Source organism: Rutidosis leptorrhynchoides, chromosome 6, assembly GCF_046630445.1.
Source record: "Rutidosis leptorrhynchoides isolate AG116_Rl617_1_P2 chromosome 6, CSIRO_AGI_Rlap_v1, whole genome shotgun sequence".
Classification (NCBI taxonomy): domain Eukaryota; kingdom Viridiplantae; phylum Streptophyta; class Magnoliopsida; order Asterales; family Asteraceae; genus Rutidosis; species Rutidosis leptorrhynchoides.
Genome location: NC_092338.1, coordinates 369562751 through 369851108, shown reverse-complemented (window position 1 = coordinate 369851108; position 288358 = coordinate 369562751). Strand labels below are relative to the sequence as shown.

Below are 288358 nucleotides of genomic sequence, written 5' to 3'. Positions count from 1 at the left end.
TGATCAATACTGAGATACGTATACACTGGGTCGTGGATTGATTCAAGATAAAATTTATCGATTTATTTCTGTACATCTAACTGTGGACAACTAGTTGTAGGTTACTAACGAGGACAGCTGACTTAATAAACTTAAAACATCAAAATATATTAAAAGTGTTGTAAATATATTTTGAACATACTTTAATATATATGTATATATTGTTATAGGTTCGTGAATCAGCAGTGGCCAAGTCTTACTTCTCGACGAAGTAAAAATCTGTGAAAGTGAGTTATAGTCCCACTTTTAAAATCTAATATTTTTGGGATGAGAATACATGCAGGTTTTATAAATGATTTACAAAATAGACACAAGTACGTGAAACTACATTCTATGGTTGAATTATTGAAAACGAATATGCCCCTTTTTATTAAGTCTGGTAATCTAAGAATTAGGGAACAGACACCCTAATTGACGCGAATCCTAAAGATAGATCTATTGGGCCTAACAAACCCCATCCAAAGTACCGGATGTTTTAGTACTTCGAAATTTATATCATATCCGAAGGGTGTCCCGGAATGATGGGGATATTCTTATATATATGCATCATGTTAATGTCAGTTACCAGGTGTTCACCATATGAATGATTTTTATCTCTATGTATGGGATGTGTATTGAAATATGAAATCTTGTGGTCTATCGTTACGATTTGATATATATAGGTTAAACCTATAACTCACCAACATTTTTGTTGACATTTAAAGCATGTTTATTCTCAGGTGAATACTAAGAGCTTCTGCTGTTGCATACTAAAATAAGGACAAGATTTGGAGTCCATGTTTGTATGATATTGTGTAAAAACTGCATTCAAGAAACTGATTTCGATGTAACATATTTGTATTGTAAACCATTATGTAATGGTCGTGTATAAACAGGATATTTTAGATTATCATTATTTGATAATCTACGTAAAGCTTTTTAAACCTTTATTTATGAAATAAAGGTTATGGTTTGTTTTAAAAATGAATGCAGTCTTTGAAAAACATCTCATATAGAGGTCAAAACCTCGCAACGAAATCAATTAATATGGAACGTTTTTAATCAATAAGAACGGGACATTTCATGCAGGTGGTGCAAGTGGCGCCGGTGGTGCAGATGGTGCAGTGACAGAAGTAGTAGGCGCATAACGAGCGACCTTACGCACGAATGGATCAGCAGGATATGGCACAACCCACTTACGGGCGGTGACCCTAACCAACAGTCCACGTGCGTTCATGAACTGCTTACCTCCATTAACCCCTAGAATAACAGTACCATCGAAGCGGTACCGCTTCTTTGGTGGGGTAGAGGGTGGCTGCACGGGCTCCTCCTCGGAGTCCTCCTCAGAATCCTCCTCGAGATCCTCCTCGCTGGTGTCATCGGATGATGAATCGTCTGAATCATCTGAGGGTGGATGTGCCTGGTCGGTGGTCATAAGTCGATATCTGCCAGGTGGAATTGGCACGACTCGTCCTTCAGCGGTGCATCTAACCCAATGTCCATGCTCATTACAAAAAGGACAGTCTCCATCTCCCCCAGGGATCACAGTACCACCGTGATGGTGTTGTGGCCCCGGGAGTCTAGGGCTGGGTGGAGCTGGAATCTCCGCGGGATCCTCGTCTACGTTTGAGACGTCCATCAGGTCAAACGCTTGTCCACTATCTCCAGAAGACAAATCGCCAGAGTCGTCGGAGGGTAGCGGTGAACAGCAACAATAGTAGGCGATGCAGCAGATTGATCTGAGTCACTCTCCAAATCAACGATAATAGGCGGTATGTCCTACATCTGAACAAGGAAAAATAACTTTTTCCATGTCAGTAAGACATATAGCAAGCACGTAATTAGGCACTACAACATCCTAGCAGTACATAGCAAGGCAATATTAACAGTATTAAACAAAAGTAACATGCAATCAAAGGCAGATAGTAGCATCCAGTAGTGAGAATAAACAGTAGCATACAGTAAGTTCACATAGCAGTAAAAGTAAGCAGTAGCATGCAGCAAGTTTCTTAGTAACTAGTAAATAAGCAAGTTGTAGATTAGTCCTATTAGCGAATCCTACTCGGCTCGGTCAAGACTCACTAATGCAACCTAATTCCCTACAACCAATGCTCTGATACCAAATGTGATGCCCCGTACAAAATTAACGTGTACGGATCATCAACAACAGGTCCATTACAAGGTTACAACACTATATGTTGTTTTAAAACAAGTTTGCATTCATGGAAAGATAGCGTTTTATAAAAGATAGCATGCTTCTACGAATAGAAAGCGTTAACACAAGTACGTGACACGAAGGTCATTACAAAGCCATGGTTCAAATGTAACATAAGTTTTGAATGCAAAGTAAAAAGTTCTATGTTTGAGACATCTCTAAATAAGCAGCGGAAATCTAACACCGAGAGTCTAGTACAGCAGAAACAACATAAATCTAAGCACCTAAGAAATAACATGCTTAAAAAAGTCAACACGAATGTTAGTGAGCTATAGTTTAATTGTAACAGTAATGTAATGTAGGCCACGAGATTTCTATTCAAAACAGTATGAAAAGTATATGGTTAACCATGGGCACTTGGTAACTAACTTAACATATATATCACCCCCTAAAAGTACACTTAGCAAGTGCGTATGTTTATGAAGTATTAAACACCCATTAAATGCTAGCGCAACTAGCCCGAGTGGGGATGTCAAACCCTATGGATCCATATCTAAGATTCGCGTTCACCGGTTCAAAAACCAATGACTAAACGTTACCGAGCTAAGGGGAAGTTTATGCCGTTATATAACCCACACATATAAAAAGTTTAAGTACTCGTGCCTAGTAAGTAAAACTTAAAAAGCGCATGTATTCTCAGTCCCAAAAATAGTTGTAGTAAAAGTGGAGCTATAACTCACAGTGAAAGTGCGGTAAAAGTCGATACGAGATAAGTAAGCAAGTAAGTCGGTCCGAATGGTCGTCAACCTAAGTCAAAGGTTACTAAGTCAGTAAATCTTCCCAAAAGGGTTTAAAAGTACGTAAGTTAAGTCTTAAGTATCATCATCATCAACATCATACTTACAAAGTAAAGTAAGTTTTCAATCAAGAATATAGACCGAAACAAAGGCTGATTTCGTTCAGCTGCTACGACCTATATACAAACTGAAATGACATGACACCAGTGGCTAAGGCTCCGTATATGAGTCCTCTAACCGCTGACCAATTTTCAGAACCTAAATCATCTTCGTTAGACCGTGGCGATGGTTTAAGTGCGAGTATGTCAGAAATTTCACCACAACGTTACAAGGGCGTAGTGACTTTCGGAAGGCTAAAAATCCTAAACCGTATATCGGATTTAGGCGAGGCCTAAATAAAAAGTCATCTACTTGAACCAAACTATCTGCAAATCAACTTTTTCAGAAGCCCAGGAGCCTGATCAGACCCTGAAAAACAGAAAGCAAGTGCTCCGGTGGGTTTCTCGGTGTTTGATGCTCATCACAGTTCTCATCCTTGATGCGTATAAGCCTCAAGTGTACAACTCTTGATGTTTTAGCATCACTTTAACCAAGGTTTAACAATAAACACACAAAGTTAAGACTAGGAAATAAAACACAACTCATGTGAGAGTTTGAGCAAGGTGATGAACCAAAGTTACATCAATTTCTTAGTTTTAACACAAGTACAATTACTATTAAGCTATAAACTTTGAATCAAACTAAATAAGCAAGACCTTAAGCTATAGAACTTAGATCTTAGCTAAATATTAAAGACCTTAGACTACAAAGTCTAGATCTCATGTTCTTGGTGAAACCCTAAGTCATAACACTTAGACTTTCAACTTTTACACAACCATAAGTTATGAAACTTAGATCTTGTAAAGTGACATGAACACAAGCTAATGAACTTTTGTTTAAACAAAGTAGAAGACCATAAGTTACACAACTTAGATCAAACACAAAAATGAAACCCTAAGCTAGAGAGCTTGGATTTCTAACAATAATTATGAGATCTCAAGCTAGTAAGCTTGTATCTTTTGTTTCATGCCAACACAAGTCACAAATCTAAGCTACAACAAACTAAAGAAGATCATAAGTTAGTAAACTTTTGATCTTAACTAACTTTTTGTAGAAACATCAAGCTAGTAAACTTGTATTTTCAAACTTTCTTGAAGATCCATAAACTAAAGTGTTGGATCTACAAGTTACATGAAGATCATAAACATGAGTTTTGATCTTTTAACACAATTAAAGAGATCTTAAGTTTTAAAACTTAGATCTAACATAAGTAAAGAAGATTAAAAGCTATAAAGCTTTAATCCTCCGTGTCCTTGCACTTTCTTCAAATTAAAGTTTAAAGTCACAAGATATATAATGATTCAAGTTACAAAACATGAACCTTGAATTATGGTGATGTTGATTCACGAAAATGATGAAGAAAAAGAAGAGAAGAAGATCAAGAACACTTACAAGTTCTTCAAATATTTGAGAGAAAACTAGAGAGATATTTGAGAGAAAATGTGTGTGTTTGAATGGAATGAAATGAGAATGAAATGAGGTTTTTAAAACAAATAAAGTGATGGTGAGGTGGTGATGGTTGGCCGACGGTTTGGGAGCAAGGGAGGACCATTTTGGCCTCATGTGGTGTGGCATGGGGTGGTCCATGGTGGTGGTACAATGATGTTAAAGCGAAGGGTACAAAATACTATTAATTTTTACTACAAAATACTATTAAATACGATACAATTTTACACAAGTTATTTATTTATTTATAGAGTGGATATACCTAAACCTTGCTACAACACTTATAGGCAGTGTACCTAATCGTACAGTAGTGTAGTTTTTAGTAAGTCTGGTTCGTCCACAGGGAACTAGCCAAGTTTAACGCTATATTTTATTTTAAACTATATTTGTAAAAATATAAATATATAAATAAGTAGTATTATTATTATAAAAGGGGGTTTTTACCGTTTAATGACCGGTTTGTCAATTTTAAAACTTTAGTCGCAGTTAAAACCTAATGTAAAATATTAAAAATAAAATTAACTTAATTTAAAGCGTAAAGTAAATAACGATAATGAAATTGCGATAAATAAAAGTGCGATAAATAAAATGACGATAAATGAAATTGCGATAATTAAAAAGTACGATAATTAAAAGTGCAATAAATAAAATAACAGTAAATAGAAGTGCGATGAGATATAAAATAAAGAAATTATGCTTATTTAAACTTCCATAATCATGTTTGACGTGTTGATTTTAGTTTATTACGATGGGTTAATTGTCCTTTGTCCTGGATTATTCGATATGTCCATACGGTTTTGTCCATAATAGTCCATCAGTCATAAATATAAAGTGTGAGAGTCTTCGTCAAATTATCCTTATACCCAAAGTCAAATATTCCAACTAATTGGGGATTCGAACTGTAACAAGGTCTTAATACTTTGTTTAATGAATACACCAGGTTATCGACTGCGTGTAATCCAAGGTTTTATTACTTTGTTAACAATTACACCAATTACCCTTGTATGTAATTCACCCCTGTTTCAACAAGTCTATTGGTTATTAATCCATCCCCGTGTCCGGTCAAATGAATAATTATTTGTATTTATAGATATCTCGCCCACCGTACCCAGTCAAGCGTATGTGGTTATATATAAATACGTCAAATTATAAGTCTATATATTAAATTAACGAGGTATCATTTAGTTAATATAAAGCCCATTAATAGCCCATAGTCTAATTTTCACAAGTGTCGTTCTTATATCCAAACCCCAATTATGGTCCAAAGCCCAATTATCCCGTCTTTAATATTTTGCCCAACATCATGATTATTTCGGCTTAAATAAGCATAATAATAACTTAGCTACGAGACATTAATTTAAAAAGGTTGAACATAACTTACAATGATTAATAATAGCGTAGCGTTACACGGACAGAATTTCGACTTACACACTTACAACATTCGCCACTATAACCTTATTATTAAACTTTAATATTAAAATTATAATTAAAATATAAATATAAATATATATATGAGAGGAGTGAGAGATAGATGAAAGAGTACTCCATTCGTCCGAAAAACTGACTTTTTATAGAATGTGGCCTGCTATAGTAACTCATGCGGTCGTATGAGTTTTGTGCCTTCTGGCCATGCGATCGCATGGCCGTCATTTCCTGGTCACATACTTTTTTGGCTCTTAGCTTGTCGACATATTTATTTAATATATAATATATATATATATATATATATATATATATAAATATATATATATATATATATATATATATATATATATATATATTATATTTATGTGCATAGTTGATTTGTAATTTTAGTTCCGTTGTGTTGCGCGTTGATAGTTGGTTCATGTCCCGGTTCCGGATTTTCGAACGTCCTTTCGTACTATTTAATATCTTGTACTTTGCGTTTTGCGGCTCGTACTCTTATAATTTTTAGACGTTTCTCATCAATAATATGAACCATTTTGATTGTACTTTGTACTTTTTAGCTTTTTGGTCGTTTGCGTCTTCAATTCGTCGAATCTGTCTTTTGTCTTCACCTTTTATTATTTAAACGAATATCACTTGTAAATAGAACAATTGCAACTAAAAGCTTGTCTTTCTTGAAGGATAATACTATGAAATATATGTTCGTTTTTAGCATTATCGAATATTCCCACACTTGAGCGTTGCTTGTCCTCAAGCAATATAGTCTTGAAATAAAAATACTAGAATCACTTCTTTATTCTTCACACTTTGTACATCAGTGATTTCAATTTGGCGGTATGAACAATGATAGTAACGTTGTGGTTTACAGTCCCACATGACCATGAAAATTTAGATCCTTTAGGAAATTGGATCTTTATGAAAACATTTGACCTTTTGAAAATTCAATCTAGCATTTACCCTAGATAAGTTTTCCAGAATAACCCTTCACCGGTGTTTGCAAATTATTTTTGTGGGTTTTGTGGGTTTCAGATTTGAAAATTTTAGCTCAAAACTTGCGGTTTTGTGTCACCCACTTGCTAACCTTGTATTGGGAAAGCAACACGTCCAGTTTACTTGCTCCGTACATTACCTTTCGGTAAACTACCGTCCGGTTGTAAAGGAAAGCGTTGAACAAGCAACTGTTAAGGCAATGTCCCGTGACATGCTTTTGATTATGGTCTATATCGTGTCGGATGCAATTACTATCCTTTGTAGGAGCAATAGTAAAGATCACCCTATAATTTTTCGGTCTGGCACAAGGTCCTGTCTTTGACCATGCTATGCAACCACCATTCTTACGGTTGGCATCCGATTTGGTTCAGGTGACCTAATAAATTTCAGGTGAATTCTTAGGATTTTACGTTCAATGGTAATGAACGCATTAAAAATGGGTTTTCAGAAAACAAATCGGTTTGTAATTTGATCAAAATATTTTCTCATTCAAGCTCGAGTTTAGATATCATCGAATTCCATGAGTTTGTAATTCTCAATCTTTAAAAGTCAATCTCAAGGATTGAGTAATATCAGTCTTAAAAGCTGATTTTTGATCTTTAAGGAGATTATCCTTTCTGGGGATCTGATTCATTAGTCTTATAAGCTAATTTGCATGGTGCCCCCCCATTGTACGAGATAGATCCTCTCATGGTTAGGATAAGTCTGACCACTTGGCAACCCTGTTTGATGCTGAGGTCCGTGGATATTCAGCTGATTTTCGAGAAAACTTTTCAAGGTTTTTCGTAGACTCTACAACTGGTCTGGACGACAACTTCCTGACCTAAATCAAGAAGCGCGTGTCTTTTTCTCTCGAAAGACTTTACTTTCTTATAAATACTATTTATATTACAATAAACTGGGTAAAACTGATTAATATTGTCCAAAACAAAAGTATCTTTAATTATTTGTACAAAAATATGTGATATATGTTCTAAATAACTTGGTAAATTTTTTTCCACACTTGGCTTTTATTTTCCTTTCTTTGCCTTTTTATTTTCCTCTATTCCATTTTAAATGAATTCTAACATTTTGGGTTGTTTCTCAATTTATGTCCTTTCCGAGGTAACAATAATTTTGGTGTTAACACCTAGTTTTATCGTTCATAAATATGTATAAACATGATTTTGAATTCATTTAATTGAAAATTTTGAAAATTTTTACTAGAATTGGGTAGTCAGTATATAAGACTAGGGTTGTTCTTTATTATCAGAGAGCACTAGATTCTAATACAACTACTATGTTACTAGTATTTTTAACGGTAACCAAGTGTTTAAATTAAATATTTTAAAAATCCGAAAGAATTTAACCCCTTCCCACACTTAAGATCTTGCAATGCCCCCATTTGCAAGAAATCAGTACAATTTAAATTATTGAGGGTGATTAGCGTAGAAAAATGATTAAATTTTATCAAAGTTTCCAAACATATTGGCGTTTGTTTGTTGAATGATAAATGGTGCACATCATTTATTCATTCCGTCTTGTTGTTACATCACATTTATTTTTCGTTTTGTCGTCAAAATTAGTAGCTTTTGCTGAACTTAATGCCAGTCTTTGAAAATGCTCTGTTTTACCCTGTTTTGTACATAAGATAAACTACAAACATACATAATATTTTTATTATTATTATTTTTTTCTCTTTTTTTAAATATTTTTGGCATACTTTAAATCAAATAAGATTAAAAATAATGATAATAAAATTTCCCGTCCCGCCCTCGGGTAAAGCAATTTCGGTTCAATGACCTAGTCTTCAACTCACGACGATATTTAAATATCAAATTTTTAACTTAATGAAATAAAGTAAATTTTTGTTTTTAAATTCACACCAAACTTAAATTTAAAATGCATAAAATTAAAAATTCATATAAATATAATTAATATTTTTATACATTAATTTTACTAACTTATATTAAAAATATTAATTTTTAAAATATTTGAAAACTTAAATATATTGATTTTAAAAATTTACATTAATAATTTAATATTTATATATTAATTTTAAAAACAAGGTAAAAATTAAAATTAAAAATCTTTTTGGTCTTTTATCACACTTTAATCAATCAAATATTATCAAAAATATACGCCCCTATTTTCGGTAAAGTAATTTCGGCTCCATAATCTAGTTTTACTCCTGACGAATTTTTGAAATATTTTGGGTTGATTGATTAAAGATATTTATACCTTAAGAATAAACGGTAAATTTCGCAGTGATGTAATAAATTTTTGTATGATATCAATAATTTCGGTTTCGCATACCTAATTTTATTGAATACCAATTTAATACTTTATAGCGAACGATTTAGCGTTTATTATCAAAAGGGTAAAAGTAATAAAATAAAAATAAAAACTTTACATACTTACCTATGAGATAGAATTCTCATAGACCTGCTTTAGCCGATTCATAGGAGAGTCGTGTGATTTGATTTTCCATAGCTACATAAGCGTAACCTCGATTCTTCAATATCTTTTCTTCTAAACATATGAACGGTCCTTCTCTGCATAGAGTAACAAATTCGGTATTTGAATATGTTTGATTGTTTGAACATTTACCTTCGTGTGACCATTTTCTGCATTTATGACACCTTTCAAGGTGTCGTGCTCTTCTTTTTGTTGCGGATTTTGATTTTTCTTTACCAAAATGTGTCTTATGATGATCTTTCCTGAGTTCTTTCCTTACTTCGTCACATCTGCCTCTTATTACTGACACCAGGTCACTCGGGAGTGTGTCATTATTACGTTTAGCAATCAAAGCGTGTAGCATTAGACCATGGTTCAAATCAAAGGAATTCTTCATCTCGTAAAACCTAAAAGAAATAAAAATTCAGAAGGGAGGGAGAAGACTAGTTCTTTAGGGTCTGCTAGGGAAAGACCATTCGAATTCCATTCTCAAGAACTACACGAAAATAGAATATCTAACTCTAACAGAAATACATATTACCCTAAAAAGATTCGAATATTCCCACACTTAGTTAGCTGTGGTGTCAAAATTGTGATTAACTTCGTTTTCAATTGGACTATCAACAACTTGTATATCTCTGACTTTTGCTTCAAGCCAATTGTTGATTTCCTCTGTAATTTTCACAAATTCAACTAACATTGCCTTTTCTTTAGGCGACAAATTAGATACTAATCGATTACATAACTTAAAGTTCCCCTTAATCCTAGCATCTTGAATCCGTTTATAAAGTTTCTTCATTGAACTGTTAAAAACGGGTTCATCTAATTTCGTATCAACAACGGGGTTCTTTGTTATTAGGTCATCATTGGTTGTTGCTTCATCTTCCTCACACTTAGGCGTTTTTATTGGTTCAACAGTTTTGGTTGGTGGAGATCTAAACTTTCGGTTCACAAAGGTAACCGATTTGTCACCATCCCTAAGTGTCATTCTACCTTCTCTTAGATCAATGAATGCCTCAGTGGTTGCTAAAAATGGGCGACCTAAAATTAGAGAAATATCAAGGTCTTCCTACATATTAATAACTATGAAATTTGCAACAAAGGTCAAACTTCCCACTTTAACAAGTAAATTGTTTGCTATTTCAACCGGGTGTTTAATGATTTGATCAAATAATTGAACACCTATTCTGGTTGGTCTTAATTTACCCACACCTAATCTTTTGTATAAGGAAAGAGGCATAACATTTGCACTTGCTCCTAAATCTGCGAGTCCATTATACATAGCACCATTGTTAAGCAAACAAGAAATGATAAATTCACCTAGGTCTCCTACTTTAGTAAGTAGAGTTGGTTTGTTAACCTTTTTCAAGTGATCTTTTCTTGTTAACCTTTTTCAAGTGATCTTTTCTTGGTTCTTTCACTTCTACTTAAACTTCTTGTTCACATTTTTCTTCATTTCTTGGAATGGGAGGTTTGTATAGGAATTCTTCTTCATCACTCCAATTTGAAGCTTCCCCGTCTTCCAATTTTGGTTTTTCATATGTTGTTGATAACATATTTATGTTTTCATTCTGAGGGTTTTCCTGGGTGGTGAAATTATGATTGACTTCATTGTCAACTTCCATCGGACCATGTATGTAATGTTAAACTCTGTGACCATTAACTTTAAATTCAATCCCATTTGAATTTATTAACTCTATTGTTCCATATGGGAAAACTCTTTTGACTATGAATGGCCAGACCATCTTGATTTCAATTTTCTAGGAAATAGCTTGAATCGTGAATTGAAAAGAAGAACTCTGTCTCCTTCTTTAAATTCTTTTGAACTTCTGATTCTTTTATCATGCCATTTCTTCGTTCTTTCCTTATAGATTAATGAATTTTCGTATGCTTCATGTCTTAATTCTTCTAATTCGTTTAATTGACTTAACCGTAGACGTCCAGCTTCATGTAAATCAAGATTACATGTCTTCAAAGCCCAAAATGCTTTGTGCTCAATTTCTACTGGAAGGTGACATGCTTTTCCATAAACGAGTTTAAAAGGCGTGGTTCCAATTGGAGTTTTGTAGGCTGTTCTAAAAGCCCAGAGTGCATCCTCCAATTTCATGGACCATTCCTTCGGATTTGATCCTACGGTTTTCTCTAGAATACGTTTTAATGCTCGGTTGGTATTTTCAACTTGTCCACTTATTTGTGGATGATAAGCAGTGGAGATTTTATGAGTTACTCTATATCTTTTGAGAACTTTCTCAAGTTGATTATTACAAAAATGAGTACCTCGATCACTTATTAAAGCTTTCGATGTTCCGAACCTAGCAAAAAGATGTTTTAAGAAGTTGACTACAACTCGTGCATCGTTAGTTGGGAGAGCTTGTGCTTCCGCCCATTTAGATACATAATCAATGGCAACGAGAATATAGAGATTATTATGAGATTTTGGAAATGGACCCATAAAGTCAATACCCCAAACGTCAAATACTTCACATACTTGAATGACATTTTGTGGCATTTCATCACGTTAACTTATTTTTTTGGTCCTTTGACATGCATCACAGGATTTGCAAAGAAGGTGTGCGTCTTTGAAAATTGTAGGCCAATAGAATCCAGCGTCATAAACTTTTCTTGCTGTAAGTTGAGGCCCATAATGCCCTCCTGTTGGTCCTGTGTGACAATGGTTTAAGATTTGACTAGCTTCATCTCCGAATACACATCGGCGTATTATTCCATGGGGACAAATTTTAAACAAATGTGGATCTTCCCAGAAATAGTGTTTTATATCACTAAAGAATTTCTTTCGTTTTTGGTACGACAACCCTTTTTCAAGGAATCCACATACTAAGTAGTTTTCATAGTCTGCAAACCATGGAATTTCACTATAATCTATCTTCAATAGATATTCATCAGGAAAGTTATCTTGTATGGCCGATTCATTTAGAACTTCTAATTCGGGATTTTCAAGACGAGAAAGATGATCAGCTGCGAGATTTTCTGCTCCCTTTGTTTGGCATCTTGTTTTGAAAATAGGTATCTAAGAGCAGAATGGTCAGTATAGACCACCGTTTTAGCTAGAGCTAGATATGAACGAAATTTGTCAAAAGCAAAGACAATAGCAAGGAGTTCTTTTTCAGTAGTTATGTAATTTGTTTGTGCTCCTTGTAACGTCTTACTAGCGTAATAGATAGGTTGAAATCGTTTTTCAATCATTTGTCCTAAAACGGATCCCATTGAAAAATCACTTGCATCGCACATAAGTTCAAATGGTAGATTCCAATTTGGAGTTATCATGATCGGCGCATTAGTGAGTTTTTCTATAAGAATATTAAAAGATTTGATGCATTCATCCGAAAAGATGAATGGAGCATCCTTTTCTAAGAGTTTATTCTTAGGAGTGGCAATTTTAGAAAAATCTTTTATGAAACGTCGGTAAAAACCGGCATGCCCTAGAAACCTCCTAACTCCTCTAACATTGGTGGGATGTGGAAGTTTAGCAATTACATCTACTTTAGCTCTATCCACTTCAATTTCTTCCTTTAAAATTTTATGACCAAGAACGATGCCTTCTTTAACCATGAAATGGCATTTCTCCCAATTAAGAACTAGATTTGATTGTTCGCATCTATTAAGCATTCGCTCAAGATTAACTAGACATGATTCAAAAGTATCACCGAAGACTGAAAAGTCATCCATGAAAACTTCCATGCATTCTTCTATCATGTCATGAAAAATCGCCATCATACACCTTTAAAAGGTTGCAGAGGCGTTGCAAAGTCTAAATGGCATGCGTTTATAAGCAAAAGTACCATAAGGGCACGTGAACATGATTTTCTCTTGATCCTCGGGTGTTGTTGGAATTTGAAAATATCCAGAAAAACCGTCAAGAAAACAATAGTAACTGTTTTCGGCTAATCTTTCCAACATTTGATCAATGAAAGGTAAGGGAAAGTGATATTTTCTGGTAGCGTCATTTAATTTTCTATAATCAATACAAACACACCATCCTGTTACAGTCCTAGTAGGAATAAGCTCATTTTTTTTCATTTGTGATGACAGTCATGCCACCCTTCTTAGGTACGTATTGAACTGGGCTTACCCATGGACTATCAGAGATTGGATAAATTAAACCTGCATCTAGTAGTTTAATAATTTCTTTCTTAACAACATCTAGCATATTAGGATTTAGTCTTCGTTGGCGTTGCACATACGTTTTATGACCTTCTTCCATAAGGATTTTATGTGTGCAATATGAAGGACTTATGCCTTTAATATCATGAATCTTCCATGCAATAACTGGTTTATGAGCTTTTAGCACAGAAATGAGTTAAGATTTTTCATTTTCAGTAAGAGAAGACGATATTATTAAAGGTAATTCAGATTCACCATGTAAATAAGCATATTCCAAATGGTTTGGAGTGGCTTTAACTCTAATGTCGGTGGTTCTTCTATCGATGATTTGTATATCGATATCTGTCTTCTTCTTTTAGCATTTGAATTTCTTCTGTTGTTGGTTCATATCCATTAGCCATAAGTGTAGCTAACATTTCAGCTTCATCAATTGGTTCAATTCCTTCTCCTAAAGAACATTCTCCTGTTCCTTGTAATTCTGGAAATTCTTCTAACAATTCTGCATGTGAATCTATAGTTTGAATGTAATAACATGTATCATCTGCAGATTGCGGTTGTTGCATGGCTCTATCCACAGAAAAAGTAACACTCTCGTCCTCTATACTTAAGGTCAGTTTCTTACCGAATACGTCTATTATTGCTTTAGCCGTGTTTAAGAATGGTCTTCCTAATATGAGAGGAACTCGAGAATCTTTTTCCATGTCCAGAATAACAAAATCTACTGGAAATACTAAAGTACCAACTTTAACTAGCATGTTCTCCATTATCCCTCTAGGATATTTACTGATCGATCGGCTAGTTGTATGCTTATTCGTGTTAGTTTCAATTCTCCAATGTCTAGTTTAGTGTATAGTGAATACGACATTAGATTTATACTAACACCTAAGTCTGCCAATGCTTCTATTGAACTAAGACTACCCAGAAAACATGGAATTGTGAAACTTCCTGGATCTGATAATTTTTCTGGTATCTTATTCAACAGTACTGCAGAACAATTAGCATTCATAGTAACAGCCGAGAGTTCTTCCATTTTCTTTCTATTTGTGATTAGATCTTTCAGGAATTTGGCATAACTTGGCATTCCTAAAATTACATCAACGAAAGGGAGATTTACATTTATTTGTTTAAACATATCCAAGAATTTGGATTGCTCGGCTTCAAATCTTTCTTTTCTCATTTTGCTCGTGTAAGGAAGTGGTGGTTGATATGGTTTAACATAAGGTTTAGCCTTAACTGTGTTATGTTCATTAACCTTTTCAACTACCGGTTCTGTTTCATTTTCTTGCTCAGATTGTGGTGCTTGTGGAATAGGAATAGAGTCATCATAAATTATAGGTATTTCAGGTGGTTTAAGTGTAATACCACTTCTTGTGGTAATGGCTTTAGCTGTTTCATTCCAGGGGTTAGCATTTGTATCGCTAGGTAGACTTCCCGGTTTTCTTTCACCTATCAACCTTGCTAGGTTGCTTACTTCTTGTTCCAGATTTTGAATAGAAGCTTGTTGATTTCTAAATGCTTGAGCATTTTGTTCATTGGTTTGTTTCTGAGATGTGAAAAATTGAGTTTGTGATTCAACTAGCTTCGACATCATATCTTCTAAATTAGGCTTTTTATCATCGGTTTGTGGTGGTTTGTTTTGAAAAATAGCTCTTTGCTGATTGTAAGTGTGACGACCCGTCAATTTCTGACCAAATTTAAACTTAATCTTATTATAGTTCCGACACGATAAGCAAAATATGTAATATTGAGTCTCGAAAGTTTTGAACTATGTCATATATCTATTTAACCCTTGACTATGTCTGACGATTCACGAACAATTGTTATTAACAAATATGTATATAAATATAGAGATATAAATACAAATGTATATATACTACTTTGAATTAATAATGTATACTTTTATCAATAGGAATTTAAAATATAGAATAATAAATAAAACAAATAAGTTACTATCATATTATTATGAATCCACATATAATTTCTATTAGTAATTATTAAAATATAATATTTAATAAATATTGTATTAGAGTAAAGTTAAAATATAAATGATATATCAATATCATTATTATTACTTTCATTACTAATGATAACATTAATATTTGTATTTGCATTATCAATATTATTAATGTTAATATGAGAATTAAGTGGACATATAAAATTTGATATACTTAAGTTGTATTATTATCATTATTAATGATATTGTTATCATTAATAATGTTAATATTATTATAACTAGTATTATTTGTATCATTAATAAGATTATTATAATCATTATTATTAAATTAATTTTATTTAATTTAACATTATTGATAGTATTAATATTATCAGTTATCATTACTAGATCCTTTATCAATAATTTTATTATTAGTAATATTATTATTGTAATAGTAATAATAATAATATATTTACACTTGTAATTAACAAAATTCACAAATTATATACATATAATAAGATATATAAATGGAGATTCATATAAATACATATACAGGTATCCAGATATATAAAATACTGGTATATATATTTTAAATACAGATAATAACTAATATATATATATATATATATATATATATATATATATATATATATATATATATATATATATATATATATATATATATAAATACGGATAATCATATATTAAAAAGAAAAAAAACTGATATATAATTATATTATCAGTTGCAGTCGTTATCTAGGCTATAGGAAATATATTTCTTTATCTGAAATCAATCCCATTTGATTCCTGGTTAATAGCAAGATAACAAAATCAGTTAAGAATCGTACGCCACTTTTAATTTTTTTATTTTCTTTTGCTGTTCTTAAACGTACCTCCTGTCGACCCAAAATTTCTTAAAAGCTCGATTAAAATCCAGTGATAAGCGATACCAGACGAATTATATTACGAAATATCACCTACAGCTACCTTTTACAGTCTTTAATTTAAACAGGTTAAGCAGAAAAAGGAAGAACAATGGGCGACTGCCCTGTTCTTGCTTTTTTTTTTGTAAACCTCGATTTTAAAACACATTTCGAAATCTATTAAAACAATTTTGTTAGGAAGATTTATTGGAAACTATCTGCTAAATTTCAAAGTCCAATTCTTTTTATCAAGTACAAATTTTTGAGTCAAATTTTTTGAATAAAAAGTCAACCGAGCTTTTTAGAATCGAATTGGAATTATAGATATTGTTTATGTTGAAATTAAAGTTTCAGAAAGTTTCTAGGATTAATTTGCAACCTGTTTCATGTTATAACTTTTGATCAAAACAGTCTTGAATTTGAAATTGATGATTGGGTCTTGTTCTTGTCACGAACCAACAGCAATTTATTTTAAACTTTGATTTTGATGTTTAATTGAACAAGTACTCAGCACAGGTTGATTACAATTTAATTTTGAATCTTGTTTCAAACCATAAATCATTATTTAATTTTGCTTTGGGGTTCCCTAGTTGTCTGTGTAATTCGATGAAGGTGAAGAAATAATTGTATACGGGTTATAGTTATTAAGGTGGTGGTTATAAACAGAAAACAGGCAGTAGCCTGAATGGTTAATGAATGGTGCGGGTATGCGAGAGGTCATGGGTTCGAGTCCCTGAGAGGGCAGTATAATCTTTTTGGTCGATTTTTCTTGAAGGTAGCTTCTTTTTCCATTATTATTATTATTAATATTATTATTATTATTATTATTATTGTTGCTAATATTATTATTAATTATTGACATCATGATGTTAACTAATGTTATTACTAATAATAACATAATTATTATCATTATTATTATTACTAGTATTAACATTAATAATTATTAGTATTATCATTATTGTAATATTATTATTATTACTATAAGTAATATTAATGTTATTATCATTAGTAAACTATCATTTTTAGTGTTACTATTATTATTATGATTATGAGTTGGATTAGGATTATTATCATTGTTATTATAAAAACCATACAAGTTATTATTATTTTTCACTAATATTAAGTATTAATATCATCTTTGTAACTATTAGTTTACTATTATTATTATTAACATAAGTGTCGATTTTAACAAATATCGTTATTATTATTAGTATTATCGATATTAAGAAAGTTATAATTATTAGTAAATCATTATAATCAAAACTACCATTTTTGTTACAGATAAATATGTTGTACCTAAAAATATACTTAATACATATAGCATAATTATATTAATAGTTTATATATCTACATATCAAACATAAAAACAATATTTAAATAAATACATATATATATAACAAACTAATGATATTTTTATATAATACTAACCATATATATATATATATATATATATATATATATATATATATATATATATATATATATATATATATATATTAAAATAACTAAGTAGATGGATATTAAACATTTTAAATATATACACAAACTAAAGAAGTATAATATATAATTTAAGAAATAATAAATAAACGGATTCGATTACGATTACACATTTTAATATATATATATAAATGATATAGGTTCGTGAATCCGATGTCAACCCTGCATTGTTCAAAGTCGTCATATGTATTTTTACTACAAAATACAGTACAGTGAGTTTCATTTGCCCTTTTTACTCTTTACATTTTTTGGGCTGAGAATACATGCAAATGCTTTATTAACTGTTTTACAATATTTATATGTGTGAGTTTCATTTGCCCTTTTTACTCTTTATGTTTTTGGGCTGAGAATACATGCAAATGCTTTATTAACTGTTTTAGAATATTTATATGCGTGAGTTTCATTGAATCCCTTTTTACTCTTTACATTTTTGGGCTGAGAATACATGCAAATGCTTTATTAACTGTTTTACAATATTTATATGCGTGAGTTTCATTAATCCCTTTTTAAATGCTTTTGCAATATATATTTTTGGGACTGAGAATACATGAGCTGCTTTTATAAATGCTTTACGAAATAGACACAAGTGATCGAAACTACATTCTATGGTTGGATTATTAAACCGAATATGCCCCTTTTTAGTCTGGTAATCTAAGAATTAGGGAATAGACACCCTAATTGACACGAATCCTAAAGATAGATCTATCGGGCTCAACAAGCCCCATCCAAAGTACCGGATGCTTTAGTACTTCGAAATTTATATCATGTCCGAAGGAGGATCCCGAAATGATGGGGATATTCTTATATGCATATTGTTAATGTCGGTTACCAGGTGTTCAATCCATATGAATGATATTTTTGTCTCTATGCATGGGACATATGTTTATGGGAAATGGAAATATGAAATCTTGTGGTCTATTAAAATTATGAAATGATTATTTATGTTAAACTAATGAACTCACCAACCTTTTGGTTGACACTTGAAAGCATGTTTATTCTCAGGTATGAAAGAAATCTTCCGCTGTGCATTAGCTCATATTAGAGACATTACTTGGAGTCATTCATGGCATATTTCAAAAGACGTTGCATTTGAGTCATTGAGTTCATCAAGATTATTATTAAGCCAATTATAGTTAGATGTATTATGAGATGGTATGCATGCCTGTCAACTTTCGATGTAATGAAAGTTTGTCTTTTCAAAAACGAATGCAATGTTTGTAAAATGTATCATATAGAGGTCAAGTACCTCGCGATGTAATCAACTATTGTGAATCGTTTATAATCGATATGGACTTCGTCCGGATGGATTAGGACGGGTCATTTCAGTTGGTATCAGAGCAGTGATCTTAACGAACCATGTCTGCATTAGTGTGTCTAACTGATAAGTCATTAGGATGCATTAGTGAGTCTGGACTTCGACCGTGTCCGCATGTCAAAAGTTTTGCTTATCATTTTGTGTCAAAAATTACCTGCTTATCATTTGTAGTGACCCGAACTTTTCCATGTTTATATATATTAATTGAGATTGATATTTACATGATTAAATGTTTCCAACATGTTAAGCAATCAAACTTGTTAAGACTTGATTAATTGAAATATGTTTCATATAGACAATTGACCACCCAAGTTGACCGGTGATTCACGAACGTTAAAACTTGTAAAAACTATACGATGACATATATATGGTTATATATATAGTTAACATGTTTTTATTATAAGTATGTATCTCATTAGGTATTTTAATAATGAGTTATATACATAAAAATGAGACTATTAATTTAAGAAACTCGAAAACGATATATATAACGATTATCATTATAACAACGTCTTACTAGGTACATATGAATCATATTAAGATATTGATACACTTGGTTAATTATGTTAAATGATAAGTAAATATATTATTAAGTGTATTAACAATGAAATACATATGTAAAAATAAGACTACTAACTTAATGATTTCGAAACGAGACATATATGTAACGATTATCGTTGTAACGACATTTAACTGTATATACATCATACTAAGATATATTATATATCATAATATCATGATAATATAATAATTTAACATCTCATTTGTTATAATAGACAATGGGTTAACAACATTCAACAAGATCGTTAACCTAAAGGTTTCAAAACAACATTTACATGTAACGACTAACGATGACTTAACGACTCAGTTAAAATGTATATACATGCAGTGTTTTAATATGTATTCATACACTTTTGAAAGACTTCAAGACACTTATCAAAATACTTCTACTTAACAAAAATGCTTACAATTACATCCTCGTTCAGTTTCATCAACAATTCTACTCGTATGCACCCGTATTCGTACTCGTACAATACACAGCTTTTAGATGTATGTACTATTGGTATATACACTCCAATGATCAGCTCTTAGCAGCCCATGTGAGTCACCTAACACATGTGGGAACCATCATTTGGCAACTAGCATGAAATATCTCATAAAATTACAAAAATATGAGTAATCATTCATGACTTATTTACATGAAAACAAAATTACATATCCTTTATATCTAATCCATACACCAACGACCAAAAACACCTACAAACACTTTCATTCTTCAATTTTCTTCATCTAATTGATCTCTCTCAAGTTCTATCTTCAAGTTCTAAGTGTTCTTCATATATTTTACAAGTTCTAGTTACATAAAATCAAAAATACTTTCAAGTTTGCTAGCTCACTTCTAATCTTGTAAGGTGATCATCCAACCTCAAGAAATCTTTGTTTCTTACAGTAGGTTATCATTCTAATACAAGGTAATAATCATATTCAAACTTTGGTTCAATTTCTATAACTATAACAATCTTATTTCAAGTGATGATCTTACTTGAACTTGTTTTCGTGTCATGATTCTGCTTCAAGAACTTCGAGCCATCCAAGGATCCGTTGAAGCTAGATCCATTTTTATCTTTTCCAGTAGGTTTATCCAAGGAACTTAAGGTAGTAATGATGTTCATAACATCATTCGATTCATACATATAAAGCTATCTTATTCGAAGGTTTAAACTTGTAATCACTAGAACATAGTTTAGTTAATTCTAAACTTGTTCGCAAACAAAAGTTAATCCTTCTAACTTGACTTTTAAAATCAACTAAACACATGTTCTATATCTATATGATATGCTAACTTAATAATTTAAAACCTGGAAACACGAAAAACACCGTAAAACCGGATTTACGCCGTCGTAGTAACACCGCGGGCTGTTTTGGGTTAGTTAATTAAAAACTATGATAAACTTTGATTTAAAATTTTTTATTATGAGAAAATGATTTTTATTATGAACATGAAACTATATCCAAAAATTATGGTTAAACTCAAAGTGGAAGTATGTTTTCTAAAATGGTCATCTAGACGTCGTTCTTTCGACTGAAATGACTACCTTTACAAAAACGACTTGTAACTTATTTTTCCGACTATAAACCTATAATTTTTCTGCTTAGATTCATAAAATAGAGTTCAATATGAAACCATAGAAATTTGATTCACTCAAAACGGATTTAAAATGAAGAAGTTATGGGTAAAACAAGATTGGATAATTTTTCTCATTTTAGCTACGTGAAAATTGGTAACAAATCTATTCCAACCACAACTTAATCAACTTGTATTGTATATTATGTAATCTTGAGATACCATAGACATGTATACAATGTATCGACCTATCATGTCGACACATCTATATATATTTCGGAACAACCATAGACACTCTATATGTGAATGTTGGAGTTAGCTATACAGGGTTGAGGTTGATTCCAAAATATATATAGTTTGAGTTGTGATCAATACTGAGATACGTATACACTGAGTTGTGGATTGATTCAAGATATTATTTATCGATTTATTTCTGTACATCTAACTGTGGACAACTAGTTGTAGGTTACTAACAAGGACAGCTGACTTAATAAACTTAAAACATCAAAATATATTAAAAGTGTTATAAATATATTTTGAACATACTTTGATATATATGTATATATTGTTATAGGTTCGTGAATCAACCAGTGGCCAAGTCTTACTTCCCGACGAAGTAAAAATCTGTGAAAGTGAGTTTATTTAATTCCCTTTTACTCTTTACATTTTTGGGACTGAGAATACATGCGCTGCTTTTATAAATGTTTTTACGAAATGGACACAAGTAATCAAAACTACATTATATGGTTGAATGATCGAAATCGAATATGCCCCTTTTTATTAAGTCTGGTAATCTAAGAATTAGGGAACAGACACCCTAATTGACGCGAACTCTAAAGATAGATCTATTGGGCCTAACAAACCCCATCCAAAGTACCGGATGCTTTAGTACTTCGAAATTTATATCATATCCGAAGGGTGTCCCGGAATGATGGGGATATTCTTATATATGCATCTTGTTAATGTCGGTTAACAGGTGTTCACCATATGAATAATTTTTATCTCTATGTATGGGATGTGTATTGAAATATGAAATCTTGGGGTCTATTATTATGATTTGATATATATAGGTTAAACCTATAACTCACCAACATTTTTGTTGACGTTTTAAGCATGTTTATTCTCAGGTGATTATTAAGAGCTTCCGCTGTCGCATACTTAAATAAGGACGAGATTTGGAGTCCATGCTTGTATGATATTGTGTAAAAACTGCATTCAAGAAACTTATTTTGTTGTAACATATTTGTATTGTAAACCATTATGTAATGGTCGTGTGTAAACAGGATATTTTAGATTATCATTATTTGATAATCTACGTAAAGCTTTTTAAACCTTTATTGATGAAATAAAGGTTATGGTTTGTTTTAAAATGAATGCAGTCTTTGAAAAACGTCTCATATAGAGGTCAAAACCTCGAACGAAATCAATTATTATGGAACGTTTTTAATCAATAAGAACGGGACATTTCAGTTGGTATCCGAGCGTTGGTCTTAGAGAACCAGAATTTTGCATTAGTGTGTCTTATCGAGTTTGTTAGGATGCATTAGTGAGTCTGGACTTCGACCGTGTTTACTTGAAAAATGATTGCTTAACAAATTTTGTTGGAAACTATATATTTTTAACATGCGAATATTATGTGATATATTAATCTCTTAACGCGTTTGATATTATGTGATAGATGTCTACCTCTAGAACAAGTCCCATTGACTCACCTAATAATAATGAAGAGTCAAATGTAAATTGGAATGATTCGTGGACTGATTCACAAGTTCCCGAAGAGGAACCGGAAGAAGAGTCGGAACCGGAAGAAGAATCGGAACCGGAAGAAGAATCGGAACCGGATGAAGAAGTAGAGCCGGTGGGGGAAATAATAAAACGGTTAAGTAAAAGAAAATCCTCAACCAACCGATCAAGGTTAATTATGGTCAATGGCGTTTCCGCCAAGGAAGCAAAATATTGGGAGGATTACCAATTCTCCGATGAATCGGATTCCGACGAGAATTCCGATGATGTTATAGAAATTACCCCAACTGAATTTAAAAAGGCAAAAGAAAATAATAAGGGAAAGGGCATAAAAATAAAGAAATCTAATTCCAACCCCGATGAACTTTATATGTATCGTCAACCCCCGAAGTCCTTAAGTTGTAACAATGACCCAGGAACCTCTAAACCACCAGGTTTTTCTAAACCGTTGTGGAAAACGACAGTTAGTATTAGGGGAACATCATATATCCCTAGAAACTTGGCAAAACGAACCAAAACCGAAGAAGAAGAAATGAGCGAGTCGGAATAAGATAGTTGTATTCGTGTGGTGTAATATATGTAATATAGTGTGCTTATGCTTTATGATATATGTAAAAATTGCTTGTATTAATAAGTATTTTTTTATGAATCTAACTCTTGTCTATTTTACAGTTTAAAAATACAAAATGGATAGACAACCCAATATTTTAAGAGACCTACCCGGAGACATGATTGATGAAATCTTGTCTAGAGTCGGTTAGAATTCCTCGGCACAACTATTTAAGGCGAGATCAGTTTGTAAGACATTCGAAGAACGTTCCAAGAATGTCTTGGTTTATAAGAGACTTTCGTTTGAAAGATGGGGGATATCACATTGGGAAACCCATAAGTTACGATGTGTTTACTTTGACGCATATATTGCGGGGAACCCAAATGCTATTTTACGCAACGGGTTAAGAAATTATTTTGACTCAATATATCCGAATATTGGACTTCGTGATTTAGAAAAAGCGGCTAACATGCAACATAAAGAAGCATGTTATGCTTACGGATTAGTAATGTTCGCTTCTCACCAAAGTGAGAACAAGAACATCGGGCTACAACTATTAAACAAAACGTTTCCACAAGTGACGGAGTCGGTAATTGGGGTAAGAAATGAGGTTTTTAGATTGTTACGGGACTGTTGGACATTACGTAACCCTCGTCCCTTTGACGACGTTACAACACGATGTCCTATCAACGGCCATAACGGTTATGTTCCACAAGACCAAGGATGGGAAGTAGTCCTAGTAAAACCAGAATGCATGACTTGTTTCTGGACGTATGAATTACGTGTCTTTATTGCCTTTGCTGAACGACTTGTGTACTAGCTAGAATTATCTTCACAACTATCTTGTATCAAAGTTATTGTGTGCTATATTTCATGCTTTATGTAAAATAAGCGGTATTGTAAGTTTGTAAAATATTGTATAAAAGTTTGAACGCGAAATATTATTATAATCAGTTTTTCATATAGAATTGTAGTAGTTGAATTGTATATTAGCTACTAAGTATGAACTTAACGGGTAGGTACTACCCGAATTTAAACTTATAAAACGCTAATATGAAGAAAAAGCTTTTATAAATGAGTTCATATTATGCTACGAAATACTATTAACTACTCTTAATATTCTGTATGATTAACTTGTTTCATTTGACTATTTTGAAGGAAATGGCACCGACTACTCGACACACCATGAATATGAATGAAGAGGAATTCCGTACTTTTCTAGCTTCAAACATAGCCGCAGTACAGGCTGCGCTACATACCAACAATAACCTTGGATCTAGCAGTACAGGAAATCGTGCAGGATGCACCTACAAAGAATTCACTGCCTGCAAACCTTTGGAATTTGATGGAACCGAAGGACCGATCGGATTGAAACGGTGGACCGAGAAGGTTGAATCGGTGTTTGCCATAAGTAAGTGTACTGAAGAGGACAAAGTGAAGTACGCTACGCATACCTTCACAGGTTCTGCGTTAACATGGTGGAATACCTATCTAGAGCAAGTGGGACAAGACGATGCGTACGCACTACCGTGGTCAGCATTCAAGCACTTGATGAACGAGAAGTACCGTCCCAGAACCGAGGTCAATAAGCTCAAGACAGAACTTAGAGGGTTACGAACCCAAGGATTTGATATTACCACGTACGAAAGACGATTCACAGAATTGTGCCTATTGTGTCCGGGAGCGTTCGAAGATGAGGAAGAGAAGATCGACGCGTTTGTGAAAGGATTACCGGAAAGAATCCAAGAAGATATAAGTTCACACGAGCCCGCCTCCATACAACAGGCATGTAGAATGGCTCACAAACTAGTGAACCAGATTGAAGAAAGAATTAAAGAACAGACTGCTGAAGAGGCCAATGTGAAGCAAGTTAAAAGAAAGTGAGAGGAAAACGGTGATAAGAATCACCAATACAACAACAACAGCAATTACAACAATAATCGCAACAATTATCCCAACAATCGCAACATCAATCGCAACTACAACAAACGGCCCAACAACAACAACAACAACAACAACAACAACAGCAGCAACTACAACAATCATCCCAACAACAATAATAACCGCAACAACAACAACAATCAGAAGCAGCTATGCCAAAGGTGTGAAAAGTATCACTCGGGGTTCTGCACCAAATTTTGCAACAAGTGTAAAAGAAATGGTCATAGTGCGGCAAAGTGTGAGGTCTACGGACCAGGGGTTAATAGAACGAAAGGAACAAATGGTGTCGGAACGAGTAATGGCGGAGCAAGTAGTGTCGGAGCAAGTTATGCCAATGTAGTTTGTTATAAATGTGGAAAACCGGGCCACATTATTAGAAATTGCCCGAACCAGGAGAACACGAATGGACAAGGCCGCGGAAGAGTTTTCAATATTAATGCGGCAGAGGCACAGGAAGACCCGGAGCTTGTTACGGGTACGTTTCTTATTGACAATAAATCTGCTTACGTTTTATTTGATTCGGGTGCGGATAGAAGCTATATGAGTAGAGATTTTTGTGCTAAATTAAGTTGTCCATTGACGCCTTTGGATAGTAAATTTTTACTCGAATTAGCAAATGGTAAATTAATTTCAGCAGATAATATATGTCGGAATCGAGAAATTAAACTGGTTAGCGAAACATTTAAGATTGATTTGATACCAGTAGAGTTAGGGAGTTTTGATGTGATAATCGGTATGGACTGGTTGAAAGAAGTGAAAGCAGAGATCGTCTGTTACAAAAATGCAATTCGCATTATACGAGAAAAAGGAAAACCCTTAATGGTGTACGGAGAAAAGGGCAACACGAAGCTACATCTTATTAGTAACTTGAAGGCACAAAAACTAATAAGAAAAGGTTGCTATGCTGTTTTAGCACACGTCGAGAAAGTACAAACTGAAGAAAAGAGCATCAATGATGTTCCCATTGCAAAAGAATTTCCCGATGTATTTCCGAAAGAATTACCGGGATTACCCCCACATCGATCCGTTGAATTTCAAATAGATCTTGTACCAGGAGCTGCACCAATAGCTCGTGCTCCTTACAGACTCGCACCCAGCGAGATGAAAGAACTACAAAGCCAATTACAAGAACTTTTAGAGCGTGGTTTCATTCGACCAAGCACATCACCGTGGGGAGCTCCTATTTTGTTTGTCAAGAAGAAAGATGGTACATTCAGGTTGTGTATCGACTACCGAGAGTTGAACAAACTTACCATCAAGAACCGCTACCCACTACCGAGAATCGACGACTTATTTGATCAACTACAAGGCTCGTCTGTTTATTCAAAGATTGACTTACGTTCTGGGTATCATCAAATGCGGGTGAAAGAAGATGATATTCCAAAGACTGCTTTCAGAACACGTTACGGTCATTACGAGTTTATGGTTATGCCGTTTGGTTTAACTAATGCACCAGCTGTGTTCATGGACCTTATGAACCGAGTGTGTGGACCATACCTTGACAAGTTTGTCATTGTTTTCATTGATGACATACTTATTTACTCAAAGAATGACCAAGAACACGGTGAACATTTGAGAAAGGTGTTAGAAGTATTGAGGAAGGAAGAATTGTACGCTAAGTTTTCAAAGTGTGCATTTTGGTTGAAAGAAGTTCAATTCCTCGGTCACAGAGTGAACAAAGGAGGTATTAAGGTGGATCCGGCAAAGATAGAAACTGTTGAAAAGTGGGAAACCCCGAAAACTCCGAAACACATACGCCAGTTTTTAGGACTAGCTGGTTACTACAGAAGGTTCATCCAAGACTTTTCCAGAATAGCAAAACCCTTGACTGCATTAACGCATAAAGGGAAGAAATTTGAATGGAAGGATGAACAAGAGAAAGCATTTCAGTTATTGAAGAAAAAGCTAACTACGACACCTATGTTGTCATTGCCTGAAGGGAATGATGATTTTGTGATTTATTGTGACGCATCAAAGCAAGGTCTCGGTTGTGTATTAATGCAACGAACGAAGGTGATTGCTTATGCCTCTAGACAATTGAAGATTCACGAGCAAAATTATACGACGCATGATTTGGAATTAGGCGCGGTTGTTTTTGCATTAAAGACTTGGAGGCACTACTTATATGGGGTAAAAAGTATTATATATACCGACCACAAAAGTCTTCAACACATATTTAATCAGAAACAACTGAATATGAGGCAGCGTAGGTAGATTGAATTGTTGAATGATTACTACTTTGAGATTCGTTACCACCCGGGGAAGGCAAATGTGGTAGCCGATGCCTTGAGCAGGAAGGACAGAGAACCCATTCGAGTAAAATCTATGAATATAATGATTCATAATAACCTTACTACTCAAATAAAGGAGGCGCAACAAGGAGTTTTAAAAGAGGGAAATTTAAAGGATGAAATACCCAAAGGATCGGAGAAGCATCTTAATATTCGGGAAGACGGAACCCGGTATAGGGCTGAAAGGATTTGGGTACCAAAATTTGGAGATATGAGAGAAATGGTACTTAGAGAAGCTCATAAAACCAGATACTCAATACATCCTGGAACGGGGAAGATGTACAAGGATCTCAAGAAACATTTTTGGTGGCCGGGTATGAAAGCCGATGTTGCTAAATACGTAGGAGAATGTTTGACATGTTCTAAGGTCAAAGCTGAGCATCAGAAACCATCAGGTCTACTTCAATAACCCGAAATCCCGGAATGGAAATGGGAAAACATTACCATGGATTTCATCACTAAATTGCCAAGGACTGCAAGTGGTTTTGATACTATTTGGGTAATAGTTGATCGTCTCACCAAATCAGCACACTTCCTGCCAATAAGAGAAGATGACAAGATGGAGAAGTTAGCACGACTGTATTTGAAGGAAGTCGTCTCCAGACATGGAATACCAATCTCTATTATCTCTGATAGGGATGGCAGATTTATTTCAAGATTCTGGCAGACATTACATCAAGCATTAGGAACTCGTCTAGACATGAGTACTGCCTATCATCCACAAACTGATGGGCAGAGCGAAAGGACGATTCAAACGCTTGAAGACATGCTACGAGCATGTGTTATTGATTTCGAAAACAGTTGGGATCGACATTTACCGTTAGCAGAATTTTCCTACAACAACAGCTACCATTCAAGCATTGATATGGCGCCGTTTGAAGCACTTTATGGTAGAAAGTGCAGGTCTCCAATTTGTTGGAGTGAAGTGGGGGATAGACAGATTACGGGTCCGGAGATTATACAAGAAACTACCGAGAAGATCATCCAAATTCAACAACGGTTGAAAACCGCCCAAAGTCGACAAAAAAGCTACGCTGACATTAAAAGAAAAGATATAGAATTTGAAATTGGAGAGATGGTCATGCTTAAAGTTGCACCTTGGAAAGGCGTTGTTCGATTTGGTAAACGAGGGAAATTAAATCCAAGGTATATTGGACCATTCAAGATTATTGATCGTGTCGGACCAGTAGCTTACCGACTTGAGTTACCTCAACAACTCGCGGCTTTACATAACACTTTCCACGTCTCGAATTTGAAGAAATGTTTTGCTAAAGAAGATGTCACTATTCCGTTAGATGAAATCCAAATCAACGAAAAACTTCAATTCATCGAAGAACCCGTCGAAATAATGGATCGTGAGGTTAAAAGACTTAAGCAAAACAAGATACCAATTGTTAAGGTTCGATGGAATGCTCGTAGAGGACCCGAGTTCACCTGGGAGCGTGAAGATCAGATGAAGAAGAAATACCCGCATCTATTTCCAGAAGATTCGTCAACACCTTCAACAGCTTAAAATTTCGGGACGAAATTTATTTAACGGGTAGGTACTGTAGTGACCCGAACTTTTCCATGTTTATATATATTAATTGAGATTGATATTTACATGATTAAATGTTTCCAACATGTTAAGCAATCAAACTTGTTAAGACTTGATTAATTGAAATATGTTTCATATAGACAATTGACCACCCAAGTTGACCGGTGATTCACGAACGTTAAAACTTGTAAAAACTATACGATGACATATATATGGTTATATATATAGTTAACATGTTTTTATTATAAGTATGTATCTCATTAGGTATTTTAACAATGAGTTATATACATAAAAATGAGACTATTAATTTAAGAAACTCGAAAACGATATATATAACGATTATCATTATAACAACGTCTTACTAGGTACATATGAATCATATTAAGATATTGATACACTTGGTTAATTATGTTAAATGATAAGTAAATATATTATTAAGTGTATTAACAATGAAATACATATGTAAAAATAAGACTACTAACTTAATGATTTCGAAACGAGACATATATGTAACGATTATCGTTGTAACGACATTTAACTGTATATACATCATACTAAGATATATTATATATCATAATATCATGATAATATAATAATTTAACATCTCATTTGTTATAATAGACAATGGGTTAACAACATTCAACAAGATCGTTAACCTAAAGGTTTCAAAACAACATTTACATGTAACGACTAACGATGACTTAACGACTCAGTTAAAATATATATACATGCAGTGTTTTAATATGTATTCATACACTTTTGAAAGACTTCAAGACACTTATCAAAATACTTCTACTTAACAAAAATGCTTACAATTACATCCTCGTTCAGTTTCATCAACAATTCTACTTGTATAAACCCGTATTCGTACTCGTACAATACACAGCTTTTAGATGTATGTACTATTGGTATATACACTCCAATGATCAGCTCTTAGCAGCCCATGTGAGTCACCTAACACATTTGGGAACCATCATTTGACAACTAGCATGAAATATCTCATAAAATTACAAAAATATGAGTAATCATTCATGACTTATTTACATGAAAACAAAATTACATATCCTTTATATCTAATCCATACACCAACGACCAAAAACACCTACAAACACTTTCATTCTTAAATTTTCTTCATCTAATTGATCTCTCTCAAGTTCTATCTTCAAGTTCTAAGTGTTCTTCATATATTTTACAAGTTCTAGTTACATAAAATCAAGAATACTTTCAAGTTTGCTAGCTCACTTCTAATCTTGTAAGGTGATCATCCAACCTCAAGAAATCTTTGTTTCTTACAGTAGGTTATCATTCTAATACAAGGTAATAATCATATTCAAACTTTGGTTCAATTTCTATAACTATAACAATCTTATTTCAAGTGATGATCTTACTTGAACTTGTTTTCGTGTCATGATTCTGCTTCAAGAACTTCGAGCCATCCAAGGATCCGTTGAAGCTAGATCCATTTTTCTCTTTTCCAGTAGGTTTATCCAAGGAACTTAAGGTAGTAATGATGTTCATAACATCATTCGATTCATACATATAAAGCTATCTTATTCGAAGGTTTAAACTTGTAATCACTAGAACATAGTTTAGTTAATTCTAAACTTGTTCGCAAACAAAAGTTAATCCTTCTAACTTGACTTTTAAAATCAAATAAACACATGTTCTATATCTATATTATATGCTAACTTAATGATTTAAAACCTGGAAACACGAAAAACACCGTAAAACCGGATTTACGCCGTCGTAGTAACACCGCGGGCTGTTTTGGGTTAGTTAATTAAAAACTATGATAAACTTTGATTTAAAAGTTTTTATTCTGAGAAAATGATTTTTATTATGAACATGAAACTATATCTAAAAATTATGGTTAAACTCAAAGTGGAAGTATGTTTTCTAAAATGGTCATCTAGACGTCGTTCTTTCGACTGAAATGACTACCTTTACAAAAACGACTTGTAACTTATTTTTCCGACTATAAACCTATAATTTTTCTGCTTAGATTCATAAAATAGAGTTCAATATGAAACCATAGAAATTTGATTCACTCAAAACGGATTTAAAATGAAGAAGTTATGGGTAAAACAAGATTGGATAATTTTTCTCATTTTAGCTACGTAAAAATTGGTAACAAATCTATTCCAACCACAACTTAATCAACTTGTATTGTATATTATGTAATCTTGAGATACCATAGACACGTATACAATGTTTCGACCTATCATGTCGACACATCTATATATATTTCGGAACAACCATAGACACTCTATATGTGAATGTTGGAGTTAGCTATACAGGGTTGAGGTTGATTCCAAAATATATATAGTTTGAGTTGTGATCAATACTGAGATACGTATACACTGGGTCGTGGATTGATTCAAGATAATATTTATCGATTTATTTTTGTACATCTAACTGTGGACAACTAGTTGTAGGTTACTAACAAGGACAGCTGACTTAATAAACTTAAAACATCAAAATATATTAAAAGTGTTATAAATATATTTTGAACATACTTTGATATATATGTATATATTGTTATAGGTTCGTGAATCAACCAGTGGCCAATTCTTACTTCCCGACGAAGTAAAAATCTGTGAAAGTGAGTTTATTTGATTCCCTTTTACTCTTTACATTTTTGGGACTGAGAATACATGCGCTGCTTTTATAAATGTTTTTACGAAATGGACACAAGTAATCAAAACTACATTATATGGTTGAATGATCGAAATCTAATATGCCCCTTTTTATTAAGTCTGGTAATCTAAGAATTAGGGAACAGACACCCTAATTGACGCGAACTCTAAAGATAGATCTATTGGGCCTAACAAACCCCATCCAAAGTACCGGATGCTTTAGTACTTCGAAATTTATATCATATCCGAAGGGTGTCCCGGAATGATGGGGATATTCTTATATATGCATCTTGTTAATGTCGGTTACCAGGTGTTCACCATATGAATGATTTTTATCTCTATGTATGGGATGTGTATTGAAATATGAAATCTTGGGGTCTATTATTATGATTTGATATATATAGGTTAAACCTATAACTCACCAACATTTTTGTTGACGTTTTAAGCATGTTTATTCTCAGGTGATTATTAAGAGCTTCCGCTGTCGCATACTTAAATAAGGACGAGATTTGGAGTCCATGCTTGTATGATATTGTGTAAAAACTGCATTCAAGAAACTTATTTTGTTGTAACATATTTGTATTGTAAACCATTATGTAATGGTCGTGTGTAAACAGGATATTTTAGATTATCATTATTTGATAATCTACGTAAAGCTTTTTAAACCTTTATTGATGAAATAAAGGTTATGGTTTGTTTTAAAATGAATGCAGTCTTTGAAAAACGTCTCATATAGAGGTCAAAACCTCGCAACGAAATCAATTATTATGGAACGTTTTTAATCAATAAGAACGGGACATTTCATCATTCTTAGAGAATCACTTGCTTATCATTCTTAGTCTAGACGCGTTTTACTGCATTGACTGCATGAATAGTGTATAGACAAAATTCATATCTTAGTGTATCTGCTACTTCAAATCTTAGCGTATCTGTTACTGTAACTTTGCCTGACAACTTTCGTAGATTCCTCCGTAACTTATGGGATTTTAGTATTATATATGCATATGTAAATTATGTATTGCAGGGTACTAATCTACATCCTATAATCTATTTCTTATCAAAAATCCTTCATTTGATCGTACGAGATGAATCCCTCAACCAGTTCGAATTCCTCGGATTTCGATAACTATTCCGACATGGATGTTCATCTAAGCTCCGAAACCAGCGTAACCAGAATGAATCAACCAATCATCCATCCCTAATTCATCTGATGGGTTCGTAGTCGACTTAATCAATGGAGACGCGCAGAAGGCGATCCCTTCCACCAACTGAAGTCACCAATTGGCAAAGAACCTGAAGCACTTACCGGCGAACCTGTTCGAGACACCATTTTCTCTCTCATTTTCAGAGTATCTCATCACGATTATATACTATCTCAGAATCTAAACCTCATTCATCCGCTAGTCCGAACCGACAATCATCCTGGTATAATAGAAGAAGTCAACGAGCTTCGCGCCCGAGCTGTAGCCTTGGAAAATATGGTGCAAAATGTACCAGCTTCAGCAACATCAACAGCATCAACAGTACCACCAGCAACAACATAAACCACAACAACACACGCCTTAACATCACAATCTATACCTCGAACTTAATCATCATTCTACGTATCGTTCTACATCTATTATCTTCGTTCAGTATGGCGATTATGTAATCTATAATGTTTTAGAGATTATATATTCTTGTTCTAACAATAAATCAAATGAGTTTAATATCATATTGACTCATTAAATCCATGATTATATCTGAAGAAAATATATATGTATATATATTTTCATAAAGATTGTAATTAAAAATTCTTTCGTACAAACTGTTAATGATAAAAATATTTTAACGGGTAGGTAATACCCTAGAAATATTTGGATTTCGCATTAATAAGTTACACTGTACATTCTTCGAATTTGATTCAACGATCATTTACTATCCTAATTACAACCACCCATATACGTATCCGTTCACCAAAGAATAACTATTTTCATTTAAATTCAATTTCATATTTGGATTTTGACCTATCAGAATCCAACAAGTGGCATAATGAAGAAATAATGGACACAATAAAAATTGATTAGAAACAGACTAATTAACAATATGAAATTTTGTTAAGAAACCACGCTATCAAGATCCTAGCTAACTGTTCCTAGCTAACTGTTAATTCCGTATTACATTTTATGTTATCGCAATTTATTTATCGCAATTTAATTATCGCAATTTATTTATCGCAGTTTATTTATCGCAATTTATATTCTCACAATTTTATTTATCGTCATTTAATTTCTGTTATTTATTTTACGTACTTTAAATATCGGGACACGTATACAAGGTTTTGACATATCATATCGACCCATCTATATATATTATTTAGAATAACAATAGACACTCTATATGCAGTAATGCGGGAGTTAGCTATACAGGGTTGAGGTTGATTCTATAATAATATATATACTTTGAGTTGTGATCGAGTCTGAGATGAATACGGGTCACGTTACGTATTAATTAATTCGAATATTATATATTAAACTATACATGAATTATTGAATTACTAACTATGGACTATCAACTGTGGACTACTAACATTGGACAATTAAAATGAATTAAAATATTGACTATAACATATGAAACTAAACATTTCTTCAAGTTCGCCACTTGATCTCATTTTAAACCTCATTTGTATCTTGACAATTTCAATCTGCGTTCAAACCTTTAATGATTCTTGAAAACATTTCAATCGAGAGGATGAACCAATCGCACATCATTTATGGAAGGAAAGAGTGATGCATATAGCTATGCACCTGAAAATACTCGGAACCTGAGTAAACGTTTAACATGTATCTGTGTTAGATCCTTTAGCATTATTATTACCCAAAATAACTTCACAATCCCTTTTTAAGGTAGTAAATTTTGTCACAGCTCCAACAAGCCAACTTCGACTTTTCACTCGGTTTAGCTTATTATAACCCTGATATAAAAGTTTCCTTTCGTCATCAATACCGGAAAACCGTTTATATCTCACTACATTAGCAGTAAACGTACTAGCAACCTCGTTACTTCTTGGCTTAAATCTCTCTGACAAAACATTATATTTATTCATTGAAACCCTATCATATACTCATCCGCATCTTGTAACGAGAACTGCCATAACAATTACCAGGAATCAGCAATCAGTACTTTGAAAACTCACAGCATATCTACATCAACAGTTATATGTATAACATTTATCTCTTAGAATTATGATCTTTCATTCCTAAATTCTAAAAAGCACCCAGTCTGCAAATCAATACTCTGAATGTTGAAAAAGCTGAATGAAGCAACAGAAACCGTAGACAACCGTAAACGACCTTAATCGTCGAAAGTTTGATGATAAAGAATAGTATGTTGGAAAAGCTCAGAAAAGTTGAAACTGGAAAACGGATTGAGCTAACCACGAAGGAGACCAAGGACAAATACAAGGACCATACCATATATTCAAAGAATCCAGGTAATTCTGGATCCGATGAAATCTTTAGAGAATATCTTGCTCCGAGGTCATGTTAGAATCTTGCAGAAAATCTTTCTTCATCAACCATCGAACCTAGAAATTTCAAAATATCATCATCAATATCTTCGATATTTCTGAGGATATTTTCATAAATATTCTCGTCCGAAATTATATACCTCTTCGTGCTTCCTGTGTATCATTATATCGGAAACATTCAATAGAAAAATTTAGTGCCGAAAAGCATATTATGCGAAACTATGAAGAAAGTTGTGGATAAATCACAAAGAATAAGTTTGACTTTAAAGAATCCAAATGATTCAATGTCTGTTAAAGTCTTTAGTGAATATCTTGCTCCTTACTCTAAACTCTTGCGGACAAATTTGCTTCACCATCCTTCGATATTAGAAATTCTAAGATATCATAGTATCTTTCATTATAAATATCCTCCATATTTCTGAAGATATTTTCATAACTATTCTTATCTGAAATCATTAATCTCTTCGTGCTATCAGTGTTACATCATATAGAAACTGTTAGTTTCTATATTCTGTAAACTTTCTAGTTTAAAATACGAATGTTTTGAAGTAGTGTTGGGAACTGATACATGAGTTAGTATAATATAATGACACTTGATCAACGTGATTATATTACAGTAAGTCATGTTGAGTTCTAATGGAACGTGATGATGGTTCATAGTAGATTATACCATCATCATGTGTCATGTTACATAACTCTTTCATTCTACATAACCTCCGAACATATCAAGAAGAATATATTCTTGATAGTTCTATCCTCAGTGATTCTGGTAATTTGACAAATCAAATCGTGCTATTACGTTCTTTCTTGTTTAGAACATTAAGTTCATTCGAAATTTCATATTTACAAATTCTGGACCATTACTCGTTTTACTAAAGATTGAGAGTAGATTAAAAAGACAAAGAGCTCTGAAACATAAGAGAAGATATAAAACTCGACAACAACACTGAAATTACAATAATTAAAAATTAAAACATCACGACAATTAAAAATTTAAAAGATTGCGACAATCAAACTAAAATACTAGATAGTTCTATTCTCTGAAGACATTGGTATTTCACTTGCTGCTTCAGCTGCTGCTTCAGCTGATTCATCGAGGTAACGATAACCCAACGTCTCTTTGTCTTCAAGAAACACATACAGAGAAATGCGTTTACCACGATCTTCAATGGTATCTTTTATAAAGTACCATTGATCATCGGTACCCAGAAAACTTGCCCTACAATTTACATCATAATCGTCTTTATAGAAGAACACAGACGTGAATTCACACGGAACTTTTTTCTTTAGAAAGGATAGCAAGTCTTGTAAACCAACATCACGAATGTCGATATCTTCAAACGAAATACTGTCGCCCCACTTGTATTCCTTCGTTTGATTACGAAAATCACCTCCGTAATGAACATCAAATGAAACAATCATTGGGGAAAGTGTTAGCATTTTGCAGTTTGGGAGTGTTTGATTTTGATTTTGAGAAAGGTGAAAATATAAAAGAAATATATGTTTGAGTGTATAAAATGAAGTATATGGTTGGTAGTTATACAGTATAAAAGTGGCCGTTGGGATTTTTTTTTTTACTAACGGCTAAAAATTGAGCCGTTAGGACCTCTCTTACGATAATTTCATTCGTACTCTTCGAATAATCGAATTGTTTTATCCATATTACTCAATAATGATAAAACTCTATTTTATCAACTCATATTCGTCTTGAAAACATATTTTTTGTTAACCATGACAACCACACTCAAATTTCGGGACGAAATTTTGTTAACGGGTAGGTACTGTGACGACCCGTCAATTTCCGACCAAATTTAAACTTAATCTTATTATAGTTCCGACACGATAAGCAAAATATGTAATATTGAGTCTCGAAAGTTTTGAACTATGTCATATATCTATTTAACCCTTGACTATGTCTGACGATTCACGAACAATTGTTATTAACAAATATGTATATAAATATAGAGATATAAATACAAATGTATATATACTACTTTGAATTAATAATGTATACTTTAATTAAAAGGAATTTAAAATATAGAATAATAAATAAAACAAATAAGTTACTATCATATTATTATGAATCCACATATAATTTCTATTAGTAATTATTAAAATATAATATTTAATAAATATAGTATTAGAGTAAAGTTAAAATATAAATGATATATCAATATCATTATTATTACTTTCATTACTAATGATAACATTAATATTTGTATTTTCATTATCAATATTATTAATGTTAATATGAGAATTAAGTGGACATATAAAATTTGATATACTTAAGCTGTATTATTATCATTATTAATGATATTGTTATCATTAATAATGTTAATATTATTATAACTAGTATTATTTGTATCATTAATAAGATTATTATAATCATTATTATTAAATTAAATTTATTAAATTTAACATTATTGATAGTATTAATATTATCAGTTATCATTACTAGATCCTTTATCAATAATTTTATTATTAGTAATATTATTATTGTAATAGTAATAATAATAATAATAATATATTTACACTTGTAATTAACAAAATTCACAAATTATATACATATAATAAGATATATAAATGGAGATTCATATAAATACATATACAGGTATCCAGATATATAAAATACTGGTATATATATTTTAAATACAGATAATAACTAATATATATATATATATATATAAATACGGATAATCATATATTAAAAAGAAAAAAAACTGATATATAATTATATTATCAGTTGCAGTTGTTATCTAGGCTATAGGAAATATATTTCTTTGTCTGAAATCAATCCCATTTGATTCCTGGTTAATAGCAAGATAACAAAATCAGTTAAGAATCGTACGCCACTTTTAATTTTTTTACTTTCTTTTGCTGTTCTTAAACGTACCTCCTGTCGACCCAAAATTTCTTAAAAGCTCGATTAAAATCCAGTGATAAGCGATACCAGACGAATTATATTACGAAATATCGCCTACAGCTACCTTTTACAGTCTTTAATTTAAATAGGTTAAGCAGAAAAAGGAAGAACAATGGGCGACTGCCCTGTTCTTGCTTTTTTTTTTGTAAACCTCGATTTTAAAACACATTTCGAAATCTATTAAAACAATTTTGTTAGGAATATTTATTGGAAACTATCTGCTAAATTTCAAAGTCCAATTCTTTTTATCAAGTACAAATTTTTGAGTCAAATTTTTTGAATCAAAAGTCAACCGAGCTTTTTAGAATCGAATTGGAATTATAGATATTGTTTATGTTGAAATTAAAGTTTCAGAAAGTTTCTAGGATCAATTTGCAACCTGTTTCATGTTATAACTTTTGATCAAAACATTCTTGAATTTGAAATTGATGATTGGGTCTTGTTCTTGTCACGAACCAACAGCAATTTATTTTAAACTTTGATTTTGATGTTTAATTGAACAAGTACTCAGCACAGGTTGATTACAATTTCATTTTAATCTTGTTTCAAACCATAAATCATTATTTAATTTTGCTTTGGGGTTCCCTGGTTGTCTGTGTAATTCGATAAAGGTGAAGAAATAATTGTATACAGGTTATAGTTATTAAGGTGGTGGTTATAAACAGAAAACAGGCAGTAGCCTGAATGGTTAACGAATGGTGCGGGTATGCGAGAGGTCATGGGTTCGAGTCCCTGAGAGGGCAGTATAATCTTTTTGGTCGATTTTTCTTGAAGGTAGCTTCTTTTTCCATTATTATTATTATTAATATTATTATTATAATTATTATTATTATTATTATTGCTAATATTATTATTAATTATTGACATCATGATGTTAACTAATGTTATTACTAATAATAACATAATTATTATCATTATTATTATTACTAGTATTAACATTAATAATTATTAGTATTATCATTATTGTAATATTATTATTATTACTATAAGTAATATTAATGTTATTATCATTAGTAAACTATCATTTTTAGTGTTACTATTATTATTATGATTATGAGTTGGATTAGGATTATTATCATTGTTATTATAAAAACCATACAAGTTATTATTATTTTTCACTAATATTATGTATTAATATCATCTTTGTAACTATTAGTTTACTATTATTATTATTAACATAAGTGTCGATTTTAACAAATATCGTTATTATTATTAGTATTATCGATATTAAGAAAGTTATAATTATTAGTAAATCATTATAATCAAAACTACCATTTTTGTTACAGATAAATATGTTGTACCTAAAAATATACTTAATACATATAGCATAATTATATTAATAGTTTATATATCTACATATCAAACATAAAAACAATATTTAAATAAATACATATATATAACAAACTAATGATATTTTTATATAATACTAACCATATATATATATATATATATATATATATATATATATATATATATATATATATATATATATATATTAAAATAACTAAGTAGATGGATATTAAACATTTTAAATATATACACAAACTAAAGAAGTATAATATATAATTTAAGAAATAATAAATAAACGGATTCGATTACGATTACACATTTTAATATATATACAAATGATATAGGTTCGTGAATCCGAGGTCAACCCTGCATTGTTCAAAGTCGTCATATGTATTTTTACTACAAAATACAGTACAGTGAGTTTCATTTGCCCTTTTTACTCTTTACATTTTTTGGGCTGAGAATACATGCAAATGCTTTATTAACTGTTTTACAATATTTATATGTGTGAGTTTCATTTGCCCTTTTTACTCTTTACTTTTTTAGGCTGAGAATACATGCAAATGCTTTATTAACTGTTTTACAATATTTATATGCGTGAGTTTCATTGAATCCCTTTTTACTCTTTACATTTTTGGGCTGAGAATACATGAAAATGCTTTATTAACTGTTTTACAATATTTATATGCGTGAGTTTCATTAATCCCTTTTTAAATGCTTTTGCAATATATATTTTTGGGACTGAGAATACATGTGCTGCTTTTATAAATGCTTTACGAAATAGACTGTCACGACCCGGAAAATTTCGACTAATTTTAAACCAAACTCTCGATACGATACTATATTTTTGACACGATGAGTAAAGTCTGTTAGGCTGAGTCTCAAAATTCTTGAACTGTGTTCATATATTCAATTGATATTCGACCATTTCCGACGATTCACGAACAATTACTTGTAAATAAATATGTATATGTGTGTGTGTGTATATATATATATATATATATATATATATATATATATATATATATATATATATATATATATATATATATATGTATATGATAATTTGAAATAAAATATGATTTAATTATTAGAACTAAAGATGTAAAATATTATATGAAATAATAAAATTGTTAATAAAATGGGTGTATATATATAATGTATAATAAATGAAATTATTAAATGATTATAACCCTCGTTGATCATTCGATTATTATTTAGATAAACTTAATTCTAACTTATGTGATTTAAAATAAAAAAAAAAAGATAAACGATGATCCATAATTAAGATATATAAAGTTTGGGATCATTAAAAATATTTTTACTTTGAAAAGTTGAGTTTTAGTACTCCGTATATATTACTTGGAATAAAAAAATAAATTATAGACGAACCTTTTTGATCAGGTTTCAAACAGTTAATGAGTGTAATAATTAAATATGTTTAATCTAAAAATTTGGGATTTTTAGGGACACTTTTATACGTTAACTGTTTAGCAGTGGACACGATATAAAACTCCGGAGAAAACCGTCGGCACATAATTCCATTTAAACCGGCTGCTTTGCTGTTTATTGTTTACAACTCATCTAGTTGATAATTATAATATTATATTTATTATCATTTATATTATAATTAATATATTATATAATACATATTATATATGGGTATAAGTTTGACGAGAGATTGAGAGGGAACACAAACTAACATTATTATTTTTTACATACTACAAAACTTCTGTGAACTTAGAGGTCATCATCGCCACCCATCTCACATCTGCCACCACGAACAACCTGCACCAATCCATCAACACCCTCGACTCCGGCAATCCACCATACGGCTACCATGAACCACCACCACTTCAACCACACCCTACGACCTTCATCACCTTCACCCCGGCTATCCATAATCGAAGCATCATCACCACTGCTCCATACCTGCTACTGCTAGTTAACGTTTTAATACAACCATCATCATCTTCAAACCACCAAGACAATCACCATCAACACTCATATATATTTTTTTTTTGTATTTCCTGTTTGGTTCGAATTCAATACCAAACGGCCATTCAAACCGCTACCACAACTATTTCAGTTTCTTCATGTCTTCTTCATGAACCCAGTTCGAACAACAATCTGCAACAACGAGATGATGAAGATGATGATACTGTTACGATGGGTCTGATAATGATAATAATGGAGACACGGTGATGAAATGAAGAAGAAACCACTGAACCAGGCGTCTGCATCTATTTGATCTGCTACTATTCTATAACAAGAAATGATAATGGTCACGGTGATGAGCAAGAGATGATGATGAACAGTGATGGGTTGAAAAAGATGATAGTGTTTCGAAAGAAAAAGATCATCGTGATTCTGTGAAGATAATTGATGAATATGAAAAAAAGGATACATGATATTGATGATGTTATATAGATGATGGTTATGGCAATGGATAGTGTTAAAGATCATGATGATATTAGGATGAAGATGAAGATGAATAGTTATGGGTTTAGCTTTTGAAGAAATGGGAAAACAGAAAATCGGGTTAAATAAAATTAAATCATGTTATAAAAATAGAAAAAAAGCAAAGTAGGAGGAGTGGTTAAGTGTGTTGGTGGGGAACGAGAGGTCCTGAGTTCGAGCCTAGGCCACTACCATTTTTTTTATTTAATTGTAAGAGAAACTGATGTGGGCCGATTTACTTGCTGTTGGGCCGTCAGTTTTGGTGATGGGCCGAGAGATATGATTAGACTGTTGGATCGTAATTGAATTGGGTCGTGGAGTTAGTGTAGTGGGCCGTGATATTGTTCTACTGTTAGACAGGTTATAACTAAATCGGAGGAGTTTTATTCAGAAAATAGTAGATGGCTAAATGGTTAGGTATATGGTTGTTAAGCGAGAGGTCTTAGCTTCAAGCACTGTTTGAGACGTTTCTTATTTCTTTTTATGAAAAAGCTTGAAGGTAGCCTAATAACTTTAATTATCGTTATTATTATTATTATTATTATTATTATTATTATTATTATTATTATTATTATTATTATTATTATTATTAGTATTATCATTAAAATTATCATTTTTAAAATTTTTATTATTAACAAAAGTATTTTTATTAAAATTATTATTTTTAATCATTATTATAAGAATTATCACATTTATTATCATTATCATTATTATTTTAACATTAGTATTATTTTTACATTATTATTATTATTGTTATCATTAAAAGCATCATTAAAATTATCATATTTATTAAAAGTATTGTATTATTAAAAATTTTCATTCTTATTAAAATTAGTATTTTTATTAAAAATTGTTATTATTATTATCATTATTAGTAGTATCATTATTTTTAGTATTGTAAGTATGATCATTTTTATTATTATTATTTTTATGTTATCATAACAAATAAACATCTCTAGGAATATATATAAGATATTAATATAATTAAGTATGAAAACATTTATACATTGAAGTATATAATATATAAAAATAGATATATTCAAATCAATAATTAACATAACTTAAAACTTTAGTTGTTCGTTTATAAGTGTAAGTGTTAATATATATATACTTAATATAGGTTCGTGAATCCGAGGCCAACCATATACTTATTCAATGTCGTCCTATGTATTTTTACTATAAAATACAGTATGGTGAGTTTCATTTGCTCCCTTTTTAATTGTTTTTGCAATATATATTTTTGGGCTGAGAATACATGCGCTGCTTTTATAAATGTTTACAAAATAGACACAAGTACTTAAAAATATATTCTACGTTGAGTTGTACCACTGGCATACTTCCCTGTAGCTTGGTAACTACTATTTACATGGGTATTGTAAACGCGAATCCTGTTGATAGATCTATCAGGCCTGACAACCCCAACCGGACTGGACGACCAGTATTCAACGGTTGCACAGTACTTCATTTTGTAGGCTACACTTGGTACAGTGTAGTTAGATTTCATAATAAAGGGAATATGCGACGTTGATTAATAGTTAAGTATGGTTACCAAGTGCTCAACCACTTAGAATGCTTTACATACACTTGCGAGTGTATTATGTTTATGATTATGAAATCTTGTGGTCTATTAATATATTAAAAAGATTGTTATGATAAACCTATGAACTCACCAACCTTTTGGTTGACACTTTAAAGCATGTTTATTCTCAGGTACGAATTAAGTCTTCCGCTGTGCATTTGCTCATTTTAAGGACATTACTTGGAGTCGATCATCGCAAAGGTACCAAATGTTGATGACTTCGTCCAGGTAGATAAGGACGGGTTGTTACAGGTGGTATCAGAGCGTTGGTCCTAGCGAACCAGGTCTTGCATTAGTGTGTCTAACTGATAGTTGTTAGGATGCATTAGCGAGTCTGGACTTCGACCTTAGCTGCATATTATAAGTATTGTATATCATTCCCAGTGGAAAATTTCCTGCTAATCATTCCTAAGTCTAGACATGCCTTACTGCCTTTATTGCATAGATAGTGTATAGACAAATTTATATCTTAGCGTATCTATTACGGTAAACTTTGCCTGATATCTTCCGTAAATTTCTCCGTAATTTAAGGGATCCTGGTACTATATATATCTAGGCATATTATGCATTGAGAATACCATCCAACTATCATTTGCTGTCACTAAGCTTTTCATACCAAAAATCTTTTATGTGATCGCGTACGATGGCCTCTACGAATCGACCAAGTTTTTCTGACTCCGAAGATAGCGTGACAGGAGCGCACCAACCGATCAACTACCGTGATTTCTTTAGAAAGTAGGGATGGGTTCGCGAAATACTTACCCTATGGAGAAATGAAGAAGGTACTCCATATCACGAGCCGAACTTACCACCTAACGTCGGAGTGCTCGACCCGCTCACCGGCGAACCTGTTCGCAACACCGTTTATACCCTTTTTGCAAGAATTTTTCGTCTTGAGGCTACAATTAACGGAACTAGAGAAGATATCCGACCTCTACCTCACACTGATAACCAACCAGGGTTAGTAGAAGAAGTTAAAGAACTCCGAGCTCGAGTATTAACTTTAGAGAGCACGGTACACAATTTGCAAGCACTAGCAGTATCATCAACACCAGTAACATCACCAGCCTCAGCACCAACAGCACTAGTACCACCAAGAACAACATCCGCGTCACCAGATTCGACATTTCATTCTGTACCTCGAGTATAATCATCGTTCTACATGACGTTCTACATCATTTATCTTAGTTCGACATAGTGATTATGTAACCTCTAATGTTTTAGAGATTATATATTCTTGTTCTAACAGTAAATCAGATGAGTTAATATCATATTAACTCATTAAATCTATGATTGCATCTGAAGAAAATATATATGTATATATGTTTTCATAAAGATTGTAATTAAAAATTCTTTAGTACAAAGTGTTAATTGTGAAAATATTTTAACGGGTAGGTAATACCCGAGGAATATTCAGATTTCACATTAATAATTTACGATGTACATTCTTCGAAGTTGATTCAACAGTCGTTTACTATCCTACTTACATCCACCGATATACGTATCCATTCATCGCAGAATAACCATTTTCATTCAATTTCATATTTGGATTTTGATCTATCAGAATCCAACAAGTGGCATAATGAAGAAAACATCGGACAAAGTAAAATTTGTTAGAAGCAAACGAACTAACTAATTGAAATATTGTTAAGAATCCACGCTAACTGTTCCTAGCTAACTATTCCTAGCTAACTGGTTACATTTTATTTATCGCAATTTAATTATCGCAATTTACATTCTCGCAATTTTATTTATCGTCATTTAATTTCTGTATTTATTTTACGCACTTTAAATAACGGGACACGTATACAAGGTTTCGACATATCATATTGACCCATCTATATATTTATCTTGGAACAACCATAGACACTCTATATGCAAATGATGGAGTTAGCTATACAGGGTTGAGATTGATTCCAAAATATATATATAGTTTGAGTTGTGATCAATACTGAGACCGGTACACGGGTCACGATACGTATTAATTAATTCGAATGTTATATATTAAACTATGTACGAACTATTGGACTGTTAAATGTGGACTATAGACTGTGGGCAAATAATATTGGACAATTAAAATGAATTAAAATACTGATTATAACATATGAAACTAAATAATTCTTCAAGTTTGCCACTTGATTTCATCTTAAACCTCATTCGTATCTTGACAATTACAATCTGCGTTCAAACCTTTCACGATTCTTGAAAACACCTCGATCGAGAGCATGAACCAGCCGCACTTCATCTACGGAAGAAAAGATTGATGCATATAGTTATACACCTGAAAAACCCTCAGAAACTGAGTAAACGTTTAACACGTAGCTGTGCCAATTCCTTTAGTGTTGTTATTACCCAAAATGATTTGGTAATCCCTTTCAAAGTAGCAAATTTTGTCACAGCTCCAGCAAGTCAACTCCGACTTTTCATTCGAAATAACCTTATTATAACCTTGATATATATGCGTACTCTTTATTGTTACTGGGGAGCCTTTTATATTCCACCATATTACCATCAGCGTTTAATCATCTAAAAACACAATTCTCCTGAAAACACCTCGAAATGATAACCGACAAATCAGATATGGCTGCATTAAATGCAGAGGAAACAGTAAAATTGTAAATAGCCTAAATGGCCAAAAGTTTGATGATAAAGAAGGGAATGTTAGGAACTCTCGATAGAAAACTCGGTACTGAAAAACGAATTGAGCTAACCATGAAGGAGACCAAGGATAAATACAAGGATCAAACCCTATATTCAAAGAATCCAGGTAATTCTGGATCCGCCGAAATCTTTAGAGAATATCTTGCTCCAAAGTCATGTTAAAATCTTGCGGAAAATTTTTCTTTATCAGCCTTCGAACTTAGAAATTCCAAAATATCATCATAAATATCTTCGATATTTCTGAGGATATTTTCATAAATATTCTTGTCCGAAATTATCTACCTCTTTGTATTTCTGTAATCCATTATATTGGAAACTTCTGTAAGTCTAAGTATAAATTATGAATGAATTGTGGAGAAGTGTTGGGAACTGAAGCATGAGTTAGTATAATATAATGTGATTGGCCAACGTGATTATATTACAGTAAGTCATGCTGAGTTTCTAATGGAACGTGATGATTCACAGATCCTAACGTCATCATGTGCCACGTTACATAACTTTTTCATTCTACTTAATTTCTGAACATATCAAGAAAATGTATTCTTGATGGTTCTATCTTCCGTGATGTTGATAAATTTGAAAATCAAATCGTGCTAACACGTTCCTTCCTGCTTAGAACATTATAATCATTCGAAATTCTATATCTACGAATTCTGGACCATTATTCGCTTGACTTGAAGTCGGGAAGAGAAAACAAAAGCATAGAGCTTCGAAATATAAGGGAGAATATAAAGCCAGATAACAACGCATAAATTACAAACCGTGTATGTCAATGTTTATCGCAACATAAAGACACGGGAGAATTAAAAACACTATAACCCCAAAGGCGAAGTAGAAGAAAGTAGATTCCTCTGGTGGAAGTTGGAAAAGGAAAATGAATGTTGCGATAGTAAGAATGAGGATAAGGATCAGAACTGGATTAAGCATTTTCACAATCATTTGAAAGTATGGATAGAGAAAGAAAGAATTAGAGTGGTGAAAATAATGGAACGAAAGAAGTTCATTTATAGAGAAGATACCAGACAAAGCAATCGAGACAGATAGTCGCATTAAATTAAAGAGGATCCTAATTTTCCATAAATCCCGAAGAATCAAATCCTATAGATTTCCAAGATTTTCTTTTAAATCCCTTGAATTCCGGAATTCAATTGAGACAACGTCAAAAGTTAAGACGAACCTTATTTTCTAAAAATTCAACCATGACTAGTCAAAAGTTATGATGAAATTTGTCTTTCCCGTTTCACTATTTAGTGATAGCTTCATTTGTACTCTTCGAGTAATCGAATTGTCTTATTCATATTGCTCAATAGTGATAAAACTCTAGTTATCAACTCATATTCGTCATGAAAACATTTTTAGTGTTAGCCATGACAACCTCGATTAAATTTCGGGACGAAATTTCTTTAACGGGTAGGTACTGTCACGACCCGAAAAATTTCGACTAATTTTAAACCAAACTCTCGATATGATACTATATTTTTGACACGATGAGTAAAGTCTGTTAGGCTGAGTCTCAAAATTCTTGAACTGTGTTCATATATTCAATTGATATTCGACCATTCCCGACGATTCACGAACAATTACTTGTAAATAAATATGTATATGTGTGTGTGTATATGTATATATATATATATATATATATATATATATATATATATATATATATATATGATAATTTGAAATAAAATACGATTTAATTATTAGAATTAAAGATGTAAAATATTATATGAAATAATAAAATTGTTAATAAAATGGGTCTATATATATAATGTATAATAAATGAAATTATTAAATGATTATAACCCTCGTTGATCATTCGATTATTATTTAGATAAACTTAATTCTAACTTATGTGATTTAAAATAAAAAAAAAAAGATAAACGATGATCCATAATTAAGATATATAAAGTTTGGGATCATTAAAAATATTTTTACTTTGAAAAGTTGAGTTTTAGTACTCCGTATATATTACTTGGAATAAAAAAATAAATTATAGACGAACCTTTTTGATCAGGTTTCAAACAGTTAATGAGTGTAATAATTAAATATGTTTAATCTAAAAATTTGGGATTTTTAGGGGCACTTTTATACGTTAACTGTTTAGCAGTGGACACGATATAAAACTCCGGAGAAAACCGTCGGCACATAATTCCATTTAAACCGGCTGCTTTGCTGTTTATTGTTTACAACTCAACTAGTTGATAATTAAAATATTATATTTATTATCATTTATATTATAATTAATATATTATATAATACATATTATATATGGGTATAAGTATGACGAGAGATTGAGAGGGAACACAAACTAACATTATTATTTTTTTACATACTACAAAACTTCTGTGAACTTAGAGGTCATCATCGCCACCCATCTCACCTCCGCCACCACGAACAACCTGCACCAATCCATCAACACCCTCGACTCTGGCAATCCACCATACGGCTACCATGAACCACCACCACTTCAACCACACCCTACTACCTTCATCACCTTCACCCCGGCTAGCCATAATCGAAGCATCATCACCACTGCTCCATACCTGCTACTGCTAGTTAACGTTTTAATACAACCATCATCATCTTCAAACCACTAAGACAATCACCATCAACACTCATCTATATTTTTTTTTTTTTTGTATTTCCTGTTTGGTTCGAATTCAATACCAAACCGCCATTCAAACCGCTACCACAACTATTTCAGTTTCTTCTTGTCTTCTTTGTGAACCCAGTTCGAACAACAATCTGCAACAACGAGATGATGAAGATGATGATACTGTTACGATGGGTCTGATAATGATAATAATGGAGACACGGTGATGAAATGAAGAAGAAACCAGTGAACCAGGCGTCTGCATCTATTTGATCTGCTACTATTCTATAACAAGAAATGATAATGGTCACGGTGATGAGCAAGAGATGATGATGAACAGTGATGGGTTGAAAAAGATGATAGTGTTTCGAAAGAAAAAGATCATCGTGATTCTGTGAAGATAATTGATGAATATGAAAAAAAGAATACATGATATTGATGATGTTATATAGATGATGGTTATGGCAATGGATAGTGTTAAAGATGATGATGATATTAGGATGAAGATGAAGATGAATAGTTATGGGTTTAGCTTTTGAAGAAATGGGAAAACAGAAAATCGGGTTAAATAAAATTAAATCATGTTATAAAAATAGAAAAAAAGCAAAGTAGGAGGAGTGGTTAAGTGTGTTGGTGGGGAACGAGAGGTCCTGAGTTCGAGCCTAGGCCACTACCATTTTTTTTATTTAATTGTAAGAGAAACTGATGTGGGCCGATTTACTTGCTGTTGGGCTGTCAGTTTTGGTGATGGGCCGAGAGATATGATTAGACTGTTGGATCGTAATTGAATTGGGTCGTGGAGTTAGTGTAGTGGGCCGTGATATTGTTCTACTGTTAGACAGGTTATAACTAAATCGGAGGAGTTTTATTCAGAAAATAGTAGATGGCTAAATGGTTAGGTATATGGTTGTTAAGCGAGAGGTCTTAGCTTCAAGCACTGTTTGAGACGTTTCTTATTTCTTTTTATGAAAAAGCTTGAAGGTAGCCTAATAACTTTAATTATCGTTATTATTATTATTATTATTATTATTATTATTATTATTATTATTATTATTATTATTATTATTATTATTATTATTATTATTATTAGTAGTAGTAGTATTATCATTAAAATTATCATTTTTAAAATTTTTATTATTAACAAAAGTATTTTTATTAAAATTATTATTTTTAATCATTATTATAAGAATTATCACATTTTTTATCATTATCATTATTATTTTAACATTAGTATTATTTTTACATTATTATTATTATTGTTATCATTAAAAGCATCATTAAAATTATCATATTTATTAAAAGTATTGTATTATTAAAAATTATCATTCTTATTAAAATTAGTATTTTTATTAAAAATTGTTATTATTATTATCATTATTAGTAGTATCATTATTTTTAGTATTATAAGTATGATCATTTTTATTATTATTATTTTTATGTTATCATAACAAATAAACATCTCTAGGAATATATATAAGATATTAATATAATTAAGTATGAAAACATTTATACATTGAAGTATATAATATATAAAAATAGATATATTCAAATCAATAATTAACATAACTTAAAACTTTAGTTGTTCGTTTAAAAGTGTATGTGTTAATATATATACTTAATATAGGTTCGTGAATCCGAGGCCAACAATATACTTATTCAATGTCGTCCTATGTATTTTTACTACAAAATACAGTATGGTGAGTTTCATTTGCTCCCTTTTTAATTGCTTTTGCAATATATATTTTTGGGCTGAGAATACATGCGCTGCTTTTATAAATGTTTACGAAATAGACACAAGTACTTAAAAATATATTCTACGTTGAGTTGTACCACTGGCATACTTCCCTGTAGCTTGGTAACTACTGTTTACATGGGTATTGTAAACGCGAATCCTGTTGATATATCTATCGGGCCTGACAACCCCAACCGGACTGGACGACCAGTATTCAACGGTTGCACAGTACTTCGTTTTGTAGGCTAGACTTGGTACAGTGTAGTGAGATTTTATAATAAAGGGAATATGCGACGTTGATTAATAGTTAAGTATGGTTACCAAGTGCTCAACCACTTAGAATGCTTTACATACACTTGCGAGTGTATTATGTTTATGATTATGAAATCTTGTGGTCTATTAATATATTAAAAAGATTGTTATGATAAACCTATGAACTCACCAACCTTTTGGTTGACACTTTAAAGCATGTTTATTCTCAGGTACGAATTAAGTCTTCCGCTGTGCATTTGCTCATTTTAAGAACATTACTTGGAGTCGATCATCGCAAAGGGACCAAATGTTGATGACCTCGTCCAGGTGGATAAGGACGGGTTGTTACATAGACACAAGTGATCGAAACTACATTCTATGGTTGGATTATTAAACCGAATATGCCCCTTTTTAGTCTGGTAATCTAAGAATTAGGGAACAGACACCCTAATTGACGCGAATCCTAAAGATAGATCTATCGGACTCAACAAGCCCCATCCAAAGTACCGGATGCTTTAGTACTTCGAAATTTATATCATGTCCGAAGGAGGATCTCGGAATGATGGGGATATTCTTATATGCATATTGTTAATGTCGGTTACCAGGTGTTCAATCCATATGAATGATATTTTTGTCTCTATGCATGGGACATATGTTTATGGGAAATGGAAATATGAAATCTTGTGGTCTATTAAAATTATGAAATGATTATTTATGTTAAACTAATGAACTCACCAACCTTTTGGTTGACACTTGAAAGTATGTTTATTCTCAGGTATGAAAGAAATCTTCCACTGTGCATTAGCTCATATTAGAGACATTACTTGGAGTCATTCATGGCATATTTCAAAAGATGTTGCATTCGAGTCATTGAGTTCATCAAGATTATTATTAAGCCAATTATAGTTAGATGTATTATGAGATGGTATGCATGCCTGTCAACTTTCGATGTAATGAAAGATTGTCTTTTCAAAAACGAATGCAATGTTTGTAAAATGTATCATATAGAGGTCAAGTACCTCGCGATGTAATCAACTGTTGTGAATCGTTTATAATCGATATGGACTTCGTCCGGATGGATTAGGACGGGTCATTTCAGTTGGTATCAGAGCATCGAAACTTAAAAGTCTAAAAAAACTAAATATTAAAACTTACGTCTAAAGGTATTAAAGCTTAAAAAGAATACTATATTCAAAACGACAATAACTTAAAAAGTACTAAAATCTTAAAACGGCGTCGCAAAATTCTAAAGCACCTAAATCTTAGTCTAAAGAAAAAGTACTTAAGGGATTTTACGGCAAAACCTAAAAATCTAGAAATAAAAATAACTACGGCAAAAACTATATCGTAAAACTAATTACGAACAAAAAATACAAATTATGAATTAAACTAATAAAAAGATACGAAAATATAAAAATAAAACTAAAGTTATAAAAATACAATTTTTTAATAAAAATATTATTTTTATATTATTTATTTTATAAAAGTATTAATTTATTAATTATTAAAACTAATTATAACTTAAAAGTACAAATTAAATAAAACTAAAACTAATTAATAAAAACTAATTAAATAAATAAACCCTAATTAGGGTTAATAAATTAATAAAAATAATTATTAAAACTCCCTAAACCGTACCAGCTAATGATCAGACCTGTCAGAGGGTACCATGCGGTCGCATGAGTTTTCTACACTTGAGCCATGCGATCGCATGGCTTGCAGTTTCAGTTTAAATGCAGGTCGAAAAATGCAGGCTCAGTTTCTATTTTTTTTTTTTACTTTGATTTTTTTACAAAATTTAAAATAAGTAATTAAAATACACTTATATTTTTAAGATCTAAAAAAAATACTTTTATACTTTATAAAATATATATTTTCGTTTTACTCTCTTTTTTTATTATGTTTTAAATTTTTATTTTTAATATTTAAAATGTATTTTTACAAAAGTAAATTAAAAATCTTATATATATATATATATATATATATATATATATATATATATATATATAGCGTTTCGCTTCCGGCGTTTAAGCTTTCCCCGACAGCGACGCCAAAAATACTTGATGTTAAAGCGAAGGGGTTTGAAGGGGTACAAAATACTATTAATTTTTACTACGAAATACTATTAAATACGATACAATTTTACACAAGTTATTTATTTATTTATAGAGTGGATATACCTAAACCTTGCTACAACACTTATAGGCAGTGTACCTAATCGTACAGTAGTGTAGTTTTTAGTAAGTCCAGTTCGTCCACAGGGAACTAACCAAGTTTAACGCTATATTTTATTTTAAACTATATTTGTAAAAATATAAATATATAAATAAGTAGTATTATTATTATAAAAGGGGGTTTTTACAGTTTAATGACCGGTTTGTCGATTTTAAAACTTTAGTCGCAGTTAAAACCTAATGTAAAATATTAAAAATAAAATTAACTTAATTTAAAGCGTAAAGTTAATAACGATAATGAAATTGCGATAAATAAAAGTGCGATAAATAAAATGACGATAAATGAAATTGCGATAATTAAAAAGTACGATAATTAAAAGTGCAATAAATAAAATGACAGTAAATAAAAGTGCGAGGAGATATAAAATAAAGAAATTATGCTTATTTAAACTTCCATAATCATGATGTTTGACGTGTTGATTTTAGTTAATTACCATGGGTTAATTGTCCTTTGTCCTGGATTATTCGATATGTTCATACGGTTTTGTCCATAATAGTCCATCAGTCATAAATATAAAGTGCGAGAGTCTTCGTCAAATTATCCTTATACCCGAAGTCAAATATTCCAACTAATTGGGGATTCGAACTGTAACAAGGTCTTAATACTTTGTTTAATGAATACACCAGGTTATCGACTGCGTATAATCCAAGGTTGTATTACTTTGTTAACAATTACACCAATTACCCTTGTATGTAATTCACCCCTGTTTCAACAAGTCTATTGATTATTAATCCATCCCCGTGTCCGGTCAAATGAATAATTATTGGTATTTATAGATATCCCGCCCACCGTACCCAGTCAAGCGTATGTGGTTATATATAAATACGTCAAATTATAAGTCTATATATTAAATTAACGAGGTATCATTTAGTTAATATAAAGCCCATTAATAGCCCATAGTCTAATTTCCACAAGTGTCGTTCTTTTATCCAAACCCCAATTATGGTCCAAAGCCCAATTATCCCGTCTTTAATATTTAGCCCAACATCACGATTATTCGGCTTAAATAAGCATAATAATAACTTATCTACGAGACATTAATTTAAAAAGGTTGAACATAACTTACAATGATTAATAATAGCGTAGCGTTACACGGATAGAATTTCGACTTACACACTTACAACATTCGCCACTATAACCTTATTATTAAACTTTAATATTAAAATTATAATTAAAATATAAATATAAATATATATATATATATATATATATATATATATATATATATATATATATATATATATATATATATATATATATATATATATATATATATATATGAGAGGAGTGAGAGATAGATGAAAGAGTACTCCATTCGTCCGAAAAACTGACTTTTTATAGAATGTGGCCTGCTACAGTAACTCATGCGGTCGCATGAGTTTTGTGCCTTCTGGCCATGCGATCGCATGGCCGTCATTTAATGGTCACATACTTTTTGGCTCCTAGCTTGTTGACATATTTATTTAATATATAAAATATATATATAATTTTATATAATTATATATATATATATTATATTATATTATATTTATGTGCATAGTTGATTTGTAATTTTAGCTCCGTTGCGTCGCGAGTTGATAGTTGGTTCATGTCCCGGTTCCGGATTTTCGAACGTCCTTTCGTACTATTTAATATCTTGTACTTTGCGTTTTGTGGCTCGTACTCTTGTAATTTTTAGACGTTTCTCATCAATAATTTGAACCATTTTGATTGTACTTTGTACTTTTTAGCTTTTTGGTCGTTTGCGTCTTCAATTCGTTGAATCTGTCTTTTGTCTTCACCTTTTATTATTTAAACGAATATCACTTGTAAATAGAACAATTGTAACTAAAAGCTTGTCTTTCTTGAAGGATAATGCTATGAAATATATGTTCGTTTTTAGCATTATCATACAAAGTGGTGTTGGTTTGTTGGGTGGTTTGAGACATAATGCAAGTATTAGTACACAAGCATGCATGATACTTGTCTCATTAATTACATGGGCTAATTATTAATTACATGAGCTAATTAACCCATTAAGTGGTCCACTACGTTGAGTAGGTTGGACCATGGAAGTCCATTAAGGTATTAAGTCCATTAAGGTAATTAGTAAGCAATAGTAGCACTAAGCATGATTAAGGAACCATAAAGTCAAGTAATTGTCATAAATAATAACAATTATGTTTACACAGTCATAATATTCCAATTATGACAAAAGTTTAACGTGTACCAAGTACGTAGCTCGTTTTAAACAATAAGTGACACTAACGGTCGTAAATGCATTCAAGGATCATGTTAAGCAACTAAGTACTTAAAAACACATTGTAAGGCATTAACGAAAGTAATCAACATAATTAATGATCCCAGCAAATAATCTAGCTCAGTACGCACAAATACGCAGTTTCGTGAAAGTAATAAATATAAATAAAAAGTCGAAAAAGTCGGGTCGTTACAGTGTCAAACAATAAGCATAACAAGGTCTTTTATAATGGTTATAATATGTAAAATGAAGTAATAAATAGATCACAACATCTAATTGATACCTTAAAATTGAATCTCATTTAACTCCAATGATTTAAATTAGATTAACGACGTATTAAATGTAACAAAATAATTTTTGTATTTAATACAAACTTTATTTTGTGGTCTTTAACTTCAATTTTGAATTAAAATCTACTGCATTTAATGCTTAATGGGAGTGATGAGTGTCCAAGCCGATTAAACTTCATGTCAACATTCTGATGTCCCTCGAAAACATGTCAGTCTGTCAATTTTGCCCACGCGCCTGCAGATGATAGTTGTCGTTTTCTCTCTCCTGCACTTTTTCCAATAATCCGAAAGGTTAAATAGGGTGTTCCATTTTCCATAATAACCTTCGTTTATTAAACTTTCAAAATTCACCTTTTTCTCTCAAAATCCCTAAATCTACAAATCTTCAAACTGTCATCTTCAATCTTCAACAATGGCAGAACAACAACCACAACCAATTGTGAACCAACCAGAGGAACAACTATAACAGCAACAACCGAAACAACAACCATAACCCCAACCTAAAGAACATAATGAACCTGAATCATTGTTTGCCCTACATCCAAGTTTGATAATGGCGGATCCTGCACCTGATCATGATCAAATCTGCCTATCTAGAGGCAATGCTGCTCTCTCTCTCTCTCTCTCTCTCTCTCTCTCTCTCTCTCTTTTTCTCTCTCTATTCCTAAAGCAAAAGCTAACATAGGTTATGAAACCATGATTGATTATGTGAGGCAATCTCCACTTTCCATATCTATCACCGGCGTTCCTTCACGATTCTATCCAGCCTTTTAGGAAGATTCTGGTATACGGCAACGATGGCCAATACACAACAGGGTACTCCATGTGTTCGTGGCATGGTTACTGAAACCCTAACCTGCTCTATAATCGTTGATGCTATTCGACGAGCTCTTCAACTGCCAGGTGGATCATTTGTTGATTCACTACCGAGTGATGACTTTAGGAGAGAAGTTTTGGAGGCTATTGGATATGCTGGTACAGTGGCCCACAGCCCTTTAAGGAAGAACATGCCACCCCTGTGGTATTACTTTTTTAGTCCTCTGACACAATGCATCATCCAAAATTCTGAAAGTTTTGACCAGTGCTCTGACTTTGAGCTCAAGATTGGTCATGGGTTATTCAATCGCAACATTGATTATGCTGCTGAGATATACTTAAGGTTACAGGAAATGGTGCTTGCACCAAAGAGAAGCAATTTGATCCCCTTCCCAAGGTTTTTAAGCTTGGTTTTTGAAATTGAGCTGGGTGATGCTTACAAGCACATTAATGATCTTTCCATTAACTTGCCATTAAAAAAAGGGGGGATGACTAAAGAAGCACCAGCTGCTCAATATACTGGTCTGACGCCAGGGATGCTTGAGTATCTTGTTGCTCAGGGTGGAGCTACCCAAGTGACTGCCTCTGGTCCTGCACCAGCTAAAGGGGATGGAGCTCAGCGAAAGCCAGCCAAGAAACGTAAGCAGCCAGCTACCACAACTGGAACAGCTACCTCCGCAGAAACTGGTAAAGCAGTAGTTGTATTAGAATCTAGTGCTCTCTGATCATAAAGAACAGCCCTAGTCTTATATACTGACTACCCACTTCTAGTTTTAGAATCCGTTCTCATCCATTTCTTGGTAACAGACAAAGCTAAATGAGTGAAAGCTGGCTCCAATCAGACCACAGGGGAGAAGGCACCAGTCTCAACTGCTACTTCTGAAAAGGATGATGCTATGGAACCTGGTGCGTCTCTAGACCAAACAGCAGAATTAACTAACATTATTAACAATCTCTTATCTGCTGACTTAAATATCACAAGCTGACTGATTTTAAAACTAGTGTTAAGAGGAGTAGCAACCCTTACTCTTCTAACCAGGCACTTCTACATTTTTCAACACTGTACTTCTAGAAATATCCTCTGCTGACAGCACAACCAACAGAGAACATACTTGACCCCCAAAGCCGACTTGAGCTGGGTCCTCATCGTGTTGAACCAGCTCAGGCTACTGCTCAGCCCACTTATAACTTGGATCATGATAAGAGTCACACTATTATATCTAAACCATCTAAAACTCTTACACTATCTGAGTTATCATGTGTTGCCAATGAGTCAGCAGAGTCACAGCGGCACTTATAGACACCATACTCTGTCTTAATCGAAGGGCTAACTAAAACATACGTTTGTCCCTAGAGACTAACATCGGATGCAATTGTTGAGTCAAATTTATTTAATTCTGCTATTGTTAACATAACTTATTCCATTGTTTCAGATCTTAGCAGGGCAGCCGATATTGAGTCTACTGGTGCTGTGGCTGGTACTGGCGAGCCTTCTGTTACTGCTAGTACTGGTCTTGATATAGCTGTTGATAAATCTACTGCTACTGGTGATGCTGGGAATGAAGTGGTTGCTGGTTCCACTATTCCTACTATTAATGAGGAGATGGCTACTGCTGATGATTCTATTATTCCTCATACTATCCCCAGTAATACTGCTCCAACTACTGATTCTGAAGTAGTTGATGATGTGATTACTGCACGTTCTCCTGCTGGTGATGAGATTGTGGCTGAAACCAAGGGTGATATTATATTGACTGATGAACTCATTGCTGCAAATGTTGCTTATTCTCAAGCAGTTTTTGAAACCATTACTCCTAATGCAGCAGGTATTATTGTCATCCCTGGTTCAGATGCTGGTTCTCAGGAAACACAAGTGGATGCTGGTACCGATACTACTGCCACTACTGAATCTTCTAAGGCTGGTGATTCTGCTGAAAAGCCTAAATATGTTTGCCAAATACCAGATCCGGAGGAGGTTGTACCAAAATTTGTCTATAAGGAAGTCTCCATTGCTCCTAAAGTTGCCCTCTGATAAAGCATAGAATAAATCGGGTCAGGTTCAGTCCATGCTTAACATCAAAGAAGGGGGATTTAAGGGTCAATTGGGTTTAACTATCCGATCCGGAGTATCGTGAATAACCCCTCACGAGATGAGGATCTCTGCAGGGGTGGTTAAACATAGACCCACCATCGACGGGTTATCCGGTTGGCGATGGCTCGCACTGGGTTGTAGGGTTTATGTTCATAGAACGTTACCTGTATATTAAGAATATCTAGTGGAATGTTATTAAGTCCATTAGTGCGGGTAGAACGACGCTATGTAATAAGCGCTCCTGTTAACAACAGTGTATGTGTGTGTATGTGAAGTGAATGTTCAATCCTCTTCTTCTGTGAACGAAGTCCGTTATTTATAGAGCAATCCTTCTTGTTTTTATCGCCACATAATAAGGTTAAAAGGATCGTGGCCTGCCAATAGTACGTCTTTAGTGTTTTCTCTTTAAGTCATAGGTTTTGTCATCATCAAATAGGGGGAGAATATTGAGTCCCCAAAATAATTAAGAATTTAATTATGACAAAACAACAAATATGTACACTAAAATATTATGTGCAGCCAATATAGGTTTGTTTATGTATAGACAGCAAATGTTGTTGTGTCAAGTGTTTAATATGTTGCCTAGTCTACCAGCACAAGGTAGACAGTATTCTTCATTTAGCACAGGATGTGTGCCCAGCAAATCATGAAGATCAAGTGACTCAGCATAGAAGAACCACCATAGCTGGTAAGCAGCATACTACACGAAGACAACTATGCTCCATTACAAGCATAGTGGTTTCATGAGTGGTCTACATCAATTGTACTATTCAAAAGAAGTCAAAGACAAAGTTGAACAGAAAAGGACATACGTCGGCAGCTGACAAGTGACCTTACAAGACCACGTGGGAATGCAGAAGTTTAACGCATGTGCAGACATGTGTAATTCTTTGTCAACGCCTAGGGAACGCAACATTCTATTTGTTTATTCAAATAGTGGTGCCAAACCGAATTGGAGTATTCCTGCAAATAGCTACCAAAGAGGAAAGAAGAGAGCCCGCTCTCTGATACAGTTTTCCCCACAAGTACAGACATCCTATGTACCAATGGATAATAGAATAATTACATGGATGATAGGACTACTATAAATAGAAGTATCCACTATTGTAATAACTAGTGGTGTGGGTTTATTTAGTTAGAGTCCAAACGTGTAATAGCTTAAGATATCCTCGATAGCTATAACTTAGGTATAATCTGTATCAACCAACTGTTATTCCACCAAGAACAGTTGTAATTCTTTGTGATTCATATCAATAAAGAATAATCGTTGAAAACTACCTTTGACTCTTATTTAAATTACTTGCTTGAATACTAATCTGTAATAACACTTAAGTTAATCAAAAGAATTGTATTCACCCCCCTCTACAGTACTCCTGTTGTTAATCAAGGGACCAACAAATAGATAGCGGAAGTATATTCTCAACAGTTTGGACAAGAATTACAAGGTTCCTCTATTAGATTTTAGTTAATTTTTTATTATATTTTTGTGAGTACTTTTCTGGATTTTATGATTATAATATGGATGTATAATATTTTGTGTTGCGTTTTCTAGATTTACCACCTACGTACTTAACTAATACTTATATATATATATATATATATATATATATATATATATATATATATATATATATATATATATATATGTGTGTGTGTGTGTGTGTGTGTGTGTGTGTTTGTGTGTGTATGTGTGTGTGTGTGTGTGTGTGTGTTTGTGTTATCACATATACATATATAGCTAAGGATATGTATATTTATTAAACTTTTATAGTGTGTACCTTTGTAAGTTTAGTTTGTTTAATCGGAGATGTTTTCAGGAATTATTAAAACTTGTTGTGAACTTAAAGCCCTCCTTAATTGGTCCAGTTTCAATTAAGGATGTCACTAGTAATTTTTTAAGCTAATGGTGATTCTGACTGTAGGGTTACTTACCTGCCCTCAGCACCGCACTCTTAGAGAGTACATGCGGCCTGCAATAAGGCTATCTGAATAAGACGGTGTCCCGTTTAATATTACAATTTTACTTAACGGCAAGATTTTAGTACATTCTTTTAGAAAACATACGGACTACTTTAATATATTTAACAATTTTTTTATATAACGTTCTTGGTCTAGACATTGAAAGAAAATCTAGTGCAATGTCTTGAACTGTTTAAAAAGATTTATTTACAATAACTAAATTCAATCAAGTTGTTTGTCTCGAGCACTACGGTCAGCCAGCTCCGTCCGAAATTAAAAAAATGTAATTACTTCAATCTCACTAGATATGTTAACAAAGATAATTAATGAGTTTAATAAGATTTTGACGTGTTAAGTTTGAGTAAACCGTTAACCGCACAAACAGTTGGAAAAGGTAATCGTGAGCCAGTAATTTAGTTGACCGGCGTTAACTATGTATAAAGTAGTTTCCGAGAGTTTTATTAAGTTTGTAGTTCGTAATTTAAAAGATATATCAAGGATTTTATTATTTGATGGATGTATATGTAATATTCAACAGCTTACGCGTTGAATATTACGGGTGTAATGTTTATAAATATTACGATAGCAATATATATTAATAATTATTATAAAAACACATATAATAATTATATAATTATAAATACAGAGTAACGTAATAGATATTATATAATTATAAAGACAGAGTAACGTAATAGATAATAAACATAGTAATAGAATAGTTCATAAATGATTATAGATGATCCTTGCAATGCTTGATTACCGTGACTCACTTATGTATTATTCATAGACAAATATTACATAACACATAGCTCCAACTCTTGCTCTAAGAAGTATACACAGTTTCTTAAGAGCTTACAAGACTCACACTAATTTATAATAAACTAGCCCAGGCTTGCAGAATTGTGTTGTGAGAGAGAAAGAGTAGTGAAAACTCTGAACGAGAGAGAGCTCTGAGTTTTCTGAATGAATGAAATGAACGTATGAGAGTCTCTATTTATAAGAGAACTGGGTCGCGAGTTGTAAGTCTGGGTCGCCAGTTTCTTAACCACGTGTCGCATGTTGTTAACCACGGGCCTCCATTTACAAGCTCCGAGTCGCCATTTAGCTAACCCGGGTCGCCAGTTGCTAACCATGGGTCGCCAGTTGTTAACCACGGGTCGCTAGTTACAAGCTCCGAGTCGCCAGTTGTGGTAAGCGGGTCGTCAGTTGTGGTAACTGGGTCGCCAGTTGTGGTAACCGGGTTATCAGTTGCACCAACTGGGTCGCCAGTTGGTGTACCTGGTTGGTCAGTCGTACACGATCTTTCATCCGTGTTTGTTGCATAGGGGTTTCATATAGTACGTTTTTTAAACACCAATACTCGTTTTGACTAAAGTTTCAGCAGATGCACTTTCTTGGGGTTCCTTGGACTCATAATAGTCACACACAATCCCCTGAATCACTTATGGATGTTCCTTGCGCTTGTATTTGAAGTATTGTGTGATTAGGGTTTTGTGTGTGTGTTTTCGGTGTGTATAAGTCTTGAAACCTCTTGATCTTTGTATGTGAATCATATGAGCTTTTAGGTCCTTGATATATCTTCATATACACGTTTTGAATAAGTGTTGGCAACTCTGATTAGTGATCTTGAGCTCTTATGATGATCTTTTAGGTCAGTTCTTGAAATTAGGGTTAGAAAACCCTAATTTTGGCTCTTTTTTCCAGCTATTCCGCAAAGTGAGTTTTTAAAGTCATGTTTAATAAAACTTAATGGATTAGTGCGTTTATTAAACTATTTTGTTTGAATACATGTAGGATTTGAGTGGATATCGTTAGTAAAAACATGACTTTTTACGCGATATCATTGCTCTGTGTATATATCTATGATTTTGTTTGTTATTGATTTTGTCCTTAAACATTTAACTATTTTTTTCCTGGGTTTCATTAAACTCATTAACGTTACATTATTTCAATGGAAAACATATAGTTATGTACGTAAAAAACTTACACTGTTACACATACATTTAATAGTAATATCTGTTAAAAGCTCTTACATGATCAATCGCATTTCGACTGCAACAACATGCAGTTGACTCCAAAACTTGTGGTAGCAATACGGAAATAAGTATTCCATTGCCTTTAAAAAACGTATACATACTTTATTATAGTGGTTTAAAATAATTAAAGATTTAAAGTATGTGTCCAAGTATTTTGAAATTTAAATGCGAATTTTAAAAATGAAGTAATGGCAGACCAATATGAGTGCCCTTTTCTCAAGTCCTGTATTCTAAGCACTCAAAAGTCACTTTTCAAATTACTCTCTAAATGATAACAAAATAGCTTTTGTTCTTCTTCAATATATAAGGTACTACACATATAATATGAGGATTTGTATCGTTATAAATAAATAAAAAGAAGTGTCTTTTACATCATATATATATATATATATATATATATATATAATAATTAAAAGTTCAAACGAGAATCAGTGAATCACAAAAAGATAAAAACTATGATAACTTTTAATTTATAAAGATTTTTAGATGTGAATAGTTGTTTGTAAGCATGTGAATATTTCATATAATTAACAAGTTAGCATATAATTAGTGGTAATGAACATTTGTTTTTTTAGTGATATTACCATTCATTAGTATTTGCATATTTGCATTTAAATGCATAAAACTATAAAATTAAATAGTTCTTGCAGTTTTTGCCTTTTTGTGACTCTCACTATCTCGTGTTGCATTTAGAGTAGTCCCAACAGTAGCGTCCAGGCCTCCGCCTAGCCTTCAATGTGGCAACAAAACGTTCATCCTTCCGCCCAGCCTTTAACTCACCAGTTCGCCTGTTTCATCGTCTTTTTCTAGCAGATTTGTGGACGGATGAAGGTGAAAAAAGGTTAGCATGAATTGTACATTTTATTCCATTATTTGTACCATACAATATTTAATTAATATGGTGGATCTCAATTTATTTGAGGAAGTATGTTATTGTTGATAGTGTTTAGTCCTGAGCTAGTTCTGAAAAAAAAGTGTTGACGTGGCGCTAATCTGGTGGTTAGTCGTGGGGAGGAAGCAGGTTAACATTGGGACCTCTCTTAGTGATTTTTGAACATATTTGAGGTAAGAAGTTTGATATATTTATTTGCACTTTTAACTTTAATAATTACACTAATAAAATTAGTTTATTTAATTAATATAGTGGATTCTAGTTTTTTTAAGAGAAATCTTTCATGGATGGTAATTGTTCAATTTACTTGAGAAAGTTTTAGGAAGTGTTAACGTAACGTTGATATACTAATACGTCTTGTGAGTAAATTTAGTGATAGTTGGAAGTGGCCATATATACCTATGTGTAAGTGATGCACAATGTATTTTATAACTCACAATTCTCTCAAAACTCAAAACTCATTTTTCTTTGAAAATAACGAAAACTTTATTAAGTCTAAAAAATGCCACGATACGGCAACATGTCAAAGGAAAGTAGACAATGAACTACAAAACAACAACCCAAGCAAACCAAGCAAACAAGCAAATCAACTAAACTAAGACACAAAGCCAAACACCTACCAAAGACATCAATCTAAACTACAAGCCACAACAACCTCCAAACATGAAACTACATGTCGTCCACGAAAAAGTTTTTAAACTCGGCCCCGTTGCGACTCTAAACCTTTTTAGGTTTGGAAACCGACTAAAAAAAACTCATTATCCTGAGCAGCAAGGATTGCTACTCTCTAGGCAACAAGGATTTGTTACTCCCTCTTAAAGGTAGCAAGGAAAAATACTTAGCACGAATTTTGAGATATAGCGTGTTGTTCAAGTTTTAATAAAATACGAAAGGGTTATTCGTGTAACCACTTATGCTATATTTATGGAAAGGAATAATTCTTGTTTATGAAAAAGATTATTATCTTAACCACTTTGAATATTATGAGAGACATTTATGGAGAGTAAATCAACCAAATGATTCGAATGTATTTTCTTCTATAATTACGGGTGTCTATATATACATAAACGATATTCATGAGAGATATACAATACGAAACTAAAAAATCTCTTCTACAAACGGGTTATTGTTTTCTGCCAACAACAAGAACATAATCTATGTCTTATTCTAAAGTGATATTCGTGTAACTCCGCCAATAAGAATTGAATAATTACTTTTGAACAGTGATACCACTATTCAATGATTTATCCGACCATTGATTATTTTACTCTACACGAAAATTTAAAACTTCCAACATATGTTTACTTATATTCTTGTAAAAACTCTTAAAATTTTGTCTATCAAACAAGATTAAAAACAAAAATTATGAAAAAGTAAATTAAACCTCAAAAAATTCGTACAAGCTCATCGACAAACACACCCAATTTAGTTGGTAATTTGTAGTTAAATGTGTGATTTTGTCATTGTACTGTTATGTTAGAGTTTTTCGTATTTTTGTGAAAGTTGTCTTGATTTTTATATAGTTTGTATTTTCGAAAAAAAATAAACACGCCCTTTTTATAAATTAGTGTCGAATTTTATTTATGATTTTAATGTAAGATTTATGTAATATTTATTACTTCTCCGTTTCTAATCTATTGTATCGAAACAAAAAATACACATTTAAAAAAAAAAGATAACTGACATATGTAATTTTTGTTTATTAATTTTTCAGTTTTACCACTTATTTTTTACACATCTTTTTATCCTACATATATAAAGGAAAAATACATTAATTTTTTTTAACAGATTAGTCTTTTTTGATTTATGAAAATGGACATTAATTTTGAATATTAAAAAAGTAATACTTAGTATTAAGTACGTAATAAAAGATGCCTGCTTTTCAAAAAAAAAAGTATTAAGTACGTAATACAGTAGAATTGGAAGGAAGGAGTATTCATAGCTTATTACGGAGTATTATTGTTGTTGAGTAAATCATAAGTGAAGAAAGCATTTTGACTTTATACTTGTTTGAAATAAGGTTGATTACCAGGGTAGTGAGTGGTCTATGGCGTGCGTTTTACGTGAAACAGTCGGGCATGCAGGCAGGCTCTGCTGACCCCACACGCGTGACTCACATACACGGACAACAAACACTTTTTCATCTTTCTTTCTTTATATTTTTTGTTTTCTATTTTTATAAAATAAAAGGGAGTAATAAAATAAAAGGGAGTAATAAAATTAAAATAAAAGGGAGTAATAAATTTTTTTTTTCGAAAAGCAAAATTAATATAAACACGAGCCCACTAAGAGGGGGAAACCCGTACAAGCAACACTAAGCCGATGGCTAAAACTACAACGAGAAAGAAAGACGAAAAGAGCACTAAGTTGCGGAGAAAGCAACTACTAGACACTACAATCCACAAGACAAGACCATGGAGTAATAAAATTAAAATAAAAGTTACTCGTATGTTTTTTTTTCTCGGCGAGAAAACAAAATTATATTAAAAAGTATCTTCATTAAAAAAAAAAAGATACCATGAAAGAGAATTACAACAAAGTCAATGGATCGGCTACAATTTTTTTTTTTGAACAATAGTTTAGAATCACTCATGCGAAACTAAACTATCTACACGATCATCTTCGGTAGTTGCATAACCCGCCTCAACTGATGCTGTGGAGAAAACCGGACCAATCTGATGACATAGCCACTAAAACCCCCCTCACCGCTGCTCCGCGCAATGTGATGTGTGAAAGGAGACCCTGGGTGAAATTCAAGATCAGAGGATATCATTATGTGCAATGTTGTCGCCGCAAGAAATCAAACTCCCAACCACTAACAAAGAAGTATGAGCCATTACCACTGGACCAACAACACAATGATAGATCGACTATCAAATCAACAACTAACTACAATGAAACTAACTAAGCCAATTGACATAATAAGCTTGGATTGTGTTCTCACACATATGATTGATGACTTCTGTGTTGTTCGATTAAAGTCGTCTACAAATTAGACATGCGAATGAAATGTTAATTAATTTGTATAAAAAAGAAAAAGATCATATTTAAAGAATATACTTCAAATTAGACATACGAGTAATAAACTTAACAATAAGCTAATAAAATTTATCAAATCGTGTGTATACATCTGTTTTAAGACTGGTAAACTAATTTTATGATAAACCGTGTGTATACATCGATTTCAAGACTGGTAAACTAATTTTACAAGAACAATTATAAACATTAACCCAATTTTAGATTGCATTCATCTTATTTATTTAAAAATGATCACGCAGAATGTCACGATCCCACACTAGATTAGGGTGCACACTTAGTGACTCAGGGGCTGTTCTATTAAGGGGCGGCTGGCGTCGGCCACCCCGACAAACGGAAATTTTAAGGTATATTTATATTTTAAAGTTAGATGTTGATGTATTTGTATGTTAAGTTTCACGTTTTGCCCCGATTTATGTGTTTTTATCAAATTTTTAATGTTTTGCATCCGTTGAAAAAAACTTATGGATCCGTCACTGAAAGTGTTTGTAATTCCTTGATCGTTTCTCATTCATTCAATCATATATACACACTTTACATAACTTGGGCACCAAGCATTTAACCAATACAATTGGAAACAAAATACAATTCTAAACATATAAGGAAACTCAATATACGCAAACTAATAATAATATACACTAATACACCCCGCAGTCACAGCGGGAGGTGGGCGAATGCTGAGACTGTCTCGAAAATCATCAAACAGAAGACGAGGTAACCCTTTGGTGAAAATATCTGCTATTTGATATCGCGACGGAACATGTAAAACTCGAACTTCACCACGCGAGACTTTTTCACGAACAAAATGGATGTCCATCTCAATATGCTTTGTTCGTTGATGTTGAACTGGATTTCCGGAGAGAAAAATGGCGGAGACATTATCACAATGTACGAGCGTGCACTTTGGGATGGGGCAGTGTAATTCAAGTAGTAAATTACTTATCCAGCAGGAATCAGATACGACGTTAGCAACGCCTCAATATTCTGCTTCGGCGCTAGAACGAGACAAAGTGTGTTGTCGCTTAGACGACCAAGAAATAAGGTTATCCCCAAAAATAAACACAGTAATCGGACGTGGATCGTCTAGCGTCTGGGAAACCAGCCCAATCAGCATCAGTATACGCAATGAGACGACGGTTAAGAGACTTGGATAAATGTAATCCGTATGTCAAAGTGCCTTGTAAATAACGAAGAATGTGAAGCAAGGCATGTAAGTGAGGCTCTCTAGGATCATGCATATGAAGGCATACCTGCTGAACAACATATGAAATATCAGGACTCGTGAATGTTAAATACTGAAGTGCCCCGGCTAAACTGCGATACTCAGTCGGATTCTTAACAGGAGGACCAGAGGAGCCGCTAAGTTTTGCAGACGTATCGACTGGTGTACGAACAAAATTACATTGAGACATACTTGCACGTTCGATAATATCCTTCGCATAAGTAGTCTGATGTAGAAAAAGACTATTAGGTTGACGAGTCACAGAAATTCCCAAAAAATAACTCAACGGCCCTAGATCCTTCATGGCAAACTCTCGAGCCAACGTGGAGATAATCAATGAGCGAAGAGAGTCACTAGATGATGTGAGAATGATGTCTTCCACATATAATAAAAGATACGCCATATCAGAACCATTGCGATAAATAAAAAGAGAATTATCACATCTACTATTTTTGAAACCAATAGTAACCACAAAGTCGGCAAATCGTTGGTACCGTGCACGAGGCGCCTGCTTGAAGCCATAAAGAGATTTTTTTAGGAGACAAACATAATCTGGAAATCTATGATCACGGAATCCAAGAGGCTGATGCATATAAACCGTTTCCTGAAGAGGGCCATGTAAAAATGCATTCTTGACGTCTAGTTGATGAATAGACCAAGAGTTTGAAACTGCCAGACTAAGAACTGTGTGTATAGTAGTGGGTTTAACCACTGGACTAAACGTCTCATAACAATCAACTCCAACCTGTTGCGACCTGCCATCACCTACCAAACGAGCTTTATACCGCTTAAAAGAAAGGTCAGATTTTATTTTATGTTTAAAACCCCACATAGAACGAATTATATGCATATCAGTAGTGTGTGGTACCAAAACCCATGTCTTATTATCAATTAAAGCATTAAACTCATCAGTCATGGCCATTTTCCAATTAGGATCAAGTAACGCATCCTTAGGGTTGCGTGGAATAGGGGAAATAGTAGTGGAGACAGAGAGATTAAATGGAACCTTGGGTTTAGAAATACTAGACATACTACGAGTATGGATTGTGCAAGTGTTAGGTGTAAAATGTTCGTAGATTGATCGGTAGGAACAGTGGGCTGAGCCGGAATAGTAGTGGTTTGAATTGGCGATGGGCTAGGCGAAGTATTAAGGGGATATGGACTTGGCTAATTATTAAGGTGAGATGGGCTTGAAGGACTAGGCGGAATAGGATCAGATGGGCTGGACTGAGATTGGGTCGCAATAATGGGCTGTCCTGAAGGAGTAGAAGCAGTGGTGGCTGACCAAAATAAGGGTGAACATCATCAGTGAAGATTGAATAATTATTTTTGTGAGTTGTAGTATTCGTAGCGAATGGGAATTGAGTTTCATCAAAAAGGACATGACGAGAGATATGAATCTTTTTAGTGGTGAGGTCATAACATTTGTAGCCTCGGTGATTGAGAGGATATCCTAGGAAAACACATGGTGTAGAGCGGGAAGCGAGTTTATTTGTAGTAACTGATGGGAGAAGAGGGTAACAAAGGCACCCGAACACACGAAGATGATCATAAGAAGGTCTTCGTTTAAAAAGAATGTCGGTGGGGGTAGAATTTTGTAGTAATTTACTTGGAATGATATTTAAGAGATAAGTAGCCATTTGTAAAGCGTGATGCCAAAGATTAGGTGGAACTGAAGAGTGAGCGAGAAGTGTTCAGACTATGTTATTGATGGCTCGAATTTTGCGCTCGGCTTTACCATTTTGAGACGATGTATATGGGCAAGAGAAACGGAAAGTCATTCCATTGGAAGCGCAAAAGTTATGAAATGATGAGCTGTTATACTCGGTGCTATTGTTACATTGAAAAGATTTAATAGACATATTGAATTGAGTTTGTATATATTTTGTAAAGGCGAGAAAGGTAGAGAAAACTTGTGACTTATGAGACAACGGAAAGGTCCAAAGAAAATTAGAAAAATCATCAAGAAAAAGAACATAAAAACATGTCCTCCTGTACTAAGAACAGGTGAGGTCCATACATCACTATGAATAATATCAAATGGCAATAATGTAGAAGTGAGTGAATTAAAAAACGGCAATTTTGTTTGTTTGCCAAAAACACAAGATTGACAAATAGTCGTCTTTTTATTCCTCTTATATGAAATAAATTTATTATTGCTAAGAACAGATAAAATGCTATTGCCCGGATGTCCCAAACAGTGATGCCATAAATCCTGAGACACCGTTAAGAAAGCGGAAGGTAAGCTAAGACGTTGAAAAGTAGACGGGGAAAGAGGATAGAGGTCGCCAGAACTATTGCATCTCATGATTGTGGTGCCCTTCGAAAATTCTTTCACAGTAAAACCAAAAGGATCAAATTCAAGTGAAACATGATTGTCATTAGATAACTGACGTACAGAAATAAGATTCGGTAACATCCCGCCTTTTTTCGTTTACCTTTCGTTATACTATTTTAAAGTCCGTTATATAATTATAACATCTTCCGTTAATACTCGTTTTAAAATATTTCGTTTAGGTAATTCACGCACCCGCTTTTAAACTCGAGGGACTAAAGTTGCCAAGTGACCAAAGTCTTGACTAGGACAAGTGGTCAACCTTCTCCCCTCCACTCATTCACCACCTCCCATCTTCTCCTACTTTCACCTTTTGCTCTCAAACACTCAAAACAAAGAATCATCATCTAAATCCGATCTAGCAAGCGTTCATCAAAACAAATTGCATATTTGGAATCCTTGCAACTTCCTCTTCGAATCCATACCAACTTCATCTCATTTGGGTAACTTTCTAAAAACACTAGATTTTGTGTTCTTGATGATTTTATGTAACAACCCAAACCAAACCACAATCGAACCCGCAGAAAATATCAAAAAAAAAAAAATTTGTTTGTTCAGCTACTGGCGCGGCGTGCCAGAACCCCGCGAGGCGCGCCAAACTGGTCTGTCCAAAAAGTCTTGAAACGCGAAAAAGATTGGCCACTTCCCAACATAATTCGACAAAACGCTTTTAACAATATATTCAAATATGTAAAACTAACACTATTCAAACATAAAATAAGTTTTACAAAGCGGGGCGCACATCGGCCTTTTTACGAGTTTAATACATAACGTGAGTTTCGACCACCAAAAAGTTTAAGTACCAAACAACACGATGAGCATGGTGTTTGGGATTAAACTACCCAAGTCATGGTCAAACTCCAAAAGCTAACACATCCAAAAAGCGTCCCCTAACAATAAGCGGGATCTTTAATCCAACCGTATGCCCTTACCCTTATCCACGCCAGAACCTATAAAATGGTAAACAACGAGAGGGTAAGCTAACGCTTAGTGAGTAGAATAAATATATACATGCATATAAGACTTACCTACTCGCATCCACGATATCATATAACGCATACTAACGCATACTAACGCATAACGTCTCAATAAACAAGCTAGTATCGTCAATTCGTACAACTAGCAACATCAATAGCATAATATTCGTAATAATAATTAAATGCTAACGTCAACAACTATAAACCATGGTTAACCAAGTTCTTCGCAAGGGAATGACTTCGCGAAACAAGTCATCGACGTTCATAATAACCGTTAGCTCCCAAACACGGCTATGGTATACTAACCCCCGAGGTGTTCCAAAAACGGTTATGGCATCACCCCCAAGTGTTCTAAAAATGGCTATGGCATCACTTGATCAATGTGTGAGCAAAACACGGCTATTACTCACTGATGTCGTAGGGGGTGTATATAAAATAGTATTATTTTTAGTACGAAATACTATTAAATACGATACAATTTTACACAAGATATTTATTTATTTATAGAATGGATATACTTAAACCTTGCTACAACACTTATAGGCAGTGTTCCTAATCGTACAGTAGTGTAGTTTTTAGTAAGTCCGGTTCGTTCTACAGGGAAAATCTTTAAACAAAGCTTAACGCTATATTAGTTTACTTTTATAAAAATACAAATATATATATATATAAGTAATATTATTATTATAAAGGGGGGTTTTTACCGTTTAATGACCGGTTTGTCGATTTTAAAACTTTAGTCGCAGTTAAAACCAAATGTAAAATATTAAAAATAAATACAAGACTTAAATTAAGCATAAAGTAAATAACGATAATGAAATTGCGAATAATAAAAGTGCGATAAAATAAACTTGCGATAATTAAAAAGTAAGATAATTAAAAGTGCAATTAAATACAATAATAATAAAAATGCGATATTTAGAAGTGCAATTAAATATAAAATAAAGGAAATTAAATATGAAATAAAAGAATTATGCTTATTTAAACTTCCGTAATCATGATGTTTGACTTGTTGATTTTAGTTTTATGCACATGGGTTAATTGTCCTTTGTCCTGGATTATTTAATATGTCCGTCTGGTTTTTGTCCATAACAGTCCATCAGTCATAAATATAAAGTGCGAGTGTCCTCGTCAAATTATCCTTATACCCGAAGTTAAATATTCCAACTAATTGGGGATTCGAATTGTAACAAGGTTTTAATACTTTGTTTAATGAATACACCAGGTTATCAACTGCGTGTAAACCAAGGTTTTACTACTTTGTTAGCAATTACACCAATTACCCTTGAATGTAATTTCACCCATGTTTTAATTATTCTAGTGGCTATTAATCCATTCCCGTGTCCGGTTAAATGAACGATTATTCGTACATATAAATACCCCGCCCATCGTGTCCGATCGAGTGTATATGATAATTTATAAGGACGCCCAATTGTAAATCTTTATATTAACATTAACAAACTATCATTTAGTTAAACAAATATAAAGTCCATTAATAGCTCATAGTCTAATTTCCACAAGTGTCGTTCTTTTGTTCAAACCTCAATTATGGTACAAAGCCCAATTACCCAATTTTAGTAATTAGCCCAACATCATGATTACTTCGGATTAAATAAGCATAATAATAACTTAGCTACGAGACATTAATATAAAAAGGTTGAACATAACTTACAATGATTAAAAATAGCGTAGCATTACACGGACAGAATTTCGACTTACACCCTTACAATATTCGCTAACATACCCTTATTATTAGAATTATAATTAAAATTAAAATTAAAATATAAATTATATATATATATTTTACGTATATATGAGAGAAGAGAGAAAGATGGATATTTTAGTTCACCAAACTGCGAATTTATAGGAGATGTGGCCTGACTTTTCATGCCATGCGATCGCATGGACTTTCTTCTTCCTGGCCATGCGATCGCATGGCCAGCTGGGAGAGCTCACATGTTGCTTGTTTCCTTGTGCCGACGTTTTATAAATAATATAATATATTAAATAATTATAAGAATTATTTAAATATTATATTATATTTATGTGCATAGTTGACTTGTAATTTTTAGTCCGTTGCGTCGAGCATTGAGAGTTGACTCCGGTCCCGGTTCCGGATTTTCGAACGTCCTTGCGTACAATTTTATATTTTGTACTTTGCGTTTTGAATCTTGTACTCTTGTAATTTCGAGACGTTTCTTATCAATAATTGGAACCTCTTTGATTGTCTTTTGTACTTTTGAGCTTTTTGGTCGTTTGCGTCTTCAATTCGTCGAATCTGTCTTTTGTCTTCACCTTTTATTATTTAAACGAATATCACTTGTAAATAGAATAATTGCAACTAAAAGCTTGTCTTTCTTGAGGAATAATGCTAAGAAATATATGTTCGTTTTTAGCATTATCAAATATTCCCACACTTGAGCGTTGCTTGTCCTCAAGCAATATCGTCTTGAAATACTAAAATCACTTCTTTATTCTTCACACTTTGTACATCAGTGATTTCTATACGGCGGTATAAACAATGATAGTAACGATAGAACCATGGTTAAAGGTGGGTGTGTCATCCATAGTTGCCTCGGGTTTAGGTCAACGACACTTGCAATCAAATAGCCGATTTACTTTCGGTTTCCAAAGCAAAGTGCACATTTGAAAGGCGGTTTACAGTCCCACATGACTATGAAAATGTAGATCCTTTTATGAAAATATTTGATCTTTTGACAATTCAATCTAGCTTTTACCCTAGATAAGTTTTCCGGAATAACCCTTCACCGGTGTTTGCAAAATATTTTTGTGGTTTTGGTGGGTTTCAGATTTGAAAATTTTTAGCTCAAAACTTGCGGTTTTGTGTCACCCACTTGCTAACCTTGTATTTGGAAAGCAACACGTCCAGTTTACTTGTCCCGTATATTACCTTTCGATAAACTACCGTCCGGTTGTAAAGGAAAGCGTTGAACAAGCAACTGTTAAGGCAATGTTCCCTGACATGCTTTTAATTATGGTCTATAACGTGTTGGATGCAATTACTATCCTTGGTAGGAGCAATAGTAAAGCTCACCCTTATGATTTTTCGGTCTGGCACAAGGTCCTGTCTTTTGTAGCGACCCCGACAAATCGTCAAGTGACGGCGTCGGCTACGTGGGTCCCATTACCTGATTATAAGTCTTTTAGATAACTTTTGACCAAAATATGTCGCCTTCATTTCAAAATAAAGATTGTTTCAAAGTTTACAAGAATTGTTCAACCAATAGTTAAGTTACAACGTTATAATACGAATGAAATCTAGGCGACACGGTTTAAAGTAAAGTCAAAAGACGCTCCATGAAATGCACGTATACCCGACATCCAATGCAAGTATCAAATAATGAGCGGAAGCATGTTTCACATATCGTGTAAGACCTGAGAAAAACATAGAAATCTGTCAACAAAAACGTTGGTGAAATCATAGGTTTAAGTAAGTAAGTGAGTAAAAGTAAGTAAGTCGAACCACAAGGTTTGCAAAGTTGAAATAATAGTAATACATTCTAAAAGTTAATATTCACGAGCACCCAATTATCAAAGCTTAACATTCCATCCATTGTATACCCCATCCATAGTGCTAGAACAAACACTTATTCTCGAAAATATATTTCATCCGTAGACGGTAGCGAACCGTCAGAGATGAGGGTTGTCAACCAATATGGCCATATAACATAAGTTCTCGCTTACACCCGGCAAGTGTAACTAATGATAATCGAATTGAGGATTTTTGTTCTAAACTCGTATGTAGAATGTTTGTTTTCCCGTTCTTGTGTTCACTTAGTTCAAAAGAATCGTTTATGTTTTCTCATCCCAAATATAAGTTCAAAAAGAGTAAAAGTGGGACTATGATCTCACCTTGAGTGCGAGAGTTATAAAAGTACTTCAACAAGTAAACGCGTGCAAAGACAAGGCTAGTCTTGACCTAAACATATAGGTTATATCAATAACGGTAAACACAAACGGTCAAAGATGTTCAATTAGTCCTATGGCTCGTTACGACTCGATTATATTAGCATGTGAATCAACTAGTCAAGTTTCATGCAAGATACAAGTAAATAATCATGTTAGAAAGGTTGTATAAGTATTTGGTTAAGTTTGACAAAAAGTCAAACTTGGTCGGGTCAAAGTCTACGGAAAAGTCAACATGTTCGGGTCGGGTCTCGGACAAATTTTCCATGCTAGTTATTCATATATAAGCATGTTAAAACAAATTGCACGTGAATTTGAGGTCTAGAACATGCCAAACATTTTTCGTCAAAAGACTAAGCGAACAGCCAGTTTTAGGCCATTAGGACGGCGTCCCAGATGACTGGACGGCGTCCTATATTGAAGAGTGGGACGGCGTCCTGAGTACCTAGACGGCGTCCAGGTATTAGAAGCGGGACGGCGTCCTGAGTACCTAGACGGCGTCCAGGTATTAGAAGCGGGACGGCGTCCTGAGTTCTGGACGGCGTCCTGGTTGGTTTCCAGGCCCTGTTTGCTGCAACTCTAAGTGCACGAACCAACAATCAAACCAACCCAAATTACAAACCGCAAACAATTAGAACATGTATTTTATATCACCGGAAAGGTAATTTGACGAGGAAAACACCTAGACACATTTCATCAAGCAATTCAACACTTACACACCCCAAAACCGCATTTAAACGTCCATAATCAAAGTTCAAGTTCCAAATATGCATTTCATGATTCGGGCAACCGTTTTACATGTATGATATGCCGTTTCGAAGGTGATCAAACACACATTGCCACAAAACACTTAACAACAATATCTCATAGCATTTGACGCATCAAAAGTTCATGTAAAGCTTATCAAACCCTAATCCAAGTTCACAAAATCACTAATCATGTTCTTGGAGTTTCCTTAATCAACCTATACATCAAAACGAAGCTAATGATACTAGTAACACTTTTAAAACATGCACTTTAACAATCTAACAACATTTGATCATCCAAAATCAAGGATTTAGCAAGTAATTTTCATATTGAACTAGTTACACCAAAAACATCGAATCGAGCATACAAATTACATACACGACATCACAATGAGCCATAGACGCTAATTAACAACTTTATAAGTCAAGAACACGAATTTAAAGAAATCTAGTGTTTTAGAAATGTTACCCAAATGAGATGAAGTTGGTACCAAAATGAAGAGGATGAAGAGAGGATCACGAATATGTAATTTATTTTGTTGTAAGCCTCCTAGATCGAATTTAGATGATGATTGAATGAATTTGGAAATTGGGTGTGTTCTTGCTAGAGAGAAAGAGAGAGAGAGGGAGATGGTTGAATGGTGGTGATTGGGGTGGACTAGGTGACCTAGTCAACTAGTTTGCCCCGTGTCAATTTTAGTCCCTCGAGTTTGTAGTCGGGTGCGGAAAATACCTAAACGGAATATTTTAAAACGCGTATTAACGGAAGATATTAAAATCCGATAACGAGAATATTTAGAATGTTAGCTAACGGAGGTTACGAATCTAGATACGAGGAATATTATCTAAAAAGAAAAAGACGGCGTTAAAAATAATTTAACGGAAAAATGCGGGATGTTACATTATCCACACCTCAAAAGAAATTTCGTCCCGAAATTTAGTTGAAAGTAGTAGTCGATATCTCCTACTCGAGACTTTACGTTGTCAATGCTATGAATAAGTGAAAGTACGTCCTTGAGTGTTCTCATGAATTTGGATAGTCAGGGTTTTACGTTGTATTAAGGTTTGGTTTTACGATCCCCAGTTTCAACTGGTTTTCCCCTATGAAGAGAAGTTTGTCATCAATAGTTGATGTATCTAGCAGGATTGCACGTTCCTGTTCCGCAGGACACGTTTCTAAGTTTGTTACACGAAAAGTAGGGTAAACGGAAACTTAATTGCATCGGAAGTTCTAAACGGTAGGAAGCGGTTCCAATACGCCCCAAGGTTTCAAAAGGTTCAATATTGCAGATATAGCCTTTCTCGATTTCCTAAAATGGATTTCACCTTTCCAAGGTGCGGTTTCTTAATATTACGCGATTACACACTGGGATTTGTGAGGTTTTCATCTAAGTTTGGTATAACTCTTCTGGCGACCATGGGTTGTCTCTAGCCCTCCTCGGACTTGAACGATCTCAATTGTTGTTTCTTGATGGAGTTCAGATTCGGCGATTTGCTTGCCGCATGCTTTGGTTAAATGAACAGGGGTATGACATTAGCGGTCATATAGGGTTTCGGAAGTGCTGCGTTAATATACGAGTGATAGCTGTCGTCGTAAAAGGAACTACTAAAGGTGACAATACCATTCTGTAACATGTCTTTCCAAGATTGAATCGTACGTTTGCTCGGTTCGTCGGTTGTGGGAGATACGCGGTACGTATGTCCAAGTGGGTTTCCAAGGTTTCTTCTAAAACTAGAAGCGATACGAGTATTTTGATCCGAGGTAATTGGCAATGGTACACCGTGTTAGAATAGGATCTCTTAAGATATGTTTGAACAAGTCAGTTAGGATTCGAAAAAAAATGTTCGTTAGGACTATTCACCCTCGTGGCGAATACTAAGGTAATATGAGGAATTTCTCTATCCATGGAGAAATGTTACAAGGAGTTCCCTTAAACGGAAGTGCGAGCGATAAAGATAGGAGTGAAACGAGGACTTAGAATAGGATGAGCTTACATCTCGAGGTTGCCATAACGTGCCTCTAGTTGTCAAAAAAAAATGAAGTCTGAAAGAGAAACGAGATAGTACACGTAATTGTATAGTTCGGGGTTGAATAATGGTTGGACGATTATCAGCGACGCAAGGGCGTTAAGTCAAAGAAGAGTGAAGTATCGTTGGATTGTGGGTTATCTTAAATTCCAGTAATATCAGACGGTAACGGTGAAATAACATAGGTATGTAGTGTGGTACGTGATGACGAGAAAGTTGATCGGATCCACAATTTAGTATTCGAATTCTTCGCGCAAAATAACGAATTTTAGTTACGTTGATTTTGAGTCGAGAGAGTATGCCTTTCGGCGTTCAAGTAGAAATATTTCCATGTTTGAGTTCCATCTAGTGCTATACGAATTTAGCTAGGAAGGTTGGTGTGAAGAATCACGTTCAAGGCTCAGACATGAAGAGGTTTAAAGTTGTGTAACACGAGAAAAGTCAGAAATGAATCTTCGGTAACAACCGGTGAGATCTAAGATTTTTACGAATACAAGTCTGAGTTGAGAGAGTTTCCTGATTACATGTGGCTTGATTTCGAGATTGATTGTAATGACCTGACCATAAACATCATGGTCTAGAAAATTGGACTTCGTTCAACAGAAATTCTCACTCAGAGACTTTGGTATAGAGTTGCTCTTTTCTCAAAAGTTCGAGCGGGAGATGGTGATGTTGTTCGTTTTCCTTCTTTACTTGGATAGGTCAAGATATCATCTATAAATACGATAACGAATTAGTCTATATGAATTTGCATACACGGTTCGAGAGGTTTGTGGATACGGGCGTGCCTTGGATAAATCGAATGGTACCAAGAGAGATTTACAACTAACGTTGTGAGTTCGGAAGATGGCTTAGGAGACATCGTCTCCCTTAACCCCCAATTGGTGATAACCGGAACGGAGGTCGATTTGGAATACACACGAGTTTCACGCAAATAATCATGAGGTCATGGATACGAGGAAGTGGGTATCGGTTTCCAACCGAAAATTATTTAGTTCACAAAAATCCATACATAATTGTAGGAAAGAAAGAGAAAAAAAAAAAATTTCTCCTTAACGAATAGGTTTTGAGCTCCTTAGTTCTATAGGTGTCAAGTCATAATTCTTAACGTATATCCTCTGATAAAATTTATAGGCACACAATATATTTCGTTGGTCACTTAAATTGCCTAAGTAGTGTCTAGGGAAAAAGTGGAGTGCAAAGAGCACGAGTCAAAGACTTGGTTATAAAACGTCTAGCGGTAATGGAATCGAATAAGTATGAAGTATACGGTTTGTTGTGAAGAAACGTACCCGTTACTAGTCCATCGTCGTTCCGGGCATCCTAGGTGTCGATGTTGAAGGTTCAACGGCGTGCGTTGGGGTTGATTTTCTTATTTGGGCACACATTCCTAAAATGACCCAGTTGGCCACATTCGAAGCAAGCACCCGTTCTGTGTGCGTTGGGCATCTTTCGAGCGACGGGTCCTTGGCGCCGGTGGCGAAACCTGCCACATCCTTCAAAGTGATGCTTGTGGCATTCGTTACAAAAAGGTAGTTTTTCGGCATAGCCTTTCTTGTCGTTGGAGGTAAAAGGCTTCTTGGCGGGGTTGTTGTTATTGTTGTGGTTGCTTGATTGAGAGGCTTCCCATGTTCTTTTGTTGTTACTCGGGTGGTTCTCGACCATTGGTGCCGGTGCTTCCATTTCATTCACCGTTTCTAAGGCTTGGCGGGCCATTGTTAAAGCCTCTTGTAGGTTAGTGGGTTGAGATGTCATTACCTTGTGTTGAATGCTCTTAGGGAGGCCATCCATGTAAAGTTCGACTCTTAGGGATTCGGGAGTCCTGAGATTTGGACACATCGAGACTAGTTCGGTAAACCGTTGATTATAAGCTTCGAGGTCATTTCCGACCGTTTTTAAATTCCTTAGACCCTGTTCGAGCCTTCGAGTCTCGTCGCGCGGGAAGTATTCGGTGATCATTCTTTCTCTTAATTCGGTCCAAGAGAGTGTGTGGGCTTCATCGCTTCCCACTAATTGTACATACGTGTTCCACCATGAGAGAGCAATACCGGTGAAAGTGAGGGTGGAAAACTTGACCTTATCTTGGTCTCGACAACCGCTTGTGTTAAAAACGGTCTCCATTTGTTCAAACCATCGGGTGAGAGTAACCGGTCCCCCGGTTCCATCGAAAGTGGGAGGATTGTACTTCATGAAGTTCTTGTAGGAGCAACCTTCGATTGAATTACCGGCTCCATGATTGTTGTTGTTAGAAAAGTGATCGGCCACGGCCGTACCCACGGCGGTGGTTATCATTCGTTGAAGAGCTTGTTCTAGAGTTTCGAGAGGAGTATTGTGTTGACCTTGGTGAGCCATTGTTCCTTCATGAGACAAGAATATCGTTGGTTAGTATTTTTAACAATACTAACCGTGGCATGGAATAAGGATAGAGAGAAAATTTTCCTTGACTCGCCTTAAATTCTCTATGTCATAATGTCGGAACGTCCATGTGAATCACCGTAATATAATCCCGGAAATTATATTACCCTGATTCTCATGTGCATTTAACATTACTTCATAAAGTCAAGGTGGCGCATCAACAAAATTTATCAACGTAAGATCAAGATCGAATACGAGTTAGATATGATAGAAGAGTTCGAGTATAAATGCACAATTAGTCAAATAATTCCTACTTCAGTCTATATGCCGGTTGTAGTCTAGATTCACCTATGTACCCTATGACTCGGGGTGGACACAAATGAACTCTAAATCCCTACAACCAAGGCTCTGATACCACTTGTAGCGACCCCGACAAATCGTCAAGTGACGGCGTCGGCTACGTGGGTCCCATTACCTGATTATAAGTCTTTTAGATAACTTTTGACCAAAATATGTCGCCTTCATTTCAAAATAAAGATTGTTTCAAAGTTTACAAGAATTGTTCAACCAATAGTTAAGTTACAACGTTATAATACGAATGAAATCTAGGCGACACGGTTTAAAGTAAAGTCAAAAGACGCTCCATGAAATGCACGTATACCCGACATCCAATGCAAGTATCAAATAATGAGCGGAAGCATGTTTCACATATCGTGTAAGACCTGAGAAAAACATAGAAATCTGTCAACAAAAACGTTGGTGAAATCATAGGTTTAAGTAAGTAAGTGAGTAAAAGTAAGTAAGTCGAACCACAAGGTTTGCAAAGTTGAAATAATAGTAATACATTCTAAAAGTTAATATTCACGAGCACCCAATTATCAAAGCTTAACATTCCATCCATTGTATACCCCATCCATAGTGCTAGAACAAACACTGATTCTCGAAAATATATTTCATCCGTAGACGGTAGCGAACCGTCAGAGATGAGGGTTGTCAACCCATATGGCCATATAACATAAGTTCTCGCTTACACCCGGCAAGTGTAACTAATGATAATCGAATTGAGGATTTTTGTTCTAAACTCGTATGTAGAATGTTTGTTTTCCCGTTCTTGTGTTCACTTAGTTCAAAAGAATCGTTTATGTTTTCTCATCCCAAATATAAGTTCAAAAAGAGTAAAAGTGGGACTATGATCTCACCTTGAGTGCGAGAGTTATAAAAGTACTTCAACAAGTAAACGCGTGCAAAGACAAGGCTAGTCTTGACCTAAACATATAGGTTATATCAATAACGGTAAACACAAATGGTCAAAGATGTTCAATTAGTCCTATGGCTCGTTACGACTCGATTATATTAGCATGTGAATCAACTAGTCAAGTTTCATGCAAGATACAAGTAAATAATCATGTTAGAAAGGTTGTATAAGTATTTGGTTAAGTTTGACAAAAAGTCAAACTTGGTCGGGTCAAAGTCTACGGAAAAGTCAACATGTTCGGGTCGGGTCTCGGACAAATTTTCCATGCTAGTTATTCATATATAAGCATGTTAAAACAAATTGCACGTGAATTTGAGGTCTAGAACATGCCAAACATTTTTCGTCAAAAGACTAAGCGAACAGCCAGTTTTAGGCCATTAGGACGGCGTCCCAGATGACTGGACGGCGTCCTATATTGAAGAGTGGGACGGCGTCCTGAGTACCTAGACGGCGTCCAGGTATTAGAAGCGGGATGGCGTCCTGAGTACCTAGACGGCGTCCAGGTATTAGAAGCGGGACGGCGTCCTGAGTTCTGGACGGCGTCCTGGTTGGTTTCCAGGCCCTGTTTGCTGCAACTCTAAGTGCACGAACCAACAATCAAACCAACCCAAATTACAAACCGCAAACAATTAGAACATGTATTTTATATCACCGGAAAGGTAATTTGACGAGGAAAACACCTAGACACATTTCATCAAGCAATTCAACACTTACACACCCCAAAACCGCATTTAAACGTCCATAATCAAAGTTCAAGTTCCAAATATGCATTTCATGATTCGGGCAACCGTTTTACATGTATGATATGCCGTTTCGAAGGTGATCAAACACACATTGCCACAAAACACTTAACAACAATATCTCATAGCATTTGACGCATCAAAAGTTCATGTAAAGCTTATCAAACCCTAATCCAAGTTCACAAAATCACTAATCATGTTCTTGGAGTTTCCTTAATCAACCTATACATCAAAACGAAGCTAATGATACTAGTAACACTTTTAAAACATGCACTTTAACAATCTAACAACATTTGATCATCCAAAATCAAGGATTTAGCAAGTAATTTTCATATTGAACTAGTTACACCAAAAACATCGAATCGAGCATACAAATTACATACACGACATCACAATGAGCCATAGACGCTAATTAACAACTTTATAAGTCAAGAACACGAATTTAAAGAAATCTAGTGTTTTAGAAATGTTACCCAAATGAGATGAAGTTGGTACCAAAATGAAGAGGATGAAGAGAGGATCACGAATATGTAATTTATTTTGTTGTAAGCCTCCTAGATCGAATTTAGATGATGATTGAATGAATTTGGAAATTGGGTGTGTTCTTGCTAGAGAGAAAGAGAGAGAGAGGGAGATGGTTGAATGGTGGTGATTGGGGTGGACTAGGTGACCTAGTCAACTAGTTTGCCCCGTGTCAATTTTAGTCCCTCGAGTTTGTAGTCGGGTGCGGAAAATACCTAAACGGAATATTTTAAAACGCGTATTAACGGAAGATATTAAAATCCGATAACGAGAATATTTAGAATGTTAGCTAACGGAGGTTACGAATCTAGATACGAGGAATATTATCTAAAAAGAAAAAGACGGCGTTAAAAATAATTTAACGGAAAAATGCGGGATGTTACATCTTTGACCACTATGCAACCACCGTTCTTACGGTTGACACCCGATTTGGTTCAGGTGACCTAATGAATTCCAGATGAATTCCTAGGATTTTACGTTCAATGGTAATGAACGCATCGAAAATGGGTTTTCAGAAAACAAATCGGTTTTAATTTGATCAAAATATTTTCTCGTTCAAGCTCGAGTTTAGATATCATCGAATTCCATGAGTTTGTAATTCTCAATCTTTAAGGTCAATCTTTAAGATTGAGTAATATCAGTCTTAAAAGCTGATTTTTAATTTTTAAGGAGATTATCCTTTCTGGGGATCTGATTCATTAGTCTTGTCCAACTAATTTGCATGGTGCCCCCCATTGTACGAGATAAATCTTTCTCATGGTTAGGATAAATCTGACCACTTGGTGACCCTGTTTAATGCTGAGGTCCGTGGATTTCCTGCTGATTTTAGTGATGACTTTTCTAGATTTTTCGTCAACCTACAGCTGGTCTGGACGACAACTTCTTGACCTAAATCAAGAAGCGCGTGTCTTTTTCGGAAGACTTTACTTCCTTTTAATGATGGAATTGATTCATCGTGTAGATCCATCTCTTCTTTTCTTTCATCGGGTAAAATGGTTTAGTTTAGTCCAAAGCAAAAGTATTTTCAGTTATTTGTTACAGATATATGTGACATATGTTTAAGATAACTTGGTAAATTTTCCCACACTTGGCTTTTATTTTCCTTTTTTATCGTCCTCTATTCCATTTTAAATGAATTTCAACATTTTGGTTTGTTTCTCAATTTATGTCCTTTCCGAGGTAACAATAATTTCGGTGTTAACACCTAGTTTTATCGTTCATAAATATGTATAAACATGATTTTGAGTTCATTTAATTGAAAATTTTGAAAATTTTTACTAGAATTGGGTAGTCAGTATATAAGACTATGGCTGTTCTTTATTATCAGAGAGCACTAGATTCTAATACAACTACTACGTTACTAGTATTTTTAATGGTAACCAAGTGTATAAAGTAAAAATTTTTAAAATCCGAAAGAATTTAACCCCTTCCCACACTTAAGATCTTGCAATGCCCTCATTTGCAAGAAATCAGTAACAATTTAAATTATTGAGGGTGATTTGTGTGAAAATGATTAAATTTTACCAAAGTTTCCAAATATATTGGCATTTGTTTGCTGAATGATAAATGGTGCACATCATTTGTTCATTCCGTCTGTTGTGACATCACATTTATTTGTCATCTTGTCGTCAAAATTAGTAGCTTTTGCTGAACTTAATGCCAGTCTTTGAAAATGCGCTGTTTTACCCTGTTTTGAACAATCGACAATATACATACATACAAGTATAATCATGCATGGCAATTTGAAATGGGACTTAATATCCCACTTTCAAATTCTAAATATGAAATATTAGTACACAATAATAATAAAATAATAAAAATTACACAAATTTATCCAATAACATAAGTTTAAACATGAAAAAGTCAAAAGATAAAAACATAAAAATCATAAAAATAACCAATTGGAACTAAATCAGTCTGGATAGGGGTTCCAGTTCATCTCATCGGGTGGGTTCCATTGTTGGTTATAGGTGTTCTGATAGGCTTGTTCATAGTCATACCGGTTAAAGGGTGGTCGGATATCGGGGCTATGTGGCGGAAAATGAGCAGGTCGAGTAGGTACATAGTTATTTGGTACCTGATATGATAGCTGGCTCATGATTTGGTGCTGATGAACTAACCAGCTATCGTGTTGGCGTCGCCTATAATCCTCGTATACTCGCTCGAAGTTCCACTGCTCATACATACTATGTCTTGCCGCGTTCGTCATTGCTTCCTCATCTATACGAACGTGGACGTCAAGAATAGCATCTCGAAAGACATCCCTAATGTCTTCCGCCTCCTCCATTTCCTCGTCTGAGCCTCTCTCTACCTGAGGATGAGATCCCTCATAGGGTACTGCCTGGTTACGTCTACTTTTCAATACCTTAGCACCCACATAAACTTTCAATCCTAAGGGCTCAACCTGTTCTCTACAAATCTGTAATGGACCCCCTTGGTTCCTATCAACACCTAAATACTCTCCAATGAGAGTAACAAAAATACCTCCTCCTATTATACTCCCGTCCTGCATTCCCTCTACCATTTTAGATAAATAAAAAGCAACACAGTAAGGGATATTGACAAAGCTTCTAGGATCCCGAATACACTTTAGGTAGAATAAATCATATAAGGTAATTTTTTCTTTATTATGACCTCTTTGTGTAATCGAGTTGGCCAAAAATCTATGAATAATACGAAGCTCGGCTCTGTCAATATGTGTATAGGAGTGTCCTCCTGCTCGTGTAAAAACATCAAAATGTGACATACGCCTCCAAATGGCGTCAGCATCAAAGTTACTATCTACCCGTTCACCATAATGAATCAAGTTTGTACAATCGGGTAATAGCAACTCACCAGGAGTATATATCTGTAAGGCCCTGGCCATGTCCAGCATGGACATTCTGTACATCCTACCGCCAAGGATAAACCTAAGAAATCTTCTATCATCTATTCTAACTATATTTGTATCAAGTGATACAGTACTCATCAACTCAACACACCATTCCTTATATACAGGTCTACGAATGGTGAAAAGACGTTCCCAATCTGTAAAAGAAGAACTGCCATACCTTTGAACTAAAAGCTGTCTAACACGGTCAGCTAGATGGACCGTTTCCAAAGGGGCCCAATCAATTACCCTTGGCACCTCTACATTTTTTGTTACCAATTTGAATTTGTTCCTTTGATATGTCTCGTAATCTCTCCATCTTCTATCAAATCTCAGATTAGGATGTAGAGTGTACTCAGGAATCGTTGGGAATTCTACTGGCGGCCTCATTGGGAATACTATGAATTCATCAACAAACTGTACCGGATCATAATAAGGTATGTGCTGATCAGGCTGTTGTTGTTCCTGTTGTGGTTCTTGTTCGTGTTGCATTTCTGGCTGTGGTTCTTGTGCTGGTCGTCTAGATGATGATGCTCCTGAACCTCCAGTATCGGCTCTCTGTAAAACACATTAAACACAAAAATTGTGCATCCAAATATGCATTAGTGTTAGCAAAATAACAACTTAAAACAATCACTATAACATGTTAAATCAAAATTAAACTTATACACATTTTCACAATTTTTCACAATTCTACACTTTTCAAATAAGCACATATGAAAATGTATACAAAATTCATAAGCATTTAACTCAAATAACATGTCAAAATATTCATTATTAATAATTAAACAAGTCTCAAATGGAAAATATATCAAATTAATCAAGTTCATGAATTTTGGACTTAAAAAGTCCACTTTAATCTCCAAAAATCATGTTTAGGATCATTGTTTGGATCATTTAACTATCTAAACATGTTACACTACTCAATTTAGCAATAATTCATGACAAAAATCGGCCATAACCTGTTTATATCAAAAAGCCCCAAATTGCTCAAGAACACAAACCCTAGATTTCTAAAATTTTTGAAGTTTTTGGCTTCAAATCATGTTAAATAGCATCAATCTAGGTTATACATGCATAAAATACTAACAATTTATCACTAATTACACTAGAAATTAACAAAATTGCATTAGGTAAAAAATTGGTAATTATCACAAAAACTAGGAATTTATAGAGTTTAGGGGTGTAATTTTTACCAATTTGCTGAGGAATGAGAATCTAGGCATGATTAGAGCAAGAAAAATGACGAATTACGGTGGAAAAATGGCGAAAATTGGTGAATTTTTGGGTGAGTTTCGTGAATGTGTGTGTGTTGTGGTGAGGAAGGCAGAACAGGCTGCTGTATGTATCAGGTCTGGACTTCAGCTCCATGCGATCGCATGGAGTTGAAGTGTAAAACCCATGCGATCGCATGGGGGTCCGGGTACAGTGTTTTCAGGTTTTTTTTTTTTTTTTTTTTTTTTTTAAACTTATACTTTATAAAACTTATAATTATTTAAATTTTAAAAATTTGGTTTCCTTTAGGAGCGAGGGCGTTTCGGATCGTTGTCCTAGTCTGTCCCTCGACAAAATTTTAAAATTTGTCAAATCAAAGCGCTGTTTTTAAAAGTAAAGATTTTTGGGTTTTTTTTTAATGTTTTTGGCATACTTTAATTCAATAAGATTAAAAATAATGATAATAAAAGTTCTCGTCCCTCCCTCGGGTAAAGCAATTTCAGTTTAAAGACCTAGTCTTCAACTTACGACGAATTTTAAAAATCATATTTTTAACTTAATGAGATAAAGTAAATTTTTGTTTTTAAATTCACACAACTTAAATATAAAATTCAAAATTAATATTAAAAATTCACACCAAACTTAAAATTTGAAATGCATAAAATTAAAAATTCATATTTTAAAAATTAAAAATTCACACCAAACTTAATTTAAAAATTCAAATATTTACAATTTTAAAAATATTGTTTTTACAAAGTTTACAATATTAATTTAAGATTTAAATATTAATTTTAAAAACATGGTAAAAATAAAATTAAAAATCTTTTTGGTTTTTTATCCCACTTTAATCAATCAAATATTATCAAAAATATGCGCCCCTCTTTTCGGTAAAGTAATTTCGGTTCCAAGACCTAATTTAACTCATGACGAATTTTTGAAATATTTTGGGTTGATTGATTAAAGATATTTATACCTTAAGAATAAACGTTAAATTTCGCAGTGATGTAATAAATTTTTGAATGATATCAATAATTTCGGTCGCCAAACCTAATTTTATTCAATACCAATTTAATACTTTTTAGCGAACAAATTAGCGTTTATTATCAAAAGGTTAAAAATAAAAATAAAAATAAAAACTGTACATACATACCTGTGAAATAGATTTCTTAGTTATATGATCTATCCCATTCATAAGATAGTCGGTTTAATTGGTTTTCCATGGCTACATAGGCGTAACCTCGAGCATTCAGTGTCTTTTCTTCTAAACATATGAACGGTCCGTCTCTGCATAAAGTAACAAATTCGGTATTTGAATAGGTTTGATTATTTGAACATTTACCTCCATGTGACCATTTTCCGCATTTGTGACATCTTTCTAGGTGTCGTGCTCTTCTTTTCGCTGCGGATTTTGATTTTCCTTTACCAAATTGTAACTTATTATCTTCGCATCTGGATTCTTTTCTAACTCCGTCCATTCTTTCTCTGATTACTGATACTAATTCACTCGGGAGTATGTCATTATTACGTTTAGTGATCAAAGCGTGTAGCATTAGACCATGGTTTAGTTCACAGGCAGTCTTCATTTTGTAAAAACCTAAAAAAAATAAAAATTCAGAATGGGGGGAGAAGACTAGTTCTTTAGGGTCTGCTAGGGAAAGACCATTCGGGTTCCATTTTCGAGAACTACACGAAAACAGACAATCTAACTCTAACAGAAATACATATTATCCTTTAAAGACTTGATTCTCCCCACACTTAGTTAGCTGTGGTGTCGAAATTGTGATTAACTTCGTTGTCGACTTCCATCGGACCATGTATGTAATGTTTAACTCTGTGACCATTAACTTTAAATTCAATCCCATGTGAATTTATTAATTCTATCGTTCCGTATGGGAAAACTCTTTTGACTATGAATGGTCCAGACCATCTTGATTTCAATTTTCCAGGAAATAGCTTGAATCGTGAATTGAAAAGAAGAACTCTGTCTCCTTCTTTAAATTCTTTTGAACTTCTGATTCTTTTATCATGCCATTTCTTCATTCTTTCCTTATAGATTAATGAATTTTCGTATGCTTCATGTCTTAATTCTTCTAATTCGTTTAGTTGACTTAATCGTAGACGTCCGGCTTCATGTAAATCAAGATTACATGTTTTCAAAGCCCAAAATGCTTTGTGTTCAATTTATACTGGAAGATGACATGCTTTTCCATAAACAAGTCTAAAAGGTGTGGTTCCAATTGGAGTTTTGTAGGCTGTTCTAAAAGCCCAGAGTGCATCCTCCAATTTAATGGACCATTCCTTCGGATTTGATCCTACGGTTTTCTCTAGAATACGTTTTAAAGCTCGGTTGGTATTTTCAACTTGTCCACTTGTTTGTGGATGATATGCGGTGGAGATTTTATGAGTTACTCCATATCTTTTAAGAACTTTCTCAAGTTGATTATTACAGAAATGAGTACCCCGATCACTTATTAAAGCTTTCGGTGTTCCAAACCTTGCAAAAAGACGTTTTAAAAAGTTGACTACAACTCGTGCATCGTTAGTTGGGAGAGCTTGTGCTTCCGCCCATTTAGATACATAATCAATGGCTACGAGTATATATAGATTATTATGAGATTTTGGAAATGGACCCATAAAGTCAATACCCCAAATGTCAAATACTTCACATACTTGGATGACATTTTGTGGCATTTCATCACGTTGACTTATTTTTCCGGCCCTTTGACAAGCATCACAGGATTTGCAAAGAAGGTGTGCGTCTTTGTAAATTGTAGGCCAATAGAATCCAGCATCATAAACTTTTCTTGCTGTTAGTTGAGGCCCATAATGCCCTCCTGTTGGTCCTGTGTGACAATGGTTTAAAATTTTACTAGCTTCATCTCCAAATACACATCGGCGTATTATTCCATCGGGACAACTTTTAAACAGATGTGGATCTTCCCAGAAATAGTGTTTTATATCACTGAAGAATTTCTTTCGTCTTTGGTACGATAATCCTTTTTCAAGGAATCCACAAACTAAGTAGTTTGCATAATCTGCAAACCATGAGATTTCTTTATAATCTATCTTCAATAGATATTCATCAGGAAAGTTGTCTTGTATGGCCGATTCATTCAGAACTTCTAATTCGGGATTTTCAAGACGAGAAAGATGATCAGCGGCGAGATTTTCTGCTCCTCTTTTATCTCGGATTTCAATATCAAACTCTTGTAAGAGTAAGATCCAACGGATTAATCTTGGTTTAGCATCTTGTTTCGAAAATAGGTATCTAAGAGCAGAATGGTCGGTATAGACCACCGTTTTTGCTAGAACGAGATATGATCGAAATTTGTCAAAAGCAAAGACAATAGCAAGGAGTTCTTTTTCAGTAGTTGTATAGTTCGTTTGTGCTCCTTGTAACGTCTTACTAGCATAATATATAGGTTGAAATCGTTTTTCAATCCTTTGTCCTAAAACGGCTCCCATTGCAAAATCACTTGCATCGCACATTAGTTCAAATGGTAGATTCCAAATTGGTGTTATCATGATTGGTGCATTAGTGAGTTTCTCTTTAAGAATATTAAAAGATTTGATACACTCATCTGAAAAGATGAATGGAGCATCCTTTTCTAGGAGTTTATTCATAGGAGTGGCAATTTTAGAAAAATCTTTTATGAAACGTCGGTAAAAACCGGCATGCCCTAGAAAACTCCTAACTCCTCTAACATTGGTGGGATGTGGAAGTTTAACAATTACATCTACTTTAGCTCTATCCACTTCAATTCCTTCTTTTGAAATTTTATGTCCAAGAACGATGCCTTCTTTAACCATGAAATGGCATTTCTCCCAATTAAGTACTAGATTTGATTGTTCGCATCTAAGAAGCATTCGTTCCAGATTAACTAGACATGATTCAAATGTATCACCGAAGACTGAAAAGTCATCCATGAAAACTTCCATGCATTCTTCTATCATGTCATGAAAAATTGCCATCATACACCTTTGAAAGGTTGCAGGGGCGTTACAAAGTCCAAATGGCATGCGTTTGTAAGCAAAAGTACCATAAGGGCACGTGAATGTGGTTTTCTCTTGGTCCTCGGGTGCTATTGGAATTTGAAAATATCCAGAAAATCCATCTAGAAAACAATAGTAACTATTTCCGGCTAATCTTTCCAACATTTGATCTATGAAAGGTAAGGGAAAGTGATCTTTTCTGGTGGCGTCATTTAATTTTCTATAATCAATACACACACGCCATCCTGTTACAGTCCTAGTAGGAATAAGCTCATTTTTCTCATTTGTAATGACAGTCATGCCACCCTTCTTAGGCACGCATTGAACTGGGCTTACCCATGGACTATCAGAGATTGGATAAATTAAACCTGCATCTAGCAGTTTAATAATCTCTTTCTTAACTACATCTTGCATATTAGGATTTAGTCTTCGTTGGCGTTGCACATACGTTTTATGACCTTCTTCCATAAGGATTTTATGTGTGCAATACGAAGGACTTATTCCTTTAATATCATGAATCTTCCATGCAATGGCTGGTTTATGAGCTTTCAACACAGAAATGAGTTGTGATTTCTCATTTTCAGTAAGAGAAGATGATATTATTACAGGTAATTCAGATTCACCATGTAAATAAGCGTATTCCAAATGGTTTGGAAGTGGCTTTAACTCTAATTTCGGAGGTTCTTCTATCAATGATTTGTATCGATATCTGTCTTCTTCTTTTAGCATTTGAATTTCTTCTGTTGTTGGTTCATATCCATTAGCTATAAGTGTAGCTAACATTTCAGCTTCATCAATTGGTTCATTACCTTCTCCTAAAGAACATTCTCCTGTTCCTTGTAATTCTGGAAATTCTTCTAATAATTCTGCATGTGCATCTATAGTTTGAATATAATAACATGTATCATCTGCAGATTGTGGTTGTTGCATTGCTCTATCAACTGAAAAGGTAACACTCTCATCCTTTATACTTAGGGTCAGTTTCTTACCGAACACGTCTATCATTGCTTTAGCCGTGTTTAAGAATGGTCTTCCTAATATGAGAGGAACTTGAGAATCTTCTTCCATGTCCAGAACAATAAAATCTACTGAAAATACTAAAGTACCAACTTTAACTAGCATGTTCTCCATTATCCCTCTAGGATATTTTATTGATCTATCGGCTAGTTGTATGCTTATTCTGGTTGGTTTCAATTCTCCAAGGTCTAGTTTAGTGTATAGTGAATACGGCATTAGATTTATACTAGCACCTAAGTCTGCCAATGCTTCTATTGAACTAAGACTACCCAGAAAACATGGAATTGTGAAACTTCCTGGATCAGATAGTTTTTCTGGTATCTTATTCAACAGCACTGCTGAACAATTAGCATTCATAGTAACAGCCGAGAGTTCTTCCATTTTCTTTCTATTTGAGATTAGATCTTTCAAGAATTTAGCATATCTAGGCATTCCTGAAATCACATCAATGAAAGGAAGATTTAAATTTATCTGTTTAAACATATCCAAGAATTTGGATTGCTCGGCTTCAAGTTTTTCTTTCTTCATTTTACTTGGGTAAGGAAGTGGTGGTTGGTATGGTTTAACATAAGGTTTATCCTTAACTGTGTTATCTTCATTAACCTTCTCAACTACTGGTTCTTTTTCCTTATCTTGATCAGGTTGTGGTTCTTGTGGAGTAGGAATAGCTTTATCAGAAGTTACAGGTATTTCAGGTGGTTTAAGTGTTGTACCACTTCTTGTGGTAATGGCTTTAGCTGTTTCATTCCGGGGGTTAGCATTTGTATCACTAGGTAGACTTTCCGGTTTTCTTTCACCTATTAACCGTGCTAGGTTACTTACTTCTTGTTCCAGATTTTGAATAGAAGCTTGTTGATTTCTAAATGCTTGAGCATTTTGTTCATTGGTTTGTTTCTGAGATGTGAAAAATTGCGTTTGAGTTTCAACTAGCTTTGTCATCATATCTTCTAAATTTGGCTTTTTATCATCGGTTTGTTGTGGTGGTTTGTTTTGAAAATTAGGTCTTTGCTGATTGTAATTGTTATTAGATACTTGTTGATTGGTAGGACCTTGTTGGTTGTTGTATGGAATATTTCTGTTATAATTCTGGTTTGGATTGTAAATTGGTCTTGGCGGTTGATAATTATTCTGATAATTATTTCCAGGCCTTTGGTTTATGTATGAAATATTCTCTCTTTGTTCCATTGTTAATTCAATACTGAGACAATCTTTTGTCAAATGTGGTCCTCCACACTGCTCACAACTAATTTGTATTGAGTGAATATCTTTAGTCATCTTTTCCATTCGTCTCTCGACAGCATCTATCTTTGCGGAAATGGAATCTAAGTCATGGCTAGAATTGGCTCTAGCTACTTTAGATGATCTAACGATATCTTTTTCTTGGTGCCACTCATGTGAGTGGGAAGCAGTGTTATCAATAATTTTGTAAGCATCAGTTTCGGTTTTCTTCATAATAGAACCACCGGCTGCTATATCTATGTCTTTCCTTGTATTGATGTCGCATCCTTGGTAGAATATTTGCACTATTTGACAGGTGTCTAAACCATGTTGCGGACATCCTCTTAACAACTTTCCAAATCTAGTCCACGCCTCATATAGAGTTTCATTCGGCTTCTGTGTGAACGTAACAATTTCTGCTTGAAGTCTTACGGCTTTAGATGCAGGAAAGAATTGTTTAAGAAATTTTTCAACTAAAACATCCCATGTATCAATCGCCCCTTCAGGTAACGATTCCAACCAATCTTTGGCTTCTCCCTTTAAAGTCCAGGGAAATAACATGAGATATATCTGTTCATCCTCCACTTCTCGGATTTTAAATAGTGTGCAGATCCTATTAAAGGTACATAGATGTTCATTTGGATCTTCCTTCGGCGCACCACTAAATTGGCATTGATTAGTCACCATGTGTAGAATTTGTCCTTTGATTTCATAATCTGGCGCATTAATGTCTGGATGAGTAATTGCGGGACCTTGGCCAGTGCGTTTAGCTCTCATTCGGTCTTCCATACTTAAAGGTTCCAGATTCTCCATAATTGAATTTGTTGAATCGGAATCACTAGAGGATTCTGATTTAATGGTTCGTTCCTCAACAATCTCTGTTTGAATAATTGGTGGCTCCGGAGGAAAGTTTAATGGTTCAGGATCTATGAACCGTTCCTGAATATTCTCCGGATTCTCAATTGTGAGGTTGGGTTCAAAAAATGGATTATCGGAAATTTGAACTGAAGTACTTGGTCTACTGGATGACGATTCTAAAGAAAAATCAACGGCGGTTATATTTGCTAAATGTCTTGATCTAGTTACAGGTGGTGAACGTACAAAAGGTGGTGAACGTCTTGCTCGGTGCATTCACTGAATATCCTATTAGTTTTAAAAAGGAAAGAAAAATTATAATAAGTTATCCAATTAATAGACTTTTCTGATTTTGCCCACGTTTCGAATAGCCAAAAGATGCAGCAGAGGGGCAGGATTCGTTTGGTCTCAATATAATTAAGGACTGTTTGGCTCCAATAACCCGGTCCACGTACAAATCCAACTATTACTACGAACCAGAAAATTTTGATGTCTATCAATTTAACCACTTAAAATAAATTTTCGTAATTTTAAGAAATTTAGATAAGAAGTAGAATAAAAATCTATGTCCTAAAACTAGAATAGCGAGAAATAAGAAAGAAAAAGAGTTCGTCGAAAAAAAAAAAGTTGAAAAATAAAAAGTGACGGAAAAATAAAAGAAACTTATAAAAACTTAAAAGTACTTTGACTAACCTAACCTTATTACTACAACTAACTTAAAATTATAATCGCAAATTGAAATTACTAATTGGAATGATAATTGATACATAGTAAAAGGTGTCTAAAAATATTAAAGCTTACAGGAAAAACTGAATCCCAAATGGAAATAACTTAAAAAGAAACTAAAACTTAAAAAGGCGTCGCAAAATTCTAGAGTACCTAAATCTTAGTCTAAAGAAAAAGCACTTAAGGGATTTTACGGCAAAGCCTAAAAATCTAGAAGTAAAAATAATTATGGCAAAAACTATGAATTAAAACTAAATATGAGCTAAAAATACAAAAGTTACGCTAAAACGATTAAAAAGGGACAAAATATAAAAATATATAAAAAGTTGTAAAAAGTACAATTTTTATAAAAATATTATTTTTATATTATTTATTTTATAAAACTATTAATTTTATAATTCAATGAAAACTAAAATAAAACTAAATATAACAAATTAATAATAATAAAAACTAAACTAATAATAAAAAAAATAATACCCTAATTAGGGTTTTAATTATATAATAATAATAATAATTTCGTAATTATTGCAGCAGGAAGTCAAATCTGGCGTGTCAGATGGGCTCATGCGATCGCATGAGTCCTCAGTTGCCCAGCCATGCGATCGCATGGGCTAGGGTTTCGGGCCATAGAGTGGGCTGCTACAGTACAGGCCGAATTAATTATTATTATTTTTTTTTGCTGTAAAATATAAAATATATTTATTAATTAATTAAAACTTATATTTTTACAAACTAAAAAAAATGGAAATAAAGAAACTTTATAAAATTTAAATATTTATCAAACTCCTAAAAATATTTATATTTTTGTTTTTCTTTTTATATTTTTGAATATTTAAAACGTATTTTTATAAAAACGAATTTTAATAAAAGTAAACTAAAAATCTTTTTTTTTTTTTATATATAGCGTTGCGCTTCCGGTTTTTAAGACGATCCCCGGCAGCGGCGCCAAAAATACTTGATGTCGTAGGGGGTGTATACAAAATAGTATTATTTTTAGTGCGAAATACTATTAAATACGATACAATTTTACACAAGATATTTATTTATTTATAGAATGGATATACTTAAACCTTGCTACAACACTTATAGGCAGTGTTCCTAATCGTACAGTAGTGTAGTTTTTAGTAAGTCCGGTTCGTTCCACAGGGAAAATCTTTAAACAAAGCTTAACGCTATATTAGTTTACTTTTATAAAAATACAAATATATATATAAGTAATATTATTATTATAAAGGGGGGTTTTTACCGTTTAATGACCGGTTTGTCGATTTTAAAACTTTAGTCGCAGTTAAAACCAAATGTAAAATATTAAAAATAAATACAAGACTTAAATTAAGCATAAAGTAAATAACGATAATGAAATTGCGAATAATAAAAGTGCGATAAAATAAACTTGCGATAATTAAAAAGTACGATAATTAAAAGTGCAATTAAATACAATAATAATAAAAATGCAATATTTAGAAGTGCAATTAAATATAAAATAAAGGAAATTAAATATGAAATAAAAGAATTATGCTTATTTAAACTTCTGTAATCATGATGTTTGACTTGTTGATTTTAGTTTTATGCCCATGGGTTAATTGTCCTTTGTCCTGGATTATTTAATATGTCCGTCTGGTTTTTGTCCATAACAGTCCATCAGTCATAAATATAAAGTGCGAGTGTCCTCGTCAAATTATCCTTATACCCGAAGTTAAATATTCCAACTAATTGGGGATTCGAATTGTAACAAGGTTTTAATACTTTGTTTAATGAATACACCAGGTTATCAACTGCGTGTAAACCAAGGTTTTACTACTTTGTTAGCAATTACACCAATTACCCTTGAATATAATTTCACCCCTGTTTTAATTATTCTAGTGGCTATTAATCCATTCCCGTGTCCGGTTAAATGAACGATTATTCGTACATATAAATACCCCGCCCATCGTGTCCGATCGAGTGTATATGGTAATTTATAAGGACGCCCAATTGTAAATCTTTATATTAACATTAACAAACTATCATTTAGTTAAACAAATATAAAGTCCATTAATAGCTCATAGTCTAATTTCCACAAGTGTCGTTCTTTTGTTCAAACCCCAATTATGGTACAAAGCCCAATTACCCAATTTTAGTAATTAGCCCAACATCATGATTACTTCGGATTAAATAAGCATAATAATAACTTAGCTACGAGACATTAATATAAAAAGGTTGAACATAACTTACAATGATTAAAAATAGCGTAGCGTTACACGGACAGAATTTCGACTTACACCCTTACAATATTCGCTAACATACCCTTATTATTAGAATTATAATTAAAATTAAAATTAAAATATAAATTATATATATATATTTTACGTATATATGAGAGAAGAGAGAAAGATGGATATTTTGGTTCACCAAACTGCGAATTTATAGGAGATGTGGCCTGACTTTTCATGCCATGCGATCGCATGGACTTTCTTCTTCCTGGCCATGCGATCGCATGGCCAGCTGGGAGAGCTCACATGTTGCTTGTTTCCTTGTGCCGACGTTTTATAAATAATATAATATATTAAATAATTATAAGAATTATTTAAATATTATATTATATTTATGTGCATAGTTGACTTGTAATTTTTAGTCCGTTGCGTCGAGCATTGAGAGTTGACTCCGGTCCCGGTTCCGGATTTTTGAACGTCCTTGCGTACAATTTTATATTTTGTACTTTGCGTTTTGAATCTTGTACTCTTGTAATTTCGAGACGTTTCTTATCAATAATTGGAACCTCTTTGATTGTCTTTTGTACTTTTGAGCTTTTTGGTCGTTTGCGTCTTCAATTCGTCGAATCTGTCTTTTGTCTTCACCTTTTATTATTTAAACGAATATCACTTGTAAATAGAATAATTGCAACTAAAAGCTTGTCTTTCTTGAGGAATAATGCTAAGAAATATATGTTCGTTTTTAGCATTATCACTCACAATCATGTACACAAACACGGCTATGTGCACAAAATAATACGGAATACATCGTGGGAGTAAAACACGGCTATTACTCGCCACTATATGCACAAACACGTCTATGTGCATAAATATTAAACGTGGACAAAAACGGCTATGTCTCACAACTATGGTCACAAAACGGCTATGTGACACCATTAATACGGCACGTAAATCATATACATACATGATACATATATAGATTTTCCACTCACCTCAAAGTCTTGGTGAGAGATAACCGAGCTTTCAACTTCAATGTAACGCACCTATTATATTATGCACATATCAATCATTCATTCAAGGTGGTCAACCACTAACTTCATTCTAGTGCCATTTTGACCTAAGGTGCAATTTCGACCCATTTGCACCCTTAACCCTAAAATTGGGTTAACTTACACCAAAACCTTAAAATTAGCCAAGATAGGTTTAAAACACATTTCAATACAAAGTTTATGCATCTTTCACAACCATTAACCAACTTAGGTCCATTATAACCCATTTGACTATTTTAAAGTCAACATACCCATTTTGGGTCATCCACTAACCCACACAACACCCATTTACTTAGATATAGGTGTGCTAGTAACTAACTAACAAATTTAAGCTCTCAAACATCAATTAATACTTTGAAAAACCCTAGTTAATCATCTTTAGGTCTACATGACTCAAATTCACCAAAAACACCCAATTTACTAACAAAGTGGGTTTTAAGTTCACCATTAACCCTAACACTAACCCTTTCACAAAATTAATATAGGAAATCAAGATTAGAGCATACCACTACAATCAAAACGTAGCTAGAGGATAGATGAACAACTTTAAAGCTTGCACTTAGACCCGAAATCGGCTTCTTCTTCCTTGATTTGAGTTCTCTCACTCTAGAAAACCCTTTCTCTCACTAAATTAATTTAGAAGGGGTGAAGTAGATGAAAATGGTGTTATGAGGCTCACCAAACTGAATCTAGAGCCTTAAAGTCGGCCCTTTAGTGAATTTACCAATTTGTCTTCAAAATATCTAATTAAAAAGAAAGGAATCTGTCACAGTCCATTGGCGCGGCGCGCAACACCCCCAGATCAGAATCCGTCCCCCCCTTTTTGAATATGTACAACAAAACCCAACTTCAAGTATCTTAATTACACTTATGTACACTACAAATAATCGGGTCTTACAACTCTCCCCCACTTGAATTGGGCCGCGTCCTCACGATCCAAGCCGCATGATAAGAGGGAAGATAAACCAACACAAATTCTTCGGGCTCCCAAGTAAACTCGGAACCTTTACTACGACGCCATTGGACTTTAAAAGTCCTAACCTCTTTATGTCTCAACCTTTTGACCTTCTCATCAAGTATGGCAATCGGTTCCTCAATATACTCTAACTTATTATTTAGCTCAATCTCGTCTAATGGCACCCAAGATGAATCATCCGCAAGACACTTACGGAGATGGGAAACATGAAAAGTATTATGAATCCCCGCAAGCTCTTCGGGTAATTCCAAATGATACGCGACTTCACCAACACGAGCTAAAACCTTAAATGGCCCAATAAATCGAGGAGCTAACTTTCCCCGTTTTCGAAATCGAATAATACCTTACCATGGCGAAACCTTAAGCATCACCATGTCACCTTCCTGAAATTAGATCGTTCGTCTACGTTTGTCGGCATACGAATTTTGTCTATCCTGAGCCTTCTTCAAATGATCCCGAATAATATCAATCTTGTTATTCGTCTCCAAAACCAAATCGGTACCCCCAATTTCCCTTTGTCCCACTTCACCCCAACAAATTGGAGTTCGACATCTTCGCCCATAAAGCATCTCATAAGGTGGCATCCCGATACTAGTATGATAACTATTATTGTACGAGAATTCCACCAAAGGTAAGTGCTCGTCCCAACTACCAACAAAATCAATAATACACGCCCGTAACATATCCTCCAATGTTTGATTCGTACGTTCAGTTTGACCGTCCGTTTGAGGATGATACGCCGTGCTCAATTTCAATTGTGTACCCATATCTTCGTGAAACTTTTCCCAAAACCGAGATGTAAAACGGGTATCTCGATCCGAAATAATAGATATAGGAACATCGTGTCGAGAGATGACTTCCTTGATGAACAACTTAGCCAAAGTCTCCAACGATATCGCTTCCCGAATGGGAAGAAACAAAGCACTTTTCATCAATCGATCAACTATAACCCAAATCGAATCAAATTGGGTTCTTGCTGTCTTAGGTAATTTTGTGATGAAATCCATGGTAATGTGTTCCCATTTCCATTTCGGGATTTCTAACGGTTGTAACTTACCATACGGCTTTTGGTGCTCGGCCTTAACTTGCAGACACGTGACGCATTGCTCAACATACTTCACAACATCACGTTTCGTGCCCGGCCACCAATAGTCTTTCTTTAAATCAATATACATTTTCGTCGCGCCCGGATGAATGGAATACTTTGACTTATGTGCTTCATCAAGTAGCACTTGTCGATAATCACCCATCTTAGGCACCCACACTCTTCCTTGAAAAGACAACAAACCACGCGAGCCTATGGTAATGAACTCCGATTGCCCCACGATTCGTTCCGCATGCTTGTTGTGAACGTATGCCTCTATTTGAGTCACACCAAGTTTTTCAAGAAAATCGTTAGTAATAATCATACGTAACAATCCCACTCGTAACGCCGGGTGATGACTCTTTCGACTTAACGCATCCGCGACCACATTCACCTTGCCCGGATGATAAAGTATTTCACAATCATAATCTTTCACCACATCCATCCACCTACGTTGACGATAATTCAAATCTCGTTGATTAAAGAGATGTTTCAAGCTCTTATGATCCGAATAAATCGTACTCTTGACACCATACAAGTAATGGCGCCAAATTTTCAATGCATGCACCAATGCCGCCAAATCAAGATCGTGAGTCGGATATCTCGTTTCGTGTTCCTTTAATTGTCGAGAGGCATAAGCGATGACTTTACCTCTTTGCATTAGAACACACCCGAGCCCATTTAGCGAAGCACCACAATAAACCGTCATGTCTTCACCCCTTCCGGCAAAACTAACATCGGAGCTTGACACAACTTCTCTTTTAACAATTGAAAAGCAATTTCTTGCTCGTTCTCCCACATAAATCTCGTGTTCTTCCTTGTCAACTTCGTCAATGAAGAAGCGATCTTAGAAAAGTCTTGGATAAACCGACGATAATAACCGACCAATTCGAGAAAACTTCGGACCTTCGTAGGCGTAGTCGGTTGTCTCCAACTCTTCACCGTCTCTATCTTCCCCGGATCTACTTGAATACCGTCTTTGTTCATAATGTGGCCAAGGAATTGAACCTCCCTTAGCCAAAATTCACATTTGGAGAACTTAGCATACAACTTCTCCTTTCGTAATGTCTTCAATACTTCACGCAAATGACGTTCATGTTCATTCATACTTTTTGAGTAGACTAATATGTCGTCAATGAACACAATCACCGACTTGTCCAACATAAGTTGGCACACTCTGTTCATAAGGTCCATGAATGTCGCTGGTGCATTCGTAAGACCAAAAGGCATAACTACGAATTCAAAATGCCCATAACGCGATCGAAAAGCCGTTTTCTCAATATCTTCCTCACGGACCAGCATTTGGTGATAGCCGGACCGTAGGTCGATTTTAGAGAAATACGTTGCACCTTGGAGTTGTTCAAACAAATCGTCAATCCAAGGTAATGGATAACGATTCTTGATCGTCACTTTATTTAACTCCCGATAATCGATGCACATCCGCATACTTCCATCCTTCTTTTTCACGAATAAAACCGGAGCACCCCACGGCGAGGCACTCGGTCGAATGAAACCCTTCTCAAGTAACTCTTGGGTTTGATTTAACAACTCTTTCATTTCCGTCGGTGCTAAACGATAAGGAGTTTTAGCAATGGGATAGCCCCCGGAACCAACTCAATGCGAAATTCAACTTGTCTTTCCGCCGGAACACCCGGTAACTCGTCCAAAAAAACGTCTTCGAATTCTCTAACCACCGGAATTTCATGAATGGGTGGTGGCTCATCACGAGTATCAACAACATGGGCAAGAAAAGTCATGCCACCACTATCGAGGAAACGACGAGCCTGTACAAAAGTGCATATCGGCACAAGTCTTCTACGCTTATCACCGTGAATAATTAACTCTCCCCCACTCGGGGCTTTCACACGAATATATTTTTCATGGCATGCAATATCGGCTCTATTATGATCGAGCCAATCCATACCAACAACGATATCGAAATCGCCCAAAGTCATCGGGATAAGATCAATCTTAAAGTTTTCGGCACCAAAAACAACATCACAATTCTTACACACATCAACAACTAGCACCGCCTTGCCGTCCGCTATTTCGACTTCTACCAGATGACTTAACTTAGCTAACGGTCTATTAAGTTTAGGCACAAATTTTGGAGACACAAACGACAAATTTGCACCGCTATCAAAAAGAATCCTTGCCGGAGTAGAGTTAACCATAAAAGTACCTGAGACAACTTCGTTGGATTGTTTTGCTTCATCATTGGTCATCAAGTAGTTGCGACCCCAAGTCGTGCCCGTCGCCTTTTCTAACTTCTTGACATGATCATTATTCAAATCGGGACATTCCGGCCTCTTATGCCCTTCCTTTCCACAATTAAAACACGTGACCGACTTGGTCAAACAATCACGGGCGTAATGACCCGACTTCCCACAACTATAACAAGTAGGCGTAAAAGTATTTGAACCACCCTTCTTCACACTTCCGACGCTTTCGGACCCCTTCTTGTTCTTGTATTTCTTGTTTGAGAAGTTAGAATGACTAGAACCTTCGAACTTTCTTTTGGAAAAAGCGAAATCACTCTTTCTTGGAACCTCCGGCTCAAAACCCCTAGCCAATACGTATAAAGCTTCAAAAGACTTAGCCATACCCCGGCTAACCTTACCCTTCAACTCATCACTTAAAGTACGGTAGAAATCTAGCATCAACTTGTGATCATCACCTACATACTCTGCACAAAAACGAGTCTTTGTAAAGAAGGTAGACTTGAGAGTAACCAAGTCCATTGAACCTTGTCGTAAATTGTGCAACTCGTCCCGGATTTTATCAAGATCGGAAGAAGTTCGGTATTCTTGGAAAAATTTCTTCTTAAACTCCTCCCATGTCAAGCACATGCATTGCTCTTCACCATATAATTTGATTTTATCGTCCCACCACAACTTGCTCTCTTCACGTAACATGCTAGACCCATACCTCGTCTTCTTCTCGGGAGGACACTTCGCGGTACGGAACGCTCCTTCGATATCGGAAATCCAACAAGTGCTTTTCAATGGATTCCTTACCCCATTAAACATCGGAGGTTGAGTATCCTTGAAATTTTTGTAGCGGAAGTCCCGCCTTCCACCCCCAACATTACCTTCACCCCCTTCGCCTCGAGGATAAATGTTTCTAGCCTCTAAAGCCTCCTCTATTGCAGCTTTCATTCGATCATTGATCATTTCGGTCACTTGTCCATCGACCGACTCTTGGAAGACTTTTCGAACGTCGTCAAGAAAATCCTTCTTTAGCCTTTTAAAGATGGCCTCAACCTTGGCCGTGAGTTCAACGTCCTCACTCGTACTTCCGTCATTGGTGTCGTGTCCATTTCTCATATTCATTCTATAAAACGAAGTAAATTAAGCAACAAAACGAAAGGACTTAACACATATGTATATACATATACGCCACACTACCCCATCTTGCTCAACAATCGTCGTACGTCGCTTTTTTGACACGATTTGAACCCGTAACAATGGTAGCTAATCATTGTTACGCGAGCACATCGCATTAACTCACTAGTACCACGTCTATCTTGCTTGACGATTTCAAATACCACACAAAACAATAGCGCATGATTAGTTCACATAAATCTATGCACTAACCAAAACCCGATCCGGCCCGAAGTCCTACAAGTCCCGCATAACGCGCACACAAAAAGTCTAAGTCTATGCACCTATCTCAAGTAACCTAAATTCCTTAGACCATGCTCTGATACCACTTGTAACAACCCAAACCAAACCACAATCGAACCCGCGGAAAATATCAAAAAAAAAAAAAAAAATTTGTTTGTTCAGCTACTGGCGCGGCGCGCCAGAACCCCGCGCGACGCGCCAAACTGGTCTGTCCAGAAAGTCTTGAAACGCGAAAAAGATTGGCCACTTCCCAACATAATTAGACAAAACGCTTTTAACAACATATTCAAATATGTAAAACTAACACTATTCAAACATAAAATAAGTTTTACAAAGCGGGGCCCACATCAGCCGTTTTACGAGTTTAATACATAACGTGAGTTTCGACCACCAAAAAGTTTAAGTACCAAACGACACGATGAGCATGTGTTTGGGATTAAACTACCCAAGTCATGGTCAAACTCCAAAAGCTAACACATCCAAAAAGCGTCCCATAACAATAAGTGGGATCTTTAATCCAACCGTATGCCCTTACCCTTATCCACGCCGGAACCTATAAAATGGTAAACAACGAGAGGGTAAGCTAACGCTTAGTGAGTAGAATAAATATATACATGCATATAAGACTTACCTACTCGCATCCACGATATCATATAACGCATACTAATGCATAACGTCTCAATAAATAAGCTAGTATCGTCAATTCGTACAACTAGCAACATCAATAGCATAATATTCATAATAATAATTAAATGCTAACGTCAACAACTATGAACCATGGTTAACCAAGTTCTTCGCAAGGGAATGACTTCGCGAAACAAGTCATCGATGTTCATAACAACCGTTAGCTCCCAAACACGGCTATGGTATACTAACCCCCGAGGTGTTCCAAAAACGGCTATGGCATCACCCCCAAGTGTTCCAAAACGGCTATGGCATCACTTGATCAATGTGTGAGCAAAACACGGCTATTACTCACAATCATGTACACAAACACGGCTATGTGCAAAAAATAATACGGAATACATCATGGGAGTAAAACACGGCTATTACTCGCCACTATATGCACAAACACGTCTATGTGCATAAATATTAAACGTGGACAAAAACGGCTATGTCTCACAACTATGGTCACAAAACGGCTATGTGACACCATTAATACGGCACGTAAATCATATACATACATATATAGATTTTCCACTCACCTCAAAGTATTGGCGAGAGATAACCGAGCTTTTAACTTCAATGTAACGCACCTATTATATTATGCACATATCAATCATTCATTCAAGGTGGTCAACTACTAACTTCATTCTAGTGCCATTTTGACCTAAGGTGCAATTTCGACCCATTTGCAACCTTAACCCTAAAATTGGGTTAACTTACACCAAAACATTAAAATTAGCCAAGATAGGTTTAAAACACATTTCAATACAAAGTTTATGCATCTTTCACAACCATTAACCAACTTAGGTCCATTATAACCCATTTGACCATTTTAAAGTCAACATACCCATTTTGGGTCATCCACTAACCCACACAACACCCATTTACTTAGATATAGGTGTGCTAGTAACTAACTAACAAATTTAAGCTCTCATACATCAATTAATACTTTGAAAAACCCTAGTTAATCATCTTTAGGTCTACATGACCCAAATTCACCCAAAACACCCAATTTACTAACAAAGTGGGTTTAAAGTTCACCATTAACCCTAACACTAACCCTTTCACAAAATTAAATTAGGAAATCAAGATTAGAGCATACCACTACAATCAAAACGTAGCTAGAGGATATATGAACAACTTTAAAGCTTGCACTTAGACCCGAAATCGGCTTCTTCTTCCTTGATTTGAGTTCTCTCACTCTAGAAAACCCTTTCTCTCACTAAATTAATTTGGAAGGGGTGAAGTAGATGAAAATGGTGTTATGAGGCTCACCAAACTGAATCTAGAGCTTTAAAGTCAGGCCTTTTAGTGAATTTACCAATTTGTCCTCAAAATATCTAATTAAAAAGAAAGGAATCTGTCACAGTCCATTGGCGCGGCGCGCAACACCCCCAGATCAGAATCTATCCCCCCCTTTTTGAATATGTACAACAAAACCCAACTTCAAGTATCTTAATTACACTTATGTACACTACAAATAATCGGGTCTTACATTTTAACTTATAAAAGTGTTAGTTAGTTTCTATGGCTCGAGTCTAATATGAATATGTGATTTATATGCTCGATCTTGTTATTTTGAGTAACTAGCATGAACTTGAATTTTGTGTGTTTGATCTTGTGATTTGATTGCTTAAATGTTGTTAGATGTTAAAAGTGCTTGTATTAAATGTGTTCCTAGCATCACTAGCTTCAATTTGGTATGTAGGTTGGCATGGATTAGCTTCATAAGCATAATTGTTAAATTTGTGATTTTGAGTTAGGGTTTGATAGAAGTAAAAATGGATTTTTGATGCATTAAATGCTTTGAAATGTGGTTTGTAAGTGTTTAGTGGTATTATATGCATAATTACGTACAAAACGGCGTATTATATATATGCATTTAATTCCCGAATCATAAATGTGTATTTATGAACTTGAAGTATTAATAATGAGCATTAATTGAGCATTCAATTTGGAAATTCGATTATTTCAATGATGTTTTTAATTGATAAAATGTGTTTAGTTGTGTTCCTCTTTAAATTACCTTTCTAACGATGTATGGCATGCGTTTTGAATGTTTTTGGTTCATGAGTTATGATAAATTGAGTTTTGGTTCAAGACTTAACAAAACACTGTAACCAGCACTTTTTCCAGGAACGCGCGCCGCACATCCTTTCGCGCGCTGGGCACATGGTGAAGTGAAAGTGCTTAACCCCTGGACTGGTATCTGGTCTGGTTCCACGTTGTAGTGCGCGCCGCGCACTCTTGCGCGCACCGCGCATTCCCCAGGCCACTTTTACTTGTGCTTTATTGTTCACGAAATCTTTCCCGCTTAACCGCAACTCCAATTAACATGAAATTTGGTTAACATGCTCATATATGATTCCTCATCATGGGAAAATTGTCGGATACCCGACTCGACCCCGTTGACTTTGACTTTGACCAAGTTTGACTTTTGGTCAAACCTAACCAAATATTTATGCAATCATTCTAACTTGCTCTTATGCTTATATCTTGAATGAAACTTGACAATTTGATTCACATGCTATATAATCGTGTCGTAACGAGCCATATGACTAATCGAACATCTTTGACCAACCGTGTTTACCGTTATTCATACAACCTACTTGTTAGGTCAAGACTAGCACTCGTTCTTGCACACGTTACTTTGTGAAGTACTTTATTTACTCGTGCACTCAAGGTGAGATCATAGTCCCATCTTTACTCTTTTAAACTTACAAATTTGGGATGAGAAAACATAAACGTTTCATTTTACAAAGTGAATACAAGTACGAAAACAAACATTCTACATACGAGTTAGAACAAAAATCCTGAATTCAATTATCATTAGTTACACTTGCCGGGTGTAAGCGAGAACTTATGTTGTATGGACATATGGGTTTGACAAACCATCATTCGGACGGTTCGCTACCGTTATTCGGATGAAATATAATTTCGAGAAACAGTGTATGTTCTAACACTATTGTGATGGGGTTCTATGGATGGAAAGTTAAGCCTTGATAATTGGGTGCTCGTGATAACAAATTTTAGAATGGTTTACTATTATTTCAATTATATAAATCTTGTGGTTCATTTATACTTACTTGCTTACTTAAACCTATGATTTCACCAACGTTTTCGTTGACAGATTTCTATGTTTTTCTCAGGCCCTTGAACGTTTTGTGATACATGCTTCCGCTCATTATTTTGATACTTGCGTTGGATGTCGAGTATATATGCATACATGGAGCGTCTTTTGGCTACTTTTAAATTGTGTCGCATAGGTTTCATTTGTACTTATAACGTTGTAACGTAACTTGTGGTTGAACTATTCTTGTAAACTTTGAAACAATCTTTACATTTGAAATGAATGCAACATATTTCTGGTCAAACGTTGTTTTAAAGACTTATGACCACGTAACGGGACCTAAGTAGACGGCGCCGTCAATGACGATTTTTTCGGGTCGCTACAGATTCTTTATTAAATGAAGAGAGTGCAAGATATTACGTAAAGTAAGAGGTCGAGATTGGGTTGAAAAGGACAGGTTACCATAACCTTTAATTGGGATGTTATGACCATTACCAACTACAATATGTTTAGGAATGCTCAAAGGATAATAGGACATAAGTTTACCTGACGAGGAAGCCATATGAGAAGTCGCTCCCATATCCATATACCAATTTCCATTCGGCTGGTTAAGTGTTAATGTGTGGAACGCAGCATCTATATTTGTAGGAGAATAATTGAACGTAGCTGATGGAGTATTGGGCCGAGCCCATCCACTAGTAGGGTAGGGACAGGGTGGTGTGTGTTGTGGTTGAGTAGCCCATTTAGCATATTGATTATTCCAAGGCACAATCTGTTGATTCCATGAGTTATAGTTGAAAGGACCCGTCCTAATCCATCTGGACGAATACATTACATTTGGTTACATCACGAGGTACTTGACCTCTATATGATACATTTTACAAACATTGCATTTGTTTTTAAAAGACAAACTTTCATTACATCGAAAGTTGACGGCATGCATACCATTTCATAATATATCCAACTATAATTGACTTAATAATAATCTTGATGAACTCAACGACTCGAATGCAACGTATTTTGAAATATGTCATGAATGACTCCAAATAATATCTCTAAAATGAGCAAATGCACAGCGGAATATTTCTTTCATACCTGAGAATAAACATGTTTTCAAGTGTCAACTAAAAGGTTGGTGAGTTCATAGGTTTATCGTAAACAATAAAATTCATCATTTTAATAGACCACAAGATTTAAATACAGTACACCTATCTCGGCATAGAGATAAAAGTCATTCATACGAACTATAAACACCTGGTAATCGAGCTTAACAAAATGCATCTAGAATATCCCCCGCATACCGGCATTCTGCACGGTCATGCAAAAAGCATACAAACAGGCCACTCTTTTAAATATGATGGTTGTGTACACCTCACAAACAGATCATATCTTTTAAAGCTGGCAGTTGTATACCTATTTTGAAGTACTAAAGCAGTTCAAATTCTCTGACTGGGGCTTGTTAGTGCCCATAGATCTATCTTTAGAATTCGCGTCAATTTGGGGCTCGGTTCTCAAATTCTCAGATTACCAGACTAAAATGGGTGATATCCGGTGTACTCATAACTCATTCGTAGAATGTTTTTAAGTACTTGTGTCTATTCCGTCAAACATTTATAAAAGTAGCGCATGTATTCTCAGTCCCAAAAATATATATTATAAAAGCATTTAAAAAGGGAGCACATGAAACTCACACTACAATATTTTGTAGTAAAAATATTCATACGACGAAACTGAACAATGCAGGGTTGGCCTCGGATTCACGAACCGATATCATTTGTATATATATTAACATACGTAATTGTAATCGAACAAATATATGTATCATTATTAATGATGTAATATATATATATATATATATATATATATATATATATATATATATATATATATATATATATATATATATATATATATATATATATATATATATATATATATATATATATATATATATATATATATATAGTAAATTAATAAGTTTCATTATATGTATATTTTCATTTTATATATGGAAATATTAATATAGTTAAGTTATGTAATTTAAATATATTTTTATATATGTATATATCATTTGTTTGTTAAAAATAGTAATTTTAGTAATACTACGATAAAAATGATAATAATCATAATACTTAATATTACTAAATAAGGTATTATTGTTAATAATTATATTAATGATATTAAAAATGATATTTATAATAATAACTATAAAATTTAAAATTTTCAGTTAATGATACTTATAATAATGATTTTAGTAATTACATATTAATAACAGTCATTATAATATAAATAATCATACTTATAATGACAATAATAATAATAATGATTATGATACTTATGATGATAATTGTATTACTAATAATAATTATAATACTATTAATAATACTAATAACAATGTTATCATTCATAAAATGATGCAAGTATTAATTTTTAATGATAAAAATATTAATGATAATAATAATAATCATAACCCTAATAATGATATTAATACTATAATAATAATAATAATAATAATAATAATAATAATAATAATGATACTTATTAATACTAATGATAATATTGTCCCTAATGTTTATATATATAATTATGATATTAGTAGTAATAATAATTATAATACTTAACAATGACAATGACAATGACAATGACAATAACAATAACAATAATAATACTAATAATAATAGAAATAAAAATAAAAGTGTATATACCCTTTTGAAAGCTTTTCTAAAAATAAATGCCCTGGACCGGGCTCGAACCCGCGACCTCTCGAAAACCCGTCAACACCCTTAACCATCCAAGCCGTCCCATTTTTCTGTTATGCATCCCTTTGTAAATTTATTTAACCCGATACTTTAATCCTTCTTCTTCCCCAAAACATATCGACCAGAGCAACATTTATCACTTTACGGATTTGAATTAAACATGGATTTGAAACAAAACAACCTTAACGGTGATCGTAATTAACAAATAAATAAAGATTATAAATTTTAAAAATAAGCAGAACTGCAGCGTGAAAGGGAAAAAAATAAATATAACTTAGTCCGTGATTTTGGGTTTAAGGCAGTTTTAGATTGAAATTACAAAAGGAAGTTTATAGTAAATTGTTCCTATAAGCTTTTTGAATCATCAATTGATCCATAAACCTCGAAACCAACTCGAATTTCCTCATGAACAAATCCTTTAACTTTTTGAATTAAAACTTTGACCTCAAAATTTGGATTCGTTATGAGGAATTGGAGTATGAAACTTTACAGACAGTTTAAATGAACGATTTCTAACCACTTTACATTTATACATTTTGGATTTTGATATGAAATCGAGCTTTTGATGAGTTGAGTTCAATACAGGGGATAACGAGCTTTTTAAGTAATTTCTGTTTGAATTTTTCAATTTGCAATTTGTTTAATGTTGCTGTAGTTGATATGACGGGTAAGAAATCGACTGGTACCCTCATTCTTGTGAGTATTCGTTTGATTTATAGTAATATAGATCGACTAGTTCATTCAGAGAAAAGTAAATAAATAAATAAAATGGAAAAGGATAGCTAACAGACTTTGGATTTATCCTTGTGTTTAAAGATCTGATTTGTACCAATTGAGACAATCATCTACAGAATGAAAGGTATGCTCAACTAATTCGTACGATTAATCAAGTTTTATATAATTTATATAAATAATAATAATAATACTTAATAATTAATAACTATATTAATAATAATAATAATTATTAATAATAAAAATAAAGAATAATGATACTAATAATCATAATAATGATAATAATTATATTATTGATAATAATAATATGTTGTATTATTTTCTATGATATTAATAATAATATTGATGAACATAATATAACAATAAATAATAATCATAATAATACTAATAATTACATGTAACGAATTTCATATTCAAATTTAAATAATACTGATAATAATAATAAGAGTAATAATAATGATAAGTCACAATAATAATAATTTTAGTGAAATTGATAATAATAATAATAATAATAATAATAATAATAATAATAATAATAATAATAGTATTATTAATGATAATTATAATAATAATACTATTTATATTAATATTAATAGTAATAATATTTATATCAAATTTCATATTTATATTTTTAAAATAATAATATTAATAACACTAGTATTGATATTAATATTAAAGATAATAACAATGTTATTGTAATAACTATATTTAATATTTTAGTATTATAATGTATATTATATATTAATGAGTATTATATATTTTAATAATAATAATATCTAATAATAAGAAGTTACATGTTTCCATTTTTATATAATATTATTAATAATACAAATATATTTTTAACTTTTAATAACATTTTATGATATATATGATAACATATGTTGAATATTTAATATTTATACATCTTATATGTACTACCATATAATATTAATTATTAATAAGAATCATATATATATATATATATATTTTTAATCATATAATATTAATATTTAATATTTATACATATATATGTACTACCATATATATGTATATATATATATATGTATATATATATATATATATATGTATATATATATATATGTATATATATATATATGTATATATATATATATATGTATATATATATATATATATATATATATAGTTTCATATCATATATATCTTCATTTTAATAATACTTAATTATTATTTTATATTTTTAATTTTAATTAATTTAAGTTTGTTTTTATTTAAAAATATTACATATACACTTATATTTACTCACAATTGTTCGTGAATCGTCGGGAATAGACAAAGGTTAAATGTCTCCATGTAAACAGTTCAAAATTTTTGAGACTCAACATTACAGACTTTGCTTATCGTATCGAAATCATATAAAGTTAAGTTTAAATTTGGTCAGAAATTTCCGGGTCGTCACAATAGTTATTCCATGGGCCTAAAGTAAAACCACTATTATTGTTCCAGAAATTAGAACTAGTCTGTCTTCGACGTCCTTTACCGCCGCGACTGTGTCTGCCGGAATTGCAACCACCTCGCCCTCGGTAATTATTGTAGCCATTATTCAGAATAGGGCGAGGGTTATATGATGAATTATTGTTGCTTGAGAGTTTATCTGTCATCATAGATATCAACAAAGAAGAATAAGAACACACAAATAAATCTTGGAAGTAATAAATTAGTCGTGAGTGCAGATTCAGTTGTGACTCGGTGGGAACAAAAAAAGAACGAGATATAATTTTATACTACAATAATTAATTATATCAACGATTATGTTAAAAAAATATGTGTAGACCAAAGAATATATGAGAGGAGACAAATCAATTAATTATTCAATTATCTTGAGATCAGAAGCATAAAGGATATCGGTGATAGAAAAATAAATAATGTTTGATGGTGGCTCAAAACACAACAACCATCACAACAAATACTCCGTATTAATTTTGCAGTAGCGGATATAAACGTTTAACCGTCGGAATGAAAATTAGAAGAAAACTGAAACGGAAAGCGGTATTTGACAGTAAGTCGTATAAAGAGATTTTGCTTTTTTTTTTTTGAGAGAGAAGGAGAAGGGATCGATTAGCTCTGATACCATGAAAGTGTTTGTAATTCCTTGATCGTTTCTCATTCATTCAATCATATATACACTTTACATAACTTGGGCACCAAGCATTTAACCAATACAATTGAAAACAAAATACAATTCTAAACATATAAGGAAACTCAATATACGCAAACTAATAATAATATACGCTAATAGTCACTGTGCACACTAATTGATAGCTTATAAGCTTATGTGATCCCTCTTATTCAAGCTAGCTTTTGTGTATGAGTTTTATATTAGGCTTATGTCATGATATGAATTTAATATGAGGTGGGATAGGTTGAGTAACCCATCTTTCGAGATCCAACACCTTTGAGTGGTGCTCTATGGAATGGTGACTTGAACCGCAATAGTGGGTGTCAATCGTGACAAACATAGCTGTAACCAACGAGACCTCAATGTAGGTGATGATGTAGCTTGAGGGTACGAAATAGTATTATTTTTAATACAAAATACTACAAAATATGACACAAGTTTTATTAATTTACGGATGGGATATACCTAAACCTTGCTACAACACTATAGGAGTGTACCTAATCGTAGAGTAGTGTAGTTTTTAGTAAGTCCGGTTCGTTCCACAGGGAGCTGGTGATACTTACTATATTTTTAAAAACTATATTTATACAAAATATATATAATTATATAAGTAGTAATATTATTATAAAAGGGGGGTTTACCGTTTAATGACCGGTTTGTCGATTCTATATTTTAAGCGCAAAGATAAATGACGATAATTAAAGTGCGTAAAATAATGACAATAAATAAAATGACAGTAAATAAAATTGCGAGTAATAAAATGACAGTAAATAAAGATACGATGAGAAATACAATAAAAGAATTATGCTTATTTAAACTTCCGTAATCATGATGTTTGACGTGTTGATTTTAATTTATTACCATGGGTTAATTGTCCTTTGTCCTGGTTTATTTGATACGTCTATCTGGTTTTTGTCCATAATAGTCCATCGGTCATAAATATAAAGTGCGAGTATCCTCGTCAAATTACCCTTATACCCGAAGTCAAATATTCCAACTGATTAAGGATTTAAACTGTGACGCAGTTATCACTTCTGTCAACAATTACACCAGTTATCACTGTATGTAATCCACCCCTGTTTTAATTAGTTTATGAATATTAATTCATCCACTTGATCAGAATGAATAATCAATTACCCAACCCAATTGATTAATTAAATGATTATAACAGATTCCATATGAACGTCACTAAATAGGACAACCATAATCATTATTAATTATTAGGTTAATTAATTTGAAGATAGGTTCGACAGACTCCAATGAGTTGTCACTCAATTAGACAATACGCCCCATCTATTAATAGTCAATAGTCCAATTTCCACAAGTGTCGGTCTTTTGCCCAAACCTTAATTATGGTACAAAGTTCAATAACCCCGTCTTAATATTTTAGCCTAACATCACGATTACTTCGGCTAAAATAAGCATAATAATAACTTAGTTACGAGACATTAAATTAAAAAGGAAGAACATAGCTTACAGTGGTGATTAATCGCGTAGCGTTGCACGGACAGAATTTCGACTTACACACTCAAACGATCTCTATCATAAATCTTATTATTATCATAATTTAAAATTAAAATTAAGATTATTGTTATATCTTATTACATTAACATTATGATAGAGATTTTTAGATATTGATATTGATAATAGATTTTTAGGATAGAAAAAGGGATATTATATCGATCGAATTACATAGCCTTTTATAGGCAAATTAGAATTGAAATTTTCATTTACGACCCCTGAACTATGCTCAATTAACAACTTTTTATTATTTAATATTATTCTTATTATGAATTATTTAAATATTATATTTTATTCTTGTGCATAGTTGACTCGTAATTTTTACACCGTTGCGTCGAGCGTTGAGAGTTGGTTCATGTCCCGGTTCCGGATTTTCGAACGTCCTTGCGTACTATTTTATATCGTGTACTTTGCGTTTTGTAACTTGTACTCTTGTCATTTTTAGACGTTCCTCATCAATAATTTGAACCTTTTTGATTGTATCTTGTACTTTTTAGCATTTTGGACCTTTTTGTCTTCAAATCTTCGTTTTCGCCTTTTGTCTTCGCACTTATTAAATATAAACGAATATCACTTGAAAATGGAACAATTGCAACTAAAATCTTGTCTTTCTTGGGGGATAATGCTATGAAATATATGTTCCTTTTTAGCCTTATCAATATCCCCACACTTGAGCGTTGCTTGTCCTCAAGCAATATAGTCTTGAAATACTAGAATCACTTCTTTATTCTTCACACTTTGTACATCAGTGATTTTGATATGGCGGTATAAACAATGGTAGTAACGATATGGTTTACAGTCCCACATGACTATAAAAATTTAGATCCATTAAGGAAATTGGATCTTTATGAAAACATTTGATCTTTTGAAAATTCATTCTAGCTTTTACCCTAGATAAGTTTTCTGATTTGATCCATCATCGGTGTTGCAAAATATATTTGTGGATCAATATTTTGGCTAAAACTTTTAGGTTCGTGTAATCCACTGCTATCCCGGTATCGGAAAGCACACATCCAGTTTACTTGTTCCGTATATTACCTTTCGGTAAACTACCGTCCGGTTGTAAAGGAAAGCGATGAACAAGAAACTGTTAAGGCAATGTCCCGTGACATGCAGATGATTATGGTCTTTTAACGTGTCGGATGCTAGAACTATCCTTGGTAGGAGCGATAGTAAAGATCATCCTATAATTTTTCGGTCTGGCACAAGGTCCTGTCTCCGACCATGCTATGCAACCACCGTTCTTACGGTTGACACCCGATTTGGTTCAGGTGACCTAATGAATTCCAGGTGAATTTCTTAGGATTTTACGTTCAATGGTAATGAACGCATTGAAAATGGTTTTTCAGAAAACAAATCGGTTTGTATTTTTGATCAAAATATTTTCTCGTTCAAGCTCGAGTTTAGATATCATCGAATTCCATGAGTTTGAATTCTCAATCTTTAAGGTCAATCTCAAGGATTGAGTAATATCAGTCTTAAAAGCTGATTTTTAATCTTTAAGGAGATTATCCTTTCTGGGGATCTGATTCATTAGTCTTATCAAGCTAATTTGCACGGTGCCCCCCCATTGTACGAGATAAATCCTTCTCATGGTTAGGATAAATCTGACCACCTGGCGACCCTGTTTGATGCTGAGGTCCGTGGATTTCCTGCTGATTTTAGTGATGACTTTTCTAGATTTTTCGTCAACCTACAGCTGGTCTGGACGACAACTTCTTGACCTAAATCAAAAAGCGCGTTTCTTTTTCGGAAGACTTTACTTCCTTTTAATGATGGAATTGATTCATCGTGTAGATCCATCTTTCTTTCAAATGTATTACAGTAAACCGGGTAAAACTGATTAGTATCGTCCAAAACAAAAGTACCTGCAATAACTTTACAGAAACATGTGATAGATAGTTTTTAATTGAATAACTTGGTACATTCTCCCCACACTTAGTTTCTTTCTTTGCCTTTTTATTCTCCTTTATTCCATTTTAAATGAATTCAAGCATTTTAGGTTGTTTCTCAATTTATGTTCTTTTCGAGGTAACGATAATTTCGGTATTATCACCTAGTTTTCATCGTTCATAAATATGTATAAACATGATTTTGAGTTCATTTAATTGAAAATTTTTCAAATTTTCACAAAATTTGGCAAATAAACTAAGTGTAAACCCGAGAGAATTTATAACCCTTCCCCACACTTGAGATCATGCAATGCCCTCATTTGCATGAAATCAGACTATAATTATAAATTCATGAGGGTGATTAGTGTAGAAAAGTGATTAAAAATACCCAGTTTGTAAGCATATTATTTTACATCACATTTGATATTTTGCGCCTTGTCATCAAAATTAGTAGCTTTTTGTTGAACTTAATGACAGTCTTTGAAAGTGCGCTGTTTTACCCTGTTGTGTACATAACATAAAATACAAACATATATACATATTTTTGAAGTTTGGTATATAACCCCTACGTTCAAAAATTAATATAATATTTTTTTTTTTTTTTGCATACTTTAGATCAATAAAATTAAATGATAACAAAATTTGTCGCCCCGCCCTCGGGTAAAGCAATTTCGGCTCAACGACCTAGTCTTTAACTCACAACGAATTTTAGAAATCATTTTTTAAACTTAATGAATTAAAGTAAATTTTGTTTTTTAAAAAAAAACACAAAACTTAAATTTAAAAAGCATATTAATTTTATATAAAACCTAAAAAAAAAAAATTCAGAATGGGGGGAGAAAACTAGTTCTTTAGTGTCTACTAGCGGAAAAGACCAATCGGATTCCATTCTCGGAACTACACGAGAACAGAACAACTAACTCTAGATAACATTTTCTTAGAACATTTGAATCTCCCCACACTTAGGTAGCTGTGGTGTCGAAATTGTGATTAACTTCATCGTCAATTTCTTTTGGTCCATAATCAACTTGCCTATCTGTGACTTTTTCTTTAAGCCAGTGCCCAGCTTTTTCCGTAATATCCACAAATTCAACTAGCTTCGCCTTTTCTTTAGGCGACAGATTGGATACTAACCGGTTATATAACTTAAAGTTTCCCTTACTTTTAGCATCAATAACCCGTTTAAAAAGTTTCTTCATTGAACTGTTAATAACGGGGTTATTTAATTTCGTATCAACTATGGGGTTCTTTATTATCAAGTCATCATTAGGTGTTACTTCATTTTCCCCACACTTAGGCGTTCTATTATTGTTAAGCATTACCGTTGGAGTTGGTAAAACAACATGGTTCTTACCAATCATTTTTCTCGGTTCAACGGTTTTGGTTTGTGGATTTTTAGACTGTCGAATCATAAAGGTGATCGATTTCTCATCATTACTAAGTGTCATTCTACCCTTTCTTACATCAAATAACGCCCCGGTGGACGCTAAGAATGGTCGACCTAAAATTAGAGGAACGTTTGAGTCCTCTTCTATGTCAATGACAATGAATTCGACTAGAAAGGTTAAATTACCTACTTGAACGGGTAGGTTTTCAGCAATTCCAACTGGGTGCTTAATGGTTTGATCAAGGAGTCGAACACTCATATCCGTTGGAGTTAACTCACCTACACCTAATCTCTTATATAATGAAAGAGGCATAACACTCACACTTGAACCTAAATCTGCTAGTGCATCATACATGACACAGTCACTAAGTAGACAAGGAACAATAAATTCACCCGGATCACCTACCCTAGGTGGAGGATTTGGTGGAACTGTCTTCACCGGGTTTACTTCTACTGTTTTTGTTTCTTGCACTTTTTTATTCTTCTTATTCTTCTTCTTTCCAGAGGTATCACAAACTTTATTACCTATTACTTGCTCATACTCAACTCCTTTTCTTGGAAACGGGAGGGGTGGTTTGTATGGTGTCACCACTGGCTTTACATACTCGGGTGGTGGTGGTGGTGGTGTAACTTCTTCATTGTTACTCACATCTAAAATCTTCCCATCTTCTGGTGCTGGTTTTTCAGAATTTGTTGACACCATATTAACATTCTCATTCCGAGGATTTACTTCAGTATTACTCGGTAGCTTTCCTTGTTCCCTCACACTCATCATGCTAGCAAGAGTACCTACGTATTTTTCTAGATTCAAAATGGAAGCTTGTTGAGTTCTTAATGACTGATCAAACCTCTCATTCGTTTGGGTTTGAGATGTAATAAATTGTGTTTGAGATTCAACTAGCTTTGCCATCATTTCTTCTAGATTTGGCTTTTTCTCTTCGGTTTGTTGTGGTGGTTTATACAAGCTAGGTCTTTGTTGATTGAAAGTGTTGTTTTGAGTTGGTTGGTTATTCGGACCTTGTTGGTTATACGAGTTATTGTCGGGTCCTTTTGGATTGTAAAGAATGTTTTGATTTCGATTGAAGTTTGGCCTTGGCGGTTGATAATTATTCTAATAACTATTTTCCAGCCTTTGGTTCATGTAGACAACATTCTCACGTTGTTCCATCGTTTGTTCAATGTGACAGTCTTTCATTAAGTGTGGTCCACCGCATTGCTCACAATTGATTCGTATTGCGTGAATATCTTTATTCATCTTTTCCATTCGTCTTTCGAAAGCATCTATTTTTGCTGAAACGGAATCAAAGTCATGGCTAGAATCGGCTCTAGCCGCTTTAGATGAGAGATATATATCTTTCTCTTGGTGCCACTCATGAGAGTGGGAGGCTGTGTTATCAATAATTTTGTAAGCTTCAGTTGCGGTTTTCTTCATAATGGAACCACCAGCTGTTATGTCGATGTCTTTTCGTGTAGCAACGTTGACACCTTGGTAGAATATTTGTACTATTTGGTAAGTGTCTAAACCGTGTTGAGGACATCCTCTCAACATCCTTCCGAATCTTGTCCACGCCTCATATAATGTTTCATTTGGCTTTTGCGCGAACGTAACAATTTCTCCTTGAAGTCTCACGGCTTTAGATGCCGGAAAGAATCTTTTAAGAAATTTCTCAACTAAAACATCCCATGTGTCAATCGCCCCTTCAGGTAACGATTCTAACCAATCTTTGGCTTCTCCCTTTAAAGTCCAGGGAAACAACATGAGATAGATCTGTTCATCCTCAACTTCTCGGATTTTAAATAGTGTACAGATCCTATTAAACGTACGAAGATGTTCGTTTGGATCTTCCTTCGGCGCACCACTATATTGGCACTGATTAGTTACCATGTGTAGGATTTGTCCTTTGATTTCATAATCTGGCGCATTAATGTCTGGCTTAATAATGGCGTGACCTTGGCCCGTGCGTGTGGCTCTCATTCGGTCTTCCATACTTAGAGGTTCCAGATTTTCCATAATTGAATTTGTTGAATCGGTATCACTAGATGATTCTGATTTAATGGTTCGTTCCTCAACAATCTCTGTTTGAATGATTGGTGGCTCCGGAGGAAAGTTTAATGGTTCAGGATCTACGAACCGTTCCTGAATATTCTCCGGATTCTCAATTGTGAGGTCGGGTTCAAAAAATGGATTATCGGAAATTTGAGTTGGAGTTCTTGGTCTACTGGATGACGATTCTAAAGAAAAATCAACGGCGACAATATTGGCTAGATGTCTTGATCGAGTTATAGGTGGTGAACGTATGAAAGGTGGTGAACGTTTTACTCAGTGCATTCACTGAATATCCTATTAGTTTTTAAAAGGAAAGAAAAATTATATAAGTTATCCAATTAATAGACTTTTCTGATTTTGCCCACGTTTCGAATAGCCAAAAGATGCAGCAGAGGGGCAGGATTCGTTTGGTCTCAATATAATTGAGTACTGTTTGGCTCCAATAACCCGGTCCACGTACAAATCCAACTATTACTACGAACCAGAAAATTTTGATGTCTATCAATTTAACCACTTAAAATAAATTTTCGTAATTTTAAGAAATTTAGATAAGAAGTAGAATAAAAATCTATGTCCTAAAACTAGAATAGCGAGAAATAAGAAAGAAAAAGATTGCGCGTCGAAAAAGTTCGAAAAATAAAAGGTCGAAAAATAGGCGTCGAAAAATAAAAATAAGAAAGTAGCGCGAAAAACGGCGTCGCAAAATTTTAAAGCACATAAATCTTAGTCTAAGGAATAAGCACTTAAGGGATTTTACGGCAAACCTAAAAATTCTAGAAATAAAAATAACTATGGCAAAACTAAACTTAATACTAAAAATTGTAACTAGAGTCTAAAAATCTAAAGGTAATAAAAAAAAACTTTTTTTTTAATTTTTTTTTTATTTCGTTTTTTAAGGATTTTAAATTTTTTATTAAAAAAAAAAATTTTTTTTATATAAATTTTTTTAAAACTTTTTTTTTTAAAAAAAAATTTTTTTTTTTTAAAAAAAATGATTTTTTTTTTTTTAAAAAAAATGATTTTTTTTTTTACAATTTTTTTTTTAAACGAATTTTTTTTCTTAAAAAAAATGATTTTTTTTTTACACAAATTTTTTTTTTTTTTTTAAAAAAAAACGATTTTTTTTTACAAAATAATAATTTTTTTATAATTATAATTTTTTTTTTCAAAACTTTTTTTTTAATTCATTTACTATTCATGAATAGTAAATGAAAATAAATTAATTAATTTACTATTCACATGAAAGCGACATGATAGAAATTATTAATTACAAGTTACATAATATACCCCTGAAGTATTTAATAAATACGACTTTTTAAAATTCTAAAATATTATTATATTATTATATTCTATTTCAATATTATTATATTATTATATTCTATTTCAATATTATTATTTAAAAATATAGCGTTTTAGCGCTCCCCGGCAGCGGCGCCAAAAACTTGATGATGTAGCGTGAGGGTACGAAATAGTATTATTTTTAATACAAAATACTACAAAATATGACACAAGTTTTATTAATTTACGGATGGGATATACCTAAACCTTGCTACAACACTATAGGCAGTGTACCTATTCGTAGAGTAGTGTAGTTTTTAGTAAGTCCGGTTCGTTCCACAGGGAGCTGGTGATACTTACTATATTTTTAAAAACTATATTTATACAAAATATATATAATTATATAAGTAGTAATATTATTATAAAAGGGGGGTTTTACCGTTTAATGACCGGTTTGTCGATTCTATATTTTAAGCGCAAAGATAAATGACGATAATTAAAGTGCGTAAAATAATGACAATAAATAAAATGACAGTAAATAAAATTGCGAGTAATAAAATGACAGTAAATAAAGATACGATGAGAAATACAATAAAAGAATTATGCTTATTTAAACTTCCGTAATCATGATGTTTGACATGTTGATTTTAATTTATTACCATGGGTTAATTGTCCTTTGTCCTGGTTTATTTGATACGTCTATCTGGTTTTTGTCCATAATAGTCCATCGGTCATAAATATAAAGTGCGAGTATCCTCGTCAAATTACCCTTATACCCGAAGTCAAATATTCCAACTGATTAAGGATTTAAACTGTGACGCAGTTATCACTTCTGTCAACAATTACACCAGTTATCACTGTATGTAATCCACCCCTGTTTTAATTAGTTTATGAATATTAATTCATCCACTTGATCAGAATGAATAATCAATTACCCAACCCAATTGATTAATTAAATGATTATAACAGATTCCATATGAACGTCACTAAATAGGACAACCATAATCATTATTAATTATTAGGTTAATTAATTTGAAGATATGTTCGACAGACTCCAATGAGTTGTCACTCAATTAGACAATACCCCCCATCTATTAATAGTCAATAGTCCAATTTCCACAAGTGTCGGTCTTTTGCCCAAACCTTAATTATGGTACAAAGTTCAATAACCCCGTCTTAATATTTTAGCCTAACATCACGATTACTTCGGCTCAAATAAGCATAATAATAACTTAGTTACGAGACATTAAATTAAAAAGGAAGAACATAGCTTACAGTGGTGATTAATCGCGTAGCGTTGCACGGACAGAATTTTGACTTACACACTCAAACGATCTCTATCATAAATCTTATTATTATCATAATTTAAAATTAAAATTAAGATTATTGTTATATCTTATTACATTAACATTATGATAGAGATTTTTAGATATTGATATTGATAATAGATTTTTAGGATAGAAAAAGGGATATTATATCGATCGAATTACATAGCCTTTTATAGGGCAAATTAGAATTGAAATTTTCATTTACGACCCCTGAACTATGCTCAATTAACAACTTTTTATTATTTAATATTATTCTTATTATGAATTATTTAAATATTATATTTTATTCTTGTGCATAGTTGACTCGTAATTTTTACACCGTTGCGTCGAGCGTTGAGAGTTGGTTCATGTCCCGGTTCCGGATTTTCGAACGTCCTTGCGTACTATTTTATATCGTGTACTTTGCGTTTTGTAACTTGTACTCTTGTCATTTTTAGACGTTCCTCATCAATAATTTGAACCTTTTTGATTGTATCTTGTACTTTTTAGCATTTTGGACCTTTTTGTCTTCAAATCTTCGTTTTCGCCTTTTGTCTTCGCACTTATTAAATATAAACGAATATCACTTGAAAATTGAACAATTGCAACTAAAATCTTGTCTTTCTTGGGGGATAATGCTATGAAATATATGTTCCTTTTTAGCCTTATCAGTAGGCATATGGAGTGGCAGTTCGGACCCGAAGAGAGGGTGCCAATTTTGCCCAAAATATTGTAACCATCGAGGACATTGTTTGTATTGAAGGTGAGTTTTACACTTGAGCTTATGGCTTATATGTGCCAAGTAATCATTCGAGTCTCAACACCTTGGAGTGGTGCCATATGGAGAGAGAGAGAGAGAGAGAGAGAGAGAGAGAGAGAGAGAGAGAGAGAGAGAGAGCATCATGACCAACATAGCGGTGACTAATGAGACCTCGAAGTCGTTGCCTATTGAGTGTTGGTCGAACCTGTAGAGAGGGTGTCAACCTTGACCAATATAGTTGTGACCAACTACGACATTAGATTTTTTTGGAAGTGAGTTCCATGTTTCTGTATGTTTGTGGTTTATAGTGCTAGTATATTCCTAATCTTCTTCTTATGTTGCAAGGTGCGACTCCAACATCATGTTCTTACTGTACATATTTTCGTTAGGCACTTATAGAAGTTACAGTTTTCAATAATTACTTTTCTCGTGTCGCAAGTTCCGACTTCAACTTGTTTTCGTTATTGTATCACTTATAAGATATTAGATAGATACGTGTAGTAGACACTTAATTATACTATATACTAATTAGTGTAAATGAGTACCAATTATATCTCGCCACCTCGCCAAAAAACACTGTTATTTTTTTTTTTATTGAACCACCTAACTTGTGACTGCTTTGTTTTTAATAATAACAATCTGAAATTTTTATAATAAAATCCTTAAATTAGTTGTAACCACATACTTATACTAATTGGATAGTAATATTTTTTAAAGTGACTGAATGCTATCTTGATGAAAAAAGAATAGAATAAGTTGGGTTTAGTTCAAAATAAAATAAAAATATAAACTAATACATAGTTGGAGTTTTAGACCCAAAAAAAAGATAAGGCTGGTGGCGTCGAAAGAGTGCGACGATTCAGATTTGTAAGGTGGCTGACGATTTGCAGGTGGTAAGCGGCGGTTGGGTATGCAATTTAAAATAATGGTAAAAAAGTTATGAAAATTCGATTGCACTACAAATTTCATAGTCATTTTTCGAAATGGCACTGTAATTATATGAAATCGTAAACAATTTTTTTTTTCATACCGTCACGAAGCGCGGTCCACTTTACTAGTTTTTTTTTTTTTTTTGTATTTGTGGTAGCAAGTTCACTAATTACTTTTGCACTTGCAGTATAAACTTTATATACTCGGTATTACTTGTACTGTATGCCTCCCTAACTAGTTTGTAAAATTACGCAGGCCCAATTTCTACATTTTGGTCTTTTACAATCTTAAAAGTACAGTCACATTAAATACTTCAAAGGCCCAGTTTTCAAGTTCATTTAGAGTTGTAGCAGATTTTACAGGCCCAATTTATAAGTTGGATTAGAATCGAAAGGGACTTCGAAGGCACAAGTAGGAAGTTCATTAAAGCTTGAAATGGGCTCAGTATAATCATACATCATCTCATAATTCATAATTTATTTATATTTTATATTTATAATCATATCATAATCATATATCTATCTTCATTTATATTCATATTCATACATCATCTCATAATTCATAATTTATTTATATTTATAATCATATATCTATCTTCATTTATATTCATATTCATTATATATTCATATTCATTATATAGTGAGAGGATCTAAAAATAGCTTAAATTTTTTTTCACGTGGCACAAACTGGATTTTGAGTATGTAAACAAACTAGGAAACAAATAAATAATTTTAATTTTTTTAAAAAAGAAAAAAAAATCCATTTTTTTTAAAGTAAAAAAAATTCCACGTGGCACAGACTGTCTATGCCTGCATATAAATCTATGTGGCAGTAGACTGAGCTTAGTCAAATTGTTCGGTCTGAGTCACGTGGAATTTTTTTCCATTTTTTTTTTAGATATTATTTTTTCAATTTGTACACATACTGAAGTTTAAACTGTGCCAATTGAGTTTTTTTAAGTAACATTTTTTTTTAAATATTTTTCAGTGTGTTCACAAGTTGAAGTTCGATATATGCAGTTATGTAATATCTTTCCCTATGACGGTGATCCTCACCCCATAAGGCCATAATCATAAATCTTATTCATAATTCATAACCATAATTCATAACCATAATTATCAAGAAACCGATAAATTACTACGGAGTAACTCTTAATATGTCATTTATTCAAAATCTATAAAAATCATCCTCATATTCCTTTCCATTTCCGTACGAAAAGCAAAATAAAGAACTCTCTTCTAACTCCCACGTGAGTTGCCGCCAGGAAATGAACACAAGTCACGTGACAAGGTAAAGACACATGCTTTCACGTTCATTCATCATAAAAAAAACTATATAAAACGTAAGAAAGAAAACATCTATCTACATTTACTATCAAAATATGATATCTTCTCTACACCTTACAAAGCATGTGGCATACTGCCACATGGCTCCCTTCCTGAGACGACCTGACCCAATCCTCCTGGACAAAGTCATCAACATTTGGTTCCATTGCGATGATCGACTCCAAGTAATGTCCTTAGTATGAGCTAATGCACAGCGGAAGACTTAATTCGTACCTGAGAATAACATGCTTTAAAATGTCAACATAAAGTTGGTGAGATATATAGGTTTGATGCTAGCAGCGTTATAACAATGGACCACAAGATTTCATATGTAAACATTTAATAAAAATATTCTAAGTGGTTGAGCACTTGGTAACCATACTTAACATTTAATCACGTCGCATATTCCCTTTATTATGAAATCTTACTACACTGTACCAAGTGTAGTCACAAAACGAAGTACTGTGCAACCGTTGAATACTGGTCGTCCAGTCCGGTTGGGGTTGTCAGGCCCGATAGATCTATCAACAGGATTCGCGTTTACAATACCGCTGTAAATATTAGTTACCAAGCTACAGGGAAGTATGCCAGTGGTACAACTCAACGTAGAATATATTTTTCAGTTACTTGTGTCCATAACGTAAAACATAAAATACATGTATTCTCATCCCGAAATATTTAGAGTTTAAAAGTGGGACTATATACTCACCATACTGTATTTTGTAGTAAAAATACATATAACATCATTTAACATGTGCAAGGTTGGCCTTCGATTCACGAACCTATATCATTTATATATATTAATACACATATACTTGTAATCGAACGAATCTATTTATTATTAGTGATATACTCGTTATCTTAATAGATTATATGTTTTGATAATATTATTTAATGTATTTATTTTATATGCATTTAAATAACCAATTAACATTTATTATAATAATATTATTATAGTTTTTGTTAAATATAATAATATTAATGTTAAAATAATAATAATAATAATGATAATGAAAATAATAATCATAATAATAATAATAATAATAAAAATGTTAACACTTGTCATAATATTTTAAAAAAATATAATAATAATATTTTAATGATAGTAATAATTTTATTTAAAAAGTTAATCTTAATGTTAATGGTAATAATAATAATAATAATAATAATAATAATAATAATAATAATAATAATAATAATAATAAGGTTAGAAGGGCTACCTTAATGTTTAAGCCTTATAATAAAATAAAAGCTCCTGTCCGGACTTGAACCTAAGACCTCTCGTTTAACACCCAACCTCCCAACCATTGCTCTGTCTGCGAATTTTCTGATTTATTTTCGTAGGTAAATATAATTAAGTAAATTTTCTATTTTCTTCATTTTCTTCTAACAATCTAAATGACCATGTTATCATCCACCATCGTTTCAATCCATCACTGCAACCTTATCATATTCTTATGTCATCATATCATGATCTAAACTTCATCATTAATCAACATTATCATGATATCTTCCATATTAAATCACGATCTCGTCATTCTCATTCTGCATCCCGGTCCACTATCCTATTACTTGTATTACTATTTTTTTTTTTCGGCCCAACACAAATATGGTCATGGCCCATATACAATCCCAAAGAATCGGTAGCCTACTAATCATACAAACCCCAAAGTGACGTGTTTAGTCTAAGATGCTTCAAATAAATAAAAAAAAGGTATCGAAAAAAAAAAAAAAAAACGCATAGGAGCTGTATGATTAATTACAACCCACTTTGGATTCCTCTTTCGGTCCCATCTACCAAATACTCGACCCCATTAGAGATTAAACCAATTTTAAAGTTTATAAACCGAAGCACTAAGCGAAATTTGTGGGTTATGAGATGTCTTTTGATAAAAAAAATCACATCATTATCTAATATGGGGTCACCATATCCCTTTCTTTAACGTAAAAAAAAAAAATCATCTTCATATATATTTAATTGATAACAATAGCAACAGCCCCTCATACTTATTTTCATTATCATTATATGCTTGTTACATCATCACCATAGTAGAAACAGGAAAGACAATAACAGCGGGTTTAGTGGTTTATGGGTTTTCAAAACAAAACAAAGGATATGGTGGTTGTGGGTGTAATCCAATAGGTTCTCCGGTGGTTATGGTGATGGTGTTTATGAATGAGATGGTTTCACGTCGGTGAGTCGTGGTGGTGTAGAGTGGGGGTTATTACAGTGTAGGTGGTGGTTTGCGAGGTTTAAACAAAACAGCTTCGGTAACAGTTCTATGGTGGATCGAGGGTGGTGTTAAAGTAGTTTAATGAAGGTGGTTTGAGTGGTTTTTCGGTCAAAATGGAAGCAAATAAGTGTTCGAGATAATTTAACTGGGTAATCGACGGTTTAGTTTAATTTTGGATTTGATCGAAAGCCCCATGGTGGGTTTGATTGAAACAAGTAATATTCATCTTCGTCATCGTGTTTCTCTATTTTAGATTAGAACAACGAAGCAACAAAAGGAAAGTTTTTGAGTGATGAAAAGGTGATGGAAGTTTATGTTTGTAGCCGTTTAAGAAAAAAAATCAAGGTGGTGATAAAGAGGTGGTGTCTCGAACACGAAAAGGAAGAAAATATTGATCAATGGTTTTTGATTGTGATTTGGTCTTGTGCTCGAGAACAGGAAAAAGAAGTTGAAGGTGGTGATTGTTTTGAAGGGTGTTTTCAAGAAATGAAGTGGGTTTGAGAGGTGGTTTATGGTGATGTGGGTGACGTTTTGTAGGGTGATTCACGGTGGTGATAGATGATGGTTCTCAATAGTGGAACTGGTTAACGAAAAGGGTGAAGGTGGTTTAATGGATTTGATCTCGGTTTCACAAAATAACAAGAAGAATAAAGAGTGAGAGAGAGAAGAGAGTGCAATGTATCTGTATGCAATCTATATGTTATATAGAGTCAAGAAATATTATAAATCATAATTTGATATAATAATTAATAATAATCTTATAATCATCATGTAAAATAAGAAGTATGATTGATAAGAATGATACAGTATAGCAGCCTCAATTATGAGTTATCCTACCGACACTTTAATAAGGGTTATTATATCGGGGTCTCTTGCTAAACAGTTACGGATAATATTATTCCGAAAATTCTCATATTTTGAGATTAAGCACATTTAATTATCTCACTTATTTCATTTATTCTACAATGTAAATTATATTATATAATATTCTAAATTATATTTCAAATTATAAATATATATATTATCTAATTATAAATAGTTGTTCGTGAATCGTCAGGCTTGGTCAAAAGGGTAACTAATATCCAAATATAGATTTCAGACTTTCTAGACTCAAAATTGGGGTTTTTGCTTATCGTGTCGGAAACATATAGAGATTAGGGTTTAAATTTGGTCGGAAATTTCTGGGTCGTTACAGTACCTACCCGTTAAAGAAATTTCGTCCCCGAAATTTGGTAGAGGTTGTCATAAATAACAATAGGAATGTTTTCATGACGAATATGGGGTAATAATAGAGTTTTATCATTATTGATAGATGTAGATAAAACATTTCGATCATGTGAAGCGTACGAGCGAAACTATCACAAAAGAGAGAAATGAGTAATATGGTATCGTTTTAACTGATGACGTGGTTATGATTGATTTCCGAAATTCACGAGATTTATAGAAAATCTTTCGTGATAAGATTTGGTTCTTCGGCGATTTAGGAAACAGGATCTCCTTTGATTTAATGCGGCAAATCTGTTGTGATTTCTTTGTCGGATATTTCACTATAAATCTACCTTCTTCGTTTCCTTATTTCCATATCCCACATCTTCTACTTTTTCTCCTTATTTCTACCTTAAGACATTCGTCAATATGCTTCATCCCATTCTAATTCTTGATATACTCTAAATTTTCACATCCGTCATTCTTCTATTTCATCTACCACCAGAAGAGTCTATTTACTTCTACTATACTCTTGCGTTGATAGTGCTTCTAGTCCTCCCGTGTCTCTATATTGCTATCTGCATTGATGTACATGGTTTGTAATTTCTGGATGGTTGTTGGGTTTGATATCTTCCCTTATACTTCGATGTTCCTGCTTCTGTCTTCTATAATCATTGTCATCCACAGTAAATACTCTCTTCTATTTGCGGTGGTCTATACTCCAATTTCTATTGTGGGGATTTGTCCCTTCGTTTCTTCTTCTCGTCCTCGAGTCAAGCGAGTAAGGGTCCGGAATTCGTAGGTATGAAATTTTGGAATAAGCATAGCTAATGCTATTAGAAAGAAATGGTAATGGCACGATTTTGATTTGTCAAATTACCAGAATATTTTGGAAAATTAAAACTATCAGGGTGATACGTTCTAATATGTTTGGAGATTGGATAGAATGTAAGAGCCGTGTAACATGGCATATGATGACGGTACTGTGAATCATCACATTCCATTAGAAACTAAACATGACTCACTGTAATATAATGAAGTTGATCAAGTTTCATTATATTATACTAATTCATGTATCAGTTCCCAACACTACTTCAAAATATTCATATTTTAATCTCGGAGGTTTCGGAATTTAGAAACTAACACAGTTTCTCTTATATTGTAACGCAGATATTACAGAGAGATAAATGATCTCAGATAAGGATAGTTGTGAAACTATCTTCAGAAATATTGAGGGTATTTATAATGAAAGGTATAATAATATCTTGGAATTTCTAATGTCGAAGGATGATGATGAAGATTGACCCGTAAGGGTTTAGATTCAGAAGCAAGGTGGTTGCTACAGAATCGTCATGATTCTTTATGTACAAGTTTAGTCCTTGTAACTTGTTCAGAGTCTCCTTCACGGTTTGCTCAATCCGGTTTTCAGTACCAAATTTTCTATCGAGCGTTCCTAACACTTCCTTCTTTTACCATCAACTTTTGGTCATTAAGACCATCTACAACATGCTGCTTCGTCAGCGTTTTCAAAGTTAACAGATCCGGGTCATCGGTTATCAAACCGAGGTGATTTCAGGAGCATTGTGTTTTTAGACGATTAAACGCTGATGGTAGTATGGTGGATTATAAAAGGTTCTCCGGTAACGACGGCGAAAGGACAATGTATAAATATCGAGGTTATAATAAGAGTAGTCTCACTGAGAAGTCGAAGTGGAGCTGTGACAAAATTAGCTTCTTGAAAAGGAATTGTATGGTTGTTTTTGCTAAAGAATGATAAGGAATTCGACGCGGATACGTTTTAACTATAACTTCGGTTTTGAAAGTTTTTCAGGTGCATAACTGTATGCATGAATCTTTATTCCATAGACGGGGTGCGGCTGGTTCAACTTTTCGATCGAGGTGTTTTCAAGAATCATGGAAGATTTGAACACGCATTGTAATTGTCGAGATACAAATGAGGTTTAAGATGAAATCGAGTGGCAAGCTTGAAGAATTATTTAGTTTCATATGTTATAATCAATATTTTAATTTAATTCATTTTAATTGTCCAAAGTTAGCAGTCTAATAGTCCGATGGTTCAATGATTCATATATAATTTAATATATAATATTCGAATTAAATAATACGTATCGTGACCCGTGTACCGGTCTCGGTGTCGATCACAACTCAAAGTATATATATATTTTGGAATCAACTCCGACCCTGTATAGCCAACTCCCACCTTCACATATAGAGTGTCTACGGTTGTTCCGAAATATATATATAGATGGGTCGATATGATAAATCGAAACCTTGCATACGTGTCCCGTTATTTAAAGTGCGTAAAATAAGTAAATATATATCATGACCCATGCACCGTGTTGTCTCAGAATTAATCCGACGTATTGCGTACATGTGTCCCGACTTAAAAATGCATAAAAGTAAATAACAGAAATTAAATGACGATAAATAAAATTGCGAGAATGTAAATTGCGATATATTAAATGTTAATCAGTTAGCTGGGAACAGTTAGCCGGAAAAGTTAGCGTGGAATCCTTAATAGGTTTTCAATTAATTAATTCGTGTGTTTCTAACAAATTTTATTTTGTCCAATGTTTTCTTCTTTATGCCACTTGTTGGATTCTGATAGATCAAAATCCGAATATGAAATTTGAATGGAAATGGTTATTCTGGGGTGAACGGATACGTATATTTAGTGATTGTAAGTAGGATAGCAAAGGACCGTTGAATCAGATTCGAAGAATGTACAGTGTAACTTATTAATGTGAAATCTAAATATTCCTCGGGTACTACCCACCCGTTAAAATATTTTCATCATTAACAGTTGGTACGAAAGGATTTTTAATTACAATCTTTATGAAAATATACTTGCATATATATTTTCATCGGATATAATTATGGATTTAACGAGTCAAGAACTCATCTGATTTATCGTTAATACTAGATTACATAACCTCTAAAACTTTAGAAATTACATAATCACCATGTCGAACGAGGAAAAATGAGGTAGAAGGATACGTAAAGCGAGGATAGTCGATGTAGATCGATGTGTAGAACGAAGTTCATACTCGAAGTACAGATGGTGATATTGAGGCGTGTAATGTTGATATTCGAGGTACAGATTGTGATGTTGAGAGTTACGGCGCGATTATGGTTTAGGGATGATAAAGGTACTGTCGTCGTCGATGATGGTGGTACTGATTATGCTGCTGGTGCTGCTGCTGGTGTTCGTAACCTTCACACCAGGTTCTCCAAAGTCGTCACACGTGCGCGTAGTTCGTTAACTTCTTCTAGTACTACAGGATGATTAACGGTTGAAGCGAGCGAATGAATAAGATTCGAAATATGGGATAGTATGTAATCGTGATGAAATACTCGGAAAAAGGGGAGAGAAAATGGTTTCTCGAACAGGTTCGCCGGTAAGCGCTTCAGGTTGAAAAGGGCAATTTGGTGGATGGAAGAGATCTTCGATATTAAATAATTTCCGAATAGAGGATGATATTCTCATTTCATATCATATCTATATATATAATACTAAATATTATGTAGACCACAGAGCAATTTACGGCATGTGTCAGGCAATTCTACGGTAGCAGATGCTCTAAGATATGAATTTTGTCTATACACTATCGATGCACTAAATGCAGTAAGACGTGTCTAGACTAAAGAATGATAAGCAGATGGTTTCCGACTAGAAATGATAAGCAAAGCGTTTTGACAGGTAGACACGGTCAAAGTCCAGACTCACTAATGTATCCTAACAACTACCAGTTAGACACACTAATGCAAGACCTGGTTCGCTAAGACCAACGCTCTGATACCACATGAGACGACCTGACCCAATCCTCCTGGACAAAGTCATCAACATTTGGTTCCATTGCGATGATCGACTCCAAGTAATGTCCTTAGTATGAGCTAATGCACAGCGGAAGACTTAATTCGTACCTGAGAATAACATGCTTTAAAATGTCAACATAAAGTTGGTGAGATATATAGGTTTGATGCTAGCAGCGTTATAACAATGGACCACAAGATTTCATATGTAAACATTTAATAAAAATATTCTAAGTGGTTGAGCACTTGGTAACCATACTTAACATTTAATCACGTCGCATATTCCCTTTATTATGAAATCTTACTACACTGTACCAAGTGTAGTCACAAAACGAAGTACTGTGCAACCGTTGAATACTGGTCGTCCAGTCCGGTTGGGGTTGTCAGGCCCGATAGATCTATCAACAGGATTCGCGTTTACAATACCGCTGTAAATATTAGTTACCAAGCTACAGGGAAGTATGCCAGTGGTACAACTCAACGTAGAATATATTTTTCAGTTACTTGTGTCCATAACGTAAAACATAAAATACATGTATTCTCATCCCGAAATATTTAGAGTTTAAAAGTGGGACTATATACTCACCATACTGTATTTTGTAGTAAAAATACATATAACATCATTTAACATGTGCAAGGTTGGCCTTCGATTCACGAACCTATATCATTTATATATATTAATACACATATACTTGTAATCGAACGAATCTATTTATTATTAGTGATATACTCGTTATCTTAATAGATTATATGTTTTGATAATATTATTTAATGTATTTATTTTATATGCATTTAAATAACCAATTAACATTTATTATAATAATATTATTATAGATTTTGTTAAATATAATAATATTAATGTTAAAATAATAATAATAATGATAATGAAAATAATAATCATAATAATAATAATAATAATAAAAATGTTAACACTTGTCATAATATTTTAAAAAAATATAATAATAATATTTTAATGATAGTAATAATTTTATTTAAAAAGTTAATCTTAATGTTAATGGTAATAATAATAATAATAATAATAATAATAATAATAATAATAATAATAATAATAATAATAATAATAATAATAATAATAATAATAATAATAATAATAATAATAATAATAAGGTTAGAAGGGCTACCTTAATGTTTAAGCCTTATAATAAAATAAAAGCTCCTGTCCGGACTTGAACCTAAGACCTCTCGTTTAACACCCAACCTCCCAACCATTGCTCTGTCTGCGAATTTTCTGATTTATTTTCGTAGGTAAATATAATTAAGTAAATTTTCTATTTTCTTCATTTTCTTCTAACAATCTAAATGACCATGTTATCATCCACCATCGTTTCAATCCATCACTGCAACCTTATCATATTCTTATGTCATCATATCATGATCTAAACTTCATCATTAATCAACATTATCATGATATCTTCCATATTAAATCACGATCTCGTCATTCTCATTCTGCATCCCGGTCCACTATCCTATTACTTGTATTACTATTTTTTTTTTTCGGCCCAACACAAATATGGTCATGGCCCATATACAATCCCAAAGAATCGGTAGCCTACTAATCATACAAACCCCAAAGTGACGTGTTTAGTCTAAGATGCTTCAAATAAATAAAAAAAAGGTATCGAAAAAAAAAAAAAAAACGCATAGGAGCTGTATGATTAATTACAACCCACTTTGGATTCCTCTTTCGGTCCCATCTACCAAATACTCGACCCCATTAGAGATTAAACCAATTTTAAAGTTTATAAACCGAAGCACTAAGCGAAATTTGTGGGTTATGAGATGTCTTTTGATAAAAAAAATCACATCATTATCTAATATGGGGTCACCATATCCCTTTCTTTAACGTAAAAAAAAAATCATCTTCATATATATTTAATTGATAACAATAGCAACAGCCCCTCATACTTATTTTCATTATCATTATATGCTTGTTACATCATCACCATAGTAGAAACAGGAAAGACAATAACAGCGGGTTTAGTGGTTTATGGGTTTTCAAAACAAAACAAAGGATATGGTGGTTGTGGGTGTAATCCAATAGGTTCTCCGGTGGTTATGGTGATGGTGTTTATGAATGAGATGGTTTCACGTCGGTGAGTCGTGGTGGTGTAGAGTGGGGGTTATTACAGTGTAGGTGGTGGTTTGCGAGGTTTAAACAAAACAGCTTCGGTAACAGTTTTATGGTGGATCGAGGGTGGTGTTAAAGTAGTTTAATGAAGGTGGTTTGAGTGGTTTTTCGGTCAAAATGGAAGCAAATAAGTGTTCGAGATAATTTAACTGGGTAATCGACGATTTAGTTTAATTTTGGATTTGATCGAAAGCCCCATGGTGGGTTTGATTGAAACAAGTAATATTCATCTTCGTCATCGTGTTTCTCTATTTTAGATTAGAACAACGAAGCAACAAAAGGAAAGTTTTTGAGTGATGAAAAGGTGATGGAAGTTTATGTTTGTAGCCGTTTAATAAAAAAAATCAAGGTGGTGATAAAGAGGTGGTGTCTCGAACACGAAAAGGAAGAAAATATTGATCAATGGTTTTTGATTGTGATTTGGTCTTGTGCTCGAGAACAGGAAAAAGAAGTTGAAGGTGGTGATTGTTTTGAAGGGTGTTTTCAAGAAATGAAGTGGGTTTGAGAGGTGGTTTATGGTGATGTGGGTGACGTTTTGTAGGGTGATTCACGGTGGTGATAGATGATGGTTCTCAATAGTGGAACTGGTTAACGAAAAGGGTGAAGGTGGTTTAATGGATTTGATCTCGGTTTCACAAAATAACAAGAAGAATAAAGAGTGAGAGAGAGAAGAGAGTGCAATGTATCTGTATGCAATCTATATGTTATATAGAGTCAAGAAATATTATAAATCATAATTTGATATAATAATTAATAATAATCTTATAATCATCATGTAAAATAAGAAGTATGATTGATAAGAATGATACAGTATAGCAGCCTCAATTATGAGTTATCCTACCGACACTTTAATAAGGGTTATTATATCGGGGTCTCTTGCTAAACAGTTACGGATAATATTATTCCGAAAATTCTCATATTTTGAGATTAAGCACATTTAATTATCTCACTTATTTCATTTATTCTACAATGTAAATTATATTATATAATATTCTAAATTATATTTCAAATTATAAATATATATATTATCTAATTATAAATAGTTGTTCGTGAATCGTCAGGCTTGGTCAAAAGGGTAACTAATATCCAAATATAGATTTCAGACTTTCTAGACTCAAAATTGGGGTTTTTGCTTATCGTGTCGGAAACATATAGAGATTAGGGTTTAAATTTGGTCGGAAATTTCCGGGTCGTTACACTTCCATTCATCTACCATCTCTCCATCCATTTGTCACTCTATTATTGGCCAATAAATTCCACATAACCAAGCCCAAATAGACGCCACGTGGCAACAACCCAAACCCCATCTCAAACAACCCCTACCTCATTCGATGCATTTTTTTCAAAACAAATTTTCTCTCCATCATAGCCGACGTCCGTTCTAACAATTTAGGGTTCTTCGCTCTATCTACCAAATCAAAATTGTCATTAGTTGATTGTTTCTTCCATTCGTAACTGCACCAAAACACGTTTTAGGGTTCACACGCGGAACACAATTCCGCATCATTCAGCGATTCGAATTGTTATTCAATCGAATTGCAATTCGGATGGAATAATAATCGATTTATCTAGCAATCACACATTCAAATAAATCGATCAGCGATTCATCTGCAACGATTCATCAACACGATTTAATGGTAGTTTGTTAATATCGACCAAGAATTAGGTTTGTTCATCAACACGATTCATCAACAATGATGGTTTTAATCGATGGTTTACGTTCTATACTCGATTGAAAATTCATATATTTGTATGTGATTGAAATCGACTTCCACGATCTATTTGACAGGCTTTTGAAACCGACGATAATGGAGGAAATTTAGGGTTTAATTTTTGTTTCGTTGCGAGTACTTGCGATGAGGTTCGCGGATGATTCTTACTTCTTTAAGCAGTCGATGACGGTGAAAGGTAAGGTTTTAATTCATGTTTATTATCATACCTCCATGATCTATATGTTTTCGTTGTTTTTTTCATTTACCTATAGAGCATTGTGTTTTTTCTCCTTTAAAGACTGCATATTTTATGGTTTTTTCTATATGTGGTGTGCTCTGTTTGTTGTTTTGCTACACATTTGTCTTTAAATTTCCTTTATTTATAACCCATTCCGATTATAACAGATATCATGATTGCTTTTTGTCCATTATATACATTTTACTGTGACTGACCTTGCAGATTATGGTGGCTGTGAAGCGGCATTAAACAACCAAAAGGATGCTGGTTGTGTAGTTCACAATGTAAGGATACTGAAATTGTGTATTTCACTTTACTCTTTTGTGTTGACATATTTTTAGGCTAACACATGACATTTTCTTACCTATGCTCTTTGCAGAACAAGAGTGAAGCCTCACTTGTGAGAAAATTATGCGACCATGCTGTTAGAAAAATGTTTGATAGTTTAGCAGATGGCCAAGATCTTACAGTAAGTTCTATGAACTGCTTTCGACAATAATATTATAGTTTCAAATTTTTGTTTAATCTGTCACCTCTGTTAACATTGATCAACACCTCTGTTACCTCAGTTGATCCGGCCATTTTGACTGATCATATAATCAGGTGACATATTGACATATAAGGTAATTTGGACTGATTTCGTTTGTGGATATGTGACTTTTTTTTATTATCAAATATAACTTGATTAATAACTCACTTCAAACATTGTTATTGGTTTCCTTGTGTATAATTTAGCTGAAAAGAGGCAAAGCGTGATCCAATGCCCTGAACTTGCGATTGAAAGTTGAGTGTTTGAGGTAAACGCAAGTGGGGTAGTTTATCTCAGTATAAATTTTCTGCATTTGGTGTTTGAATGTGTGGTGAAATTAATGATTTCGACTTGAAACCACTTATATTTTTCACGGTTTAGTTTATGTTGAATGTTATATGTTTGATTTTTAACCAATAACCGTTCTATTGTTCGAGTATCCACGTGGCTATGGATTTATCATTTATGCCTTGCATAATACTTGAGATAATAACTGTATCTTGATGATTAATACAGAGTAATATGTTTTGTAGGTTGTAAACTTTGGTGCCTCCACACTTTATCAATTTAAAAAAAAAAAAATTAATGTGTTAAAGGTGACGCTCTATCACTGTTTATTTAATGAATCAGTTGAAGGTGTAAGCTTGCATATAGTGAGTGTTGAAATATGGCCTCATTGGTATGCTTGAGCTTTTGTTTACTTCTGGAATGTAAATGGTCCCTATTCTTGGTGCCAATACGGGCAGTATGGGTAATCGGTCAAAATAATAGTAAATTTTGGAATACTGGTTCAAATAGGTTGTTTTAGGTCCATCGGCTATTATTCTGCCATAAGTATTTTTATGATATTTTTACCATATTAATTATAATCATGAATGTATTAAAGAAATGGTTAATTTGTAATATGGTGATTAAATATGTTATTTGAAAGTTTGATAGTAAATCCACTTTGTCTACAACAAAGTAGATCTACACTTTGTGTACACTTAATGATCTTACTGTCTTCTTATTTCCTTCATTTTTATTATTATTTACCGTTTCTGATTTCGCAGGTATTTCGCTTAACTAATTTTGATTTTACAGAAAATTTGGTAGAACGTTGTAACGTTATTCAAGTTAACTTTTGCTCTGATGATGCCAAACAACAATCAAATTTGAAGCAACCTAAGATATATATGAATGTCAATTTGGTGAGTATGAAATGTTTCAGAACACTATTATGTACATATGAATGAATATTAATGTCTAAGTTTGTGAGTATGTCTACTTGTGTGCTTCATGTGGTCGTGTTAACTGAATTTTGAGTACTGATATTTGATACATAAACTAATTTAGTAATTTACTATACTTGATAGTTCATATTCTATTTTTGCATGTCATGGTTTATTTACAACACAGATTCACATAGTTATTGAGTATATGTAAACTTATTTTATATCAGTACTAGCAGTTTGCAAAAGCTCAATGTGGATGATGATTTTCTGGTTGTGTTAATAATGGGTACATATGATGATATTGTGCTTTGGAATACTCAGATTGGTCAATGTGGATGATGATTTTCTTCTATTACAGATAATGTTTTTGAAAATTTTGTTGATTTTAATATGTTGTATAACTTTCTAATTTGACATGTACTTCAATTTTTTGCTTTTTGACTTTATATTGTATATCCAAGCTGCAAAACGGGCACTTTTTGTAAATTCTAGGGGCATGAGCAAGAGTGAGGTGATGGTTAGACGTGTACATGAGGTAGTAGCCAGTATAGTAATCCCAGTTGCAGGTATTTTTTTGACCCTTCAGTCAGTGTGTTGTATTTGGGTGTCATTTTGACCTGTTAACCAAGTCGCCCATTTTGTCTTCCAGTATGAACCACTTTATATATTGTTTACCACTTGCTCCGTTTTAGTTCTTTTGATGACGTGTAACTATGTCGTATCTAGTATGCATGCTATATTTCAAAATAAGGCTGGTGATACTATATCTTTGGTTGAGATATAACATGTCTTCACTGATACTATATCTTTGTTTGATCTTTGACTATGGCAAGTATGTGCTGTTTAATGGGATATTGCAGCTGGCAGTCTACACCAAGGAAAAGAATGCTTTTTTGTTTACTTATCCTCCTTCAGTAAGTTTTATTTCAAAGTTTTTTCGTACCTTTAATTGATCATGCTATTATTTTGTTGGTGAAATGATTTAAGCCTCCATTATTGAAATGAATTGTCAATGTGGATGGAACACATAGGCTATATTATTACTATGTTATTTTTAAGATGGAGACATGTTTTTCATGTGCTAAATTTAGAAGATTGTAACGTATACAACGTTAAAATTGGAACTTCCTTTCTCGCATCCTGTAATGGCTCTTGACAAATTGTTAAAACGTCCAGATGCACTAAAGTACCTACTTTTCTTATACTCATGATTTTTGGTTATGCACGGGTATTCATTCATTACATGTTATATTGTGTATTGCGACAGGGCTCTGCTTATAACAGTACTGGCTTGATGATATCTTCTAAGCTACCCAGTTTCTCTGACATGTATACTCTCACAATAGCTAGCGCCGATCCAAAATCTATCTCTGCAAAGCCAACTGTCGAGTTCACCAAAAGCGTAACCAAATGGTCCCCTCTCTCTCTCTCTCTCACTCTCTCTCACACACACACACACACAGTGGCGATTCTAGGATTAAAACTTAAAGGTGTCCTATACAATTTGAGTGGTATTTTGTAAAAAATTCTTGCCCAAAGAATGACTATTTATTTCAATAAAACCATTAATTTGAAAAATATATTGGGTCCTATCTTTAAATTTAGTGGTGTTCTATATTTAGTAAAAAAAATTTGTAAAGTTAAAGGGTTTTTAGGACCCCACCCCACAATGCATACATTGGCCCCTGCTGATACACACATACAAACACACACACACACACAATTGAACAAATGCTAATATAAGCAATGATTCCAAAAAAAAAGAGAACTTGTCTCATACGTAAATACTGTAATAGTTTAAATTACTACTAAAAGTTTTAGGTATTAATAAAACACTTAGGAGCTTTCATCCATTAAAAATCGACTTCGAAGTCTGTACCATTCATGAGTAAAAGGTCTGTAATTGCCATTATCATTAGTTCAGTTTTGAATTTGGATTAAGGTAGAACTAAAAATTCGATGCTTTTTTTGCTGGGTTTAGGGATTTATGTTGACTTTTTAGTTCTAAAGTCGGTATGGGTGTTTTACAGGTTCACAAAAGATGGAGTGTTGGTGGAAACGTGCGTTCTATCTTTATTAGTGTTTACAACAATCCTTAGAACAATTTGAATGCATTGGTTCAATGAAAAACATTGTTCGTTTTAATATCAAGTGTGATGTTTTATATCGATGTTGTTTCGTTGTTTTTGATAACTTCGTTAACATTTTATATTTAGTCTTATTATGGCCCGCCGTGCAACGTACGAGTTCTTAAAGTCTAGTGCGTGTATATAAAAAGATGATAAAGATATTAATAACACCCAATTCTTGACCACCACGTGTCACTTTCTCACCGAGGAACAAATTAAAATGTTCACATGCTTACCTGACTCCACCATTCAACGTGCTATCTCTGCTCCAAAATTACGATCCCTTCCAAAAATAAAAACTTTATTTATGTATTAAAATTTATCAAAATTATAATATTTGATTAACTACCAATATAATTAGTGAGTAGTATTCTTCTTCTTCTTTTTTTTTTAAGCAAGAGAAAAGTATTATATATAAGAATTCTACTTGACTTTTTTAACGTAATTTTGTAATTTAATTTAATAATTTTGTAATTTAATAACTTTAATTAATATAATATTCATTTAACACTAGGTATAAGTGTCCTCATAGACAGACATTAGTAATCAATAATTCAATAATCTTTCTTATAAACCCTCTCTAAAATTGTCCATCTCTCTTAATATTAACTGTCATGAAACAGCTCCTCCTGTAAAAGTGTAAATGTATCCTGAAGTAGATCTCATACTATCATGGTCTCCAGCCATATCTGCATCTGTATAGCCTTCCAAGATTGGATCAGCTCCTCCGTAACAAAGACATATCTTCGGTGTACCTTTAAGATATCTGAGAATCCATTTTACCGCATTCCAATGCTCTTTCCCGAGGTTAGAGAGAAAACGACTCACTGTTCCCACTGCATGAGCAATATCGGGCCTTGTACACACCATCGCATACATCAAACTTCCAACTGCTGAAGAATATGGTACTGACAACATCTCCCCGATCTCTTCCATGGATGAGGGACATGATCTCTTACTTAACTTGAAATGGCTGGCTAATGGAATGCTAACAGGTTTGGCGTTGTTAATATTGAACCGTTCAAGCACTCGTTCAATATACTTCTTCTGAGATAGCCATAACCTTCTATTCTTCCTGTCTCGAGTTATATGCATTCCCAAAATTTATTGAGCTTGTCCTAAGTCTTTCATGTCAAAAGACTTAGAGAGTTCCTTCTTCAGCTGGTTGATCTTCGTTGCGTCTTTCCCTACGATCAAAATATCGTCTACATATAGTAGAAGAGCAAAGAAATTTCCTTCAGAAAACTTCTGAATATACACACACTCATCCGCTGCAGTTTTCTTGTAACCTTGACTCACAATGCACGAGTCAAACTTATTGTACCACTGCCTAGGTGCCTGCTTTAAACCGTACAAACTTTTCTTCAACTTGCATACGAGATTATTTCCTGAAACCTCAAAACCTTCTGGCTGCTCCATGTAAATTTCTTCATGTAAATCTCCATGAAGAAAATCCGTCTTTACATCCATCTGTTCAAGCTCCAAGTTCATACTTGCGACCAAACCAAGTATGACTCTAATTGAAGTCATCTTGACTACTGGTGAAAATATCTCGTCAAAATCAATCCCTTTCTTCTGTTGGAATCCTTTGAGTACAAGTCGTGCTTTGTATTTCACCACTTTTCCACTGCCATCATTTTTCAGCTTGAACACCCATTTATTTTTCAGTGCCTTCTTCCCTTGTGGAAGTTCTACGATCTCATAAGTCTGATTTTTCTGCAGAGAATCCATCTCATCCTGCATTGCGAGCAACCATTTTTCTTTGTCCTTATGAGATAATGCTTCATGAAAACTCTCTGGTTCTCCATCTTCAGTAAGTAGAAGGTACTCGGATTTCGGATACCTACTCGATGGAATCCGACCTCGTTTAGATCTACGAACTTCTGGAATATACTGAGGAGATCCACCATCATCTTCGCCTTGTGATGGTCCTGGAACGTCTGGCTGATGGGGTTATGGCTCCCCCTGCTCAGCACCGTCATTTTTCTCATTATCTTCTACTTCTAATATTTCATCTTGCACTGTATATTCATTTCTCATGAATGATTCTGTTGTTGCCTCTGGCACCTGAGCAGCAACATTTGATTTCTGAGATATTGTGGGCTTTTCAATATCTTCTATTGTCTGGCTTTCATGGAACACTACGTCCCTACTTCTGATCACTTTTTTCTCCTTTGGATCCCATTATCTGTATCCAAGTTCTTCATCTCCATAGCCTATGAATATGCATGGAGTAGTCCTTGCATCCAGCTTCTTCCTGAGCTCCTTGGATACATGTGCGTACGCCAAACATCCAAATACTCTTAAGTGAGAGTATGATGGGTCCTTTCCTGACCAAAGTTTCTCCGGAACTTCAAAATTCAGTGGTACTGATGGAGATCAGTTGATCAAATAACATGCGGCTCTGACTGCTTCTCCCCAGAATGGCTTTGGCAGCTTAGCCATACTGAGCATGCTCCGAACACGTTCCATGATTTTTCGGTTCATTCTTTCTGCTATACCATTGTGTTGAGGGGTACGTGGAACTGTCTTCTCATGTCGGATGCCATATGATCTGCAATAGGCATCGAACTGCCTGGAAGAGTATTCAGCGCCGTTGTCGGATCGAAGACACTTTAACTTCTTTCGTGTCTCATGTTCTACCATGACATGGAACTGTTTGAAGTAATCGAAAACTTGGTCCTTCATCCGCAAGAAATATACCCACACCTTTCGAGAAGCATCATCGATAAACATTAGAAAGAATCGGTTGCCGCCAATTGATTCAACCTCCAAGGGACCGCAAACATCAGAGTGCACCAGACTGAGTAACTCTGATCTTCTAGTTGAAGAGGAATTAAACGAGACTCTATGCTGCTTACCAAACAGACAATGATTGCAAGGATCTAGTGCAACATCCTTGTCTACATTGATAAGCTCCTTCTTTATTAGGGTAGATAACCCTTTCTCACTCATGTGACCGAGTCTCTGGTGCCATAAATTTTGTGACGCCTCTTTTTCTGCAACATTAAGGCTGTCTGTACAGATCTTCACATGAGTTTTGTATAGTGTGCCACAAATGTGTCATCGAGCGACTATCATAGTGCCTCTTGACAATTTCCATGTGCCTCTACTGAAATGACTATCATAGTCAGTTTGTCTAGAGCTACTCCAGAAAGTAGATTTAGCCGAAGATCTGGCACATGGCGGACATCCTTCAAAGTGATTGTGCTCCCGGAACTTGTCTTTATCTTGACATCACCAATTCCGACAATCTCAGCGGAACTGAAATTTTCCATTTTCACAACTCCAAAGTCTCCAGCTTTGTATATTGTGAAGTATTCCTTGTATGCACGGCTCTAGTTATTGATTCGACATCAAGCGTCGATTAATTGGCGACTTGACTGACTCTTAAAGCCTAAATTAAATTTCAGGCAGGATTTAAAACCCATGAAAATTTGATTTTACCATTTTCATGGCGTCTCAATTTTATTTTTAATTAAATTTTATTTTTTAAAAAACTTTTTCCTACTTATTGGCCGGAGGTCCATTCAGAAGCAATCTCTCTATCCGTCGAATAGAGAGAGGGATGACTTTCTCTACTTTTGAGAGTTTAACTCTGGGTGGAGAAATGACTTGTCTTTTTTCTCGAATAGGGGAAGGATTGTCTACATCTCACCTTCCCCATACACCACTTATGTGGTATTGGGTTTTGTTGTTGTTGTTGTTGTGAAGTATTCCTTGTGTGGAGTCACGTGGTAGGAAGCTGCAGTATCTACCACCCATTCCGTGTCTTCTCGTGAGATGTAAAGGCATGTCTCATCATGGGTTGAATAATAAGCGACATCACTAGAGATAGTCACTAATATTTCTCCACCCTTATTCTTCGGCTGTGAACTGCTCTGATCTTGTTCCTCTTTCAATCTGTAGCAGTTCTTCTTCATATGTCCCTCTAATCCACAATGATAGCATTTATATATTGGTTTTCTGCTATCAGCAGACCTGCCCCCGCTCTTGCTTCTGCCTCTCCATTTGTTTTTGCTACTCATCCGTTGTCTCCCCCGATTCTCTGTGACAAAGGCATAGGTCTGATCTGTGTCCATATCATTTCTCCTTGCCTCTTCACTGAATAGGGCATCCTTGACCATTGACATGGTAAGTTTGCCATTCGGGGCTGAGTTGCTGAGTGTTACGACCAGCGTCTCCCAACTATCAGGAAGAGAACTAAGTAGCAGTAGCGCCTGAACTTCATCGCCAAGAGGAATCTCTACAGACGATAACTGGTTGACCAAGCTCTGAAACTCACTGGTATGATCGGCAACCGAAGTTCCACTTTTAAGCTTCATGTTGACTAAACGCCTCATCAACAAGGCTTTATTCCGAGCAGTCTTGGCCTGGTACATGTCCTCCAACTTTTTTCAGAGGACATATGCGTCTGTCTCTTGTACAACATGGTGGAAGACACTATGATCAATCCATTGATGGATCTGACCAATAGTTTTTCGGTTTAACTTCTTCCACTCTTTCTCTTTGGCGGAATCAGGATTTGTACCCTTTAATTCAATAGGGTCAAACAAATCCTTACAGCTGAGGAGATCTTCCATCTGAGGTTTCTAGAGCGTGTAGTTGGTGGCAGTGAGCATAACCATGCCTCCAGAAGATGATCCCGACTCTTCCGTGGACATTATCACCTTACAAATAACTTTTCAACACAAGCGGGTTTGAAAACTTCAGAAAACTCAAACACTCGACCAACGCCTCTAACCTAGCTCTGATATCACTTGTTGTGATTAAGAGGGGATCGACTGGACGTTGGTACACACAAACTTGAGAGAAAATAACTCAATTACTCACAAGAATAGATTACAGAGTATTACAAAACTCAAATAAACAAAAACTCTCAAACTAACACACTAGGAATTCTCACCACTCTCTAGGGATGTATTCACTCTTGGTTAGGATTACACTTTAACTCACACACACACTAACTAGGTGTGATTACACTTTTCTGAATGATTTACAAAGGAGGTTTGCACCCCTATTTATAAGGAAAATTTGAGGAGGTGGAAGGTGTGAACGCAGATTGGTGTGAACGCAGAAAAAGGTGGCTAGCCGTCATCGTTTCCAATTTTGCTACTTCCACATGAGTTGTCAAAGTCGGTTTAGCCGTCATTGTTTTCAACTTTGCTTCTTCTACATGAGTTGTCAAAGTTGGCAACCTTCAACATCTAGAAAAATCTAGATTACGGCTAGAATGAAAACATCTAGATGACGGCATCTTTAAGATACGGCTGGAAATCATAGTTAATCATATATTTGTAATAAAATTACCTTTTCCTAAAAAGAAGATATACCTCACAAACAACAGATAATACATCATCCGTCCCACATTAATCATTCATTATTGTATTTCGAGATGTCCCAGATTAAGTGTTCACTACCAAATATTAAAAGTAAATTTAGTTAAGTTTACCATATTGTCCCTAATCAATTAATTAAATTAAAAGTAAGAGAGTTTTTAATTAATTGATTGAGAGTAAATTGTAAAGTAAAGAAAAAAAATACAAGAATAGATATATTTGACAATCAGTTTTTCTTAAACTGTGTGATTGTTATCTGAAGACAGTTAATCTGAGACGGAGGGAGTAATTTTTTAAGAATTAATTGAATACATGATATAGCATCATATATGTTTAAATATTTGTAAGAACTGCTAAATTTTCCATATAAGCATAATTAAACTTTTATAAATCTTTTGGCTAGGTCTTGTTCGGATAGTTGCTCTCCTGCTTGCATGAAAACAAATAGATAATGATATATGTTAGTGGTTGGGGTATGCAAGTTAGAACCGTAAGATAATGCTTAATAATAGAAAATTAGTAAATATATTGAAAATTGTTATAAATATACTAAAAATGGAAATGGAAATTGTTAGAATAAGTAACATACTCCGTTTTATACTGTATATGTAGGGCTATAAATAAGCCGAGTTACTCGATCTCTACTCGTTAAAAATTCAATTCTAGCCCTTTCAGTGATTTATACTGTATATGTAGGGTTGTAAATAACACAATGTACATTGCAACTTATTAATATACAATATAGTAAATTTATTAAAATGATAGTGAATTAGAGACAAATAACAATAGAAGGGTTACCCGGAAGACGAGTATTACTCTGTGACTGTTTCTAACTCATTTTTAAATTCAAATTTGAGATAGTTTTGGAAGATGTTAGGATCCCAACAATTGAGTTACCTTGTGATGATTTACATTACAACTTATTTATATTTTATTAATATAAATGTATGGTGAATTTATTAAAATGACAGTGAATAATAAAACTTTAAAATGTAAAACTAGTGCATATTTAAGGGAGGTGATTCTTACACACAATTTTTTGATCCATGTACACTTAATTACATATTTTACCTTTAATTATACTTACAATAATAATATAAGTTCAACCCCCTAAATTAATCTAGGGGCGTAACTGTAAATTTATGAGATAAAAGTTAGATGGATCAAAAAGTGGTGTGTGTGAGGATCACCTCCCATATTTTAAGTTGCCCACCAATGCTCTTTATAATTTTTTTAGAACGACTGTTTCAGAATAAATCAAAGGGGAATTAACCACTCTCACGATCATATTCTACACACATTTCAAGGATATTCTAATGACCCCTGTAACACCCTGTTTTTTTTTTAATCACAACGGAAGACTTAATTTACATAAATACCCTTAGTTAAGTACAAACATGATTACCACAAATCATCTAGTTAATTACTTAATTACAAACCACAGGTGTTACGTTAAACGACTAACTACATATATTAGGAAAGTTAAGACATCAGAGTTCGTCTTGTCAAACATATCGTCAGCCCGACTTCCGTCCCTACCAGCACTAAGATCCAAAACCTGCAAGGGAGGAGGTGAGGGGTTAGCACAAGGCTAAGTGAATGGAACTATCAAAAGGTCTAGCATACAGTACCAACTTGTACTCCTACAGTAACAACTATATGCAACCACATACAACACACAACAACTAGCAAATAGCAACTTTGCTCCAACTAGAGGATCGGCGGCTTGTACGGGCACACGACCACTAGCTGATCAGTCTAGCATCTACCGATAGTCTTTACTATTGAATCCCCAGTATAGTCATCCACACACAGGCGATGCGTCGTTCAGCACTATACTCAACAAACAGTAGCCAACTAGACCCAACCACAACTAGGTTGACCTCTCTGAGCTGAACCTAACAGATCAAGGTTCCAACTACAACAACTTGTGCACATACAACCAGTCAACTACTACTACTACTACATGCAACTAATACTACAGAAAGCATGGCAACCTTAAATGCGATCAACTGTACAACATAACTACTAATCATGGCAATTATCAACAATATAAGCATAGTAGCGCAACTTGCTACTCTATACTACACCAAGAGATAATCTCACTCACCGATTACCAGCAACAGCTCAGTTATCTAACTCTGAGCTTCTTCTGTGTTCTTATCACTTGAGAATAATACAAACGAAGTTAATACACATATCTGAATCAATATTATAGTCAAATAATACTATAAACTAGGTCATAACATCACATATTCATCATTTCATAAGTCCACGTCATGTATCTAATCAATATCATCAAACAAGCGAGTGCAAAACAGGACATACACACTAAAACCTCTTTTTCGACCAATATACAAATTGATTTAGCTTCTTAAAAGTTTACCATTGAAAATTACTCTTCAATACAATTTCAACTATATTTGATTCATCAAAAACAGAGTTACGGTTTAAAAGTTATGGCTAAAATAAATTTCTCAAAATGCAAGACACACTACCCAACTCGGTAGTGTGTGTCATAGACACTCGGCCGAGTGTGTAGACACACAGCCGAATGAGTAGAGACACTCGACCTAATGTCTTTCTAAAAGACACACTACTGAGTGTGTAGACACACGGCCCGATTCAAAAGACACTCGACCGAGTGTGTAGACACATGGCCCACTTCCAAAAGACACACTACCGAGTGTGTTCTTGAGCTGCTGAAATTTGGAAAAGTGACGGGTTTGAGCCAAAAATCACCAAATCTCGACCATATACTCGTTTTCGACCTCAAAACTTATAACATCTTATTTATAAAACCTTTTGGGACATAAACCCACCAATATTACATCAAAACAACAACAAATTGCACCAATTTGACATCAAAACCCACTTAGACAAAAATCTAACTTCAAACCCGATTTGGCACAAATTTAGGTAATGAAAATGGGTAATTCTTACCTTGTTTGAATCAGTAAAACACAAAGAATCGATTTATAACACAAATCAAACTTCAAATCGAGATTTAGAGAATTAGGGTTTCAAGAAGGAGATGAAGTTAGGTACGGGGTGTTTAAGTGAGGTTTCTAGAGAGATGAAGAGAAATGAGCTGAACAACCAGCTCATAGTCACTTATTTGGGTTAAAACCCATACCTCTCAACACACGGGTATTTATCAGTTATCTAAAATCTTTTGTACCTCGGTAGGCGACCCTAACGGAGTCCAAATTAAATAAACAAACCTGTTCTGTGACCCTTGTCACAAACTGGTCTCAACTAAAACACCAAATAATTATAAACATAAAATTACTAAAATCACTAATTACGCCATACCTAAGGGTAAAATGGTCATTTCACCTAGGCCCGATTATAGGATGTTACAAATCTACCACCCTTAAAAGAGATTCCGTCCTCATAATCAGGTAAACTATGGTCAACAAAACCTAAAATTGTTACTCGAATTGTCAAAACACTCTGTCAAACTTTATCAATCGTCTCATCGATACCGCCATCATCCACCACCATTGCTTAGGAAAACGAGATTCCTAAAATCAATACACGTCTGCTATAAAATAATTTGTCACAATCTTCATCGATCAACATCGGTCACTCATCTTAAGCCCACAATTACACGATTAAGTCCATAATCAAAGTCAAAATTCAGGTTTCAAGGATACTTTATATCATCCATTTCCCGATACGTCCTCAATTTCAACTTTTAACACAGTCAACATTTCACAATTATCCCAAGTTTAGGTAATAAATTTAGTCATCATGTTAAAATCTATACATATGCCCACACAATTGTCCTTAAGTCAACAGAACTTTAGAGGTTATTCGTCTTATGTCCAGTCGCGTCACAATCCAATATAGCACAGGCCACTTAATTTTTTCCTTCAGCTTCTCAGAAATTCCGTATGACTTACCACAATATACTTCTGTTGGCCGGATACAAGTATATTATCCTAAATCATACTTTCATTCTGAGTCGTCGAACCGGAAAATTCTACTTGTCTTATCCACAAACTTATGTTAAACCGGTCTCTTTTAAAAGCATCGGCAATAAACTAACTACTTTATAACTAGTCAAACGGTATGTTCAATCATTGTTACCTAAACACTGTCCATTCATTGTCCAAACATAACATACCAACATTGTCGCACATCCAACAAGAACAGGAAATTTTTCTAGTCAATAAAATCCACTAATGTCATATCAATCACAACTATCAAAATACACTCAACTAGCAGTGTCATACATTCAATTAAGCAAAAGAATTATCTAATCAACACAGTCCTCTTTCTATCATATCAGTCACAATATTGTTACTATCAAATAATCTCATGCCGACCAAAAGTCCACTACATCAGGGTACTCAACATAACACAATTTACGGTTCTAAACCCAAAAGTCAATCTAAGGGTCACCCTTACCCCACAAAGCACACAAGGGTCATAATTAAACATACATCAACATAACCAAACAAAATAAATCTTACACTACAATCAAGATCTACCAATCTAAAACACACACATATATATACACATAATTATATACATATATATAACTGAATAGTACAAGAATTTTGAAGCATACCTGGATTCACAACATAGTCAACATCTGCATCTGCAACCATCTGATAAGCTCTTGCTGTTGACGTAGGTGGATTCTTTCTTTTCTGCCCTACTGGAGATGTAACGACCCGTCCTAATCCACATGGACGAAGCCATCAACATTTGGTCCCATTGCGAGGTGTTGTCCTAAATATGCCATGAATGACTCCATGTAATATGAGCAAATGCACAGCGGAAGATTTCTTTCATACCTGAGAATAAACATGCTTAAAAGTGTCAACCAAAAGGTTGGTGAGTTCATAGGTTTATCATAACAATCATTTCAATATCTTAATAGACCACAAGATTTCATATACACAAACGTTTTAATAAAAATATTCTAAGTGGTTGAGCACTTGGTAACCATACTTAACATTTAATCAACGTCGCATATTCCCTTTATTATGAAATCTCACTACACTGTACCAAGAGTAGTCACCGAAACGAAGTACTGTGCAACCGTTAAATACTGGTCGTCCAGTCCGGTTGGGGTTGTCAGGCCCGATAGATCTATCAACAGGATTCGCGTTTACAATACCGCATGTAAATAGTAGTTACCAAGCTACAGGGAAGTATGCCAGTGGTACAACTCAACGTAGAATGTATTTTTAAGTACTTGTGTCTATTTCGTAAACATTTATAAAAGCAGCGCATGTATTCTCAGCCCAAAAATATATATTGCAAAAGCAATTAAAAAGGGAACAAATGAAACTCACATACTGTATTTTGTAGTAAAAATACATATGACTATACTACACAATGCAAGGTTGGTCTCAGATTCACGAACCTATATCAATTATATATATTAAAACATATAATCGTAATCGAACAAGTTTATATTTTATTATTAATTGTTATGTTAGTAACTTATATGTTTCATTAGTAACTAATTTAACTATACTTATTTTATATACTTTAGATAAAAATATTAATATTAATATATTTATGTTACCTGTAGTTATTTATATATAACAATATTTGTTTGTTATTATAATAATGATATAGTAATGATAGTAATAATAATATTAATAATTTTATTTAATTTGTAACTTAATCGTTCGTATAATAATATTTGTATCTATAATCATAATAATAATAATGACGTTAATAATAAAAATGAAAATAATGATAATAATAATAATAATGATAAAAATTAATAGTAATAATGTTAATAATAATTTTACTAAAAAATGATAATTTTAACAATCATGATAATATTTATATTCCTAATAATGATAATATTATTCATAATAATAATAATAATAATACTTATATTAATAATAATAATGATAATAATATAATTTATATTGATGATAATCATAATGATAGTCATGTTAGTCTTAGTAATAATAATAAGTAATCTAAAAATAATAACAACAACAATAATAATAATAATAATATTAATAATAATAATAATAATAATAATAATAATAATAATAATAATAATAATAATAATATTAATAATAATAATAATGGTGTTATTCATAATGATTCTATTAATAATAACTTAAATGATAGTACTAATATTAATACTTATAATAATAATAATAATAATAATAATAATAATAATAATAATAATAATAATAATAATAATAATAATAATAATAATAATAATAATAATAATAGTCTTAATTTTAACGATGATAATAATTATAATAATAATACTTATGATAATAATAATAATAATGATAATCATAATAATAATAATCATAATAATAGTAGTTATAAGATTTATACCATAATCATCTTGTTATCATCATCATCATCATCTGTCCATCATCATTATGATCAACTCATAACAACATCATTATTAGCATAACCTAATTATCATCTAATCATTCTATCATTCACGATCATAATACCATTGTCAACCATCACCATGACATCATAATCAAGTCATCATCCTCGTTATCATCTTTTATTATTAACAACCTCATCATCATCTAATCTGTTATTATCTTAACCCACATAAAATCATGATCATAATACCATCATCTATTCATCATCAATCTTCACTGCTTACCATCGTCACCTTCATCATCCTAATACATCATCACCATAGAATCATGACCATAACCGTAAGAATCATCATAATCATGGTCATCTTCTTCCTAATCGTAATCGCCATTCATCATAATATTCATTATCCTTTTCGTTTATTATCATCACTTTCTTCACAACTTATCATTTTTATTATCTTTTTTTTTACTACGGCACATATTCATCTTATCATCTCTAACAGATAAAAGGTTATCAAATGATGTTTGATTCTCGTTTATGGATCGACAGAACAAATGGAGACAGAATTTTTCGAGCAGCAGTCCAACAGAATTAATTGGATGTAGGCCCAACAAAAATAGTAACTTGGCCCTTGGCCCAACATTGGCCCGTTTCAGTTTTCTAATAAAAAATACGGAAACTTGTTTCACGTAAATCATTGGAGTTGGAATCCAAGGTATGTGGCCCATATTGACCCCTCTCCCCACTCACTTTTAATTGCTAATCATCTATCATCATTGTCGTTAATTGCATTAGAATAGAAACAACATGGAGTAACAGCGGGATTTTGAGATCAAATAGAAAGCAGGTTTATATGTTTTATTCGATGGTGATGATAGGTGATGAGATAACGGTCTTGTGGTTTTTCGGTTACAAACATTAAGAGAGGGAGAGAGAAGTGTGGGTATGGTGGCGGTCTTAAAAGAAGAAGAAAGGAAAAATATAGTGAAGGTGGCGGCTTCATGGTGTTCGTTGGTGGTTAACATGAAGAAGAGGGAGAGAGGATAATGGTGAGGATGGTGACGGTTATTTAGGGTGACCGGCTGTGATGGTGGTGCAAGGTAATGGTGGGGTGGCGGTTACGATATATGGTTGCATAAAGCAAATGGGTTTGAGGTGGTAGTGGTTAGATGGCCGGAGATGGCGACGGATGATTGCAGTGGGGTACCGGTGTGAAGGTGTAGATGATGGTGGTAATTATATTTGAAAATATATTGGAAAATTATTGATGCCTTTCTCATTTATTTAGGTACCATATATATAAACAAAAGAGATAGCTAAGATACAGCTAATTACTTGCTAGCTTACAACTAATCACCCCAATATTTATTGATATGATTTACACAGTATTATCATAAAGATATGTCTGAATATATGCCAAATATAAAGTTAGTTAGGTACATTGACTATTAATATTGATGGAATGGAGTGCGTATATGTCTAGTGTGTGTGTGTATATATATATATATTAGTAGATTGAATGCAAGGAATTTAAACGTGCACTAATTTAAAAAGTCATCAATTACTCTGCCGACGATTTCTTTACACTGTATATATTGTGCTCCGTTGATTATTCAGTGGCGAATAAGAGTCTTCGAAAAATTCCCAAATTTTTAAATTAAATTTATTTATTTATTTTGGTCATTATGGTATAAAATTTGTTTATTAATTATTAAATGCAAATTACATTAATTATTCACCCCCAATCCCAAGTAAAATATAAAAAAAATTAAAATTCAACAAATAGTTCCTAAATATATCTTTAATAAGTCTATAGTTTATAAAGCTCATTTTTGGATGCCCATTTATTTTAAAATCGCATAATTCTTTTAAACTCGTTTAATGTCAATCAAATGACAATTGAGTGTTAATTTCGTTTACTAAATAACTTCGTAATCACAAAATATATATATTCTATATACTTTATTTATAAATATATACTCTTTAAATAATAAATAATAAATATTATTATTATTTTACAACATTAATTATAACAATTACAATATATAATATTTCATATTATTATATATATTAGATATATGCATATTTATTTACAAGTAATCGTATCGTGAATCATCGAAAATGGTCAAATGTTAAATGAATTCATTAAAACAGTTCAAAAATTTTGAGATTCAACATAACGGACTTTGCTTATCATGTCAGAATTATGAAATCGTATCATGAGTTTGGTTCAAAATTAGTCAAAATTTTCCGGGTCGTGACAGGAGAACCAGAAGATCCACCTACTGATCCCGACTACGCTCCTGGCCCCGCCCCAGAACCTGATTGATAATGCTAAAAACGAACATATATTTCATAGCATTATTCCTCAAGAAAGACAAGCTTTTAGTTGCAATTGTTCTATTTACAAGTGATATTCGTTTAAATAATAAAAGGTGAAGACAAAAGACAGATTCGACGAATTGAAGACGCAAACGACCAAAAAGCTCAAAAGTACAAAATACAATCAAAGAGGTTCCAATTATTTATAAGAAACGTCTCGAAATTACAAGAGTACAAGATTCAAAATGCAAAGTACAAGATATTAAATTGTACGCAAGGACGTTCGAAAATCCGGAACCGGGACCAGAGTCAACTCTCAACGCTCGACGCAACGGACTAAAAATTACAAGTCAACTATGCACATAAATATAATATAATATTTAAATAATTCTTATAATTATTTAATATATTATATTATTTATAAAACCGTCGGCAGAAGAAAACAACCAAAAATGAGCCTCCCCAGCTGGCCATGCGATCGCATGGCCTGGAAGGCATAAATCCATGTGATCGCATGAGCCCCAGTTCCAGCCCACATGCCTATAAAAATCGAGCTTTGGTGCACCAAAAATATCCATCTATCTTTCTCTTTTCTCCATTCATACGATATATTTATATTTATAATTTATATTGTAATTTTAATTTTAATTATAATTCTAATAATAAGGGTATGTTAGCGAATGTTGTAAGGGTGTAAGTCGAAATTCTTTCCGTGTAACGCTACGCTATTTTTAATCATTGTAAGTTATGTTCAACCTTTTTACATTAATGTCTCGTAGCTAAGTTATTATTATGCTTATTTAAAACGAAGTAATCATGATGTTGGGCTAATTACTAAAATTGGGTAATTGGGCTTTGTACCATAATTGGGCTCTGTACCATAATTGGGGTTTGGACAAAAGAACGACACTTGTGGAATTTAGACTATGGGCTATTAATGGGTTTTATATTTGTTTAACTAAATGATAGTTTGTTAATGTTAATATAAAGATTTACAATTGGGCGTCCCTATAAGTTACCATATACACTCAATCGGACACGATGGGCGGGGTATTTATATGTACGAATAATCGTTCATTTAACCGAACACGGGAATGGATTAATAGCCACTAGAATAATTAAAACAGGGGTGAAATTATATACAAGGACACTTGGTATAATTGATAACAAAATATTAAAACCTTGGATTACACTCAGTCGACATCCTGGTGTAATTATTAAACAAAGTATTAAAATCTTGTTACAGTTTAAGTCCCCAATTAATTGGAATATTTAACTTCGGGTATAAGGATAATTTGACGAGGACACTCGCACTTTATATTTATGACTGATGGACTGTTATGGACAAAAACCAGACGGACATATTAAATAATCCAGGACAAAGGACAATTAACCCATGGGCATAAAACTAAAATCAACACGTCAAACATCATGATTACGGAAGTTTAAATAAGCATAATTCTTTTATTTCATATTTAATTTCCTTTATTTTATATTTAATTGCACTTCTAATTATCGCATTTTTATTGTTATTGTATTTAATTGCACTTTTAATTATCGTACTTTTTAATTATCGCAAGTTTATTTTATCGCACTTTTATTATTCGCAATTTCATTATCGTTATTTACTTTACGCTTTAATTTAAGTCTTGTATTTATTTATTATTTTACATTTGGTTTTAACTGCGACTAAAGTTTTAAAATCGACAAACCGGTCATTAAACGGTAAAAACCCCCCTTTATAATAATAATATTACTTATATATATATATATTTGTATTTTTATAAAAGTAAACTAATATAGCGTTAAGCTTTGTTTAAAAAGATTCCCTGTGGAACGAACCGGACTTACTAAAAACTACACTACTGTACGATTAGGTACACTGCCTATAAGTGTTGTAGCAAGGTTTAAGTATATCCATTCTCTAAATAAATAAATATCTTGTGTAAAATTGTATCGTATCTAATAGTATTTCCTGTAAAAATATAAGCTATTTTATATACACCTCGCGAAACATCAAGTATTTTTGGCGCCGCTGCCGGGGAACAATCTAGCTTAAAAGCCGGAAGCGCAACGCTAATAATAAAAAAAAAGAATTTTTAGTTTACTTTTATTAAAATTCGTTTTTATAAAAATACGTTTTAAATATTCGAAAATATAAAAAGAAAAACAAAAATATAAATATTTTTTTTTTTAGAGTTTGGTAAATATTTAAGTTTTATAAAGTTTCTTTATTTCTATTTTTTTTTTAGTTTGTAAAAATATAAGTTTTATTTAATTAATAAATATATTTTATATTTTACAGCAAAAACAGAAAAAAAAAATATAATTAATTCGGCCCGAACACTGTAGCAGCCCAGCTCTTGGCCCGAAACCCTAGCCCATGCGATCGCATGGCTGGGCAACTGAGGACTCATGCGATCGCATGAGCCCATCTGACACGCCAGATTAGACTGCAGCCAGCAATCATTACGGAGTATAATTATTAATTATAATTAATTATAACCCTAATTAGGGTTTAGGTTACTTTATTATTTAGATTAGTTTTAATTAATTTGTATTTAAAATTTTAATTAGTTTTTATAAATTACAAAATTAATAGTTTAATAAAATAAATAATATAAAAATAATATTTTTATAAAAATTGTACTTTTTACAACTTTTTGTATATTTTTATATTTTGTCCCTTTTTAATCGTTTTAGCGTAATATTTGTATTTTTTGCTCATATTTAGTTTTAATTCATAGTTTTTGCCATAATTATTTTTACTTCTAGATTTTTAGGCTTTGCCGTAGAATTCCTTAAGTGCTTTTTCTTTAGACTAAGATTTAAGTGCTTTAGAATTTTGCGACGCCTTTTTAAGTTTTAGTTTCTTTTTAAGTTATTTCCATTTGGATATAGTTTTTCCTGTAAGCTTTAATATTTTTAGACGACTTTTACCTATGTATCAATTATCATTCCAATTAGTAATCTCAATTTGCGATTATAATTTTAAGTTAGTTGTAGTAATAAGGTTAGGTTAGTCAAGTGTTTTAAGTTTTATAAGTTTCTTTTATTTTTCAACCATTTTTCTTTTTCAACCTTTTTCCGACGAACTCTTTTTCTTTCTTATTTCTCGCTATTCTAGTTTTAGGACATAGATTTTTGTTCTACTTCTTATCTAAATTTCTTAAAATTACGAAAATTTATTTTGAGTGGTTAAATTGATAGACATCAAAATTTTCTGGTTCGTAGTAATAGTTGGATTTGTACGTGGACCGGGTTATTGGAGCCAAACAGTCCTCAATTATATTGAGACCAAACGAATCCTGCCCCTCTGCTGCATCTTTTGGCTATTCGAAACGTGGGCAAAATCAGAAAAGTCTATTGATTGGATAACTTATTATAATTTTTCTTTCCTTTTAAAAACTAATAGGATATTCAGTGAATGCACCGAGCAAGACGTTCACCACCTTTTGTACGTTCACCACCTGTAACTAGATCAAGACATTTAGCAAATATTACCGCCGTTGATTTTTCTTTAGAAACGTCATCCAGTCGACCAAGTACTTCAGTTCAAATTTCCAATAATCCATTTTTTGAACCCGACCTCACAATTGAGAATTCGGAGAATATTCAGGAACGGTTCGTAGATCCTGAACCACTAAACTTTCCCCCGGAACCACCAATCATTCAAACAGAGATTGTTGAGGAACGAACCATTAAATCAGAATCCTCTAGTGATTTCGATTCAACAAATTTAATTATGGAGAATCTGGAACCTTTAAGTATGGAAGACCGAATGAGAGCTAAACGCACTGGCCAAGGTCACGCAATAACTCATCCAGACATTAATGCGCCAGATTATGAAATCAAAGGACAAATTCTACACATGGTGACTAATCAATGCCAATTTAGTGGTGCGCCGAAGGAAGATCCAAATGAACATTTACGTACCTTTAATAGGATCTGCACACTATTTAAAATCCGAGAAGTGGAGGATGAACAGATATATCTCATGTTATTTCCCTGGACTTTAAAGGGAGAAGCCAAAGATTGGTTGGAATCGTTACCTGAAGGGGCGATTGATACATGGGACGTTTTAGTTGAAAAATTTCTTAAACAATTCTTTCCTGCATCTAAAGCCGTAAGACTTCAAGCAGAAATTGTTACGTTTACACAGAAACCAAATGAAACTCTATATGAGGCGTGGACTAGATATGGAAAGTTATTAAGAGGATGTCCGCAACATGGTTTAGACACCTGTCAAATAGTACAAATATTCTACCAAGGATGCGACATCACTACAAGAAAAGACATAGATATAGCAGCTGGTGGTTCTATTATGAAGAAAACCGAAACTGATGCTTACAAAATTATTGATAACACTGCTTCCCACTCACATGAGTGGCACCAAGAAAAAGATATCGTTAGATCATCTAAAGCAGCTAGAGCCGATTCTAGCCATGACTTAGATTCCATTTCCGCAAAGATAGATGCTGTGGAGAGACGAATGGAAAAGATGACTAAGGATATTCACTCAATACAAATTAGTTGTGAGCAGTGTGGAGGACCACATTTGACAAAAGATTGTCTCAGTATTGAATTAACAATGGAACAAAGAGAGAATATTTCATACATAAACCAAAGACCTGGAAATAATTATCAGAATAATTATCAACCGCCAAGACCGATTTACAATCAAAACCAAAATTATAACCTAAATATTCCATACAACAACCAACAAGGTCCTAGCAATCAACAAGTATCCAATAATACTTATAATCAGCAAAGACCTAATTTTCAAAACAAACCACCACAACAAACCGATGATAAAAAGCCGAATTTAGAAGATATGATGACGAAGCTAGTTGAAACTCAAACGCAGTTTTTCACATATTAGAAACAAACTAATGAACAAAATGCTCAAGCATTTAGAAATCAACAAGCTTCTATTCAAAATCTGGAACAAGAAGTAAGTAACCTAGCAAGGTTAATAGGTGAAAGAAAACCGGGAAGTCTACCTAGTGATACAAATGCTAACCCCCGGAATGAAACAGCTAAAGCCATTACCACAAGAAGTGGTACAACACTTAAACCACCTGAAATACCTGTAACTTCTGATGAAGCTATTCCTACTCCACAAGAACCACAACCTGATCAAGATAAGGAAAAAGAACCGGTAGTTGAAAAGGTTAATGAAGATAACACAGTTAAGGCTAAACCTTATGTTAAACCATACCAACCACCACTTCCTTACCCGAGTAAAATGAAGAAAGAGAAACTTGAAGCCGAGCAATCCAAATTCTTGGATATGTTTAAACAGATAAATGTAAATCTTCCTTTCATTGATGTGATTTCAGGAATGCCTAGATATGCTAAATTCTTGAAAGATCTAATCTCAAATAGAAAGAAAATGGAAGAACTCTCGGCTGTTACTATGAATGCTAATTGTTCAGCAGTGCTGTTGAATAAGATACCAGAAAAATTATCTGATCCAGGAAGTTTCACAATTCCATGTTTTCTGGATAGTCTTAGTTCAATAGAAGCATTGGCAGACTTAGGTGCTAGTATAAATCTAATGCCGTATTCACTATACGCTAAACTAGACCTTGGAGAATTGAAACCAACCAGAATAAGCATACAACTAGCCGATAGATCAATAAAATATCCTAGAGGGATAATGGAGAACATGCTAGTTAAAGTTGGTACTTTAGTATTTCCAGTAGATTTTGTTGTTTTAGACATGGAAGAAGATTCTCAAGTTCCTCTCATATTAGGAAGACCATTCTTAAACACGGCTAAAGCAATGATAGACGTGTTCGGTAAGAAATTGACCCTAAGTATAGAGGATGAGAGTGTTACCTTTTCATTTGATAGAGCAATGCAACAACCGCAATCTGCAGATGATACATGTTATTATATTCAAACTATAGATGCACATGCAGAATTATTAAAAGAATTTCCAGAATTACAAGGAACGGGAGAATGTTCTTTAGGAGAAGGTAATGAACCAATTGATGAAGCTGAAATATTAGCTACACTTATAGCTAATGAATATGAACCAACAACAGAAGAAATTCAAATGCTAAAAGAAGAAGACATATATCGATATAAATCATCGATAGAAGAACCACCGAAATTAGAGTTAAAGCCACTTCCAAACCATTTGGAATACGCTTATTTACATGGTGAATCTGAATTACCTGTAATAATATCGTCTTCTCTTACTGAAAATGAGAAATCACAACTCATTTCTGTGTTGAAATCTCATAAACCAGCCATTGCATGGAAGATTCATGATATTAAAGGAATAAGTCCTTCGTATTGCACACATAAAATCCTTATGGAAGAAGGTCATAAAACGTATGTGCAACGCCAATGAAGACTAAATCCTAATATGCAAGATGTAGTTAATAAAGAGATTATTAAACTGCTAGACGCAGGTCTAATTTATCCAATCTCTGATAGTCCATGGGTAAGCCCAGTTCAATGCGTGCCTAAGAAGGGTGGCATGACTGTCATTACAAATGAGAAAAATGAGCTTATTCCTACTAGGACTGTAACAGGATGGCGTGTATGTATTGATTATAGAAAATTAAATGACGCCACCAGAAAAGATCACTTTCCCTTACCTTTCATAGATCAAATGTTGGAAAGATTAGCCGGAAATAGTTACTATTGTTTTCTAGATGGATTTTCCGAATATTTTCAAATTCCAATATCACCCGAGGACCAAGAGAAAACTACATTCACGTGCCCTTATGGTACTTTTGCTTACAAACGCATGCCATTTGGACTTTGCAACGCCCCTGCAACCTTTCAAAGGTGTATGATGGCGATTTTTCACGACATGATAGAAGAATGCATGGAAGTTTTCATGGATGACTTTTCAGTCTTCGGTGATACATTTGAATCGTGTCTAGTTAATCTTGAACGAATGATTATTAGATGCGAACAATCAAATCTAGTACTTAATTGGGAGAAATGCCATTTCATGGTTAAAGAAGGCATCGTTCTTGGACATAAAATTTCAAAAGAAGGAATTGAAGTGGATAGAGCTAAAGTAGATGTAATTGCTAAACTTCCACATCCCACCAATGTTAGAGGAGTTAGGAGTTTTCTAGGGCATGCCGGTTTTTACCGACGTTTCATAAAAGATTTTTCTAAAATTGCCACTCCTATGAATAAACTCCTAGAAAAGGATGCTCCATTCATCTTTTCAGATGAGTGTATCAAATATTTTAATATTCTTAAAGAAAAACTAACTAATGCGCCGATCATGATAACACCAAATTGGAATCTACCATTTGAACTAATGTGCGATGCAAGTGATTTTGCAATGGGAGCCGTTTTAGGACAAAGGATTGAAAAACGATTTCAACCTATATATTATGCTAGTAAGACGTTACAAGGAGCACAAACGAACTATACAACTACTGAAAAAGAACTCCTTGCTATTGTCTTTGCTTTTGACAAATTTCGATCATATCTCGTTCTAGCAAAAACGGTGGTCTATACCGACCATTCTGCTCTTAGATACCTATTTTCAAAACAAGATGCTAAACCAAGATTAATCCGTTGGATCTTACTCTTACAAGAGTTTGATATTGAAATCCGAGATAAAAGAGGAGCAGAAAATCTCGCCGCTGATCATCTTTCTCGTCTTGAAAATCCCGAATTAGAAGTTCTAAATGAATCGGCCATACAAGACAACTTTCCTGATGAATATGTATTGAAGATAGATTATAAAGAAATCCCATGGTTTGCAGACTATGCAAACTACTTAGTTTGTGGATTCCTTGAAAAAGGATTATCGTACCAAAAACGAAAGAAATTCTTCAGTGATATAAAACACTATTTCTGGGAAGATCCACATTTGTTTAAAAGTTGTCCAGATGGAATAATACGCCGATGTGTATTTGGAGATGAAGCTAGTAAAATATTAAACCATTGTCACACAGGACCAACAGGAGGGCATTATGGGCCTCAACTAACAGCAAGAAAAGTTTATGATGCTGGATTCTATTGGCCTACAATTTACAAAGACGCACACCTTCTTTGCAAATCCTGTGATACATGTCAAAGGGCCGGAAAAATAAGTCAACGTGATGAAATGCCACAAAATGTCATCCAAGTATGTGAAGTATTTGACATTTGGGGTATTGACTTTATGGGTCCATTTCCAAAATCTCATAATAATCTCTATATTCTCGTAGCCATTGATTATGTATCTAAATGGGCGGAAGCACAAGCTCTCCCAACTAACGATGCTCGAGTTGTAGTCAACTTTTTAAAATGTCTTTTTGCAAGGTTTGGAACACCGAAAGCTTTAATAAGTGATCGGGGAACTCATTTCTGTAATAATCAACTTGAGAAAGTACTTAAAAGATATGGAGTAACTCATAAAATCTCCACCGCATATCATCCACAAACAAGTGGACAAGTTGAAAATACCAACCGAGCTTTAAAACGTATTCTAGAGAAAACCGTAGGATCAAATCCGAAGGAATGGTCCATTAAATTGGAGGATGCACTCTGGGCTTTTAGAACAGCCTACAAAACTCCAATTGGAACCACACCTTTTAGACTTGTTTATGAAAAAGCATGTCATCTTCCAGTAGAAATTGAACACAAAGCGTTTTGGGCTTTGAAGACATGTAATCTTGATTTACATGAAGCCGGACGTCTACGATTAAGTCAACTAAACGAATTAGAAGAATTAAGACATGAAGCATACGAAAATTCGTTAATCTATAAAGAAAGAACGAAGAAATGGCATGATAAAAGAATCAGAAGTTCAAAAGAATTTAAGGAAGGAGACAGAGTTCTTCTTTTCAATTCACGATTCAAGCTATTTCCTGGAAAATTGAAATCAAGATGGTCTGGACCATTCATAGTCAAAAGAGTTTTTCCATACAGAACGATAGAATTAATAAATTCAAATGGGATTGAATTTAAAGTTAATGGTCACAGAGTTAAACACTACATAGATAGTCCGATGGAAGTCGACAACGAAGTTAATCACAATTTCGACACCACAGCTAACTAAGTGTGGGGAGAATCAAGTCTTTAAAGGATAATATGTATTTCTGTTAGAGTTAGATTGTCTGTTTTCGTGTAGTTCTCGAAAATGGAACCCGAATGGTCTTTCCCTAGCAGACCCTAAAGAACTAGTCTTCTCCCTCCATTCTGAATTTTTAATTTTTTTTTAGGTTTTTACGAAATGAAGACTGCCTGTGAACTAAACCATGGTCTAATGCTACATGCTTTGATCACTAAATGTAATAATGACACACTTCCGAGTGAAATAGTATCAGTAATCAGAGAAAGAATGGACGGAGTTAGAAAAGAATCCAGATGCGAAGATAATAAGTTACAATTTGGTAAAGGAAAATCAAAATCCGCAGCAAAAAGAAGAGCACGACACCTAGAAAGATGTCACAAATGCGGAAAATGGTCACATGGAGGTAAATGTTCAAATAATCAAACCTATTCAAACACCGAATTTGTTACTTTATGCAGAGATGGACCGTTCATATGTTTAGAAGAAAAGACACTGAATGCTCGAGGTTACGCCTATGTAGCTATGGAAAACCAATTAAACCGACTATCTTATGAATGGGATAGATCATATAACTAAGAAATCTATTTCACAGGTATGTTTGTACAGTTTTTATTTTTTTTATTTTTAACCTTTTGATAATAAACGCTAATTTATTCGCTATAAAGTATTAAATTGGTATTGAATAAAATTAGGTTTGGCGACCGAAATTATTGATATCATTCAAAAATTTATTACATCACTGCGAAATTTAACGTTTATTCTTAAGGTATAAATATCTTTAATCAATCAACACAAAATATTTCAAAAATTCGTCATGAGTTAAATTAGGTCTTGGAACCGAAATTACTTTACCGAAAAGAGGGGCGTATATTTTTGATAATATTTGATTGATTAAAGTGGGATAAAAAGCCAAAAAGATTTTTAATTTTATTTTTACCATGTTTTTAAAATTAATATTTAAATCTTAAATTAATATTGTAAACTTTATAAAAATAATATATTTAAAATTGTAAATATTTGAAAAATTAATATAAGTTTGGTGTAAATTTATAATATGAATTTTTAAATTAAGTTTGGTGTGAATTTTTAATTTTTAAAATAGGAATTTTTAATTTTATGCATTTCAAATTTTAAGTTTGGTGTGAATTTTTAATATTAATTTTGAATTTTATATTTAAATTGTGTGAATTTAAAAACAAAAATTTACTTTATCTCATTAAGTTAAAAATATGATTTTTAAAATTCGTCGTAAGTTGAAGACTAGGTCTTTGAACCGAAATTGCTTTACCCGAGGGAGGGACGAGAACTTTTATTATCATTATTTTTAATCTTATTGAATTAAAGTATACCAAAAACATTAAAAAACCCAAAAATCTTTACTTTTAAAAACCGCGCTTTGATTTGACAAATTTTAAAATTTTGTCGAGGGACAGACTAGGACAACGATCCGAAACGCCCTCGCTCCTAAAGGAAAACAAAATTTTTAAAATTTAATTAATTATAAGTTTTATAAAGTATAAGATTTTATATAAAAAAAAAAAAAAAAAAACTGAAAACACTGTACCCGGACCCCCATGCGATCGCATGGGTTTTACACTTCAACTCCATGCGATCGCATGGAGCTGAAATCCAGGCCAGAAACAAATACAGCAGCGAGTTCTGCTCTTCACCACAACACACACACATTCACGAACCAACTCCAAAAATTCACCAATTTTCGCCATTTTTCCACCGTAATTCGTCATTTTTCTTGCTCTAATCATGCCTAGATTCTCATTCTTCAGCAAATTGGTAAAAATTACACCCCTAAACTCTATAAATTCCTAGTTTTTGTGATAATTACCAATTTTTTACCTAATGCAATTTTGTTAATTTCTAGTGTAATTAGTGTTAAATTGTTAGTATTTTATGCATGTATAACCTAGATTGATGCTATTTAACATGATTTGAAGCCAAAAAATTCAAAATTTTTAGAAATCTAGGGTTTGTGTTCTTGAGAAATTTGGGGCTTTTTGATATAAACAGGTTATGGCCAATTTTTGTCATGAATTATTGCTAAATTGAGTAGTGTAACATGTTTAGATAGTTAAATGATCCAAACAATGATCCTAAACATGATTTTTGGAGATTAAAGTGGACTTTTTAAGTCCAAAATTCATGAACTTGATTAATTTAATATATTTGCCATTTGAGACTTGTTTAATTATTAGTAATGAATATTTTGACATGTTATTTGAGTTACATGCTTATGAATTTTGTATACATTTTCATATGTGCTTATTTGAAAAGTGTAGAATTGTGAAAAATTGTGAAAATGTGTATAAGTTGTTATTTTGCTAACACTAATGCATATTTGGATGCACAAATTTTGTGTTTAATGTGTTTTACAGAGAGCCGATACTGGAGGTTCAGGAGCATCATCATCTAGACGACCAACACCAGCACCAGAACCAGAACCAGAAATGCAACACGAACAAGAACCACAACAGGAACAACAACAGCCTGATCAGCACATACCTTATTATGATCCGGTACAGTTTGTTGATGAATTCATAGTATTCCCAATGAAGCCGCCAGTAGAATTCCCAACGATTCCTGAGCACACTCTACATCCTAATCTGAGATTTGATAGAAGATGGAGAGATTACGAGACATATCAAAGGAACAAATTCAAATTGGTAACAAAAAATGTAGAGGTGCCAAGGGTAATTGATTGGGCCCCTTTGGAAACGGTCCATCTAGCTGACCGTGTTAGACAGCTTTTAGTTCAAAGGTATGGCAGTTCTTCTTTTACAGATTGGGAACGTCTTTTCACCATTCGTAGACCTGTATATAAGGAATGGTGTGTTGAGTTGATGAGTACTGTATCACTTGATACAAATATAGTAAGAATAGATGATAAAAGATTTCTTAGGTTTATCCTTGGCGGTAGGATGTACAGAATGTCCATGCTGGACATGGCCAGGGCCTTACAGATATATACTCCTGGTGAGTTGCTATTACCCGATTGTACAAACTTGATTCATTATGGTGAACGGGTAGATAGTAACTTTGACGCTGATGCCATTTGGAGGCGTATGTCACATTTTGATGTTTTTACACGAGCAGGAGGACACTCCTATACACATATTGACAGAGCCGAGCTTCGTATTATTCATAGATTTTTGGCTAACTCGATTACACAAAGAGGTCATAATAAAGAAAAAATTACCTTATATGATTTATTCTACCTAAAGTGTATTCGGGATCCTAGAAGCTTTGTCAATATCCCTTACTGTGTTGCTTTTTATTTATCTAAAATGGTAGAGGGAATGCAGGACGGGAGTATAATAGGAGGAGGTATTTTTGTTACTCTCATTGGAGAGAATTTAGGTGTTGATAGGAACCAAGGGGGTCCATTACAGATTTGTAGAGAACAGGTTGAGCCTTTAGGATTGAAAGTTTATGTGGGTGCTAAGGTATTGAAAAGTAGACGTAACAAGGCAGTACCCTATGAGGGATCTCATCCTCAGGTAGAGAGAGGCTCAGACGAGGAAATGGAGGAGGCGGAAGACATTAGGGATGTCTTTCGAGATGCTATTCTTGACGTCCACGTTCATATAGATGAGGAAGCAATGACGAACGCGGCAAGACATAGTATGTATGAGCAGTGGAACTCCGAACGAGTATACGAGGATTATAGGCGACGCCAACACGATAGCTGGTTAGTTCATCAGCACCAAATCATGAGCCAGCTATCATATCAGGTACCAAATAACTATGTACCTACTCGACCTGCTCATTTTCCACCACATAGCCCCGATATCCGACCACCCTTTAACCGGTATGACTATGACCAAGCCTATCAGAACACCTATAACCAACAATGGAACCCACCCGATGAGATGAACTGGAACCCCTATCCAGACTGATTTAGTTCCATTTGGTTATTTTTATGATTTTTATGTTTTTATCTTTTGACTTTTTCATGTTTAAACTTATGTTATTGGATATATTTGTGTAATTTTTATTATTATTGTGTACTAATATTTCATATTTAGAATTTGAAAGTGGTATATTAAGTCCCATTTCAAATTGCCATGCATGATTATATTTGTATGTATGTATATTGTCGATTGTACAAAACAGGATAAAACAGCGCATTTTCAAAGACTGGCATTAAGTTCAGCAAAAACTACTAATTTTGACGACAAGATGACAAATAAATGTGATGTAACAACAGACGAAATGAACAAATGATATGCACCATTTATCATTCAGCAAACAAACGCCAATATGTTTGGAAACTTTGGTAAAATTTAATCATTTCTACGCTAATCACCCTCAATAATTTAAATTGTACTGATTTCTTGCAAATGAGGGCATTGCAAGATCTTAAGTGTGGGAAGGGGTTAAATTCTTTCGGATTTTTAAAATTTTTATCTTTATACACTTGGTTACCATTAAAAATACTAGTAACGTAGTAGTTGTATTAGAATCTAGTGCTCTCTGATAATAAAGAACAGCCCTAGTCTTATATACTGACTACCCAATTCTAGTAAAAATTTTCAAAATTTTCAATTAAATGAACTCAAAATCATGTTTATACATATTTATGAACGATAAAACTAGGTGTTAACACCGAAATTATTGTTACCTCGGAAAGGACATAAATTGAGAAACAAACCAAAATGTTAAAATTCATTTAAAATGGAATAGAGAACAATAAAAAGGAAAATAAAAGCCAAGTGTGGGAAAAATTACCAAGTTATTTTAAACATATGTCACATATTTCTGTAACAAAAAAACTGAAAATACTTTTGCTTTGGACTAAACTAAACTATTTTACCCGATGAAAGAAAAGAAGATATGGATCTACACGATGAATCAATTCCATCATTAAAAGGAAGTAAAGTCTTCCGAAAAAGACACGCGCTTCTTGATTTAGGTCAAGAAGTTGTCGTCCAGACCAGCTGTAGGTTGACGAAAAATCTAGAAAAGTCATCACTAAAATCAGCAGGAAATCCACGGACCTCAGCATTAAACAGGGTCGTCAAGTGGTCAGATTTATCCTAACCATGAGAAGGATTTATCTCGTAAAATGGGGGGGCACCATGCAAATTAGCTGGATAAGACTAATGAATCAGATCCCCAGAAAGGATAATCTCCTTAAAGATTAAAAATCAGCTTTTAAGCCTGATATTACTCAATCCTAGAGATTGACCTTAAAGATTGAGAATTCAAACTCATGGAATTCAATGATATCTAAACTCGAGCTTGAACGAGAAAATATTTTGATCAAAATTACAAACCGATTTGTTTTCTGAAAACCCTATTTTCAATGCGTTCATTACCATTGAACGTAAAATCCTAGGAATTCATCTGGAATTCATTAGGTCACCTGAACCAAATCGGGTGTCAACCGTAAGAACGGTGGTTGCATAGCATGGTCAAAGACAGGACCTTGTGCCAGACCAAAAAATCATAAGGGTGAGCTTTACTATTGCTCCTACCAAGGATAGTAATTGCGTCCAACACGTTATAGACCATAATTAAAAGCATGTTAGGGGACATTGCCTTAACGGTTGCTTGTTCAACGCTTCCCTTTACAACCGGACGGTAGTTTATCGAAAGGTAATATACGGGACACGTAAACTGGACGTGTTGCTTTCCAAATACAAGGTTAGCAAGTGGGTGACACAAAACCGCAAGTTTTGAGCTAAAATTTTCAAATCTGAAACCCACCAAACCCACAAAAATATTTTGCAAACACCGGTGAAGGGTTATTCCGGAAAACTTATCTAGGGTAAAAGCTAGATTGAATTTTCAAAAGATCAAATATTTTCATAAAGATCCAATTTCCTTAAGGATCTACATTTTCATAGTCATGTGGGACTGTAAACCACCTTTCAAATGTGCACTTTGCTTTGGAAACCGAAAGTAAATCGGCTATTTGATTGCAAGTGTCGTTGACCTAAACCCGAGGCAACTGTGGATGACACACCCACCTTTAACCATGGTTCTATCGTTACTATCATTGTTTATACCGCCGTATAGAAATCACTGATGTACAAAGTGTGAAGAATAAAGAAGTGATTCTAGTATTTCAAGACGATATTGCTTGAGGACAAGCAACGCTCAAGTGTGGGAATATTTGATAATGCTAAAAACGAACATATATTTCATAGCATTATTCCTCAAGAAAGACAAGCTTTTAGTTGCAATTGTTCTATTTACAAGTTATATTCGTTTAAATAATAAAAGGTGAAGACAAAAGACAGATTCGACGAATTGAAGACGCAAACGACCAAAAAGCTCAAAAGTACAAAATACAATCAAAGAGGTTCCAATTATTGATAAGAAACGTCTCGAAATTACAAGAGTACAAGATTCAAAACGCAAAGTACAAGATATTAAATTGTACGCAAGGACGTTCGAAAATCCGGAACCGGGACCAGAGTCAACTCTCAACGCTCGACGCAACGGACTAAAAATTACAAGTCAACTATGCACATAAATATAATATAATATTTAAATAATTCTTATAATTCTTATAATTATTTAATATATTATATTATTTATAAAACCGTCGGCAGAAGAAAACAACCAAAAATGAGCCTCCCCAGCTGGCCATGCGATCGCATGGCCTGGAAGGCATAAATCCATGCGATCGCATGAGCCCCAGTTCCAGCCCACATGCCTATAAAAATCGAGCTTTGGTGCACCAAAAATATCCATCTATCTTTCTCTTTTCTCCATTCATACGATATATTTATATTTATAATTTATATTTTAATTTTAATTATAATTCTAATAATAAGAGTATGTTAGCGAATGTTGTAAGGGTGTAAGTCGAAATTCTGTCCGTGTAACGCTACGCTATTTTTAATCATTGTAAGTTATGTTCAACCTTTTTACATTAATGTCTCGTAGCTAAGTTATTATTATGCTTATTTAAAACGAAGTAATCATGATGTTGGGCTAATTACTAAAATTGGGTAATTGGGCTTTGTACCATAATTGGGCTTTGTACCATAATTGGGGTTTGGACAAAAGAACGACACTTGTGGAATTTAGACTATGGGCTATTAATGGGCTTTATATTTGTTTAACTAAATGATAGTTTGTTAATGTTAATATAAAGATTTACAATTGGGCGTCCCTATAAGTTACCATATACACTCAATCGGACACGATGGGCGGGGTATTTATATGTACGAATAATCGTTCATTTAACCGGACACGGGAATGGATTAATAGCCACTAGAATAATTAAAACAGGGGTGAAATTATATACAAGGACACTTGGTATAATTGATAACAAAATATTAAAACCTTGGATTACACTCAGTCGACATCCTAGTGTAATTATTAAACAAAGTATTAAAATCTTGTTACAGTTTAAGTCCCCAATTAGTTAGAATATTTAACTTCGGGTATAAGGATAATTTGACGAGGACACTCGCACTTTATATTTATGACTGATGGACTGTTATGGACAAAAACCAGACGGACATATTAAATAATCCAGGACAAAGGACAATTAACCCATGGGCATAAAACTAAAATCAACACGTCAAACATCATGATTACGGAAGTTTAAATAAGCATAATTCTTTTATTTCATATTTAATTTCCTTTATTTTATATTTAATTGCACTTCTAATTATCGCATTTTTATTGTTATTGTATTTAATTGCACTTTTAATTATCGTACTTTTTAATTATCGCAAGTTTATTTTATCGCACTTTTATTATTCGCAATTTCATTATCGTTATTTACTTTACGCTTTAATTTAAGTCTTGTATTTATTTATTATTTTACATTTGGTTTTAACTGCGACTAAAGTTTTAAAATCGACAAACCGGTCATTAAACGGTAAAAACCCCCCTTTATAATAATAATAATATTACTTATATATATATATATATATATATATATATATATATATATATATATATATATATATATATATATATATATATATATATATATATATATATTTGTATTTTTATAAAAGTAAACTAATATAGCGTTAAACTTTGTTTAAAAAGATTCCCTGTGGAACGAACCAGACTTACTAAAAATTACACTACTGTACGATTAGGTACACTGCCTATAAGTGTTGTAGCAAGGTTTAAGTATATCCATTCTCTAAATAAATAAATATCTTGTGTAAAATTGTATCGTATCTAATAGTATTTCCTGTAAAAATATAAGCTATTTTATATACACCTCGCGAAACATCACTGATCCTCTTACATACGGATACTGAGCTGGCCTATGCCCTACTTGATGACATTTCCAACATACATCCTCTTGGAACGAACACATCCAAATCTCGTGTCCCACAATACCACATCTCAAACATCTTTTAGTTGAATCCGAACAAGGACCACTATGAGATGATCTGCAACTATAACACCAAGAATTCTGACTTAATGCTGACCCACTCTGTTCTGACCCACTTTTCTGTTTCAACTTAACAGACTTCTTTGACCTAGAGTCCGACTGACTCATCACCTGATCTTATCGTTGCATCACATAACCTTTCATTATGTTTCTTGCTGCTCTGACATCATCTTCTACCATCTTAGCCATAACAAACGCTTGAGATAACATCGTCGCCATCCTAACCATTGTTCTGTACTCTGGTAAAATTATATTAACAAAATGCTGAATTCTGGACTGTTCATCTGGAACCCACTGCTGCACGAACCTTAATTTATCCATATACTGCTCAATCTCCTTATCTATCGTCATCTGAGGTGTCATTTTCATTGCCAGAAATTCTGTCTTAATTCGATTGAGGTCATAAGACGAACAATACTGCTCAAAAACTTTACTATAAAATTGTTCCCAAGTAATCATGCTCACTTTCTCTTTTGGTATACTAGAAATAACCGTATCCCACCAAACCATTGCCCTATTTTTCAACATACGACTAGCATAAATAACATGTGACTCCGGTTCGCTCTGACAGGCCTTAAAAACCTTTTCTATCTCTCTTAACCAGTTAAGAGTCACAGTTGGGTTAGAACTTCCTGAATATTCTGGCGGAATACAATTCAGAAACTGTTTGAAAGTACATTTCTTCGGTGGTTGAAACATCGGCATCTGATACGGACCCCACATCTGATTTGGGAACTGTTAATTATACTGAGGTGGCACCTGATACTGTTGAGGAAATTGATACTGAGGTGGTAACCATTGCTGTTGTTGGAAAGCACTCCCAGTTTGCTGATAAATATTCGACTGCACCGGATACACACTAAACATCTGATTCGAAACACTACCACTTGGATTCACTATTACCTGACGTTGTTCTAATTCCCTTATTCGATCACGTGCTTCGTTTAACTTACTTTCTAAATCTAGAATTTGGTCATGCGGATCCTCTTCTGACACATACCCGTCTTCATCTGGGGCTCTGAATGTTCTGGGGGCGGACGGACCAGTTGCGTTTCCTGTATTATCTATCATATCTGCACTACCACAACAACTCACACAACTCTTAGTGGAAAACAGGTTAGTACCTATCAACTAACACATGTAATCCCTACATTCACTTATCCCTTCCTCTCAGATATGTTTGACACAACACAAGGTTTAGGTACATGGCATTCAACACAATGTACATGCGGCAAAACCTATGCTCTGATACCACATTTGTAACACCCTGTTTTTTTTAATCACAGCGGAAGACTTAATTTACATAAATACCCTTAGTTAAGTACAAACATGATTACCATAAATCATCTAGTTAATTACTTAATTACAAACCATAGGTGTTACGTTAAACGACTAACTACATATATTAGGAAGGTTAAGACATCAGAGTTCGTCTTGTTAAACATATCGTCAGCACGACTCCCGTCCCTACCAGCACTAAGATCCAAAACCTGCAAGGGAGGAGGTGAGGGGTTAGCACAAGGCTAAGTGAATGGAACTATCAAAAGGTCTAGCATACAGTACCAACTTGTACTCCTACAGTAACAACTATATGCAACCACATACAACACACAACAACTAGCAACTAGCAACTTTGCTCCAACTAGAGGATCGAAGGCTTGTACGGGCACACGACCACTAGCTGATCAGTCTAGCGTCTACTGATAGTCTTTACTACTGAATTCCCAGTATAGTCATCCACACGTAGGCGATGCGTCGTTCAGCACTATACTCAACAAACAGTAGCCAACTAGATCCAACCACAACTAGGTTGACCTCTCTGAGCTAAACCTAATAGATCAAGGTTCCAACTACAACAACTTGTGCACATACAACCAGTCAACTACTACTACTACTACTACTACAGGCAACTAATACTAAAGAAAGCATGGCAACCTTAAATGCGATCAACTGTACAACATAACTACTAATCATGGCAATTATCAATAATATAATCATAGTAACGCAACTTGCTACTCTATACTACACCAAGAGATAATCCCACTCACCGATTACTAGCAACAACTCAGTTATCTAACTCTGAACTTCTTCTGTGTTCTTATCACCTGAGAACAATACAAACGAAGTTAATACACATATCCGAATCAATATTATAGTCAAATCATACTATAAACTAGGTCATAACATCACATATTCATCATTTCATAAGTCCACGTCATGTATCTAATCAATATCATCAAACAAGCGCGTGCAAAACAGGACATACACGCTAAAACTTCTTTTTCTGACCAATATACAAATTGATTTAGCTTCTTAAAAGTTTACCATTGAAAATTACTATTCAATACGATTTCAACTGTATTTGATTCATCAAAAATGGAGTTACGGTTTAAAAGTTATGGCTAAAACAAATTTCTCAAAATGCTGAAAAGACATTTTGAGACACTAGACCGAGTGTGTAGACACACGGCCGAATGAGTAGCGACACTCGACCGAATGTCTTTCTAAAAGACACACTACCGAGTGTGTAGACACACGGACCAATTCAAAAGACACTCGGCCGAGTGTGTACACACACGGCCCACTTCCAAAAGACACACTACCGAGTGTGTTCTTGAGCTGCTGAAATTTGGAAAAGTGACGGGTTTGAGCCAAAAATACCAAATCTCGACCATATACTCGTTTTCGACCTCAAAACTTATCACATCTTGTTTATAAAACCTTTTGGGACATAAACCCACAAATATTACATCAAAACAACAACAAATTGCACCAATTTGACATCAAAACCCACTTAGACAAAAATCTAACTTCAAACCCAATTTGACACAAATTTAGGTAATGAAAATGGGTAATTCTTACCTTGTTTGAATCAGTAAAACACAAAGAATCGATTTCTAACACAAATCAAACTTCAAATCGAGATTTAGAGAATTAGGGTTTCAAGAAGGAGATGAAGTTAGGTACGGGGTGTTTAAGTGATGTTTCTAGAGAGATGGAGAGAAATGAGCTGAACAACCAGCTCATAGTCACTTATTTGGGTTAGAACCCATACCTCTCAACACACGGGTATTTATCAGTTATCTAAAATCTTCCGTACTTCATTAGGCGACCCTAACGGAGTCCAAATTAAATAAACAAACTTGTTCTGTGACCCTTGTCACAAACTGGTCTCAACTAAAACACCAAATAATTATAAACATATAATTACTAAAATCACTAATTACGCCATACCTAAGGGTAAAATGGTCATTTCACTTAGGCCCGATTATAGGATGTTACAACCCCTACACATATCAATCCATACAAGTATGTATCCCGTGAAGAATCATGATAATTACCCTGACAAAATTCGAAATCGAGACCTCTCTAAACTTAAGAATCTTGGGATACCACTAGAGGGGTCACCAATGCTCCTTTTGAAACTTAATTAAATAAATTCTCTCATTTTCTCACCAGCCCTCACCTCACCTCACCTCACCTCACCTCTCTCCTTAATTTAATTCTCTCTTTTCAAATTCCACGTACATCAGCTTCTTATTACTATTCCTAAAAAAGATACGGAATAACATACAAAAATATCACAATGGAAGCCTTCGAACAATCAACACATTGTCATCATCATGTTAATGACAATCAACAAATTACGCCCCCAAAAAACCACTTATTAGCAGACTCTAAAAGTGACCATTTCGTCGTTGATGACCTTCTTGTTTTTCCCACTGATAATGTGACGGTGGGAGATGACGATGCTTATGTGGCGGACATGTCTACAGAGTCTTCTGCCGCTCTTGACAGCTGTAACTCGTTCGCCACTGGTGATGAGTTTTGCCAGAGCTTCCTTGATAATACTCAACTCCCTAACTTATTTGTTCCGGTAACTCATTAGTCATTCTTGTTCTTGCATAAAACAAATAACTTAACTCTTCATGTATTAACAACAAATCCCAACTAAATGATAGAAATATGATTATTTACATGTAATTGTAGCTCTTCTATATTTCTTTGATAACAGTTTTTTTTTTTTTTTTTTTTTTTTTTTTTTTTCGAAAGATAATAATGGCTGTAACAAATTTTCATGTATAGCACAACTTTTAGTGAAAATTGAAACTAAAAAAAATATACTTTCGCCTGGTTTGGTGTAATTAATTCGTTTTATGATTTTTTATTGTTTAAATTAGTTATCGTTATAATAATTTTGTAGTGACTATAGACTTGTTGATATGTAAGCCTTTAAAGAAAATTAAGATATATGTATGTACTAGCGAAATGACCCGTGAAATCACGGGTTTGTTATGTTTTAGGTATTAAGTGAATATAAGTGCTAAACTCATTTATTTTAATAACCCATTTGACTAAGAAGCTTGTCGTTGTTTTTACAAATATATAAAGACATGTATTTTCGCATACATATGTAACATAATTAATTTCGTAAATAATAATAATAAAGTTCGATCAAAGTTGATTATTTATATTTATATTTTTAATAATAATAATAATAATTAGTAATAATAAATGCCTTTTAAATTTTTATAGAAAATTAAAATTACAATTTAGAAGAGATTAATATTTCCTTTTATAAAATATTTCGTATTATTTTTTTAATTAAATTAATATATAATTAATGATGTTATTATGAAAAATAAAAGGTAATTAGCTTAATGATGACATCATTATTTCAGAACTTTATATGACTATATAGATAGATCTGGCAATTGTGACCCATACACTCAAATTCAGGTCAAATGGATCAAGCTTTCAGGTCAATTGGGTCTTGAGAAAAATTAAGCTTGACAATGTAAATCAAAACTTAAAAAAAGATCTAAATGAGTTTCTTTCCAACCTATTGAGTCCTATACAAAAAATGAAGGAACGAGTCTAATGGGTATCAATACTTAAAGATCAATAAATAGAAATGGATCTAATGGTTTTGTGAATGAGTCAAATGGGTCGAGCACAAAAAGTTTCATTCTTCAAAAATTTATGAAAGCATTCATGGTTATATAATTTATTATGTATATTAATAGTTCTTATGTATATATAATAAATAATAATAACTAAAATAATGTAATAAATGTAAAAAAAAAAAAAAACGATGTACCCATTTAACCCAACTGACCTATGACCCGTTACCTAAACCGACCCAACCTGACCCTTTTTGACTCGTTTAAAAAATTGACCCGTTTGACCTATGACCCATTTCAACCCAAAACCATTTTGACCCGTTACCCAAACCGACCCAACCTGACCCTTTTGCCAGACATATATATATAGATTACCCTTTTGGTATTAATTTTTTGCTCGTTACATAATTAATTGACCAATTAATATTTCCTTATGGTCCACGTTCTTAGTATCTAGTAAAAGAAAAGTTCATATGCTTTTTTTTTCTTTAAAAAGGAGAAGTCAAAGATACTAAATACTAATATTATTGAATTAATGTTCATGTTCTTACTTAAGAATTACTTTTTACTTTTAATTTTTCGTTTAATTGCTGAAACTAACATGTAAATCATGTCTTTGTATGATAATAGCATGATGATATTGCTGAATTCGAGTGGATGTCGAACTTTATGGAGGAATCATTATCAACCGAAGACTTGCAAAAGCTTCAACTGATATCCGGGATCAAGACTCCATCGAAATATTCATATGAGACGATTAAAGGTACAAACAATGATTTGATGTTCAACGTCGATATCACAATCCCTGGAAAGGCACGTACTAAACGTTCTCGTGCTGTATCGTGCAATTGGGCGTCTCAACTTCTTGTTAAGTCTCCCATTGCCGAAATGACTTCAAATTCGGACCCTAATATTGCACAAAACTCAATTGGCAAGAAGAGAATGAAGACTAAAGAGTTCGATGATAAATCAAATGATGATGGACGGAAATGTCTTCATTGTGCAACTGATAAGACCCCACAATGGCGTAGTGGGCCAATGGGCCCCAAAACGCTATGTAATGCTTGTGGGGTCCGTTACAAGTCTGGTCGACTTGTACCAGAGTATAGACCAGCTGCAAGCCCAACGTTCGTTCTTACTAAACACTCTAATTCTCACAGGAAGGTTCTTGAGCTACAACTACAAAAATCACAACACTATCAACAACAACAACAACTATTAAATCACCAAAATGTGATCATGTTACGCACACCCAACGATCACGATTACTCAATCCATCAACGTACAAGTAACGATTACCCGCAGCTCATTTGACACGTACGCCTCTTGTGGGAAAATACTAAATCAAATTTGTCGACACTCTTGGCCTTTAAAAATGAGTTAACTACATTTTAATAGTTAAGTTCAATTCAGATTATGTATTAGCTAATGGAATTTTGTGGTTTTACTATACGATAATAGGTGTTGATCATTGCGTTGCTTTCAGTTTTTAACTTTTTGAAACATATTTATTTATTTATTTATTTTATGTCTATTTTTGGTTTCAATGAAATATACTAATTACTCTCATAGACTTCAAACTTTGTGTTAATGAGATACGGAGTAATATTTAATTTTGATAAAGTAACATTATAATCTAATAAAGCTAGCTAGCTGTAACTAGATTACATACATATATGATATTAATATTTTATTTATACACACACTACAAAATCAGTTACATAGTTTCAATTCAATTCAATGTACACATAATTACATGGTACAAATCACATCCGAGTCATTAATATTCTTTGGATTAAATAACACAATAAAAATATATGATGAACACAAAACAATATTAGACCACATACCAGAAGTACGAATATTGGGTTTGTTGGGAAATTGCATTGACATCGTTTAATAGGTTTGAATATTGGAAGTCTACGGGCTTTTAATCAAGCTCTTTTATGCAAATGGTTATGGCGATTACATGCTGATCGAGGCACTCTTTGGTCGACTCTTATTTGAGCGATCCATGGTACTTCGGCAGGTTTGAATTCCGGTGGGATTTGTACTTCTGGTATGTGGTCTAATATTGTTACTTCGTTTACTTCAATTACTTCCAGTGGGGCGATCTCCGTTGATGTGTTGCGGATTCGTGTGGGTGATGGAAAAAATGTTCATTTCTGGAAGGATAAATGGAAAGACGAGATGATTCTTCAAGAAAAATATCCCCATCTATTTCATCTTGAGGTCAACAAAGATTGTACGCTAGCAGAGCGTTTGGAGGATGGTCAATGGAATTGACAATGGGTACGTGATGTGGTGGGTACTCGAACAACAGCCCATCTTGATAATTTGGTTGCGGAGCTTGGCGTAGTGCAGCTCACGGATGATAAGGATTCTTGGTCTTGGATGATATCTAACGATGGGGTCTTTCAAGTTGCAAATACGAGAAGATTTATCGATGACCACGTTTTTACGGGTGATTCTTTGAGTACGTTCTGGATGAAAGCTATTCCTTATAAGGTAAATGTTTTCATATGGAGGGTTATGCGGGATAGGTTACCGACTCGTCTTAATATCTCAGCCCGAGGCATGGATATTAACGACATTGGATGCCCGTTGTGTCCGTATCGGGTGGAGTCCTTGTCTCATCTATTGTTTTCGTGCGAGGTTGCAACTCTTGTTTGGAGGAAAGTTAGGATTTGGGTAGATATTCAACTTCCTATTTTTAACGAAGGGGCCGAATGGTTTTCTTGGTTCCAAGGGTGGTCGAGTTCTTCGAGTTCAAAGATGAGAATCTATGCGATTACGACAGCTGTGATGTGGATTCTATGGAGGTTTAGAAATGTGACGCTTTTTGATTCGAACAAGATGAAGAAATTGGAGTTGTTTGATTTAATTCGTATGTATTCTTTTAATTGGATTTCTGATAGAGGTAAGCAAAATGTAAGCTGAAATGATTGGCTAGTTAAGACATTGTAATGTGTCGTTGCGCCTCTCCCTAGTTTCTCGCTAGAGGGATGGTAGCTTTTTAATGAAATTTCATCGTTAAAAATATAATAATAATAATAATAATTTTAGTTTACAAAACCGAATGGTCATATTATCATTTGTATAATTGTATAACTATAACATGTACAAGTCCCTAACGGCGACGCTATTCCATTAGAAACTGATAGAAAATCAAAGGTTGGAGTGACTTTTAAATATAATTTTTAAATATATATTATATGAATTCAATTTTTTTTATCTATAGTAGCTCGGATCGAGAGCAATACATGTGCAGTTGTTCGATTAGGCGAAGAGAAAATAATATTTGATTATTAGATGAAATATAAGTGAAGATAGTTATTAAATCAAAAAGATATTCATGTGATCATGTGCCTTCATCAATGTCAAGATAAACTACTTTTAATATTCTATTAACGTCGATTATGAATTATTTTATTCTAATGTAAATAAGATAATTCAAGTCTGTAATTGTAAGAGCATCAAAAGGTCACGATACAATGTTGCAAAACAACCTATACGAGTTCCCCTTAATTATAAGAACTATCTGTTATGACTGTGTACTTTTCGTATTAAGGTTTTGCTTTTATAATCTCTTTTTCAAGGAAACACCATATAAAGCATATTAAATAGTTAATAGTTGTATACAACGTTATTAAACATTAACATAATATTGCACATTCAAAGAGATCGCTCAATATGAAATGAAACTATTGTGAATTTTTAGCCACTAAATTATTCCCAACCACTTTAAAATATATAAACTCTCATAACTTGTGTGCCTAGGCCCAAGAAAAGTGGTGATAGGTCAAGTTTAATGTTTAAGAGTACTCTAATCCCTCACAAAATTTTCTTTGGATTAACATATTAGCACCACGCCGATATCTTTTCAAATTTCTCCCGCAACAAAATGAAAATTGAATTACTGCAATCAATACATACTCAAAAACTAAGGCACGGTATATTAATTAATTATGCCACTGTACAATTATTAAGGGAAAGGTACAACTGGCTACTTCATGTTTTTTCCCCTAAAAATGCGAAAATTTAACAAAATGAAGGGCGAGTGAGGACACCATGGTGCCATTGTGTGTCCTCAAGCACATTGCAAGGGCAAGAGTAGCACGAAAGCTGTTGTCGGTGATGTTTAGGAAACCAAATTGAGAAAGTGAAAGAGTTAGTAACGATATAATGGGCCATGAATACATGTCCTCCTTTTAGACCTCGAGGACGCCATTGGAAGCGAGCTGCCATTGGCAGCGAGCTAGCCCACGCTAACCATGCTCCTTCTCATGCTTTTTAAGCACATATGAGGGCAGTTGATTATGGATGGTGGTGAATATATAAGTTGTATTATTATGTTTAATAATTGTAAACTGGTATAAAGTGAGTCCCAAATTTTATGAGAAAGTATGTCACAGGAGTGATTTAAAGAAAGTGTTGATGTAGCGGTCAGTAATAGTCTTAGTGAGGAAGTATGTTATGGTTGAGAAAGATTTAAGGTAATCGATTTTATGAATGTGAACTTATCTATAATCTGTGCACTTTGTTTTTACAATTTAACTACTGCAAGCAATATCTTCTGTTCATCATGAAACAATCTGAATACCAAAGTTAGTCTCAACTAAGTAGGTCTTTTAATCAAAAAAGTTGCTAAAATGTTTGTACAATCAATCATACCAGGTGGTTTCTGAGATAACAGTAGAGACACTAGAAGAATTTATTATTGAAAAGTAAACACAAAACGAAATTTAGCGAACAAATCAAATATTTGTAATCCGGTGTTTGGAAGATGGAAGAATAAGTTCCAAGGAAGTATTCTGAAGACAATAATAGAAAGTAAAATTTTGGAAACTCAAGTTTTGCAAGGCTATGCTTACATAGTTACTGATGGGAAAATAATCACAACGGGCAATCTACAAAGCGGAAACAAACCCGTTTGACAAGCATTTCCCGACCCGTATGAACCCGTGAGGAAACTAACAAACAAGCTATATCAAAACCAACCCAAATCAGTCCCCAAATCTGTTCCAAATCAGTAGCAAAACAATAATCAAGCACACACTAAAACACGAGACTTTTTACGTGAAAAACCTCTCAAAATCGAGAGTAAAAACCACGGGACTCGTAAGCCACTTAAATTTCACTATCATCAACAAAGAGAGCAATACAATAATCCTTCTCTAGATCAACTAGAGGTATACAACATCATCATACTCTTGAACAACAATAATCAACAAGTATATGAAACAATTAAAGACAAAAGAAGAATTTCATCACCCAAAATTCTGCTACTGTTCGACCTGCTGTAACTCGAGCTACAGACCACTTGAGACGAATTCAACGGTTGAAAATGTTGGCACTGATGTCAGGAAGACACAGCCCAAAAATGAAGAAGATTCAACGGTCGGATCTCCGGGGATCGAAGGTTTTCTGGCCTGCTGTCACTGTAGACGGGAATTGGGGTTTCACACAATTTCTTGATCTATCTCTCTGCACTCTTTTGTGAATACAGCTGCACAACTTCAAATTAAAGATGCCCCTTGATGGTTGACCAAGTCAAACAATCAATTGGGCTTAATTTGTTGGGCTTGGGCTAACCACATAATTGGAAACCAAATAAAAAACCCAACAAATCTCCCCCTTTCCAATTATGAGGAAGGGATCGCCATCCCGGCGATCGAGCAACATACCTTAAGCTTCTCACTTGCTAAAGCCTGTGTGAACATGTCGGAACCATTATCATCGGTATGAACTTTATCAAGTTCAAACGAACCATCTTCAAGACGTTCTCTAATCCAATGATACCGCACATCTATATGTTTTGTCCGCTTATGATACATAGAATTTCTAGTCAAATGAATCGCACTCTCATTATCACAAAGAACCACATATCGTGATTGCTTAAACCCAAGATCTTGTAGAAACCTTTTCATCCACAATAGTTCTTTGCACGCTTCTGTTGCTGCCATATACTCAGCCTCGGTTGTAGACAATGCAACACACTTTTGTAACCTTGATTGCCATGAAACTGCTCCCCCTGCGAAAGTCATCAAATATCCAGAAGTGGATTTCATGTTATCTTTGTTTCCTGCCATATCTGAGTCTGTATAACCAACAAGCACCGGCTCTCCATTTCCGAATGTGATACCTAACTTTGAAGTACCTCGTAAGTATCTCATAATCCATTTAACCGCTTCCCAATGCTTCTTACCCGGATTTGACATAAACCGACTAACAACACTTACCGCATGAACTATATCTGGCCTAGTACACACCATAGCATACATCAAGCTACCAACTGCTGACGCATATGGAACTATATCCATCTCCTCAACATCCTCCTTTGAAGTAGGACAATCTCTTTCTGTTAGCTTAAAGTTGTTTGTAAGAGGGGAACTAACCACTTTAGCATTCTTCATGTTGAATCTACTTAGCACCTTTTCAATGTATTGCTCTTGTGATATATGTAACGTCTTAGCACCTCTATCTCTAGAAATCCGAATGCCAAGAATCTGTTTTGCTGGCCCCAAGTCTTTCATAGCAAAAGACTTGCTCAATTCTCGCTTCAACTGCGCAATTCTTTTAATATTTTTACCAACAATTAACATATCATCAACGTATAACAACAATATGATGAAATCATCATCACCAAACCTCTGAAAGAAAACACAATGATCTGAAGTTGTCTTTCGGTAGCCTTGCTTTCCTATAACCGACTCAAACTTCTTATACCACTGTCTCGGTGCTTGCTTCAACCCATATAAACTTTTCTGAAGTCTACAAACATAATTTTCTTTACCCTTAACCCGAAAACCTTCAGGTTGCATCATGTAGATTTCCTTATCCAAATCACCGTGAAGAAAAGCAGTCTTGACATCCATCTGTTCAACCTCAAGATCAAGACTAGCAGCTAATCCAAGAACCACTCGAATAGATCCCATCTTCACAACCGGTGAGAAAATCTCATCAAAATCAATACCCTTTTTCTGGCTGAATCCTTTAACGACTAACCTAGTTTTGTACCTTGGTTGTGAAGTAAGCTCATCTGTCTTCACTTTGAATACCCATTTGTTTCTCAAAGCTCTCTTGCCTTTAGGTAACTTCACCAGCTCATAAGTATTGTTCTCATGCAAGGAATTCATCTCATCTTGCATAGCTTCACCCCACTCTTTCTTATGCTCATCTTTCATTGCTTCTGAATAACATTCTGGCTCTCCCCCATCAGTAACTAATACATACTCATCAGCAGAATATCTAACAGAAGGATGACGGTCTCGGGTAGACCGCCTAAGTAGGACAAATGGGGGCACATCTGGTACTGGAATCTCTACCTGCTCCGGAGCATAATCATCATCAGTACCATGTTCATCATTATGAACATCATCTCCAACATGTTGTGGAGTAACTGGATCCAAATCAACAAGATCAGCACTAGTTTGAGGAACTGAATCTGTCTTCTCAACATCTTTTAACATCTGATCTTCTGTAAAAACAACATCTCGGCTTCGTACAAGTTTCTTCTGAACTGGATCATATAACCTGTACCCAAAATCATCTTCACCATAGCCGAGGAATACACATGGCTTAGTCTTCATATCAAGCTTTGACCTCTCATCTTTGGGAACATGAACAAAAGCTTTACATCCAAAAACTCGTAAATGACGGTAAGAAACATCTTTGCCGCTCCAAAGCCTGTTAGGAACATCAAAACGCAAAGGAACACAAGGGGTTAGATTAATAATATGAACTGCCGTATTTAAAGCCTCACCCCAAAAGGAATCGGACAACCCTGCATGTGAAAGCAAACATCTAACTCTCTCAACCAAAGTTCTGTTCATCCTCTCTGCTAAGCCATTCAACTGAGGTGTCTTTGGTGGAGTCTTTTGATGCCGAATACCATTCTCCTTACAGTAAGCATCAAATCTGCCAATGTATTCACCGCCATTATCAGTCCGAATACACTTGAGTTTCTTTCCCGTTTGCCTTTCAACTAGTATATGAAATTCTTTAAACTTTTCAAATACTTGATCCTTTGACTTTAAGGTATAAACCCACACCTTCCTGGAATGATCATCGATGAATGTAACAAAGTAGGAACATCCACCAAGTGTCCTAGTCTTCATAGGCCCACAAACATCCGAATGAACTAGATCAAGTACGTTCTCCATTTGAAAAGGAGAATGACTCTTAAACGCAACTCTGGTCTGTTTCCCTGCCAAACAGTGAGAACACTTACTCAAATCAATACCACTAACACCCGACAACACATTCTTCTTGAACAAGATAGACATCCCCTTTTCACTCATGTGGCCAAGTCTTTTATGCCACAACTCAGTAGAATCAACATTGTCCACTGCGTTAACAATGTTCTGGATGATCTTCGGACGCGTGATGTATAATCTTGAGTCTTTCTTGCCTCTTCCCACTATCATAGAACCAAGAGTTAGTTTCCAAATACCATTACCAAAACCGTTATAATAACCATCATCATCAAGAATGCCTGTTGAAATAACATTAAGTCTCATATCCGGAACATGTTTTACATTATGCAAAACTAACTCCATTCCCGTGTCAAATTTCAAACAAACATCTCCAATACCAACGATCTTTGATAACCCGGCATTACCCATCCTAGCAAATCCATAGTCACCTGGAGTGTAAGATGAGAAGTGATCTCTACAAATTGCAACATGACATGTAGCACCACTATCAACAATCCAACTCGTGTCATCATGAGTAAGATTGATCATATCATAATCAATACAAACAAAGAACTCATCTGTGATAGCGTTAACTTCAACCTTATCATCATCACCACCATCACTTTTCTTTTGTTTATTCTTGTCATATGCCTTTTTCTTCTCATTCTTCAACTTTGGACAATACCACTTTGTGTGCCCCTTTTCATGACAATTATAACACTCAACGTTAGCAAATTTGCCTTTGCGTGAGCTGCTACGATGATTGCCTCTTTTACCCTGACCTCTACTATGACTTCTCCCCCGCGTTTCTGTGACCAAGATATCTGACTGTGAAGAGGAACCTTGTGACTTTCTTCTCATCTCTTCATTCAAAATACTACCCTTAGCCAATTCCATGGTGATAGTACCATTCGGTGCAGAGTTGGACAAAGATGTCCTAAAAGTCTCCCAAGAGTCCGGTAATGTACCAAGTAACCAGAGACCCTGAATCTCATCCTCAAACTTGATACTCATACCTGCAAGCTGATTTATAATACCCTGATATGCATTTAGGTGATCTGTAATAGGAGTCCCATCATGATACTTCAAAGCCATCATCTGCTTAATTAAGAACAACTTGTTATTCCCAGTCTTTCGTTCATATAACTGCTCAAGCTTTTTCCATAAGGCTTTAGCATCAGTCTCCCCAGTAATATGATTCACAACATTATCATCAACCCACTGCCGAATATACCCACATACTTGTCTATGCAAAATTTTCCATTGAGCATCAGATTTTTCCTCAGGTTTATCCTCAGTAAAAACAGGCAAATAATAATCTTTCACATAAAGAAGATCCTCCATTTTACCTTTCCAAACATGATAATTTGAACCATTTAAACTAATCATTTTACTTGTATTAGCTTCCATCTTTCACACAAGTCAAATCAAATAACCTAGCTCTTGATACCAATTTGATGGGAAAATAATCACAACGGGCAATCTACAAAGCGGAAACAAACCCGTTTGACAAGCATTTCCCGACCCGTATGAACCCGTGAGGAAACTAACAAACAAGCTATATCAAAACCAACCCAAATCAGTCCCCAAATCTGTTCCAAATCAGTAGCAAAACAATAATCAAGCACACACTAAAACACGAGACTTTTTACGTGGAAAACCTCTCAAAATCGAGAGTAAAAACCACGGGACTCGTAAGCCAGTTAAATTCCACTATCATCAACAAAGAGAGCAATACAATAATCCTTCTCTAGATCAACTAGAGGTATACAACATCATCATACTCTTGAACAACAATAATCAACAAGTATATGAAACAATTAAAGACAAAAGAAGAATTTCATCACCCAAAATTCTGCTACTGTTCGACCTGCTGTAACTCGAGCTACAGACCACTTGAGACGAATTCAACGGTTGAAAATGTTGGCACTGATGTCAGGAAGACACAGCCCAAAAATGAAGAAGATTCAACGGTCGGATCTCCGGGGATCGAAGGTTTTCTGGCCTGCTGTCACTGTAGACGGGAATTGGGGTTTCACACAATTTCTTGATCTATCTCTCTGCACTCTTTTGTGAATACAGCTGCACAACTTCAAATTAAAGATGCCCCTTGATGGTTGACCAAGTCAAACAATCAATTGGGCTTAATTTGTTGGGCTTGGGCTAACCACATAATTGAAAACCAAATAAAAAACCCAACAGTTACATCATACATAACTGCTGCTAAAATCAATCATAAAACATATGAATATTTATTTTTACCAAAGTACGGGTCTTGCGAATCAAGATTCCATCTTTGGCATCTTTAAGAAGACGCGGCCCTTCATTATCGAGGCACACTAAGACCAGTCTCTGGAGAACAAAATAAAAATGTCCAATTAAAGTGCATCAGTCAAGATTTAATATGCTCATACGAGACCATATATGCATAAAATGAACAAAATGCGTTTATTCAAATCTAAGAATCACACTAATGCTTATCGAAAGGATACCTAAGAGGCTAAGACCAAACAAGGATAATTTTACAGAACTATATTTGAAGTTCTTCACACAATGAAAAAATAAATAAATACATAAATACATAAATATATTTGAAACCAGAATGAAAACAACAGGGGCATTAAACATATCTGAAACAAAGATAATTTTACTAGACTCGAAGACGTAAAGAGAACTAAACACTTTTCTTATAGAAAGAAAGACCAAGAATACAAAATAAAAAGAAAAAAAACTGAACACCTTGCTAATAAAAGTATTACTAACACATAGAAGCTCACAAAAGAAGCTGGTTTAAGCAATAAAAGTTAAAGTTAAAGCACTCACTTTGTAACAAAATTAGGTTCTCAAATTATAATATGTGTATCACACACATATATGAAAAACAGATAAAGCTCCGTCAAACAAAATTAGCAACAATATCAAATATAAATATAAACTTCCATAATATGCTGAAAGTATATTAGCAATCAAACATAGATTAGGTACCACCTAACACAAACAAGACCGCAACCTAATTAGCACAAACAAAACACCTAAACTTATCAAACACATGACTGCAATGCCAGAAATAAGAACTGCAACAAGGAATCAATCAACTTGCAAATTGTGACCCTTAAAAACACCTAAAACTCCTAAAGTTGCCTAATAAAATTCAATTACCTAAATACTAAACACTTACTTATCCTAATAATAATGTGCTCTGATTTAAAACATTCAGTACTATATCTGACCCACATCTGTATCTGTCAATTAACATTATACTTGCAAATAATACGTTTGAGCATGAAAGGTCAAATAATGTCATAAAAACAACAACGATAAAACAGTAGTATGTATGGCTTACAGATAAATATAACACAGAAAAATGTCAAACTCCCGGGTTTGCACTTAAAAGCATACCCTGAGCTAAAGACCTTGATCCCTTTGAGTCGATTCCGAGACACGAAGTCAATCGTGCCGACGCAACCGCCGTATGTAACGGCAATAAAGATTGCACACAACCTATTCGACAAAATGACCTACAAAAAAATAACAATTTCAAGCATTACAAAGTATTCACTAACATAACGAAATGATTGAGTATGATGTTACAAATTATAATAACGCAATGAAAAAATAAAATAATATCAATCAATCAATTTACTTATTTACATTGTTAAAAAATATCCAAAAACAAAACAAAACAAAACAAAATAATACAGTAACAGTTTTAAATTATACAAAATCATCATAATTCACCAACACAAAACATGATAATAGGTGATCTTTGTTTACCTGGAGATATTTGTGGTTTGGAAGAGAGATGGAATAGAAGGGGATTTAGGGGAAGGAGGAGAAGAAATGGATTTGAAGAGTGAGGAAGCAGGTCTACAAATTGAGCGATATCGAGACACCATTGTTGAATCCTGATCGATTATTGAAGTTGAAGGTTGTGTTTTTAGGGTTTTAGGGATTGGAGTTTGGTTGGGTAAATTCATTTAGTGATAACTTCAAATCATCTTCAATTTCAATGTCAAAAAGAAAATTACTTGGTATTTTTATATTTAGACAAAAAAAACAAGGTGACGATCCCTCATCTTGCGTCAGGGTTCCGTTAGAATATGTTCAAAAATAGGCTACTGTGCGAAAACAGGCATGTCAGAAAATCAAGGTGATATTGCTCAATTTACACATAATTATCTTCGCAATATCAGACATGATTTAAAACACATGAAAATTTGATTCTACTATTTTCAAGACGTCTATTATTATTTTTATTTTAGTAATTTTATTTTATTTTTGTTTAGAAAAAAACTTTTCCTATTTAAAGGCCGGAGGTCCTCTCGGAAGCAATCTCTTTATCCGTCGAATAAAGAGAGGGAGGACTTTCTCTACTCTTGAGAGTGTTCCACTCTGGGTGGAGAAATGACTTGTCTTTATTTTCAGATAGGGGAAGGATTTTCTACATCTCACCTCCCACATACACCACTCATGTGGTATTGGGTTTTGTTATTGTTGTTGTTGTTGTTGTATCTTCGCAATATCAGGTTCGTTTGTGTTTGTTTTAGTTGTTTTAGTTCGTTATTGAAGATAAGGTGTCATTATTAATTATTTGTTGAACATTGCATTTTATAGATCGAGGATGATATTGGTAGTATTATGGGTGATTATTACTTGTCTTAGATCTGAAATTCAGATAATGTCGATTCAAGTTCGAGCTAAAGACCACTCGTGCAAAGATCAAGAAAAGTGCAACTTGTAAACTGATATTTCAGGTATTGCGATCGCGAAAATTCAGGTATAGGTGATTTCGCGAACGCGACTTAGTGATCGAGCTGTTTTCGCGAAGCGAGAAGTTAAATGTCGAACGCGAGATTTGAAGGAAGAAGCCACATTGCGATCGCGAGGTGGGGCGGTTTCGGCCTGATTTGCATTAAAACCCGGTGTCGAGCAACAGTTTTTCATAACCTAATTTTCACGAAACGGGAGTTAAATTTGGGTGATTTTAACCATTCAAAAGCCATTCTTGCCCAAATTTAAAGGGATTTTCATCTAGGATTGAAGATTTGATCATCTATCAGTATTGGTACTTTGATTTTCATTAATTTTTGTGAGATTATTATGAATTCTATTGTTATCATGTGTTTGGTTGATTTATCTTACCAAATATTCGCTTAGATGTGAAACTTTTATTAGTTGGATTGGTCTATCATATGGATTATATTGTTTAAATGATCAAATTGTTATTGAGTTTGATCAAAAGATCCATTATTGTGATTGTTTGTTGCTTTACTTCAATTATATAGGTTGTTGACTAGTTAATGTGATTAGTGATAAACAACTTATACTTGTGATCTAGACAATTGCTTCTGAGTGTAATTGGTAATTGAATGGTAAATTGAACATCACAGTCGTGTAATTTCATCGAGTGATCTTTGTAATTAGTATTTTAAGTTTAATCATTATATAGTTTAATTATTTGAATGAGATTAATGTGTGTTAGTCAATTGTGAGTGATTGGATTATAATTTATTAGACATTTAATCTGCTTTAACTGTAAAGGACAATCCACCATAATTGTATATCATCTGAGTGAACATTGCTCTTTATCATCCGAATTTTGATTATTTAATTTTCGCGTTCTAGTTTGATTAAATTCCAACTTTACAAATCTTTTTCTTTAGGGAAATTATTTATGACAACCCGAAAATTTCCGACAAAATATAAACAAAATCTTTGAGACGATTCATTTAAACTTCAACAGATTTCCGACGATTCACGAACAAATAATTTTAAATACCTAAATATATATACATATATATATATATATATATATATATATATATATATATATATATATATATATATATATATATATATATATAATAACTTGAAATATAATTCAAAATACGATTTAATTATAATCAAAATAATATAGTTGTTATTGCTATTATTAATATTAAATATTAATATCAAGTATTAGTTATATTATTAGTTGCAATATAATGAAATGTGATACATTTAAATTGTTATGTTATTATTACTAGTATTACTGTTATTATAATTAGTCATAAAAAATTATGATTTCTTTTATTAACATTAATATTATTTATTCATTATCATTACTAAAATAAGATTACTATAAAAATATCATTTATTATTAATGATATCATTAGTATTATTAACATGTTATAAATATCAATATTATTAATTATAAGTAAAATTATCATTTTTTATTTATCATTAATAACATTATTATTATTATTAATATAATTATTATTATTAGGATTATTATTATTAATATAATTATTATTGTTAATTGATTTTGAATCAGTAATATTAAAAAAAAAAAAATGAAACACGACAGATACCTAAATTAGGTTTTCAACTTTTAATTTTTTTTTTATTTTTTTTAAAAACCACGATCGGCTTTATTTTTTTTATTAATTTCCTGTTATTTGATCGTGATAACCAGTCGACCTTCACCATCAATTGAATCATTGAGATTATATTAATCTTACTTGTCCTCTATATAACACTACAAATGCAAATTGAATGAACACTGAAAGATTAATTGATTTATATATAAACTCATTCACCTCTGTATCTGTTTCATTTTTTTTAAAGCCTTGATTTTGAAATCCATTACAAAATCCTTAAATGCAGTTTTGTTAGGAATAAATTACTCAAACTAACTGCAAAGTTTCAAGTTCCAATTCATCGTATCGAAGTTTAATTTTCGAGTCAAACTTTAAATTTCAAAAAGTCAACTAAGTGTTCATCATAAAATTAGAAATTGTTTTTATGTTTCAGTTGAAATTGAAGATTCAAAGAGTTTATAGGAGTAATTTAAAACCTTTTTCGTGTTATAATCTTGGGCAAAAACGTTCTCCAATTGCGAAATCAATTTTTTTTTTAAAACCCAACGAGTAGCAGCTATAGCTGTTTCTGTTTTATTTTATTTTTATATTTTTTATTTTTTTTTACTTATAACCCAACTAAAAATCGTTTATGTTTCAATTTAAAAGTCAAAAATGAAAATCAATTCGTGTTATGGTTACTTGTATTAGTTTTGGCCGATTAATTACGAAGAAGAAGAAGATAGAACATATTAATACGGGTTATATTTATACAAATATAGAGTTAATCAGAAAAACAGAAGGCAGTAGAGTGGTGTAGGTTGTTAGCGGATTTCGAGAGGTCACGGGTTTGAGCCCCGTCTTGGGCATATTATTTTTAGAGAAACTCCTAAGGTAGTTTTCAACTCTATTCTTTTATTTATTATTAATCATTATTATTATTATTAATATTATTATTATTATTACTAAAAATATTATTACTTTTAAATCTATCCTTGGTATTATCATTTAAATTAACATTTTTTAATAAAAATATCATTTTGTTATTATTATCTTTATTAAAATTATCATCATTAATTATTATCATTAATATAAGTATTATTATTAATGTTTTCATTATTATCACCAATATGATTAACCTTATTATTAAAAGTGTTATTTTTATTAAAACTACATTTCTATCTTAACAATAATATTAAAACTTTTACTTTATTATTATTACTATCATTATTATTATTATTGTTATTATTTACTATTATTATTATTTTACTAAATAAGTATTAAGTCATATGTATTATACTTATTATATATCAATTATCAATAAATCAGTTAATTAAAATAGTTTAATAAAACATATAATTTATTGAAACAACAATAACAATTTCACCATTAATAAAATAATTGTTCAATTACAATTATAGATTTTAATATATAAACTTGATATAGGTTCGTGAATCCGAGGACATCTCTGTACTTGTTCAAGTGTTATCATACGCATATCATACAAACTATCGTATCGTGAGTTTTCATAGCTCCCTTTTTATCTATATTTTTGGACTGAGAATACATGCGCAACTTTTATAACTGTTTTATACGTATCAACTATTAAACTGTGATATGTTGGGCTATGACCAGCAAGTCCCCAAACCGAAAAGTATAAACGATAACTTGTTACGGGGCAAACTTGAAAGTCTAGTCTAAATATCAGTACCAACTATTAAACTATGCTACACCCGGCTATGTTCGACTAAGTCTCTACAGTGATATTTTTAATTGGTGCGGCATTCTTAATTATTGGGGATAGGCCTATCGGGAGTAACGTCCCCGATACATTTGACTAAGTTTTTGTATTACTTGATAATGAAATTAAACGACAAGGACAGAACAACTTGTCACGGGGCAAACAACGTTTAGTCTAAATATCACGCACTGGCATAACTTTTTGATCCTGCGGGAGATTAAATTTACAAACTAAATCTTGTGGTCTATATCTATTACTGAAATCATTATTTATGACAAACCTATGAACTCACTCAACCTAGTGTTGACTTTTTAAGCATGTTTATTCTCAGGTACTTAAATATTGCTTCCACTGTATATCTACTGCTTTGATGATGATTGCTTGCTATACTTGGAGTCTTCATCACATATCATATCAATTAAAGACATATTTATCTTCCGCTGCAAAACTCAACAAAACGTCTCATGTAGAGTCGTTCTCGTTTATACAACTGTGATTTGATATAATTAGACACAAATACCCCAGGCCCTATTTGGGGGTGTCACAGATTGGTATCAGAGCAGGTTGTTGTAGAGAACCAGGATTGCATTTTATGTGTGCCTTATACAATTAGGTACCTTAGCAATGTAGGACTACAACTTTCCCTGATCATAGTGCCTTTAATTGTTGCCTTTAACTGTTAAATGCTACACTATGCCTTAGAAACTATGCTTATTAAATTCTTTAATATTTCTTAGAATGCAGAGCCAATCAGAGAACTCTGTCTACTCTCCAATTATGCCACCACATTCAAATGCGATACCTGTTGATTCTGTTGACTCTGACTCTAATCACTCACCGGTATATAAATGATGATGTAGCGTGAGGGTACGAAATAGTATTATTTTTAATACAAAATACTACAAAATATGACACAAGTTTTATTTATTTACGGATGGGATATACCTAAACCTTGCTACAACACTATAGGCAGTGTACCTAATCGTAGAGTAGTGTAGTTTTTAGTAAGTCCGGTTCGTTCCACAGGGAGCTGGTGATACTTACTATATTTTTAACTATATTTATACAAAATATATATAATTATATAAGTAGTAATATTATTATAAAAGGGGGGTTTTACCGTTTAATGACCGGTTTGTCGATTCTATATTTTAAGCGTAAAGATAAATGACGATAATTAAAGTGCGTAAAATAATGACAATAAATAAAATGACAGTAAATAAAATTGCGAGTAATAAAATGACAGTAAATAAAGATACGATGAGAAATATAATAAAAGAATTATGCTTATTTAAACTTCCGTAATCATGATGTTTGACGTGTTGATTTTAATTTATTACCATGGGTTAATTGTCCTTTGTCCTGGTTTATTTGATACGTCTATCTGGTTTTTGTCCATAATAGTCCATCGGTCATAAAAATAAAGTGCGAGTATCCTCGTCAAATTACCCTTATACCCGAAGTCAAATATTCCAACTGATTAAGGATTTAAACTGTGACGCAGTTATCACTTCTGTCAACAATTACACCAGTTATCACTGTATGTAATCCACCCCTGTTTTAATTAGTTTATGAATATTAATTCATCCACTTGATCAGAATGAATAATCAATTACCCAACCCAATTGATTAATTAAATGATTATAACAGATTCTATATGAACATCACTAAATAGGACAACCATAATCATTATTAATTATTAGGTTAATTAATTTGAAGATAGGTTCGACAGACTCCAATGAGTTGTCACTCAATTAGACAATACCCCCCATCTATTAATAGTCAATAGTTCAATTTCCACAAGTGTCGGTCTTTTGCCCAAACCTTAATTATGGTCCAAAGTTCAATAACCCCTTCTTAATATTTTAGTCCAACATCACGATTACTTCGGCTCAAATAAGCATAATAATAACTTAGTTACGATACATTAATGTAAAAAGGTTGAACATAACTTACAATGATTAAAAATAGCGTAGCGTTACACGGACAGAATTTCGACTTACACACTCAAACGATCTCTATCATAAATCTTATTATTATCATAATTTAAAATTAAAATTAAGATTATTGTTATATCTTATTAAGTTAACATTATGATAGAGATATAGAATATAGATATTGATAATTGATATTGATAAATAAGAAAAAGATAGAAAAAGGTGTGTTTTTACATTACGATTACAAAGCCTTTTATAGGCGAATTTAGAAATTGAATTTTCACTTATGACCCCTGAACTATGCTCAATTAACAACTTTTTATTATTTAATATTATTCTTATTATGAATTATTTAAATATTATATTTTATTCTTGTTCATAGTTGACTCGTAATTTTTACACCGTTGCGTCGAGCGTTGAGAGTTGACTCTGGTCCCGGTTCCGGATTTTCGAACGTCCTTGCGTACAATTTTATATTTTGTACTTTGCGTTTTGTAACTTGTACTCTTGTCATTTTTAGACGTTCCTCATCAATAATTTGAACCTTTTTGATTGTATCTTGTACTTTTGAGCTTTTTGGACCTTTGTGTCTTCAATTCGTCATTTTCGCCTTTTGTCTTCGCACTTATTTAAAATAAACGAATATTACTTGAAAATGGAACAATTGCAACTAAAATCTTGTCTTTCTTGGGGGATTTTGCTATGAAATATATGTTTCTTTTTAGCCTTATCAATATCCCCACACTTGAGCGTTGCTTGTCCTCAAGCAATACAGTCTTGAAATAATATAATACATCACACGAATCACTTCTTTATTCTTCACACTTTGTACATCAGTGATTTTGATAGAGCGGTATAAACAATGATAGTAACGATATGGTTAAAGGTGGGTGTGTCATCCACAGTTGCCTTGGGTTTAGGACAACGACACTTGCAATCAAATAGCCGATTTACTTTCGGTTTCCAAAGCAAAGTGCACATTTGAAAGGCGGTTTACAGTCCCACATGACTATAAAAATTTAGGTCCTTTAAGGAAATTGGATCTTTATGAAAACATTTGATCTTTTGAAAATTCAAGCTAGATTTTACCCTAGACAAGTTTTCTGATTTGATCCATCATCGGTGTTGCAAAATATATTTGTGGATCAATATTTTGGCTAAAACTTTTAGGTTCGTGTAATCCACTGCTATCCCGGTATCGGAAAGTACACATCCAGTTTACTTGTTCCGTATATTATCTTTCGGTAAACTACCGTCCGGTTGTAAAGGAAAGCGATGAACAAGAAACTGTTAAGGCAATGTCCCGTGACATGCAGATGATTATGGTCTTTTAACGTGTCGGATGCTAGAACTATCCTTGGTAGGAGCGATAGTAAAGATCATCCTATGATTTTTCGGTCTGGCACAAGGTCCTGTCTCCGACCATGCTATGCAACCACCGTTCTTACGGTTGACACCCGATTTGGTTCAGGTGACCTAATAAATTCCAGGTGAATTCCTAGGATTTTACGTTCAATGGTAATGAACGCATTGAAAATGGGTTTTCAGAAAACAAATCGGTTTGTATTTTTGATCAAAATATTTTCTCGTTCAAGCTCGAGTTTAGATATCATTGAATTCCATGAGTTTGAATTCTCAATCTTTAAGGTCAATCTCAAGGATTGAGTAATATCAGTCTTAAAAGCTGACTTTTAATCTTTAAGGAGATTATCCTTTCTGGGGATCTGATTCATTAGTCTTATCAAGCTAATTTGCACGGTGCCTCCCCATTGTACGAGATAAATCCTTCTCATGGTTAGGATAAATCTGACCACTTGGCGACCCTGTTTGATGCTGAGGTCCGTGGATTTCCTGCTGATTTTAGAGATGACTTTTCTAGATTTTTCGTCAACCTACAGCTGGTCTGGACGACAACTTCTTGACCTAAATCAAGAAGCGCGTGTCTTTTTCGGAAGACTTTACTTCCTTTTAATGATGGAATTGATTCATCGTGTAGATCCATCTTTCTTTCAAATATATTACAGTAAACCGGGTAAAACTGATTAGTATCATCCAAAACAAAAGTACCTGCAATAATCTTGTACAAAGATATGTGATAGATAATTTTTAATTGAATAACTTGGTACATTCTCCCCACACTTAGTTTCTTTCTTTGCCTTTTTATTCTCCTTTATTCCATTTTAAATGAATTCAAGCATTTTAGGTTGTTTCTCAATTTATGTCCTTTCCGAGGTAACGATAATTTCGGCATTAACACCTAGTTTTATCGTTCATAAATATGTATAAACATGATTTTGAATTCATTTAGTTAAAAAATTTTAAAATTTTCATAATATTTAGAAAATAAGCCAAGTATAAACCCGAGAGAATTTATAACCCTTCCCCACACTTGAGATCATGCAATGCCCTCATTTGCATGAAATCAGACTATAATTATTAATTCATGAGGGTGATTAGTGTAGAAAAGTGATTAAAAATACCCAGTTTGTAATTACAAAGCTCGTCGAATGATAGATGGCGCGCCTCATCGTTCATTCCTTCATTTATTATATCACATTTGTTGTTTTGCATCTTGTCGTCAAAATCAGTACCTTTTGCTGAACTTAATGTTAGTCTTTGAAAGTGCGTTGTTTTACCCTGTTGTTTACATGATAAAATACGAACATATATACATATTTTTAAAGTTGGGTATATTACCCCACGTTCAAAAATTTATAAAATCAAATATATTTTTTTTTGGCATACTTTAAATCAATAAAATTAAAAATAATGATGAAAAAATTTTTCGCCCCGCCCTCGGGTAAAGTAATTTCGGCTCAACGGCCTAGTCTTCAACTCACGACGAATTTTAGAAATCATTTTTTTTCAACTTAATGAAATAAAGTAAATTTTTGTTTTTAAATTCACACAAAACTTAAAAAGAAAACATATTAATTTCATATAAAACCTAAAAAACAAAAAAAATTCAGAATGGGGGGAGAAAACTAGTTCTTTAGTGTCTGCTAGCGGAAAAGACCAATCGAATTCCATTCTCGGAACTACACGAGAACAGAACAACTAACTCCAAACAGCATTTTCTTTTTAGAATATTTGAATCTCCTCACACTTAGGTAGATGTGGTGTCGAAATTGTGATTAACTTCATCGTCAATTTCTCTTGGACCATAATCAACTTGCATATCTGTGACTTTTGCTTTAAGCCAGTGACCAGCTTTTTCCGTAATATCCACAAATTCAACTAGCTTCGCCTTTTCTTTAGGCGACAGATTGGATACTAACCGGTTATATAACCTAAAGTTTCCCTTACTTTTAGCATCAATAACCCGTTTAAAAAGTTTCTTCATTGAACTGTTAATAACGGGGTTATTTAATTTCGTATCAACTATGGGGTTCTTTATTATCAAGTCATCATTAGGTGTTACTTCATTTTCCCCACACTTAGGCGTTCTATTATTGTTAAGCATTACCGTTGGAGTTGGTAAAACAACATGGTTCTTACCAATCGTTTTTGTCGGTTCAACGGTTTTGGTTTGTGGATATTTAGACTTTCGAATCATAAAGGTGATCGATTTCTCATCATTACTAAGTGTCATTCTACCCTTTCTTACATCAAATAACGCCCCGGTGGACGCTAAGAATGGTCGACCTAAAATTAGAGGAACGTTTGAGTCCTCTTCTATGTCAATGACAATGAATTCGACTAGAAAGGTTAAATTACCTACTTGAACGGGTAGGTTGTCAGCAATTCCAACTGGGTGCTTAATGGTTTGATCAAGGAGTCGAACACTCATATCCGTTGGAGTTAACTCACCTACACCTAATCTCTTATATAATGAAAGAGGCATAACACTCACACTTGAACCTAAATCTGCTAGTGCATCATACATGACACAGTCACTAAGTAGACAAGGAACAATAAATTCACCCGGATCACCTACCCTAGGTGGAGGATTTGGTGGAACTGTCTTCACCGGGTTTACTTCTACTGTTTTTGTTTCTTGCACTTTTTTATTCTTCTTCTTCTTCTTTCCAGAGGTATCACAAACTTTATTACCTATTACTTGCTCATACTCAACTCCTTTTCTTGGAAACGGGATGGGTGGTCTGTATGGTGCCACCACTGGCTTTACATACTCGGGTGGTGGTGGTGGTGTAACTTCTTCATTGTTACTTACATCTAAAACTTTCCCATCTTCTGGTATTGGTTTTTCAGAATTTGTTGATATCATGTTAACATTTTCATTCCGAGGATTTACTTCATTATTACTCGGTAGCTTTCCTTGTTCCCTTTCACTCATCAATCTAACAAGAGTACCTACTTGTTTTTCTAGATTCAAAATGAAAGCTTGTTGAGTTCTAAATGACTGCTCAAACCTCTCATTCGTTTGGGTTTGAGTTTCAATAAATTGTGTTTGAGATTCAACTAGCTTAAATACCACTTCTTCCAGATTTGACTTCTTCTCGTCGGTTTGTTGTGGTGGTTTATACAAGCCAGGTCTTTGTTGATTGAAAGTGTTGTTTTGAGTTGGTTGGTTATTCGGACCTTGTTGGTTATACGAGTTATTGTCGGGTCCTTTTGGATTGTAAAGAATGTTTTGATTTCGATTGAAGTTTGGCCTTGGCGGTTGATAATTATTCTGATAACTATTTTCCAGCCTTTGGTTCATGTAGACAACATTCTCACGTTGTTCCATCGTTTGTTCAATGTGACAGTCTTTCATTAAGTGTGGTCCACCGCATTGCTCACAACTGATTCGTATTGCGTGAATATCTTTATTCATCTTTTCCATTCGTCTTTCGAAAGCATCTATTTTTGCGGAAACGGAATCAAAGTCATGGCTAGAATCGGCTCTAGCCGCTTTAGATGAACGAAAAATATCTTTTTCTTGATGCCACTCATGAGAGTGGGAGGCTGTGTTATCAATAATTTTGTAAGCTTCAGTTGCGGTTTTCTTCATAATGGAACCACCAGCTGTTATGTCGATGTCTTTTCGTGTAGCAACGTTGACACCTTGGTAGAATATTTGTACTATTTGATAAGTGTCTAAACCGTGTTGAGGACATCCTCTCAACAACTTTCCAAATCTTGTCCACGCCTCATATAGAGTTTCATTTGGCTTTTGCGCGAACGTAACAATTTCTCCTTGAAGTCTCACGGCTTTGGATGCCGGAAAGAATTGTTTAAGAAATTTTTCAACTAAAACATCCCATGTGTCAATCGCCCCTTCAGGTAACGATTCTAACCAATCTTTGGGTTCTCCCTTTAAAGTCCAGGAAAACAACATGAGATAGATCTGCTCATCTTCCACTTCTCGGATTTTGAATAGTGTACAAATTCTTTTAAACGTACGAAGGTGTTCGTTAGGATCTTCATTCGGTGCACCACTGAATTGGCATTGGTTAGTTACCATGTGTAGAATTTGTCCTTTGATTTCATAATCTGGAGCATTAACTTCTGGCTTAATAATGGCGTGACCTTGGCCCGTGCGTGTGGCTCTCATTCGATCTTCCATACTTAGAGGTTCCGTTACTTCCATAATTGAATTTGTTGAATACGAATCACTAGAGGATTCTGATTTAATGGTTTGTGGCTCAGGAGGAATAATTAGTGGTTCAGGATCTTGGAATTGTCCTTGAATATGCTCCGGGTTCTTAATTGTGAAGTCGGGTTCAAAAGATGGATTATCGGAAATTTGAGTTGGAGTTCTTGTTCGACTAGATGACGATTCTAAAGAAAAATCAACGGCGACAATATTTGCTAGATGTCTTGATCGAGTTACAGGTGGTGAACGTATGAAAGGTGGTGAACGTTTTGCTCGGTGCATTCACAGAATATCCTATTAGTTATAAAAATAAGAAAAACTTATATAAGTTGTCCAATCAATAGACTTTTCTGATTTTGCCCACGTTTCGAATAGCCAAAAGATGCAGCAGAGGGGCATGATTCGTTTGGTCTCAATATAATTGAGTACTTTTTGGCTCCAATAACCCGGTCCACGTACAAATCCAACTATTACTACGAACCAGAAAATTTTGATGTCTATCAATTTAACCACTTAAAATAAATTTTCGTAATTTTAAGAAATTTAGAGAAGAAGTAGAATAAAAATCTTATCCTAAAACTAGAATAGCGAGAAATAAGAAAGAAAAAAATTGCGCGTCGAAAAAGGTCGAAAAATAAAAGGTCGAAAAATAGGCGTCGAAAAATAAAAAAAAAGAAAGTAGCGCGAAAAACGGCGTTGCAAAATTCTAAAGCACCTAAAACTTAGTCTAAGGAATAAGCACTTAAGGGATTTTACGGCAAAGCCTAAAAATTCTAGAAGTAAAAATAACTATGGCAAAACTAAACTTAATACTAAAAGTTGCGACTATAGTCTAAAAATCTAAAGGTAATAAAACTAAAAAAAAACAATTTTTTTTTTATAGACAAAATCTTAAAAAATATATATTTTTTTTTTAATAATTTTTTTTTTTTTTTTTACGTTTTTTTTTTTTTTTTTTTTACGTTTTTGTTTTTTTTTTTTACGTTTTTTTTTTTTTTTAAGTTTTTTTTTTTTTTTTTTAGGTTTTTTTTTTTTAAAAACGAATTTTTTTTTCTAAAAAAAAAACATTTTTTTTTTACAATTTTTTTTTTTTAAAAAAAAAAATGATTTTTTTTACAAATTAATACTTTTTTTTATAATTATTATTTTTTTTTCAAAACTTTTTTTTTAATTCATTTACTATTCATGAATAGTAAATGAAAAGAAATTAATTAATTTACTATTCACATGAAAGCGACATGATAGAAATTATTAATTACAATTTACATAATATACCCCTGAAGTATTTAATAAATACGACTTTTTAAAACTTTTACGATTCAAAATATATTCTAAAATATTATTATATTATTATATTCTATTTCAATATTATTATATTATTATATTCTATTTCAATATTATTATATTATTATATTTTATTTCAATATTATTATAATTAAAAATATAGCGTTTTAGCGCTCCCCGGCAGCGGCGCCAAAAACTTGATGATGTAGCGTGAGGGTACGAAATAGTATTATTTTTAATACAAAATACTACAAAATATGACACAAGTTTTATTTATTTACGGATGGGATATACCTAAACCTTGCTACAACACTATAGGCAGTGTACCTAATCGTAGAGTAGTGTAGTTTTTAGTAAGTCCGGTTCGTTCCACAGGGAGCTGGTGATACTTACTATATTTTTAACTATATTTATACAAAATATATATAATTATATAAGTAGTAATATTATTATAAAAGGGGGGTTTTACCGTTTAATGACCGGTTTGTCGATTCTATATTTTAAGCGTAAAGATAAATGACGATAATTAAAGTGCGTAAAATAATGACAATAAATAAAATGACAGTAAATAAAATTGCGAGTAATAAAATGACAGTAAATAAAGATACGATGAGAAATATAATAAAAGAATTATGCTTATTTAAACTTCCGTAATCATGATGTTTGACGTGTTGATTTTAATTTATTACCATGGGTTAATTGTCCTTTGTCCTGGTTTATTTGATACGTCTATCTGGTTTTTGTCCATAATAGTCCATCGGTCATAAAAATAAAGTGCGAGTATCCTCGTCAAATTACCCTTATACCCGAAGTCAAATATTCCAACTGATTAAGGATTTAAACTGTGACGCAGTTATCACTTCTGTCAACAATTACACCAGTTATCACTGTATGTAATCCACCCCTGTTTTAATTAGTTTATGAATATTAATTCATCCACTTGATCAGAATGAATAATCAATTACCCAACCCAATTGATTAATTAAATGATTATAACAGATTCCATATGAACATCACTAAATAGGACAACCATAATCATTATTAATTATTAGGTTAATTAATTTGAAGATAGGTTCGACAGACTCCAATGAGTTGTCACTCAATTAGACAATACCCCCCATCTATTAATAGTCAATAGTTCAATTTCCACAAGTGTCGGTCTTTTGCCCAAACCTTAATTATGGTCCAAAGTTCAATAACCCCTTCTTAATATTTTAGTCCAACATCACGATTACTTCGGCTCAAATAAGCATAATAATAACTTAGTTACGATACATTAATGTAAAAAGGTTGAACATAACTTACAATGATTAAAAATAGCGTAGCGTTACACGGACAGAATTTCGACTTACACACTCAAACGATCTCTATCATAAATCTTATTATTATCATAATTTAAAATTAAAATTAAGATTATTGTTATATCTTATTAAGTTAACATTATGATAGAGATATAGAATATAGATATTGATAATTGATATTGATAAATAAGAAAAAGATAGAAAAAGGTGTGTTTTTACATTACGATTACAAAGCCTTTTATAGGCGAATTTAGAAATTGAATTTTCACTTATGACCCCTGAACTATGCTCAATTAACAACTTTTTATTATTTAATATTATTCTTATTATGAATTATTTAAATATTATATTTTATTCTTGTGCATAGTTGACTCGTAATTTTTACACCGTTGCGTCGAGCGTTGAGAGTTGACTCTGGTCCCGGTTCCGGATTTTCGAACGTCCTTGCGTACAATTTTATATTTTGTACTTTGCGTTTTGTAACTTGTACTCTTGTCATTTTTAGACGTTCCTCATCAATAATTTGAACCTTTTTGATTGTATCTTGTACTTTTGAGCTTTTTGGACCTTTGTGTCTTCAATTCGTCGTTTTCGCCTTTTGTCTTCGCACTTATTTAAAATAAACGAATATTACTTGAAAATGGAACAATTGCAACTAAAATCTTGTCTTTCTTGGGGGATTTTGCTATGAAATATATGTTCCTTTTTAGCCTTATCAATAAACCAACGAGTACTTCTGAATGGGAAGCTATTTAAAGCCTTCCTAACTACAATGGTGACTACTCAGGCTACGAGCCCGAAAAAGAGCCTATTGAGGAATCGTCTAAAAACTTATCTCTAAAAAGAAAGCAAACCGGAACCGCTACTGCTGATGAAGCCGGTCCATCAAAAAGGGCTAGCTCACCATCTCGTGAAAACATCTCTCAGATAGAGGCGCATTTAAATAACCTAGAGAAAGAAAACAAAATCTTAAAAGAAATCATCATAAAATCCTTCGAAACTCGAATCGAAAGGCTAGAAGAACTTGTAAAGTATAACACAGAAAAAGTGATGGAGAAGGTGATGAAAATGAAGGACGATGAAGAACGCAATACCCACTGGGGGAAACAATATCTTGCCTATTTGAGAGAAGATGTTGACCTTAGATTTAAGATGGAGGAAGACCACATGAATAATCAACTTTCTATGAGGGACTACATGTACCATGTAATCAACAATGATGTTTCTAATCTTTATGATAATCTCGAGTATCTTTATGAGGAACAAAAGGAGAAGAACGACAAGTTTGAGAAGTTTATGAAGGAGGTTGAGGACGAGAAGAAGAAATATGAAGACTACTTCAATCTTAATATTTCCTAGTTATTTTTCCTATTTTCTATCTATGTAAAGGCTAGGCCTTAAACTATTTCTATCCCCGAATCGTGTAATAAGAAGGCTTGTTTAAAGCCTCGTTCTTAATAAAATAAAGTATTTCGTTTATATCATATTCATCTTTATTCCACTTAATTTTTTTTTTTCAAACTTATGACCTATCAGATTTATCAAACTTCTATATGTTATTAAAGATAATGGTTCGTCCACAAGCTCCTGCTACTACTTCAAACACTCACGTATCTTATGCCTTTATGCATCTGTTTGCGAACCGGAAAATGTCACTAGGTTATCACAGTATACGAATTGAAATTCTTTAATCAATATCTGGTTACAAATCTCAACACGTCATACCACCATTATTACATAAATGGATGACACATCATATCTTATCATCATATCTATCCCAGTAAACTTTGTCTACCACTTTTCCTAAATTTCCTCCGTAAATTACGGAAATCTTTTTGCTATAAATACGTATTCAAGGAGACGAATATATGATTCAGTATTCAATACCCATTTCATATCAAACCCTATTCCAAACACATAATATGAATTTCTCGAACTCCTCAAGCTCCCACGGCAGCGTAACCGGAACAAACGAACCAATCAGCCATCATCTATTCTAGATGAATTGGGGATGGGTTCGTAGCTAACTCAATCAATGGAAGCAAGAAGAAGGTGATCCCTTCCACCAACCGAATTCACCTCTTGGCGAAGAACCTGAAGCACTTAGCGAACCAGTCCGAAACACTATTTTCTCTCTTCTTTCCAGGGTATCCTGTCACGAATATATAATATCGAAGATTCTAGATCTTATTCACCCCCTTGTTACAACCGCAAATCATCCCGGAATAGTAGAAGAAGTCAACGAGCTTCGCGCTCGAGTGGTGGCTCTGGAGAATATGGTGCGAAACCTATGAACACCAGCAGCAGCACCAGCAGCATAACTAGTACCACCAATACCATCAACATCACCACCAACAGCATCAGCTTCACCAACAACAACATCCGCATCCCACGCCTCAACATCACACTCAGTACCTCAAACATCAACATCATACGCCCATAGATACCAAGGAATATTAATAATAATGAGTTAAGATGTATTGACTCATTCTTCGTGAAGAATTATATATGTATACCTTATATATATATGATTTGGAACAATAATAAATCTTGTCGTACTAAGCAATTACGTGTGAATCTCAACTAGTATGTACTACTTGGTTAATTCATATCACTAATATGCTATGATGTACACTGATAATGCTAAAAACGAACATATATTTCATAGCATTATTCCTCAAGAAAGACAAGCTTTTAGTTGCAATTGTTCTATTTACAAGTGATATTCGTTTAAATAATAAAAGGTGAAGACAAAAGACAGATTCGACGAATTGAAGACGCAAACGACCAAAAAGCTCAAAAGTACAAAAGACAATCAAAGAGGTTCCAATTATTAATAAGAAACGTCTCGAAATTACAAGAGTACAAGATTCAAAACGCAAAGTACAAAATATAAAATTGTACGCAAGGACGTTCGAAAATCCGGAACTGGGACCAGAGTCAACTCTCAACGCTCGACGCAACGGACTAAAAATTACAAGTCTACTATGCACAAGAATATAATATAATATATAAATAATTATATTAATTATTTATATTTTATATTTATATATAAAATCCGTCGGCAAGAAAGACTCCAATAGATGTGAGCTGTAATTTCAATCTCCGCGACTCGCGGAGTTTGAAGGCAAAATTCACCGCGAGTCGCGGAGCCCCAAAAATCGAAAATCCCTATAAAGCCAACCGAATTCTGATCAAAATTCACAATCTATTTCTCTCTTCTCTCATATATACGTAAAATATATATATATAATTTATATTTTAATTTTAATTTTAATTATAATTCTAATAATAAGGGTATGTTAGCGAATGTTGTAAGGGTGTAAGTCGAAATTCTGTCCGTGTAACGCTACGCTATTTTTAAATCATTGTAAGTTATGTTCAACCTTTTTATATTAATGTCTCGTAGCTAAGTTATTATTATGCTTATTTAAAACAAAGTAATCATGATGTTGGGCTAATTACTAAAATTGGGTAATTGGGCTTTGTACCATAATTGGGGTTTGGACAAAAGAACGACACTTGTGGAAATTAGACTATGGGCTATTAATGGGCTTTATATTTGTTTAACTAAATGATAGTTTGTTAATGTTAATATAAAGATTTACAATTGGGCGTCCCTATAAATTACCATATACACTCAATCGGACACGATGGGCGGGGTATTTATATGTACGAATAATCGTTCATTCAACCGGACACGGGAATGGATTAATAGCCACTAGAATAATTAAAACAGGGGTGAAATTACATTCAAGGGTAATTGGTGTAATTGTTAACAAAGTAGTAAAACCTTGGTTTACACGCAGTCGATAACCTGGTGTATTCATTAAACAAAGTATTAAAACCTTGTTACAATTCGAATCCCCAATTAGTTGGAATATTTAACTTCGGGTATAAGAATAATTTGATGAGGACACTCGCACTTTATATTTATGACTGATGGACTGTTATGGACAAAAACTAGACGGACATATTAAATAATCCAGGACAAAGGACAATTAACCCATGGGCATAAAACTAAAATCAACACGTCAAACATCATGATTACGGAAGTTTAAATAAGCATAATTCTTTTATTTCATATTTAATTTCCTTTATTTTATATTTAATTGCACTTCTAATTATCGCACTTTTATTTATTGTTATTTAATTGCACTTTTAATTATCGTACTTTTTAATTATCGCAAGTTTATTTTATCGAACTTTTATTATTCGCAATTTCATTATCGTTATTTACTTTACGCTTTAAATTAAGTCTTTTATTTATTTAATATTTTACATTAGGTTTTAACTGCGACTAAAGTTTTAAAATCGACAAACCGGTCATTAAACGGTAAAAACCCCCCTTTATAATAATAATATTACTTATATATATATTTGTATTTTTATAAAAGTAAACTAATATAGCGTTGAGCTTTGTTTAAAGATTTCCCTGTGGAACGAACCGGACTTACTAAAAACTACACTACTGTACGATTAGGTACACTGCCTATAAGTGTTGTAGCAAGGTTTAAGTATATCCATTCTATAAATAAATAAATATCTTGTGTAAAATTGTATCGTATTTAATAGTTTTTCCTAGTAAAATATAAACTATTTTATATACACCTCGCATAACATCATACACCCTTCGCTAATGACTTAACAATTGTTAATCACAGCTTCAGCATAATAAACTCCATTTCATAATAAATCAAGTGTAACGATGAATGTATCGATTCATAATTTCATTAGCGAAATATTTCGCGACAATTATGACATCTCTAAGGTTTTGGAGATTATTTACTCTAGTCTCAACCGTAAATCAAATGAGTTTAATATTAACTCATTAAATCCATGATTATATCTGAAGAATACATATATGAACGTATATCTTCATAAAGGTTGTAAATTCTGTTGTACAAACTGTTAATTGTGAAAATATTTTAACGGGTAGGTAATACCCGAGAAATATTTACATCTCAGATTAATACACTGTACATTCTTCAATTTCGATTCATAAATCATTAATTATACGCACTACCTTCACAATGATACACAATCATCTTCATACAAAATCAATTACACATTCTGAAATTAACATATCGGAATTCAAGTAAAGCTTTAGCAGGTGTTATCTTCCTAAAGATTACTACATTCATGAATTATATTCATTCGTATTCTGCAATGAATTATCACATCAAACCACCGAAATTATTATTCATTACTTTTGAAATCAACAACGCCTATTCGTCAACCATTAGATCCGTTGACGATTACAGTCAGCGTTTAATCATCTAAAAATAAAATTTCTTGAAAACATTGATAACCGATGATTCAAATATGGCTGCATTAAATGCAGAGGAAACAGAAGAATTTTCCTCGTCATTGGATCTTAGAAATTCTAAGATATCACCGTATCTTTCGTTATAAATATCCTCTATATTTCTGAAGATATCTTTATAACGATTCTTGTCAGCCATTAATTATCTCTTTGCGATATCTTTATCACATCATAAAGAAAACTGTTTTAGTTTCTATATTCTGTAAAATTCAAGTTTAAATTATGAATGATTTGAAGTAGTGTTGGGAATTGAAGCATGAGTTAGTATAATATAATGACGTCAGACCAACGTGATTATATTACAGTAAGTCATGCTAAATTTTTAATGGAAGATGATGATTCATAGACTTTATAATCATCATTTGCCATGTTACACGACTCTTACATTCTATTTAAACTCTAAATATATCAAGAAAATATTTTTCTTGATGATTCGGTCTTTTTCGGATATTCTGGTAATATGACAAATCAAATCGTGCTATTACCTTTCCTTCTGCTTTGAATATCATGATCATTCAAAACTTCATACCTATGAATTCGGGACCATTACTTGCTTTACAAAAGCATGAAGCTTCGACATATAAGGGAAAATATAAAGCCCGATAACAACACTGAAATTACAAACCGTGTATATCAATGCGTATAACAATATAAAGACACGGGAGAACTAAAAACACAATAAATCCTAGAGCATAGTAGAAGTAAACAGACTCCTCTAATGGGAGTTGGAAAAGAAGGAAGATTGTGGCGATAACCAATATAAGGTCAAGAACAAGAACTGGATTGAGCATATTAACAAAACTTTTGGAAGTATGAATTGAGAAAGAAAGTATAGAAGTGGTGAAGATAATGAAACGGAAGAAGCTAATTTATAGCAAAATTCCAGACACAGCAATTGAGGCAATTCACCGCATTTAATTAAAGAAAATCCTAATTTCCGTAATTACCGGAAAATCAAATCTTATAAAGATATCGAAGATTTCTTTAATTCCTTGAAATCCGAAAATCAATCGTGACTACGTCAAAAGTTAAAGCGAACATTTAATTTTCTCATTTACTCTTTTGCGATAGCTTCGTTTATACTCTTTCTATAATCGAATCGTTTTATCCACATTATTCAAAAGTGATAAAACTCTATTTTTCAACTCATATTCATCATTACAATATCCATGTTGTAAACAATGACGATCTCTATCAAATTTCATGACTATGATTTTCATGAACTCCTCTCTGTTTTGTCTGCCCTAATATTGCAGCATAAACGCTCAAGGTTTTAAATGAGCTCAATATTATTCATAACACATTTCATGTATCCAATTTACTGAAATGACATGCATAACATCATCATTTTGAATGATCTCTGCATTAATGATAAAATGCACTTCGTAAAAGAGCCTATAGCGATTATGGTTTGTATGACTTAAACGCTTGAAACAAAACAATATTTTATCCGTTGGAATTCACGCAAGGCCCCGCGTATACCTGGGAACGTGAAAACCAAATAAAACGAAAATATCCTCACCTGTTTACAAACAACGCCGACCGGTGGCAACAACTAAATTTCGGGACGAAATTTCTTTTAACGGGTAGGTACTATGACAACCCGGAAATTTCCGACAAAATATAAACAAAATCTTTGAGACGATTCATTTAAACTTCAACAGATTTCCGACGATTCACGAACAAGTAATTTTAAATACCTAAACATATATACATATATATATATATATATATATATATATATATATATATATATATATATATATATATATATATATATATATATATATATATATATATATATATATATATATATATAATAACTTGAAATATAATTCAAAATACGATTTAATTATAATCAAAATAATATAGTTGTTATTGCTATTATTAATATTAAATATTAATATCAAGTATTAGTTATATTATTAGTTGCAATATAATGAAATGTGATACATTTAAATTGTTATGTTATTATTACTAGTATTACTGTTATTATAATTAGTCATAAAAAATTATGATTTCTTTTATTAACATTAATATTATTTATTCATTATCATTACTAAAATAAGATTACTATAAAAATATCATTTATTATTAATGATATCATTAGTATTATTAACATGTTATAAATATCAATATTATTAATTATAAGTAAAATTATCATTTTTTATTTATCATTAATAACATTATTATTATTATTATTATTAATATAATTATTATTATTAGGATTATTATTATTAATATAATTATTATTGTTAATTGATTTTGAATCAGTAATATTAAAAAAAAAAAAATGAAACACGACAGATACCTAAATTAGGTTTTCAACTTTTAATTTTTTTTTTATTTTTTTTAAAACCACGATCGGCTTTATTTTTTTTATTAATTTCCCGTTATTTGATCGTGATAACCAGTCGACCTTCACCATCAATTGAATCATTGAGATTATATTAATCTTACTTGTCCTCTATATAACACTACAAATGCAAATTGAATGAACACTGAAAGATTAATTGATTTATATATAAACTCATTCACCTCTTTATCTGTTTCATTTTTTTTAAAGCCTTGATTTTGAAATCCATTACAAAATCCTTAATTGCAGTTTTGTTAGGAATAAATTACTCAAACTAACTGCAAAGTTTCAAGTTCCAATTCATCGTATCGAAGTTTAATTTTCGAGTCAAACTTTAAATTTCAAAAAGTCAACTAAGTGTTCATCATAAAATTCGAAATTGTTTTTATGTTTCAGTTGAAATTGAAGATTCAAAGAGTTTATAGGAGTAATTTAAAACCTTTTTCGTGTTATAATCTTGGGCTAAAACGTTCTCCAATTGCGAAATCAAATTTTTTTTTTAAAACCCGACGAGTAGCAGCTATAGCTGTTTCTGTTTTATTTTTTTTTTATATTTTTTATTTTTTTTACTTATAACCTAACTAAAAATCGTTTATGTTTCAATTTAAAAGTCAAAAATGAAAATCAATTCGTGTTATGGTTACTTGTATTAGTTTTGGCCGATTAATTACGAAGAAGAAGAAGATAGAACATATTAATACGGGTTATATTTATATAAATATATAGTTAATCAGAAAAACAGAAGGCAGTAGAGTGGTGTAGGTTGTTAGCGGATTTCGAGAGGTCACGGGTTCGAGCCCCGTCTTGGGCATATTATTTTTAGAGAAACTCCTAAGGTAGTTTTCAACTCTATTCTTTTATTTATTATTAATCATTATTATTATTATTAATATTATTATTATTATTACTAAAAATATTATTACTTTTAAATCTATCCTTGGTATTATCATTTAAATTAACATTTTTTAATAAAAATATCATTTTGTTATTATTATCTTTATTAAAATTATCATCATTAATTATTATCATTAATATAAGTATTATTATTAATGTTGTCATTATTATCACCAATATGATTAACCTTATTATTAAAAGTGTTATTTTTATTAAAACTACATTTCTATCTTAACAATAATATTAAAACTTTTACTTTATTATTATTACTATCATTATTATTATTATTGTTATTATTTACTATTATTATTATTTTACTAAATAAGTATTAAGTCATATGTATTATACTTATTATATATCAATTATCAATAAATCAGTTAATTAAAATAGTTTAATAAAACATATAATTTATTGAAACAACAATAACAATTTCACCATTAATAAAATAATTGTTCAATTACAATTATAGATTTTAATATATAAACTTGATATAGGTTCGTGAATCCGAGGACATCTCTGTACTTGTTCAAGTGTTATCATACGCATATCATACAAACTATCGTATCGTGAGTTTTCATAGCTCCCTTTTTATCTATATTTTTGGGCTGAGAATACATGCACAACTTTTATAACTGTTTTACACGTATCAACTATTAAACTGTGATATGTTGGGCTATGACCAGCAAGTCCCCAAACCGACAAGTATAAACGATAACTTGTTACGGGGCAAACTTGAAAGTCTAGTCTAAATATCAGTACCAACTATTAAACTATGCTACACCCGGCTATATCCGACTAAGTCCCTACAGTGATATTTTTAATTGCTGCGGCATTCTTAATTATTGGGGATAGGCCTATCGGGAGTAACGTCCCCGATACATTTGACTAAGTCTTTGTATTACTTGATAATGAAATTAAACGACAAGGACAGAACAACTTGTCACGTGGCAAACAACGTTTAGTCTAAATATCACGCACTGGCATAACTTTTTGATCCTGTGGGAGATCAACTTTACAAACTAAATCTTGTGGTCTATATCTATTACTGAAATCATTATTTATGACAAACCTATGAACTCACTCAACCTAGTGTTGACTTTTTAAGCATGTTTATTCTCAGGTACTTAAATATTGCTTCCACTGTATATCTACTGCTTTGATGATGATTGCTTGCTATACTTGGAGTCTTCATCACATATCATATCAATTAAAGACATATTTATCTTCCGCTGCAAAACTCAACAAAACGTCTCATGTAGAGTCGTTCTCGTTTATACAACTGTGATTTGATATAATTAGACATAAATACCTCAGGCCCTATTTTGGGGTGTCACATTATTAGTTAGTTAAATCTTAAACAACTGCTCCCTGTGAAACGAACTTGTGATTGCTAGATACTTTATTGCATTGATTAGGATAGTTGCTTGATTCGTGTGATAAAACCATTTAATTTAGTACATTAATTTTAGGTGTGGTTTAATTTGTATATAATTAAAAAGATATTAATGGTGAGGAAAAAATTTGTAGACATTGAGTTACTACCACCCAAACCCACTTTTAAAATCTGTCAACACCACGGGCTCTTAAATTCAAAAAAACTTTTAAAATTTCTCAACACCACGGACTCTTAAACTCAAAAGAATAGTTGTTTGAAAAACATAATAAATTTTGCACGATTATTTAACCCATTGTGCAACACAAAATTTTTAAAATTTGTTAACACCACGGGCTCTTAAATAATTCTTATATTTTTCATATTTTTTAATATCGCTATTTACGTACTAATATTAATTTCAAATTACATTTTTGCACGGATTTTTATATACCCGTGCAACTCACGAGCTCAAAAAACTTAGTGTGTGTGTGTGTGTATATATATATATATATATATATATATATATATATATATATATATATATATATATATATATATATATATATATATTACGAGTATGTATTATAACTATTTTTTTGGCCCGCGCTTTCGCTGCGGGTTGGTTTTGAAAAAAAAAGAAAAAAAAGAAAAAAAAGGGTACTGTAGCTACAGTCTACATTAGCAGGTATTCGGGTCGGGTTGGTGGACCGGGTCAGGGGATCCGGATGGTATTGGGTTAGTGGTTTGGGGGGCGTTGGGCAAATCATGTTTTGAAAAAAGAAAAAAAAACAAAGTTACTATTAACGAATGGTGTTAATCAATCATAGGTTGACACCATTTATCACAATTATATATATATATATATATATATATATATATATATATATATATATATATATATATATATATATATATATATATATATATATAGTGGTAGGATCAAGAGGGAAGTAACCATTCGGGGGGAAGCGGGGGGAAGCAATTTTTTTTTTTCGTTTTTTGAAAAAACTTTGTTCACGAACATTATAGATTGGATGAAAATAAGAACATTTAGAAAAGACACTTCGTGATGAATGTTATTATTTTGGCGGGAAAACGCTCGAAGAAGTAATATATAACAATTATCGTGTTTTTCGAGCGTATGTTGAGGTTTTAGACATTAAGGTTTAGATATTAGGGTTTAGATATTAGGGTTTATAGGGTTTAGATATTAGGGTTTAGAAATTTAGGGTTTAGGGTTTAGATTTAGGGTTTAGATTTAGGATTTAGATTGAGTTTTTAACACGAACGGTTTAGAGTTTAGGGTTTAGGGTTTGGTGTTTTGGGTTTATGAAATAAACCCTAAACCCTAAACACCAAACCATAAACCCTAAACTCTAAATCGGGCTAAATTTTACTTCACAAAACATGAAAAAAAAACGTTAACATTCTCCACGAACAATATTATCTTGAATGTTATTTTTGTCGATCGTTTTTCCTCCAAAATAATAACATTCATCACGAAGTGTCTTTTCTAAATGTTCTTATTTTCATCCAATCTATAATGTTCGTGAACAAAGTTTTTTCAAAAAACGATTTTTTTTTTGCTTCCCCCCCGCTTCCTCCCTATTAGTTACTTCCCCATTGATCCTGCCCCTATATATATATATATATATATATATATATATATATATATATATATATATATATATATATATATATATATATTCGTGGCATATAAATAACTCACTTCTTAAAATTTCAGTCTAACAAATTTTAAACTGAGAGGATGGGATTAATTAATTAATGGGTTAAGAAAATAATAAATATGCATGTAATGTCACATTGTCACTTTCATTTTACTCGTAATATTTTGCGTTTTATGAAACCAATTGAGATTATGTTTCGTATTTAAACTTCATATGTGGGGCCTACACAATCAAATTGAGATTTAGTTGCCAAAAGAGGTAAATTGACTTATGGAACAGTCCACTTGTCAAAATTTAGGAATGCCGACAATCACTATCAACGATCAATACTACCTCCAATCAACATGTCCCCTACCCAAATATAGTATTTTATTATATGGTTATTAGACCACCCGAATGGTTAGTGAAAATATATATGATGTTTTTAATGGGAAGGGAAGATTTTAACTGTGATGTAATAATATTCTTACGTTTTGAACTTATATTTTGATGAATGTCAAATTTATAGTTAAATCTGAGTGAAAATGTTTTGAGTGATTTAATAAAATCTGTTTAGACCTTCAATATAACCGACATTCAAGTTCCTAGTTTCAAATAAATAAATTACAATATGACCGACATTCAAGTTCCTACTTTCTTATTTTAATTGGATTTCCGATGATATTCAAAAAAAGTTTTCGATGTATATGATTGGCATAAATGATTAATTAATCCTGGCTATTATGCATCGTCAACAAATCATCGTACATGGATCGGTTGAATGTAATCTGCTACCGAGCTCAACGATCAAGTTTTGTTTAGTAATCTCAGTCTTTGGGTCATAATTGCCACCTACACTGCTTCGGGTTAAACTATTGTATAGTAAAGCTATTCTACTTACCGGTTGTACGTGGATTGAGGGCGTGGTCGAAACACGATTACCAACATTCAGATGTGTGTTACAATTAGTGTCGGTCCTTGATTCTATGATGGTCCCACTAATGTCCTAATTAAGCTCGAGACAATCCAAAAGTTCCATACTATTTTTTTTAGTAAGCGAAGAAATCCTTCTATGAACGAGAACATTGGTTCCCCCATAGAAGGTATAATCTCGGGTAATCAAGTCCCCAAACACGAGATTTGGTACCTGGTGAATTGCGCATTATGCGCACCCTCTAGTCACACTCCCCTTTTGAACAATTTTGGCATAGCCAGGAATTGAACTCGAATGATGTGATTCATTGAGCAACTCGGTGACCACTCAGGCAAGCCTGTGTAGTTAGTTCCTTACTAATTTCAATACAAATAAAAAAGATTTTTTATGAGGTTGTAACTTAGTCAAACTAATTCCTCTTTATCATATATACTAGTGCTAGTAAATAAATTAATTATACTATATATCTAATTGAGATAGTTCAAATGAATAGTACTACTTGAACTATCTCAACCTTAAGGACTCCAAACTTTATCTAACGTATGAATCAGTCCCCTCCCCAATTATACTATATATCTAATTGAGATAGTTCAAATTAATAGTACTATTTGGACTATCTCAACCTTACACTAAGGACTCCAAACTTTATCCAACGTACGAATCGGTCCCTCCCCAATTTTACTAAAAAACCCCACACCCTCGAGATAATACAAAACACCCCAAATTACATATCTAATTGAGATAGTTCAAATGAATAGTACTATTTGGACTATCTCAACCTTACACTAAGGACTCCAAACTTTATCCAACATACGAATCGGTCCCCTCCCCAATTTTACTAAAAAAACCCCACACCCTCGAGATAATACAAAACACCCCAACCCTACCCCCTTACCTCGACCCGACCCGACCCGACCCGACTCACCTCCCCGTTATTATAACTATAATAATATTATATAATATAGTTCGTCCTTTCACCTTTTATTTTTTTCACCTTTTTCTTTTCCTTTTTCCAAAAAAAAAAAAACCCAAACTTTGTTCAAAAATTAAAACCGGCCCCTCAAACAAAGGGGTAAAGTGTCAAATAACCATTTTCATAAAAATCTTAACTAAGCTCCACCCAAATATTCAACGGCTCATATCTTCTCGCTCGCAACGAGTTGAATTTTTCCGACACCATCGTTAAACTCGAAATAATTTTAGGAACACAATGTCACTGACTATACGCAAATGGACTCTTTTTAAAAAACGCTAAATATTTGAGGTACTTTTCATACACGTTGATTTTGCGTTAAATTTTTAAAAGTCGACAATTTCATAGCGAAACGCGGAGATGCACATATATTGTTAATTTAAAATAACATTTAAATCTTTCACGGATTATACCTTTTAGTTCGACTCGAGTTGCGCTTCAACGATATCATCGTTAGTCACGAAATAATTTTACAAACTAAACGCACTAAAATATATTGAAAACCGAACCCCGCGCGAAGCGAGGTTTCGTAAACTAGTTGTTACTACTCGGTGAGACGTAAGTCTACATTAATTTATGATGCCCCACCAATGTTTAATACCCCGAGTCCTTGCCTATTCACGGTAGTCAGTCCATAGCCGGCCCTGGTGACATCAAATGTCTCTAAATTAATAAACTTCCTTCTAGCTAGTAGACCAATCACTTTCACCTTCTGAAAGAGCCATGCAACAATAACTACGACAGCATTCAATAGCACATATTTACGACATCATTCGAAAATACAGCGTTATGCAATGGGCATATATATATACACTTATATAGTTTGGAAGACATTTACCAGATTAGGTCATAAATTGAATTAATGGCCGACTTCATTGGCATTTCTTGTACCTTTCAAGCATGCTATTCCAACCATGTAACATCAAATAAATTGTAGCTTTCAATTCTCCCTTTGGTAAATATATCAAGTTCTGTCATACATTGATTGTGGAATTTATGTTTGGTGGCCACTTGGAAAGAAAGTATAAGATTCAGAACCATCCAATAACTGAAAGAAAAAAAAAATTATCAAATTTTGTATAAATAGTCGGTCGAGTAGCAAAAGTAGATCAGTGTGGTATTTGTAAGTTTTTAATGATTACAATAATACTAGAAATACAGAAATTTATGAGCATTAAACGTGTGTCGTCAAGAGGTGGGGCAGAGTGCAATTGATCAAGAAACCGGTTAGACCGATTGTGACCTTTCAATTGAAGGATTGCTGTGTTAAAACAAGACAAGTGATTAACCAATCACTTACTTACGAACGATAAATGAATAATAAAGCATAGAATGATAAAGATAATATTTGATTTAACGTGTTTATATTTCAACTCTAATACGCGGAGAGGGTTTACTCCACGGGTGCAAACCAGAGATTTTTCACTATATTTTTCATGCACATTGTTATGGGTTACACGGGGTCCTATTTATAGGCAAATAGAAACAAGGAAACAACTTAGGGAACAAGCAAGAACAATTCTGGAATCTTCCTGTCCGCCCAACTCTCGCGATCGCGAACTCCATGGCTTGGGCAACCTCGCGTTCGCGAGCCTCGCTTTACAAACTCTTTTTCCTTCGTTTAATTCTTTTTCGCACTCAACAATCTCCCACTCGATGGGGACATTAAATAACCTTTACCAACTTGTCAACAATATTCATTCAACACCCACAATAACTCCAGATTAGCCGATTACCAACTCCTTTTGATACCGCCATATTAGACACCCAAATCACGCCGCACTTCACTCGTTAACCCACGAACAAGTGAACTTTTTCGACACCAAAAGCACCGCTGAGCGGATAATCCAATCTCATAGTTATTAGTTTGGGCCATCTCGGTTTCTTTCGTACCTTCTTCTAACACGAAGATCATCTTCTTACACTAGAAGATCAATTGAAGCGAGCGAGACTTCAATCATAGGATTCTTTCATGAGACTACACCGCCTCACACATCGATCTAGACACGTCCAATCCCGAACACACATGTCAACAACCACTTGTACAGATTATACCCATCTATCAATGATTTCCTTCACCAACAAAAAAGAAACCCCAATTGACGCCTTTTGATATCGGCTAAAAAGTCACGTTTTTACCCCGGTATTGAGGCCCAAAAACAATAAAGATTCGAGCTTTATCACCAAAATACCCGCTTTGTCAGTTAAAAGTGAAGATCAAGTGATTACGAAACCGGTGCAAAAAGAATCAAGAGAATCGGAGCTAAAACGAAGAATCTAGAGCGAAAACGGTGTTATGACCCCGGAATCAAGTTACGATCCAGCAAAAACAGCAGACCAGGGCAAGCCATACGGCTTGCCATATGGCTTTCCATAAGGGAATACGGCCTGCCATGCATACGCTCAGGTCAAACGGCTTGACAGGCCATACGGCTTCCATCCAGCTTGCCATACGGCCTGCCAGCCGTATGCAGGCAAAACCATTTCCTATTTAAGGGCCATTTTTCATCCATTTTTACACACACTTCAATTCATTTCTCTCTCTTTCTTTCTACAATACTAGTCATACTTTCAAGGTCTTCGACTCAATGCGGGAAAGCTAGTACCCGGAGAAGAACGCCGAAGATTGTATTAGGAGCGGTCTGGAGTTTGAAGTTGTCACTTTTGTATTCGGAACTCGCTTAAGCTACTGGTACTTCTATCCTTTATTTTTATATAATATCTTTCATTATTATGATTTGTGATATCGTTCCCATGATTAGCGAGTAGTTATCTTTAGTGTATGCTATGATGTAGTCAGTTATAATGCCAAAATAATATTATGATTGTGTATGTTGTTGAGATGCTTTCTGATTATGCTTTAAACTCAATCGTTTTTTCAACTAATAGAACGTGGTTACCGGCTCTGTTATCGGGAAGTCGCGAACCCCGATTCAGATTACACTATCTGTGTCACCCCTTGGTAAGAGAAGACTATCGGATACAACGTAAGTTTGACTGAGACACACCGGTTGTAATCAGTCCACCAGTATATAAACTTCGTACGTGCATGCTGAAGCACAACGGTTGTTGTAACCTGTATGATATCTGTATTGACCCGAACTTTTCCATGTTTATATATATTAATTGAGATTGATATTTACATGATTAAATGTTTCCAACATATTAAGCAATCAAACTTGTTAAGACTTGATTAATTGAAATAGGTTTCATATAGACAATTGACTACCCAAGTTGACCGGTGATTCACGAACGTTAAAACTTGTAAAAACTATATGATGACATATATATGGTTATATATATAGTTAACATGATATTATGATAAGTAAACATATCATTAAGTATATTAACAATGAACTACATATGTAAAAACAAGACTACTAACTTAATGATTTTGAAACGAGACATATATGTAACGATTATCGTTGTAACGACATTTAATGTATATATATCATATTAAGAGATATTTGTACATCATAATATCATGATAATATAATAATTTAAAATCTCTTTTGATATTATAAACATTGGGTTAACAACATTTAACAAGATCGTTAACCTAAAGGTTTCAAAACAACATTTACATGTAACGACTAACGATGACTTAACGACTCAGTTAAAATGTATATACATGTAGTGTTTTAATATGTATTCATACACTTTTGAAAGACTTCAAGACACTTATCAAAATACTTCTACTTAACAAAAATGCTTACAATTACATCCTCGTTCAGTTTCATCAACAATTCTACTCGTATGCACCCGTATTCGTACTCGTACAATACACAGCTTTTAGATGTATGTACTATTGGTATATACACTCCAATGATCAGCTCTTAGCAGCCCATGTGAGTCACCTAACACATGTGGGAACCATCATTTGGCAACTAGCATGAAATATCTCATAAAATTACAAAAATATGAGTAATCATTCATGACTTATTTACATGAAAACAAAATTACATATCCTTTATATCTAATCCATACACCAACGACCAAAAACACCTACAAACACTTTCATTCTTCAATTTTCTTCATCTAATTGATCTCTCTCAAGTTCTATCTTCAAGTTCTAAGTGTTCTTCATAAATTCCAAAAGTTCTAGTTTCATAAAATCAAGAATACTTTCAAGTTTGCTAGCTCACTTCCAATCTTGTAAGGTGATCATCCAACCTCAAGAAATCTTTGTTTCTTACAGTAGGTTATCATTCTAATACAAGGTAATAATCATATTCAAACTTTGGTTCAATTTCTATAACTATAACAATCTTATTTCAAGTGATGATCTTACTTGAACTTGTTTTCGTGTCATGATTCTGCTTCAAGAACTTCGAGCCATCCAAGGATCCGTTGAAGCTAGATCCATTTTTTTCTTTTCCAGTAGGTTTATCCAAGGAACTTAAGGTAGTAATGATGTTCATAACATCATTCGATTCATACATATAAAGCTATCTTATTCGAAGGTTTAAACTTGTAATCACTAGAACATAGTTTAGTTAATTCTAAACTTGTTCGCAAACAAAAGTTAATCCTTCTAACTTGACTTTTAAAATCAACTAAACACATGTTCTATATCTATATGATATGCTAACTTAATGATTTAAAACCTGAAAACACGAAAAACACCGTAAAACCGGATTTACGCCGTCGTAGTAACACCGCGGGCTGTTTTGGGTTAGTTAATTAAAAACTATGATAAACTTTGATTTAAAAGTTGTTATTCTGAGAAAATGATTTTTATTATGAACATGAAACTATATCCAAAAATTATGGTTAAACTCAAAGTGGAAGTATGTTTTCTAAAATGGTCATCTAGACGTCGTTCTTTCGACTGAAATGACTACCTTTACAAAAACGAATTGTAACTTATTTCTCCGACTATAAACCTATACTTTTCTATTTAGATTCATAAAATAGAGTTCAATATGAAACCATAGCAATTTGATTCACTCAAAACGGATTTAAAATGAAGAAGTTATGGGTAAAACAAGATTGGATAATTTTTCTCATTTTAGCTACGTGAAAATTGGTAACAAATCTATTCCAACCATAACTTAATCAACTTGTATTGTATATTATGTAATCTTGAGATACCATAGACACGTATACAATGTTTCGACCTATCATGTCGACACATCTATATATATTTCGGAACAACCATAGACACTCTATATGTGAATGTTGGAGTTAGCTATACAGGGTTGAGGTTGATTCCAAAATATATATAGTTTGAGTTGTGATCAATACTGAGATATGTATACACTGGGTCGTGGATTGATTCAAGATAATATTTATCGATTTATTTCTGTACATCTAACTGTGGACAACTAGTTGTAGGTTACTAACGAGGACAGCTGACTTAATAAACTTAAAACATCAAAATATATTAAAAGTGTCGTAAATATATTTTAAACATACTTTGATATATATGTATATATTGTTATAGGTTCGTGAATCAACCGGTGGTCAAGTCTTACTTCCCGACGAAGTAAAAATCTGTGAAAGTGAGTTATAGTCCCACTTTTAAAATCTAATATTTTTTGGATGAGAATACATGCAGGTTTTATAAATGATTTACAAAATAGACACAAGTACGTGAAACTACATTCTATGGTTGAATTATCGAAATCGAATATGCCCCTTTTTATTAAGTCTGGTAATCTAAGAATTAGGGAACAGACACCCTAATTGACGCGAATCCTAAAGATAGATCTATTGGGCCTAACAAACCCCATCCAAAGTACCGGATGCTTTAGTACTTCGAAATTTATATCATATCCGAAGGGTGTCCCGGAATGATGGGGATATTCTTATATATGCATCTTGTTAATGTCGGTTACCAGGTGTTCACCATATGAATGATTTTTATCTCTATGTATGGGATGTGTATTGAAATATGAAATCTTGTGGTCTATTATTATGATTTGATATATATAGGTTAAACCTATAACTCACCAACATTTTTGTTGACGTTTTAAGCATGTTTATTCTCAGGTGATTATTAAGAGCTTCCGCTATCGCATACTTAAATAAGGACGAGATTTAGAGTCCATGCTTGTATGATATTATGTAAAAACTGCATTCAAGAAACTTATTTTGTTGTAACATATTTGTATTGTAAACCATTATGTAATGGTCGTGTGTAAACAGGATATTTTAGATTATCATTATTTGATAATCTACGTAAAGCTTTTTAAACCTTTATTGATGAAATAAAGGTTATGGTTTGTTTTAAAATGAATGTAGTCTTTGAAAAACGTCTCATATAGAGGTCAAAACCTCGCAACGAAATCAATTAATATGGAACGTTTTTAATCAATAAGAACGGGACATTTCAGTTGGTATCCGAGCGTTGGTCTTAGAGAACCAGAAAATTTGCATTAGTGTGTCTTATCGAGTTTGTTAGGATGCATTAGTGATTCTGGACTTCGACCGTGTTTTCTTTAAAAATGATTGCTTAACATTTTTGTTGGAAACTATATATTTTTAACATATGAATATTATGTGATATATTAATCTCTTAACGTGTTTGATATTATGTGATAGATGTCTACCTCTAGAACAAGTCCCATTGACTCACCTAATAATAATGAAGAGTCAAATGTAAATTGGAATGATTCGTGGACTGATTCACAAGTTCTCGAAGAGGAACCAGAAGAAGAGTCAGAACCGGAAGAAGAATCGGAACCGGAAGAAGAATCGGAACCGGAAGAAGAATCGGAACCGGTGGCGGAAATAATAAAACGGTTAAGTAAAAGAGAATCCTCAACCAACCGACCAAGGTTAATTATGGTCAATGGTGTTTCTGCCAAGGAAGCAAAATATTGGGAGGATTACCAATTCTCCGATGAATCGGATTCCGACGAGAATTCCAATGATGTTATAGAAATTACCCCAACTGAATTTAAAAAGGCAAAAGAAAATAATAAGGGAAAGGGCATAAAAATAGAGAAATCTAATTCCAACCCCGATGAACTTTATATGTATCGTCAACCCCCGAAGTCCTTAAGTTGTAACAATGACCCGGGAACCTCTAAACCACCAGGTTTTTCTAAACCAATGTGGACAACGACGGCTCGTATTAGGGGAACATCATATATCCCTAGAAACTTGGCAAAACGAACCAAAACCGAAGAAGAATAAACGAGCGAGTCGGAATAAGATAGTTGTATTCGTGTGGTGTAATATATGTAATATAGTGTTCTTATGCTTTATGATATATGTAAAAATTGATTGTATTAATAAGTATTTTTTATGAATCTAACTCTTGTCTATTTTACAGTTTAAAAACACAAAATGGATAGACAACCCAATATTTTAAGAGACCTACCCGGAGACATGATTCATGAAATCTTGTCTAGAGTCGGCCAGAATTCCTCGGCACAACTATTTAAGGCGAGATCAGTTTGTAAGACATTCGAAGAACGTTCCAAGAATGTCTTGGTTTATAAGAGACTTTCGTTTGAAAGATGGGGGATAGCACATTGGGAAACCCATAAGTTACGATGTGTTTACTTTGACGCATATATTGCGGGGAACCCAAATGCTATTTTACGCAACGGGTTAAGAAATTATTTTGACTCAATATATCCGAATATTGGACTTCGTGATTTAGAAAAAGCGGCTAACATGCAACATAAAGAAGCATGTTATGCTTACGGATTAGTAATGTTCGCTTCTCACCAAAGTGAGAACAAGAACATCGGGCTACAACTATTAAACAAAACGTTTCCACAAGTGACGGAGTCGGTAATTGGGGTAAGAAATGAGGTTTTTAGATTGTTACGGGACTGTTGGACATTACGTAACCCTCGTCCTTTTGACGATGTTACAACACGCTGTCTTATCAACGGCCATAACGGTTATGTTCCACAAGACCAAGGATGGGAAGTAATCCTAGTAAAACCAGAATGCATGACTTGTTTCTGGACGTATGAATTACGTGTCTTTATTGTCTTTGCTGAACGACTTGTGTACTAGCTAGAATTATCTTCACAACTATCTTGTATCAAAGTTATTGTGTGCTATATTTCATGCTTTATGTAAAATAAGCGGTATTGTAAGTTTGTAAAATATTGTATAAAAGTTTGAACGCGAAATATTATTATAATCAGTTTTTCATATAGAATTGTAGTAGTTGAATTGTATGTTAGCTACTAAGTATGAACTTAACGGGTAGGTACTACCCGAATTTAAACTTATAAAACGCTAATATGAAGAAAAAGCTTTTATAAATGAGTTCATATTATGCTACGAAATACTATTAACTACTCTTAATATTCTGTATGATTAACTTGTTCCATTTGACTATTTTGAAGGAAATGGCACCGACTACTCGACACACCGTGAATATGAATGAAGAGGAATTCCGTACTTTTCTAGCTTCAAACATAGCCGCAGTACAGGCTGCGCTATATACCAACAATAACCTTGGATCTAGCAGTACAGGAAATCGTGTAGGATGCACCTACAAAGAATTCACTGCCTGCAAACCTTTGGAATTTGATGGAACCGAAGGACCGACGGATTGAAACGGTGGACCGAGAAGGTCGAATCGGTGTTTGCCATAAGTAAGTGTACTGAAGAGGACAAAGTGAAGTACGCTACGCATACCTTCACAGGTTCTGCGTTAACATGGTGGAATACCTATCTAGAGCAAGTAGGACAAGATGATGCGTACGCACTACCGTGGTCAGCATTCAAGCACTTGATGAACGAGAAGTACCGTCCCAGAACCGAGGTCAATAAGCTCAAGACAGAACTTAGAGGGTTACGAACCCAAGGATTTGATATTACCACGTACGAAAGACGATTCACAGAATTGTGCCTATTGTGTCCGGGAGCATTCGAAGATGAGGAAGAGAAGATCGACGCATTTGTGAAAGGATTACCGGAAAGAATTCAAGAAGATATAAGTTCACACGAGCCCGCCTCTATACAACAGGCATGTAGAATGGCTCACAAACTAGTGAACCAGATTGAAGAAAGAATTAAAGAACAGACTGCTGAAGAGGCCAATGTGAAGCAAGTCAAAAGAAAGTGGGAGGATAACGGTGATAAGAATCACCAATACAACAACAACAGCAATTAAAACAATAATCGCAACAATTATCCCAACAATCGCAACATCAATCGCAACTACAACAAACGGCCCAACAACAACAACAACAACAACAGCAACAACAGCAACAGCAACTACAACAATCATCCCAACAACAATAATAACCGCAACAACAACAACAATCAGAAGCAGCTATGCCAAAGGTGTGAAAAGTATCACTCGGGGTTCTGCACCAAATTTTGCAACAAGTGTAAAAGAAATGGTCATAGCGCGGCGAAGTGTGAGGTTTACGGACCAGGGGTTAATAGAACGAAAGGAACAAATGGTGTCGGAACGAGTAATGGCGGAGCAAGTAGTGTCGGAGCAAGTTATGCCAATGTAGTTTGTTATAAATGTGGAAAACCGGGCCACATTATTAGAAATTGCCCGAACCAGGAGAACACGAATGGACAAGGCCGCGAAAGAGTTTTCAATATTAATGCGGCAGAGGCACAGGAAGACCCGGAGCTTGTTACGGGTACGTTTCTTATTGACAATAAATCTGCTTACGTTTTATTTGATTCGGGTGCGGATAGAAGCTATATGAGTAGAGATTTTTGTGCTAAATTAAGTTGTCCATTGACGCCTTTGGATAGTAAATTTTTACTCGAATTAGCAAATGGTAAATTAATTTCAGCAGATAATATATGTCGGAATCGAGAAATTAAACTGGTTAGCGAAACATTTAAGATTGATTTGATACCAGTAGAGTTAGGGAGTTTTGATGTGATAATCGGTATGGACTGGTTGAAAGAAGTGAAAGCAGAGATCGTCTGTTACAAAAATGCAATTCGCATTATACGAGAAAAAGGAAAACCCTTAATGGTGTACGGAGAAAAGGGCAACACGAAGCTACATCTTATTAGTAATTTGAAGGCACAAAAACTAATAAGAAAAGGTTGCTATGCTGTTCTAGCACACGTCGAGAAAGTACAAACTGAAGAAAAGAGTATCAATGATGTTCCCATTGCAAAAGAATTTCCCGATGTATTTCCGAAAGAATTACCGGGATTACCCCCACATCGATCCGTTGAATTTCAAATAGATCTTGTACCAGGAGCTGCACCAATAGCTCGTGCTCCTTACAGACTTGCACCCAGCGAGATGAAAGAACTGCAAAGCCAATTACAAGAACTTTTAGAGCGTGGTTTCATTCGACCAAGCACATCACCGTGGGGAGCTCCTGTTTTGTTTGTCAAGAAGAAAGATGGTACATTCAGGTTGTGTATCGACTACCGAGAGTTGAACAAACTTACCATCAAGAACCGCTACCCACTACCGAGAATCGACGACTTATTTGATCAACTACAAGGCTCGTCTGTTTATTCAAAGATTGACTTACGTTCCGGGTATCATCAAATGCGGGTGAAAGAAGATGATATTCCAAAGACTGCTTTCAGAACACGTTACGGTCATTACGAGTTTATGGTCATGCTGTTTGGTTTAACTAATGCACCAGCTATGTTCATGGACCTTATGAACCAAGTGTGTGGACCATACCTTGACAAGTTTATCATTGTTTTCATTGATGACATACTTATTTACTCAAAGAATGACCAAGAACACGGTGAACATTTGAGAAAGGTGTTAGAAGTATTGAGGAAGGAAGAATTGTACGCTAAGTTTTCAAAGTGTGCATTTTGGTTGGAAGAAGTTCAATTCCTCGGTCACATAGTGAACAAAGAAGGTATTAAGGTGGATCCAGCAAAGATAGAAACTGTTGAAAAGTGGGAAACCCCGAAAACTCCGAAACACGTACGCCAGTTTTTAGGACTAGCTGGTTACTACAGAAGGTTCATCCAAGACTTTTCCAGAATAGCAAAACCCTTGACTGCATTAACGCATAAAGGGAAGAAATTTGAATGGAATGATGAACAAGAGAAAGCGTTTCAGTTATTGAAGAAAAAGCTAACTACGGCACCTATATTGTCATTGCCTGAAGGGAATGATGATTTTGTGATTTATTGTGACGCATCAAAGCAAGGTCTCGGTTGTGTATTAATGCAACGAACGAAGGTGATTGCTTATGCGTCTAGACAATTGAAGATTCACGAACAAAATTATACGACGCATGATTTGGAATTAGGCGCGGTTGTTTTTGCATTAAAGACTTGGAGGCTCTACTTATATGGGGTCAAAAGTATTATATATACCGACCACAAAAGTCTTCAACACATATTTAATCAGAAACAACTGAATATGAGGCAGCGTAGGTGGATTGAATTATTGAATGATTACAACTTTGAGATTCGTTACCACCCGGGGAAGGCAAATGTGGTAGCCGATGCCTTGAGCAGGAAGGACAGAGAACCCATTCGAGTAAAATCTATGAATATAATGATTCATAATAACCTTACTACTCAAATAAAGGAGGCGCAACAAGGAGTTTTAAAAGAGGGAAATTTAAAGGATGAAATACCCAAAGGATCGGAGAAGCATCTTAATATTCGGGAAGACGGAACCCGGTATAGGGCTGAAAGGATTTGGGTACCAAAATTTGGAGATATGAGAGAAATGGTACTTAGAGAAGCTCATAAAACCAGATACTCAATACATCCTGGAACGGGGAAGATGTACAAGGATCTCAAGAAACATTTTTGGTGGCCGGGTATGAAAGCCGATGTTGCTAAATATGTAGGAGAATGTTTGACGTGTTCTAAGGTCAAAGCTGAGCATCAGAAACCATCAGGTCTACTTCAACAACCCGAAATCCCGGAATGGAAATGGGAAAACATTACCATGGATTTCATCACTAAATTGCCAAGGACTGCAAGTGGTTTTGATACTATTTGGGTAACAGTTGATCGTCTCACCAAATCAGCACACTTCCTGCCAATAAGAGAAGATGACAAGATGGAGAAGTTAGCACGACTGTATTTGGAGGAAGTCGTCTCCAGACATGGAATACCAATCTCTATTATCTCTGATAGGGATGGCAGATTTATTTCAAGATTCTGGCAGACATTACAGCAAGCATTAGGAACTCGTCTAGACATGAGTACTGCCTATCATCCACAAACCGATGGGCAGAGCGAAAGGACGATACAAACGCTTGAAGACATGCTACGAGCATGTGTTATTGATTTCGGAAACAGTTGGGATCGACATCTACCGTTAGCAGAATTTTCCTACAACAACAGCTACCATTCAAGCATTGAGATGGCGCTGTTTGAAGCACTTTATGGTAGAAAGTGCAGGTCTCCGATTTGTTGGAGTGAAGTGGGGGATAGACAGATTACGGGTCCGGAGATTATACAAGAAACTACCGAGAAGATCATCCAAATTCAACAACGGTTGAAAACTGCCCAAAGTCGACAAAAGAGCTACGCTGACATTAAAAGAAAAGATATAGAATTTGAAATTGGAGAGATGGTCATGCTTAAAGTTGCACCTTGGAAAGGCGTTGTTCGATTTGGTAAACGAGGGAAATTAAATCCAAGGTATATTGGACCATTCAAGATTATTGATCGTGTCGGACCAGTAGCTTACCGACTTGAGTTACCTCAACAACTCGCGGCTGTACATAACACCTTCCACGTCTCGAATTTGAAGAAATGTTTTGCTAAAGAAGATCTCACTATTCCGTTAGATGAAATCCAAATCAACGAAAAACTTCAATTCATCGAAGAACCCGTCGAAATAATGGATCGTGAGGTTAAAAGACTTAAGCAAAACAAGATACCAATTGTTAAGGTTCGATGGAATGCTCGTAGAGGACCCGAGTTCACCTGGGAGTGTGAAGATCAGATGAAGAAGAAATACCCGCATCTCTTTCCAGAAGATTCGTCAACACCTTCAACAGCTTAAAATTTCGGGACGAAATTTATTTAACGGGTAGGTACTGTAGTGACCCGAACTTTTCCATGTTTATATATATTAATTGAGATTGATATTTACATGATTAAATGTTTCCAACATATTAAGCAATCAAACTTGTTAAGACTTGATTAATTGAAATAGGTTTCATATAGACAATTGACTACCCAAGTTGACCGGTGATTCACGAACGTTAAAACTTGTAAAAACTATATGATGACATATATATGGTTATATATATAGTTAACATGATATTATGATAAGTAAACATATCATTAAGTATATTAACAATGAACTACATATGTAAAAACAAGACTACTAACTTAATGATTTTGAAACGAGACATATATGTAACGATTATCGTTGTAACGACATTTAATGTATATATATCATATTAAGAGATATTTGTACATCATAATATCATGATAATATAATAATTTAAAATCTCTTTTGATATTATAAACATTGGGTTAACAACATTTAACAAGATCGTTAACCTAAAGGTTTCAAAACAACATTTACATGTAACGACTAACGATGACTTAACGACTCAGTTAAAATGTATATACATGTAGTGTTTTAATATGTATTCATACACTTTTGAAAGACTTCAAGACACTTATCAAAATACTTCTACTTAACAAAAATGCTTACAATTACATCCTCGTTCAGTTTCATCAACAATTCTACTCGTATGCACCCGTATTCGTACTCGTACAATACACAGCTTTTAGATGTATGTACTATTGGTATATACACTCCAATGATCAGCTCTTAGCAGCCCATGTGAGTCACCTAACACATGTGGGAACCATCATTTGGCAACTAGCATGAAATATCTCATAAAATTACAAAAATATGAGTAATCATTCATGACTTATTTACATGAAAACAAAATTACATATCCTTTATATCTAATCCATACACCAACGACCAAAAACACCTACAAACACTTTCATTCTTCAATTTTCTTCATCTAATTGATCTCTCTCAAGTTCTATCTTCAAGTTCTAAGTGTTCTTCATAAATTCCAAAAGTTCTAGTTTCATAAAATCAAGAATACTTTCAAGTTTGCTAGCTCACTTCCAATCTTGTAAGGTGATCATCCAACCTCAAGAAATCTTTGTTTCTTACAGTAGGTTATCATTCTAATACAAGGTAATAATCATATTCAAACTTTGGTTCAATTTCTATAACTATAACAATCTTATTTCAAGTGATGATCTTACTTGAACTTGTTTTCGTGTCATGATTCTGCTTCAAGAACTTCGAGCCATCCAAGGATCCGTTGAAGCTAGATCCATTTTTCTCTTTTCCAGTAGGTTTATCCAAGGAACTTAAGGTAGTAATGATGTTCATAACATCATTCGATTCATACATATAAAGCTATCTTATTCGAAGGTTTAAACTTGTAATCACTAGAACATAGTTTAGTTAATTCTAAACTTGTTCGCAAACAAAAGTTAATCCTTCTAACTTGACTTTTAAAATCAACTAAACACATGTTCTATATCTATATGATATGCTAACTTAATGATTTAAAACCTGAAAACACGAAAAACACCGTAAAACCGGATTTACGCCGTCGTAGTAACACCGCGGGCTGTTTTGGGTTAGTTAATTAAAAACTATGATAAACTTTGATTTAAAAGTTGTTATTCTGAGAAAATGATTTTTATTATGAACATGAAACTATATCCAAAAATTATGGTTAAACTCAAAGTGGAAGTATGTTTTCTAAAATGGTCATCTAGACGTCGTTCTTTCGACTGAAATGACTACCTTTACAAAAACGACTTGTAACTTATTTCTCCGACTATAAACCTATACTTTTCTATTTAGATTCATAAAATAGAGTTCAATATGAAACCATAGCAATTTGATTCACTCAAAACGGATTTAAAATGAAGAAGTTATGGGTAAAACAAGATTGGATAATTTTTCTCATTTTAGCTACGTGAAAATTGGTAACAAATCTATTCCAACCATAACTTAATCAACTTGTATTGTATATTATGTAATCTTGAGATACCATAGACACGTATACAATGTTTCGACCTATCATGTCGACACATCTATATATATTTCGGAACAACCATAGACACTCTATATGTGAATGTTGGAGTTAGCTATACAGGGTTGAGGTTGATTCCAAAATATATATAGTTTGAGTTGTGATCAATACTGAGATACGTATACACTGGGTCGTGGATTGATTCAAGATAATATTTATCGATTTATTTCTGTACATCTAACTGTGGACAACTAGTTGTAGGTTACTAACGAGGACAGCTGACTTAATAAACTTAAAACATCAAAATATATTAAAAGTGTCGTAAATATATTTTAAACATACTTTGATATATATGTATATATTGTTATAGGTTCGTGAATCAACCGGTGGTCAAGTCTTACTTCCCGACGAAGTAAAAATCTGTGAAAGTGAGTTATAGTCCCACTTTTAAAATCTAATATTTTTGGGATGAGAATACATGCAGGTTTTATAAATGATTTACAAAATAGACACAAGTACGTGAAACTACATTCTATGGTTGAATTATCGAAATCGAATATGCCCCTTTTTATTAAGTCTGGTAATCTAAGAATTAGGGAACAGACACCCTAATTGACGCGAATCCTAAAGATAGATCTATTGGGCCTAACAAACCCCATCCAAAGTACCGGATGCTTTAGTACTTCGAAATTTATATCATATCCGAAGGGTGTCCCGGAATGATGGGGATATTCTTATATATGCATCTTGTTAATGTCGGTTACCAGGTGTTCACCATATGAATGATTTTTATCTCTATGTATGGGATGTGTATTGAAATATGAAATCTTGTGGTCTATTATTATGATTTGATATATATAGGTTAAACCTATAACTCACCAACATTTTTGTTGACGTTTTAAGCATGTTTATTCTCAGGTGATTATTAAGAGCTTCCGCTATCGCATACTTAAATAAGGACGAGATTTAGAGTCCATGCTTGTATGATATTGTGTAAAAACTGCATTCAAGAAACTTATTTTGTTGTAACATATTTGTATTGTAAACCATTATGTAATGGTCGTGTGTAAACAGGATATTTTAGATTATCATTATTTGATAATCTACGTAAAGCTTTTTAAACCTTTATTGATGAAATAAAGGTTATGGTTTGTTTTAAAATGAATGTAGTCTTTGAAAAACGTCTCATATAGAGGTCAAAACCTCGCAACGAAATCAATTAATATGGAACGTTTTTAATCAATAAGAACGGGACATTTCAGTTGGTATCCGAGCGTTGGTCTTAGAGAACCAGAAAATTTGCATTAGTGTGTCTTATCGAGTTTGTTAGGATGCATTAGTGATTCTGGACTTCGACCGTGTTTTCTTTAAAAATGATTGCTTAACATTTTTGTTGGAAACTATATATTTTTAACATATGAATATTATGTGATATATTAATCTCTTAACGTGTTTGATATTATGTGATAGATGTCTACCTCTAGAACAAGTCCCATTGACTCACCTAATAATAATGAAGAGTCAAATGTAAATTGGAATGATTCGTGGACTGATTCACAAGTTCCCGAAGAGGAACCGGAAGAAGAGTCAGAACCGGAAGAAGAATCGGAACCGGAAGAAGAATCGGAACCGGAAGAAGAATCGGAACCGGTGGGGGAAATAATAAAACGGTTAAGTAAAATAGAATCCTCAACTAACCGACCAAGGTTAATTATGGTCAATGGTGTTTCTGCCAAGGAAGCAAAATATTGGGAGGATTACCAATTCTCCGATGAATCGGATTCCGACGAGAATTCCAATGATGTTATAGAAATTACCCCAACTGAATTTAAAAAGGCAAAAGAAAATAATAAGGGAAAGGGCATAAAAATAGAGAAATCTAATTCCAACCCCGATGAACTTTATATGTATCGTCAACCCCCGAAGTCCTTAAGTTGTAACAATGACCCGGGAACCTCTAAACCACCAGGTTTTTCTAAACCAATGTGGACAACGACGGCTCGTATTAGGGGAACATCATATATCCCTAGAAACTTGGCAAAACGAACCAAAACCGAAGAAGAATAAACGAGCGAGTCGGAATAAGATAGTTGTATTCGTGTGGTGTAATATATGTAATATAGTGTTCTTATGCTTTATGATATATGTAAAAATTGATTGTATTAATAAGTATTTTTTATGAATCTAACTCTTGTCTATTTTACAGTTTAAAAACACAAAATGGATAGACAACCCAATATTTTAAGAGACCTACCCGGAGACATGATTCATGAAATCTTGTCTAGAGTCGGCCAGAATTCCTCGGCACAACTATTTAAGGCGAGATCAGTTTGTAAGACATTCGAAGAACGTTCCAAGAATGTCTTGGTTTATAAGAGACTTTCGTTTGAAAGATGGGGGATAGCACATTGGGAAACCCATAAGTTACGATGTGTTTACTTTGACGCATATATTGCGGGGAACCCAAATGCTATTTTACGCAACGGGTTAAGAAATTATTTTGACTCAATATATCCGAATATTGGACTTCGTGATTTAGAAAAAGCGGCTAACATGCAACATAAAGAAGCATGTTATGCTTACGGATTAGTAATGTTCGCTTCTCACCAAAGTGAGAACAAGAACATCGGGCTACAACTATTAAACAAAACGTTTCCACAAGTGACGGAGTCGGTAATTGGGGTAAGAAATGAGGTTTTTAGATTGTTACGGGACTGTTGGACATTACGTAACCCTCGTCCTTTTGACGATGTTACAACACGCTGTCTTATCAACGGCCATAACGGTTATGTTCCACAAGACCAAGGATGGGAAGTAATCCTAGTAAAACCAGAATGCATGACTTGTTTCTGGACGTATGAATTACGTGTCTTTATTGTCTTTGCTGAACGACTTGTGTACTAGCTAGAATTATCTTCACAACTATCTTGTATCAAAGTTATTGTGTGCTATATTTCATGCTTTATGTAAAATAAGCGGTATTGTAAGTTTGTAAAATATTGTATAAAAGTTTGAACGCGAAATATTATTATAATCAGTTTTTCATATAGAATTGTAGTAGTTGAATTGTATGTTAGCTACTAAGTATGAACTTAACGGGTAGGTACTACCCGAATTTAAACTTATAAAACGCTAATATGAAGAAAAAGCTTTTATAAATGAGTTCATATTATGCTACGAAATACTATTAACTACTCTTAATATTCTGTATGATTAACTTGTTCCATTTGACTATTTTGAAGGAAATGGCACCGACTACTCGACACACCGTGAATATGAATGAAGAGGAATTCCGTACTTTTCTAGCTTCAAACATAGCCGCAGTACAGGCTGCGCTACATACCAACAATAACCTTGGATCTAGCAGTACAGGAAATCGTGTAGGATGCACCTACAAAGAATTCACTGCCTGCAAACCTTTGGAATTTGATGGAACCGAAGGACCGATCGGATTGAAACGGTGGACCGAGAAGGTCGAATCGGTGTTTGCCATAAGTAAGTGTACTGAAGAGGACAAAGTGAAGTACGCTACGCATACCTTCACAGGTTCTGCGTTAACATGGTGGAATACCTATCTAGAGCAAGTAGGACAAGATGATGCGTACGCACTACCGTGGTCAGCATTCAAGCACTTGATGAACGAGAAGTACCGTCCCAGAACCGAGGTTAATAAGCTCAAGACAGAACTTAGAGGGTTACGAACCCAAGGATTTGATATTACCACGTACGAAAGACGATTCACAGAATTATTCTCAGGTGATTATTAAGAGCTTCCGCTATCGCATACTTAAATAAGGACGAGATTTGGAGTCCATGCTTGTATGATATTGTGTAAAAACTGCATTCAAGAAACTTATTTTGTTGTAACATATTTGTATTGTAAACCATTATGTAATGGTCGTGTGTAAACAGGATATTTTAGATTATCATTATTTGATAATCTACGTAAAGCTTTTTAAACCTTTATTGATGAAATAAAGGTTATGGTTTGTTTTAAAATGAATGCAGTCTTTGAAAAACGTCTCATATAGAGGTCAAAACCTCGCAACGAAATCAATTAATATGGAACGTTTTTAATCAATAAGAACAGGACATTTCAATATCGGCCAAAAAGTCATGTTTTTACCCCCATTATTCAGTCCTAAAAGCACAATTTAATTAACTTTTTTCTAGAGAATTGAGCATATAATTGTCTTATTTGACAGATCAAGTGATTATGAAGACAACGCAAGAAGAATCGACAAAAAGGGCTTAAAACAAAGAATCTAGAGCGAAAACAGCAAAAACTAGAAAGCTTCTAGAAACAAACGGCCTGCCAAGTCTAAATAAACGGCCAGCCTTTGGCTTATAGATGTGTGGCCTAATTGAAAACGGTTGGCCCAATAAGCGGCTCTATTGTGACGATTGCTCCAAATCCATATGGACGAACACGTCATTCATCGATTTCATTGCGAGGTATTTGACCTCTATATGATACGTTTTGTAAACATTGCATTCTTTTGAAAAGGCACACCATAAATGAATATTTAAATCAAAGGTTTTCGACATCTGATGATTTCTACATATAGACAATCACCGTAAATAATAGTTTACAATAGTACTTCCATTGACAATGCAGTCAAAATAAGATACATGGTGATGATTTGGTGAATGCAACGTTTCCTTGATAAATATGCCATGTAAGACTCCATGCACATAGCTTGTCTAACATATAAGCAAACAGCGGAAGTCTTCTAGGAACCTGAGAATAAACATGCTAACAAGTGTCAACACAAAGGTTGGTGAGTTCATAGTTTTAGTGTTTCGCATAATCTGTATATAAAGGTGGATCACAAGATTTTAGTTGTTCAATCCAGAAACGTTTATCAAAATATTCTACGAAATTGAGCACCCTGGTAACTAAACTTAACGTATATATAATTTATACCCTTTGTATAATCATCTTAATAATACACGCAAACCAACGTGTACGCTTCTCAAATAGCATACGTCCGTTAAAAGGCTAGTGCTCTAGCTCGGACGGGGATATCAAGCCCTATGGATCCATATACTACTACTCGCGCCCACCAGTTCTTATAACTGGCAGTTACTAGTTACCAAAGCTAAGGGATTTTCGGTTCAAACTCAGTGTAGAATTTAGTATGTACTTGTATCCATTGTCTTTAAAATAAAGTGCATGTATTCTCAACCCAAAAATATATATTGCAAAAGCAATTAAAAAGGGAGCATATGAAACTCACACATATAAATATTGTATATCGGTTAATAAAGCATTTGCATGTATTCTCAGACCAAAAATGTAGAGAGTAAAAGGGATCTTATGAAACTCACACATATAAATATTGTATATCGGTTAATAAAGCATTTGCATGTATTCTCAGCCCAAAAATGTAGAGAGTAAAAGGGATCTTATGAAACTCACCTTAGCCGCATAAAAAGTCGTTCACCAAAATGTGACCAAAACTCGGATTACCAAATAACCGTAGATCTCAACCTAGAGAACATATGTTGGTCAATAATTGTTTATCAAGCTAGGTCAGGTCATAGTGTATCACAATCCTAATGCTCGAGATCGACATACAATAGTTATCAAAAGTTATTTCAAAAAGTCAAGCTGACTCCATACAATAGTTGAATGATCATGGCAATCGAATCATTTTAATATTTCACATAGTTTTCCAATTCTTGTAAAATTAAACTATAGTTTTTATAAGGCTTTAAAATATGATAAAACAATCAGTTTTGACAATTGTTCAATAAAACGAGACATGCCTTATATAAGATTTCAGTTACTCGGTTGGTAATATTTAAAAATCCATTTTATCAATCTCGTAAACAAGTTGTTTATATCTTAATTGCAGATTCAAAAACAATTTCAATTAACGTCAATCATAATTCAGTTGATCATATCTTTTAATCCGTTCATCGAAGCTATTCGATATCTAAATGAAAAGTTATTGATTTTTCGCCAGCTTTTCAAAAACATGTATATCATATACCTTTTACCAGTAATATATGTATTTAATTCTTGATTCATTATAACTGTTTAACGACGAAATTTAGCATACAAGCATGTATAAATATATATACTCGAGCACTGGACATGGATACACAATTAATATATAAAAGATAAAATATGAGTGCTTACGTATCAATATTGAGATTCAATATTGTAGGAAAGTACGTAAACGTAACGGAGATGATAAACACTAGGTTTGACTTTACGAGCATAATCCCCAAATCATACCCATAACCTCCATAGCTATAACTCATAATTTCCTTAGCTCTATCCCGCTCGAAAAACCATTTTGAAAGTGACAAGCTCATGACCTCGTCGTAGTATTTTATGTATAATATTACTAAAAATATTAAGATTAATAATAATAATAATAATAATAATCTTAATAATATAATAATAATAATAATAATAATAATAATAATAATAATAATAATAATAATTAATATAAATAATAAATAATAATAATATTACACATGGATTAATATATGTGTAAGAACTCGAGCAGAAACTGGACTTTTATAGGCAACTTTTTGAAATCTGATGCCCACGCGATCGCATGGGTTTTTAGTGTATTTGCCATGCGATCGCATGGCCGCCTGATCCAGCTCAAAATGTTTTTGTTTTCTTGTTTGTCGACATATTATTATATAATATATATAATATATATAATTTAAATAATTAATTATATATTATATTAAATTCATGTGCAAAGTTGACTTGTAATTTTCGTTCCGATGACCCGTACGTTGTCACTCGACTTATGTCCCGGTTCCGGTTTCTCGAACGCATTTTTGTACGCTTAGAAAACTCGCAATTTACGTTTTGTGACTCGTACCTTTGTCAAAATATAGTCTTAAATTATCAATAAACTATATCATTCAAAGTGTATCTTAAACTTTTGAGTGTTTTGGTCATTTACTTCTATAAATCATTGTCTCGCTATTTGTTGATATATATATATATATATATAATAACAAATCGTTTTATGACCAAGTTAATATATATTTTCAACATTCATAAACACGTTTTAAATATACGTCGCAAGTTATTCATACAATTAATATTCCAACTTATCATATATATTCAAATAAATATTTAAACCAATAAGTTTAATGTACGGTATTAAACAATTAAAACTTTATTACATTTTCAAGTTATAGTATATATATGTATCTATTTACATGTAATGGTTCGCGAATCGTTGAGAACAACCGAAGGGTATTTAAATATATAAAAGTAGTTCAAAAATTTTGAGATTCAGTTTTACAGACTTTGCTTATCGTGTCGGAAACGTTAAATCATTTAAAGATAAAGTTTAAATTTGGTCAGAAATTTCTGGGTCATCACAGTACCTACCCGTTAACGAAATTTCGTCCCGAAATTTGAGTGAGGTTGTCATGGCAAACAATAAAAATGTTTTTATGACGAATATGAGTCGATAAATAGAGTTTTATCACCGTTGAATAATATGGATAAAACAATCCAATTACTTGAAGCGTATGAGAGAAGCCGTCGTAATAAAGTGAAATGGAGAATAGAGATTCATCTTAACTTTTGACGTATTAACGATTGATTTCTGGAATTTAAGGAATAGAAAATCTTCATAATCTATATAAGATTTGATTCTTCGGAATTTGTGGAAATTAGGATTTTCTTTGATTAAATGCGTAATCTGCCTCGATTGCTATGTCTGATATTTCGCTATAAATTGACCTCTTCCGTTTCATTTCTTTCACCACTCCTACATCTTCTTTCTTATTTCATATATCCCAATAGATTGTGAAAATGCTTAATCCAGTTCTGATTCTTGATATTTTCTTGGCTATCATATCCTTCATTCTTCTTTTTCATCTGCCACCAGAGGAAGTTATTTTCTTCTACCATTACCTTGGGGTTATAGTGTTTTTCATTCTCCCGTGTCTTTATATTGCTATACGCATTGATATACATGGTTTGTAATTTAAGTGTTGTCATCGGACTTTATATCTTTCCTTATTTTTCAGAGTCCCTGCTTCTGTCTTTTTATAATCATTGACATCCACAGTTAATGCTCCCTCCTATTTGCTGCGATTTATACTCCAATTTCTATTTCGGAGCTTTGTCCCTTCGTTTATTCTTCTTGTGATTAGACATCTCTTGTAATGGTCCAGAATTCGTAGGTATGGAGTTTTGGATGAACATAGTTAATGTTCTGAGAAGGTAATCGTAATGGCACGATCTTGATTTGTCAAATTACCAGAATATCCAGAAAAGACCGAATCATTAAGAAAATATTTTCTTGATATGTTTAGAGGTTAAATAGAATAAAAGAGTTATGTAACATGGGTCATGATGATGGTGTGATCTGTGAACATTTATCAAGTTCCATTAGAAACTCAGCTTGACTTACTGTAATATAATCACGTTGATCAAGTGTCATTATATTATACTAACTCATGCTTCAATTCCCAACATTACTTCAAAACATTTATATTTTAAACTTGAAAGTTTCAGAATTTAGAAACTAAAATAGTTTCTGTTATGGTGTAACACAGATATCGTAAGGAGAAAATTGATTTCTGATAAGAATGATTATGGAATTATCTCCAGAAATATGGAGGATATTTATATTGAAAGATACGATGATATCTTAGAATTTCTAATATCAGAGGATGATGCGGAAAATCTGTCTGTGAAGGTTTAGAATAAGAAGTAAGGTTCTTACTAATGGTTTCTGCAGTCACTGAATCATTTAGATTCTTTGAAGGCAGGTTCAGTCTTTGTGATTTATTCACAGCCTCTTTCATACTTTACTCAATCCGTTTTTCAGTTCCAAACCTTTTCTTTTTCTCAGCTTTACCACCATACTATTCTTTATCATTAAACTTTTGACTGTTAAGGTCGTTTACAGTTTTTGCTGCTTCATCAACATTTTTCCAAAATTCGGAGAACTAGTTTCGTAGTTTGGGGTGTTTTTTGGAAACTTCACATTCGAAGTATGTAAGTCTAGAAGACAGATGTAATCTATATATAACTGTTGTCGTAGAAAATGCTGCAAGATTCAAAATACTGAGTGCTAATTCTCGGTGGTTGGTATGGCATTTATTGTTACAAGATGTGGATGAGTACATGATAGGGTTTCAATGAGTATAAGGATTTTTCGAAAGGTCAAGGATTAATAAAGTTGTTGATAAATTTACTGCTAATGTGGTAGAACATGAAAGGTTCCCCGGTAACAAGAACGTATATGTCAAGGTTATAATAAGGCTAATCTGAAAAGTCGAAGTTGACTAGTTGGAAGTGTGATAAAACTGGATACTTTGAAAAGGGATTGCAAGATTATTTTCGGTAAAAACAACGCTAAAGGATCTTGCAAAGTTTTGAAGTCAAAGTATAGCTTTGAAAGATGTAGAGATCTAAGAATGATGTTACTAGTTCAGAGTTATGACTTGGATTATGTTCTGTCAGAATATGTAATCAAATTTGGATGAGGATGGTTGCTTTGATTTTTATAAAAGAATATATATTGTTGTGAAAGTAGTGAGTATAGTTGATGATTTGTTGAATCAGAATCGAAGAATGTAACATATTAATTGTGAATTTATATATCTCTCGGGTATTACCTACCCGTTAAAATATTCTCACCATTAACAGTTTGTATAAAAGAATTTTCTTAATTACAATCTTCATGAAAATATACCTACATATATATTTTCCTTAGATGTAATCATGGATTTAATGAGTTAACATAATATTAATCTCATCTGGTTTTTGACCAGGACTAGAATATATAATCTCTAAAACTTTTAGAAACTACATATTCTCTGCAAAATATTTCTTCGATGAAGTTATGAATCAATACTTCATCGTTTGTTGTTGTTGGTATTCCTTGGTATCTATGGTGCGTATGACGTTGATGTTCAAGGTACATATTGTGATGTTGAGGCTTGCGGTGTGGATGTTGTTGGTGGTGGTAATGGTACTGTTGGTGTTATTGTCGGTGGTATTGTTGATGCCGGTGATTCTGCTGGTGCTTATAACCTTTGCACCATATTCTCCAAAGCCACTACCCGAGTGCGAAGCTCGTTGACTTCTTCTACTACACCGGGATGATTGTCGGTTCGGACGAGCGGATGAATAAGATTCAGAATTTGAGATAGTATATTATCGTGACGAGATACTCTGGAAATGAGAGAGAAAATAGTGCCTCGAACAGGTTCGCCGGTAAGTGCTTCAGGTTCTTCGCCAAGAGGGAAATGTGGTGAATGGAAGGGATCACCTTCTTCTCGTCTCCAATGACTAAGCAGGCTACGAACCCATCCCCAATTCATCCAGAATAGGTGATGGCTGATTGGTTGATCCATTCCGGTTACACTGTCTTCGGAATTCAGGTGAATATCCATATCGGAATAGCTGTCAAAGTTTAAGGAATTTGAACTAGATACGGGATCCATCTTGTATAATTAGGGAGATGATTTTTGATATGAATTATATTATAGAATTTAGTTTGGTATTCTTCAATACATAATTTACATATGTATATATAATACCAAATTCCATAAATCACGGAGAAATTTTCGGAAGATGTCAGGAAAAGTTTACAGTAACAGATACGCTAAGATATGAATTTTTGTCTATACACTATTTATGCAATAAATGCAGGAAAATGTGTCTAGACTTAAGAATGATAAGCATGTAATATCCGACAAGAAATGATAAGAAAAACTTTTAACATGCAGACACGGTCGAAGTCCAGACTTACTAATGCATCCTAACAATTATCAGTTTGACACACTCGTGCAAGACCTGGTTCACTAGGACCAACGCTCTGATACCAACTGTGACGATCGCTCCAAATCTATATGGACGAACACGTCATTCATCGATTTCATTGCGAGGTATTTGACCTCTATATGATACGTTTTGTAAACATTGCATTCTTTTGAAAAGGCACACCATAAATGAATATTTAAATCAAAGGTTTTCGACATCTGATGATTTCTACATATAGACAATCACCGTAAATAATAGTTTACAATAGTACTTCCATTGACAATGCAGTCAAAATAAGATACATGGTGATGATTTGGTGAATGAAACGTTTCCTTGATAAATATGCCATGTAAGACTCCATGCACATAGCTTGTCTAACATATAAACAAACAGCGGAAGACTTCTAGGAACCTGAGAATAAACATGCTAACAAGTGTCAACACAAAGGTTGGTGAGTTCATAGTTTTAGTGTTTCGCATAATCTGTATATAAAGGTGGATCACAAGATTTTAGTTGTTCAATCCAGAAACGTTTATCAAAATATTCTACGAAATTGAGCACCCTGGTAACTAAACTAAACGTATATATAATTTATACCCTTTGTATAATCATCTTAATAATACACGCAAACCAACGTGTACGCTTCTCAAATAGCATACGTCCGTTAAAAGGCTAGTGCTCTAGCTCGGACGGGGATATCAAGCCCTATGGATCCATATACTACTACTCGCGCCCACCAGTTCTTATAACTGGCAGTTACTAGTTACCAAAGCTAAGGGATTTTCGGTTCAAACTCAGTGTAGAAATTAGTATGTACTTGTATCCATTGTGTTTAAAATAAAGTGCATGTATTCTCAGCCCAAAAATATATATTGCAAAAGCAATTAAAAAGGGAGCATATGAAACTCACACATATAAATATTGTATATCGGTTAATAAAGCATTTGCATGTATTCTCAGCCCAAAAATGTAGAGAGTAAAAGGGATCTTATGAAACTCACACATATAAATATTGTATATCGGTTAATAAAGCATTTGCATGTATTCTCAGCCCAAAAATGTAGAGAGTAAAAGGGATCTTATGAAACTCACCTTAGCCGCATAAAAAGTCGTTCACCAAAATGTGACCGAAACTCGGATTACCAAATAACCGTAGTTCTCAACCTAGAGAACATATGTTGGTCAATAATTGTTTATCAAGCTAGGTCAGGTCATAGTGTATCACAATCCTAATGCTCGAGATCGACATACAATAGTTATCAAAAGTTATTTCAAAAAGTCAATCTGACTCCATACAATAGTTGAATGATCATGGCAATCGAATCATTTTAATATTTCACATAGTTTTCCAATTCTTGTAAAATTAAACTATAGTTTTTATAAGGCTTTAAAATATGATAAAACAATCAGTTTTGACAATTGTTCAATAAAACGAGACATGCCTTATATAAGATTTCAGTTACTCGGTTGGTAATATTTAAAAATCCATTTTATCAATCTCGTAAACAAGTTGTTTATATCTTAATTGCAGATTCAAAAACAATTTCAATTAACGTCAATCATAATTCAGTTGATCATATCTTTTAATCCGTTCATCGAAGCTATTCGATATCTAAATGAAAAGTTATTGATTTTTCGCCAGCTTTCCAAAAACATGTATATCATATACCTTTTACCAGTAATATATGTATTTAATTCGTGATTCATTATAACTGTTTAACGACGAAATTTAGCATACAAGCATGTATAAATATATATACTCGAGCACTGGACATGGATACACAATTAATATATAAAAGATAAAATATGAGTGCTTACGTATCAATATTGAGATTCAATATTGTAGAAAAGTACGTAAACGTAACGGAGATGATAAACACTAGGTTTGACTTTACGAGCATAATCCCCAAATCATACCCATAACCTCCATAGCTATAACTCATAATTTCCTTAGCTCTATCCCGCTCGAAAAACCATTTTGAAAGTGACAAGCTCATGACCTCGTCGTAGTATTTTATGTATAATATTACTAAAAATATTAAGATTAATAATAATAATAATAATCTTAATAATATAATAATAATAATAATAATTAATATAAATAATAAATAATAATAATATTACACATAGATTAATATATGTGTAAGAACTCGAGCAGAAACTGGACTTTTATAGGCAACTTTTTGAAATCTGATGCCCATGCGATCGCATGGGTTTTTAGTGTATTTGCCATGCGATCGCATGGCCGCCTGAACCAGCTCAAAATGTTTTTGTTTTCTTGTTTGTCGACATATTATTATATAATATATATAATATATACAATTTAAATAATTAATTATATATTATATTAAATTCATGTGCAAAGTTGACTTGTAATTTTCGTTCCGATGACCCGTACGTTGTCACTCGACTTATGTCCCGGTTCTGGTTTCTCAAACGCATTTTTGTACGCTTAGAAAACTCGCAATTTACGTTTTGTGACTCGTACCTTTGTCAAAATATAGTCTTAAATTATCAATAAACTATATCATTCAAAGTGTATCTTAAACTTTCGAGTGTTTTGGTCATTTACTTCTATAAATCATTGTCTCGCTATTTGTTGATATATATATATATATATATATATATATATATATATATATATATATATATATATATATAATAACAAATCATTTTATGACCAAGTTAATATATATTTTCAACATTCATAAACACGTTTTAAATATACGTCGCAAGTTATTCATACAATTAATATTCCAACTTATCATATATATTCAAATAAATATTTAAACCAATAAGTTTAATGTACGGTATTAAACAATTAAAACTTTATTACATTTTCAAGTTATAGTATATATATGTATCTATTTACATGTAATGGTTCGCGAATCGTTGAGAACAACCGAAGGGTATTTAAATATATAAAAGTAGTTCAAAAATTTTGAGATTCAGTTTTACAGACTTTGCTTATCTCGTCGGAAATGTTAAATCATTTAAAGATAAAGTTTAAATTTGGTCAGAAATTTCTGGGTCATCACATCTATTAAACGGGCTGCCAGCCCAGCAGACGACCCTACAGGTTCATGGATGGGCCTTTTAAACGGCCTGCCATGGTTTCAGACGGGCTGCCACAAACGGCCTACCAGGCCAGAAACTAGTATAAATAGAGTTCACTTGTAACCATTTCAAAAACAACCTTTTCTTCACCTATCTCACTACAATATTATTAGTTTCTCACTCTAGCTTCCTTCATTTGGGAAGCTAGATACTTTCGAGGCCTTCTCACCTCCATGAGGGAAATTAAGTACCCAGAGACGAACGTCGAAGATTGTACTAGGAGCGGTCTAGAAGTTTTCAAGCACTTGTAACGGTCCACGTCATTTGTATACGGTGAACACTTTCCTTAATTTAATGATATATTTGGTTATCTTGAATTAATGTATGCATTTGCCTATCCGTTATATTTATCATGTTTGTTAATATTTATCTGTAACTTATGCTATTATTATGCTGAAACCTTGACGGTTTAGAGGTCTAATTTACGGACCACCCTTTCCAATTACCCACGTGGCTATAACCTAGTGTTAGGAACTGATCAATCCTAGGATACAGGGTAAGTAGTTATATGTGCTTAATGTCACAATAGGGTTTAGTACCTGCGTATAGATAAGGTAACTATCTATCAGAGAAGAGCTGCCCGCCTTAAGATTGTGATTAGGTTAGTACTATAGGATTCTTATGAATACTGGTTTAGTCAAAAGTATGATTCGCGTCAGAAGCAGTGTCCTAGTGATGCTGTCTAATGATCCGGGATTGAGTAATTGATCACAAAGGAGAGACGTCTAATCTAATTAGCATTACCTTAGAATATCTAAGATTGCACATCTGTTAATGTTAAGGCATAGCTATAGTATTAAGTAGTAGATTCGTATAGTAGTAATACCAACTAGGATTAAGAAAAGTCAGAACCTTTCGTAGGTATATCACTCTGTTCATGAACCTAGGATTCCATCCAAGATAGTTCGCTTCAATCTTTTAGATTAACGTTGGGAGTAGGATATGCTGTACCGACCAGAATCTTCAAAGCCTAGTATCTTAGTGAAAAATCAATTAGGTTACCTCCTCTTGATTAAGGTCTAGTGCTCATTCTAGGAAGTAGAACTCTATAGGTAGTCTCCCTACAACTCTAAATATTGCATTCAACCCTTTACTTTATCTGTAATTTATCTTATTAATAGTATATCTAGCCTTAGTTTATTAAATACACCTCACTTGCTATAGGGTTATCTTTAGACATAATACGATCTCACGTTACTATTAAACGCAAAAAAAATACGAACGTAGGTTATACTTATCCTTTACTTGTTATAGAAAGAAGCAAGTAGGTGGATTATGGCTAGAAACCCCAGCTAAATACAAATCATAAAACCATTAGCTCATGTTGGTACCTGAGTAGACGTTCAGGCGGCCTAACGACACCGCATAATATAAAACCGTCCATTTTAGGCATATCAGTAGGTAGTTAAGTTTTTTGGCGCCGCTACCGGGGAATCGAATTTTCTGTTTGCTAAGGTAATCTGTGATTCTATCAAGATATCTGAGATTCTTGAGTGGTGTCTAGGAACACGACTATTACACGGACTTGGTTGTTGAATTTTTCGAACAGTCTCCAATTATATTGGAACCTGAAGGATCCTGCCTCTCTGTAGTCATCATGGCCACTCGTTTCAAAGATAGATTGACTGAAACACTCACACTTAACAATCGAAAAGTTTGATGGTATAGGATTATTAGTCGCCTTTAGAAAAACCCTAATTATCTAAAATATAAAAACCAAAATTATTAATACTATTACTATTATTTTCTGTAGAATCCATGACGAACTTAACCGACTACGAAGAAGATTCGGAAGATATTCATCCTCCTCAAACTTCGGAAACCGGGGAGGTTATCGTCTATAAAACCCGAAAAATAATAACAGTTTCATCAAAAATGGATCTAAACCCGAATGAGTCTCGTCAGAAGCCTCCATTTTCTGATTCTTGTAGACCAAGAGGCCGGACAACTTCATCTAACCCGAAGAATTCATTGCTTTTAGAGAAATTTTATTCAAACGAACCAGGATTCGACCCTTTTCACGATCCAAAAGGAGGGTTCAGTCTCAATAAACTCCTACACATGGAAGATGAAATACGGGAAGAGTATCCAACCTTTTTCTGATATCCGTTCTTGATAAAGTTTGATTCCAATAAAGGACGTTACATAGATAATCCAGATGGCCCTTTCATCAAAAATCTGCTAAATCCTAAACGAAGACTAGATGTTTACTGTGATTTCGTCAGACATCTTTACATTTCAGATTTTCCATTTTCTAAAAGCCAAATGCAAGAAATGCATAATCTACATAATCATGTCCGTTCCCTCCACAATCTCTCAAAAGAATGTGGGGAAGAAATCTTTTTCAAGTATCGTGATGAAGAAATCGACATAAAAGATGACCTCGAAATATTTGTGGAAAGCTTGTCATATATCGAAGATGAAGAATTTTCACCGATTCGTCTCAATCGATATGTTGCAACGATTGTCGCGGAATTAAAGTATTGGACTGAAAAGAAAGTTCCTAACCCCATTTCAAAATATGGAGATCGAGACTATTTCTACTTTGATCCTGCGTCATTCCTTATTCAAAAATTGACGAAAGTATTTCCGGATTCAACCGAAGAAAGAATAGAGGCGAATTTCTTTGAAAAGAGAAAGGGAATCTGTTCCAATTTCGTGGAAATCTTGACTACGTTAAAATTTCCATTTACTACCCCTCAACAATCACTTATTTAAAAAATATCCGAAACTTTCAAATTCACTATTGGAGATCCCGATTCTGAGGAAGACTATGAATTTCAAACCGTAGTTTTCAAACTTCTGTACGATCTAAATTTCAAAAACGACGGACCAAGGAATGGAATCTCGAACATCAAGAAGGTTAGAATGGCATTCGTTCAATTTATGGACGATATCGATGATCTTCATAAACGCGAATGTCAACTTTTGAGCGAATTTGAAAGATTCTCACTTCACCCCGCTGATTTGCTTTGGACGATCAAAGAATCCATGAACATCTCTATTATGAAACGTCACTTTTTGCGTTTAGTTGTAGGCTCGTCATAATTATTGTAATCGTTTATTTTGCGAATAATGTTTTCGTGTAATAAACTTAAATAAATGTTATACTATTTATTTTATAATATAATATAGTATAATATAATATAATAATATAATATAACTTAAAATGAAAAACAAATAATAAACAAAATGGGCTGGACTAAACCGAATATCCCAAAGAAGAGCCGAATAGCCCAGTCAGGAGAAAAAAACGGCTGACCAGTTTATAGCAGGCCGTGGACGGCTGACCATAAAATTGGCAGCCCGTTTATTTTGATCTGATGAAAACGTTTACACCTTCTTTCTTTTTCTTTTTCTTTCTTCTCCCTCCCACCTTACGGCCGAAATCACTTCAACCACCACCATTTCGTCATTTTTGCACCAAATCGTACCATTCGAAGGCCTAAACTTGTTCTCTTCATCCTTCTAAACTCATTTTTCGATCAATTTCATCAAACAAGGTATAAATCTATCAAAAATTCGAAATTGTACCTAGGGTTTAATTTTTAAATTTTTATGATTTTGTGTTTTTATGCTTGTTTATATGCTTAGGAACTCTTAGGATGATAATGTGATTGTGAAATGATAGTTTTAGGACAAATTGATGCTTTGGTATGTTAGGTTTTTCGAATTGTTGACTAGGGTTGACTTGGACGAAATTGGTCGGGGTTTTCGAATTTTGGAGCAATGTGGTATGATTGTTGCCCATAGATACAACCTGTTGATCTTTTGGAACAATGAAATCACGCTTAAACTAGATTTAAACGGCGTTTGCCAAATATTTGGAAAATTGGTCAAAATCATACGAAACAAGCTTTTTGGTCAAACCTAATGTAAAAACGTTTTTTAAAACTTAAGATATTCCAGAAAATTGTTACTTTTGACGAAATATTTGAATCCAAAACAAACTTGGAACCGAAATCATTGATTTTTCAAAAACGTACATTTTTATCCTTTTAACTTTTAAATATTTTTCTATAAAAAAGCATAAAACGCTAATATGATTAAAGTTTGGTAATAAGGTAATTTTTAACAATGATATTTGATTATTGCAAGCTTAAAAAACAATTTTTTTTCGAAAATTCCTTATTACTACTAAAATGGCGATATGAGTTATTTTTAACTAATATTTCTTCAATCACGAGTATGTATTGAATATTGGCTAAGATTTTCACTATAGATTTATTATATTGTGATGGGATATTTTTGCTAATTATATTACGTTTAAGTATATGGAAAAGTCCAATTTTAAAGCCCTTATTTCAAATTTTTTCAGAAAATTGGTTTATATCGCTTTTCTATATAACTAAATATGTGTGTTATTAAATATCTGGAATACCATTTACATCTCAATCGTATTTTTCAGGATGCCTAAATTCACTTTATGGGATAACGAGAACCTACCGGAAAGACTTCGCCACCTAAATAGTGCGGCTACGTTATCGCCGTTGTTCCGAAAATGGATAAACAAGAAAAGAGGCCACTTTAAGATTATCGATTGGGAGGTGATGGAAAATTGTGGATGGGCGGATGATTTGAGGGAAGTGTTAGAATTCACCATGGGTACTCAGCTTTATGATCCGTGGACTCGTCTATTCAGTATAGACGAGAATGTGTTAGTCGACGCTTATGCCGAGTTTATGGCTACTTGGCAATTCGATGTTGATATCGACTCAGCTCAGTATTCAACTGAGCCATGTGTTCACTTTCGCCACAACAACGAGTATCATGATCTGACTTTGGGGCAATTCGATACACATCTCGAGCTATACGATCCAACACATATCGATGGTCACATTTTCACCCACGGTAGTACTGATGAAGGTTCACGGGTTCATAATCAGAACGCGTGGAATGAGTTATCTTCTGTTCGACCTTGGAATTCTACAACCAAAGCCTGAAAGATCGACAACCCAGCACACCGAGTCGTGCACCATCTACTTTCACACTCTATACTACCGAAGGGAAAACACGGTAGTAACATTCATGCCAAGGACATTCAAATGATTCACCATATGCGCAACCAGCACAACTATCAGGTCGCATATTTGGTAGCTAAGGAAATATCGACCGAACAGGCTTCGCCCCGCACAATTTGGTCATTTTTGGGCCCGGTCATCACGAGATTGATTAAGAGGATGGGTTTGATTGTTGAGGGTGAAGAGTTTATAGTTGAGAAGGGTTCAGTTCCAATCAGTTACGGTTTTCTTGTTGATGCTTGGGAGGCGATCAGTATCACTGATGGTGTGTTGACAGTGAGGAGGTTGAGCGTCTTTCTAATACAGAGGATAAGGTAGTTCAGGGTGTCTATATTCCTTCCGAGACATTTCATCCAGACCTCCGAACAGTTACCAGGGTACGTAGGAGATAGAAGGGCAGAGATGCCTCAGTTGTAGGTAGACCACCACCTATGGAGGAGCCGATCCATGAGGAGCACGTTCACGATTATAAGGAGCCCGTTCATACTGATCCTGAGCCTGACACGGGACCCTCAGTACCTAGATATCCTCCTTTCCACTTCTTCTATGGTGATAAACTCAGTGATGATTGGAACATGATGTTAGCTCGGGGACAGGCCAACCAGTATCATCACCAGGTCCAGCAGTAGCTGATGCACAGATACCCACCTCTTCTGTTTCCAGACCCGATTGTTATCCCGCATTATGAGCGTCGACCGAGCATGACTAGCACCAGCCCTCAGCCTAACCAGCATTTTACTCAACACACAGTCTTTCCCACTGATCTGTTCCCAACGTATGTGTCGCCAGGATATGGTGGTGATACTACTATGGTGGACGTACCTATCATACCCATAGTGACCACCAGTGACCACGCGAACACACTTGATCAGGAACTTGCTGGTGGATGGGATCAGGCTACAGGAATAGGGGCTATGACTTCAGGGATGGGTAATGTAGCTGTGTCAGGGGTATGAGGTAGTCATTCAGAAGGTCACAGTTGGCAGAACCAACCATACACACTCCGGAGTGGTTCAGGGCATTTCAGTTATCACGCCCCATTATCTTCCCGGATGCCTACTGGAGATATTGCAGACCGGTTCACCACTGACAGCCATCCGATTGAGCAGCAGTTTGGCACCAGTGAGGCTCAGTTATCCCAGACTACTCCCAGATAAGCACGCACTACCGTCATATATAACATCCCCCGGACACGTGATGATGCACCCGCAGGCTGAGTGATCTTTTACCCTCTCTATTATCATGATACATTATTACATTATCTGTTTTATCATATATTTACATTTGGTTTGTATGCCTGATTTGGGCCTATTACATTGTTGCACTTTATTTACTGTTTGGTTTTATTTATATTTATGCATGTTTAATATAATATGTCGTGTTACAATAAGTTGAATAAAAACCGTACAAATAACGATTGCATCGAGACAAATAACTTGGAAGCTTGGAAGCAAGGACGATCTTCACAAAAAGATGATGCCGAGTACTTGATTAGAAGATATCTTAAAGCGGCACATCCATATACGCACCTTGCGACCAAAAGGGGAGTACTACGTTTCTCGCTACGCACTAGATTTTTATAACAAACTGCACAACTTTAAATTCTAAGTGTGGGATTCACATCCCACCAACACTAAAACTCAAAATGGAACGAAAATTAATAAAAACCAAAGTGTGGGATACTTCGTATCCTTAACATTGAGGAGAATGTTATTTTTAACTGTGGGATAGCAGTATTGTACATATGATTCTTGTTACTCTTTAAGTGCCGTGAAACGCTAAATTTTTCAAAAAATTTATATCTTTTAACTGAAAACAGTTAGGGTTATTACTCTCCAAAATCAATGTTTTGGCTAAAATAGACAAAAGGTTTAAACAAAATCAACCATTTTTACAAAAATGAAACCTACTCTAAAAGAGCATTGCATGACTTAGCACATTCGACCTATTATAATTGTGTGAGGCACCTAATAAGACCACAACACTCATTCTTAGTGCTTCATGATACTTTCATTGAGTGTGCTGATGTCACCAACTCTGAATCAGAATTTGCTCTTGATCTACATATCCGATTAAGCATAAGTAGAAAGCGTTTAAAAACCTCGATTTTTTCGTGAAATAAAAACTTCCCAAAACCTCAATTTCCATTTCCATTCCTTTCACCCCAAATATCCACTCAAAAATCACAAAAATATTCACCTTCATTCATGTTCACCTCACCCCATCTCAAAATAAATGGAAAATAAAAGATTGATCGGAGAAGAGAAAACCATGAAAATCAAGAGTATATCAGCAAAATTCCAAAGGAAACTGCTATCAAAGAAGAATCTCGAGGATGAAAGCCAAAATGCTTGTCAAAAAGAAAAATATAAAATAAAAATCCTCAAAAAGAAGACAAAGTCTCATTTCAAGATTCCGAGAAAAGGAGCAGAACCTATAAAAAGAAGCTCCGAGAAAAGTATGCAAACCAGTTAAGAATAAATGCACAAAAGAAAAACTCCGAAAGATTGACAAGATTTCCCGATCATGCTTCAACCAAAAGACCAAAAAGAACTCCTATCTATCCACATAAGCCTCCATCCTCAAATCCTTTCATTCCCTCTCCCTTCCGAAGTTGTTCATCAATTATTATAGGATACAATTTCTACTTAATACTGAAAGGATTTGAGTCTTGATCAAGCCTATGACGAAGATTGCTACATGATGGGCTGTTGAGCATTCATATTTCAAATTTAGAACTTAGAAACACGATACACTTAGTGAATTGAGTGACCCGAGTGAGGCAGCTACAGTCATGTAACCTTCTCTCATGCTTGCAGAACTGGTTCTTTAGTAGTAAAAGTCATTAGATTACGTTTCTATCCTTGCGTCACGATAAAGCAATAACACTTGATAATGTAGAATGGAACACCCAAGAGTTTGAAAGTTCAAAGGATTTCTTGAGGACAAGCAATGTCTAAGTGTGAGATATTTGATATCGGCCAAAAAATCACGTTTTTACCCTCGATATTCAGTCCCTAAAGCACAAATTAATTAACGTTTTCTAGATAATTGAGCATTTAATTGTCTTATTTGATAGATTAAGTGATTATGAAGACAACGCAAGAAGAATCGACAAAAATGGGCTTAAAACGAAGAATCTAGAGCGAAAACGGCAAAAACCTGGAAAGCTTCTAGAAACAAACGGCCTGCCAAGTCCAAATACATGGGCTGGCTTTGGCTTATGGACGTTTGGACTAATTGAAAATGGTTGTCCAATAAACGGCTCTATTAAACGAGCTGCCAGCCTAGCAGACGACACAACAGGTTTATGGACGGGCCTATTAAACGGCCTGCCATGATTCTGGATGGCCCGTTTAATAGAGCCGTTTATTGGCCAACCGTTTTCAATTAGGCCACACGTCCTAAACCTATTAACAGGTTTATGGACAGGCCTATTAAACGGCCTGCCATGATTTTGGATGGCCTGCCATGATTTCAGACGGGCTGCCACAAACGGCCTGCCATGCCAGAAACTAGTATAAATAGAGTTCAATTGTAACCATTTCAAAAACAACCTTTTATTCACCTCTCTCACTATAATATTATTAGTTTCTCACTCTAGCTTCCTTCCTTCGAGAAGTTAGATACTTTCGAGGCCTTCTCACCTCCGTACGGGAAATTAAGTACCCGAAGACGAACGTCGAAGATTGTACTAGGAGCGGTCTAGAAGTTGTCAAGAACTTGTAACGGTCCACATCATTTGTATACGGTGAACACTTTCCTTAATTTAATGATATATTTGGTTATCTTGAATTAATGTATGCATTTGCCTATCTGTTATAATTGCCATGTTTGTGAATATTTATACGTAACTTATGCTATTGTTATGCTGAAACCTTTACGGTTTAGAGGTCTAATTTAAGGACCACCCTTTCCAATTACCCACGTGGCTATAACCTAGTGTTAGGAACTAATCAATCCTAGGATGCAGGGTAAGTAGTTATGTGTGCTTAACGTCACAATAGGGTTTAGTACCTACGTATAGATAAGGTAACTATCTATCAGAGAAGAGCTGCCCGCCTTAAGATTGTGATTAAGCTAGTACTATAGGATTCTTATGAATACTGTTTCAGTCAAAAGTATGATTCGCATCAGAAGCAGTGTCCTAGTGATGTTGTCTAATGATCGCAAAGGAGAGATGATAGTGCTCCAAATGAACATATATTTAGGCACAATATCCTTCCAATATGTAAAGTTTTTAGTTGTAATTGTTCTATTTTTAAGTTGTAATCATTTAAATAAATAAGTGCGAAGACAAAAGAAGAAAACAAATATTTGAAGACGCAAACGTCCAAAAAACCCAAATATACAAGATACAATTCAAGTGGTTCAATTTATTGATGAGAAACGTCTAAAATTGACAAGAGTACAAGCCGTGAAACGCAAAGTACAAGATATCTAAGCATACGAAAAGACGTTCGAAAATCCGAAACCTAGACGTAAATCGAGCATCAACGCGCGAGTCAACGGACCTAAAATTACAAGTCAACTATGCACAAGAATATAATATAATATATAAATAATTATATATATATATATTATATATTAAAAAATTAACAGCAGCCCACGTTTAAATTGTTGAATGAGCTGGAATTCGAACCTCCGCAATCGTGGAGCTCCAAGGCACGAAAGTACCACGATCGCGGAGCATACAGTTTCAAAATCTGCCTATAAAAGGCCACGAATTCTGCCGAGTTATCTACACCAAAAATCAATCTCTCTCTCTCTGATATAATATATATATATATATATATATATATATATATATATATATATATATATATATATATATATATATATATATATATATATATATATATATAATATAAATTAGTTTAGTTTTATATTAGATTAGTTTAGTTAATGTAACGGTTAATTACGGGTTTTAAAGTCGGAATTCTATCCGTGTAACGCTACGCGATTAATAATCACTGTAATATATATTCTTCCTTTTTAAATTAATGTCTCGTATTTAAGTTATTACTATGCTTATTTGAGCCGAAGTAATAGTGATGTTAGACTAAATATTATAGACAGGGTTATTGGGATTTGGACCATAATTGGGGTTTGGACAAAAGACGGACACTTGTGGAAATTGGACTATGGGCTATTAATGGGCTTTATATTTAATTAGCTAAATGATATCTTGTTAATTTAATATAAAGGTTACAATTTGACGTATCTATATATAACCACATACGCTTGACTGGGTATGGTGGGCGGGATATTTATAAATACTAATAATTGTTCATTTGACCGGACACGGGGATGGATTAATAGTCAATAGACTCATTAAAACAGGGGTGGATTATATTCAAGGGTAATTGGTGTAATTGTTAACAAAGTATTAAAACCTTGGATTACACGCAGTCGATAACCTGGTGTATTCATTAAATAAAGTATTAAGACCTTGTTACAGTTTGAATCCCCAATTAGTTGGAATATTTGACTTCGGGTATAAGGTTAATTTGGCGAAGACCCTCGCACTTTATAATTATGATCGATGGACTATTATGGACAAAATCAGATGGACATATCAAATAATCCAGGACAAAGGACAATTAACCTAGGGTAATAAATTAAAATCAAAACGTCAAACATCATGATTACGGAAGTTTAAATAAGCATAATATATTTTATTTTATATTTCCTCATACTTTTATTTATTGTCATTTTAATTTTTGTTATCCTTATTTAAATATCATCATTTATCTTTACGCTTAAAATATAAAATCGACAAACCAGTCATTAAACGGTAAAACCCCCCTTTTATAATAATAATAATAATTGTAATATATATATATATTTATATTTTGTACAAATATAGTTGTTCAAAATATAGTGTAAAATAAGTCGTCTCCCTGTGGAAAGAACCGGACTTACTAAAAACTATACTACTCTACGATTAGGTACACTGCCTATAGTGTTGTAGCAGAGTTTAGGTATATCCCATTTGTAAATAAATAATTAAAACTTGTGTAATTTGTATCGTATTTCGTAGTAAAAATATAATATATTTCGTACCCCTCCGCTTTAACATCAAGTTTTTGGCGCCGCTGCCGGAGAGTGCTAAAACGCTATATTTTTAGTTTATATTTGTAAAAATATAATAAATATATATATATATATATATATATATATATATATATATATATATATATATATATATATATATATATATATATATATATATATATATAAAGAAAAAAGCATATTTTTAAGATTTTGTAAAATTATAAAGTATTTTTATTTTTATGTTTAGTTTTTGAAATATAAGTTTATTTTATTTTGTTTAGATTTTCTAAAAATATAAATTTTCAAAAAAAATAGTCGAACCAGTGTAAACCTGCTGGCCTTTCTGAACCTGCATCACTCCGTGATCACGGAGCTATTAGTGTGAATATCCACGCGATCGCGTGGCCTGTTCTGACACGTCAACCCAAGCATTTATTGCAAAATTAGGGTTAAAGTTTTTAATTATTTATTATTAGGTTTTATTTTTAATATTATTAATATTAGTATTTAGTTTTAATAATTAATTTGTAATATTAAGTGTTATTATTATTATTAATTATATAGATTAATACTTTTATAAAATAATAATATAAAAATAATATTTTTATAAAAATTGTATTTTTATAACTTTAATTATTTTTACTTTTTGTATCTTATTAATCGTTTAATTCATAATTTGTTTATTTATCGTTCGTAATTAGTACTAAACTTAGTTTTTGCCGTAGTTATTTTATATTTCTAGATTTTTAGGTTTTGCCGTAAAATCCCTTAAGTGCTTTTTCTTTAAAATTAAGATATATGCGCTTTAGAATTTTGCGACGCAGTTTATAGATTTTAGTACTTTTTAAAGTAATTGCCGTTTTCCGAATAGATTTGCATTTAAGTTTTAATACCTTTAGGCGCAACTTTTTAGATTTAGTTTTTAGACTTTTAAGTTTCGACGTTTTTCTTTCTCATTTTTATTTTTATTTTTTCGACGTTTTTCGACGATCTTTTTCTTTTTCGTTTCTACGCGCTAGTTTATAGGACATAGAATTTTTAAAATCTTTAAATTTTGACGAAAAATTATTGTAAGCGATTGAATTAATAGACATCTAAAATTTTCTGCTTCGTAGTAATAGTTGGATTTGTTAGTGGCTGAGTAGTGGATTTTCCGATTTAAAGGATCCTGGATCCCTGCTGCATCTTTTGGCTATTCGAAATGTGGGCAAAAGCAGAAAAGTCTATTAATTTGATAACTTATATAATTTTTAGTTTTATAACTAATAGGATAATTAGTAAATGCACCACATTGTAGCTAAAATTTAGTAATAAGCGTATTATGGAAAATCTCGAAAATATTTTGGAAACTCTTTCTGACATGCAAAATCAATTAAATCAATACTTTCAGACGAATGTTGATGAAAATTCGTTCGGTCAATCTTGGATCACGAATGACGAAACAATAACTGGTTGTGAAATCTGTGGAGATTATCACTCAACATGAGAATATTATTATTACGTTCCTATAGAAAATTATGCACCCATGGAACCTGAATGGAACGATTATGAAGATTCAAATTGGGATTATTCCCAAGAATATATCCAAAACTCAACAACCAGAGGATGAGGAAAATTATGTGTCTGAATTTTTTTAGATTATATGAAAATCAAACTCGAAGAACTTGACGCTCAAAATGAACAGATAAGAGAGTTTGCAAATTGGCAAGCTGAAACTCTATCAGACTACACACCTGTTGATCTGAGGAGTCGTGTGCAAGAAAATCTCATATCATCAAATTTTGATGAATTCGAGAGCTCCGAAATCACCAATTATCCCGATGATACTTTTTATTCAGTTTTACCAATTTCACAACATATCGACACATTAGCCTCTACCGACGAAATCATCGATCCATCAATGGATAAAGAAGAAGTAAGGGTGACAAATTGGTACTCTTGGGAAAACGATAAAGATGAAAACTTTACCCCCCGAGACCAAAGTGGTGGGACCGATAAAGACCGTTAAAGAAGTAAAATTTGCTTCGATCCCGAAATTCACCATTCCACAACCTTCCAACCCAATATTCTCAATAGACGAGTCATCTACCAAAGATGAACCACGAGCTGTAATAGATATTGAAACCTCAAAATTTACCCAATTGGGTAATAGAGGTGAAAACTTTGATCCCGAGAATGAACGGAAGGAAATGTTAGGAATTGTCCACCCTAAAGAAATATGTATGTCGGTGTATAACGATCCATTTGACCAAGAACCAGAAAAGAGACGTATCCATTTACTGAAAGCTACACTTAAAAAAGAATTAAGTAGTGACAATCGGGTGGGTCTAAACTTTAAACCCATTGATATATTATACACCACCCGAGATGTAAATAACTGGCTCACTATTTTAATTCGTGGAACTTATTCTACCGACTTCACATGTCGTCAGCTAAGTGTGGGGAAGTCTAACCCCACTTAACGTTAAATTTAGGGTTCGGGTCAGTGCATAACTCGTTAATAAAAATGCATGATAAAATAGGGTAAAGAACCATTTTCAAAGATTAGCAAACAGTTCAGAAAAGCAACCCTTTTTTTTAAGAAAAACATGTGTGATAAACCAACAAAAGAAATGAACGATGAGGTGCGCCATCTATCATTCGATGAGCTTAGTAATTACAAACTGGGTATTTTTTTTCACTTTTCTACACTAATCACCCTCATGAATTTATAATTATAGTCTGATTTCATGCAAATGAGGGCATTGCATAATCTCAAGTGTGGGGAAGGGTTATAAATTCTCTCGGGTTTGCACTTGGTTTATTTGTCAGATTTTGTGAAAATTTGAAAAATTTTCAACTAAATGAATTCAAAATCATGTTTATACATATTTATGAATGATAAAACTAGGTGTTAATACCGAAATTATCGTTACCTCGGAAAGGAAATAAATTGAGAAACAACCTAAAATACTTGAATTCATTTAAAATGGAAAAGAGGAGAATAAAAAGGCAAAGAAAGAAATAAATAAAAGCCAAGTGTGGGGAGAATGTACCAAGTTATTCAATTAAAAACTATCTATCACATGTTTATGTAAAGTTATTGCAGGTGCTTTTGTTTTTGACTAAATTAACTGTTTTACTCGGTATATTATAATAAAGATGAAAGAAAAGATGGATCTACATGATGAATCAATTCCATCATTAAAAGGAAGTCTTCCAAAAAAGAAATGCGCTTCTTGATTTAGGTCAAGAAGTTATCATCCAGACCAGTTGTAGAGTCTACGAAAAACCTTGAAAAGTTTTCTCGAAAATCAGCTGGAAATCCATAGACCTCAGCATCAAACAGGGTTGCCAAGTGGTCAGACTTATCCTAACCATGAGAGGATCTTTCTCGTAAAATAGGGAGGACGCCATGCAAATTAGCTTGATAAGACTAATGAGTCAGACCCCCAGAAAGGATAATCTCCTTAAAGATTAAAAATCAGCTTTTAAAACTGATATTACTCAATCCTTGAGATTGACTTTAAAGATTGAGAATTACAAACTCATGGAATTCAATGATATCTAAACTCGAGCTTGAAAGAGAAAATATTTTGATCAAAATTAAAACCGATTTGTTTTTTGAAAACCTATTTTCAATACGTTCATTACCATTGAACGTAAAATCCTAAGAATTCATCAGAATTCATTAGGTCACCTGAACCAAGTCGGGTGTCAACCGTAAGAACGGTGGTTGCATAGCATGGTCAAAGACAGGACCTTGTGCCAGACCAAAAAATTATAGGGTGATCTTTACTATTTATCCTACAAAGGATAGTAATTGCATCTGACACGTTGTGGACCATGAACATCTGCATGTCATTAGACATTGCCTTAACAGTTGCTTGTTCATCGCTTTCCTTTACAACCGGACGGTAGTTTACCGAAAGGTAATATACGGAGCAAGTATACTGGACGTGTGCTTTCCTAATACAAGGTTAGCAAGTGGGTAACACAAAACCGTAAGTATTGAGCTAAAATTTTAAAATCTGAAACCCACAAAACCCATAAAACCCACAACAAAATATTTTACAAACACCGGTGAAGGGTTAGTCCGGAAAACTTATCTAGGGTAAAAGCTAGATTGAATTTTCACAAGATCAAAAGTTTTCATAAAGATCCAATGTCCTTAAAGGATCTAAATTTTCATAGTCATGTAGGACTGTAAACCACATCGTTACTATCATTGTTTATACCGCCGTATTAAAATCACTGATGTATAAAGTATGAGAATAAAAAAGTGATTTGAGTGAAGTGTGATTTAATTTCAAGTTCTGTATTGCTTGAGGACAAGTAACGTTCAAGTCTGGGGATATTTGATAGTGCTCCAAATGAAATATATTTAGGCACAATATCCTTCCAATATGTAAAGTTTTAGTTGTAATTGTTCTATTTTTAAGTTGTAATCATTTAAATAAATAAGTGCGAAGACAAAAGAAGAAAACGAATATTTGAAGACGCAAACGTCCAAAAAACTCAAATATACAAGATACAATCCAAGTGGTTCAATTTATTGATGCGAAACGTCTAAAATTGACAAGAGTACAAGCCGTGAAACGCAAAGTACAAGATATCTAAGCATACGAAAAGGCGTTCGAAAATCCGAAACCGAGACGTAAACCGAGCATCAACGCGTGAGTCAACGGACCTAAAATTACAAGTCAACTATGCACAAGAATATAATATAATATATAAATAATTATATATATATATTATATATCAAAAAATTAACAGAAGCCCACGTTTAAATTGTTGAATGAGCGGGAATTTGAACCTCCGCAATCGCGGAGCTCCAAGGCACAAAAGTACCACGATCACGGAGCATACAGTTTCAAAATCTTCCTATAAAAGTCCACGAATTCTGCCGAGTTACCTACACCAAAAATCAATCTCTCTCTGATATATATATATATATATATATATATATATATATATATATATATATATATATATATATATATATATATATATATATATATATATATATATATATATTATAAATTAGTTTAGTTTTATATTAGATTAGTTTAGTTAATGTAACGGTTAATTACGGGTTTTAAAGTCGGAGTTCTGTCCGTGTAACGCTACGCGATTAATAATCACTGTAAGCTATGTTCTTCCTTTTTAAATTAATGTCTCGTATTTAAGTTATTATTATGCTTATTTGAGCCGAAGTAATAGTGATGTTAGACTAAATATTAAAGACTGGGTTATTGGGCTTTGGACCATAATTGGGGTTTGGACAAAAGACCGACACTTGTGAAAATTGGACTATGGGCTATTAATGGGCTTTATATTTAATTAGCTAAATGATATCTTGTTAATTTAATATATAGGTTACAGATAATGCTAAAAACGAACATATATTTCATAGCATTATCCTTCAATAAAGACAAGCTTTTAGTTGCAATTGTTCTACTTACAAGTGATATTCGTTTAAATAATAAAAGGTGAAGACAAAAGACAGATTCGACGATTTAAAGACGCAAGCTAAAAAGTACAAAGTACAATCCAAGTGGTTCAAATTATTGATAAGAAACGTCTAAAAACGACAAGAGTACAAGCCGTGAAACGCAAAGTACAAGATATTAAATCATACAAAAAGGCGTTCGAAAATCTGGAACTGAGACATGAACCAACTTTCAGTGCGCGACACAACGGACTAAAAATTACAAGTCAACTATGCAAAAGAATATAATATAATATATAATTAATTATATATATTATTATATATTATAATTATAAGCAGCCCACGTTTAACTCAAAGGGACTAACTGGAATCCAAAGCTCCGCGACTGCGGAGCTGTGAAGAGGAGAAGTACCGCACTCGCGGAGTTCAACAATTCAACGTGGGCATATAAAAGGCAACGAATTCTGCTCGATCAAACAAACCTTTTTCTTTTACATTCTCTCAACATATACGATATATATATATTTATATTTTTTAATTATAATTTTAATTTAAGTTTAATAATAATAAGGTTATGTTAGCGAATGTTTTAAGTTTGTAAGTCGAAACTCTGTCCGTGTAACACTACGCGATTAATACTCATTGTAAGTTATGTTCAACCTTTTTAAATTAATGTCTCGTAGCTAAATTATAATAATGCTTATTTAAGCCGAAGTAATCGTGATGTTGGGCTAAATATTAAAGACGGGGTTATTGGGCTTTGTACCATAATTGGGGTTTGAACAAAAGACCGACACTTGTGGAAATTGGACTATGGGCTATTAATGGGCTTTATATTTGTTTAACTGAATGATAGTTCGTTAATTTAATATAGAGATTTACAATTTGAGGTAATTATAAATAACCACATACACTCGATCGGACACGATGGGCGGGATATTTATAAGTACTAATAATCGTTCATTTAACCGGACACGGGGATGGATTAATAGTAAATGGACTTATTAAAACAGGAGTGGATTACATACAAGGACACTTGGCGTAATTGTTAACAAAGTATTAAAACCTTGGGTTACACGCAGTCGATATCCTGGTGTAATTATTAAACAAAGTATTAAGACCTTGTTACAGTTTAAGTCCCCAATTAGTTGGAATATTTGACTTCGGGTATAAGGATAATTTGACGAGGACACTCGCACTTTATATTTATGACTGATGGACTGTTATGGACAAAAACCAGATGGACATATCGAATAATCTATGACAAAGGACAATTAACCTATGGTAATAAACTAAAATCAACACGTCGAACATCATGATTACGGAAGTTTAAATAAGTATAATTCCTTTATTTTATATCTCATCGCACTTTTACTGTCATTTTAATTATTGCACTTTTAATTATAGTACTTTCAATTATCGCATTTTTATTTATCGTCATTTACTTTACGCTTTAAATTAAGTCATTTGTATATTTAATATTTTACATTAGGTTTTAATTGCGACTTAAGACATAAAATCGACAAACCGGTCATTAAACGGTAAAACCCCCCTTTTATAATCATAATACTACTTATATATATATATTTATATACAAATATAGTTTAAAATATAATATAACGTTAAATTTAGTTGTATCCCTGTTGAACGAACCGGACTTACTAAAAACTACACTACTCTGCGATTAGGTACACTGCCTATAAGTGTTGTAGCAAGGTTTAGGTATATCCATTCAATAAATAAATAAATAACTTGTGTAAAATTTTAGCGTATTTAATAGTATTTCGCAATAAAAATATAACTATTTCGTATACACCTTGCATAACATCAAGTATTTTTGACGCCGCTGCCGGGGAGCACTAAAACGCCGAAGCGAAAAGCCATATATATAAATATATACATATATATATATATACATATACATATATATACATATATATATGTATATATATATATATATATATATATATATATATATATATATATATATATATATATATATATATATATATATATAAGAGATTTTTATTAAGTTTTAATCTATTTTTGTAAAAATATAAGTTTTAAATATTAAAAACAAAAATATAAAAACATAAAAAAAAGAAATCTATATCTATATTTTTAAGTTTATTAAAAAGTTTATATTTTTATTTATTGTGAAAATTTATATAAAAAAAACTAGTAAGCAATTTTTAATATAACTGTTATTTAAATTACATTTTCTATAAAATAAAAACTGAAAATAAAAAATTAAAAGTAAAAAAGTAAAAAAAAATATATTAAAAACTAAACCTGTCGAACGAATTTGAGCCTGCTACTCATCTGAATCTGCAACCTCCGCACTCGCGGAGATTTTTGGCATAAAAAATCCGCACTCGCGAAGCCGTCTGACACGCCTGACCTTGAACCTCATTTATTACGAAATTAGAGTTAAAAATTAATTATTATTAATTATAATTAGGGTTTAGTAATTTAATATAATTAGTTTTAAGTTTTAATTAAATTTTGTATTTTTAAGTTTTAATTAGCTTTATTAATATATAAAACTAATATTTTTATAAAATACTTTATATAAAAATAATATTTTTATAAAAATTGTATTTTTATAACTTTAAGTTATATTTTTATATTTCGTATCATTTTAATCGTTCAAGCATAATTTTGTATATTTTTCGTTCGTAATTAGTTTTAAGGTTAGTTTTTGCCGTAGTTTATTTTTATTTCTAGATTTTTAGGCTTTGCCGTAAAATCTCTTAAGTGCTTTTTCTTTAGACTAAGATTTAGGTGCTTTAGAATTTTGCGACGCCGTTTTAAGATTTTAGTACTTTTTAAGTTATTGCTGTTTTGGATATAGAATTCCTTTTAAGCTTTAATACCTTTAGACGTAAGTTTTAATTTTTAGTTTTTAGACTTTTAAGTTTCGACGTTTTTCTTTCTTAGTTTTATTTTTCGACCTTTTATTTTTCGACGTTTTTCGACGCGCTCTTTTTCTTTCTTATTTCTCAACGCTCTAGTTTTTAGGACATAGATTTTTTCTTCAAAATTTCGACGAAAAATTATTTAAGCGGTTAAATTGATAGACATCCAAAATTTTCTGGTTCGTAGTAGTAGTTGGATTTATTAGTGGCGAGTTGTGGGCTTCCGATTTAAAGGGTCCTGGCTACCTGCTGCATCTATTGGCTATTCGAAATGTGGACAAAATCAGAAAAGTCTATTAATTTGATAACTTATATAATTTTTATCTTTATAACTAATAGGATATTCAGTGAATGCACCGAGCAAAACGTTTACCACCTTTCATACGTTCACCACCTGTAACTCGATCAAGACATCTAGCCAACATTGTCGCCGTTGATTTTTCTTTAGAATCGTCATCTAGTCAACCAAGTACTCCGATTCAAATTTTCGATAATCCATTTTTTGAACCGGACCTCACAATTGAGAATCCGGAGGATATTCAGGGACAATTCAGAGATCCTAAAACACTAATCATTCCTCCTGAACCACAAATCACTCATCCAGAGATTGTCGAGGAAGAAACCATTAAATCAGAATCCTCTAGTGATTCAGATTCAACAAATTCAATCATGGAAAATCTGGAACCTCTAAGTATGGAAGACCGAATGAGAGCTAAACGCACTGGCCAAGGTCACGCAATTACTCAACCAGACATTAATGCGCCAGATTATGAAATCAAAGGACAAATACTACACATAGTAACTAATCAATGCCAATTTAGTGGTGCACCGAAGGAAGATCCAAACGAACATCTTCGGACCTTTAATAGGATCTGTACTCTATTTAAAATCCGAGAAGTGGAGGATGAACAGATATATCTCATGTTATTTTCCTGGACTTTAAAGGGAGAAGCCAAAGATTGGTTAGAATCGTTACCTGAAGGGGCGATTGATACATGGGATGTCTTAGTTGAAAAATTTCTTAAACAATTCTTTCCGGCATCTAAAGCCGTGAGACTTCAAGGAGAATTAGTTACGTTCACACAGAAGCCAAATGAAACTCTTTATGAGACGTGGACAAGATTCGGAAAGTTGTTGAGAGGATGTCCTCAACATGGTTTAGACACTTATTAAATAGTACAAATATTCTACCAAGGATGCGATATTACTACACGAAAATACATCGACATAGCAGCTGGTGGTTCCATTATGAAGAAAACCGCAACTGAAGCTTACAAATTTATTGATAACACTGCTTCCCACTCACATGAGTGGCATCAAGAAAAAGACATCGTTAGATCATCTAAAGCAGCTAGAGCCGATTCTAGCCATGACTTTGATTCCATTTCCGCAAAGATAGATGCTTTCGAGAGACGAATGGAAAAGATGACTAAAGATATTCACGCAATATGAATTAGTTGTGAGCAATGTGGAGGACCACATTTGACAAAAGATTGTCTCAGTATTGAACAAACAATGGAACAAAGAGATAATGTTTCATACATGAACCAAAGGCCTGGAAATAATTATCAGAATAATTATCAACCTCCAAGACCAAACTACAATCAGAATTATAACCGAAATGTTCCATACAACAACCAACAATGTCCTAGCAATCAACAAGTATCTAAAAATACTTACAATCAGCAAAGACCTATTTTTCCAATTAAACCACCACAAACCGATGATAAAAAGCCAAATTTAGAAGACATGATGTCGAAGCTAGTTGAATCTCAAACTCAATTTTTTACATCTCAGAAACAAACCAATGAACAAAATGCTCAATCATTTAGAAATCAACAAGCTTCAATCCAAAATCTGGAACAAGAAGTAAGTAACCTAGCAAGGTTGATAGGTGAAAGAAAACCGGGAAGTCTACCTACCGATACAAATGCTAACCCCTGGAATGAAACAACTAAAGCCATTACCATAAGAAGTGGTATTACACTTAAACCACCAGAAATACCTGTAAATTCTGATGACTCTATTCCTACTCCACAAGAAACACAGTCTGAGCAAGATAAGGAAAAAGAACCTGTAGTTGAAAAGGTTAATGAAGATAACACAGTTAAGGCTAAGCCTTACATTAAACCATACCAACCACCGCTTCCTTACCCGAGTAAAATGAGAAAAGAAAGACTTGAAGCCGAGCAATCCAAATTCTTGGATATGTTTAAACAAATAAATGTAAATCTTCCTTTCATTGATGTGATTTCAGGAATGCCAAGATATGCTAAATTCTTGAAAGATCTAATCACAAATAGAAAGAAAATGTAAGAACTCTCGGCTATTACTATGAATGCTAATTGTTCTGCAGTGCTGTTGAATAAGATACCAGAAAAATTATCAGATCCAGGAAGTTTCACAATTCCATGTTTTCTGGGTAGTCTTAGTTCAATAGAAGCATTAGCAGACTTAGGTGCTAGTATAAATTTAATGTCATATTCATTATACGCTAAACTAGACATTGGAGAATTGAAACCAACACGAATAAGCATACAACTAGCCGATCGATCAGTAAAATATCCTAGAGGGATAATGGAGAACATGCTAGTTAAAGTTGGTACTTTAGTATTTCCAGTAGATTTTGTTATTCTGGACATGGAAGAAGATTCTCGAGTTCCTCTCATATTAGGAAGACCATTTTTAAACACGGCTAAAGCAATAATAGACGTGTTTGGTAAGAAACTGACCCTAAGTATAGAGGACGAGAGTGTTACCTTTTTTGTTGATAGAGCCATGCAACAACCGTAATCTGCAGATGATACATGTTATTATATTCAAACTATAGATTCACATGCAGAATTGTTAGAAGAATTTCCAGAATTACAAGGAACAGGAGAATATTCTTTAGGAGAAGGAACTGAACCAATTGATGAAGCTGAAATGTTAGCTACACTTATGGATAATGAATATGAACCAACAATAGAAGAACTTCAAATGCAAAAAAGAGGAAGACAGATATCGATACAAATCATCGATAGAAGAACCACCGATATTAGAGTTAAAGCCACTTCCAAACTATTTGGAATACGCTTATTTACATGGTGAATCTGAATTACCTGTAATAATATCGTCTTCTCTTATGGAAAATGAAAAATCTCAACTATTTATGTGCTAAAAGCTCATAAACCAGCTATTGCATGGAAGATTCATGACATTAAAGGCATAAGTCCTTCGTATTGCACACATAAAATCCTTATGGAAGAAGGTCATAAAACATATGTGCAACGTCAACGAAGACTAAATCCTAATATGCAAGATGTTGTTAAGAAAGAAATTATTAAACTGCTCGATGCAGGTTTAATTTATCCAATTTCTTATAGTCCATGGGTAAGCCCAGTTCAATGCGTACCTAAGAAGGGTGGCATGACTGTCATTACAAATGAAAAAAATGAGCTTATTCCTACTAGGACTGTAACAGGATGACGTGTTTGTATTGATTATAGAAAATTAAATGACACCACCAGAAAAGATCACTTTCCCTTACCTTTCATTGATCAAATGTTGGAAAGGTTAGCTGAGAATAGTTACTATTGTTTTCTTGACGGTTTCTCCGGATATTTTCAAATTCCAATAACACCCGAGGACCAAGAGAAAACCACATTCACATGCCCTTATGGTACTTTTGCTTATAAACGCATGCCATTTGGACTTTGCAACTCCCCTGCAACCTTTCAAAGGTGCATGATGACGATTTTCCACGACATGATAGAAGAATGAATGGAAGTTTTCATGGATGACTTTTCAGTCTTCGGTGATACTTTTAAATCATGTCTAGTTAATCTTGAACGAATGCTTATTAGATGCGAACAATCAAATCTAGTACTTAATTGGGGGAAATGCCACTTCATGGTTAGAGAAGGCATCGTTCTTGGTCATAAAATTTCAAAGGAAGGAATTGAAGTGGATAGAGCTAAAGTAGATGTAATTGCTAAACTTCCACATCCCACCAATGTTAGAGGAGTTAGGAGTTTTCTAGGGCATGCCGGTTTTTACCGACGTTTCATAAAAGATTTTTCTAAAATTGCCACTCCTATGAATAAACTCCTAGAAAAGGATGCTCCATTCATCTTTTCAGATGAATGCATCAAATCTTTTAATATTCTTAAAGAAAAACTCACTAATGCGCCGATCATGATAACTCCAAATTGGAATCTACCATTTGAACTCATGTGTGATGCAAGTGATTTTGCAATGGGGGCCGTTTTAGGACAAAGGATTGAAAAACGATTTTAACCTATCTATTGCGCTAGTAAGATGTTACAACGAGCACAAACAAATTACACAACTACTGAAAAAGAACTCCTTGGTATTGTAGTGACCCGAACTTTTCCATGTTTATATATATTAATTGAGATTGATATTTACATGATTAAATGTTTCCCACATGTTAAGCAATCAAACTTGTTAAGACTTGATTAATTGAAATATGTTTCATATAGACAATTGACCACCCAAGTTGACCGCGATTCACGAACGTTAAAACTTGTAAAAACGACATGACGATATATATATGGATATTCATATGGTTAACATGAGATTATGATAAGTAAGTATCTCCATAAGTATATTAACAATGAGTTATATACATATAAACAAGACTACTAACTTAAGGATTTCGAAACGAGACATATATGTAACGATTATCGTTGTAACGACATTTAAATGTATATATATCATATTAAGATATATTAAGATATCATAATATCATGATAATATAATAATTTAACATCTCATTAGATATAATAAACAATGGGTTAACAACATTAATTGAGATCATTAACTTAAAGGTTTCAAAACAACACTTACATGTAACGACTAACGATGACTTAACGACTCAGTTAAAATGTATATACATGTAGTGTATTTAGATGTATTAAAATACTTTTGGAAGACTTCAAGACATATATCAAAACACTCATACTTAACGAAAATGGTTACAGTTACTTTTCCATTCTTTTCTTTCATCAAGAATTCTAGTCGTATTCTTACCCGTATTATACACAGCTTCAAAACGTACTTACTATGAGTATATACCAATAGGAACTAGCATGGGATTCCACTCTTGATTATGTCATGTATGACTAATCAATTTTAACTTCTACCATGAGCTAGTCAACTAACTAGAACTCCTTTTAACTCCACTCACCACTCACCAATTACCACTCATCATTCACTCCATTTCACTTCCAATTCTCTTTCTAATTCTCTCTCAACACACACACACACACACTATTATGAACGTATTTTTCCAGTAGTTAATCATCATCTTCATCAAAAATCACTTCAAGAATCAAGCTATAATCATCATAGGAAGAACACTTCAAGAACACTTCAAAAATCCCTTCAAGTTTACTAATTTACTTCCAAGCTTTCTAATCCATTCCAAGTAATCATCTAAGATCAAGAAACCTTTGTTATATACAGTAGGTTATCTTTCTTATTCAAGGTAATATTCATATTCAAACTTTGATTCAATTTCTATAACTATAAACTATCTTAATTCGAGTAAAAATCTTACTTGAACTTATTTTTGTGTCATGATCCTACTTCAAGAACTTTCAAGCCATTCAAGATCCTTTGAAGCTAGATCATTTCTTGTCACTTCCAGTAGGTTTACCTACTAAACTTGAGGTATTAATGATGTTCATAACATCATTCGATTCATATATATAAAACTATCTTATTCGAAGGTTTAAACTCGTAATCACTAGAACATAGTTTAGTTAATTCTAAACTTGTTCGCAAACAAAAGTTAATCCTTCTAACTTGACTTTTAAAATTAACTACACACATATTCTATATCTATATGATATGCTAACTTAATGATTTAAAACCTGGAAACATGAAAAACACCGTAAAACCGGATTTACGCCGTCGTAGTAACACCGCGGGCTGTTTTGGGTTAGTTAATTAAAAACTATGATAAACTTTGATTTAAAAGTTGTTATTCTGAGAAAATGATTTTTATTATGAACATGAAACTATATCCAACAATTATGGTTAAACTCAAAGTGGAAGTATGTTTTCTAAAATGGTCATCTAGACGTCGTTCTTTCGACTGAAATGACTACCTTTACAAAAACGACTTGTAACTTATTTTTCTAACTATAAACCTATACTTTTCTATTTAGATTCATAAAATAGAGTTCAATATGAAACCATAGCAATTTGATTCACTCAAAACGGATTTAAAATGAAGAAGTTATGGGTAAAACAAGATTGGATAATTTTTCTCATTTTAGCTACGTGAAAATTGGTAACAAATATATTCCAACCATAACTTAATCAACTTGTATTGTATATTATGTAATCTTGAGATACCATAGACACGTATACAATGTTTCGACCTATCATGTCGACACATCTATATATATTTCGGAACAACCATAGACACTCTATATAGGAATGTTGGAGTTAGCTATACAGGGTTGAGGTTGATTCCAAAATATATATAGTTTGAGTTGTGATCAATACTGAGATACGTATACACTGGGTCGTGGATTGATTCAAGATAATATTTATCGATTTATTTCTGTACATCTAACTGTGGACAACTAGTTGTAGGTTACTAACGAGGACAGCTGACTTAATAAACTTAAAACATCAAAATATATTAAAAGTGTTGTAAATATATTTTAAACATACTTTGATATATATGTATATATTGTTATAGGTTCGTGAATCAACCAGTGGCCAAGTCTTACTTCCCGACGAAGTAAAAATCTGTGAAAGTGAGTTATAGTCCCACTTTTAAAATCTAATATTTTTGGGATGAGAATACATGCAGGTTTTATAAATGATTTACAAAATAGACACAAGTACGTGAAACTACATTCTATGGTTGAATTATCGAAATCGAATATGCCCCTTTTTATTAAGTCTGGTAATCTAAGAATTAGGGAACAGACACCCTAATTGACGCGAATCCTAAAGATAGATCTATTGGGCCTAACAAACCCCATCCAAAGTACCGGATGCTTTAGTACTTCGAAATTTATATCATATCCGAAGGGTGTCCCGGAATGATGGGGATATTCTTATATATATGCATCTTGTTAATGTCGGTTACCAGGTGTTCACCATGAATGATTTTTATCTCTATGTATGGGATGTGTATTGAAATATGAAATCTTGTGGTCCATAAGTTACGATGTGTTTAATTTGACGCATATATTGCGGGGAACCCAAATGCTATTTTACGCAACGGGTTAAGAAATTATTTTGACTCAGTATATCCGAATATAGGACTTCGTGATTTAGAAAAAGCGGCTAACATGCAACATAAAGAAGCATGTTATGCTTACGGATTAGTAATGTTCGCTTCTCACCAAAGTGAGAACAAGAACATCGGGCTACAACTATTAAACAAAACTTTCCCACAAGTGACGGAGTCGGTAATTGGGGTAAGAAATGAGGTTTTTAGGTTATTACGAGACTGTTGGTCATTACGTAACCCTCATCCCTTTGACAACGTTACAACACGCTGTCTTATCAACGGCCATAACGGTTATGTTCCACAAGACCAAGGATGGGAAGTAGTCCTAGTAAAACCAGAATGCATGACTTGTTTCTGGACGTATGAATTACGTGTCTTTATTGCCTTTGCTGAACGACTTGTGTACTAGCTAGAATTATCTTCACAACTATCTTGTATCAAAGTTATTGTGTGCTATATTTCATGCTTTATGTAAAATAAGCGGTATTGTAAGTTTGTAAAATATTGTATAAAAGTTTGAACGCGAAATATTATTACAATCAGTTTTTCATATAGAATTGTAGTAGTTGAATTGTATATTAGCTACTAAGTATGAACTTAACGGGTAGGTACTACCCGAATTTAAACTTATAAAATGCTAATATGAAGAAAAAGCTTTTATAAATGAGTTCATATTATGCTACGAAATACTATTAACTACTCTTAATATTCTGTATGATTAACTTGTTCCATTTGACTATTTTGAAGGAAATGGCACCGACTACTCGACACACCGTGAATATGAATGAAGAGGAAATCCGTACTTTTCTAGCTTCAAACATAGCTGCAGTACATGCTGCGCTACATACCAACAATAACCTTGGATCTGGCAGTACAGGAAATCGTGTAGGATGCACCTACAAAGAATTCACTGCCTGCAAACCTTTGGAATTTGATGGAACCGAAGGACCGATCGGATTGAAACGGTGGACCGAGAAGGTCGAATCGGTGTTTTCCATAAGTAAGTGTACTGAAGAGGACAAAGTGAAGTACGCTATGCATACCTTCACAGGTTCTGCGTTAACATGGTGGAATACCTATCTAGAGCAAGTGGGACAAGATGATGCGTACGCACTACCGTGGTCAGCATTTAAGCACTTGATGAACGAGAAGTACCGTCCCAGAACCGAGGTCAATAAGCTCAAGACAGAACTTAGAGGGTTACGAACCCAAGGATTTGATATTACCACGTACGAAAGACGATTCACAGAATTGTGCCTATTGTGTTCGGGAGCATTCGAAGATGAGGAAGAGAAGATCGACGCGTTTGTGAAAGAATTACCGGAAAGAATCCAAGAAGATATAAGTTCACACGAGCCCGCCTCCATACAACAGGCATGTAGAATGGCTCTCAAACTAGTAAACCAGATTGAAGAAAGAATTAAAGAACAGACTGCTGAAGAGGCCAATGTGAAGCAAGTCAAAAGAAAGTGGGAGGAAAACGGTGATAAGAATCACCAATACAACAACAACAGCAATTACAACAATAATCGCAACAATTATCCCAACAATCGCAACATCAATCGCAACTACAACAAATGGCCCAACAACAACAACAACAACAACAACAACAACTACAACAATCATCCCAACAACAATAATAACAGCAACAACAACAACAATCAGAAGCAGCTATGCCAAAGGTGTGAAAAGTATCACTCGGGGTTCTGCACCAAATTTTGCAACAAGTGTAAAAGAAATGGTCATAGCGCGGCGAAGTGTGAGGTCTACGGACCAGGGGTTAATAGAACGAAAGGAACAAATGGTATCGGAATGAGTAATGGCGGAGCAAGTAGTGTCGGAGCAAGTTATGCCAATGTAGTTTGTTATAAATGTGGAAAACCGTGCCACATTATTAGAAATTGCCCGAACCAGGAGAACACGAATGGACAAGGCCGCGGAAGAGTTTTCAATATTAATGCGGCAGAGGCACAGGAAGACCCGGAGCTTGTTACGAGTACGTTTCTTATTGACAATAAATTTGCTTACGTTTTATTTGATTCGGGTGCGGATAGAAGCTATATGAGTAGAGATTTTTGTGCTAAATTAAGTTGTCCATTGACGCTTTTGGATAGTAAATTTTTACTCGAATTAGCAAATGGTAAATTAATTTCAGCAGATAATATATGTCGGAATCGAGAAATTAAACTGGTTAGCAAAACATTTAAGATTGATTTGATACCAGTAGAGTTAGGGAGTTTTGATGTGATAATCAGTATGGACTGGTTGAAAGAAGTGAAAGCAGAGATCGTTTGTTACAAAAATGCAATTCGCATTATACGAGAAAAAGGAAAACCCTTAATGGTGTACAGAGAAAAGGGCAACACGAAGCTACATATTATTAGTAATTTGAAGGCACAAAAACTAATAAGAAAAGGTTGTTATGCTGATCTAGCACACGTCGAGAAAGTACAAACTGAAGAAAAGAGCATCAATGATGTTCCCATTGCAAAAGAATTTCCCGATGTATTTCCGAAAGAATTACCGGGATTACCCCCACAGCGATTCGTTGAATTTCAAATAGATCTTGTACCAGGAGCTGCACCAATAGCTCGTGCTCCTTACAGACTCGCACCCAGCGAGATGAAAGAACTGCAAAGCCAATTACAAGAACTTTTAGAGCGTGGTTTCATTCGACCAAGTACATCACCGTGGGGAGCTCCTGTTTTGTTTGTCAAGAAGAAAGATGGTACATTCAGGTTGTGTATCGACTACCGAGAGTTGAACAAACTTACCATCAAGAACCGCTACCCACTACCGAGAATCGACGACTTATTCGATCAACTACAAGGCTCATCTGTTTATTCAAAGATTGACTTACGTTCCGGGTATCATCAAATGCGGGTGAAAGAAGATGATATTCCAAAGACTGCTTTCAGAACACGTTACGGTCATTACGAGTTTATGGTCATGCCGTTTGGTTTAACTAATGCACCAGCTGTGTTCATGGACCTTATGAACCGAGTGTGTGGACCATACCTTGACAAGTTTGTCATTGTTTTCATTGATGACATACTTATTTACTCAAAGAATGACCAAGAACACGGTGAACATTTGAGAAAGGTGTTAGAAGTATTGAGGAAGGAAGAATTGTACGCTAAGTTTTCAAAGTGTGCATTTTGGTTTGAAGAAGTTCAATTCCTCGGTCACATAGTGAACAAAGAAGGTATTAAGGTGGATCCGGCAAAGATAGAAACTGTTGAAAAGTGGGAAACCCTGAAAACTCCGAAACACATACGTCAGTTTTTAGGACTAGCTGGTTACTACAGAAGGTTCATCCAAGACTTTTCCAGAATAGCAAAACCCTTGACTGCATTAACGCATAAAGGGAAGAAATTTGAATGGAATGATGAACAAGAGAAAGCGTTTCAGTTATTGAAGAAAAAGCTAACTACGGCACCTATATTGTCATTGCCTGAAGGGAATGATGATTTTGTGATTTATTGTAACGCATCAAAGCAAAGTCTCGGTTGTATATTAATGCAACGAACGAAGGTGATTGCTTATGCGTCTAGACAATTGAAGATTCACGAACAAAATTATACGACGCATGATTTGGAATTAGGCGCGGTTGTTTTTGCATTAAAGACTTGGAGGCACTACTTATATGGGGTCAAAAGTATTATATATACCGACCACAAAAGTCTTCAACACATATTTAATCAGAAACAACTGAATATGAGGCAGCGTAGGTGGATTGAATTATTGAATGATTACGACTTTGAGATTCGTTACCACCCGGGGAAGGCAAATGTGGTAGCCGATGCCTTGAGCAGGAAGGACAGAGAACCCATTCGAGTAAAATCTATGAATATAATGATTCATAATAACCTTACTACTCAAATAAAGGAGGCGCAACAAGGAGTTTTAAAAGAGGGAAATTTAAAGGATGAAATACCCAAAGGATCGGAGAAACATCTTAATATTCGGGAAGACGGAACCCGGTATAGGGCTGAAAGGATTTGGGTACCAAAATTTGGAGATATGAGAGAAATGGTACTTAGAGAAGCTCATAAAACCAGATACTCAATACATCCTGGAACGGGGAAGATGTACAAGGATCTCAGGAAATATTTTTGGTGGCCGGGTATGAAAGCCGATGTTGCTAAATACGTAGGAGAATGTTTGACGTGTTCTAAGGTCAAAGCTGAGCATCAGAAACCATCAGGTTTACTTCAACAACCAGAAATCCCGGAATGGAAATGGGAAAACATTACCATGGATTTCATCACTAAATTGCCAAGGACTGCAAGTGGTTTTGATACTATTTGGGTAATAGTTGATCGTCTCACCAAATCAGCACATTTCCTACCAATAAGAGAAGATGACAAGATGGAGAAGTTAGCACGACTGTATTTGAAGGAAGTCGTCTCCAGACATGGAATACCAATCTCTATTATCTCTGATAGGGATGGCAGATTTATTTCAAGATTCTGGCAGACATTACAGCAAGCATTAGGAACTCGTCTAGACATGAGTACTGCCTATCATCCACAAACTGATGGGCAGAGCGAAAGGACGATACAAACGCTTGAAGACATGCTACGAGCATGTGTTATTGATTTCGGAAACAGTTGGGATCGACATCTACCATTAGCAGAATTTTCCTACAACAACAGCTACCATTCAAGCATTGAGATGGCGCCGTTTGAAGCACTTTATGGTAGAAAGTGCAGGTCTCCGATTTGTTGGAGTGAAGTGGGGGATAGACAGATTACGGGTCCGGAGATTATACAAGAAACTACCGAGAAGATCATCCAAATTCAACAACGGTTGAAAACCGCCCAAAGTCGACAAAAGAGCTATGCTGACATTAAAAGAAAAGATATAGAATTTGAAATTGGAGAGATGGTCATGCTTAAAGTTGCACCTTGGAAAGGCGTTGTTTGATTTGGTAAACGAGGGAAATTAAATCCAGGGTATATTGGACCATTCAAGATTATTGATCGTGTCGGACCAGTAGCTTACCGACTTGAGTTACCTCAACAACTCGCGGCTGTACATAACACTTTCCACGTCTCGAATTTGAAGAAATGTTTTGCTAAAGAAGATCTCACTATTCCGTTAGATGAAATCCAAATCAATGAAAAACTCCAATTCATCGAAGAACCCGTCGAAATAATGGATCGTGAGGTTAAAAGACTTAAGCAAAACAAGATACCAATTGTTAAGGTTCGATGGAATGCTCGTAGAGGACCCGAGTTCACCTGGGAGCATGAAGATCATATGAAGAAGAAATACCCGCATCTATTTCCAGAAGATTCGTAAACACCTTCAACAGCTTAAAATTTCGGGACGAAATTTATTTAACGGGTAGGTACTGTAGTGACCCGAACTTTTCCATGTTTATATATATTAATTGAGATTGATATTTACATGATTAAATGTTTCCAACATGTTAAGCAATCAAACTTGTTAATACTTGATTAATTGAAATTTGTTTCATATAGACAATTGACCACCCAAGTTGACCGGCGATTCACGAACGTTAAAACTTGTAGAAACGACATGACGATATATATATGGATATACATATGGTTAACATGAGATTATGATAAGTAAATATCTCCATAAGTATATTAACAATGAGTTATATACATATAAACAAGACTACTAACTTAAGGATTTCGAAACGAGACATATATGTAACGATTATCGTTGTAACGACATTTAAATGTATATATATATCATATTAAGATATATTAATATATCATAATATCATGATAATATAATAATTTAACATCTCATTAGATATAATAAACAATGGGTTAACAACATTAATTGAGATCGTTAACTTAAAGGTTTCAAAACAACACTTACATGTAACGACTAACGATGACTTAACGACTCAGTTAAAATGTATATACATGTAGTGTATTTAGATGTATTAAAATACTTTTGGAAGACTTCAAGACATATATCAAAACACTCATACTTAACGAAAATGGTTACAGTTACTTTTCCATTCTTTTCTTTCATCAAGAATTCTAGTCGTATTCTTACCCGTATTATACACAGCTTCAAAACGTACTTACTATGAGTATATACCAACAGGAACTAGCATGGGATTCCACTCTTGATTATGTCATGTATGACTAATCAATTTTAACTTCTACCATGAGCTAGTCAACTAACTAGAACTCCTTTTAACCCCACTCACCACTCACCAATTACCACTCATCATTCACTCCATTTCACTTCCAATTCTCTTTCTAATTCTCTCTCAACACACACACACTATTATGAATGTATTTTTCCAGTAGTTAATCATCATCTTCATTAAAAATCACTTCAAAAATCAAGCTATAATCATCATAGGAAGAACACTTCAAGAACATTTCAAAAATCCCTTCAAGTTTACTAATTTACTTCCAAGCTTTCTAATCCATTCCAAGTAATCATCTAAGATCAAGAAACCTTTGTTATATACAGTAGGTTATCTTTCTTATTCAAGGTAATATTCATATTTAAACTTTGATTCAATTTCTATAACTATAAACTATCTTAATTCGAGTAAAAATCTTACTTGAACTTGTTTTTGTGTCATGATCCTACTTCAAGAACATTCAAGCCATTCAAGATTCTTTGAAGCTAGATCATTTCTTGTCACTTCCAGTAGGTTTACCTACTAAACTTGAGGTAGTAATGATGTTCATAACATCATTCGATTCATATATATAAAACTATCTTATTCGAAGGTTTAAACTCGTAATCACTAGAACATAGTTTAGTTAATTCTAAACTTGTTCGCAAACAAAAGTTAATCCTTCTAACTTGACTTTTAAAATTAACTACACACATATTCTATATCTATATGATATGCTAACTTAATGATTTAAAACCTGGAAACACGAAAAACACCGTAAAACCGGATTTACGCCGTCGTAGTAACACCGCGGGCTGTTTTGGGTTAGTTAATTAAAAACTTTGATAAACTTTGATTTCAAAGTTTTTATTCTGAGAAAATGATTTTTATTATGAACATGAAACTATATCCAAAAATTATGGTTAAACTCAAAGTGGAAGTATGTTTTCTAAAATGGTCATATAGACGTCGTTCTTTCGACTGAAATGACTACCTTTACAAAAATGACTTGTAACTTATTTTTCCGACTATAAACCTATACTTTTATATTTAGATTCATAAAATAGAGTTCAATATGAAACCATAGCAATTTGATTCACTCAAAACGGATTTAAAATGAAGAAGTTATGGGTAAAACAAGATTGGATAATTTTTCTCATTTTAGCTACGTGAAAATTGGTAACAAATCTATTCCAACCATAACTTAATCAACTTGTATTGTATATTATGTAATCTTGAGATACCATAGACACGTATACAATGTTTCGACCTATCATGTCGACACATCTATATATATTTCGGAACAACCATAGACACTCTATATGTGAATGTTGGAGTTAGCTATACAGGGTTGAGGTTGATTCCAAAATATATATGGTTTGAGTTGTGATCAATACTGAGATACGTATACACTGGGTCGTGGATTGATTCAAGATAATATTTATCGATTTATTTCTGTACATCTAACTGTGGACAACTAGTTGTAGGTTACTAACGAGGACAGCTGACTTAATAAACTTAAAACATCAAAATATATTAAAAGTGTTGTAAATATATTTTAAACATACTTTGATATATATGTATATATTGTTATAGGTTTGTGAATCAACCAGTGGCCAAGTCTTACTTCCCGACGAAGTAAAAATCTGTGAAAGTGAGTTATAGTCCCACTTTTAAAATCTAATATTTTTGGGATGAGAATACATGCAGGTTTTATAAATGTTTTATAAAATAGACACAAGTACGTGAAACTACATTCTATGGTTGAATTATCGAAATCGAATATGCCCCTTTTTATTAAGTCTGGTAATCTAAGAATTAGGGAACAAACACCCTAATTGACGCGAATCCTAAAGATAGATCTATTGGGCCTAACAAACCCCATCCAAAGTACCGGATGCTTTAGTACTTCGAAATTTATATCATATCCGAAGGGTGTCCCGAAATGATGGGGATATTCTTATATATATGCATCTTGTTAATGTCGGTTACCAGGTGTTCACCATATGAATGATTTTTATCTCTATGTATGGGATGTGTATTGAAATATGAAATCTTGTGGTCTATTGTTACGATTTGATATATATAGGTTAAACCTATAACTCACCAACATTTTTGTTGACGTTTAAAGCATGTTTATTCTCAGGTGAATACTAAGAGCTTCCGCTGTTGCATACTAAAATAAGGACAAGATTTGGAGTCCATGTTTGTATGATATTGTGTAAAAACTGCATTCAAGAAACTGATTTCGATGTAACATATTTGTATTGTAAACCATTATGTAATGGTCGTGTGTAAACAGGATATTTTAGATTATCATTATTTGATAATCTACGTAAAGCTTTTTAAACCTTTATTTATGAAATAAAGGTTATGGTTTGTTTTAAAAATGAATGCAGTCTTTGAAAAACGTCTCATATAGAGGTCAAAACCTCGCAACGAAATCAATTAATATGGAACGTTTTTAATCAATAAGAACGGGACATTTCATGTATTGTCTTTGCTTTTAACAAATTTCGTTCATATCTCGTTCTAGCTAAAACGGTGGTCTATGCCGACCATTCTGCTCTTAGATACATATATTCGAAACAAGATGCCAAACCATGATTAATCCGTTGGATCTTACTCTTATAAGAGTTCGATATTGAAATCCGAGACAAAAAGGGAGCAGAAAATCTCGCCGCTGATCATCTTTCTCGTCTTGAAAATCCTGAATTAGAAGTTCTAAATGAATCGGCTATACAAGATAACTTTCCTGATGAATATCTCTTGAAAATTGATTATAGTGAAATTACATGGTTTGCAGACTATGCAAACTATTTAGTATGTGAATTCCTTGAAAAAGGGTTGTCGTACCAAAAACGAAAGAAATTCTTTAGTAATATAAAACACTATTTCTGGGAAGATCCATATTTATTTAAAAGTTGTCCCAATGGAATAATACGCCGATGCGTATTCGGAGATGAAGCTAGTTAAATCTTAAATCATTGTCATACAGGACCAACAGGAGGGCATTATGGGGCTCAACTCACAGCAAGAAAATTCTACGATGCTGGATTTTATTGGCCTACAATTTTCAAAGATGCACACCTTCTTTGTAAATCTTGTGATGCTTGTCAAAGGGCCGGAAAAATAAGTCAACGTGATGAAATGCCACAAAATGTCATTCAAGTATGTGAAGTATTTGACATTTAGGGTATTGACTTTATGTGTCCATTTCCAAAATCTCATAATAATCTCTACATTCTCGTTGCCATTGATTATGTATCTAAATGGGCGGAAGCACAAGCTCTCCCAACTAACGATGCACGAGTTGTAGTCAACTTCTTAAAACGTCTTTTTGCTTGGTTCGGAACACCGAAAGCTTTAATAAGATATCGGGGTACTCATTTTTGTAATAATCAACTTGAGAAAGTTCTCAAAAGATATGGAGTAACTCATAAAATCTCAACCGCGTATCATCCACAAACAAGTGGACAAGTTGAAAATACCAATCGAGCTTTAAAACATATTCAAGAGAAAACCGTAGGATCAAATCCGAAGGAATGGTCCATGAAATTGGAGGATGCACTCTGGGCTTTTAGAACAGCCTACAAAACTCCAATTGGCACCACACCTTTTAATCTCGTTTACGGAAAAGCATGTCACCTTTCAGTAGAAATTGAGCACAAATCATTTTGGGCTTTGAAGACATGTAATCTTGATTTACATGAAGCCGGACGTCTACGTTTAAGTCAACTAAACGAATTAGAAGAATTGAGACATGAAGCATACAAAAATTCGTTAATCTATAAGGAAAGAACGAAGAAATGGCATGATAAAAGAATCAGAAGTTCAAAAGAATTTAAGGAAGGAGACAGAGTTCTTCTTTTCAATTCACGATTCAAGCTATTTCCTAGAAAATTGAAATCAAGATGGTCTGGACCATTCATAGTCAAAAGAGTTTTCCCATACGGAACAATAGAATTAATAAATTCAAATGGGATTGAATTTAAGGTTAATGGTCACAGAGTTAAACATTATATAGATAATCCAATGGAAGTTGAAGATGAAGTTAATCACAATTTCGACACCACAGCTAACTAAGTGTGGGAAGATTCGAATCTTTTAAGGGTAATATGAATTTCTGTTAGAGTTAGATATTCTGTTTTCGTGTAGTTTTCGAAAATGGAATCCGAATGGTCTTTCCCTAGCAGACCCTAAAGAACTAGTCTTCTCCCCCCATTCTGAATTTTTATTTCTTTTAGGTTTTACGAGATGAAGAATTCCTTTGATTTGAACCATGGTCTACTACTACACGCTTTGATTACTAAACATAATAATGACACACTCCCGAGTGAAGTGGCATCATTCATAAGAGGTAAAATGGAAGAAGTGAGAAAAGAACTCGGGAAAGATCATCATAAAACACATTTTGGTAAAGGAAAATCAAAATCCGCAACAAAAAGAAGAGCACGATACCTTGAAAGATGTCATAAATGCGGAAAATGGTCACACGAAGGTAAATGTTCGAACAATCAAACATATTCAAATACCGAATTTGTTACTCTATGCAGAGAAGGACCGTTCATACGTTTAGAAGAAAAGTTATTGAAGAATCGAGGTAACGCTTATGTAGCTATGGAAAACCAAATCACATGACTCTCCTATTGAAAGGACCCGTTCATATACATTATAAACGATTCACAATAGTTGATTACATCGCGAGGTATTTGACCTCTATATGATACATTTTACAAACATTGCATTCGTTTTTAAAAGACAAACTTTCTTTACAACGAAAATTGACGGTATGCACACCATTTCATAATACATCCAACTATAATTGACTTAATAATAATCTTGATGAACTCAATGACTCGAATGCAACGTCTTTCAAAATATGCCATGAATGACTCCAAGTAATATCCTTAAAATGAGCTAATGCACAGCGGAAGATTTCTTTAATACCTGAGAATAAACATGCTTTAAAGTGTCAACCAAAAGGTTGGTGAGTTCATAGGTTTATCATAACAATCATTTCAATATATTAATAGACCACAAGATTTCTGTTTATAAATATACATACACTCGCAAGTGTATAAAAGTATTCTATAAGTTGTAGGCACCCGGTAACAAGCCTTAACGTTCATGTTTTACCCTCTGAAGTACACCAGATCAGGTGTGTTTAAAATAACCTCGAAGTACTAAAGCATCTCATAGTCAGGATGGGGTTTGTCAGGCCCAATAGATCTATCTTTAGGATTCGCGCCTACCGTACATAGACAAGTAGTTTAATGTTACCAAGCTAAGGGTATATTTCTGGTTTAAACCCACGTAGAATTAGTTTTAGTACTTGTGCCTATTTCGTAAAACATTTATAAAAACAGCGCATGTATTCTCAGTCCCAAAAATATATAAAAGGAAGCAAATGAAACTCACCATACTGTATTTCGTAGTAAAAATACATATAACATCATTTAATAAGTGCAAGGTTGGCCTCGGATTCACGAACCTATATTAATTATATATATTTATATGTTGGTCAATATTTGTCTAACAATTTTTGGTCAAGTCATAGTGTACCACAATCCTAATGCTCGAGACTAATATGCAAAAGTCAACAAAAGTCAACTTGACCCAAAATGACTTCAAAAATTTATACGTGTTTATTATATAACTTAACTATAGTAGTTTTATATATTTAAATATATTTATAATAATAAAAGTCATTTATTAATAAAAATTTATATTAACATTTATATATGATAAAATATACTTTTATATATCTTAAGTAGTAAAATTTATAAAGTTCACTTAATATCGTAAAACTATAGTGGTAAGTATTATTAATGTAATTATATTACGCGTGGTGGAAAATATCTTTGTATCCCCTATTTATTTGATAAAATAATATTGAACATAATAATAATAAGTAAAAGTTGTATTATTTTGTAATAATAATAATAATTATTCTATAAAAAAATAACAATATTTATATTTACTAAAAATGTTATTATGATAATACTAACATAATAGTAATAATGATATTTTATAATAACAATGATATTTCCTTTAAAATAATAACGACGATAGTAATAATGATCATTTTCACAATAATACTAAAATTCAGTTGACTATAACTTCTAATCCGTTCATCGAAACCAATCGATATCTAAATGAAAAGTTCTTAATTTTTTGCTAGCCTTCCAACGACATGCATATCATATACCGTATCTCAGTAGCATATGTATCTAATTCAGGATTCAACAAACCTATCTAAGGACAATATCGAATGTACAAGTATGCATAATTCTATATACTCGAGCACTAGTCAGGGATACACTATTGATATATAAAAGTTAAGTTATGAGTGCTCACGTATCAATATTGAGATTCAATATTGCAGGAAAGTACGTAGACACAACGGAGATGATAAACACTAGATTGACCTCACGAGCATACCCATGAACTATACCCATCACCTCCATAGCTATAACCCATAATTTCCTTAGCTTCGACTCATTCAAAAAAAAAAAAAACTATTTTGAAATCACTCGGTATAACAACCCTCATATTTCCATACCTGAATTGACTAATTTGACTATAGGGTTGTTATCCATACGTAATATATAATTAAATTCGACGTTGATCAAATATTTATTTTTAGTTGACACGTTCTGTTAACTAAAGTTTACACTAATTATATAAAATAACTTTAGTTAATATTAATGCGTATTATATTTAAAACTATATGTAACATAATTATTAATTAAATGATAAGTTATTTTAATCATTATATATATTTTTAGCTTATAAAAAAAATAAAAATAAAAAGAAATAAGATTTATTTTAATAAATTAAATAATGAGCCCATGAATTTTGACTAAATATTTTCAAAAACAAAAACTTATTAAAAACATTTTTAACATGTTTTTATTATTTTGTCAAAATTGGCACCTTTATTTTATTATTTTTTTTTCTTTTCACCAACCATTTTTTACCTATAAATACATGGCTCCTCATTCATTTTTTCTTGCCAAACACAAAAAATTAAGTTATTCTCTCAAAACTTTGAAGAAAATTTGAGGTACTTTCTATTTTTATTAATTTTTTTTCAATATTGTCATTTATATTTATATTTATTGTATATTCTTTGTAAAATTCGAAATTAATTATGTTTATATGTTATAATTAGTATTATAAGTGTTATGATGCATAAAAATAATTTTGATAATTTATGGAATATTATTTATAATTAAATACGAATTATGTAGTGTTTAAACGTAAAATAATGTAAAATTCGTAGTAAATACTTTTAACCAAAAATAAAATATATATAATTTTTTTCTGAGTTTTTAAAACTTATATAGATCTGAAAAAATTATAAAAATAATTACTTGGATCGAATTGGTATTTATTATATAATTAAACTCTATTATTATGTAATTCGAAGGTAAATTAAGAATAAATATAAAATAATAAAAAAATATTTTTTTAAATATTTTTCTACAGGTTATTAGACTGATAGAAACTTATAAAAATTATAAAAATAATTATTTGGGTTTATTTAGTAATTATGTAGAATTAAAATTGTTTTGTGAATACATTAAGGGTAAAAACAAAAATAAATACAAAAATATAATAAAAACATTTTCTTAAATTTTTCTACTAATCTATATGATTAACTAAGACTATAAAAATTATGTATGTAATTTTTAGATATTTAATTTATTATTTAGACATTTTTTAATAATGTTCGATTAATAAAACACTATTATTTTTGAAGTAATTTAGGTATTTATTTAAAGGTAATTATATTTAATATATATAAGACATACTAAGGTATAATAACTAAATATTAAATAAAACTTAGGTTATATTATCACATATATAATTATTAAGTACATTAATAATTCGTTGTGTGTATACACCTAAAGTGAAGGTTAATCAAAGATAATGTACAATTCATGTGAACTTCATCGCTACTCACGGTCGTAAGTGAATGATGTCTAGGTTGCCATTTATGGGTAAGCTTGTGGATCTCGAATGCCATGACTTAGATTCTGGTCAAGAGTCCTGGGCCCCCGGTTACATCTGGTCATTCCTGACTTATTTGATAGCAACGAAGTTTGAGTAAAGTTGTACAACGTCTTGCTAAAGATTAACCCGGACTTTCTAAAATTGGAAAATTACTATAAGTGAAAACTTTCCATAAATAGTAACCTTCTGAAAATGGAAATTCTTTAGTGAACCATTACTATCAATATAGTACTATATACTATTGTCTGTTAGGCAATGTCTGATCATACGTTCTATCTCTAGGTTGAGATCTCGGTCACGTCCTTCCGTTCAATTCTTTCGTGGAATACTCTTGTGTGCTACTAAGGTGAACTTCATAGCCCCACTTTTTACTGTTTCATAACTGTTTTATAACTTTTGGGGTGAGACACATGCTTGCTTTATAACTGTTTTAAGCTTAGACACAAGTACTAAATTGTTAACTATGCTGTCATGCTTTGATTCATGTTAAATCCCTACCATAATATCGTTAATTGCTACGTTTAAATGCAAACTTAATTATTGTGAGTAGGCCTATTGAGAGTAACGTCTCTAACCATTCGATCGTTGGTCTTTGGTTACATAATAATGATTTCACGACACTGACAGTACAAGGTGTCATAGGGTAAACTTGTTTAGTAGCGATATTACAAAATGCAGCAACACTTTTAGATTGATATTTCTATATCAATCAACTTTAAACTAAATCTTGTGGTCTAAAACTTTGGATATTATTTATAAACCTATGAATTTCACTCAACCTTTTTGGTTGACACTTTAAGCGTGTTTTGTCTCAGGTGATGATTGAGCTAGCTGCTACTTGCTACTAGATGATTGATGTATGCTTTGCTACTTGCATGGAGTCCATCATTCATATTTATCATTTTGTTTAAGACATTTTCCATTTACTGTACTCTTATGATGTAAAACTTTGAATAATGCTTCCGCTGTTTATTTAATAAATAAAACGTCTCATTTAGAGTCGTTCTCGCTTATACAACTGTGTTATGATATGATTGGTCACAATTACCCCTGGTCCATTTTGGGGGTGTGACAGATTGGTATCAGAGCAGGTTGTTGTAGAGAACCAGGATTGCATTTTAAGTGTGCCTTATACAATTAGGTACCTTAGCAATGTAGGACTACAACTTCCTTTTACTATAGCGCCTTTAATTGTTGCCTTTAACTGTTAAATGCTACACTATACTTTAGAAACTTTACTTATCTTAGAATGACGAGTCAATCTAAGAACTCTGCTCATTCTCCTAAGTACTATTCAATTCCGCTACCACATTTAAATGCGATACCGTTCTCGACATTCCTATGTCATCTATCATGGTTTTGTGTATTACATATGTATTACATGAAATATTATCCATGATTTTTGAAACTTCAATATTTGTTACTATTCATACTCAAACGTATATAACCTCCTTGTTATACCACGTACCTATATGCTTTATGCCTTTTTGCATCGGTTTGCGAACCGGAAAATGTCATTGAGTTATCGAGAATCTCAAAGATATTATAATGTCATCACTACTCATATTCGTTACTTTTAAATCTTTGTTTTCTCGTTATTTTTTATCATTGAATTTTCTTGACGGATGGCGTCTACGAAACTCTAGAATGGAAGGGTTTGGATTACCGATTTAAAGGATCCTATAGCTCAAGCCCCTAAACCTGAATAGGCCATTATGAATTGAAAGTCTTTAATCGAAAGATTATCAGATTACATACTTATCATTTTATGATCTCGACACGTCATACTGCTGTTATTGGAGTATAGACACATCATATCTTATTATATCTTATCATATCTATCTTAATAGACTTTGTCTAACACTTTTCCTAAATTTCCTCCGTAAATTACGGAAATCTTTTTGCTATATATACGTATATCAAGAAGACAAATATATCATTCA

The 288358-nt window shown here is 33.5% G+C and overlaps 2 protein-coding genes across 3 annotated transcripts; one reads left to right on the top strand and one right to left on the bottom strand.

Moving 5' to 3' along the window:
• Positions 1-175579: 175579 nt before the first annotated feature.
• LOC139854888 (GATA transcription factor 9-like) lies at positions 175580-178211 on the top strand. Its single transcript, XM_071844161.1, has 2 exons — positions 175580-175870; positions 177528-178211. The coding sequence occupies exons 1-2, from the start codon at positions 175580-175582 to the stop codon at positions 178209-178211; spliced, it is 975 nt and encodes a 324-aa protein (XP_071700262.1).
• A 3437-nt stretch (positions 178212-181648) lies between these two features.
• Positions 181649-189049, bottom strand: LOC139855850 (protein NONRESPONDING TO OXYLIPINS 2, mitochondrial-like). Of its 2 annotated transcripts, none has more exons than XM_071845093.1 (4): positions 188870-189049; positions 188439-188613; positions 187291-187447; positions 181649-181766 (listed from the first exon to the last, which is right to left on the bottom strand). In XM_071845093.1, the coding sequence occupies exons 1-2, from the start codon at positions 188989-188991 to the stop codon at positions 188463-188465; spliced, it is 273 nt and encodes a 90-aa protein (XP_071701194.1). In that variant the 5' UTR covers positions 188992-189049; the 3' UTR covers positions 181649-181766; positions 187291-187447; positions 188439-188462. The 2 variants fall into 2 exon arrangements, with proteins under 2 accessions (XP_071701194.1, XP_071701195.1); XM_071845094.1 differs by having other exon boundaries at positions 188495-188613.
• Between the last annotated feature and the right edge of the window lie 99309 nt (positions 189050-288358).

Excerpts from the sequence above, each read along its gene's own strand:
- LOC139854888 (XM_071844161.1), top strand. The coding sequence starts at position 175,580 with ATGGAAGCCTTCGAACAATCAACACATTGTCATCATCATGTTAATGAC. Across the intron at positions 175,871-177,527 it reads TCCCTAACTTATTTGTTCCG|CATGATGATATTGCTGAATT; the intron begins GTAACTCATTAG and ends GTATGATAATAG.
- LOC139855850 (XM_071845093.1), bottom strand. The coding sequence starts at position 188,991 with ATGGTGTCTCGATATCGCTCAATTTGTAGACCTGCTTCCTCACTCTTC. Across the intron at positions 188,614-188,869 it reads CAAACCACAAATATCTCCAG|GTCATTTTGTCGAATAGGTT; the intron begins GTAAACAAAGAT and ends ATTTTTTTGTAG.